At 49.9% G+C, this 219,627-nt stretch overlaps 9 protein-coding genes and 1 pseudogene across 14 annotated transcripts; 4 read left to right on the top strand and 6 right to left on the bottom strand.

The window, feature by feature from the left end:
• Nucleotides 1-6,271: 6,271 nt before the first annotated feature.
• LOC114694366 lies at nt 6,272-7,304 on the bottom strand (annotated as a pseudogene).
• Nucleotides 7,305-12,465: 5,161 nt separating this feature from the next.
• On the bottom strand, nt 12,466-15,941 carry LOC114694388 (cytochrome P450 2D28-like). The gene is made up of 7 exons (XM_037197695.1): nt 15,588-15,941; nt 15,350-15,510; nt 14,044-14,220; nt 13,752-13,893; nt 13,354-13,586; nt 12,814-12,955; nt 12,466-12,713 (listed from the first exon to the last, which is right to left on the bottom strand). Exons 1-7 carry the CDS (start codon nt 15,799-15,801, stop codon nt 12,535-12,537), a joined length of 1,248 nt encoding a protein of 415 aa, XP_037053590.1. The 5' UTR covers nt 15,802-15,941; the 3' UTR covers nt 12,466-12,534.
• Nucleotides 15,942-25,268: 9,327 nt separating this feature from the next.
• On the bottom strand, nt 25,269-30,242 carry LOC114694310 (cytochrome P450 2D28-like). Its single transcript, XM_028871232.2, has 9 exons — nt 29,851-30,242; nt 28,836-29,007; nt 28,392-28,544; nt 28,155-28,315; nt 26,847-27,023; nt 26,575-26,716; nt 26,176-26,363; nt 25,637-25,778; nt 25,269-25,537 (listed from the first exon to the last, which is right to left on the bottom strand). Exons 1-9 carry the CDS (start codon nt 30,037-30,039, stop codon nt 25,359-25,361), a joined length of 1,503 nt encoding a protein of 500 aa, XP_028727065.1. The 5' UTR covers nt 30,040-30,242; the 3' UTR covers nt 25,269-25,358.
• Nucleotides 30,243-55,676: 25,434 nt separating this feature from the next.
• Nucleotides 55,677-65,481, top strand: Pmm1 (phosphomannomutase 1). Of its 3 annotated transcripts, none has more exons than XM_037197694.1 (8): nt 55,730-55,885; nt 59,040-59,157; nt 60,358-60,434; nt 60,533-60,624; nt 60,937-61,036; nt 63,717-63,792; nt 64,516-64,631; nt 65,043-65,481. In XM_037197694.1, the coding sequence occupies exons 1-8, from the start codon at nt 55,799-55,801 to the stop codon at nt 65,097-65,099; spliced, it is 723 nt and encodes a 240-aa protein (XP_037053589.1). In that variant the 5' UTR covers nt 55,730-55,798; the 3' UTR covers nt 65,100-65,481. The 3 variants fall into 3 exon arrangements, with proteins under 3 accessions (XP_028727062.1, XP_037053589.1, XP_028727061.1); XM_028871228.2 differs by having other exon boundaries at nt 64,977-65,481; XM_028871229.2 differs by lacking the exons at nt 60,358-60,434; nt 60,533-60,624 and having other exon boundaries at nt 55,677-55,885; nt 59,040-59,087; nt 60,994-61,036; nt 64,977-65,481.
• A 750-nt stretch (nt 65,482-66,231) lies between these two features.
• Csdc2 (cold shock domain containing C2) lies at nt 66,232-69,565 on the bottom strand. Its single transcript, XM_028871231.2, is given in 4 exon segments — nt 66,232-67,555; nt 67,924-68,046; nt 69,290-69,449; nt 69,452-69,565. Coding segments are annotated over 4 exon segments (462 nt in total). The 5' UTR covers nt 69,468-69,565; the 3' UTR covers nt 66,232-67,392.
• A 9,351-nt stretch (nt 69,566-78,916) lies between these two features.
• Polr3h (RNA polymerase III subunit H) lies at nt 78,917-100,676 on the top strand. 2 transcript variants are annotated; one of them, XM_037197693.1, is made up of 7 exons: nt 78,917-78,939; nt 90,013-90,137; nt 93,971-94,067; nt 97,637-97,723; nt 98,185-98,248; nt 99,348-99,549; nt 100,076-100,676. In XM_037197693.1, exons 2-7 carry the CDS (start codon nt 90,027-90,029, stop codon nt 100,127-100,129), a joined length of 615 nt encoding a protein of 204 aa, XP_037053588.1. In that variant the 5' UTR covers nt 78,917-78,939; nt 90,013-90,026; the 3' UTR covers nt 100,130-100,676. The 2 variants fall into 2 exon arrangements, with proteins under 2 accessions (XP_037053588.1, XP_028727059.1); XM_028871226.2 differs by lacking the exon at nt 78,917-78,939 and adding an exon at nt 89,656-89,753.
• A 976-nt stretch (nt 100,677-101,652) lies between these two features.
• Nucleotides 101,653-146,761, bottom strand: Aco2 (aconitase 2). Its single transcript, XM_028871303.2, is given in 20 exon segments — nt 101,653-102,058; nt 102,061-102,154; nt 102,270-102,391; nt 102,818-102,950; nt 103,997-104,188; nt 104,873-104,935; nt 104,937-105,029; nt 105,191-105,337; nt 107,545-107,566; nt 107,568-107,654; nt 108,170-108,243; nt 108,444-108,467; nt 113,950-114,170; nt 116,100-116,114; nt 117,005-117,260; nt 117,471-117,629; nt 122,245-122,337; nt 126,392-126,650; nt 131,718-131,854; nt 146,656-146,761. Coding segments are annotated over 20 exon segments (2,265 nt in total). The 5' UTR covers nt 146,692-146,761; the 3' UTR covers nt 101,653-102,020.
• Nucleotides 146,762-147,366: 605 nt separating this feature from the next.
• Nucleotides 147,367-155,036, top strand: Phf5a (PHD finger protein 5A). Its single transcript, XM_028871225.2, has 4 exons — nt 147,367-147,511; nt 148,113-148,136; nt 148,684-148,850; nt 154,419-155,036. The coding sequence occupies exons 1-4, from the start codon at nt 147,460-147,462 to the stop codon at nt 154,506-154,508; spliced, it is 333 nt and encodes a 110-aa protein (XP_028727058.1). The 5' UTR covers nt 147,367-147,459; the 3' UTR covers nt 154,509-155,036.
• A 6,464-nt stretch (nt 155,037-161,500) lies between these two features.
• Tob2 (transducer of ERBB2, 2) lies at nt 161,501-170,784 on the top strand. Its single transcript, XM_028871224.2, has 2 exons — nt 161,501-162,493; nt 168,602-170,784. Exon 2 carries the CDS (start codon nt 168,695-168,697, stop codon nt 169,736-169,738), a length of 1,044 nt encoding a protein of 347 aa, XP_028727057.1. The 5' UTR covers nt 161,501-162,493; nt 168,602-168,694; the 3' UTR covers nt 169,739-170,784.
• A 23,387-nt stretch (nt 170,785-194,171) lies between these two features.
• Nucleotides 194,172-219,251, bottom strand: Tef (TEF transcription factor, PAR bZIP family member). Of its 3 annotated transcripts, none has more exons than XM_028871222.2 (4): nt 218,977-219,251; nt 205,472-205,789; nt 199,110-199,330; nt 194,172-197,565 (listed from the first exon to the last, which is right to left on the bottom strand). In XM_028871222.2, the coding sequence occupies exons 1-4, from the start codon at nt 219,077-219,079 to the stop codon at nt 197,350-197,352; spliced, it is 858 nt and encodes a 285-aa protein (XP_028727055.1). In that variant the 5' UTR covers nt 219,080-219,251; the 3' UTR covers nt 194,172-197,349. The 3 variants fall into 3 exon arrangements, with proteins under 3 accessions (XP_028727055.1, XP_028727053.1, XP_028727056.1); XM_028871220.2 differs by lacking the exon at nt 218,977-219,251 and adding an exon at nt 208,938-209,176; XM_028871223.2 differs by lacking the exon at nt 218,977-219,251 and adding an exon at nt 208,588-208,826.
• Nucleotides 219,252-219,627: the final 376 nt, after the last annotated feature.

The following is a 219,627-nucleotide window of genomic DNA, read 5'->3' as shown; positions in this document are numbered from 1 at the left end:
ATCCCAACACTCTTGAATGTGTTGAAATCCCAACACAGGAAAATTGCCACTAATTTGGGACTAGCCTGAACTATATAGTGAATTGTAGACCAGCCTGGACTACAGAACAAGGCCCTATTAAAAAAAAAGAAAATTGTGATAGAATATAATAGCAATAATGCTCTGAAAAAAGTAAGCGTGCTAGGTAGTTTTTTGTCAACTTGACACAAGCTAAAGTCATCGTAGAGGAGGGGACCTCAAATAGGAAAATGTCTCCATAAGATCAGGCTGTAGGCAAGCCTGTAGGGCATTTTCTAAATTAGTGATTGATGGGGAAGTGCCATCCCTGGGCTGGTGGTCCTGGGTTATGTAAGAAAGCAGGCTGAGGAAGCCAGTAAGCAACACCCTTCCATGGCCTCTGCATCAGCTCCTGCCTCAGAGTTCCTGCCCTGCTTGAGTTCCTGCCCTGACTTCCTTCCATGACAGACTGATGTGACGTGTAAGCCGAATGAACCCTTTCCTCCCCAACTTGCTTTTGGTCTTGGTGTTTTGTCACAGCAATTGTAACCCTAAGACAGTAAGCACAAAGACAAAGGAGGAAAGTCACCAGAACGTCCCTCATCCTAAGGAGTCGCTGCTCACCATTCTGTGAACAGCTTTGTGGGTTGGAAGATAGGCACACAGGATAGCTGTACATCCGGGGTTGAGAGGAGTGTGGCCAGAGTGGGTGATGATGTAGAAGGTGCCTGCCATGCTGGTTAGGAAGGAGAACATGAGACCCAAGCCTCCTCACACTCGGGCTTTAGCCTAGAAGAACCCAGCAGGGACCTGTCACAACGATGAATGGAACCCCCGCTGAGCCTGGGGACTTGTCCAGGCGGGCAATGTTGCCCTCTTCCCGGTGGAATGTTTATACTGCAGGAGAAATATGAACACCAGGCGGCGCTATAGACCTGCAAGGTACTCCAGGCCTCAGCCAAACGCCAGGGTGTGCCAGGCTCCTGTGAGTCAGGCTGTCCTGACTTTCAAGAGCCCAGTGGATAACAGCCAAGCTCTTTGTCCCCATTTTAGCCAAGCCCAACTGAAGCCTGTCCCGGACACCAACCCCCACACCTTGATGGATACACTGGTCCCTATCTGTCACTCAGTGGTTTCCAACCTCCATCCCTTACACAGTTCCCATCTGCTCCAAGCTGGATCCCCTTCCTCACGCCTCACTAGCACTAAAGGCTAGCATCAATAAGCCCCCCCAAAGCTTTCCTCATCTCTCCCCACCTAATCTGACACCCCCTGCTGAGGGTGCATTTTTTCCCCTACACTTCCACCAGGCCATCTCCCATGGCATCAACTGAATAATAACAAGGTTGGATTAGGCAGGTCATTTAAACAGACAAACATCCTCTGGGGCCACTGAGACACTCATCATAGCGGCACTGCTACAAAGTTCTTGCTGATAACCGAGAGCAGAGTTCATCCCCAGAACCTACTGTAAAGGTGGGATGACACTTCTAATTCCACAAAGCTGTCCTCCGACCTCCACAAATGGGCCCTGTTACATGCACCCCCTTATAAACAACAATGGTAATAAACACGTGCATACATGAATGCAAAAACAAAACCCCTATGGGCTGGAATTCCTGTGGATTTAGACTGAGCCTCTGAGACCTTGGTCACATTCTTACCCCCTCTAGGCCTCGTGTTCACCTGTGGAAGCCAAGTCAGGTTGGTGTCGTCTCTAAGATCCATCCACTCTAACAACTCTCCGGACCTGGCCTGTGCTGTGAGGAGAGCGGCTTATTCGCATGCTCCGTCCAGTACTCCAAGGCTGCTCTTTGGTCCATAGAGAACACTGTTTTGTCCTCACTGGCGGAAGAAGTCCCGAAGGGACCATAGACAGCACAGCAACAGCCTCCACTCCAGCAAACACCATCTGAGCATGCGTCCTTAGCCTTTGTTTCAATTCAGTGGACTGCCCATTGGGAGACAATGTAAACACCACGCACTGTGAAAGGAAAAATAAGCAATAGTCCCAGTCCCCTGATTCCCAGAAGGTCTTGCCAAGAACCTCTGTAAGCCCATGACTTCCCTGCTGCCCCCTCTTCCTAGGCTAGCACTGTCGACAGCTTCTAAAAAGAGAACTGACTCAAAAGAGCCACCTGTCCAAGGTCACCAGAGAGGAGGAATGGCCTCATGAACTGTCAAGTCTCAACAACCCCTTTGGGGTCGAAAAGTTCACCCTTCAAAGGTCACGCTCCACATAAAGAAAAAGGAAACAACTGGTGGCCCCGTAAATTATTTATTACTTAAAAAACATATTTTGGGGGCTAGAGAGATGGCTCAGTGGTTAAGAGCACTTGTTGCTTTTGCAGAGGACCCAGGATTAAGCACGGTGGCTCACAGCCACCTCCAGTTTCAGGGGATCCAAACCCTCTTCTGACTTCCACAGGCACTAGGCACGCACATGAAACACATACCTCCAATCAAGCAAAGCATTTATACATATAAAAAAATAAATATTTTTATCTTTGTGGGGTTTTTGAGACGGGGTCTCACTATGTAACCCCTGGCTGTCCTGGAACTTACTATGTGGACCAGGCTGGCTTTGAATTCATAGAGATGTACCTGCCTCTGCCTCCCGAGTGCTGTAACCTATGGGATATGCCACTGTGCCCAGCTTCCGAATGCTTTGGATTTGGTAATGTGCTGCCTGCCTCCTCATAATGGCTGGCAGCCAGGAGAAAGCTGGGGATGTTAAAGAGCAGAAGTAAGGGGGGGAAATGTTCCAGGTAGGAGCCACACCACGAAAACCAACCATGGAAGGCACTTACCGTAGACACTCCGTCTTTATCTTGACCCAGAAGAACCCATCATCTTGCCAGGCTGAAGTTACGCGTCCTCTGGCAACAGTCCTGCCTTACTCTGGTTCTCAAAGTCATCCACTGGCCAGTCTTCCCCTCCCCCAGTCTCGTTCCTAGCTTCCCCAGGGCCCATCTGAGCCCTTGTTGCCAGGGACAAACCTACCTCTTAAAGGGACACACTGGAACCCACAGGGACTGCCCGAACACGGATCTGTGCCTCAAGGCAAATCATTCCACTTCTGGGTTCCAGTCGCTTCATCCTTGAAGGACTATGGTGGGACTGCCATAGGAAAAACATTTATAAAACTACCTTATTGTTGGCCATGGTGGAACACACCAATAATCCCATTGCCCCAGAGGCAAAAGCTGAAGGAGTGTAGGCCAGCAAAGAGTATGTAGCAAGATCCTGCCTAAAAATAAAAACAAGGGCCAGGCAGTGATGGTGCACGCCTTTAATCCCAGCACTTCAGAGGCAGAGGCAAGTGGATCTCAGTGAGTTTGAGGCCAGCCTGGTCTACAAAGCGAGTTCTAGGACAGCCAAGGCTACACGGAGAGACCCTGTACACATACACGGGACTGGAGAGATGGCTCAGTGATTAAGAGCACTGGATGCTCTTCCAGAAGTTCTGGGTTCAGTTCTCAGCATTCACACGGCAGCTCACAACTGTCTATAACTGTAGTCCATAGGATCCAATGCTCTCTTCTGGTGTATAGATATACATGCAGACAAAATACCCATTTACACTAAATAAATAAATAAATCTGCTGGGCAGTGGTGGCGCACACCTTTAGTCCCAGTGCTTGGAAGACAGAGACGGAGATTTCTGAGTTCAAGGCCAGCCTGGTCTACAGGGCAAATTCTAAGATAGCCAGAGCAAGAAAGAAACCCTATCTCAAAACACACACACACACACACACACACACACACACAAAAAAAAAAAAAAAAAAAAAAAAAAAAAAAAAAACACGAATAAAGTGAAAGCAGGTTGGCAAGCCAATTTCCTTTTGTTTAAAGGGCGCTCCAGAACCAAACTTAGCCAGCAAGTACTCCAGGCCACAGGTTCACTTGATTTCTATTGTAGGAGAGGGGGAGAGTGTCTTTTCCTCATTGGCTGTGGTATTGACCTCACAGCCTTTCTTGATTGGCTAGTTTTAAACTAATCAGTGTAAAGGCAGGAAGGGCGAAGGGGTCTGTATCTAGGCCTTTAAGCACTGTAAATGCTTGTGGAGCAGGAGGAAGATCAAGAGAACAAAAGTTTTACCAGGTAGGTGTTGTATTTTAAAATGGCAGGAAGGAGTTACACCATACAACAGGGTCCCCTAGGAGGTTTATGGAGGGGAGGGAGAAGGGGCAGAGAAGGGGCCAGGGACCGGTCCCTGGGGATGAAGAAGATAAAGAGAAAGGTGATTGGAGGTGAGCAAGGCCCGCCTTTTATAAGGAAGAGTAGCTAATGCGCACAGGGGTTGCTCTTAGTGGCTGCAGCTGAGGTATATCCTGTCAGGACCCTAAGGGCAGGCCAGCACGGATGCCTAAAATGCTAAGTTTTTAAAAAGGCCGGGTGGTGGTGGCAGGGGCACACGCCTTTGATCCCAGCACTCCAGGGGCAGAGCCAAGCAGATGTCTGTGAGTTCAAAGCCAGCCTGGGCTACAGAGTGAAATCCAGGACAGGCCCACTACACAGAGAAACCCTGTCTCGAAACCCCCCCCCAAAAAAAAAAAAAAAAAGAATGGAGAGAGTTGTAGAATCTTTGTTACCTTTTTCTAGAAAAAATGAAACACTTCTTACACCGAGGAATTCTTCCTGGATGGAGCCAGCATCAGTTGGAGGGATTGGAGACTTAAATCTGGGCAGATCCTTTTAACCCCGGGGCAAGAATAAGACCATAAAACCACTACCACTTTCTTCCTTCCTTTCTTTATTTTGTTTGTTTGTTTGTTTGTGTTCAAGACAGGGTTTCTCTGTGCAGCCCTGGCTGTCCTGGAAATCACTCTGTAGACCAGGGTGGCCTCCAAGTCACAGAGATCCACCTGCCTCTGCCTCCCGTGTTGGAATTAAAGGCGTGCGCCGCCCAACTGCCTGGGCTTTTGAAAGTGAGGACTTGTGATGGGAATCTCTATGCCCCATTTTCGGACTTCTGCAAGCCCTGGCTTCTGGCTGGAGTGGGGGTGGGTGGGGATCTTTTTGTCCCAAAACCTCCAACCTAACACACACCTTCAATCCCAGCACTGAGGGAGGCAGAGGCCAGTAGATCTCTGAGTCTGAGGCCAGCCTGGTCTACAGAGTGAGTTCCAAGGACAGCCAGGACTACACAGAGAAACCCTGTCTCAGAAACAAACAAACAAAAACAAAAAATAAAAAACTTAAAACATAACTTTAGCCCTCACATTCCCCAACCCCTTTTCCCCACAGGCACAAAGAAAATGAGTCCTTGAAAAGCCTTGAGCTCTGTGGTACCAGATCTAAGAGATCTGTCTGGACCCAACAGGAAGTACAGTGGAGAGTTAGACCGTGCCTTCCATGGAGATGATTCTGAACACATGCTGGTTGCCTGTGGGTTGGAAATGTACTTCATTAGCTGAGCACGTGCGCTGAGGCCCTGTGGTAGTTACAGGATGGGACCACCGTTTTGTGCCCTGTATTGCTCCCAATATCTGTAATAGTGACTGACATGTTTGTTTAATAAAGAACTGCCGCGGAGCTTAGAAATAAAACTGAGTCTTCCATTTGCCAGACTCCATTCTGGGCTCTTCAGTCCATCACATTTCCTATCTTGTTATTAGATAGATAGATAGATAGATAGATAGATAGATAGATAGATAGATAGATAGATAGATAGATAGAGATAGATAGATAGTATATAGATATATGGGGGGCAGAATCCTGGAACTCACTCTGTAGACCAGGCTGACCTTGAACTCACAGAGACCTACCTGCCTCTACCTCCAAGTGCTGGGATTAAAGGCGTGTGCCACCACATTCAGCACCTTAAATATTTCTGAAGATAGCTGACCTAGCTACATTTCTACCCCATCCAGTCCCGTTTCTCTTTGCGAACGAGACATCTACAGGTCAGAAGTCCTGGCCAAAGTTGTTGGGTCTAAGACGTGCTGCCAGATGACCTCTACCTAAATAGTAATTCTGCTACCAGGGAAATTAGGGCCTCCTCCTTGGGTTTATTGATAAAAGAACAGGGCTAGAGAGATGGCCCAACATACAGCTCTTGTAGAAGACCCAAGTTCAGTTCCCAGCTCCAGCTCCAGAGGGTCTGAGGCCTCTGGTCTCCCTCACATCTGCACTCACATATACCCACACACAGACACATGTATACACATAATTTAAAGTCCTGCACTCACATATACCCACACACAGACGCATGTATACACATAATTTAAAGTCAACCTTACAAAACTAAGCTAATAATGGACTCAGAGGGAACCTGAAGAACGGTTTTATTAGAGTTCAAAAGAAAAATAGCAGGGCAAGCAACCTGAAAATCCTGGCAGATGCCAGAAGAAAGATGGAGAAGAGAAAGCCATGCCTTTTGATTTAGGCATGAAGGTTAGTAATAGAGGTTGACGGAGCAGCTCCATGACTGAAGCAGGGAGGCGGAGGTACGAAGGAAGAACAAGAGAGCCCAGAACATCAAGGGAACATGCCCAGGCATTGGCAAGTATTCAAAAGAAGAGGAGGAAAGAAACGGCTTATGCTTTTGTAAGCTCAGGAAAGTGGGCAGACCACAAAGTGGAGGGTTTCTGGGAAGGAGAGTTCATTGTCTCATTAAGGGGGTAAATTATTCCTCCCATCTCTTTAGCATAGTTTTGGGTGAGTCAGGCTTCCTGAGGTGTGGTCCTTTGGCCAAATAATTGACAGGCCTAGCTGGAACACTTTTTTTTTCTTTCAATCCCTTTGATAGGTGCTCTGGGGAGTGAGCAGAAAGTCAGGCAGGGGGTTGGGGCAAGGTAGTGCTTCTTACGTCTCACGCAGTCATTCATCAGTCATCGATCGGCAGCTGGATCTTGCTGGGGTCAAAACAGTTGGATTCCATGATGGGGAGGCCACTGGCTTCTCTGTGTTTCACGAGCATCTCAGCTTCCCGCTGGGCCCACTCGGCCATCTTGTAGTCGGCGCATAAGCCACGAAGGTGGTGCCCAAGACCAGGGCGATGGAAAAACCAAAGAAGAAGACGGCTTGCATATTCCAGTCGTCCACCTCGGGGTCGTCGTCATAACCATGGTAGTATGGGTTCGTCGCGTAGAGGTTTTCGTCCTCGGGGTCTGGGTCCTCCATCCACTCCATGGTCGGCTCTCTCTTCTTCTTCTTCTTTTCCGCCACAGCAGGCGGAGCGATCACAGCCCTAGGAGAGCTCGATTTCCAGCAAAGGTGGGTAGCCTGGAGCCCTCGAATCGCCGCCGAAAGGCTGCGAACGCAGGAACTTAACCGCCAGGCCGCCATGACAGCTGCAGAGGTGGGGTGGGGATGGGGAGGATGGGGGATGGGGGTGGGGGGATGGGGGTGGGGGTTGGGGGTGGGGGGATGGGGGTGGGGGTGGGGGGATGGGGGTGGGGTTGGGGGTGGGGGTTGGGGGGGGTGGGCGGGTACCAAGGAGGAAATAACGGATGGACGCCCTGTTTCTGTGGCCGGAGGCAGAATCCATTCCTTGCGGGGAAGGGGGCTGGGGAGGGAGAATGGGCTTGGGGGGAAACGGATGTGATGGAGAATAGCTTTCCCTAATTGATATCAACAGAGCACTGGCATCCTCCAAGACTATGGTAGCCGTTCTAACTGCACATTAAATGACACACCTAATGCCCTGACCGTCACGATCGTCACAGCAGTAGCTGAAAAGAACTGTGAACAACGGCTAGGGGTAGTGTGTGTGGCTGACATCTGCAAGGCCCTGTTCCCTCCCTGGGAACAGCCTCCGTCACCTGAGAGGCAGGACCCAAATTCCCAGCAAACCTCCACTCTCGGGGAAGACATCCGCACTACCACCGTTGGTCATTCTGGCCTTCCACCTCTTTTCTGTACGTCTATAGTCTCCTAACTTTTGGAGTTTACCTCTGACTTCTCTTATTCTTAGGCAAGATGGAGTTTCCTTCCCTGCCCAGTTGAGGTCCAGTCTTACTGGTTCCACAGTTCCGGGGCCGGGGGGACGACGACTCAATTTGGAGAAGGGGGGGGTAAAGTGGGAAATGGAACACACACACACATACACATACATACACACACACACACACACACACATCTTAATAATGAACACTAGAGACTCAGAATTCTGAAAGCAACACGATTTATTCCACAATCTTGCAGGATCAGGCACCAGCTCAGACAAAGTGGTGGGCATGCCAATCAGGCTCCAAACAATTGTTCTTATAGTCCTAATCACCAGTCCCTCTCTCGCCCCTGTTGGCTCGGTACCTGGGGTGGTACAGTCTTCCACATTGTCTGGTAAAATGCCCACCCCCAAGTTCCCACATTTTATTTGTTAAGTTTACGCTTAGTTTTGGTTCTGAATTTCAAGGACACAGACCCTTCTGTCATACACATCCTGGACCCAAGAGCCATGCATGACTCATGGGCTTGGTCACATAGCAGAATGTCTCTAACTCCCCACCCCAAGATAAATTCAAAGTGCCTAGGCAAGCAGGCATCAACTGCAGCAGGAGACTGGTGCCTCTTGCTTGCTTGTGATCTGGTAAACTTAAGTCCACTTGAGACAATTGTAAGGGTAAATGGACCCCAGGACCTATGTAAGAGCAAGTCATGCCCCTGTAACCCCAGGGCTGGTGGGCAGGGACATGTGTATCCCAGGAGCTCTGGAACCTGCCAGTGTAGTTGAAATAAAGAATTCCAGGTTCATTAAGAAGGGATGCCACCTCAAAAAACTAAGGTGAAGGGGCTGTAGAGTTGGCTTGGTGGTTAAGAGAACTTGCTGCTCTTGCAGAGGACGTGGGTTCAATTCCCAGCACCCACATTGTAACTCACAACCATCTGATCCAGGGGGTTCAATGCCCTCTTCTGGGGCACCAAGCCCACACGTGGTGCACAGACATACATGCAGGCAAACACTCCTACACTTAAAATAAATATTAAATTTAAATAAAATAAGGTGGAGGAGACTATAGGGAGTTGCTATCGACCTCTGGTCTGTTTGTGTGCATACCCATGCATACAACACCCACAGAATTGTAACGAAGCTCAAGGAGATAATTATAAGCCCACGATAATGGCAGCATCATTCTCAATGGCAGAAGAAAGTATCACAAGTGTCCATTGACTGATGATTATATATAAAAAAAAAATGGACTAATGTTTGGGTGGTGGTGGCACATGCCTGTAATCCCAACAGTCAAGGAGCAGAGGCAGGCAGATCTCTGTGAACTTCAGGCCAGCCTTGTCCACAGAGCTAGTTCCAAGACAGGCTTCAAAGCTACACAAAGAAACCCCATCTTGAAAAACTAAAAAAAAGGACTACATTCCAAGACCCACAGTGGATGCCTCCACTAGCCCATAGAATCCAATCATAAGATAGAGTCTTTTTTTCCATGCATACATACATGTGCTGTATATTTTACAAAAATCAAGCCCAACAAGAAGTTAATAATAGGGCTGAAGAGATGGCTCAGAGGTTAAGAGCACTGACTGCTCTTCCAGAGGTCCTGAGTTCAATTCCCAGCAACCACATGGTGGCTCACAACCACCTGTAATGAGATCTGGTGCCCTCTTCTGGCCTGCAGTCACATACGCTGTATACATAAATAAATAAATAAATTTAAAAAAAAAAGAAGTTAATAATATAACAAAACACTACAGTAAAAGTTCTTTGAATGTGGAATCCTTCTCTCATCTCTTACTGTACTGCACACAATACTACATGCAAGGCCACAGCATGATGCAAGGCCTAAGGATGAGCTGCACTGAGGGGAAGAATGTGGATGTTGCAACATAGCATTGGGACACCGTCACCTTCCTCCTTAAACACAAGGACTGTGATACCGCATAGTGTTAGGACAGCATTGCCTTCCTACTTAAACACAAGGACTGTGATACCGCATAGTATTAGGACAGCACTGCCTTCCTACTTAAGCATAAAGGCTGCAACATTGCAGACACAGATCTGATAACACAGACCCCTATAACATCCCTAAAAACATGCATATATGGGCAAAGACACCCTTATGTGTCCAATATGAGTGAGACAAGGAAAGAATACAGTAGATTTAGGGAGACTCCTATGAACGGTACACAATTCCAAATCTGAGAATTACTCATTACCTGGAATTTTCCAGGTAATGTTTTTGGACCACGGTTATCTACTGTAATTGACACCAGAGACAGATGAGTGAGTTCTGGGTGAGCACTCATACAGTGTTAATTAGTACAGTGGACGATTGGTCAGCTTAAAAGAGCTAGTGTGATGCCTGCTGAACACGAAGGAGCCTTGAAGACTTGAGTCAGTCACAGACAGACAGCGCATGATTACACTTGTCAAATCATAGAAACAGAACCCAGAGTGATGGGTGCTGGGGCTGGGCAGAGGAGAGAATGGGGAGCTACTGTCCCGGGGTGCAGAGCTTCAGTTTTAGCAGACAAAGCGATCTGGGGAGGGATTGTGGTAGTGGGAACGACTTGATACCCCTGAGCTGTACTCTGCAACTGGAGAGGATGAACTGTGGTGTGCCATGCTGGAGCGTGCTGGCTGAGCATGCATAAGGCCTGGGGGTCAATTCCCAACACCACGAGAAATAGAATGGTAAGGCTGGTATTGCTGCCTGGGGGACCAAGCTCCAGACAGCCCAGGGCTCAGTGTCTGCACGCACTAAGATTTTTCTATCTGAGCGGTTAGGGAAAAAAAACAGTCATACACTCTCTTGTTGGTTTCCTTCAGACCTTTTCTTTATTCTTCTTCTGCGTTCTCTATTCTTTATTTTCCTGGTGATTTCCTTCTCTCTTTCTTGTTGTTTTCCTTCTAGCCCATTTTAACACTCTCTATCTCTACTTTTTCCCTTACAACTTATATACCCCTCCAGGCGGAGGTGGCGCACGCAGAAGCAGGTGGACCTCTGTGAGTTCAAGGTCAGCCTGGTCTACAGAGCGAGTTCCAGGAAAGGCGCCAAAACTACACAGAGAAACCCTGTCTCGAAAAACCAAAGAAAAGAGAACAAAACAACTTATATACCACAGGAAAATCTTTCAGGCGATATAAAAATTACAGTGTGGTTATGTAACTGGAGTATTCCTGTGTCCACCCTGCTCCTGTAGCTGCTCAGGCCCAATTAAACACACAGAGACTGTATGGCCATGGCAGGCTTCTTGCTATCTGTTCTTTTTGTTTGTTTGTTTGTTTTTTCGTGTAGTTTTGGTACCTGTCCTGGATCTCGCTCTGTAGACCAGGCTGGCCTTGAACTCAGAGATCTGCCTGGCTCTGCCTCCCAAGTGCTGGGATCAAAGGCAAGCTACCACCGCCTGGCTTGCTATCTGTTCTTATATCTTAAATAAACCCATTTCTATTAATCTATAAGTTGCCACGTGGCTGGGCTCATGGCTTACTGGTATTTTACATCATGCTTTTCCTCGTGGCAGCTAGCAGCGTCTCCTCCTCAGCCCTCTTCCACTCAGCCTTCTCCTCTCTCCTTGTCCCACCTACACTATCTTTCCTGCCTGGCTACTGGCCAATCAGCATTTTACTTACCAATCAATCATAGTAACATATATTCACAGCATACAGGAAATCCCACAACATGGTTACATTCTGTTTTTCAAGTGAATGATTACAATGAATACAAAACAAACAGTAAAAAAAATAAATAAATAAAACAGCATGTTTTCCACATCCTTTACATGATTAAACGGTTTATGTATTGCAGGCAAAAAACAAATTATCCCAAGAACCCACATATATGCATACCCAAAAAGCCCCTGACACATGTGACAGACAGCTGGGGGTGTGCCCAACCCCCTGAGCTCTGCTGTCCCTTTCCCTGCTGCTGCTTTTCTTCCCTGTCCTCTCTCTGCAGTCACCTCTGTGGGGACAGCAGCCTTCCCAGCTCTGGGAACTTTTCCAGGCGCTCATGCACCTCAGGGTCTCACAGACCTCCTGTGTCTCTGTCACCAGACAGGAGCCGTGTGGGTCCTGTCAGGCTCATGACACCTGTCCCTGGGACCCATGAAGTCCTGCCCCCTGCCTGCAGTTTGTCACCACCTCAGTCACCGCTGCTGTGTCTTTCTGGTGACAAGGGTCAGCGGACACTCTGAGCACCAGCACTCTCCTTCCTTCCTCTCTTTCCTCCCATCCTGCTCTCCGGCTTTCCCTTCTTCCCATTCACTTTCCTCTTTTCTCCCTCCCTGGTTCTGTGTACATGATACTGTGATCCTCAGTATGGACTCTGACAGTCCTAAATCTTGCTTTATAGCCCAGGCTAGCCCCAAACTTGCCATTCTCTGTGTCAGGGTCCCAGGTGCTGAACCTGCAGGCTGTGCCTTTGCACTAGGGTGAGCTCAACCCTTTCCCATAGCATTCAAGGTGTCCATTAGGAAGGCTCAGGTGCAGGGTGAGGGGTGATGGTGGACAGTTCTCTGAGGACCAGATGCAGACAGGGTGAGAGTTTAAATGAGAAAGCAAGTGGCAGCCACAAAACTGGTTTATTGTGGGAAGATCAGAGTGAGCTGGGGGCGGGACTAGAATCTGTGTCCTGCTAGCAAGTGACTGCACAGAGCTCGTAGGGGGAGGGAGTTGTCACAACACCAACAACTCTCTGGTAGCTGGGCCGGGGCTGTCCATTAGGCACCGAGAACCTGAAGCGCTGCAGGAGGCAGGTGAAGAAGAGGAAGAGCTCCATGCGGGCCAGAGGCTCCCCCAGGCATGCTCTGCGGCCTGTGGGTGGGAGAGGGGCTCAGTCAGTCTGGGCCCTGATGGATGCTCCACCCTCCAAGGCCCCCTGGGAAGAGACAGGGAGCCAGGCACCCCCCAGGACCTGCTGAGAATGGCATGAAGGCCTCATGCTTCACAAAGCGGCCCTGGGCATCCAGGAAGTGTTCAGGATGGAACTGGAGGGGCTTCTCCCAGACAGTCTCATCCTTCAGCACGGAGGACAGGTTGGGGATGAGGGTCGTTCCCTGGCAGGAGAAACATGGTGTGAACATGGACTGGGACACGGGTAACATGACCCTGGTCATCAAGTTGACATGAACATCCTCTTCCTGCACACTCTGGATTCTTTTATTGAACCTCAGCTCCAGAGCCTCTCAGCTCCTTCTCTAATGCCATGGAGAGCCCTGTATGGATTCCTCCATTGGCACTAAACCAGATCTGTTTCTGTGTGCAGTGTTCTCTAAAATCCCCTGTGGTCATTTTCATTGGCCATTTCTCTTTCCCAAGGACTCTTGGTGGCTAATGTGGGTCTGCACCAGGCTGGTTCCATCAGCATGTTGGACATCCAGGTCATGCTGGTCTTGTTCTTTCCCGACCTTGTACACTAGTGTCATGATGTATTAGAATGAGGGCCCGTGCCTACCTTGGGGATGAGGAAGCCCTGGACTTCAATGTCACGGGATGTGATGCATGGCAAATTCAACTGGCCGATGTCCGCAAAGCGCTGCACCTCATGAATGACAGCATTGGTGAAGGGCATGCGGGCCTGGTCTGCCATCTCTGGGCTCCTGGCCTGTCCTATGACCTCATCGATCTCCTGTTGCACGCGCCTGGAGGGAGAGCATCCCCTCAGTGAAGCATTCCCAAGGGACTTCCCTTTCTCCTCTCCCGCAACCATGTGAAGGGCTGAGTCCATGTGAGCAAGACGTCCATGAGTGTTGCTGGCGTCTGGCTTAAGTCTGTGCTGAAAGCCACACGTGTGTTGATTTTGTTCAGGGAGTGTGCCTGTCTCTCCTCCCTCCCAGCCCCAGCCAGGCTCACTCTGCACATCTGGATACAGGATCATGAGCAGCAGGGCCCAGGACAGTGTGGTTGAGGTGGACACTATTCCTGCAGCAAACAGTTCAGACACCACTACGCGCAGGTTCTCATCATTGAAGCTGCTCTCAGGGTTCCCCTTGGCCTGGGCCAGGCAGAAAGGGTAGACTCAGTGGAGAGAGGAAGTCCCTCAATGGCCTCCCATTGTCCCCAGCAGCCCAGGGGCTGAGGCACTTGGTGATACACAGGATGGCAGCCCCCAGCTCCCAGCCCCATGTTAACAGCTGCCCCTCACCTTCTCCACCTCTGCCAGGAAGGCATCGGTCAGGTCTCGGGGTGGCTGTTCAGGGTCCTGGGTCTTCCTGTGCTCAGTCAACAGATCCTCCAGCATTGCTGCCAAGTTCTTCTGTCCCTGGAAGACCTTGTCAGCCAGTCCTGGGATGCGCAGGAGGATTGGGAACATGTTAAGAACCTGTAACAGCCACAGAGGAAGTGTCAGGACTTCCTTTAAAATTTAACTAATTACTCATGATTCATCATTGTGTATGGGGCTCATGGCCGTGGTGCATGTGAGCGAGTGATAGGACAATGTGTAGGGTCCACCATCCATTCTTAGAGGTTTTCACTCTTTTGGGAGGCCCCACCACCCAGTTCCAAATTAAACATCCATGGAAGCTTATTCTTATTTATAAATGCCTGGCCCTAGCTTGACTTGTTTCCTCCCAGCTTTCCTTAACTTAAATTTTCCCATCTCCCTTTTTCCTCTGGACTTCTTCTGCTATCTTCCTTCTGTAAATCTTACTCTTACTCCATGGCCTGCTGGGTGCCCGGCCCCTGGAGTCCTCCTCCTCCTGTGGTTACTTCTCTCTCATTACTTTTTCCTCTCTTTACTCCTCCACCTCTCTTCTCTTCTTCCTCCTCCCAGATTTCCCCTTCTATATATTCTCTTTGCCTTCCAGCCCCGCCTGTGTCTCCCTCCCGCCTTGCCGCTGGCTGTACAGTTCTTTATTAGATCATCAGGGGTTTTAGAGAGGCCCCGGGACACAGCTTCACTGATTTTAACAAATGCAACATAAATGAAAGTAACACACCTTCAAATATTATTCTACTGCAATCATGTCTACCCTACATGGGTCCCAGGCATCGAACTCAGGACTCCATACTTGCTTGGCAAGCCCCTTACCCACTAACCACTCGGCTGGCAGCTTGGTCTTGGTTATGCTCAGTGTCCACCTGGACCCGGCTCACATTCCAATCTCCTTCCCAAAGGGCCCAGAGCCTGTTTGTCCCCACCCATCATTGCCTCCTCCTCAGTTCCAGCCCTCAGGCTCTTGTAGCCCAGGATGAACAGAAGGAACATTCTACTCTGGAAATCACATAATTGTCTGGCTTTTATGTAGACATAAGGCACGGGTCCCCTCTCTTTCTCGAAACCCTGACAGTGATCCACTTTTCCCTCCTGTTTCTGACGTTAGTCACGCTCCAGGTCTGTCCTCCTGCAGTGGACTCCCCGAAGACCTCTCCCTTGGTCTTTTCTCACAGTTTCCTCTGTGACCACCGATAGCAGAGAAGAGGTGCAGCAGGCTGCCCCAGCCTCCTACCTGAGGAATGAAGCCAAAGACGTCAGTCAAGCCACCTTTCAGCAGTTCCAGCATCCTGATGAGGTAAGGGTCTTCATATTCAAAGCGACGAGCAAAAATGAGAGACGAGATCACATTGCACGTAGCTTTGTCCAGGATGGCGTTGGGATTGAAGGGCCGCCCTGGGAGTGGATTTGCAAACAAGTCATGTACTTTTCATATCTTCTGTGCCCATCTGCACCCCTCACCCATCACCCACCAGCCTGGTCGGCAAAGGCATCACGGAGGTGGCCAGCCTCATCAGTCACCCACTGCTCCAGGGATTTCTTGCCCAGGCCAAAGTTGCGCATGGTAGACACAGAGAATTTTCGCTGCTCTCGCCACTCGGGTCCGTAAGGTGCAAGGATCACTCCTGTAGACACATATGTGTGTAACCAAGGACGCCTGGCTCTGCTGTCCTCTGCTCCTGCCATTCCTCTTCTCCTGTGGCATCAAGGTCACTCATAACCTCCCACCTCACCTCCCATCCACACAAACTTCTCTAGCCCTCTCCAGCATGCTAAGTAGCTTCCATTGTGGATTTCAGTGGCCTTTCTTGAACTACTAAACTGCCTGGTCACGTGTATCCTACCCTGTCTTCTCTGCTCACTGTCCCTCCAGGTCGGCTCTGAACCCCTCTCATCCCCCACACAGTCTCTTGCCTTTAGCTTTTGGACCAAGCGCTCAAGTGTTGAAAGAAGGGCATTGGGGGCGGTCTGCAGTGTACTCTCCACAGTTCACCAGTACTTCCCGATACGCCTTCAGTCCATTGATCACAACCACGGCTTCCAGGCCATCTGCAGGCTGAACACGTCACCATAGCGTTGTCGAAGCTGAAGGAGAGGGACAGAGCACTTAGGAAGTGAGGTGCCCACAGATCCTCGAACCAGGTTAATGCATAAGTATTGGTAGAGTGTCCGTGTGTGTGTGTGTGTCTGTGTGTGTGTTGTGTATGTGTGTGTGTGTATCAGTGTATGTGTGCACAATGAGTGTGTGTGCATATATGCTTGTGTGTGTGTCTGTGTATTTGTGTGTGTGTGTTGTTAGTTTTGAACCTTAGTTCTTACATTCACTGGGAAAAACTCTTCAATGAGCTCTATGCCCTGCTGTAGATCTGCTGCCCTGTGGCTGTGGCATCCCATCTTTCAAGTTCAGCAAAGACTCATGGTAGATATGACACCTGCTGTGATCTTCCCAGAGCCTGGACACTGTCCTGGGGACCTCAGCATCTCATGACACATGAAGAAACTGCTTCCTTGAGATGGGCAGTGAGGCCAGAGACCACACAGCAGCAGAGATTCGAAGTCACAGCCCTCTCTCTCCGACTCAGTCTCTGCCAGACACGCTGCACTAGACCTAAGATCATGCCTTCACTCAGCCCTCCTCTGTGACAGAATCCTAAGGACTTGGGGCCTTCATGATTGCTGCCCTGTCTAACTGGATCTGCACCCTGCTGTCACACCCTCATCACCTCCCGAACTTTGCCTCACCCCCAAAAAACATTTGCCCTAGAAAATAGAGTGTCCTCAGACCTGGCAGTGCCTCCAACCAGGAGCTGTTCAGCCTGTGCCATGCTGGGGACCCAGCTCCCTATCTAACCTGTGGCTCCATTCCCAGGATGTGGTTCCAAGGACACTGCAACCTCGGTTAACCATCCACATGGACTCTCTCCCTTGTACAAGCTGTATGGCATGTCGTTGAAGTCCACCTGCAAGCAGGTTGCCCAGCACAGGCAAGGGCACAGGGCCTGGTGGGTAGCGAGAAGTCCAGCGCTGGCGCCGGTGCATCAGATCCACCAGTAATATGAAGAGGACTGTGAATATGGCCACAGACCCCAGGCCATACCCAGTCAGCAGCTCCATGTCTGTCCCCCTGCTGCCCAGGCTTCCGGGAAAACAATGTCCAACACTCACAACAGCCTCCTGGGATCAGGAAGTCCCAACAGCTTGGAACCTGCCACCTTATAAGGGACAGCCAATGGTGCCTTTTGTCCTCTTCTCAGTTTCTGTGTTTTGTCTAGCCAAGTGTAAGGAGGGGCCAGAGATGTTTAGTCCCGCCCAAGAGCTGAACATAGCAGTTCTGCTGGGCTGAGCATGATGGGTAGAATCCAGTGGATCCCTGCTTCAGGGTGCACCATGATGACATGTAGTACAACTTTGGTCAGTGCCCCACATGCAAAGCTTTGAGAGATTGAGGACATTGCTCAGAGAGGAATAAGACCTCACCAAAGCTTCACGGAATACTTTGTTGCCAAGACTTGAGGGGCCTTTTTCACTACCAGTCAATGGCTTCCCATGGGTGTGTGAACAGTGCGAGGGTGTCTTCTGCAGTTGTGGGAGGCAGCTGTAGCATCTGTGGGTGAATAGGGGCAGTTGAGGGGAGCAGCTGGAGCCCTGTGGGTGGAGTGGGGACAGTGGGAGACAGTGGGGAAGGCAAGTGGAGTCTGTGTAATGTTCTGTCCATGTCTGAGATCACCCAGTGAGGCCTGAGTCCAACTTGATCAGGAAGGCAAGACACACTTAGGAGATTTCTCAGATCCAAGCTGAGAGAGCGAGAAATGGCTCAGAAAATCCTGGGGAGACCACTAAATTGGGCCAGGAAATTGTCACATGTGGTCTCTTTCCTTTATTCATACTTTCAATCTTGGTGGGTCAATGTTTCCACCAACATCTTTCACTTGGGATATGGGGACAGTGTCCTCTTCATACTCGAGGCTATGATTAGGATGGGCAGCAATGACGAAAATGGAAACATGACTCCTGAGCCTTCCAATAAATGGCACCTGTGTCTTGGCACTGCTGGGCACACTGCACATGTCAGCTCTTCAATCACTAGGGTCAGTGAAGTTGCAGTCCTGTCCTTGCTGGGGATCCAGACCTCTGAAGATCAAAGGCTCAGATGTCCCAGTGGAATCCAGGCGGGCGCTCTCTGCTGCCCCCTCCAGTGTGGCAGAGGGAGGCAGGAGCTGAGTGAGAGGAGATGGAGTCCACAGCATGCAGCTCCTCAGCAAGGACCAGACCCTGGGTCTCCTCTCTCTGCTGCCCCTGCCGCATCCTTCTCTACCCATTTGTATGCCACTGGGGCATGTGGAGGACTCCATGCTTGTTGCTGGCCTGAAGCCCCAAGTCTGCTAACTGTTCTCGACCATAGCTCTTGGCCCTGCCCAACCCAGTTAGGATAATATGGCACCCTAGGTGGGGCACAGACAAGAGTTTCTCTAGCTCAAACTTGGCCTAAATGGAGCCCTGAATGGGAGTCAGGACAGCAGCATGGGTCACATTCAGGAATTGGGGGACAGAGACAACTGTGCTCTGGTCACTGATTGGCTCAGGCTGGTGGCTTCCTCCTGGTTTGCCCCAGGACCCTCCCAGGGTAACTTCTGAGACCTGATGGTTAACTGGATGTCAGTTGTCCCACATCTGCCTCTCTTCAACTCTCCTGGTCTCTTCTGTGTGTCATGTATGACATCATGGAAGAGGTAGCATTGGTGCTGACTGGGTACAGGTGTGCAGTGTGGCATGGACTGACTCAGGCCTGATTTTCCTGCTTCAGGCTAAGTGAATCCCAGAGAAGTAAGTGGACGAAGCAGGTGAGGGATGTCACACACTGTGTGTTGTAAAGTCCCTGGTGTGTCACCAGCTCTTGGGAGATGACCTGGATGCTCTGGTGAACCCCTGCCTGTTAGCCCAGTTTGCCCCCTTTCATCCTCCATCTGTGTCTCCTCAGCCATGTGAACAAATGTGTCCTGTCAGGATAAGTGTGACTTCCAGGGGGACTGGGGTCTTGATATTCATGTCAGCTGCTCAGGTGTGCCATGTCTACAAGAGCAAGCTTGAACTCAGTCCCTGGTCACCAGCATTCAGGGGTGCTCCCAGTTCACAATTCTCTGGACACATGTCGACAGATCCTTAATCACTGTCCTTCGGACTCCACTGAAGAGGACAAATAGAAAGGACCTGGGCATGTCTCTCCTGGACTCTGTTCTGTGTGTCATTTCCCTTTGCTGGCTTCAACTGTCTGGGTTCATTGAAGTGAGATCACAGTTAGTCTAAGGTCATTCCTGAGTCCCTGTTTTCTTTCCCTAGGCTTGGTGTGATGTGCAAACCCAGTAGCCTTGGGAAGAGTGATGTGACTCCCTGGGGTGACTGTGTCTCTGAGGGTGCTGCCTCAGGAACACTTAGTTTGGGCAAAGGAAGGCCAAGAGACTCTTTATGGTTGGTGAAGCTCATGGTAGAGGCCACAGCACGAGTGTTGCCCATTGTGTTCCCTATGGGATCCCAAACCACAGAACTAACACTTGAGATGCTTCCCGCTTGGTATGTGAAGAAATGCAGCCCAGTGTGGTGTCACAGGCCTTTAGTCCCAGCATTAGAGAGGCAGAGGCAGGTGGATCTGTGAGTTCAAGGCTATTCTTGTTTACAAAGCAAGTTCCAGGAGCCTAGGACTATTACAATAGAAACCCTGATTCGAAGAACAAAACAGAAACCACAAACAAAAAAAGGATCCAGTGAAAAGAAGAAAAGTAAAAAGGAAGGAAGAAAAAACAGGAAGAAATGCAGAATTTATAAATTTTTTAAATGACAAGGCAAAACGAGAAAACATTCAAAAGACAAAACTGAATGGAAAGGGAATCAAAGTACAGCAGAAGAACATCAGTCAGGTCTCAGCGGGAACCTGACTCTAAAGAGACAAGATCAGGTCTAAGAACGGAGCGCCATGATCCAACATCCACAACAACTGAGGCAGCTGTGCATCGGTGATCTGAGCTTTAAAACTGTCGCGTGATAGTTGAGGAGAAGTATTTGAGACATTGTGTACACCTAGGGTGAAGCACTGAGAGACCCCCCAAACAAAGCATTCCAGGGGTTTTGATATTGTGACTTCCTGTTGTGTTGAAGAGAAGGATACATGGATTGTTGCACCACACAAGTCTGGCACAAATGTAGGGAACTGTGCTGGACCACACCAGGTTGAAGGATATGTAGTAGAACCAGAGAGAAATGCTTCTTTCGAGGATTTTGTAGAATCTGCTGCCCATTTCACGGAAAAGAAAATGTTTGTGGATAGTGTTGGAAAAGATACAAGAGAAATAGAGTTTGGCCAGACTGAGACCATAGAGGTTGTAGAAGACCGAGTGGAAGGTAGAAAATCAGGGAAGGAACCGGGAGACAGAAACTAATGCAGGGACCATGGAGGAGTGCTGCTTATTGGCTTTTGAGCCTGAATTTCAGTGGCCTTATTGAACAGCTTAATTACCTTATCACCTGTATCCTACCCTGTCTTTCCTCTGCTCACTGTCCCCCAGGTCTGGCTCTGAACCCCTCTCTGCCCCACACAGCCTCTTGCCTTTAGCATTTAGACCAACGCTCAAGTGTTCAAAGACGGGTATTGGGGGGCGGTCTGCAGTGAACTCTCCACGTTCACCAGCACTTTCCGAACTGCCTTCAGTCCATTGATCACAACCACGGGCTTCCAGGACATCTGCAGGCTGAACACGTCACCATAATGTTGTCGAAGCTGAAGGAGAGAGACAGAGCACTTAGGAAGTGAGGTGCCCACAGATCTGTGGTTGTATTCTAATTGTACTGAAATGTGTTTTTCATTGTATGTTAATAAAGTTGCCCGGGGGTCAGAGCTATTAGAGCCATAGCAAGAGTGTGGTGGTGGTGGTGGTGGTGGTGGTGGTGGTGGTGGTGGTGGTGGTACACGACTTTAATCCAGCACTTGTAGAAGAGCTAGGTAGATCTCTGTGTGTTCAGGGATACAGCCAGCATTGGAGACATATGCCTTTAAGACCTGGGGGGCTGTACATACAGACAGTGACAAGGCAGTCACGTGTTTGGGTTTACAACCAATGAGAAGGCAGAACAAAAGACTATGAAAAGACTTACACACAGGAAATAGCTCTCTTTCAGGAAGCTAGGAGCACCCCAGGAGAAAGGGTGAGATTTTAGCTCTGAGCTCTGACCTCTCGCTTTCTTTTTACATTGGTTCTGTGTTTCTTATTTAATAAGACGGTTGGTTAAATCTACACAGATCCTTGAACCAGTTTAATGCATAAGTATTGGCAAAGTGCCCGTGTGTACTTGTGTGTCTGTGTCAGTGTGTGAGTGCACAATGAGTGTGTGTGCAAATGCTTGTGTGTGTTTGTGTATTTGTGTGTGTGTGTGTTGTTTGTTTTGATCCTTAGTCCTTACATTCCACTGTGCTCCGTGCCCTGTCTCAGAGCTGTGGCATCCCATCCTTTAAGTTCAGCAAAGGACTCATGGTAGATATGACCACAGCTGTGATCTTGTCAGTGCCTGGACACTGTCCTGTGGCCCCTCAGCATCTCAGGACACATGAAGAAACTGCTTCCTTGAGATGGGCAGTGAGGCCAGAGACCACACAGCAGCAAGAGATTCGAGCAGCCCCAGACCCTCTCTCTCCACTCGGTCTCTGCTAGACACGCTGCACTAGACCTAAGATCATGCACTTCACCCAGCCCTCCTCTGTGACAGAATCCTAACGACTTGGGGTCTTCATGATTGCTGCCCTGTCTAACTGGATCTGCACCCTGCTGTCACACCCTCATCACCTCCTGGATTTTGCCTCACCTCTCAAAACACCTTGTGCCCTAGAAAGTAGAGTGTGCTCAACCTGGCAGTGCCTGCAACCAGGGAGCTGTTCAGCCTGTGCCATGCTGGGGCCCAGCTCCTGTCTAACCTGTGGCTCCATCCCCAGGATGTGGTGCCACAGACACAAAACCTCGGTTATTGTCTCCCCCGGCCTCCCTCACCTTGTACAAGCTGTATGGCATGTCCTTGAAGTCCACCTGCAGCAGGTTGCCCAGCATAGGCAAGGGCACAGGGCCTGGTGGGTAGCGAGAAGTCCAGCGCTGGCGCCGGTGCATCAGATCCACCAGTAATATGAAGAGGACTGTGAATATGGCCACAGACCCCAGGCCATACCCAGTCAGCAGCTCCATGGCGGCCCCACTGCTGCCCAGGCTTCAGGGAAAACAATGTCCAACACTCACAGCAGCCTCCTGGGATCCGGAAATCCCACAGATGAGAGCCTGTCACCTTGTAGCAGACTCTCAATGTTGCCATTTGTCCTTTGTCGCAAGTTTCTGTGATTTGATTGATCAAGTGCAGTGAGGAGGCACAGACTTTCTGTCCATCCCAAGAGCTGAGCATCGTGGGTTGGCTGGGCTGAGCATGATGGGCAGATGTCCAGTGGAACACCTGCTTTGAGGTGCATAATCATTACCGTAGAAAAATGATCAGGTATTCCACCCATGTGCAGCTTTGAGGGACTGAGGTTACTGCCTGGGGAAGCAATAAGACCTCACCTAAGCTTCAGGGAACGTTGTGTTGGCCAGAGAGGATGGCCTGACCGTCAGTACCAGTCAGTGGCTTCTGTAGGTGTGTGAGCAGTGGAGGGTGTCTCCTGCAGTTATGGGATGGAGCTCCACTGGGTGAGTGAGGGGCAGTGGGGAAGGCACTGGAGACCCTGTGGGTAAGTGAGTCACGGTGTGGAAGGCAGCAGGAGTCCCTGTGTGGTAGTGGGGGGCAGATAGGAAAGGCAGTGAGAGCCCCAGTGGATTAGTGGGCGTCAGTGCAGGGAGGCAGGAAAGCCCCCTAAGTGTCTGTGGGACAGTGTGGGAGACAGCTGGATGCCCTTGTCTTAGTGGGGGGCTGTGGAAAGGTAGTTGGAGCCCATGTAATCCTCAGTGGAGGCCTGAGTCACACACTGGATAAGGAAAGCAAGACACACAAGTAGGAGATTTCTCATATTCAATCCGAGAGAGCTGAGAAATGGTCTGAAAAGCCTGAGGAGGCCAGTAGTGTGGGCCCGGAACTTGTGACATGGTGGTCTCTTTCCTGTATTCACACTTTGTCTCTTGGTGGGTTAATCTCTCCCCCAACAATCTTCCATATGGAGAAATAGAGGCAGTGTCCTCCTCCTGCCAGAGGACTGTGTTTAGGATGGCGGCCTTGAGGAAAATGTGAAGATGAGTCCTGAGCCTTCCAACAAATGAGACTTGTGTGCTGGGCCCTCCTGGACACGTTGCACATTCAACTCGTTACTCAGTAGGGTCAGGGAAGGTGCTCTCTGCTGGAGGTGGAGACCTCTGAAGATCAAAGGCTCAGAAGTCCCAGTGGAATCCAGGCAGGCGCTCTCTGCTGCCCCCTCCAGTGTGGCAGAAGGGAGGCAGGAGCTGAGTGAGAGGAGATGGAGTCCACAGCATGCAGCACCTCAGCAAGGACCAGACCCTGGGTCTCCTCCTCTCTGCTGCCCCTGCCACCCCCTTCCCTGCCCATGTGTATGTTACTGGGGCCTGTGGGGGACTCTATACTTCTTGTTGGCCTAAAGCTCCCAAGTCTGCTAACTGTTCTCGACCAAAGCTCTTGGCTCTGCCCAACCGAGTTAGGATAATATGTTACCCTATGTTGGGGCACAGACAAGGGTCTTTCTCTAGCTCTGACATGGCCTGAATGGAGCCCTGAATGGGAGTCAGGACAGCAGCATGGGTCATGATCAGGAGAGAGGGGACAGAGACAACTGTGCTCTGGTCACTGATTGGCTCAGGCTGGTGGCTTCCTCCTGGTTTGCCCCAGGACTCTCCCAGGGTAACTTCTGAGGCCTGATGGTTAACTGGATGTCAGTTGTCCCACATCTGCCTCTCTTCAACTCTCCTCCTCTCTTCTGTGTGTCATGTATGACATCATGGAAGGGTAGCATTGGTGCTGACTGGGTACAGATGTGCAGTGTGGCATGGACCGACTCAGGCCTGATTTTCCTGCTTCAGGCTAAATGAGTCCCTGTGATCTAAGTGCAATGAGCATGTGAGGGATGTCACACGCTGTGTGCTGTGTGCTGTGTGCTCTAAAGTCCCTGGTCTGTCACCAGCTCTTGGGAGATGACATGGATGCTCTGGTGAACACCTGCCTGTTAGCCCTGTTTGCCTCTTTTCATTCTCCATCTGTGTCTCCTCAGCCATGTGAACAAATGTGTCCTGTCAGGATAAGGGTGACTTCCAGGGAGACTGGGGTCTTGGTATTCATGTCAGCTGCACAGGTGTGCCATGTCTACAAGAGCAAGCTGGAACTCAGTCCCTGGTCATCAGGGTTCAGGGGTGCTCCCAGTTCACAATTCTCTGCCCACATGTCAACAGATACTTAATCACTGTCCTTTGGACTCCACTGGAGGATCCTGGGCGTGTCCTGTCACCTGACACATGTGACAGACAGCTGGGGGTGTGCCCAACCCCTGAGCTCTGCTGTCCCTCTCCCTGCTGCTGCTTTTCTTCCCTGTCCTCTCTCTGCAGTCACCTCTGTGGGGACAGCAGCCTTCCCAGCTCTGGGAACCTTTCCAGGCGCTCATGCACCTCAGGGTCTCTCGGACCTCCTGCGTCTCTGTCACCAGACAGGAGCCGTGTGGGTCCTGTCAGGCTCATGACACCTGTCCCTGGGACCCATGGAGTCCTGCCCCCTGCCTGCAGTTTGTCACCACCTCAGTCACCGCTGCTGTGTCTTTCTGGTGACAAGGGTCAGCGGACACTCTGAGCACCAGCACTCTCCTTCCTTCCTCTCTTTCCTCCCATCCTGCTCTCCGGCTTTCCCTTCTTCCCATTCACTTTCCTCTTTTCTCCCTCCCTGGTTCTGTGTACATGATACTGTAATCCTCAGTATGGAATCTTGCAGTCCTAAGTCTTGCTTTATAGCCCAGGCTAGCCCCAAACTTGCCATTCTCTGTGTCAGGGTCCCAGGTGCTGAACCTGCAGGCTGTGCCTTTGCACTAGGGTGAGCTCAACCCTTTCTCCTAGCATTCAAGGTGTCCATTAGGAAGGCTCAGGTGCAGGGTGAGGGGTGATGGTGGACAGTTCTCTGAGGACCAGATGCAGACAGGGTGAGAGTTTAAATGAGAAAGCAAGGGGCAGCCACAGCCCTGGTTTATTGTGGGAAGATCAGAGTGAGCTGGGGGCAGGACTAGAATCAGTGTCCTGCTAGCGAGTGACTGCACAGAGCTCGTAGGGGGAGGGAGTTGTCAGAACACCAACAACTCTCTGGTAGCTGGGCCGGGGCTGTCCATCAGGCACCGAGAAGCTAAAGCGCTGCAGGAGGCAGGTGAAGAAGAGGAAGAGCTCCATGCGGGCCAGAGGCTCCCCCAGGCATGCTCTGCGGCCTGTGGGTGGGAGAGGGGCTCAGTCAGTCTGGGCCCTGATGGATGCTCCACCCTCCAAGGCCCCTGGGAAGAGACAGGGAGCCAGGCACCCCCCAGGACCTGCTGAGAATGGCATGAAGGCCTCATGCTTCACAAAGCGGCCCTGGGCATCCAGGAAGTGTTCAGGATGGAACTGGAGGGGCTTCTCCCAGACAGTCTCATCCTTCAGCACGGAGGACAGGTTGGGGATGAGGGTCGTTCCCTGGCAGGAGACACATGGTGTGAACATGGACTTGGACATGGCTAACATGACCCTGGTCATCAAGTTGACATGAACATCCTCTTCCTGCACACTCTGGATTCTTTTATTGAACCTCAGCCCAGAGCCTCTCAGCTCCTTCTCTAATGCCATGGAGAGCCCTGTATGGAGTCCTCCATTGGCACTAAACCAGATCTGTTTCTGTGTGCAGTGTTCTCTAAAATCCCCTGTGGTCATTTTCATTGGCCATTTCTCTTTCCCAAGGACTCTTGGTGGCTAATGTGGGTCTGCACCAGGCTGGTTCCATCAGCATGTTGGACATCCAGGTCATGCTGGTCTTGTTCTTTCCCGACCTTGTACACTAGTGTCATGATGTATTAGAATGAGGGCCCGTGCCTACCTTGGGGATGAGGAAGCCCTGGACTTCAATGTCACGGGATGTGATGCATGGCAAATTCAACTGGCCGATGTCCGCAAAGCGCTGCACCTCATGAATGACAGCATTGGTGAAGGGCATACGGGCCTGGTCTGCCATCTCTGGGCTTCTGGCCTGTCCTATGACCTCATCGATCTCCTGTTGCACGCGGCCTGGAGGGAGAGCATCCCCTCAGTGAAGCATTCCCAAGGGACTTCCCTTTCTCCTCTCCCGCAACCATGTGAAGGGCTGAGTCCATGTGAGCAAGACGTCCATGAGTGTTGCTGGCGTCTGGCTTAAGTCTGTGCTGAAAGCCACACGTGTGTTGATTTTGCTCAGGGAGTGTGCCTGTCTCTCCTCCCTCCCAGCCCCAGCCAGGCTCACTCTGCACATCTGGATACAGGATCATGAGCAGCAGGGCCCAGGACAGTGTGGTTGAGGTGGACACTATTCCTGCAGCAAACAGTTCAGACACCACTACGCGCAGGTTCTCATCATTGAAGCTGCTCTCAGGGTTCCCCTTGGCCTGGGACAGTGGGGAGAGAAGTCTGGAGTGGCCTCCCATTTTCCCCAGGCAGCCCAGGGGCTGAGGCACTTGGTGATACACAGGATGGCAGCCCCCAGCTCCCAGCCCCATGTTAACAGCTGCCCCTCACCTTCTCCACCTCTGCCAGGAAGGCATCGGTCAGGTCTCGGGGTGGCTGTTCAGGGTCCTGGGTCTTCCTGTGCTCAGTCAACAGATCACCCAGCATTGCTGCCAAGTTCTTCTGTCCCTGGAAGACCTTGTCAGCCAGTCCTGGGATGCGCAGGAGGATTGGGAACATGTTAAGAACCTGTAACAGCCACAGAGGAAGTGTCAGGACTTCCTTTAAAATTTAACTAATTACTCATGATTCATCATTGTGTATGGGGCTCATGGGCCGTGGTGCATGTGAGCGAGTGATAGGACAATGTGTAGGGTCCACCATCCGTTCTTAGTGGTTTTCACTCTTTTGGGAGGCCCCACCACCCAGTTCCAAATTAAACATCCATGGAAGCTTATTCTTATTTATAAATGCCTGGCCCTAGCTTGACTTGTTTCTTCCCAGCTTTCCTTAACTTAAATTTTCCCATCTCCCTTTTTCCTCTGGACTTCTTCTGCTATCTTCCTTCTGTAAATCTTACTCTTACTCCATGGCCTGCTGGGTGCCCGGCCCCTGGAGTCCTCCTCCTCCTGTGGTTACTTCTCTCTCATTACTTTTTCCTCTCTTTACTCCTCCACCTCTCTTCTCTTCTTCCTCCTCCCAGATTTCCCCTTCTATATATTCTCTTTGCCTTCCAGCCCCGCCTGTCTCTCTCTTCCCGCCTTGCTGCTGGCTGTACAGTTCTTTATTAGATCATCAGGTGTTTTAGAGAGGCCCCGGGACACAGCTTCACTGATTTTAACAAATGCAACATAAATGAAAGTAACGCACCTTCAAATATTATTCTACTGCAATCATGTCTACCCTACATGGGTCCCAGGCATCGAACTCAGGACTCCATACTTGCTTGGCAAGCCCCTTACCCACTAACCACTCGGCTGGCAGCTTGGTCTTGGTTATGCTCAGTGTCCACCTGGACCCGGCTCACATTCCAATCTCCTTCCCAAAGGGCCCAGAGCCTGTTTGTCCCCACCCATCATTGCCTCCTCCTCAGTTCCAGCCCTCAGGCTCTTGTAGCCCAGGATGAACAGAAGGAACATTCTACTCTGGAAATCACATAATTGTCTGGCTTTTATGTAGACATAAGGCACGGGTCCCCTCTCTTTCTCGAAACCCTGACAGTGATCCACTTTTCCCTCCTGTTTCTGACGTTAGTCACGCTCCAGGTCTGTCCTCCTGCAGTGGACTCCCCGAAGACCTCTCCCTTGGTCTTTTCTCACAGTTTCCTCTGTGACCACCGATAGCAGAGAAGAGGTGCAGCAGGCTGCCCCAGCCTCCTACCTGAGGAATGAAGCCAAAGACGTCAGTCAAGCCGCCTTTCAGCAGTTCCAGCATCCTGATGAGGTAAGGGTCTTCATATTCAAAGCGACGAGCAAAAATGAGAGACGAGATCACATTGCACGTAGCTTTGTCTAGGATGGCGTTGGGATTGAAGGGCCGCCCTGGGAGTGGATTTGCAAACAAGTCATGTACTTTTCATATCTTCTGTGCCCATCTCATCCCTTACCCATCACCCACCAGCCTGGTCGGCAAAGGCATCACGGAGGTGGCCAGCCTCGTCTGTCACCCACTGCTCCAGGGATTTCTTGCCCAGGCCAAAGTTTCGCATGGTGGACACAGAGAATTTTCGCTGCTCTCGCCACTCGGGTCCGTAAGGTGCAAGGATCACTCCTGTAGACACATATGTGTGTAACCAAGGACGCCTGGCTCTGCTGTCCTCTGCTCCTGCCCTTCCTCTTCTCCTGTGGCATCAAGGTCACTCATAACCTCCCACCTCACCTCCCATCCACACAAACTTCTCTAGCCCTCTCCAGCATGCTAAGTAGCTTCCATTGTGGATTTCAGTGACCTTTCTTGAACGACTCAACTGCCTGGTCACGTGTATCCTACCCTGTCTTTCCTCTGCTCACTGTCCCCCAGGTCCGGCTCTGAACCCCTCTCATCCCCCACACAGCCTCTTGCCTTTAGCTTTTGGACCAGCGCTCAAGTATTGAAAGAAGGGCATTGGGGGGCGGTCTGCAGTGAACTCTCCATTTTTCACCAGTACTTCCCTCATAGCCTTCAGTCCATTGATCACAACCACGGGCTTCCAGGCCATCTGCAGGCTGAACACGTCACCATAGCGTTGTTGAAGCTGAAGGAGAGGGACAGAGCACTTAGGAAGTGAGGTGCCCACAGATCCTCGAACCAGGTTAATGCATAAGTATTGGTAGAGTGTCCGTGTGTGTGTGTGTGTCTGTGTGTGTGTGTGTATGTGTGTGTGTGTATCAGTGTATGTGTGCACAAGGAGTGTGTGTGCATATGCTTGTGTGTGTGTCTGTGTATTTGTGTGTGTGTTGTTAGTTTTGATACTTAGTTCTTACATTCACTGGGAAAAAGCTCTTGCAATGAGCTCTATGCCCTGTGTCAGATCTGGTGCCCTGTGGCTGTGGCATCCCATTCTTTCAGTTCAGCAAAGACTCATGGTAGATATGACACCTGCTGTGATATTCCCAGAGCCTGGACACTGTAATGGGGCTCCTCAGCATCTCAGGACACATGAAGAAACTGCTTCCTTGAGATGGGCAGTGAGGCCAGAGACCACACAGCAGCAAGAGATTCGAGTAGCCACTGCCCCTCTCTCTCTCCACTCGGTCTCTGCCAGACACGCTGCACTAGACCTAAGATCATGCCCTTCACTCAGCCCTCCTCTGTGACAGAATCCTGAGGACTTGGGGCCTTCATGATTGCTGCCCTGTCTAACTGGATCTGCACCCTGCTGTCACACCCTCATCACCTCCCGAACTTCGCCTCACCCCCCAAAAACATTTGCCCTAGAAAATAGAGTGTCCCCAGACCTGGCAGTGCCTGCAACCAGGGAGCTGTTCAGCCTGTGCCAGGCTGGGGCCCAGCTCCTGTCTACCCTGTGGCTCCATCCCCAGGATGTGGTGCCACAGACACTGTAATCTCGTTAACCATCCACCATGGACTGTCTCACCTTGTACATGCTGTTTGCAATGTCGTTGAAGTCCAACTGCAGCAGGTTGCCCAGCACAGGCAAGGGCACAGGGCCTGGTGGGTAGCGAGAAGTCCAGCGCTGGCGCCGGTGCATCAGATCCACCAGTAATATGAAGAGGACTGTGAATATAGCCACAGACCCCAGGCCATACCCAGTCAGCAGCTCCATGTCTGCCCCACTGCTGCCCAGGCTTTCAGGAAAACAATGTCCAACACTCACAGCAGCCTCCTGGAATTAGGAAGTCCCAACAGCTTGGATCGTGCCACCTGATAAGGGACAGCCAATGGTGCCCTTTTGTCCTCTGTCACAAGTTTCTGTGACAAGATTTTTCCAGCCAAGTGTAAGGAGTGCCTGGAGATGTTTAGTGCCTCCCAAGAGCTGAAAATAGCAGTTCTGCTGACTGAGCATGCTGGGCAGATGTCCAGTGGATCCATGCTTCAAGGTGCACCATGATGACATGTAGTAGAAGGTTTGATGTGCCCCACATGCAAAGCTTTGAGAGCTTGAAGACATTTCCTCAGAGAGGAATAAGACCTCACAGAAGCTTCACGGAATACTTTGTTGCCAAGACTTGAGGGGCCTTTTTCACTACCAGTCAATGGCTCCCATGGGTGTGTGAACAGTGCGAGGGTGTCTTCTGCAGTTGTGGGGAGGCAGCTGTAGCATCTGTGGGTGAATAGGGGCAGTTGGGGGGAGCAGCTGGAGCCCTGTGGGTGATTGGGGGACAGTGGGAGACAGTGGGGAAGGCAAGTGGAGTCTGTGTAATGTTCTGTCCATGTCTGAGATCACCCAGTTGATCAGGAGTGCAAGACACACTTGGAGATTTCTCAGATCCAAGCTGAGAGCCGAGAAATGGCCTGAGAATCCTGGGGAGGCCACTAAATTGGGCCAGGAAATTGTCATATGCTGGCCTCTGTCTTTTTTCACTCTTTCTTTCTTGGTGGGTCAACATATCTCCCAACATCTTCTACATGGAATATGGAGGCAGCGTCCTCCTCATGACTGAGGCTGTGTTTAGGATGGGCAGCCCTGAGGAGAATGGAAAGATGACTCCTGAGCCTTCCAACAAATGGCACCTGTGTCCTTGGCACTGCTGGGCACACTGCACATGTCAACTCATCAATCACTAGGGTCAGTAAAATTGCAGTCCCTGTCCTTGCTGGGGATCCAGACCTCTGAAGATCAAAGGCTCAGATGTCCCAGTGGAATCCAGGCGGGCGCTCTCTGCTGCCCCCTCCAGTGTGGCAGAGGGAGGCAGGAGCTGAGTGAGAGGAGATGGAGTCCACAGCATGTAGCTCCTCAGCAAGGACCAGACCCTGGGTCTCCTCTGCTCGCCTATACCTGCCACCCCCTTTTCTGCCCAAGTTTATGTCACCAGGGCCTGAGGTGATTCCATGCTTGTTGCTGGCCTGAAGCCCCCAAGTCTGCTAACTGTTCTCAACCAAAGCTCTTGGCTCTGCCCAACCCAGTTAGGATCATATGGCACCCTAGGTGTGGGCACAGACAAGGGTCTTCTCTAGCTCCAACATGGCTTGAATGGAGCCCTGAATGGGAGTCAGGACAGCAGCATGGGTCATGATTAGGAGTGAGGGGACAGAGACAAATGACCTCTGGTCACTGATTGGCTCAGGCTGGTGGCTTCCTCCTGGTTTGCCCCAGGACTCTCCCAAGGTAACTTCTGAGGCCTGATGGTTAACTGGATGTCAGTTGTCCCACATCTGCCTCTCTTCAACTCTCCTCCTCTCTTCTGTGTGTCATGTATGACACCATGGAAGGGTAGCATTGGTGCTGACTGGGTACAGATGTGCAGTGTGGCATGGACCGACTCAGGCCTGATTTTCCTGCTTCAGGCTAAGTGGGTCCCCATGATCTAAGTGCACCAAGCAGGTGATGGATGTCTCACACTGTGTGTTGTAAATTCTCTGGTCTGTACCTGCTTTTGGGAGATGACCTGGATGCTCTGGTAAACATCTGCCTGCTACTACTGTTTTTCCTATTTCATCCTCCTCAGCCATGTGAACAAATGTGTCCTGTCAGGATCAGTGTGACTTCTTGGTGACTGCGGTCTTGATATTCATGTCAGCTGCTCAGGTGTGCCATGTCTACAAGAGCAAACTGGAACTCAGTCCCTGGTCACCAGCGTTCAGGGGTGCTCCCAGTTCACAATTCTCTGCACACATGTCGACAGATCCTTAATCACCATCCTTTGGACTCCACTGGATGAGGACAAACAGAGAGGACCTGGGCATGTCTGTCCTGGACTCTGTTCTGTGTGTCATTTCCCTTTGCTGGCTTCAACTGTCTGGGTTCATTGAAGTGAGACCACAGTTAGTCTAAGGGCATTCCTGGGTCCCTGCTTTCTTTCCCTAGGCTTGGTGTGATGTGCAAACCCAGTAGCCTTGCGAAGAGTGATGTGACTCCCTGTAGTGACTGTCTCTCTGAGGGTGCTGCCTCAGGAACACTTAGTTTGGGCAAAGGAAGGCCAAGGGACTCTTTATGGTTGGTGAAGCTCATGGTAGAGGCCACAGCACGAGTGTTGCCCATTGTGTTCCCTATGGGATCCCAAACCACAGAACTAACACGTGAGATGCTTCCCGCTTGGTATGTGAAGAAATGCAGCCCAGTGTGGTGTCACAGGCCTTTAGTCCCAGCATTTGAGAGGCCGAGGCAGGTGGATCTGTGAGATCAAGGCTAGCCTTGTCTACAAATCAAGTTCCAGGAAGCTAGGACTATTACAATAGAAAGCCTGTTTCGAAGAACAAAACGGAAACCCCAAACAAAAAAAGGATCCAGTGAAAAGTGAAAAGGAAGGAAGAAAAGAAAACAGAAAGAAATGCAGAACTTATAAATTTTTTAAATGACAAGGCAAATCGAGAAAACAGTCAAAAGACAAAACTGAATGGAAAGGGAATCAAAGTACAGCAGAAGAACATGAGTCAGGTCTCAGCGGGAACCTGACTCTAAAGACTTAAGACAAGATCAGGTCTAAGAACGGACCACCATGATCCCAACATCCACAACAACTGAGGCAGCTGTGCATCGGTGATCTGAGCTTTAAAACTGTGTGTGATAGTTGAGGAGAAGTATTTGAGACACTGTGTACCCCTAGGGTGAAGCACTGAGAGACCCCCAAACAAAGCATTCCGGGGGTTTTGATATTGTGACTTCCTGTTGTGTTGAAGAGAAGCATTCAGGAATGTGCTGGAACACAAAAGTCTAATAGAAATGTAGGGATGTGTGGTGAACGCCGGATGGTGGACATGTAGGAATGTGTTCTGTACCCCAACAGGCTGACAAAAGTGTCTGGATGTGTGCTGGACCACACCAGGCTGACAGAAATGTCTGGATGTGTGCTGGACCACACCAAGCTGAAGGATATGTAGGAGAACCAGAGAGAACTGCTTCTGCAGAGGATTCTGAAGAACCTGCTGCCCATTTCACAGAAAAGAAAATGTTTGTGGGTAGTGTTGGAAAAATACACGAGAAATAGAGTTTGGCCAGACTGAAACCATAGAGGTTGTAGAAGACCGAGTGGAAGGTAGAAAGTCAGGGCAGGAACCAGGAGGCAGAACTAAGGCAGGGACCATGGAGGAGTGCTGCTTACAGGTTCCTCAGCCTGGATCTCAGTGGCCTCATTGAACAGCTTAACTGTCCTACCACCTGTATCCTCCCCTGTCTTTCTCTGCTCACTGTCCCCCAGGTCTGGCTCTGAACCCCTCTCTGCTTCCATACAGCTTTTTGCCTTAGCTTTGGGACCAGAGCTCCAGTATTGAAAGACGGGTATTGGGGAGCGGTCTGCAGTGAACTCTCCACGGTTCACCAGCACTTCCCGAACTGCCTTCAGTCCATTGATCACGACCACGGGCTTCCAGGCCATCTGCAGGCTGAACACATCACCATAGCGTTGTTGAAGCTGAGGAGAGCGACAGAGCACTTAGGAAGTGAGGTGCCCACAGATCCTCGAACCAGCTTAATGCATGAGTATTGGTAGAGTGTCCATGTGTCCGTGTCCGTGTGTGTGTGTGTGTGTGTCTATCAGTGTGTGAATGCACAATGAGTGTGTGTGTATGTGCTTGTGTGTGTTTGTGTATTTTGTGTGTGTGTGTTGTTTGTTTTGATCCTTAGTCCTTAAATTCAATGGAGAAAACTCTTCCACTGACCTCTGTGCCCTGCCTTAGACCTGGCGCACTGTGGCTGTGGCATCCCATCCTTTAAGTTCAGCAAAGGACTCATGGTAGATATGACACCTGCTGTGATCTTCCCAGAGCCTGGACACTGTCCTGGGGCCCCTCAGCATCTCAGGACACATGAAGAAACTGCTTCCTTGAGATGGGCAGTGAGGCCAGAGACCACACAGCAGCAAGAGATTCGAGGAGCCCCAGCCCCCCTCTCTCTCCCAGGGACAGTCATGTGACCCGTAAGTGCCTTTCAGTGAGAGGCCACACACATGTATGGACGCAGTGTGGTCAGATTATAATGGTGCTGAACTCTTTCTGTCACCCAGCCCCACTGGACTCATGTCACAGTGTTAGCATCATCTGTGGCACTGCTTGGTAGCCTCGGAGCAGCCTGCTCTGCCTTCCACCATCTAAGTTTGAACTGGTAAGGCTCTGGGATTTGCCTGAGGAAATTGTCTAATGAACTTTCCAGAACTCAGCCCCTGGTGTAATCTAGATGGGCGAATGACAAGCCCTAACACCGTTCCATACAGAAGACCGTGTGGAATGGCCCTGGGCAACCCGATAAGGACGCGCACAAGAATGCAACTCCCAGGAGCTAATACTACACACAACAAGGAAGTGTAAAGGGATCAACGACCTGACGGTGTGAGTTCACCTGTAAAGATGCTGCTGGGACAGAAGTTTCAGTACAGTCAGTTGTCAGCGGTCACTTGGATAGGACACCAGAGGCGCAAACGTCAAAGAACTGAAGACAAACTGGGATTTTTAATAGTTAAAAACTTTGTGTCTCACGAGTCACTCCCTGGGCTGGTGAGATAGTTTAGTGGGTAAAACACCTGGGACCCAGCTCCACAATCTGAGCCCGATCTCTTGAAGCCACATGGTGGAGGGAGAGTCCCAACACCTTCCTGTAGAGCCACCCCCCTCTTATCTCCACAGGCACACGTGGCAAACACCTACGCCCACCTAAATAGAACATAAGTGTTCTTTAAGATGGTCACTGTCAAAAGAGGGCAGGAGAGGCAAACCATGAGAGGGAGAAGCAAATGACAGCCCCCAGGTCTGACTAGACAGTCATACCCAGAAAACAAACCAACCAACAAAATCTAATAACCCCATATATATATTATCTAAAGCAAAAAAAAAAAAAAATGAGTCAAAAGCTTGTGTAGACATTTCTGCAAAGCAAACAGGCAAACTACCAACAGGCACATAAACAATGCCTGGTGTCACTCATTACTAGGACAATGAGGCCACAACCACACTGAGACACTTCAGGCTCATTAGTGTGGCTTCTGTCACAACAGCCCTGGGAAACACAGGCTACCAGGAGGTGGAGCTGGCGGAGCCTTGGGCATCCTTCACAGGAATGTCAACTGGTACAGATGGCACTGAGGGCAAGTGTACAGTAATTCCCCAGCCAAACCACTAAGGATGCCACCACCCAGGAGTCCCCCTCTGAGAACACATACAGAACGATACGGAGGTTCCCAGAAGGGTCACCGGACATCCACACTCACAGCTCCATGGTTCACGAGTGTCCACTGACAGATGAGTAGGCAAAGAAAACCTGGGGCAGTAGTAGTTCATCCCCCCCAACTTTCCTTGGTACTAAGCTCCACGACCACTCTAAAATGGCTGATAGATCCGAACTATAAAACATACTATGGCTCTTCCTATGCACACACAACTATACTAAAGTGCTATATTAGGGCAGTGAGACTCAATAGCATTAATAGAGCAATGGTGATGATAGAGACAATGGGAGTTTCTGAACGAGGCCCTCAAGATGCTCCTGTGCTAGACACGCTTCTCATGGAATGAAGGGAGGTGATGTGATGCACCAAATTCTACTCCCTTTCTGTTGCTGCCATAAGACACCGTGACCAAACAACTCGAGAGAGTGATGCTCTTATTTTGCTTACACTTTCAGGACACAGTCCATCACTGAGGGAAGTCGGGCCAGGCACTCAAGCAGGAACTTGAAAGAGAAGCCATGGAGGAATGCAGCTTGCTGGCTCACTTGCAGACTCATGCTTCGCTAGCTTTCTTCCACAGCCCAAGACCATCTGCCTAAGGGTTGGTGCCACCCACAGTGGACCGGGTCCTCTTGTGTCGGTTAAATAGGCAGGGCAACTCCCTACATGTGCACAGACCAACCTAGAATATTCCTCACCTGGAGTTTTCCTTTCAGATGATTCTAGGTTGTGCCAAGCTGACAATCAAGGCTGAATGGGACACACTGCCTATATGAAGAAGTGAGATGAGGGGAGGACACAGGCATTGTGACATGCCATTTCTCTGCTATGGTGGGGGTTTTTTGTGTTTTGTTTTGTTTTTATTTTGTTTTGTTTTGTTTTTCCAAGACAGGGTTTCTCAGCATACTTTTGGTGCCTGTCCTGGATCTCACTCTATAGACCAGGCTGGCCTTGAACTCACAGGGATCCGCCTGCCTCTGCCTCCTGAGTGCTGGGATTAAAGTCACGTGTCACCACCACCTGGCCCATGTCTCTTAAAAGGAAAACATTTAATGGGGTGGCTTACAGTTTCAGAAGTTTAGTCCATTATCACCATGGTGGGACATGGCGGCATGCAGGCAGACATGGTGCTAGAGAAGGAGCTGAGAGTCCTACATCCTGATCCACAGGCAACAGGAAGTGAACTGAGACACTGAGCATATATGAGAACTCAAATCCCACTTCCAAGATGACACACTTCCTCCCACAAGGCCATATCTACTCCAACAAAGCCACACCTAATAGTTCCACTCTCTATGAGTTTATGGGGACAATTACATTCAAATTACCACATTCCACTTCCTGGCCCCCATAAGCTTGTAACAATTTGATAAGGCAAAATGCATTTAGTCCAGCTCAAAAGTCCCTATAGTCTATCACAGTCTTAACAATGTTTAAAAGTTCAAAGTCTCTTCTGAGATTCATATAATCTCTCAACTGTAATCCTCTACAAAATCAAAATCAAAAACAGATCACATACTTCCAACATATAATGACATATGACATACATTATCATTCCAAAATGTGTAATATAATGTAGGGAAGGAAACATACTGAGGAAGTACTGGACCAAAGCAAGACTGAAAACCAGCTGGGCAAATGCCAAACTCTGGGTCTCCAGGTCTGACATCAAATGAAGCTTCACTTTCAGAGCTTCACGAATGATTTTGCTAGGCTTCCATTCAGGGACACCCCAGACATATGCCTGGCCTCGGTGGCTTTCTTTAGGCATGGAGGAATATTCCATAGCCCCTTCTTCTATCCTTAGCTCTAAAGCCAGAACCATGTGGCTGAAGCTGCCAAGTTCTGCTGCTTCCTGGGGCTGGAACATGGTCCCTCATTCAACTACATCTTCACCAGCTCTCTGTTTTCAGTGGTTTCCTTCACTAACTAAACTTGGCTGTCCTGAAACTGGATCTATAGACCAGGCTGGCCTAAAACTCAGAGATCCTCCAGCCTCTGCCTCCTGGGTGCTGGAATTAAAGGTGTGCACTACCACACCTGGCTCTAAGCTTTTCTTTAATTCCTTTTCACAAGTTGGAAATTCATCTGGGTGGGATCTTGCCCTGAGGCCACCACTCCCTTTATTCCATTTCTTAATCTGTTTATTTCCTTGAACACAGGACTTAGCTCCATTCTACTTCTTGGTGTTCCTTGTCTCCTGTGCATTTTGTATTTTTTCTTTGCTCAGATTGCTCTTTTTCCTTATAAATCTTCATTAGAGTTAACAATCATAACCCTACGACAGTCTACACTAGGCTGCTTTGAGATTTCCTCTGCCAATGGAATTAATCCAAAACTCTTCACTTTCACCTCAGGTGGACTCTTCAGACAAGGGCTAAAGGCAGCCACCTTCTTCACTAAGATATCACAAGAATGATTTCTAGGCCACATATTAATATTCTTCTTATCTGAAACCTCTTGTGCCAGACCACCACAGTTTATCAGATCACACGCTGCACCAATGCCTTCCATGCTCCTACTAGTATGGCCCATTAAGTAGCAATTAAAGTGTTTTTCTAATCCACAGTCCCAAGGTCCATATTCCCTCAAACCAAAACATGGTCAGGCCTATCGCTGCAATACCTCAGTCCTTGGTACCAACTTCTGTCTTAGCTAGGGTTTCTATTGCAGTGAAGAGACACCATGACCACGTCAACTCTTAAAAGGAAAACGTTTAATGAGGTGACTCGCTTACAGTTTCAGAGGTTCAGTCCATTATCATTGTGGTTGGGACATGGTGGTGTGTATGCAGACAATGGTACTAGAAATGGAGAGGAGAGTGCTACATCCTGATCCACAGGCAACAGGAAGTGAACCGGGACCCTGAGCATATATAAGACCTCAAATCCCGCCTCCAAGATGACACACTTCCTCCAACAAGGCCGTACTTTCTCCAACAAAGCCATGTCTCCTTATAGTGCCCCTCTCTGTGAGTTTATGGAAGCCAATAACATTCAAACTAACACATGGTCTTTCCCATCCTTGTTTGCCTAGTGGTAATCCAGGGACAAGGGTGCCCATGCAAACCTTGTGGATGAGGAAGCCCTGTACTTCATTGTCACAGGATGTCGTGTATAAAATTCAGTAGGACAAGTGTCCAAATCACTTTTTCTTGTGAATGACATTATGGTGGATGGCATGCTGACCTGGTCTGCCATCTCTGGATGCCACACCTGCCCTCTGACTTCATCAACATTCTGTTGGATGTGGTCTGGCGGGACACAGCTCCTCAGTGAAGAAGACCCAGAAGACTCTCCCATGATCCTCTCCTACCTCTGTGATGAGGCAAGATTCATTTGAGAAGGATGGCCATCACTGTTGCTGGATCTTGGGTCAAGCTACTGCTGGGAGCCACAAGTGTCTCAAGTCATCTCAGAGAACATGCCTTTACCTTTTCTCCCTCTGATCCCCAGCCAGACTCACACTGCACTTCCAGATGCAGGACCATGAGCAGCAGGGCCCAGGCCAGTGTGGTGGAGATGCTCCCCTTCCCTACAGTGAACAGGTCAGCCACCATCATGTGTAGGTTCTCATTATTAAAGCAGCTTCAGGATTCACCTTGATTTGGGCTAGATAGAGAGGGTGTGCTGAGAAGATCATGGATAGAAGCCCACAATCACTTTCCACTGTCTCCAGGAAGTCCAGATACTGGGGTACTGTGTAACACACAGGCTCTGTCCTGCCTGTCCTTACCCAGCACTACAACCACAACTGTCACCTTTTCCAACTCAGGCAGGAAGGCATCAGTCAGGTCTCAGGATGGCTGGGCAGGATTCCAGGTCATTCTGTGCACAGGCAACAAGTTATCTTGTGAACCCATAAGTACATTGTGCTCTGGGAAGTCCTTGCCAAGATATTCTATGATGTGTAGGAGCATTCAGATCCCCTTCAACATCTATGATAGCCACAGAGAGCACTGTAAGCTTCTTTCCTTTAGTAGCTTTTAAATTGATTCCATTATTATTAATCTGTGTGCATATATGCATAAGTATATATGTATGTATGTGTGTGTGTGCATGCATAGTGTTGTTATAGAAAGCCCACCAGATATGACCACTCAGACACAGTCCATAGACAACTGAAAGTCTTTATTCCAGCTGACTGGGACTATACTCAGGTATTCGGGACCCAAGTGTAGACCCCATGCATTTCATGCATTTAGAACATTGGGCTTTTTTGTTGTTATTGTTGTTGCTGTTGTTTGTTTTTTCGAGACAGGGTTTCTCTGTGTAGTTTTGAGCCTTTCCTGGAACTCACTTTGTTGACCAGGCTGGCCTCGAACTCACAGAGATCTGCCTGCCTCTGCCTCAGAACATGGGGCTTTTAAAAGCAAAACTCATATCCTGCTATCTTGCTCAGAAGCTCCAGGGGAGGTTTTGTGCAAGAGAGCAGTTTAACAGCAGCCAAGGTAAGCAGTTATCTGGAGAGAGAGGGTTGCACAAGCAGGCAATTCAGTAGAAGCTAAGACAAGCTAGCTGTGTCATTTTGACACGGGGTGTCCTAGAATAGAGGTGGTGGTTAACCATGGGATTTTCCATCAAGGAGACCAAATTCTAGTCGATCTTAATGGCTTGAGTGCACCTTCCATGTGGTCCTACCACCTGTTGGGCACCAATTGTTGTAACTGTTTTTTATTATCTACAGAGGCAACGTCTTAAGCAATGTCTATCCTAGTCAGAGACTGCAACTCCGCTGTGGTCAGCCGCAGTCTGTCCACGAGGGCTGCAGCCCGAGGGGACTCTGTTCCCTCAGGCACCGGCTGTTTCAGAGCTACTAAGGGAAACTTTATCTAAATTTAAAGAAATCACAATTCAATGGTTTAGGTGGAATTCTGCTTGCTCAGAGAGGTTGAATATCAAATAGCTAACCTTCTCCCTTTGCTGATGTCTTCCAAAAAAATCCAGTGTCTTTCTCTCAGCTCCCACTTAAAAAACTTTTGCTAGATGTGGTTCCTCCTTAGCACTTCCTGTCAGCTACTTGCTGACTCACCTCCTGCTTGCAGGTGAATTTATTTAAGCAAACACATCTTTGAATTGTTAACAAATGCAATAGGGAAAAAAATGCAACAAACTTTAAAATAATATTCCCCAACATTTCTCCCTTTTTTTTCCTGAACCACAAATGAAAGGTTTTAACTATAACATAATTAAGACTGTATACAATAAGAACAACTATCGGGGGCTGGAGAGATGGCTCAGAGGTTAAGAGCACCGACTGCTCTTCCAGAGGTCCTGAGTTCAATTCCCAGCACCCACACAGTGGCTCACAACCATCTGTAATGAGATCTGGTGCCCTCTCCTGTATACATACTAAATAAATAAATCTTTTAAAAAAAGAACAACTATCAAGTAAAGATTATATTCATAATGTACTGAATTCCAATTCCTTTGTTTCTGGTAAATTTAAATAAAATATTCCTTAGTCTAGCCTCTTAGTAAATCCAAAATTTTATACCTAATTTACTTTCTATCATATCTAAGTAAAACTGCAACTGTAACTTCAACTATAACTATATTACTTCAACTCCATCAAAGGCCCCAGAGGATATAATATTGTTTAAGTAAACAAAAAGTGCATTGCAAACAACTTCCAAAAACTCTTGGAATGAGAGACACATCTGACTGCCTGGACAGTCACCCAAAGTTTCTGTGCAATGTTGGGGCATCCATCTTCAGCCTACAGGACCATAGTGTCTGGCAGGCTTTTCAATGAAGCAGGAAAATTTGAAAGACCGTCCTGCCTATATCGGCAAAGTTTGTTAGTCATTTTCTTCTGTCTCCTGCTGAATGTCTGGCAGTTTTTTTCTGTGAAGCAAGAATCCTGAAGGACCATTCCACCTTGATTTGGCAAAGTTCAGCAGTCACTTTCCTGTGGGTCCTGTATGTCCAGTTTATACAACATACTGTCAAGTAGTCCAGGCAAGAGCAGCTTCTTGCCCAAATGGCTAGTCTTGCCATATTGGAAGCAAACTCCATAAGGAGTTTCTTCAACACTCATCATCTCTGAATTAAATTGGTGCTACCAGGAGCAGATGTGTCTCATTATCATTAAAAGCCCTAAAATAAAAAAACATTTTAAATTCCATATTCTATAGGTCTTTGAAAGGTTTGAAGACCATCTGTCTAACTAACATATATCTCTATATGATCTGAAAAGCATACCTAACATAGCTACAATTTTGATTGTTATAAATGACTAACCACTAACCTATGTTTCTCAATTATCCTATATAGTTTATAATAATAGCTTTCAAAAGCTAGAACTTCACCCTACATTTCCAAATGAACTGCATAGGTACAATACCTCAAACAAAAATAGAAACATACATACAATATGTTCTATCAAAAATAACCTTAAATTTTTATCAATATACAAAAATCCCTTAAACAAGAACAGAAACATACATATAGTGTGTTGCAACAAAAATTACCTTAAGTTTGTGTCAATATACATTTTTTTTTGTTTTTTGAGACAGGGTTTCTCTATGTAGTTTTGGTACCTGTCCTGGATCTCACTCTGTAGACGAGGCTGGATTCAAACTCAAAGAGATCCGGCTGGCTCTGCCTCCCAGGTTCTGGGATTAAAAGCATGTGCCACCACCACCCAGCTTGTGTCAATATACAAAAGTTCTTACAAACACAAAATATTTGAAATCAATGGTTGTCCCTTAGTTTATAGTAGATTCAATAATCCACCATAGTATTTAAAGTAGATTCAACCATGTACCCTCTATCTTATCATTCTTATATCCCCCTCTCTTTTTTCTTTTTTCAAAGAGATCTCTGAATGTAATATCCTTTGCATAATTTCCTCCCTTTCCAATACTAGGAATAAGTAATAAACAACCCTCACAAATTATGACAATCATCCACAACCCACCAAATGACCAAATACCATTCTCCTCATCTCTTAGGAATGTGGGCATTGTGTCCCCAAAACTACTTCCTGTTGTCTGGGTGTGATAATCCACTGAAAAAACTGAAATATGGGCCAAGTCCTGAGCAAACCAGCTGCAACATTCTTTGTCCAGTCTCTGTGTAATGGGAAAGTGCAGCGTTTATCTGAAATCCTAGCTAAAGTATCCTATGAGGCTGGACCTTCTCAACAAGCAACTTCAGAGTTGTTCTGAGAAGTTTGTAGTCTGACATTGATCTTTGGGTGGTGCTTGTCCCCTTAATGGCATTACCACAGTTCCTACACAATCTTCATTGTGGGGCCCCATCTTCTATTAGAGATGCCAAAGGTCAATGTTGTGACTGGTTAAGGTTCACTGCTGAAAACTTAAACATTTAAAATGTCATATACAGAATAGTCTTATAAACAGAGTTAAGGGCTAGAGAGATGGCTCAGAGGTTAGAAGCACTGGCTGTTCTTCCAGAGGTCCTGAGTTCAAATCCCAGCAACCACATGGTGGCTTACAACCATCTGTAATGAGATCTGGCGCCCTCTTCTGACGTGCAGAACACTGTATATGTAATAAATAAATCTTTAAAATAAATAAATAAATAAGATAAACAAATAAGATAAATAAACAGTTAATATTTATGTCTATGTAATGTTTTAAATAATTAAAATAAAACCAAAGGATTATGAGATTATTGGCAATAGAATAGTCCCTACATTTTGGGTTTCTTCTGTCCCACATCAGGTGGCTCTTCTGACATGAGACAGAGATTTTGGATTTTACTTTAACAAATATGCTTGGGTTTAGAGGAGAAAGCCATGCTTCTACCCTAAAGTCAGCTTAAAAATTTTAGTTTAATTTCACAATTAAGATGGGAATACATACTGTATCAAGCTGGTATTAGAAAGGTGGATAAATTGATTAATTTGAAAAGATGAAAAAATGAAAAAAAAAATAAAAGAAAAATTTGAACTGTTTACAAAGGAGCCAAGCAAACATATTTTGCTGGAGTAAAAAAAGGGGGAACTGGGGACTGATCATTCCTCTCCACATTCTATTCTTTCCCTTGTTTTATATTTTTAAATTTTTTATCGGTGGATTCTGCTGGAGTATCCACTGCAGATAAGCACTGGAGGTCTCCTGTTGCAAATCACCCTCTGGAACGATGGAAGGATCTTTCTACTAGCACTTGGAGGAGACCTGATCTGGTGTTGGTGTGGGCCCAGGGTTCTGTGTATGTCTTTCCTCAGGACAATGAGCTTCCTCTTTGGATTCCTGAGCACCGTGTGCACCCTGTGGCTGCTGCTGAAACCCAACCTGACAGAGACCTATTGGGCCTTAATGAAAAACTCTCCCCTTCTGATGCCAATGGAGATTGAGAACCCAATATGGCCAACTTTGGCAAGCATTAACATAAGCCTAGGAACTGAAGCCATGCTTTTGGATTCTCCAGAAGAGCTGCCAGCATAAGTCATGCTGGGATCAAGAAAAATGGGCCTTGGCAGTTCATGTTCCTGGAGTTGTATCCATGCCGGTGGATGTCCACATGCTCCAGAACAGAATTTGACATTGCCGCTGCCATTGTTGCTGTTATAGCAGTGGCAGCCACCGCTGCTACTGTTTCTGGGATTACCATTTCATAATTGCTTACTACAGCTAGCACAGTGGAGACCCTGGCAGCAAAAGTAGCTACCACAGTTAGTTAATCTTTCATTCTATTAGGCATGATAAATTTAATTCAATAGTTATATACATTTTAATTGACTTTGAAAATTATAAATTTATAAACTCAAGTTCCAGTTGCTTTTGGGATACCGTCTTACAAGGACTCCAATTTGCAGTAAGACTCGTTAAGGAAGGGAATGGCTCAGTTGCCTTTAGCCTACTGGCTATGGGTGGGATAGGACCTCTGTTGGTCTTTTCTATGTCGAACACACAGATTGCAAGCCCAGTGCCACTTTGAGATCTTTGGCAGCAGTTAACTCTGCAGCTCACACACAACTGAGCCTGTATGATATTGAGTATTCAGAGATGGGTAATACCTGGGGGGTGCTCACCAACCTAAGACAGAGGGCCTGTGTGGTCTGAGCAGGCGTCTCCATGACAGGTAAGGTGACCTGCTGATGTCCCATGCAACCTAAGTCAGAAGCTCATTTTTTAGTAAAAGGGGGACCTAGAGGTCCCTAGCCCCCGTTTTGGGTAACTGTTGCCTTGCTTGCTGACCTTGACCTTGATATCCTCCCTATGCTAATTCCCTGCCAGGTTCCACCCTCCTAAATGCTTAAGGGAAGTTCCTTGTCTGTGTATCCTGCATAATGGGTGTTAACAGCTCAGGTGCAAGGCATGTGAGAGAAGGTCTCACTCTGTAGCCCTGGCTGGCCTGGAACTCACAGAGATATGCCTGCCTCTGCCTCCCAAGTGTTGGGATTAAAGGTTGCATTAGCATTTTCAAAAGCCAAAGTTTCGGGATGGAGAGATGGCTCAGAGGTTAAGAGCACTGACTGTTCTTCCAGGGGTCCTGAGTTCAATTCCCAGCAACCACATGGTGGCTCACAACCATCTGTAATGAGATTTGGCGCCCTCTTCTGTATACTTAATAAATAAATAAATCTTTAAAAAAAAAAAGCCAAAGTTTCAATTAATATTTGCCTAGCATCTGGAGCACATATCATTCTATTTACAGCTGATGTTAATCTGTGTGAAAAGTCAGTGAAAGCTTCTTTCAGGCCTTGTATAATTTTAATAAGTGATCGAGTCCTCAGATCTACCAGTAATATGAAAACTATAAAATATGGCCACAGACCACAGGCCATCCCCAGTCAGCAGCCCCATGGCTGCAAACTGCTTCTCTGGCTTCTTTGGGAAAACCTCATGGCCCTCACTCAAGCCACCTGTGATCAGGAAAGACACTCTTTTTTTTTTTTTTTTTTTTTTTTTTTTGGTTTTTTTGAGACAGGGTTTCTCTGTGTAGTTTTGCCCCTTTCCTGGAACTCACTTGGTAGCCCAGGCTGGCCTCGAACTCACAGAGATCCGCCTGGCTCTGCCTCCCGAGTGCTGGGTTTAAAGGCATGCGCCACCACCACCCAGCCAGGAAAGACACTCTTTACCTGGGCACAAGGGCTCTTATAATGGAGGCATGTTGCTGGAGAGCTTCTCTCCAGGTTCCACCAAGCCCCACAGTCCCACAATCCAAGTATAAAATAATCACTCAGACACTTATATTACTTATAAACTGTATGGCCGTGGCAGGCTTCTTGCTAACTGTTCTTATATCTTAAATTAACCCATTTCTATAAATCTATACCTTGCCACGTGGCTGGTGGCTTACCCATGTCTTTACATGCTGCTTGTCCTGGCGGTGGCTGCAGTGTCTCTCCCCCCTTCTTCCTGTTTCCCCAATTCTCCTCTCTCCTTGTCCCGCCTATACTTCCTGTCTGGTCACTGCCCATCGGTGTTTTATTTATATAGAGCGATATCCACAGCACTTTGATGGGATTAAAGACTAGCAGTTATAGTTAGAACTTACTATATATAATATCTTAGATAGAACATATTAAGTATTAGATTCAGGTTCTTTAGGATAGGACACCTTTGAATGATCTTTATAACATGCCATTTACCTATGCTCTATACTTCTCTGGATTTTAGTATGTGTTTCTTGCTTGATATTGTTTGCATTGGTTGTAGTTACATCTTATCTAGGTCATTATCCCTCATTATTCCTGGACAATATTTGATAACCATTCCTTTGTATATAGTCTTATATTAGTTTAGAACCTTCTTATTTAGACAAAAAGGGGGAGATGTAGTGGGTAGCCATTCCAGCTTGGATCTGGAAGTTCCAACCCCCATTGAGACTCTGGCAACTGTCACGCCTATGAGGCGGGCCAGGGGAGGCGCCTGGAGACCCGAGAGCTGGATGGACCAGCGCTCTCTCTGTGCACTCTCTCTGTGCCGGGACGCTGAACATTGGAGGTGGACCAAGCAGAGCTCCAGAGAACACCGCTGGACTGCGATACACCTTTTCCAGACCCTGCGACCTACCTATCAGTTAATTTGTGAGTTATGCCATTAAATAAATATCCTTTTAACTATGTGGAGTGGCCAAAATAATTCCACCAATAGAGGCAAAGCTGCTCTTTGTCCTCCCCCTTGAGCTAAGTTGTGTTTACTCTTCAGTTAGAGGGAGGGTGTAGGGAAGGGTCAGAGCAGGCCAGGTAGGTCAGCCTCAGAGCCTCCTTACCTCCCGGGTGCTCACTCAGTGTATGTGGGTGGGAGAGCATCGAGATCTGAGAACGGAGTTCCAAAGGAGCTGTGCATAGCCCTTATGTTGTGTGGGGCCTGTGAGCATTGTGGGTAGACGTCTAGCGACTGCTCCAAGGTGTGTGATCACAAGGTATAGAAAAGTCAGTCAACTTGATATGTAATGCAGGGAGAGGTCTGGGGGGGGGCTTGAGGACATTGCTTCAAACTGGAATGAGAGCTGAGCTAGAAAACAAGGACAGCATGAGGTTTGCAGGCAAATGGATGGAACCAGAAAATATCATCCTGAGTGAGGTAACCCAGACTCAGAAGGACAAATGTGGTATGTACTCACTCATAAGTGGCTTCTAGATATAAAGCAAAGAACAATCAGACTGCAATCCACAGATCCAAGGAGGTTACCTAGCAAGGGGGACCCTAGGATGACTGTGGCTTATAATCAGTTTTGGTTTTGCCCAATCACTGGACAAGCTTTAGTGAAACATTTCACTATTAGGTAAGAATTTGTACCGTATCAAGCTGATAAAAGAATATGCTGGCCGTACTTTCAGGAGGAAAGGCTAAAATCTTTTTAGATTATAGATTAGTCTATAGAAAAATGTCTGCCATAAATCAGTGAAGGGGAAGATGAATAGGAATCTCACTTACACAACTTAAGTAAAACATAGTTCTCTGAACAGATGAAGATAGGTTTCTTCTGTATCCCAGAATCTAATCAATATTTATATGTATAATTCAGCTATTATTTGACTTAAAAGGGCTTATTGGGAAATGTTATCATTTTTACTATTTTCTACAGAGAAAATATTTTCCAGTTTCAAATAACCCTGCACTTTTGAATTATAACCTGTTTTTAATGTTCAAAAAAAAATCTGTATGATATTAAAAAAAGAAAGAAGACAAAACTTAGAAGTTTGGAAACAAATAATAAAATCCTAAAGCAGAAAAAAAAAAAAAAAACAGCTGAGCTCGAGCGGCTGACTAGCAGGACATAAATGACTGACAGGTACTGCAGGCCACACCACTTGGCTGTGGCATCAAGTGCCACTTAAATGGCTTGTGGGAGTGAGGGAGGGACAGGCAGGAAGGGGGCTGCAGCTCGTGGAGTCTTGTGGACAGGTTAGAGGTTGCTGAATTAATCAGGAAGGGTGCACTCAGAACCTGGGCCCTTCTTTGATCAGACCTGAGAACATTGAAAAACTATCAACAACTGTCAGAGTTCCTGGAGCCCATAGATGAGTCAGGTTCGTGTCCCATGGTGGTCTCTTTCCTTCATTCACCCTTTGTTTCTTGGTGGGTCAATCTCTCCCCCACCTTCTTCCATATGGAGATATGAAAGCCGTGTCCTCCACATGCCAGAGGCCTGTAGTTAGGAGGGGCAGCCATGAGGAGAATGGAAACATGACTCCTGAGCCTTCCAACAAATGGCACCTGTGTTCTGGGCACTGCTGGGTACACTGCACATGTCAGCTCTTCAATCACTAGGGTCAGTGTGAGTGCAGTTCCTGTCCTTGCTGGGGATCCAGACCTCTGAAGACCAAAGGCTCAGAAGTCCCAGTGGAATCCAGGCGGGCGCTCTCTGCTGCCCCCTCCAGTGTGGCAGAGGGAGGCAGGAGCTGAGTGAGAGGAGATGGAGTCCACAGCATGCAGCACCTCAGCAAGGACCAGACCCTGGGTCTCCTCCTCTCTGCTGCCCCTGCTGCACCCTTCTCTGCTCACGTCTATGTCCCCCGGCCTGTGGGGGACTCCATGCTTGCTGCTGGCCTACAGGCACCAGTACTCATTTTCTGCTCCTGTCCATGTCTAACCCAATAATGGTAGGTTGGAACCCTGGGCTGGACCACAAACAAGGGTCTTTCTCTAGCTCCATCATGGTTTGAAAGGAAAATCCTCACAGGAGTCAGGGTATCAGCCAGCATGGGTGACGGGTGGGGGACAGGTGACAATTATGCTCTGGCCACTGAGAGGCTCAGGCGAGTGGTTTCCTTCTAGGCTGTCGTAGGGTACTCCACAACCTGAAATGCCTCATGATTAGCCCTGGGTGTTCATACTGGCATATTCCCTGCTTCTCCTCAGTTCTCCTCCTCTCTTCTGTGTGTCATGTCTGACATCGTGAAAGAGAGGCATTGGTGATGACTGGGTGCTGGCCCCAGTGTGGGATGGGTCAACCCAGGCCTGATTTTCCTGCTTCAGGCTTAGTGAGCCCTCTGAGGTAAGCGCACCGAGCAGGTGAGGGATGTCACACACTGTGTGTTGTAAAGTCCCTGGTGTGTCACCAGCTCTGGAGAGATGACCTGGTGCTCTGGTAAACATCTGCCTGCTAGCACTGTGTGCTTCTTTTCATCCTCCATCGATTTCTTTTTTTTTTTTTTTTTTTTTTTTTGCATTAATTTGCTTTTATTGTGTCTAGACAGAGCCTTACCTCGTAGTCTGGGCTGGCCTGAAACTCACTACGTAGACCAGACTGGCCTCCATCTTTTTTAAATCCTTCTGTCTTGCCCGGCAGTGGTAGTGAATGCCTTTAATCCCAGCACTTGGGAATCAGAGGCAGGCCAATCTTTGTGAGTTCAAGGCCATCCTGGTCTACAGAGTGAGTTCCAGGACAGCCAGGGCTACACAGAGAAACCCTGTCTCAAAAAACTAAAAAACAAAACAAACATGATAAATGAAGACCCCATGGGAATAGGAAGAAGCAGAGTGTTAGAGAGGTCCCCAGAAATCCACAAAGATACCTCCACTATAGACTACTGGCAACAGTCGAGAGAGTTCCTGAGCTGACCTACTCTGGTGATCAGATGGCCAAACACCCTAACTGTCACAATAGAACTCTCATCTGGTGACTGGTGGAAGCAGATGCAGAGATCCACAGCCAAACCCCAGGTGGAGCTCCAGGAGTCCAATCGGTGAGAGTGAGGAGGGAGTATATGAGCAAGAAGTATTTCCATGACTGGAAAAAGCACAGGGACAAATAGCGGAAACACATGAACTGTGAACCAATAGCTGAGTTCCCCCATGGAACTGGACCAGGTCCTCTGAATAAGTGAGACAGTTGATGAGCCTGAACTGTTTAGGAGGCCACCAGGCAGTGGGACTGGGACCTGTCCTTGGTGCATGAGCTGGCTTTTTGGAACCTAGGTGAGACTATATTTGATTTCCTGTTCTGAATAAACCCTTTCCTCCCCAACTTACTTTTTGGTCATGGTGTTTTGTTACAGCAATAGCAACCCTAACTGAGACATTCTTGGAATATGTTTTCATGCTCCTCCCAAATGTAGCAAATAGAAGTGAGTTTACTTCAGCTATGGTTAATCATATGCCTCTATGAAAAATACAAGTTTTTCCTTTGTATGGCCTGTCCTTGTGATTGGACACCTTATTCACAGGATTCTTCTTAACTCTCAGAGTATAAATTGCCTGTTGCTTTAAATTAAGTTGCTATTGCTTGAGACTTTGGTCTACCTCATTTATCAGCTCCATTCTCCATTTTGAATAAAACTTGTATCTTGAATAGGGGCCAGATAAAGTTTAAGTCTCAAGACCTCCCCAGACATTTCTGGGTAACTGATGTCACTGGCATCCTGGTTGGCAAGTGGAGACATGAATGGTGGGCAAGCCGCCCGACTACACTAAAGTAAACCAAGCAATGAGGACAAGATAAATGTACCATAGAACAATGTTCCTAGGAAAGTCCCTTATCCCTGAATCCTGATTGGTGGAAAATGTAACTGTAACTTGGCACAGATGTTTGTGGGTTTTGTGCTTAAATACTTGCTGAAAGGAATGTTCAGGGATGCAGTCAGCTCCTGAGTCTGTACTGTTGTCCCTGCTGGTCAGTGTCTGTTGGGCTGCCCAATAATAAGTCTTGCTTTGTGTAATCTCTTGTGTCTGCTTGGGTTGATTCAGAGTCTTGAATCCACAACATCATATTTTCTGCAACAATTACATGGCCTTAGCTGGTATAACTTCCTTCCTCTATTACCCATTATTCATTCCTCCACCTTCAGCAAGCACTTCAGCAGGTCTCGGCTCTGTTCCTGGAGGACTGACCCATACTTTCATTCCTGATGGGTCTGTGCCTCTTGTCATCCTGCCTGGATTGGGTTGTAGTTCCTCACTGACTTTAATCACAGCATACAGCAGCACCAAGAGATGCCTTAAAGGATCTCCTATACTCCAGACATAATCTTTCTTACCTCCATTGTGGAGAAGCAATCCAATTTTCCCATGGTAATCTGGATCAACCACCCTTCCTAACACTGTAATTCCTTTCTTAGCCTGGAGTAATAAGGACATCAGAAGCCCAAAGCAGCCAGGGGAAGTTTGAGCTTCCAGTTCAATGGAATGTTTGTTGCGGCTCCTAACAGGAGCACTACTCACTCTGGAACCAAAACTTCTAGGCCAGCAGAACTTAAGGTCACAGGAACAGGAAGCAAAAATTTCCTAGTGGGTCACTAGGGGTGCTAACGAGTGGAAACACTCCCTTTTCCACCCCTTGATTGCCAGACCCATGGATCCTGGCTATGGGAGAAACAGTACCATACACTGGACACTGATTCAAAGCATATGCTGTCTCCTAATTGATGCAGTAACTGTCTTCAAAAGGCCATTCCATCACCGGGTGATGGTGGTGGCGGTGGCGGTGGCGGTGGCGGTGGCGGTGGCGGTGGCGGTGGCGGTGGCGGTGGCGGTGGCGGTGGCGGTGGCGGCGCACGCCTTTAATCCCAGCACTCGGGAGGCAGAGCCAGGTGGATCTCTGTGAGTTCGAGGCCAGCCTGGGCTACAGGGCGAGATCCAGGACAGGCACCAAAAACTACACACAGAAACCCTGCCTCGAAAAATGACTCTCTGCTCTCTCTGCTCCCTCCACCCCCCAACATCTTTCTCTCTTTCCAGGCCTGGCTCTCCTCTTTCCCCTCCACTCTTTCCTCCTAATAAAGCTCTGAAAACTAAAAAAAAAAGAAAGAAAAGAAAAAGTTCAATGAATCTCCATGATCATGGGTTCACTCTTGCACTTCTCTGGCTGTGAAGTGAATGCCTTGGTTAGAAGCAGTTCAGTGTGGAACATCATGACAATAGATGTCTTGGTCACTGTTCTATTGCTGTGAAGAGACGCCATGACCACAGCCACGCAGATCAAAGAAAACATTTAATTTGGGCTTGCTTACAGTTTCAGAGGTCCGTAAGCAGAGACAGACAGACTCTGAGCCTGGCATGAGTTTTTGAAACCGCAATAGCCCACCCCGAGTGACACTCTTCCTCCAATAAGCCCCCCCTCCCCGGGCCCCCCCCATCCCTCAAATGCTCACAGTTCCACTCTCTGGTGTCTAAGCATTCAAATGTATGAGCCTATTTGAGGCTGTTCATATTCAAACTGTCACACTTTTCTTGTAAGGCAGAGACAGAGAGGACAGTAAAAGAGTAGATTGGTTAGATCAGGTTATTTCAGGCTATTTTTCTGTGTAAGGACTAAAATAGAGGATTTGTGCCAATTAAAACTGGCCTACTTGAGATACTGAGCTATTACCTCTCATACTCATTTCCTGGAGATCAGACAAAGCTTGATTTCAGCTTGCTGACATGAAACTCCAATGTAGATGATCATATTACAATTTTCTCTCTGTTTCTTTCCAAAACTCAGGTTTTGAAAACCTAAGTTTATTTCCAGTTTTCCACTTCAAATTTCAGTGTGTCTTGTTGGGGCCTATGAAGGAACTTGGGCCAAAACAATGGCCTCCTATAATTTTTGTTTCATATTGCCAAAGTAGGTCCTAGGTGCCCAGACAAGGACAATCCAAGTGGTAAAAATGTCCACCCAGGTGTGCTCTGTGGATCATAGGTGAAACAAAGTGGAGGCCTTGGCTCTGGCCAGAATGAAGCCAGGCATAATGATGTGCACCTTTAACCTCACCACGCAGAGGCAGAGGTAATACTCCAGAGGCCAGAGGGCAGAGGCAGGTAGATCTCTGTGGGTTCCATGCCACTGAGGGCTACTTAGTGAGACCCTGTCCTCCATTTTCTCCAAGGATAAGATCCTGGTAGGTTATTGGATCCCAAGCAGCCAACCCTAAACACATGTAGGAGCAACACTAAATGCACTCAGTAGATCTTATAATAATTTACATTATAATTGTAGATGAATAAGAGAAGGGCCATGAATCCAGGAGGGAGTGGAGGACAAGAGACGAGTTGGAGGGGAAGAAGAAGGTGTGGAAATGATACAACACAGTGAACTGGTGTATAATGGTCTCCACAAAAACAGAGGAGAGCCGGGGCCTGGAGAGATGGCTCAGAGGTTAAGAGCACTGGCTGTTCTTCCAGAGGTCCTGAGTTCAGTTCCCAGCAACCACATGGTGGCTCACAACCCTCTGTAATGAGATCAGGTGCCCTCTTCTGGCCTGCAGGCATGCATGCAGACAGAACACTCCATACATAATAAATAAATCTTAAAAAAAAAAAAAGAGGAGAGCCAGGGTGGCGGTATACACCTGTAATCCAGGCACTAGAAGGCTGAGGCAGGTGGATCTCTATGAGACTGAGGTTAGTTTGGTCTACATAATGAGTCCCAGGACAACTAGGGCTACAGAGAGAGAGACCCTATCTCAGAAAGAAAGAAAGGAAGGAAGGAAGGAAGGAAGGAAGGAAGGAAGGAAGGAAGGAAGAAAGGAAGGAAGAAAAGAAAAAAATCAGGGAGCAAAGTCTAGAGGGGAGGAAATATGCAGAATAGGGAGTCTTAGGAAGTCCTGGGGATATGTGACAAGAAAGGAACCCTTCACTAGGAATCCAGTTGGAGCCAATTGCCAGTAAAAAGGGAAGACTTTCCACACAGCTAACAACTTCTTCATGTATAAATCAACAAATTTTTTTTAAAAAAATTATGTGCATTGGTGTTTGGCCTGCATGTAGGTCTGTGTGAGGGTGTTGGATCCACTGGAACTTGTTACAGACAGTTGTTAGCTGCCATGTGGGTGCTGGAAATTGAACTCAGGACCTCTGGAGAGCAGCCAGCACTCTTAACTGCTGAGCCATCTCTCCAGCCCTCAACAACTTCTTTTAAGACATGTTTTTTTTTTTTTTCCCTTCCCGGCTGTACTGCAATTTTCTAGGAATGTCACCAGAGACCCCAGTTACCCAGAAAGGATACACACTAAACTCCTTGTGCAATTTTTGTGGCTCTTGGTTTTACCTGTAGAAGGAATTTTAAAAGTTCTTATTAATAAAAACAAACCTGGGGCCAGTTACTGGGGTGAATGCTGGAAGGTCAGAGAGACAGAACAAGCCACAGCTAACCTCATCTGGCCAACTTCTCAGCTGATCTTGTTTCCTCAGACTGGAAACCTCTGTGTCCTCATATCCGAATGGGTCTCAGCTGAACTGTGCTGCTCAAAACCTAAAACCTTAACCAGACAAGTGCTTCTAGTTTCTGGTCTTCATGCCTTATATATCTTTCCTTTCTACCATCACTCCCTGGGATTAAAGGCTGGCTTTCTGAAATTAAAGGCGTGAGTCACCGTGCTTGGCTGTATCCTTGAACAGATGGATTTCTGCCTCTGGAATGCTAGGATTAAAGGCATGTGCTACCACTGCCTATCCTAAGTATCTAGTGGCTTTTCTGTTCTCTGACCCCCAGGTAAGTTTATTAGGGTACACAATATTTTGGGGAACACAATACCACCACATTTACTTTATATTGTAACTCCAGTTGAGGCGCCTTTGGAATCATCTCTCTTTTAAAATTTTATTTTTATTTATTTTTATGTGTGTTTGTGCTTTGCCTGCACATATGCATGTCTGTGAGTGTCGGGTCTGAGGAGGCCAGAAGAGGGCGGTAGATTGACTAAATTGGAATTACAGAGGGTGGACAACTGCAGTCGGGACTGGGAACTGAACCCCGGGTCCTCTCTAGGAGCAGCCAAGTGCTCTTAGCTGCTGAGCTGAGCCATCTCTCCAGTTCTTTACCTCTCTCGCTCATCAAAAGAGAGAGGAGAGAAAGTGTTTAACAACCTTGAGACCAATCTGAGAGTCATCAAGATGGTGCAGATATGGCTCACGCTAAGACAAGTAACTGTGACTCTTCCTTGTGACACTGCGTTAGGTCTTCCTTTCTGTGACCCTTCTTTGAGACCTCTTGGGTGTGTGTAACTGTCTTCTGAGCTCCTCTCTCCTTTTTCTTTCTTCTTTTGTTTATTTTGGGTTTTGTTGTTGTTGTTTTCGAAACAGGGTTTCTCTGTGTAGCCCTGGCTGTCCTGGAACTCCCTCTGCAGACCAGGCTGGCCTCGAACTCACAGAGATCCGCCTGGCTCTGCCTCCCGAGTGCTGGGATTAAAGTCGTGCACCATCACCGCCTGGCTCCTCTCTTTTTCTTAACCCCCATGCTCAAGCCTGTATCAAGTGCATTTAGTGCGCCTCATCACTGAGATGGCTCAATGGTAAAGGCACATGCGCGAAACCTAACGCTCCGAGTTCAATTTATGGGATCTGCATGGTGGAGGCAGAGAAGCGGGTCTTGTAAATTGCCCTCTGTCCCCCACACATGTGCTGTTTCATTCATGTGCCCACACACAATAAGTACACACATAAAGTAAACAAAAATACAACTAAGGATACCCCCCCCCCCCGCCGCCCTCCAGAGCTCTTCAAGCTCGGGATTTACAGGGCAATCCCTTTGCCCTATAAACCTTGGGAACCCCGAGCCGCCGGGCTCGAGCCTCGCCCTCGCCTCCCCACCCCCGTAGGGAGTGCCCTTGCCACCAGCCCCAACCAGCTCAAGTCCAATCCTGGCCGGACACTGCCTTCCGGTTCCACCCCTTTTCCCGCCGGTCCCTGGCTCAGTCGGCGCGGAGCGCTCTGACTCCGCCCCTCGCCACGCCCCTCCACCCCGGGGGCCAGTAGCGGTCCCGCTTTCGGCGGCGCAGGCCCCGCTCCCTGGAGGGAGGACCGATGCCCGCCGCTCCGCCCCGTGCCGCACAGCCGGCCCCCGCCCGGCCCCGCCCGACCTCTGCCGCGCGCGCGACCCCGGCCGGCCGCTGCGGCGACAGCGCTTGGCGCGCCGAGTGGCAGCCATGGCTGTCGCCGTCGAGGGCGCCCGCAGGAAAGAGCGCATCCTCTGCCTGTTTGACGTGGACGGGACCCTCACGCCAGCTCGCCAGGTAAAGGGGCCTCGGGCGGTTTGGCGGCTCCCCGCCGGGTGTCACGCGGGCACCCGTGATCCGGCGTGGAGCGGGCAGCCAGGCGATCCCGGACACCCGCGCCACCCGGGGTGGAATGTGGAACGCAGTGGTGCCGGCTCCTGTCACCGAGGAGACGGGACCCAGGCCCTCCGGGCCTTCCCGGCCACAGCGCTCCGCGGGTGGGCGCCCCCGGTTCTTCCCGGGAGCGCAGAGGCCGGATCCAGTCCTGGGAGGAGCGTCTATGTCCCGGGCCCACAGGCTTCCACAGGCCCAGGCTGGGCTCTGGGATGCTCCCACCCCATTTCAGCCCTAGGATGCACGACTAGTCAGTCCTCAAGCTAGCCGAAGAACGCCGTGTTCAGGCGGAGCTCGGGGCGCTTCCAAAAGCCCACGGTCGCCCTCTAGTGAGGGCAAGAAAGGTCTTCGGACCGTTCCACCCTGGCGTCCCCAGGCCGAAGCCTGGGTTTAGTTTAAGCCTCTTAAGGGTTTTACCTTCCTTCCTCCTCAGGTCGGAGGGAGAGCTGCTTTTCTGATGAGTTTTGTCTTTTGTTGGTGGTGTCGTTTGGGCCCACCCATGTGGAGTGAGAGGCCCCAGGGCTACTCTGGTTACAAGAGGGTCACTGAGTCACAGCAAGAGTGGGAGTGTGTTTTCTATCTGCGCTTTATGGTTCAGCCTCCGATCTTCGCTCATCCAAAAGTTTTTCTCCCTTTTTCTCACCCTGGGTCGTTCCTGCCCATCCTTCGAGTAGTCCGCTTTCTCTTTACGGGGACCACGGGGATGACCCGAACATTCTTCCAGAGCAGAAACTGTTGGGAACCCAAGTCTTAACCTCCCGATAGCCCATTCCCATCTGCAGGAGAAATCAGCCACCTTTCTTTCCAGCAGGGATGGATCAGGATTGAAGATGCCAGGATCGGACACAGGGTGGTCCTGCCTTGGCACGCCTCTCCTGACAGTATGCCGCCCTGACTTGGCAAAGCGTGGACAAAAACTTCCTGCCAATCTGTTTACTGCTAGGCCGTTAATTTTTAATTATACATGTATTCGCAAGTGCATTATTTTTGTAAAAAGAATGCAAACATGAAAGTCTAAAGACCACTTTGACCTCACCAGTATCCTAGGGCCAGCCCCCCGCCCCCACCCCAGGTAATATTGTCTGGGTAGTATGGCTCCCTTTGGTGCTTTTATCTGGATCTCTCTGCCCATAGGAAATATTAGATGTTATTTTGTGAGGCGGTTACTGACTCGGCATTATCCTGCTTGTGGCTACCTACACCTTGCTTCAGACAGTTAAGTTTTAGGACCTTGCTTGCTGGGAGCACAGATCTGGCCTTATCTTATGTACCCTTGCCTGGAAATATTTTCGAGGAAGCGTGTGCCATTGTCCGGCCAATAAGCATGGGAGTTGTTTGCACTTTTCACTATTATAAACCCCAAGGAACTGCTGTATGTGCCTTCGGCAAGAGAAGTTGACATGCTATTTGACAGGGTATGGACATTTTAAGTTTCACTGGGTCCCTCCTAATTGCCTTCCGAAACAATTGAACCAACTTACACGTTCATGGACGGACGGCACTTGGGAGTTCCTGATCCCCCTACCATTGTCTCCAGCGATGGTCTTTGATAATCAGAATATATGGAAGTTTGAATTCTGACTCAGTTGTTTGGATTTCCTGAGTGGGGAATCTGTATGCACTTTGAACAATTCTTTCACCCCGTGGTAACTGTGATCCCCTTAAGGGGGCTCCCGCTGTGGCAGACATGTTATAAAAGGGGAACGAGGCAAAGAAAGGGAGAGAGCCCTTTGCTCAGTTACCTGAGCCAGAGCTTAGCAGGGGGACTTCTGGGGCCCCTGCCTTGTGCAGGTGAAGAATCTTTTACTTCAAAGATTTGCAACCAGAAATGTTTGTGGGTTTGGATATTTTTCAGATTCTGAGCATATACATGAGTTATCATGGCAGTAGGACCCACTTGTAAACACAAAGTTTATTTGTGGTTTTTTTGGGTTTTGGGTCTTTCTTTCTTTCTTTCCTTTTTTTTTTTTTTTTTTTGGTTTTTCAAAACAGGGTTTCTCTGTATGGCCCTGGCTGTCCTGAAACTCACTCTGTAGCCCAGGCTGGCCTCAAACTCAGAGATCCGCCAGCCTCTGCCTCCCGAGTGCTGGGATTAAAGGCATGCGCCACCACTGCCCTGCTCATTTGTGTTTATATATAACTGATAAACAGCCTATCATAAAGACAAGGCAAACACTCTGAACTAATCTTCTGTGTTGGAATTCCAAGTGTGTGCCATCACATCTGGCTTTACCATGGTCTACTGAGGACAGCTTATTGTAGCACTTTGTTTTACGTTTTATTTTTATATCTTGTGTGCATGTGTGTAACAGGACACACATGTGCCTCATTGAGGGCGTGGAGCTCTGGGATTGAACTCAGGTTGTTAGGCCTCAAGGCAGCTTCCTCCACTCACCGAGCCCACTCATTGGCTGTTATATGTGTTTTGTTTTGTTTTCATACCTTTCTTTTCAATCCAAGACCACATGCATTTTAGACGAGTGCTCTACCATAAGGATACATCCCAGCCCTATTCTGTGCGATATTTTTGTCTTTTTGTTGTTGTTGTTGTTTTTGAGACAGGGTTTCTCTGTAGCTTTGGAGCCCATCCTGCAACTCTGTAGCCCAGGCTGGCCTCGAACTCAGAGATCCGCCTACTTCTGCCTCCTGAGTGCTCTGTGCAGCATTTGTAGTGTGTTTCTGTTTTAATTCAACACTTCCCTTGAGGTCACCTGTGGAATTATGTTAGTGCTCAAGCAGTTCTGCATTTTTCAAGTCTGGCTTTCTAATTAGGGGTGCTCAGATTCACATGGAAGGTGGGCTCCCAGATTCTGAGCCCTAAGAGCCAAGTAGAGGTCCCAGACATTTTTGTTGTTGCTGTTGTTTTGAGACAGGGTCTCTGTGTAGCTCCAACTGGCTTGGAGCTCGCTCTGTAGACCAGGCTGGCCTCGAACTCACAGAGATCCTCCTGCCTCTGCCTCCAGAGTGCTGGGATTAAAGGCGTGTATCACCACCGCCCCGTTTGAGGTCCTGGACTCTTGATAACCAGAGTCCTTTTGTCCTTCCTGTCCCCCCACAGAAAATTGACCCTGAGGTATCAGCCTTCCTGCAGAAGCTCCGAAGCAGGGTGCAGATTGGCGTGGTGGGTGGTTCTGACTACTCAAAGATCGCTGAGCAGCTGGGTGATGGAGATGAAGGTAGGCCTGGTTGGGGTGGAAGGAGCATGGAGCTAGGAGATGCGTGGGCACCTGTCCCTGCTTCTGTGGGGCAGAAGAGGTGGGGAAGGAACAAGCAGAGGGCCCCACCCTTAACAGACATTTAGTGAGTACCTGTTAGTAGCCGGTGTGCTAGCTTCTGGAGAGACAGAAGCAGAGCGGTCAGCATCCTGCCCTTAGGTGGTGCACATTCTCCTTGCTCCCTGCTGAGTCTGGTTTCCATTTATTTATTTATTTATTTATTTATTTATTTATTTATTTATTTATTTATTTCTTCTTAATTTTTTTTGTTTTTCGATACAGGGTTTCTCTGTGAAACAGCCCTGACTGTCCTGGAACTCACAGAGATCCTCCTGCTTCTGCCTCTTGAGTGCTGGGATTAAAGGTGTGCGCCACCACCGTCCAGCTTTGTTTTTATCTTTGTTGTTTGTTTGGTTTGGTTTTGAGTTTTTCCAAACAGGGTGTAACAGCCCTGGCTGTCCTGGAACTCACAGAGATCCGATTGCCTCTGCCTGGAGTGCTGGGATTAAAGGCATGCGCCAACACACCCGGCTGATTATCTTGTTTGTGATAGTGAAAACTGAAATAAAACTTGGAGATCCATCTTTTCCCCCTTGTCCCTCCTCATTTGTTCTCTAGCAAGTCCAAACTCTCTGTGCTATCTGTCCATGCCTCCCTTTCTACCACACCCCTCAGCCCCGTGATCATCCACTACCCGGATGCTGCAGAGCACCCTAGCCAGGCTCCCAGACTCCCAACTGCTTCTTTAGCACTCAGAGCTGGAAACGGCTGTGCAATCCCCGTGGGCAACAGAGAGGGAGACTTTAGAAAGGAGAATGAAGTCTTCATGGGGGAGGCCTGAGGGAGCAGAGTGGAAATGGCGCCCTCTCCTGGGCATTCCTGGGAAGTCTTCCAGTAGAGGGAGCTGGATCTTGGAGGATGCTTAGAGGAGACACCAGGGGCGGGTCCAGGCTGAAGGTCCTACCTGAGCAATGGCCTAGAGGAGTGTCTGGCTGGCGTAGAAGGAAAGGATGCCAGAAAAGCCGGTTTAGGGTAGAAAAGTGGGTGAAGCCTGCCACACCGAACAGCACAGGCGTCGTCCCCCGGGCTTGCTCTGGGGTGACAGTGGGGGTCCTTGTCTCATGCTCTTTCTTTCTCTCCGACTTCTCCATGGGTCCCAAGTCATTGAGAAGTTTGATTATGTGTTTGCTGAGAATGGGACAGTGCAGTACAAGCATGGACGACTACTCTCCAAGCAGGTCAGTGGCACAGGCCTTAGCCGGGGCACCCCGCTTTTCCAAGCTGGTCCCTTCTGTCTTGCGTGTGCCACAGTGCGAGCCTTGTGTTGCTTACACAGACGATCCAGAACCACCTGGGGGAGGAGCTACTGCAGGACCTGATCAATTTCTGTCTCAGCTACATGGCTCTGCTCAGGCTGCCCAAGAAGCGGTGAGGCCCCCACTGAGCTGGGCTTGGGGGAAGAGAGTGGGAGTCCCTCACATGGAGTCCCTGGATGTTTTTTTTTCTTCTTTTTTTGCAACTGGGGTTAGAACCCAGGAACCTTGCCCATGCCGGGGGAAGTGTTCTAACAATGAGCTACACCCCCAGGTCCAGGACAACTAACTTATGCATGGGTAGATTCTTATATCCTGTGAAGTCCAAGGAGGCTGGTTCTAGATAGGACAGGATTTGAACTCAGAGCTGTTCTCCCTCCTGCCCATGGCCTCTTGCTCTCTCACCCCTTTTCTTCATCACCTCCAGTGGAACCTTCATTGAGTTCCGGAATGGCATGCTGAACATCTCCCCCATCGGCCGCAGCTGTACCCTGGAGGAGAGGATCGAGTTCTCTGAGCTGGACAAGGTGCCGTTTCCTGAGCAGCTACCGGCCCATAGGCCCTGTCCCTCACACTCGGGGCTTTGCTTTCTCGTCAGTAAAATGGGTTTTGAGGAGGAGTTTTGAGTTCAAACTTGGGCACCTTCTGTGTGTCATTTCTGCAGGTCCACCAGCCTCTTTCCGTCCCTGCTGGTTTCCTTTCCTTGTGACCTGTGGCCACCAGCCCCTAGTGACCCACGCTATGCCTCGGTACCGTTGCCACATTCCTACCCACACCAGAGCCAGTAACTCTAGGCTCCCATCTTCTTGTCCTCACAGGCCAACTTGTCTCCTCCAGGTCACCAGGTCCCTTCCTTTGTCCTCTGTCCCCTCTGCTTTCCAGCATGCCTTTAAGAACCTTTAAAACACATCTGCCTGCATCTCCCCAGTGACAAGCCTTCTGTGGCTCCACAGTGCTGGCTGGGCAGCGTCTCAGGCGCCTTTCACAGCCTGAGGCGTCCATCTGCCCTCCTCCAGCTCACCCTTTCAGCCTTCTGTCTGTAATTGTCCTGTTTTCACTCAAATCCAGAATACACCAGGTTCTCTTAAATGCCAGCTTTTTGTTTTATGTTTTTTTTTTTAAGATTTATTTATTTATTATGTATACAGTGTTCTGTCTGCATGCCAGATCTCATTACAGATGGTTGTGAGCCACCATGTGGTTGCTGGGAATTGAACTCAGGACCTCTGGAAGAACAGCCAGTGCTCTTAACCGCTGAGCCATCTCTCCAGCCCCTGTTTTATGTTTTTTGAGACTGGGTTTCTCCATGTAGTTTTGGTCCCTGCCCTGGATCTCACTCTGTAGACCAGGCTGGCCTTGAACTCACAGAGATCTGCCTGGCTCTGCCTCCCGAGTACTGGGATTAAAGGCATGCACCACCGACACCCGCCAGCTTTTGTTTCTTTTGTTGGTATTCGCCCATGTTAACCTTGAACTTGTGATCTCCCTTAGCTTCTCAAATGCTGGGGTTACAAGAGTGTGCCACCTCATTCAGCATGTACACTGCCTCCCTAAACATTACCGAGCATTCAGGGGTGGCGTGAGTTCACCCATCCACGCTCCTCATCCATGCTCTCACGCCGACCCAGCCAGCTGCGCTTCCCTTGCTCCCCATTGCAGCCATGGCTTCTGCTCATTCGAGAGATGGCCTTTCCTGCTTCGGCCCTGGGCCTTCCGCCAGGAGCACCACCCTAGACCAGGCTCGTCCTCTTCTCCACCCTCGCTGCTCCCCTCACACTCAGCCCCACCCCCCATTCTATGTCCTGTGCAGAGACCTGTGGTCCTGGGTAGTGCGCGGGGGTCCCAGGGCCTCATCCATGCTAGGCACGTGCCCTGTCACTGACCCACAGCACCCCTGCCCCAAGAGACATCTTCTTTTTGAAACAGTGCCGTCTTAGTGTGCAGCCCAGACTGGCCTCAGACTCACTGTGTCACCGTGCTGGCCTCCTATTTAACTTGTGACTTCCTGGTGGCTGGTATCATAGGTGTGTCCCACTGTGCCTCCCTGCCCTGAAATGCTCTGGGATGAATGGGCAGGTGAATTATTCCCATCTGGATTGGTGTGGAAACCAAGGCCCCGAGAAGTGGCTCTCATCCCAGGTCACTTAGGGAGTTGGTTGCAGAGTGTCGCTTTGATATGGCTGCCTGGTCCCAGATGTTTCCCTGAGCTTGGGCTCGACAGTGCCGCTCCCACAGCACATAGAGGTCTGTAGTGGGCAGTGGACCCAGAGTAAGGGGCTTTTCCTGTTGGAATAGTTAAGATTGATCATTGACAACATCCCAGCCACATGGCCCCTTCCCTGTTCCTCGGGGTTCCAGTCCTAGCTTTACTGGCTGGATGGCGATGGAGAACAGGTAATATACCTGGCCTGGAGCAGTAGGGGAAGCTGGGATATGGCTGGCATCCCTAGACCCTCCCCTCATCTCTGGTTCTTTCTCATCTCTCCTGAGATTAGGACGTGTGGATGTTTCTGAGAACTGTGTGCCTGTACAGTCCAAATGGCATGTGCATGCATGCTAAAATCTCCTTCAGACTCCAGGGAGGGGTGGCAAGATGCCTTCCTTAGATAAAGCAGCTTAGGGTCATGAAGCTGGACATTTTAGGGCTGGACTTCGTTCATGAGGCTGTCCAACCCTCTAGAGGAGAGAAGTGTAGCCCCCCAACCCTGGGCTCTGAGCTACTTTTCCTCAGAGCGTGGGCACCCCAGTGCTATCCCCGGGACACACCACCAGCTAAGGAGGCAAAATCAAGGCCAGCAGGGGGCTCACATTCTCTTGGCTCTGTTTTTCCTGTAGGAAAAAGCAGACAACGGCCACTAATTTCTTCTCTATCATTTAGTTCTGGAAATGGGTTCAGAGAGATCAGGTAACTTGCCTAGGGCCACAAAGCTAAGCAGCCTAGCCACCAGGCCTAGAACCCAGTCAGCCTGTAGATCCTGGGTGGGTCCTGCCTGGCCTGACTGACACTCTACCCCCATGCCCTCCACCTATCTTCTTACGCCTCCATACCCCTGTTGACGGGGGTCACTGATTTCTGGATCTAGGCCCCAGCACTGACGTTGAGGCCGGGCTTCTGTTTTCCCATCAGTAAAACCAGGGAGCTGGTGGGGGTTACAGGCATGGTATACAGAAGGCCCCCCGAGCCAATATACACTCTTCCCTGTACAGAAGGAGAAGATCCGGGAGAAGTTTGTGGAAGCCCTGAAGACAGAGTTTGCTGGCAAGGGGCTGAGGTTCTCCCGAGGTATGTCTTTGCTGCGGCGGGCTCAGGCTCAGGTACAGCAGGGGACGATATTTACCTGTGCCAGTTTGGCCAACCTTGTCCAGTGACCGCCCGATGTGGAGTGGTCCTCACCCTTCCCGTGCTCAGTCCAACTGACTAGGAAGTCAAGGGCTCTGCAGATCTTTCCGAACCTGACGCTTCTCAACCCTTGCCACCAGCCGCTCCCCTGAGGCTCCTGGGACATCTGGTCTCCCAGCTGCCATCTCGGCTTGTTCCCCAGTAGCCGGAAGGGAGAACAGACGCCATGGTCACTTAGAACCGACATTTGCGTCACCCTGCTGCTCAGTGTCCCCTAGGCACCCCCACTGTGGCTCGTGTCCCAGCTTACTGCCACCTTGGGTCTCCCTGGATGCCGGCTGAGTGGACCCGCCTTCGCTCCTGCCTGTTGGCCGCCTAGATGAGACCCCACAGGTCTCAAGTCCGCCCTTGGTGGCTCTCGTGGTTGTTGGATGAAGAAAGTGCCTTAGAGCCAGGCGTGGTACCACACATGTGTAAACCCAGCGGGAAGATGGGAAGTTCAAGGCCATCCTTGGCTACATAATATAAAGCCAAACTGGGTACAGGAGACTCTGTCCCAAAAGCAAAGCATGTTTTGCCCCAGTTAGCCTTGCGAGCTTCCCTGAGAAGTTGCCAGCCGTGTCTGTCCCTCCCAGGATTTTGTCCTAACCCCCACATCATCCGCAGGAGGCATGATAAGCTTCGATGTCTTCCCCGAGGGCTGGGATAAGCGCTACTGCCTCGACAGCCTGGATGAGGACAGCTTTGACATCATCCACTTCTTCGGGAATGAGACCAGTCCTGTGAGTGTGGCCCTTGCCCGGTTCCCCTCAACCCAAAGCACCTGAGGCCAAGGCCAGGACCCGGGGCAATGGAACAGACCTCTCAGGGGCCTCCCAGAAGACACTCAGTGTTCAGTGTTCCCACTCTACAGTTGAGAAGACTGAGGCCCAAAGAAGGCTAGACACTTGTTCCCACGTTATATAGCAAGTCAGGGCAGGTCTGAGAAGCCAGGTTGGTGGGATTCCTGGCAGGTCTGCCAGTATGGGAAGGGTGGCTCTTGGGTCTCGATCCCTGTAAGCACCTGTAATCCTGCCCTGTAAGCACCACCTGAGATCATGTCTTCTCTGTCCTTCCTCTGAATGCAGGGTGGGAATGATTTTGAGATCTATGCGGACCCCCGGACTGTGGGCCATAGTGTGGTCTCCCCTCAGGATACTGTACAACGATGCCGAGAACTCTTCTTCCCAGAGACAGCCCACGAGGCGTGACAGTGACCACAGCTGAGCGTTGGGACCTTCAAAGAGCTCTGGTCAGACCTGAAGAGAGAACCATGGGGTGCCCGGGTTCCCCTTCTTCTGGGCCAGCATGTAGCATCATATGGGACGCCACAGGCCCACCCACACAGAACTAGGGTCTGTGTGGCAACTGTCCCCAGCCAGGTGGCTCCTGATAAGACTTACTCCTGCACTCCATTGATGGCCCTGGACTCTGATGCTGCTGGTCTTGGGACAGAATAGTTTGCACCCCAGAGGGAAGCATGTGAGCTATGTTACAGGAATCTGCTGGCCACAGACTGCCAAGGGCAGAGTGGCACAGGGAAGGGACACTACCCAAGGACTGTCGCAGATATTAAAGTTCCAAGACAAGGTGTGTTAGGTGTGTCTGAAGATGCGGTAGTTCCTGTCACGTGCTCTTAGGGCCACACTTTCAGACTAGCAAACATAGGGACAGGGGCTTGCCCCTGGAAGTCTTTGATCCATTGGAGCCCCAAACATGGCCAACATGTCGTTTCCTTCCTCAGACCCTTCCCCAAGAACCCTCACACACACAGGCAGCCCGGGCGCAGGGTGGGTCACAGTTCAGTTTATTGCCAGTGTTAGGAGGAATGGGGAGTCCGTGGCTGGGGTCTGGGTGGAGAGGTTTCTGACTCGCCACTGCAGGGTCTGAGAGTAGAGAGGAGACCTGGTGCCCCTTGCCAGTCAGGCAGCCTCAGGCTGACGCCTGGAGAGGGAGGACCTGCTCACAGGAGGAAGGCCTAGGTGGCCCTGGGGCCCACCTGCACCAGCAAGTTCCCTGTCAAGGATCTGCCTGTCTCTGTCACCCAGTGCTGGGTTACAGGCATGTTGGGGATTTGAACTCGGGTCCTCAAGCTTGCAGAGGACGGTTCTCCAGGGACAGGCCTTGCTGGAGAAGCCTAGTTCACAGTGGGGTGTCAGGTAGGTAGATCTTTTCCAGTGTGAGGTTCTAGGCTGCTGGCCTCGGCAAAGGGTTCTAGGATAAGGTGGGGGTACAAACACCCCAAATGACTACCCTGTGGTCCCGGAGCTACAAGGCCACCAAGGAAATCACTGACCCCTTCATCCTGGACATCTAGGCCCACATTTTACTTGCAGACTGGTCTCATAAGGGTCGCTGTTGTAGCAGGCCCTTCTTGGGTCTGTGATCCCGCCTATCTTCATGTTAGGTAATGGGCTCTCTAGAAGGGATACATCTTAGCCCCAGAGGGACTCCAGGTAAGAGGGGCAGTCACACTTGAGGAATGGATGAGAGCCAGCTCAGCTACTGACCTGTCAGGGATCTATAGGAGCCATTGTATAGCTTTGGGAAGAGGGTCTAATTGGGGGCGGCAGGGGGGGGGCAAGGCCAGTGGTCTCCCTGGCTGAGGACAATTCTTGCGGGTGCCTGGACCTGGCCTTGTCTGGGGTGACATGTCAGTCCGCTGCTGCACCCTCCGCCGCCGCTGTCATGGCCAGCACTGGGCAGGACATCCACAGAGTTTGCGGGATGGAAAGGATGGTTCTGCCCGAGCTGGAGGAAACCATGTCCCCAGCTCACCTTGGGGACGGAATGAGCTTGGCTCCCCCAGCTCAGGGAGGAACCTAGGTCCATGGGATTCCAAAGAGCCTCTGCTGGCTGAGGAGGGAGGACTGGTCTGCGACAGGAGCACCTACGTTTCCTCCTGCTCCCGGCTCTGTTCTCTCCAGGGCACTGAAAGGACGGGTCCGGGAGATGAGCTGGCCCTGAACCTCCGTGTTTTGCCTTCTTGCTAAAGTTGGAGGCCCCTGCAAAGCACTCAGAGGCCTGGCTCCTCAAAGGAAGGGTCCAGGCCACAGCAGACACCCAGGTCCGGCACAGGAGACGGGCGCTCAAGCAGACAGGACTAGGTACCGGACTGAGTGGGTCTGAGGACAGCAAGGAACAGGCTCATGGGAGAGGGGTCTCTCTGGCTTCTCAGGGACACGACACAGACCCACAGAGACTCAGTGTATAGATAAGTGGGCAGGAGGGCGAGAAGGTCCTGTGTTTCCGTGGCAGGGTTGGAGGAAGGAGAAACAAGCCAAGGCAGAACTAACTGGTGGCTGCGCTCCATCCAGCCCTAGGCCGGATCACACAAGTCGTGGGTCACAGGTGGGTAGAAGCACACATTCACGGCCACAAGCACGGACGGACAGACAGACAAACGAGCACACCCAAGGGCTGGTCAGCAGCACACTGGGAGCACAGAGCTGGCTGCTGCCTGCCTCCGCGTGGGGGATAACCCCCCCACACACACACACCTGCCTAGGATCCCACAACCTGGCCAGACCATGTCTCGTGGGGAGTGTGGGGGGTCAACTGGGTGAGCACCACCTCTACAGCCTGAAACTTCTGGTTCTTGGGTGGGATGGGACACATCTTGTAGGTCACCTCATCGCCTTCCACGGGGACATACTCCCCCTCGATGCTGGTGGACAGAAGGGGAAAGGATTGCATCAGCAGACCAGTCTCCAGAGAGCACTGTGGCTCTTAGCCTCCCTAGACCAGGGACCCTCCAACTTCTCAGAGCCCTCATTTTCTAAGCTGTCAAGGAACAATCTGGGAAATCCCCCTGGGGACTGAGGGAAGCAGGTCTGGCTCTCAGGACTCCCAGTATCTTAGCCTAGGACCCCAGGGCCTCAGCAGTAACTACCAGGGTTTTGGAGACTACCTGCTGATCCCTAACTGACCCCAGCCCACCCCGTGTCTTAGCACTCCTCAGAGCAGGAGAGCCAGCAGGAACACCCACCTCCACAGCTAGGGGAGGGTCCGGTGAGGGGAGTAGAGAGGACTCACTCAGAAACATGCACGAAGATGTCCTCAGAGCCGTTCTCCGGGGTGATGAAGCCATGGCCTTGTGAGCGTGAGAACTGCTTACAGACGCCCTTGAACACGGGGCCAGCTGAGGCCCGAGCTGTCCTGGGGAGAGGGTAGGGGATTGGAGCTGTGGCCTGGAGAGCCTGTTCTTGGGGACACACACACACCCCCAACAATACTGCCATGGGGCAGATAACAGAGACTGGGGCCCAGGGCAGGGTGACGGCCTGCCCAGTGTCTCAGTGTAGTGTACAAAAACATCTGGTTCCTTGTCAGTGTCCCTCCATCCAGATGTTTAGACTTGCATGGCTTCCACTTGGAAGATTTCTGAGTGAAGCTAGGGGTGTAGTTCGGTGGTGGATGGTTTGCTTGCCATGTGTAAGGCTCAGGCTCCATCCTCAGAACCAATGAATTAATTAATTAAAGAAAAAACTAAAACCAAGAGGCACCTCACCATCTCGTGGCAGCTGAGCAGTGCCGGTCATTAATTCTCATGTGCTATTTATTAAGTATCTGCTCTGACCTTGGGTCAGACCCAGGACAGTGCACACTTGCTATCTATCCAGAGTAGTAACGATAATAAAAAACCTTGCAGCCAGTCACAGGAGCGCATGCCTACAACCCCCAGCATTCAGAGATCTGGAGTGAGACAGAGCAGTTCAAAGCCCTGTCTCAAAACAAAAACAGAGATGAGGAGATAGATGGCCCAGTGGGTAAAATGTACTTGGTGCCGAGACTGACCACCTGAGTTTGAACCCCCGAACCCACATGGTGGAAGGAGAGAACCCGCTCCTGACACGTGGTCCTCTGACCTCCACACACACGGGCTGTGGTAGGTACACACGCACACCACCAACAGTGATCAATGTAAAGCCCTTTGGTTCCCACACACCCTCCCCATCTGACCACACGCAGTCACCTCCCGAGGCCCGAGGCTGGTCCCTGGCAATCCGCTGCCCTCCCCTAAAGGTTCACTGTACCCCAATCCTTCTGCAACACTCAAGTCCACTTTATTTATTTTATTCTTGAGACGGCCTCACTGTGTATCTCTGGGCTCTGTATCTCAAGTCCCTTTCCCCTGATGAATCTTCAAACTCAGCTAGGATGTCCTCACTCACTGCACCCCAGGCTAAGTCCTTACCTAGTGTTCAAAACCCCTCTGAATGGAAGACATGGCTTATTCATTCATCCCTTAAGCTCCAGTCACAGCTCAGTCACCGGATGAAGGAGTGAGTGAAGGGACTCTGAAGTCACTGGAAGGTGACACAGCTTCCTGGGAGGACAGGAAGGCTTGGCCCTGGCCTGGAGAAAGTTCAGAGGACCTAGGGGAGGGGCAGGTACTCACGCTGAGTATGTCCTGGTCCTTTTGGTAGGCAGAGGGCTGGGCAGGTCCCGAGGAGCGATGCCGCCACCGCGTTCCCAGATCCGGCTGCCCTCCCTGTGGAAGGGGAACGTGGGCCAGACAGGAGACTTGGGGGAATGGAGAGGTGGGACCACTGGGGTGATGTAGGCTCGGATGTCATGGTGGGGCCAGCAGGAGAGCCTGGTGGGCTCTGGGGCACAGGGGCCGGTGAAGGACTCTGGCGTCCTTTCGGGCAGGGCCCGGCCTTGCCCTGCTCAGTGGCCTCACCAGCTGTGGACTCCGTCTACAAGAGAAGAGAGAAACCAGTGAAATGCAGCCAGGGAACAGCTCTGGGTACTGGACACAAGTTGAGAGGATTGTTGAGGCCAGCCACTCCCAAAGGCAACCTGCAGCCCCACCCTGCCTCAGGATCCTCACCAGGAAGACAGAATCATCACATAGCTCAGCGCCTCTGAGGCTATGGCTTTAAGCCGAACCACCAAACGAAAAGAAGGGATTGGGGAAGTAACTCAGCTGTAGCCTGCGTGCCCAGCCAAAACCACATAAAACCAGGCACGGGCCTGGCGTGGTGGCGCACGCCTTTAATCCCAGCACTCTGGAGGCAGAGGCAGGTGGATCTCTGTGAGTTTGAGGCCAGCCTGGGCTACAGAGTGAGTTCCAAGACGGTTAGGGCTATGAAGAGAGACCCTGTCTCAAAAAAAAAAAAAAAAAAAAAAAGAAAACACACACACACACACACACACAGAGCAGGCATGATGACGCATCTGTTTAATAATCCTGGCTCCAGATTGTTCTGGATTCCACCGTAAGCTTGAAGCCAGCCCCATCCATATGGGACTCTGTGTCACAACACAAAACAGAACCTGCTTTAGAATCCCTAAATGCAGCTGTGGGCACAGTGGCTCACACCTTTAATCCCAGCACTCAGGAGGCAGAGGCAGGTGGAGCTCTGTGAGTTCGAGGCCAGCCTGGTCTACAGAGTGAGTTCCAGGACAGCCAGGCTACACAGAGAAACCCTGTTCTCAGAAAACAAAACAAAAGAATCCCTAGTTCTTCCAGTTTGCAGTTCTATGACTCAGGGGTCTGGAGGTGGGATGTGTGGTGGCCAAGATTTGGCGTACACCTTAGTGGTTTCAAACTCACACACAGCTCTGGGTTCAGATTGTTACTATGATTTGGTGACCTCCCAGCGATGCCCACCTGACAAGAAGCGTGGGCTCTTCCTGGCTGACCGGCCTCAGTCAGTACTCGGGACCTTTGATGTCATGTCCTGCCCTCTGCTGTGGGTAATGCTGGTTCCTGTGTTCTAGGGAGGTTACCCTGAGGCCCAAACGCCATTCAATAGGCCAAAACAGGAGCTTGCGAGCACATGGTGAACTCTTGGAACATGGTCTTACTTTTCATTAACCCAGTTTCTGCCTCTCAAAATGAGGTTGAAGGGCTGGAGCCGCAGCTCAGGGGAGAGAGCGCTTTCTTAGCACGCTCGGAGCCCTGGGGTCTATCCACCCCGTCAATAGGGGGGTGGGGGTAAGAAAACAGCCCAGATGCCTACGGAGACCGGTAATTCCCTAGAGAGGTGGTATCTGCTGAGGGTTCAGTGATAGTTCCTGCCTGTGAGCATCAGTAGATGCTGATCTCGTTGCTGGACCAGTGCTACTGTTTACAAAAAAAAAAGCCTCTTGTAAGTTATTTCATTGTCTTCCATTGTGACATCTTAGGGCCCGTTACCTTGAAGACCTTGGGAAATGATGTACCTCTACTGAGGAGAAGACTATAACTCTTTGCATGTCCCACCCATTCTTCCTCAAGAGCTTCAGAGTCATGGAGCCTAAGAGATGCCACTGTGTGGTGACGTGGGGAGAGACAGGTGGCCTGCAGGACTTGGCAGGACCTCAGGGCCAGGAGACCTCAGAGCTGCTACTACGAGCTGCTGACCTTGGGCCTCAGTTCCCTCATCTGTGAAATGGGACTGATGGATGACCCGGCCCCTCTCACTGGTCATCCTGAAACTTGGCTGAGCCTGTAATAGGAAGGCCCTTCTTTAGCTATAGTCACAAAGACAGGAGCAAGGCAGCGTCCCCAACGCCCCAACCCTTTATTCCCTCACTGTATCCTCATTTAAGGAAAAAAAAAAACACAAAAGTCTGCTTTTCTCTAGGGGTTAAACTGCCCCTGAGCTGTATCTCTAGCTCTTAGCCATTTTTGTTTGGTTGGTTGCTTTACCAAGACAGGGTTTCCCTGTGTAGCCCTGACTGTCCTGGAACTCTCTCTGTAGCCCAGGCTGGCCTTGAACTCTGCCTCCCGAGTGTTGGGATTAAAGGCATGGAGAAGATTGGCTTAAAGATCAGCTACTTTAAGTAAAGCACACGTAGTGCTCTTCCAGAGGCCCCCAGATTGTTTCTAGCACCCACACCGTGGCTCAAAACTGTCTGTAACTCCAGTTCAGGGGATCTGATGCCCTCTTCTGGTTTAAAGGGTACTTCATGCACTCGGTGCCTGCACTCATACACTCATGTGCAAAAAAAAAAGAAAACTCGCACATGAATATTGACAGCAGTATTGTTCACAACGGTCACAACGGCTACCACCGAAACACCCCAGAGCAGATAAAGAAAGGGAAAGCCAACAGCCTGCTCCCTACCAGGCTTAGAGCAGAATGTGGCTCCTAAGCAGGGCATGAAATACTGCTTCCGGTCACCACACACAAATGAACCTTGGGAACACCCCTCAGAAAAAAGCGTCCCAATAGCACACATCAGGTGGATTTGCTGTCACGGGGCCGGGTTGGGCCGGTGGCCGGTGTTGACTTAATGATAGGTCATTTCTTTTAGGGTGCTGACTACTAAAAAACGTTTATTCAGTAAGCACTGTGGTGACAGTCGGTGAATCCACTGAGCTTTGTGATTTTTTTTTTTTTTCCCCTGATGCTGGGCCTGGTTGCCAACTAGGCAAGCTCTCTACCACTGAGCTCCACCCTGATTCCAAGCAAATAAACTGCACAATATGTGAACTGAATCTCAATAAAGCTGTTGCCAGAGATAAGGCAGGCACCGAAGTCCCCAGGATCACCCAGCCGGAGAAGCCCTGGTCCCAGGCCCTGGGTTCCCTCCTGGTGAGGGAGACAGTAGAGAAGACATCCTTGCTTCCTCGGTGGGAACTAGGGCCACTGGACCTTCCCACTACACTTTCCCAAGCCCTGGTGGTGTGCTGGGCAGTGCAGTGGCAGCGGGCAACGGGAGGTCATTGGGGGATGAGAGGGGAGGAGCCACTGTGGTTACCAAGGAGATGCAGGGGCTGTGGGGGGCTGCCCCACCAGCCAGGTGATTGTCGCTGGGGGGGTGTGGGCAGCACGCTGAGCTGCCAGTGAGAAGGGAAGGTCACACACACACTGCCACCCGGGTGGGTGAGCGCTGGAAGAGGCAGCAGCAGCAGGGGCCAGGGGCGGCCCCCCTCAGGAGCCACGGAAAGAGCAAGCCTTCCCAGGGCTCTTCACCTAGGCTGAGAGGACTGGAGCTGGCTAGAGGAGGTTTCTACTTCAGGAAGCTTCTCCCAAGCCTGGCCTCAGCGACCTAGCTAAGGAGCTGAATGAAAATAGGCCCTCCCTCCTCAGGGGCTCTTCCGAGGTGAATGTAGGCGTGCCACGCAGGTGCTGCACCTGGGAGAATCAGTTCCTTACAGACAGGCTGGTTCCTGACTGGCGGGTGCTAGACCATTTCCCTCTATTCCCCTCCCTCCCTTAAGGACTGTTCCTCTGCTCCTGGCTGGCTTCCTTGCCCAACAGCTCCCTTTCCTTGGTTTAATTCCTGCCGCGTCCCTTAAGGGCTAATATTATTACCCCACTTTACAGACAAGAAAACTGAGTTCAGGTTAAATCAATCACGGGCACAGTGTCTGAGGCAAAAATCTAAACCAGGACAGACTGAATCTGGACTTTGAAATGGTGTGTGTCACTTGATGTGTGTGCATGGGTGTGGTGGCCATGGTTTCATGTTGAATGTCTTCCTCTATTGCTCTCCACTTTGTTTTTCAAACAGTGTTGCTCTCTCAGCCAGAGCTCACAGATAGGGCAGCCTGCTGGCAGTGAACTTCAGGAATCCCCCTGCCTCTACTCTCCAGTGCTGGGTTACAGAGGTATTCTGATGGGCTTGGCTTTTTACAGGGGCGCTGCGGAATCCAAACTAGGTCGCCCTGTTTGCATGTCAGTTCCTTTATTCAGCGAGCTCTCCCCAGATCCTTTTTGCTTTTTTTATTTGGAGTTGGGGAGGGTTAGGGTCTCACTATATCAGTTGTCCTGGAACTTCTGACGTAAACCCAAACTGGACTAGAATTTACAATCCTCCTGCCTCAGCCTCTCATGTCCTGGGATTATAGGCCTGCTCCACAATGCCTGGCTACTATTACTTTTTCTTTTTCAAGATTTATTTTGCTGGGTGGTAGTGGTGCACTCCTTTAATCCAGCACTTGGGAGGTAGAGGCTGGGGGAATCTCTGTGATTTTTGAGGCCAGCCTGGTCTACAAAGCAAGTTCCAGGACAGCTAAGACTATTACACAGAGAAACTTGTTCTAGAAAAAATTTTTTTTTAATTATTTTATTGGCTGGTTGGTGGCTGGCACACCTTTGATCCCAGCATCCTGGAGGCAGAGACAGGCGGATTCTGAGTTCAAGAACAGCCTGGTCTACAGAGTGAGTTCCAGGACAGTCAGGGCTACACAGAGAAAATCATGTCTCAAAACAACCCAAAAAAATTATTTATTGGGCTGGAGAGATGCTCAGAGGTTAAGAGCACCGACTGCTCTTCCAGAGGTCCTGAATTCAATTCCAGCACCCACATGGTGGCCTCATAACCATCTGTAATAGACCTGGCACCTCTTCTGTATATATAAATACATTTTAAAAAATTATTTTATTATTTTCAATTACATGTATATATGTTGTATTTGTGTATGTGTCATGTATAAGTGCAGATGCTACAGAGTTGCAGAAGAGGACGCTGGGCCCTCTAGAGGTGGAGTGACAGGCAGTGTTGAGACTCACAACATGGACTCTAGGAAGTCAGGTCCTCTGGAAGAGCAGCACCTCTCCCAGCACTTGGGAGGCCTAGGGCAGGCAGATCTCCGAGTTTGAGGCCAGCCTGGTCTACCTAGCTTATTCCAGGACAGGCAGGGGCCACACAGAGAAACCCTGTCCTGAAAAGCCATAAGTAAACAAATAAATAAATATTTTAAATTTTATTTGTTTTGTATGTACATGTTAATATGCATACATGTGTGCAGTATCCAGAAAGGCCAGAAGGGGGCATCAGATTCCCTTGGAGCTAGAGTTACAGGTGATGTGCTGGGCGCCAGACTCTAGTCCCCTACCAGAGCAGCAAGTGCTTTTAGTGGATCAGCCATTGCTCCAGCCTCCTCAAACACGCAGTCCTGTGACCAAGGATGAACTTTGGACCTCTGAGTACTGGGATTACAGGCTTGAGCAGTGATGCTCTGGTTTGCTCGTCGGGGCTCTATCCTCTCTGGGACCAGAAAGGGACCTGGTTGGAAAAGCTATGTGATACCTAGAGAGCCCGGGGAAGATGAGAAGAAAATGCAGAGCAGCCTGCAGCTTGGGCTCTGTCTCCAGAATGTTGATGCAGGAAGGGACAAGCAGCATCAAGGCTTTCATTGTTTGGATGCCAGTACGCTATGCAAAAGCCTTTTGGGGTTGTTTTGGTTTGGTGTTTTGTTTTACATTCTTTTATTTTCTTAGGGTACTGGAGAACTGAAGCAGGTCTTAAGTAGTCAAGTCTAGCCTTCGAACTCCTAATCTTCTGGGTTATTATAGGTATGTCATCACACCTAGCCTTTGTGGACTGGGATAAAACCCAGGACTCATCCAGGCCGGGCAATGTGAGATCCAGAACCTGACCCACCAGGAACAGGCATGTCCTTGGCCATGCATGGTGGCTCTGGCCCACCACATGGCTCTCCATTCCCCCGGATGAAATCCAAACTAACAGATTACTTCTGCAGTGGTGGGACCAGAGAGGCGAAGCCAAAGAACCCTCAGGACTGTTTGGAGCTAACCTAAGGTGTGATACATGTCACGGGGCCATAGCACTCAGGACAGTGAGTCAGCCCTGGCAAGAGGTGACTAGAGCCAGCTGGAACTTGGCTCCAGTTCTCAGACATCCCTCTAAAACTCCCTCTAAAAACTCCCTCCTAAAAACTGGGGTACAAGTGGATGTCTTGACAGTGAGAATCCCCCTTCAGTGTGGCGCCTCAGTGAAAGCAAGTGGCTCCCCATCCACCTGGGACGGGCAGCCGTCACTCACTCTCTGGGCTTCACCTTTATCCCTAGACACATGAATCATTGCTGATCCAGATGCCCAATGAAGGCCAGTCCAACTCTCTCTGAGGTTAAATACTCACGTGGGCATACACAAAGAGCAGTTCCCAACCTACAAAATCTACCCACGCCCACACACAAGTACACACACACACACACACACACTCTGTCTCTCACACTCTAAAATGGATTGAGAAACACTGGAGCAGTCTACACAGCAGAGGCAGCCTTGACCATAGAGGGTCCCCATCTAGTGTAGAATTTGAGACTCTCTGGCTAGACTTCCTGCCGCAAGTCTCTGCACCTGTCAGGCTCCTGTGCCATTTGTGCCTCATAAGAAGCCTAAAACAGTAATTACCACCAACGTACCCATTCCTCAGAAGAGTAAACCAAGGCCCAGAAGGGTGAAGAGACTCACAGAAGTCACCCAGCTGGCCCAGCAGCCCTCTTGAGCCCTGGAGAGGTGTGGAAGAGGGGGTGTGAAGCCAAGGCAAGGTGAAAAAACCCTCAGTTCCCTGGACAAAACTTCCCCACCTCCAGCCTCCCCCAGAGAATGATGTACAGGGCCAGAGAAGAACTGGGGAGCCAGGATTTGGGGTTCTATTTCTGGTGTTGTGCTGACTCAGACCATGACCTTGGGTGAATCACTCACCAACTCTATGAGGCTTAAAAACAACTCCCCCAATAAAAGCGTTCCCGCCAAGTCCCCATTATGGGGCGCCGCTAGGGAGGAATGGGTACATCTGTTTAAAAATAGAAAGGCAGGGAACACAAGGTAGGTGGTGGAGGAGCTGGTTGGATGTCTTAGGCTCGTCCGTGGTGCTGGGTCCTGGGAAGGTGACAATAACCTTGAGACCACCTACCTGGCTCCTCCCTCCCCCAGCTCCTCCCTCAGACACTCCTTAAAACACATCAGGGCCAAAACTGCTCTTGCAGCTGGAGGTGACCTAGTTAAACCTGATTCTTTCCCTCCATGCTCTGTGTGTGTGTGCTGTGTGTGGTGCGTGTGTGTGTGTGTGTGTGTGTGTGTGTGTGTAGGTGCTGTCCCAGCAATACTAAAGACTAATGACTGAAGTGACCCTCTACTCAACTCCTGGTCACATGTCCAGGCAGCTCTGGAGCTGTTGTTCCTAAGGCTTTGGGCTTCTCTGGCATTATTCAGGGAAGGAAAGCCAGGATATCACCTAGAACCAAGTTCACAGACAAGCTCCACCTCACCCTGACTGTGTGAGCCTAAGCAAGTCACCTTCCCATTCTGCCCTCTCCCCCCCCCCAGGATCATACTGTCCAAAGTCACACTTAGTGGCCGAGTGGGGATGCTCAGTGTGGTCACTGTTAAGCCACCCCCTGCCTGGTCACTGTCGTTTCCTGGGGAGGGATGTGTGCAGACCCCACCCCCTGATTTCAATCCCTCACCTGGCTGTGGGTGTCCCCAAGCTGCCTGCCCACAGGGCTCTGGGTCCTGGACACCAAGCTTGTGACTAGTGATCGTGACCAGCTGTTAGGTCCAGAGCACCCTCTGCTGGGTATCACCTGTAAAGGGTGGGCACACTTAGGGTGGGTGGGGGCACTCTGTCTTTGGATGGCTGGCAAAGAACCTACTCCATCATCTTTCCATCCCTCCGGATCCTTGAGGGCCACTAGGGAGCCCCCTCCCTAGCCATAAGCATCTTCAAACCTATCGTTTTAGCTGTCTGTCCCCAGGCCTGGGACAAAACTGGTGTGTTCTCCCGGGACCCTTTGCCTCTGGCTTCTGTTTGCACTGTTTGTGTTTTTTGAAGGTGGGGCCAGTCAGACGGATGGAAAAGAGGTGTTTTTGGGAAGACTTCAAGCAATGTGGGGCAAGAATGGGAGGAGACACTCAGAATCCTCGCATCCAGAGACCTCTGGGATGGAGTCAGGTTTGGGAAAGAGCCCACCCCCCAACCCTACCACCGACCCTGCCCCACAGGCCTGGAAATCTTCCTTCCCAGGAAAGGCCCTGACTGGATGGCATCCAGGCAACCGGTGCAGGCTGTCAGAGAGGGCACCCACCCCCCCACCAGGCACACGTCCTTCTCCCCTCCCCCAGCCCCAGCGGATGCAGCAGTTCACACTCTGGATTTATTATTGTTCTCAGTCCTGTCCCCTCCCCCTCGGGAAGAGCCTGGCAGCCTGGCAGCCTGGCAGGAACCTGCTGTCTCCTTGTGGGTGCCAGCATCGCACCTTATCTCCACTCAGTCTCCTTGTATCAGGGTCAGACCACTCAGGGGCTCGATGCTAGCCAAGGCCAACCTGAGTCCTTGCATCCCACAGCAAGGGTGGCCCAGCCGCCTGTCACCCCTGCCCTACAGTGGGCTGTACCAGGCAAAGGGGGAGGTCAGAGCTAGCCCAGCAAGCATGCAGGGGGGGAGCAGGGACTCAGTGAGGTGGCATAAAGGCAAAAATAACACGGGGCCATCCCTCCAGCCAGTTGACACAATTATCTCTGCCATGCTCGGGGGGGAAAATAGAGTGAGGAGGAGACAGCTGCTCTGGGACCCTTGCCTGCCTCAGGCGGTCGGTCCCTCTCCTCTGCCCTGGCCTCAGTGCAGATTCCAGGGGCAAGATCCAGCAGTGCTCCGGACTGGTCTTTTAGGGTCTGGAAGGAGCCATGGCTTTCCCTCACTCAGTCCGCAGACTGGAGGCTGCGGCTTGGCAGGAAGCAGCAGTTATCTGCCTCTGAACCCAGACAGAGTCCCAGACACAGGCATTCACACGCATTCAGACGCGGGGGAACCACCGCGCTGCCTCGGCTTTTCCCAAGGGTCAAGGGGAGAGAAGGGAAGGGCGGTGGGCTCCTCCGCATCCCCGAGGATCCTCTTGAGCAGAGCTGGGGTGGTCCAGCTCCGACCTTTCCAGCCTACACCACAACCCTTTCTTGGCACCCACCGCCCTCGCCCCCTGCCTCTGCCACAGTTTCCATCACAAGCTTCCTTCAGGTCCCCCGGGGCTGCCCCTTACCTCGCCCTGGCAGCTGGGGCCAGGCACTGCCTCCCTGTAGTGGGCAGCACCTATCTCTGGACCGCGGAGCTGGCTGGCAAGGCTCACGTCTGGATGATGCACTGCCGTGGCGTGTGTGTGTTGTGTGTGTGTGTTGTGTTGTGTGTGTGTGGTGTGTGCAGTGAGGCACCTCGGCCCTCACTCACTCACACACGCCTCCTGCTGACGTCAGGATATGCCTGAGGGAGGGACCGGATAGGATGGGAATTTTTACTCCCGCTTAAAGGGACACTAGGCTGTCTCCTCTCTGGCCCAGACATCACCTCCTGAGCCAGGCGAGTGCTGGGTGAGTGAGTGAGTGGCTAAGCTGCGTGTCGCTCTGAGCTTTAACGCTTCCTGTTTTGGAAAGTGGCTTTTATTGCTGGACCAAGGTATAATTAGCCCCACCAGTCAGGGTAGCTGCTGGGGAATGAATGCAGAGGAGGAGGAGCTAGAGACAGCAGGAACTTTGAGGTGCAGAGGGGTGCTTATGTGGTGTGTTCATACGGGGAGTCCCGCAGGGTTGGGGATGTGTCCTGGAGAAGGGAGGGGGCCAGAGGAGAGGAGACCCTCTAGGAATAAACCAGGTTCCTAGGGACTCAAGACAATTCCATCTCCTCCCACCCCACCCCCACCCCCTACCTCCGCCCAGTCTCAGACTGACCCCAGCAGCTGGTGCTGAGCAATGTCCTCGTCAGAGGAGCTGAGCTTTCCGGTGAAGAATGTGGTCAAATCTCTCTGGCATACAAAGGTTCTCGGAGGGGCTGCTGAAGCCAGTGGAAGCGGAGTCTAAAAGAGTAATGAGTGTCTCTCTGTTTCCTACACACACACACACACACACACACACACACACACACACACCATCAGGGAGGCTCCTAGAAGGGGCCAGACTCAGCAGATTCAGTTCAAGCAATTTTTCTCTGGGGTCTCACTTCAGACAAGTCCTGGGTTTGACTCTCAGACCCTAGGCAACTCCTTTAGAACTCTGTCTATGAGCTCAGGGCCAGGCTGCAGAGGCATCCATAAGGGACTTCTCTGCCTCCTTCCGGTCGCCTCTCCTCAACTTCAGCTTAGAAAAGAAGTCTTCTCTGGTGTCAATTTAGTACTACTGAGTCACAAGGAGGGGCCCTGCGAGTTGGCACAGACCGATAAGTCCCAGGCCTTGGGAGGGTGAGGCTGAAAGATTACAAGTTTGAGTCTACCCTGGGCTACCTAGAGAGACCCTGTCTCAAACAAACAGACAAACAAACAACACCAACAGACATACTGGTACGTACCTGTGATTCCCAGCACTAAGGAGGCTGAGGCTGAGGACTGCCGTGAGTTTCAGGTCAGCCTAGACTCTATGATAAGAACCCGTGTCCATCAAAACAAAGCAAAAACAAACGAGCCAGAGCTCAGCAGCTCAGCTGCTCTTCCAGGGGACCTGTGGGTTCCCAGCAGCCATGCGGTACGGGTTACAGCTGCCTGCAACTCCAGCTACTGGGGGATCCAACTCATCGGCACACATGTGGCAGATACTCACAGACACACACACACACACACACACACACACATAGATAAAAAATGACTTTTAAAAAAGCTCAAGCAGACGAACGCTCACCAGAATAAAGATAAAAAGATGGAAAGGAAAGATAAGAAAAATAAATCAAAACGAAACTCGTAAGAGTAGCCAAGTGCACTGAGGATTCTTCCGTGCCAGAAAGTGTGCATTGTCTTTTTTTATACACTGGACAGATTCACTTATTTTTGTAGTCCTTACCACACTAGAGAGGAAAGGGGGGTCAGTAGGGGAGAAGAATTAGCCTGTGTTAGTCACCTGGGTATAGGAGTGTTGGATGCAACACCATGTGCACCACACATGTCTAGAAATGATTTTGTTGTGGTGGTGGTTTTTTGTTTGGTTGGTTTGGTTTGGTTTTAGGTCAGGGTCATATAGAGAGCCTGGCGCTGCCTGAAACTCCCTTTGTATTTCCAGACTGACCTCGAACTCACAGAGATCCGCCTGCCTCTGCCTCCCAAGTGCTGGGATTAAAGGCATGTGCCACCACGCGCGCTCTGTCATGACAATCCAGGAGAGAATGGGGGCTGTCCTGATGCCCCACACTGAGGGGCCTTCCTCTCCCTTTTGGTCCCCCACTTTCCTTCTTTGTCTTTTTTTCCAAGGGGCTGGAGAGATGGCTCAGTGGCTAAGAGCACTGGCTGCTCTTCCAGAGGTCCTGAGTTCAATTCCCAGCAACACATGGTGGCTCACAACCATCTCTAGTGGGATCTGATGGTTTCTATCTGATTCTCTTTCTGTTATGCAGGCATACATGCAAACAGAGCCCAGAGCAACTCACATATACATAAAGTACATAAATAAATAAATCTTGAAGAAACTAATTTCTGCTCCTTTTGAGACAAGGTCTGACCCAACAGAACCAGTGACCAGACCTGGGTTGGGATACTGGTGCCCAGGCCAGCTGTCTTGCCAGTGGCTTTGAACTGAGTGATGGATTCAGTGGAAGGGAGCTCGGAGGATTTCTCTGAGCTCAGTGCCAGGAATGAACCAGGCTTGCCTGAGCCTAGAAAGCAGTCGTGGGAGAGGCCCTCCGCTGAGGTGGGCCGAAGGATCCCTCAGCAGAGCGATGGGAAGGGGTTGATGCAGCAGGAGAAGGGAAGGAAGTCAGTGTTAGGAGCCGACCCATGAGGTGGGAGCCACGCCTCAAAGGCCGGTTCAATGGGGGCTAGGCCTTGGCCCTTTGCGGACCAGGCTAAGGCCACGGCCAAGGTCTTGATCCCTCCCTTTGCGTCCAGTTTCTTTTCTGTCTCCGACACTGGTAAACACAGGCTGGGGCTGCCAGCAGCAGGGCCCAGTGAATGAAGGAGGCTGGCCCTGGTTTGAAGTATTGTGGTGATTATCCCCCCACGCACAGAGAGGGCACAGCTGTTCATTCAGGAAGTGAGCAGCAGAGACACACCCACCCACCCACCAGCCGCTGAGTAACAAAGAAATCGTCTGCTTGCATCCAGGGGCTCTACGGGAAGGCTATTTTTGTGAACAGCTGAGCATTTAAAAGCTCCTCTCCTCGAAAGCCTTCCTCACAGTGGAGAAGCCGAGGGAGAGGTGGGCGGAGCCAAACAGCATCGCCGCTCTCTCCATTACCGCCTCACTCTAATTTCCTGCTACAACCAGAGGATGGACCAGCCCTGGACCAGCGTGGCATCCACTGATTTAACCCTTCAATGCACACAGACCCCTGTGGTGTCTATACACCCGATAGATAGAAGATAGGAAGCTCAGGCAAGGAGAGGTTAAAAACCTTGTCCACCCAGGTATAGTGGCTCATACCTGTAATCCCAGCATTCGGGAGGGTGAGGCAGGAGAATTGCCTGCAGTTTGAGGTCAGAAGAGTCTACACAGTGAGTTCCAGGTCTGCCTGGGCTACATAGTGAGAGTCTGCCTCAAATGAAAACAAAACAAGAAACTTGCCCATACTGGAGCTGGTATTAAACCGTAGGGTTCAAGGGGCTGGAGAGATGGCTCAGTGTCATGAAGAGCACTGGCTGCTCTTCTAGAGGTCCTCAGTTCAATTCCTGGCACCTCCATGGTGGCTCACAACTGTCTATAACTGTAGTTCTATAAGATTCAGTGCCAGCTGGGTAGTGGTGGCGCACGCCTTTAATCCCAGCACTGTGGAGGCAGATGTAGGTGGATCTTTGAGTTGAGGACAGCCTGGTCTACGGAACGAGTTCCAGGACAACCAAGGCTGAACAAAGAAACCCTGTCTCAAACAAAACAAACCAAACAAACAAACCAACCAAAAGATCCAGTGCCCTCTTCTGGTGTGCAGATGAAAACGAAACACCCATATACATAAAATAAATCTTTAAAACAAACAAACAAAAAAAATGCAGGGTTCAAAAAGGCATGACCTGCAGGCTTATCATCCCAGCCCTTGGGAAAGAGGAGAATCTGGAGTCTGAGCGCAGCCTGAACCACCTAGTCATACTTTATCTTGGAGGAGAAAACACACACACACACACACACACACACACACACACACACACACACACACACAGGTTCTGGCTCCATTACATTCTTCCTCTTTCTGCTGTGCCACAGTCCATTTGAAGTGGCTTCTTATTCCCTGGGTACTCATCTCCTCTGCCATGGGACTCATCTCCAGCCCGCGCGCTAACATTTTTGCCTCGTAAATTAGCATCTCCCTTCTTTGGCTCCCCCAGCCCTCAGCTAATCCCCACCCCCACCAATCTAAGTACTATTCTGCCAGACAAGCTCTCTTCCAGCACTTAAAGAAAAAGCATTGTATGTGTTTATGTGTATGTGCACGCGTGCTCACCTGTGGCCCATTCGAGGAGGTCAGAGGACCGTTTTGGAGAGTTTGGTTCTCTCCTTTCAGCATGTGGGTCTTGGGATCAAACTTAGGTCCTCGGGATGGTGGCAAACAGCCCTCGCCTGGCTCTTTTCCAGGCACTGGGGAATCCAGCCAGCGAAGCAGGAACTCTATCTTCATAGAGCTGACAGTCCAGTAGGGGGAAGGCAATAAAACAACCTAATAACCATGTGCCGCCATGTTAGAAGGCAGTAAATGTCCCAGAGAACTGGTAAGCAGGAAGTGGACTAGGGAGTGATGCTGCTTGCTGGGTGGCTTGTGATCTAAAAATACGAGGTCAGGTAAGCTCCGGGCTGGCTCCTCTCCAAGAGTGACAAAGCACTATGGGGTCCAGACAGGAAGACTAAGAGTTTATTTTATTACTAGCGCTGGTGATGAACCAGCCCGCCAATTTTAGGCTTGAATGCCATCTTAACGTAAAGATAAACTAGGCTCATTCTGTTTATGATTAGACCTCTGTTTCTGAAGGATTGGGCTGTGCTCCATCTGTAACCTTAACTACAGATGGTTCTGTACTGCCTGTTCCAGGAACGGCAACCCTGTCTTTGTTTCAAAAGGTTGTTATGATCACCTGTTGTTATAACTACCCGGCTATGGCCACCTTGTTTCACCCTGCTCCTATAACGCGACCTTCCATTTGCCTGCTAAATCCCCCATTTGGAAACCCCTTATCTCTGGGCTATAAAAGCTCTTCTGTTCCCCACGTCCAATGCTGATCTCTTCAACCTCACCTTAGGGAGAGGCAGCCAATGTACATGAATTTTTAAAAAAAAGGCTTACTTTAATTTTTTTTTCTTTCTTAAGATAGGGTTTCTTTGTGTAGCCTTGGCTGTCCTGGAACTCGCTCTGTAGACCAGGCTGGCCTCGAACTCACAGAGATCCACCTGCCTCTGCCTCCCAGGTGGCATCTTTGAGATTAAGACTGGGATAGGACCCAGGGCCTCAAACATGCCCAGCATGGGCCCAACCAAGAGCCTCATTCCAGCAACAGTGGAAAAATTTTTTTTGAGGGTCTCACAATTGTAGCTCAAGTTGGCCTCACACTCCCTCCAACCTCCACCTCCTGAGAGATGAGATCATAAGAATGTAAAACCACATCTGGCTCCAGAGTGAGAATCTTAGCAATGGGCATGATGGTGCAAGCCTCTAATCCCAGCACCTGAGAAGTGGACAAAGAAGAACCAGGAGTTCGAGGCCAGCCTCAGCTTCACAGTGATTTCAGGGCCAGCTTGGTCCCTTAATAGGCTTTAATAAAGCCTATTAAAAAAAACACCAGAAGAAAGGACCTGGACACAGCAAGGCTGTGGATCCATTCAAGCAGTTCTGCTGGTAGAAGGGAGCCAAAAAAATGGAGCACTTGCTGAAAGGGAAGAGGCTGGGGGGCGGGGCGGGATTTTTTAAGATGTGGGGAAGAAACAAAACCTTCGATGCTCTCTTGGTTTTTGTTTTGTTATTTTGATGTGGGGTGTCATGTCGAGTGTGCTCTCCTCAAGATAACTAACTGTACTAGGGGATGACTTTGACTCTCTGCTCCTCAAGCTTCTGTGTTTTTTTTTTTTGTTGTTGTTGTTGTTTTTGTTTGTTTTTGTTTTGTTTTGTTTTCTGAGACAGGGTTTCTCTGTGTAGTTTTGGTGGCTGTCCTGGATCTTGCTCTGTAGACCAGGCTGGCCTCGAACTCACAAAGATCCGCCTGGCTCTGCCTCCTGAGTGCTGGGATTAAAGGTGTGCGCCACCACCGCCCGGCTTGCTTCTGTGTTTTAACTGCTGGTATTATAAATGGGCAACATCACTGAGTATTTGGCCTTTTTGTTTTCTGAGACAGGCTCTCTCTATGTAATCCTATCTCTCCTAGAACTCACTCTGTAGACCAAGGCTGGTCCACACTCACAGAGATTCCACCTGTCTTTGCCTCCCAAGTGCTGGGATTAAAGGCATGTAACCACCATTGCCAAATTTTAATTTTCTTTTGGTACAGTCATGCCCGGATATATTACCTTAGCTGGCCTTGAACTCCTAGTCACAAGTGATGCTCCTGAATCAGGGCCCAGAGTGGCAGAGGCTACAGGCATGCTCCATTACGATTCCTGCGATTTTAGATTTCACAATCAATCTCGAATGCCATTCCACAGCAATAATCATCATTCTTTTCTGTGGCTTTACAGTTTTCTGTTAAAAGATATATGTCTTTTCTTTTCCACAATATTGCTTTTACCAAAGGACAGTCTGTCTTTCGTTTTAAAAGTAAGGTCTTGCATAGCCCAGTTTGGCCCTGAACTTTTGATCCCCTGGCCTCATTCTCTCCAGGGCCAGGATTATAAGTGTGCTCCAGCTTGTTCAGCTACAGACGCCTTTGAAACCAGTTCTGTCATTAGTGCTGTTCGGCAGGGCAGTGCGGGGCAGCCGGAGCTTCGGCCGTCCTGGCCACCAGGGCCCAGTTCCTGTGCTGTGTCGTGGGAGCGCCATGCCCTGAGCCTCCTCACAAGACTCTTTTCACACACAGGCTTGTTCCCAGCTTTTTACCCACTTCGCTCTTTCCCTCTTGGCGACCACAGTTCTGTTGCCCTTTTGTTCATTGAAATGAGCCATGTTTTCAAGTCCTGGCCACATGCCAGGCACTGATCTAGGTCCCGGATGGATGATGTGGAGAGAAGCCATACAATGGTCCTCTGCTGCCGGGGAGCTTGCAGACAGGGTCATTTGTATTCAGTAAACCATTTCAACCATCCATGGAGCAAGGCAGAGAGTTAGTAAAGAGGCCAGATCTTTTTTTTTTTTTTTCCCTTAAACCAAAGTGTAGACCAAAACTTGGTGCCAACAAATTATTGAGCTGAATCCCACAAAAGAGGCTTGGGTTCTGAAACCCTGGGCTCTGAAGCTCATCATCCTGTCCCCCGCCCCCTTCCCCCTACTCACTCACCCCTGTTTTAGCCTCCCATCCAGCTAATAGATGAAAGCCCTCAGGCGTTGGTTTACCCACTTCTGTCCTGAAACTAAGCTGTCCATCTCCTAGCGCCTAAGGCCTCCTCACTCTGACCAACTCTGCTGTCTCCGCTCTTCCTCCCCCTCCTCCTCCTCCACCCAAGGCCACAGATAATCCGTTTTTCTAGTCTTCCTGCCCTCTCCAGCCCTTCAGACCCAGTGTGCACCAGCTGACGTGGAACTGTGCCCTTTACCCAGTTTAACCAAAGGCATGTGCGCGCACACAAATAAAAGTGTAATTGTAAAAGGTTTTAAGAATTAGACAGGGTCAGCCAGATGGTTTAGAGGGTCAAAGTATTTGTCACCAAGCCTGAGAGCTTGAGTTCAATCCCCAAGACCCACGAGACAGAAGGAGAGAACCTACCCTGCAAGTTGTCTTTTGACCTCCACATCTACACCATAGCATGTGTGTGCCTACACACAGATGGGATTTTAAGATTAAGCAGGGCGGTGGTGGCACACGCCTTTAATCCCAGCACCAGGGAGCCAGAGGCAGGTGGATCTCTGTAAGTTCGAGACCAGCCTGGTCTGCAGAGCAAGTTCCAGGACAGGCTGCAAAGCTACACAGGGAAATCTTGTCTCGAAAAAATAAACAAACAAACAAATGAAAAAAAAAGAAAATTAAAGAAAAAGATAGTACAAAAGTAGTTGAGCCTGTAGTTATGTGTGTGTGATCCCAACTACTCAGAAGAAGGCTGAGTTGGAGGATGGTTTGAATCCAAAGACCAGCATGGACAATATTGCAAGAAAGACCTCCCATAAACAATGCTGAGGATATATCTTAGATGGTAGAGCACTCCCTGGGATGCTCGAGGCCTTGGGTTGGATCCTGGCATTATAAACAGACTATTATTATTATTATTATTATTATTATTATTATTATTATTTATTTATTTATTTTGGTCACTAACATGGCTTTATTGACATATGAGACCAGGGAATTGAACCACTGATAGAAATTAGTCTTTTCAAATATTATTATTTATTGAGACTCACTACCTCTGGCTCTTTCTGGAACTCAGTATGTAGAACAGGCTGTTTTCGAACACAGAGACCCACCTGTCTCTGCCTCCTGAGTGATGGATCAAAGGTGTGCGCCACCAGGCCCAGCTGAGAAGAGATGGTATTGGAAGCGGGAATGGACAGGACAAGGGAGTACACACAACTGGGAAGCAGAGAGCGGAACTAACTGCAGGAGAAAGGGCGTCAGCTGGTAAGGGCGAGGGGACGCGGGAGAGACAGCATGGAGGGGAATGGATGTGAACACAGAAGAAGGACATATAGGTACTGCGCTTGCTGGGTTGATGTCAGCTTGACACAAGCTAGAGTCAACCTAGATTGAGGAAATGCCTCCGTAAGATTTGGCCATATGCAAGCCTGTAGGACATCTTCTTGATTAGTCACTGATATGAGAGGCCTAGCTCATTGTGGGTGAGGCCACTCCAGGGGTGGTGGTCCCGGGGTTCTACAAGAAAGCAGGCTGAGCAAGCCATGGAGAACAAGTCAGTAAGCAGCACTCCGCCACGGTCTCTGTATCAACTCCTGGCCCCAGGTTCCTGCCTGTTTGAGTTCTTGCCTTGGTTTCCCTCAGTGGACTGTGACCCAAAATATGCAAGCAAAAGAAACCCTTTCTTGACGGGCGGTGGTGGCGCACGCCTTTAATCCCAGCACTCGGGAGGCAGAGGCAGTCGGATCTCTGTGAGTTCGAGGCCAGCCTGGGCTCCAAAGCGAGTTCCAGGAAAGGCGCAAAGCTACACAGAGAAACCTTGTCTCGAAAAAACCAAAAAAAAAAAAAAAAAAAAAAAGAAACCCTTTCTTTCTTTTTTTTTTGTTTTGTTTTGTTTTTTGTTTTTTGTTTTTCGAGAGAGGGTTTCTCTTGTGTAGCTTTGCGCCTTCCTGGAACTCACTTGGTAGCCCAGGCTGGCCTCGAACTCACAGAGATCCGCCTGCATCTGCCTCCCGAGTGCTGGGACTAAAGGCTTGTGCCACCACCGCCTGGCAAGAAACCCTTTCTTCCCCAAGTTGCTTTTGGTCATGAGTCATTTCAGCAATAGAAACCTCGACTAAGACAAATATAAAGATGCCATGATGAAATCCACTACTTCATATACAAAGTCTAAAACATTGAAATAAAAAAAATAAGTTCAACAGGCTTTCTGTTGGATTATTTTCCAGCTGTGGCTAGAGTGTTTTCCGAGCACATGTAAGTAAGTCTGGACTAACTAACCTGTAGTATTTGGTGTTTAAAAGTCTACATTTGTGATGAGTTTAGCAGGGTATAACCCCATCACTCTCTAGGACAGTGGTTCTCGACCTGTGGGTCTTGACTTCTTTGGGTCTTAGGTAGGTTTCTATTGCTGTGAAGAGACACCATAACCACAGCAACTCTTATAAAGGAAAAACACATTTAATTGGGGTGGCTCACATTTTCAGAGATTAAGTCCATTGGCATCATGGTCGGACATGGCTGCTTTGCAGGCAGACATGGTGCTGGAGAGGGAGCTGAGAGTCCTATATTTTGCATAGGAAAGAGGAAGTGGTCTAACTCACTGGGAGTAGCTTGAGCATAGGAGACCTCAAAGCCCACCCCCATAGTGACACACTTTTCTAGCAAGGCCACACCTCCTAATAGTGCCACTCCTTTGGTGGCCATTTTTTTTTTTCAAACCACCACATTGGATATCCTGCATATCTGATATTTACATTATGATTCATAACAGTAGCAAAATTACAGTTACAAAGTAGCAACAAACTAATTTTTATGGTTGGGGGTTCCCATAACGTGAGGAATTGGACTAAAGGGGTGCAGCATTAGGAAGGTTGAGAACCACTGGGCTAGGAGCATCTGCACCTGCAAAGCACTGAGACAAGGTTTAACAAATAGTAAGAGCCCAATCAAAGTCTTCTGTTGGGGCTGGAGAGATGCTTCAGCAGTGAAAAGCAGTGGTGGTGGGTCACAATTCACTGTAGCTCTAGTTCCAGGGGATTGAGGTCCTCTCCTGGTGCACTTCCACATACGCAGGCAAAACACCTCATACAAACAAGCTACCTATTGATACAATGAAGAGCATAGCTAACTAATTCTTACCTCTCATGTCAATCACCTGAAATGCTTTGGTTCTAAGCAGCGGGGAGGGACCCTGGTGTCTTACATGTGTTCAGGCATGTAACTTCTTTTTTTTTTGTTTGTTTGTTTTTGTTTTGTTTTGTTTTAGTTTTTCGAGACAGGGTATCTCTGTGAAACAGTGAAACAGTGCTGGCTAACCTGGAACTCACTCTGTAGACCAGGCTGGCCTGGAAGTCACAGAGATCCACCTGCCTCTGCCTCCCGAGTGCTGGGATTAAAGGCGTGCGCCACCACCGCCTGGCTTGGACTGATTTTTTAAGCGTGTTATATTTTTTTTTCCAAAGCATCTCTCAGGCCGCCGTGCAAAGATAACCCGGGCCCGAAGCGCAGACTTGTCGCCTAGCAACCAGAACTCGCTGAGGGGCCTGGGGTTGTCTGGCTTAAGAAGGAGGTCCCGCCCCCTCAACGCTTTACCCCGCCCCTCTCCCCTCACTGGCTGGGGACAGCAAGCGACCCCGCCCACCTCCTGGCCCCGCCCCTCGCCGGAGCCTCGTGTCTCTCCGTGCCCCTCCTGGGCGGGCAGAGGCTTCCTATTGGTCAGTTCTCCGGAAGCTGGGGGATTCGGATTCGCGAGCCCTGCGCCGCGTCTTGGGAGCCGCTGGATGCGCGTGAATGGTGCGCGGCTGCTGCGCGGGGTGCGGGCGGAGCGGGACGGGGCGGCCCCGGACTTAGGGGGTAGGTGGGTGGCTGGAGGGAGCGGGCCTCCGTTTCCAACGGGGCAGAAACGCGGCCTCCGCTAGCGGCACCCCAGGCTCTCCCGCGCGGCCGGCCCAGCTGCTGGCCTGGCTTGTCCGAGGCTGCGAGGGGACCGAGGAGGCTCGGGGACCCCCATCGCTCGCAGGCCCCCGTGCTTGACGGGCTCTCTGGTTCCCAGAGTCCCGGCGCAGGATGTTCGTCCTGGTGGAGATGGTGGACACCGTGCGCATACCGCCGTGGCAGTTTGAGCGGAAACTCAACGACTCCATTGCCGAGGAGCTGAACAAGAAATTGGCCAACAAGGTATTGGGCCCTCGGGCTGGCAGGCAGTGCCCGCTGCCCCCCCCTGCCCCCCCTCCCGCTGCAAACCTGGCTGTTGTCGCCTGGTTCAGTCTTGTGGCCTTGCACACGTGTAACTTCTTCATGTCAGGGTCTCCTCTCCTGTTCTAACTTCTGAACCAGATTTGGATGTCAGTCGTACCCAAAGGAGTTAATGGGCCGGGCGAGGTAGTGCACACCTGTAATCCCAGCTTCTTGGGTCGTTGAGGCGTGTGACGATCGTGAGTTCGAGGCCATCGTGGGCAACATAAGCGTCGGGGTGTTGAACAGTACTTAAATCCGCTTGGCATCTGCGGGACCGTTGGTTCAGTTCTCAGTATGGCCAGAAAATAAGCGAAACAGAGAGAGAGAGCGCGCACAAAATGGGTGTGTAAAAGAGAAACTGGAAAAATGTCAGTTTCCACATTCAGTTACTGTGCAGTCTTGGCCAAGTCACCCGCTCTGGGCCTCACTTTCACTTGTAAAACGGGGATAATTGTTTTTCTGTCGACTGTGCGTTCTGCGGACGGACGGGTAGTTCTCCTAGTCTGGGGCTGTCGGCAGTTTGTCTATTCATTCTCAAGACAGTTTTTTGCACACCTGCTGTGGGTGGGCCATGCCAGTGTGTCCCAGGGCCGGCTGGAGAGGCCTTTCCGCTCTCCTGTGGTGACTGCTCACTTACCCTGTGTCGTGTCTCTCTTAACCACGGTTACTTTCTTGTTTATTTGAACATTAGTTTTTTTGTTTTTTTTTAAGATTTTACTTTTTTTTTTTTTAATGTTTGTGTAAACCTGTGTGTGCCACAGTGCATGAGAGGTCAGAGGACAGTTTGTGGGCCCTTCTACCCTGTGGGTCTCTGGAATCGAAGTCAGCAGGCAGGATTAGAGATAGGTTGCTTTCCCAGCTGAGCCATCTCTCTGCCCGCCCCCGCCCCCCCACAACCCTTCCTCCCTAATTTATTTGGTTACTGTGTTTCCCTTTCCGTGGATAGATACAGGGTCCTCTCTGACTTACTCCTTTAATATCTCCAACGCTTAGCCAATGTGGCGGTGAAGACAGAGGCTCTGCTCCTGGGGGGCGGTGGGGGGAGACTTGACTCAAAGGGTCTCACAGTTGAGTATATTCTGGTGGCTCGGGGTAGATGGCATGAAGGACAGGCACGCACACACCCCTAGGCAGCAGAGGAGCAGCACCCGGGATAAAAGAGATTGGTGCTTTTTCGAGGAAATATCGCTTGACCTGAGATCTGGTGGTGAGGGGAGACCAAGGGAGCCTCTGGGTTGAGGGTTGGAGTGGGTTGGTGTAAAGAGCCGAGGAAGCCTGTGCACAGGTCCTGAGGAAGGAGGGCTCGTGGCCTCTGACTGGGCACAGAGGAGGGTGCTGGAGCTGGTGAGGGAGGTCTAGGGATGTAGATGGGATGTAGATAGATGCAGGCCACAGGGCCCTGGGGGACTTTGGAGTTCAGGTATTGTTCTTTAGAGGCCAGTAGGAGGTGGTATTCTGGGAGTGGGGCAGAGATAGATAGACAGACAGATAAATAGATAGACAGACAGACAGATAGATAGGTAGATAGATAGGCTTTAGATAGGAGGCAGGTAGTCCCTTTATGGGAGCCTGCGGTCAGAGGAGGAGGAGGTATACACACAGACCTGGGGTTTGTCAGCTGAAGGAACCAATTTGCTGACTTATTTGTTTGGCCTTGCAGGCACAGCGGTCTGTCTGCCTCCGATGCTCAGGTGCTAGCACTAAAGGTGTTCGCCACTGTCTTAGTCACAGTTCTGTTGCCAAGAAGAAATACCATGGCCGAGGCAACTCTTCTAAGAAAAAGCATGTTGGAGGCTTGCTAACAGTCCAGAGGTTTAGTTCATTATCATCACGGTGTGTGTGTGGGGGGGAGTGTGTCAGCACATGGGGTGCTGAGAGCTGCATCCTGATCCGCAGGCCAAGAGAGCAGCACTGGCCTGGTGTGGACTTTGAAACCTCGAACCACCCCCCCCCCCCCAGTGACACACTTCCTCCAACAAGGCCACACCTCCTAATCCTAATCTTCCTCACATAGCATCCCTCCCTGAAAGCTAAGCATTCAAATAGATGGGCCTGTGGAGGCCATTCTTAGTCAGACTCCCACAGCCACCACATCCAGGGCTTTGGCTTTTTTTTGTTTTGTTTTGTTTTTTTTGTTTTTCAAGACAGGGTTTCTCTATGAGGCTTTGTGCCTTTCCTGGAACTCACTTGGTAGCCCAGGCTGGCCCCAACTCACAGAGATCCTCCTGCCTCTGCCTCCCGAGTGCTGGGATTAAAGGTGTGCGCCGCCGCCGCCGCCGCCGCCGCCGCCGCCGCCGCCGCCGCCGCCGCCGCCCAGCTCTCTATGTAGTTTTGGAGTCTGTCCTGGATCTCGATCAGTAGACCAGGCTGGCCTTGAATTCACAGAGATCTGCCTGGCTCTCCCTTCCGAGTGCTGGGATCAAAAGGCGTGTGCCACCACTGCCTGGCTTTTGCTAATTTTTTTTGATTACATGTATTTATTTTGCATGTGAGTATACATACCACAGCACATGTGAGCAGGTCAGAGGAAAACTGTGGGGAGAAGGTGATTCTCCTTCCACCTTGTGGTCCTGGGGTCCAACTTAAGTTGTCAGGATTGGCGGCAAGCACCTTGATGGCCGAGCCATTTTGCCAATACTGGCCCCCCATTTATTTTTGAGACAGGGTCTCATGGGGCCTGAGCCGACGTCACATTCACTGTGTAAGCAAGGATGGCTTTGGACTTCTGATGCTCCTGCCTCCACCTCTCAGTTGCAGGGATTACAGGCGGGCACCCCCATGTCTGGCTGAGGTCAGCTCACTGACTCCTGTGAAAGGCACCCCCACAGAAGAGGTCTGTGTTTCTACAGAAGAGAGCTCATTGCAGGGTGCTCTGCCCCAGCTCTGGGGTGCTCCGACGTCTCTCTAGTCCCTGAGCAGCTCTGGTGAGGTGTGTGACTAGGGGGTGGTACATGTGCAGACACTGAGCCAAGTCCTTTAGATACCAGAGTGTGGGCTTGGGGTGTGTGGGGTGCTGCGCTGTTGAAGGACTTTGGCCATGTGTCCTGTGCGAGCCGTCTGTGTGTGTGTGTGTGTGTGTGTGTGTGTGTGTGTGTGTGTGTGTGTGTGTGTGGTGGTGGTGTGGGTGTGGTGTAAGTATGGCGGGGTTCTCACACTTATGCCTGTGATCTGGAACACAGACTCTGGGATATTGGGAAATAGAGGTTTAAGCAGGGATTCCCACTGCCAGTCCTCTCCAGGGGTGACAGTAAACTTTCGGTCATTTGTGGTCTCTGAACCTGCCACCAGGATACTTCATGTCCACCCTATTCACTTAACAACAGCACTTCAGCTGGTGTCTCTTTTTGGGGGGTCGGGGTGGGAGGGAGGGGGTTGAGACAGAGTTTCTCTCTGAACTCACTCTGTAGACCAGGCCGACCTTTGAACTCACAGAGATCCGCCTGCCTGCCCCTCCTGGGTGCTGGGATTAAAGGTGCGTGCCACCACGCCCAGTCTGGTGTCATTTTTGAAACTGGGAAAACTGAGGCTCAGAGAGGCAAAGTAATGTCCTTGGTGTCCCACAGTGAGGTGGAGTTGGCATTGGAAGCTGGCTTGTCACTCAGGCCCTGCTCTTTCCAGAGTTCTGCGTCCTGAGGTCCCTGCTACAGTCAGCTCCTGCAGAGTCTTAGCTGATGTCCATCTAGGAAAAGGGTACTCAGAGCTTGCTTATGACCGTGGGGGTTTTGGAAGAGCTAGGCCCCGGGGTCACTGTGTGTATGCACATGTGTGCACAGGTGGTGTACAACGTGGGACTCTGCATCTGTCTGTTTGATATCACCAAGCTGGAAGATGCCTATGTATTCCCAGGGGACGGAGCATCACACACCAAAGGTGGGTACCTTCACTTCCTAGGGTGAGGCTCATTTTCTGTAGCAAAAGATCAAGCTGCCATGCTTCTTGGAGTGACAGGGGACCTGGGCCCAAGTCCTAATTCTGCTAGGAGTTTCCTTCAGTGACCATGGGTAGGTACTCTTGTCCTCCGGGCCTCAGTTTCCCTATCTGTAAAACAGCAGTGTGGACAGGGAGATTCTCAAGGCTGCTACAGTTTTGAGATTGAGATTGTGGTTTAACCTGTGGGTCTCTTGGGTTCCATCTAGAGCCCCCTGCTACTTACCCAGCCCTCAGGCTACTCATTGCTTCATGGTGTGTAGTGAGGTGGCCTGCTAGGTAAGGGCCCTAAGTGTGGCTGTTCCTGGTGGAGAGCAGAAGGTGAGGGAAGAGCAGGCTAGTTGGGTCTAGGGACCGGGAGGGGCAGGCGGGACACAGCACTCAGAACTGCGCTCTGGGGCCCGTGAGTGGCTCAGGGGTGAAGGTGCTTGCTGTACAAATCCAGAGCCCGGAGTGTGATACCCAGAACTCACTGGATATGGGAAGGAAACTGACTGCCCCACATTTTCCTCTGATCGCGACATGACGATCACACACACACACACACACACACACACACACACACACACACACACAAACCACAGTGGGGCAACCTTGACTTTGTCCGTGTTGGTCAGCCTCAGCCCAGGGACGGGTGCTCAAGCGTTCTGGAGTGTGTGGAGACAGCCTGGGGTCTGGGCTGGCATCCCGAGACTAATTAATTGACATGGTATTGAGCTCCGCAGAGAGCCCCAGGAAGCAGGCTGTCTGTGTGTGCACTAGGCGGTTTCATGAGCAAGCCCAGAGCGTGGAAACAGCTCTGAGGAGCTCTGTTCTCAGGGAGGAGAGCCAAGCTGAGCTGGGCCCTGCACTCAGGCAAGGGCAAGGCCTCTGTTCTCCGAGAATGCAGCTGAGCCTAGCCGGGCTCTGTTCTTGGACAAGAGCCTGTGGTCCAGGAGGCAAATGCTGAAAACTTCAGGAGCACCAGCACCAGAAACAAATCACCTCCAAGGAAACGCTGCCTGTTGCTTTGGTGATATTTGGCGCCTGGTCTCAGCATTGGTTTGTATTGACCCCCACACCCTGCTCACCCTGGGTCTCTTGTTTCATTGTGGGAGATGTGTAAGTACTGAGCACAGTGTTAAGTATATCCCACAGACCTGTGTTTGCGTTCTGGCCCTGGGCTGGGGGCCTGGGCAGCTAAGTCTCCCCGTCACACAGGGGGAAGTCCTTTGAGGGCATGAGCACTTCAAGAGCGTTAGGGCCATGCCACACTCCATCCTCCGCTGCGTGCAGGTGGCGGTCAGCAGGACAGCTTGTTAGAGTCTGTTCTCTCCTCTCACCATTGGGGTCTTGGTGGTCAGACTTGGCAGCAAGCCCCTTTATCCACTGAGCCATTTTGCTGGCCCCATTCTGCTCTCTGACTTGGAGAACCTGACCACTTCAATGCCTCATGTGAGTGGAATCGGGGATTTGTTCTTTTCCCAGAAACTCGACCCATCCTAAGGGTTGTGGAGTGCGTATCCTGGAATTACACCTGCTCGCTAAGAACAGATGACCCCCCCACACACACCCCTCTCCCGGGAGCTGGGGTGGAGAATGGAGTACGTTCCTGGGGGCGGGGACTCAGCCTCATGCCATTCAGTGCCCACCACTGTGCCACACCTTCCAGCCCTTGGTGGTGGATTTTTAAGACAGGGTCTCTCGTGCAGCCCTGGCTGTCCTGGAACTCACCATGTAGACCAGGCTAGCCTCAAACTCACAGAGATCTTCTTCCAGGTTGCTGGGATTAAGGGTGTGGGCCACCATGCCCAGCTCCAGCCTCTGTCTTCAAGGCTGGTTAATGTACTGTGTGTGTGCCCACTGAGCTTTTGTTCATTCATTAGTCAGTGGGCATAGGCTGCTCACCACTTCCTTCCAGATAGGGTGTTCAGGCCCTGGGCACTGGTTTACATGCTGTCCTGTCCTGGTAGGCCTGTGCCAGACAAAGCCTGGCAGACGCTTTGAGCTGAATGCTAGGTTATGAGGAGGGCAGTGTTTTTCCATCCATGTCTGCTCCTGCTGCATCCTGGAGAGTTAGAAGGCCCAGTCATCTTCAGGATGTTTATCACCTGTGCAGGAAGGCGGGTGGACAGAGCTGGCCCAGGTGGGCCCCAGAAGGAGTCCTGGAGAAGCCTGTGCTGGGGGCCTGTTGAGGAAGGTGCATTCAGCCTGGTGGCCTTGTCCGGGGAAAGACTTAGAGGGGGGTAACCAACCCGTGGGTCATGACCCCTTTGGGTTGCACATCAGATATCCTGTATATCAAGATTTACATTACAATTCATAAGCAGCAAAATTACACTTATGAAGTAACAACAAAAATAGTTTTATTTTATTTTTTTAAATTTGGCTCCCCCCCCCCCCCCATTTTCTGAGACAGGGTTTCTCTGTGTAGCTTTGTGCCTTTCCTGGAACTCACTTGGTAGCCCAGGTTGGCCTTGAATTCACAGAGATCCGCCTGCCTCTGCCTCCCGAGTGCTGGGATTAAAGATGTACGCCACCACTGCCTGGCTTTTTTTTTTTTTTTTAAATAATATTTTATGTGCATTGGTGTGAAGATGTCAGATCCCCTGGAACTAGAGTTGCAGACAGTTGTGAGCTGCCATGTGGGTGCTGGGAATTGAACCTGGGTCCTCTGGAAGAGCAGCCAGTGTCCTTAACCACTGAGCCATCTCTCCAGCCCCCCAAATAATTTTATGGTTGGGGTCACCACAACATGAGGGACTGTATTAAAGGGTCGCAGTATTAGGAAGATTGAGAACCACTGGCTTAGAGGCTTCCCGTGGCAGAATGGGCAGGAGAGCTGTGTGGTTGGAGTGGGTCACGCTTCCTCTGTATGGGGAAAACATGGCATCTGACCCAGGCAGTTCGGACAGGCAGGTGGCAGAGAGCATCTTCCTGTTTGGGAGGGTCAGTGACAAGTGTGGCTTCTGCTAAGGCCAGGGATCCTCCTGATGGGGGTCCAGCTGTAGCCAGCCTTTCCTTGGATTCAGGTGAGTGGGGAGCACATAGGACAACCCGTACGAGAACCCATGAAGGCTTTCCCTGCGTGTCTCTGTCACCACAGGCAGCCTTGGCGGTTTTAGTGTCCTGTCCCAGGTTGGCTCTGTGCTGAGGGAAGCTTGCCCAGACACCAAGAGAGGGGAACTTCCTTCCAAGTCTGGCCAATCGCTGCTGTCCTTTTGGAATGTAAAGGACAGCTTGACTTTGGAGGTCAAGGCTTAGGTGTGACTGAGATGGATTTGGAAACCATCCTTAGTCCAAGACAGCAGCTGCAGCTGGTCCCTTTGGAGACCAGCCGTGACCTTGCAGAAGTGAGGTGGGGGTTGGTCTTCTGGCTTAGCAGACAGGTCTAGACCCACAGGAGACCTTGGCGTGGACCACTGGGTAAGTGTGCTGGCAGTGAGGTAGACATGGGCCAACATGAGGGGCCCCAGGCTCCACGACCATCCTGGAGGGTCTGGTGTAACTGACAACATTCCCTTCTTTCCCAGTCCATTTCCGGTATGTGGTGTTCCACCCGTTCCTGGATGAGATTCTCATCGGGAAGATCAAAGGCTGCAGCCCAGAGGGTGTGCATGGTAAGGGGTGGCTTCTGGGGTGAGATGGGAGCCACCACAGTGGGGCGGGCATTGTATGCTGACCCTGTAGACCAGGAATCCAGCTGAATCTTCCCTGTGGCATCAGAGAAACTGCCCAGCTCCAGCACCAAGTGACGGGTGCCCCATCCCCTCGGGGTGCCCCATCCCCTCGTGCTCCCAAGCCTGCGGAGGTGACAGGCTCAGTGTGCCTGTGGGTCCCTGGGTATGCAGTGACCACGCAGGGCGGAGGACTAGGTACTTGGAGCTTTGCCCAGGGCTGCTCAGCCCATGTTGGTAGTGTAGTTAGAGATGTGGGGCTTTGGGGCAGGAGGGGACAGATTGTCCTGAGGACACCTGGGCCACACTAGGAAAGGGGGCTTGCTTGCAGTGTCCAGCCATCTCTTCTGTGCTGTCCCTTTGAAGTCCCCATCCCACGCCATCATGTTCTTCTTTTCTTCCAGTCTCCTTAGGGTTCTTCGATGACATTCTCATCCCTCCTGAGTCACTGCAGCAGCCTGCCAAGTTGTATCCTTTCAAGGATAATGTGGGGCAAGTGGACAACCCCCCCCCACTCCCCGCTCTTGTGGTGACCTGGGGGCTCTGGTCTGTCACTGACGGCAGTGCTGCTGTGAAGCACCAGGCCGCCTCTGCTTCCCACGCTGACACACATAGTGTCACACGCTGGGTGTCGGTCAGGCTGGGTGACATAACTGAGCACTGCACACCTTTGGGCCTTCGGTCACTCCTGTCACCTCACTCAGTTGTCCCTGCAGGGGTCATTTCAGAGATCTTCCCCCAGGAGCTTCACTTTGTCAGGCTGCCTCCGTTTCCCAGGGTGTGGGGCCGGTGTTTGGAGCGCGAAGCCCCTGTCCTCTTCCTAAGCTCGGGGTTGTTTTATTTATTTATTTGTTGGTTTCATTTTTTTGAGACAGGGTCTTTTTGTCTTGCCTTGACTGTCCTAGAACTCACTCTGTAGACCAGGCTGGCCTTGAACTCACAGAGATCCACCTGCCTCTGCCTCCCAGGTGCTGGGATTAAAGGTGTGCACCACCACCGCCTGCCTGGGCTGTTTTAATGGAGTCCCAGTGGTCTTGGGAGAGAGGCTCAGGTGGCCTGTCACAACTGTACTCGGCTCCCAGCCGAATCTTGACATGAAGAAGGCAGTGCGCCACTAGAGGGCGGTGTGACTCTGCAGACAATGGTGGAGGAGCAGAGTTAGCTCTCACACCAGGCCTGTGCAGGGCAGTGGTAGGATTTAGGTGAGACTCCGCGAATTGTCAGCAAATCTGGCCTAGCCTTATTGTTTTCCTCAGGCAGGTGACATTCATGCCTACCTCATCTTCTGGAGACCAGGGAAAGCCCATGATCTACCTTCCTGTCAATTTAATTGAGGCTTGAATGAGAAGTGTGGCAACCTGGTCATTCTCGTCTCCAGACTTGGGAATTAGTTCTCACTTTGGGTCCTGGCCAAACTAGCTCCTCTCCAAGGAGCAGAAGCAGCTTTTACTGGACTCCCCAGCCGAAATGGCCTCAACCTGGAGTTGGTTTGAACTTGGGTACTTCAGAGGACTCTCAGCCTCACGAACTCCCATAGCATGACTGTGGCCTTGACCCTGGTCTCCAGTGATGAAACAGAACAGGTCTGGGTGTGGGAGTATGAGACGGAGGAGGGTGCACACGACCTGTACATGGACACCGGCGAGGAGATCCGCTTCCGGGTAGTGGATGAGAGCTTTGTGGACACGTCCCCCACAGGACCCAGCTCAGCCGAGGCTGCCTCTGCCAGCGAGGAGGTGCCAAAGAAGGAAGCGCCGTACACGCTTGTGGTAAGCTGGTGGGAGGCTGCTTTCTTGAAGTTCTACTTCTAGAACCTTCCTTGGCAGGTCAGGTGTCTTGGGACTGTCGTCTGTCACTTCTCAGCCTGCTTCTGTGGACTGGGCTATGGGGTGACAGCGCTGCTGTAGATGTTGGGCAGGATGGGGGAGTTTGTCCTGCCTCCCAGAGGGACAGTTCAGGCCGGATTACCTCAGGAGGATCTTTGAAGGGAACGAAACCAAGGAGGGGCTAGAGATGAAAGTTGAGACTAGAGCAGGGTTCCAGGGAAAAGCGGGGTCCTCCCTGTGTGCGACTTTGGGGGCTCAGGAAGACAATCTGGGGGTGAGGAGGGATTGCCCGATCTCACTTGAACCTGGAGAGCTGAGGCAGGAGCAACATCATGGTCCCAGTCACTCCACAGCCTCCTGGCCTGCCGTTGGCCTGTGCTGGGCCTGCCAGGTGCTCTAGGGTGGGCCATTAGGCCCTGCTGTCCCAGGCAGCCCAGTGGTGACAAGTGTACCTGTTTTTCTTTGACAGGGATCGATCAGTGAGCCAGGCCTGGGCCTTCTCTCCTGGTGGACCAGTAACTAGCCCTGGACCTTAACAGTGACTGCCCAGCTTGAAGACCCTGCCCAGACCCTCAAAAGTGGGGCAGTTGGCAAATTCTGAGGAGTGCCGCCCAGAGCTAGGCTGGGTGGGACCAGGAGTGCCATCCCTCCCCAGCTCTGGTTCTCTGCCTTCTGGCGCCAGCCCTGAAGTCCTCTGCACCGGATTGCTTTTGGTTTTTTGAAAGTCTCATGGATCCAGGCTGGCTTCTCACTTGCTGTGAGGCTTAGAGTAGCTGAGTTTCTGATCCTCCAGCCTCTACCTCTTGAGTGCTACAGTTAGAGGTGTGCACCCCCACATTGACTTTATGTGGTAGTGAGGATGGAGCCGGGACTTTGGGCACACCAGGCAATCGCTCTACCACTTCGCCAGCACAAGGACTAGCTTATTTCATCAGTGCTGAGGATGGAACCCAGGGCCTCTGTTATGTTAGGTGGGTATTGTACTACTGAGCTAGGCCTAGCCTACCCCTTCCTGTGAACGTCTGGTTTTCAGTGACAGAAGAACTATCTAATAAATAATGACAACAGCAGGAGCCTCCCCCTTTCAGTAGCTGACATCATGGTCTAAGGTCACCAAATTGCCAACCTGGTGTCCAGTCCCTCGCCCCACAGCTGTAGAACTCTGGCATTTATGAGACCAGACTGACTAGCTGAGCTTGGAGGTTCTGTAGTAAATGCAGAGGCCACTCAGGCAGGTGTTTTAAGGCCAGCGCTGTCAGCTGCAGCACCAAGCTGCAGACATCTTCCCCCATCATTTGGAAGGAGCACTCCCCCCTCCCCAAATGAGCCAAACCAGCCCCGTGTCTAGGAAATGGAGGCTGTGGGGTTGCTGTCCTAAGGTCTACCGTCTAAGAAGCCTGGGTTACCACTGTCCCGATGTGACCACAAGTATCATGTGGGATTAGTGATGCCCCAGGTCTCAGCAAATGACTCTGCCAAGCACTGTTGTCTTTGTCCCACTGGCACTAAGATATTTGTGTGATGAGTACTGTTTGGTAACAGACCTCAATGGCCTGCCTGGGTCTTTCCTTCCATGTGGGGGAACCAGGTAGTGTCATTTTACCGCGCCTTCTGCTCTGGAGACAGCATCTATGATTAGGTGTGACTTGGGGGCAGATACCTTTTCAGGCTGCTTTATCTTCCTCTGTGGTCCAGGCTGGACTTGAACTCAGAGATCCACCTGCCTCTGTCTCCCAGGTACTGGGTACTGGGATTAAAAATGTGCCACCCCCTTCCACTTTAGGATAGGTGCTGCACCCACTCTCAGGGTAAAGACCGGGCCTAGTGCATCAGTCCCAAGGGGACCGGAGACAGACAGCTCGTGGTCCCTGACGCTCGACTGCAGGCACATGGGAGGGCAGCAGGGGTGGAAGTTTTTTCTGTTAGTGCTCCCATCTCTGCTGCAGTGACCGAGGTCCAGGTGTGACCCAGGCCTGGTGAGGCTTTAAAAAGATCCTCCCTGCACGCAAGCTGATAGACAACAAATAGACACCAACCACTCACACAGAACAGTCAATGGATCTTTTTTTTTTGTCAGAACAAAAGGTTCTCTAAAATCCTTCAGCCACCAGTGAAATGACGAGGCGGGATAAAAAGTCCTTTAGAGGGAGTGCTGTCATTAAAATAAATACAGGTGCGTGGGCTTTGAAGGCGAACCAAACCGAAAGGAAGGCAGGGCTGGGACATAAAATCAGTACCCTCCACGGTGGCTCACTCTGGGCTGAGGATGGGAGAGCAGGAAGCGGGTCTGGTCACCATCTCAGAGCAGGAGGCCACGCTGGACAGACAGCTCTGACTGATGATGCACATGGACCTTGCACTTTGGCTACCCAGCAGGGTCCAGAGTGGGACACCAGCGCCAGCCTGGCCCTCCCTTATTGCTGCAGCTCCTTCATCCTGTTCAGGGCACTGCTGCGCGGAACCACTCGATCTGAGTCTCGTTGAAGGTGTGGTTCAGGAGGATGGTTTCCTGGGTCCCATTAGGGTGCTTGATGATGCATTTCAGAGGCTGCAAAGGAAAGATGGGTGTGGGTGGGAAGTGGAGCGTGCTCCTGGGAACTCAGCCCCGACCGCACCCACCCGAGAGACCCCTGGTCTGTCTGCCCTCCTTCCTAGCCCCTGACCTTGCCAGGGGCAAAGTCCTTCAGGCCTTGAATGGTCAGCTTGTCCACCGGGTGGATCTTGTTGTAGTCAGCGGGGTCGGCGAAGGTGAGGGGCAGCAAGCCCTGCTTCTTTAGATTGGTCTCTGGAAGACATACACGAAATCAAGTGTGGTCCTCTGCCCAGGGACCCTTACTAGCACCAGAAGTGTCCTCTAAAGCAGTTGGGAGACAGACCCCCACCCACCCAGTCCTACTGGGGATAACCAGTGACTGTAACACCCAAGTCTGCTAGGTCCCAGTGACCCCCTTTCCCAGCAGCACTTCAAGCAGGTTTGCTTATTGCACATGTACATGCCACATGCCTTGGATTTCGGTTGACAAGCTTAGAACCCAGACCAGTGTTGGTAGGAGGCTTTTGGGCGGCAGACTTAGTCAATGCCAAACCTGGCGTTGGGTAGGTGGGGACAGGCTATGTGGACTATGGGAGCATGGACTCCAGGCCCAAGTTGGCCACTGACAGTAGGTGACCTAGGGCCTTGAATGAGGAGAGCACTTGGGTTCTAACTCACCGTGGATCCTGGCGAAGCTCTTGGTGATGATGGCCCGGCCCCCAAGGTGGCGAGGCTCCAGCGCTGCGTGTTCCCGGCTTGAGCCTTCGCCATAGTTCTCATCTCCAATCACTACCCACCTGATGCCATGTTTCTGTCAGGTAACAGGGACAGGTGGTGAGGCAGAGGAGGGTGCTGCCTGTACCTGCCTAACCTTGGGCAAGTTGAGGTGCAGAGTCAATGTGGGGGAGGCAGTTCCTTTCCTGTTGCTCAGGAGCAGCTGAATTTGGGATGAACTGGGCCAGATAAGGCCCAATGGAGCAGGCAAGTTGGATGTTGGCCCTGCCTGCCTAGCTGCAGTGGACAGGGAAGCAGCTAGCCTTCACGGGGCAGTGCAAACCCTGGGTGGGTGGAGTGGGAGAAAAGCCGTGGCTGCTCAGTGGGGCCAGAGACTGACTGGGCCCTCCATGACACCATTATCTATCTGTACAGCCAATGATGGGGGCCTGAGAGACTACAGTTCCTTAGGCATCTATCTGCACTGTCCCAGTCAGCCACAAAGAGGTGCCAGGCGACCCTCACCAGTACCCTGCATCAGTCCTGGAGCCTTTCAAGAAGTGGGCCAGGGCTGGAGAAATGGCCCCACAGTAAAGAGCTCTTCAGAGGAACCACGTGGCAGCTCCCAACCACATCAAACTCCAATTCTAAGGGGATGTGATGCCCTCTTCTGGCCTCTGTGGCACCAGACATGCACATGACGCACAGACACATGCAGGCAAAGGCCACGCACAGAAGAAGTAGTGCAGGGCAGTGCTGGTGCCCACCTCTGATCCCAGCACTTGAGGGGCAGACCTCTGAGTTCAAGGCCAGCCTGGTCTACAGAGCGAGTTCCAGGACAGCCAGGGCTCCAAAGAGGAACAACCAGGTAGGACCCTGGCTCAGGCCTGGCTTAGACCCTCACTGCTTGGTCTGAGGCTCTTCTCTGAGCTTCCCTTTCAACTGAGTTCAAAAGCAGCCCTTTCATATGGTTTCCTTCAACCTTCTGTGGTCTGGGGCCAAACACCTGCTGTGACTCTCTCTGACTCCAGGGCAGGGTCTCCTGGGTGCTGGATAACAATTTTCTCTAGGTATGCCCCCCTCACCCCAGGTCCTCAGGAGAGCAGCTCCCAACACGGTTCCCACCAAACAACGCTGGCCCACCTTGTAGTATCGAGCAGTGTCAGGGACAGGGCCGAACTCCTGGGTGACAGCATTGCGCACGGAGTTGGCCTTGCCGTTTTCAATGTTGATGGCACCGATGAGCAGGTTATTAGAGATGTTGTCCAGGTGTCCACGGAACTTGAGCCAGGGACCAGCAGCAGAAATGTGGTCGGTGGTGCACTTCCCTTTGACCTTGGGTGGGTAAACAGGCCAGGCCAGGTTAGGCAGTGACCAGAACAAGCAGGGGAGATGAGCGTTATGTCTGGCCTTGGACCTGTAGTCTATGGAGTGAGTCCTGGTGTTCCCATGCCCACCCGGTTCAGGCAAGGCCATCCCCCACCCCCGTCAAAAGCCCCCAAAACACAGTCTCCATGACAGGATACTCTCTTCCAGGACAGGCTACACATGGAGGACAGAGGCAGCTGCTTGCTTATTCAGCTAAGCTGCGGGGGTGGAAGGTCAGCAACTCCATGCCAGACACAGAAGCTAGGAGTCATGTCTGGGTCCTGGCTCACATGAGCTAAATACTGGCTCTGTCACAGGCGTGCCTGGACAGCCCTTAGTAAGCCCATATATTATTGTCAGACATGAGGCTGAGGCCCTTGACCACACTAGAAAGGCCGAGCTCCCAAACAGTCCGTATCCAGTAATGACCCACAGGAATGCTGTGGAAATCTGTTGTCAATCCAGAGCTGAGCTGAGTCACACGTGATGCATTCCCCACACCAGCTGGCTAGATCAGGCTCTGCCCCACCCAGAGCCATGGAGAAGGGGAACAGAGGCTGCTGTGATCTCTTCCTCCTGGCAGCCAGCCCCCCTGTTCCCCTGAGGTTCCCAGCCATGCCCACTGCTTATGGATGGGACGCTTGTGCCAACCTTGATGAGGATTTGCAGATCCTCCAGGTCTTTGCCATCCCACTTGTCAAAAGGCTCCAAGAGCTTGCAGGCGCTGGCTGGTAGGGCTCACGTCCACCCGCTGCCCACTGCTGTCCTTGGGGGGGTGCTGGTAGGTGTCCTGCCCTGGGTCAAAGTCCTGCAGAAGGGATGGAGACACACTGGGCACTGAATCCTTACTCCCTCCATGGACGTCTCATAGGTCACAAGCTTCCCTGGGCCCAAACCTCACTTCAAACAGTGTTAGCCCACCTCAAATGGCCCAGGCAGCTAGGCCAAGGCACATCTTTGGTGGCTAACCATACGAAATGGAGCATCTGCTCACCGATCGGGGAGCTCGTCTGCGTCTGGAGCCTCCAGCTTGAACTTCTTGCCATCCTTGCCTGTCAAGAAGTCGGTTTCTGGGTTGAACTTAAGGGTTCCCGCAATGGCCAGGGCTGTGACAATCTGAAATGGAGGAGGCCAGTTTGCTGGTTAGCACCAGCCATCCACACCTACCTACCCAGGCCCATCTTCTTTAGAATTATTTTTTATCTTATTGTGTGTGAATGTGCGTATGCATGTGTGTGTGCATATAAGTGCCAAAGCATAGATGTTGGGTCAGGAAAAACTGTATGGTTGATTCTCTCCTTCCACCTTTATGTGTGTGTGTAGGGGAGGGGGATTCTGGACACTGAACTCAGGTCTCTAGGGTCATGTGTAGCGAGCACTTTTGTCTGCTGAGTCATCCTGCTGACCCTCAAGGTCTCACGATGCACTTGGAGCTTTCTGGTTTGACTAGGCTGGCTGGTCAACAAGCCCCAGGGATTTTTTGAATGTGGGTGCTGGGAAGTCAAACTCAGATCCTCACACTTGTGCAGCAAGGACTTCACCGACTGAACCATCTCCCTCCCGGGCCCTCTTCTGAAGCCAGAGCTGCAGGGACCACGAGCCACCAGGCTTTCAGAGTACCCAAGAACCCAAGGGCCACTCGGCCTCTACAATGGCTGCCAGGGCCTGAACGTAGCGTTCTCCCTAGGCTGGGCCAGCACTACTATGGCTCTTTCCTGTCTCTTGCAAGTGTCCTGGATAGATGGGAGGAGGCCAGTGCACAAATGCTTCAGTGCTGAAAATACTCTTGCTTTGGCAGCAAAAGAAAAGCAGAGAACCACTGCCTTACTTAAGAAGAGCTTCTGGACCCCTCAGTAAAGTCAAGAGATTAGCCTATGAGGTGGGACACCCACTCAGCGCCTACGACACGTCAGCTGAGTCAATGCCCATAGTGACAGCAAAGGCACATTTTTACTGAACGCAGAAACTGAGCTTGAGACCCACCTGTGGCCTCTGCCACTCACAAGGAAGGGAGAGGGGTGGGGGGAGAACCATTCACAAGAAGGAAGGGAGGGGGGGAGAACCACTCACAAGGAAGGGAAGGGAGGGGGAGGGGAGGGAGAGGGAAGAGGGGTCTGTGACTTGAGATTCTTCTCGGTTATTCTTCTCACGTTGTGGCCTGTTCCTACTTCTCTATTCTTCTAATGATGGAATTGTAGAGGTGTGGGGCAGTGGAGAAGTTTGGAGAGGATACCTCACAAGGGAGATAGAGGAGGTGTGGGTAGGGGGCAGGGAGGGGAGGGAGGAAGCTAAGCAAGGAAGGGATTCGTGTCGTGTAGGGTGGGGGTATAGGAGGGATGAGAACGCGTCATCAGGAACGGTGTAAGAGGTAGGCGGGAAGTAAGTGGCGGGGACGGGTGTAGTGCTGGGTGGATCTGGAAGCAGGACTGGGTATCTCTCTATGAGAGTGATAGTGGTGGAGAGAGAAGGGGGAGCCGTGAGAGAACCCACCAGAGAAGGAATGGGTGTTGAGAGAGTAGATTGGGGTTGTTGGCTGTGTGTGTGCTTGGTTGGTGGTAGGGTATGGAACGCGGGGACTATGTCGTTGGTGGGGCTTGGGATGTGCGCGAAGGGAAGGGAAGAGGAGCCGTGTGGGTGTGCGCGCGGGTGAGTGGGCAGTGGAGAGAACGCACTCATAAGAGGAAGTGGAAGAGGGTGGCAGGTGGGAGAGAGAATATCCACGTCACAGGAACGGTGTGAGGAGGTAGTGTGAGAGAGGGGGTAGGGGAGGATGAGTGAGATCACTCCGTTGGAGTGTATGTGGTAAGGAGTTGGGGTGTAGCGGAGAGTAAGCTATGCAAGCAGAAGTGGAAGAGGGGGGGGAGGAGAGGGAGAGAAGCCACAAGCAAGGCATTCAGCAAGCGGTTCAGGTTTGTTGGTGAAAAATACCTCTCCCATAAACCTGTAAGGTAGGTAAGGGGACGCAAGCTTGTGGAGTTTGGGAAGAAGCAAGGACAGTGAAATGCCACAGTCCAATCTCTACTAACCGTGCTAAATGGTTGAGACGCCTTAAGAGCTGAGGGAGACCCAGGCGGGAATCCCCAAGTCAGCATTCTGTTTGGATGAATGACAAGGCCATGTCTTGTGGCTTCCCCTTGGATAACTCACATTAGCAGTGATTGCTGCTGGGTAGGGACTGACAGGAGAGATTAATTTGCCCTTTTATATTTTCTGGGACTTTCTGTAATGCCAACCCTAAGCAGCCCATCCCCTCCTTTCCTTTGACCCACCAGGAAAAGGACCCCAAGGTAGTTTCCGGTAATGCCTGGCCAATGCAGTCTCACCTCTGGGGATGTGACGAAGGCAGGTCTCAGGATTTGCATCATTGCGGCCTGTGAAGTTCCTGTTGTAGGAGGTGACGATTGTGTTCTTCTCCCCCTTCTTGATGTCTTTCCTGCAAGAGCAGAGGGACAGGATTAGATATCCAGCCTTGTCACATGGGCTGTCCAGAAGCCAGGGGTCTGGGTTTCTTATGGTGCATACCTAGCTCTGACAGGAGGGGAATGGGAAAGGCCCTAAACACGTTGCTCCTCTGAGGGACTCAGGCACAATGGCGCAGGGCAACCTCAAAATCATGGGTGGCATCTGAGACTGAGGAAGAGGCACAGTCCAGCCTGAGCCTGAGTCTCCTCGCCTGGGCAGCTCCGTCAGAGCCACCTGCTTGCCTGCTAAGATGCACCCTGTCAGCCTCTGCCAGTCAGGGCTGCCGCCTCTGGCCGCTCAGGGCTTCAGCCGGGCTCTTTCTAATCTGGGTGCCCAGCCAGGTCTGACACGGACTTCTAACGTGTAGCAGTCCCTGGAACCAGAGGCCTTAGGCTGGAATCTTCTTTCCACTATTTCTTCCAGTCAGCACTCTAAACCCAAGGAGGCAGAGTCGGACGGCGGACCTCCCAGGGATGCTCTGCTTACCTGTCCCACTGGCCGATGCAAGGGCCACAGGCATTGGCCAAAACAACGCCACCCACATCCCTCAGGATCTGTGCCTGCAGAGGACAAAGAGGACAAGAACCTGTCAGGGCCAGGCCCAGTGGGGGATGGCAATGGGTAAGGCAGCAGCCTGGGGGAGGAAAAGCTGTGCCCACATTGCCTTAGCCCAACAGGCCGTGGCTTGTGCGATTGAGCATGTTAGGCATCAGCAGGCATGGTGGGTAGCAAAAGGCGAGCGCACTCTGGCGCACTCCACATAACCATGGCGTCGGCCGTTCTCCTAAATTCATGGTGGCTTTCGGGTGCATCGTGCCTCAGAGCGGGTTGGGTGTGTGGTAGAATTCCTGGGACGGTTATATTTGCAACTTGAGTTCCTAATGAGAGAGAGAATAGCTTGGCGCGAAGCTTTGACCCGGACCGGTCCATATGTCTCATAAGGCGTTGAATTGGCTTAGAGCAGCTTGCCATCAAACGCTGGTAATATGGTGGTGTGGTAACAGGTCAAAAGTCAGGAGGGATTATGGGACCAGGTGGCTCCCATCCTGACCTGGACGAGTTCACGCCATTTCTTGATTTTGCATCAGAGATTGACTTTCTATAGACATGGCTAGGGGGTAAGTATTTCAACAATAAAAGTCAACGCGTACTCATGTACCCAGTCCATTAAGATTCACGGTAACGGCAGGACAGCTGGAACACAGGCTCACATTAGTAGACAAGATTCCCATCTAGTTCACTACTTACCATTTTAGATAACTACGAAGTTGTAAGTACACATAAAGACCGTCAAAGGGGTTGCTGAGGGTGTGGTGGTGGTGGTGGTGGTGGTGGTAGCTGGGTGTGGTGGGTGGTGGTGGTGGTGGTGGTGGTGGGTGGTGGTGGTGGTGGTGGCACAGCCTTTAATCCCAGCATTCTAGGGAGACAAATGCAGGCAATTCTGAGTTTCCAGGCCAGCCAGGGCTACATCAGAGAAACCCTAACTCCAAAAAAAAAAAACTAAACGCAAAACAAAGACAAACACAAAACCCAAAAAGTTTTATTTTTTTGAGGCAGGGTTTACGGTAGCATAGATTGGACTTTGAACACTTGATCCTCTGCCTCACGGCGCGCGTCCTGAGTGGCTAGGGTGCAGTGAAGTCAGTGCAGCGCTCGCGTGTTCTGCTCTGCATACGTTAGGGTTCGATGGACTGAACGCTGAGCATTTCATAATGATTAGCTTGGGCTAATGGATAGTCTGGACAGGCTTATGTGTTTGGTCGGTCTTAAGTATAGGCTAATCCGTTAGGATTTCTGTTTTCTTGCTTGCTGTTTCGTTTTGTGGTTTTTGTTTAGTTCGTTTTCTTTCTTTCTTTCTCTCGTGGTGGGTCTTCTTTTCTATTTCTTTCTGTTTTGTGAGGAGCATTGTGGTAGGGGTTGTGCTGCTGCTGCTGGTGTGAGGTCCCTTGTTTGGGCTGTCGCTGTGTGTAGATCTCTCACGTCTGGTAGGACCAGTGCTGGTGGCCTGTCAATACTGAGATCGTTACCACGCCCGCCCCACCTCCACTGCGTTGCCCCACTGCTTGGGATTAAAGTGTGCCTCACAGCCTGCTCTGCTTTCTGCTTTTCAGCCACAGATCCTTAAAAAGTTTTTGTTAAACTGGTCTAGTAGGGACTTCCTTGATTCAAGCACTCAAAGTGCAGAGTGGGCAGGCAGGCATCTCTGTGAGTTAGGTCCAAAGAACAGCCATTGTCACTATCTGGCTCTTGCTATAACTATGACAATGTGTATAGCTGCACTTTCAGTGATAGGCTGCTGAGAGGAGTCTCGCTTTACTTATCTCGGACAAAGATGGAGTCGCGCCCCGTCTGGATCCGATGAGAAATTATAAAAATATATTTATTGTTGTTATGTCGGACGAGCTCCTGATGTAATAGAAGTTGCACAGCTCAGTAGAGGCTCTAACTAGACTCGAGTTCACTAGGGCACGCCGAGGGACTCTTATATATGTCAAGCCATGTCCACTGGATGCAACGAGACAGATGATAAACACAATCAGATACGTCAATGAGTGCATCAGCGCACACTCTCTAGGCTCTATAGAGTATTTCCACTCGCTTCTTGATGTGTCTTACACGTATTCCAAGGAAAATCTGACACAGGCCTCACTAATTGAGCTAAGTTTATATATTCTATAAAAACTTTTTTTTAAGTTGGCTAATATATGCAGTATCGCGTGCTTACAAGCAAGCTAGAAAAGTCAACGATGGAGGTACTCAGCTCTTGGCGTGGTGCGTCGAAGAACACTCAATAGACCACTTATTTATTCACCTTGCCGGCCAGCCTGCCTAGTTGGTGCTGGTGAGGGGGATGGTGGGGAATATGAGGGTAGTGAGTGCTCAGCCTCTTTATGGCGACATAGAGACCAGCCAGTTTATTATGACTCTTTTGTGTACACAATGTGAGATATAATTCCAACGCCGATCTTACAGCTCCTCTCTAGTTAGATTATAATAAATCCTGAGATGATACTTAAGTAGTCAGTCAGGTCAAAAGATAAGACGATAAAGAAGACTCGAAAGATCGAGAGAATGAAAGGGAATAGAGCATACAGATATATGTAGAGTTTAAAATAGCAGGCAATAGGCAAAATTACCGGCATAAATGGCTAAGCAAAGCAAAAACAGAAAAGGCATTAACACTTAGAGTAATATCCTAAGAGGAAAAAGTATAAGCACGGTACTTAGGGCTTTCATGCTTTTATGCAGCACTTACATCTCTCCAGTTCGTAATTGATATTAGTAGTTAGTTAATAGAGCAGCGTACTGTGTGGAGTTGGACGCTGTCCGAGGCGGTGCATTATGGATCATTAAGTGCGACCACACTAGGTATCGACTCCCGTAGAGCAGTGAGAGTGAGGCACATCTTGTGTTTCATCTGGAAAGACGGGGTATAAGTGTAAATCACTTAGTGCGTACGAGTTCATCGACCTGCTGGCCTCGCAGTTCTTGGCTTTGACTTTCGAAGCACAGTTATTGTTTTGTCTTCATGGAGAGTTATGTTATGGTTTAGTTGTGTGTTCGGATCTATGCACTTTTTGCATTGTCTAGTTGAGCCTGGCTGCTTCGGATCTCGGAGATGAGATTGCAGCTGAGGCTGGTTGTCTTGCCCATTTGTCCCTTCCGTCCTGGAGTTTTGTGTTGGCTAAGCGAGGACTTGTCCATGAGAAGGAGCTTAAGGCTATTAGGGCAGCATGTAGCCAGGCATTCCAAACATCAAGCCCTCATGCTGAAAGTGCAGGCACGCCAGGCTTGGAAGCCAGCGCTGTGCAGATGACGAAGAAGCACGCAGCTGCATCTAGCACACTGGGAAGCAATGTCAGAACTGGCCAAGACATGACTGCATCCAGCCCATATTGACAATGCTAGGATTCTGTGTCGATACCTCGTAAGAGAACCAGATCACTCATTACATCACCAAGACGAGACAATATCGCGCTGTGCTATTCATTATACGCCCGACAACACACAGCGGAACGATTAAAGTAAACATTTTTCTCAGTTAAGGCTAGGAGTTTCGCACCACGCAGTGTATTGGTTAAACGTCTTCTTTTGTTGATAGTGATTTCTCTACTAACCACTATTAGAGTTTAAATGTATTGTAGTACTTATAGTTTTCTATACCAGCATGTAGGGCAATATTAAGTGGGTGAGATTAGGCTTGGAATTTCAGTTAGTTGTACCGTGTCCTGGTTATCGGGCTGAAGAAAAGTGAGCTTTGCTCAAGGAATTAGCAACCGAACATAAGAGGGTGTCGAGTCCTGTCCGCACAGGTGAGGCTGCTTTGGTGGAGCATTGAGGTATCTGTTTGAGAACGCTTGGTAGGCTTGCGAGAAAGTGTCCACTGAAGCTAATGTACTATAGAGCTGAGTAATCCTCATGGTGGGGGACGTCTTGTATTCAGACATCTCAAGTGGGTGGAACCCTTCCTCTTACCAGCTGCATTCTCAGACCCAGCAATCATATCTCTTGCGCACATCGCCCACTTCTGCTAACGGGGTCGGGCCAAGTTCGGGGACGTATATAGTCCTTATTGGATGGCGACTCATGAAACTCGCAAAAGACCTGGCACACCGCACGCAGAGAGGAGAAAGAACTATCAGTGACAGTGTGACTTGTCTTGACGATATTTCTCCCATTCCGATTTCCACAAAAGGAAAGGCTCGAACCTGTGTTCCATACGGAAGCATACAGTGTCGCGAGACACGCTCGGAACATTGCCCAACACCATCCATGGATAGGTGGTTATACCTCCACAGTACACCAGGCAGGATTCTGAAGGTCAGTAGCTGAGTATGTGATCTATCCGGTTCAAAGTCACGTCGGGGAGGCACAGAAACCAATCAAGGGCCGTTCTGCTCAGAAAGATAGCCTCCAAAACTACACATGTCTTTCGGAGAGCTGATGCCTGGTTGGTGAGGCCTGTACTCAGCTATTGAGAGGCTGAGGCAGGAGGACTGAGTTTATAGCGAGCCTAGCCTGGGTCTTAAGGTTAAGTCTCCAGGAGGACGCTCGATGGTATAATCCCTTAGTGGAAGTCTCTCGTAGTGCTTATCAATAGGTGATATATGAGGGCTGGCGCGACGTGGACGACTTGGACCGTGTCTGTGTTAACAAAGTGGAGGAGCTCTGGTTCTCAACTGGACTACCATCAGGGGTCAGACTGGATCAAAAACCGGCTATCCTACTTGGAGCCCTTCCGTGGACAACCTTAGAAATAATAACAGCGCATACTCGTTGCAGGCTAGACAACTTCCGGGTATGCGGACCCAGCAGCAGAGTGAACTGGTGGCACAAGCCATCCAGTATCAGCCAGACTACTGTGTAGGCTCAGCTCACAGCGCAGGCCTCGGGCTCTTCCACTTGGTGACACTGCAGAGCTGATATGAGGCATGATCAAGCTGCACATGGTTCATCAGAACCACAGCTGGCACTTGCTTCCATCACACCTGGCGGTTCTGTATGGCTGCGGTGAGGCCTATTCCTGGACGTCTGGACGATCTGTCCTTCTGTCCGCTTCAGGATGCAAGTCTACTGCATGCTGCGCTATGAACTCTAGCAGCAATAGCGAGCCCAGGCCAGTTCTGCTATTCCATCTACCTCTTGGTGGCAAATGCAGAGCAATTATAGAGTTGTATATATATAGGAGATGATCTCCTCGCACTGTCTCAGCTCCCACTGCTGGCACGGTTTTCAGGCCCCTAAGGAAATCAAGCCGAAGCTCCCTTGGTCGTAGCTGTAGGGCACCTCACTCCTCATGCCAGTGTCCCATATTAAGATATAAAGTCCTACCGGCAGACGAGTCAGCAAAGTAAATTCGGACTCTACATCAATTGAGGATTAAAGTTTGCGAATCACAGTGTGGAGTACATTATCTGCGCAGAGCCGGGGTTCAGAGCATAGAGGCTCGCATACCTTGAATGTCTTGCAGCTTACGACGTGAATCCGCTACTGGGACTCACAAGGGCAGGAAAATGAAACACACGGAAATTGGGTGTGTATGAGAGACGTGTTTATCAGTGTACACGGGCCGACACCTGCTCGCTGTAGCCGTACGCAGAGCAGGTTCACAAGGACACAGTAACCTAAGAGCACCAGGAGGGGCAAAATCACAACGCAGCAGGACGCTGTCCCCTGACCACTGCAGGCACGTTCAGCCCTCACTGCAGAGGCTGCTCAGTGAGCCGAGATACGAAAACCGGGGTACGTGAGTTAAGCAAACTCACCTCCTCACAGCGTGTGCGCTGAGGAGGCAGGGGCTGATCTAGTGCATTTTCGCACGTTCTGTAGAGGATGTCGGCTCTGCCTGTAGACCCTGGCTGTCCTGGAACTTCTAAGTGCATAGACGCAGTGCTGGTCACGGAGGTCCACGAAGGACCACTGCCATCTGCCTGCGGTGAGTTCTGGATCCAAGCGCGTGGCCGCACATTCCAGGAGCCTCCGAGCTCTGAGGAGCGAGAGATTTGCTCTACTTAACTCCTATTTTTAACCGCACGTCTCTGTTATTGGCTTTTTATCTACTCGCTCGTTTAGGTGTGTTTTGCATGGGAGGTGTTATGGGTTTTGCTGAAAATCTGGAGTTATATTGCATTCAGTTGCTCAGAGCATTGTTCGCCTCACGGTATCTCAGAGATGGTGCTGCCGATCGAGAGTTTTCTGAGCCTTCGCCATTTCCCCTCGCTGTGATGAGCTAGGTATGGGCGCCACCGCCACTTGAAGACCCAAGACGGTGGCGTGGCGTGGGACTGTGATAGCCCGGGTTCTGGAAGAGCTCAGCTTATGTGTTGTGAGTCATTCATGTCTTTTTTTTATTGGAATACTTTAATTTTATTTTAATTGAGTGAGAACATTGCGTCTTATCTAGCAAAGTTTGCAAGTATGCTAGAGTAGAGGGCATCCAGTGCTACTTTCTTACAGAGTGGCGGCGCTGGTGTAGCACACCGAACTGGTGTGGTTGATTGAGGAATTGAAGAGCTGCAGGTGCCATGGCTAGAGGAAGAGGAGCAGACACCACAGTGTTCGCTTGCTTTCAACTCCTGAAGCCAGTGTACTCCAGCTTCACGCACTTGTTTCCAGTTGATATTTAAAGAGCAGATAGAAGCTATCCTTCACCAGCCAAGGAAGCACGAATTTTCAAGTAAGTGCATTAGGGTGACTGAAGAGATGGCTCAGGGTTAAGAGCACCACTACTAGGTTCAATCCGCTGAGTGATAAAAGAAGAAATTAAACCACCCACGAGTGGCAGCTCACAAATGTCTGTGACTCCCAGTTCCAAGGGGGACCTGACATCCATGGCAAAAACCACAAGTGCACACATAAAATAAAATGAAGAGATATTTTTAAAAAAAGGAAGTCATGGATAAGATTGGAGACACCAGCGCTTAGATGGACACGGTACTCATTGCCAGGTTAGGACTCAGGTGGCTACCAGACTTCCTTTTGGGCCCCTAGACATGTAGGTGTTGTGAGACCTCGAGTGGGTCACCCACACACTTCGCTCCCTTCTTCCATCAGGTTCGCACGCACTTCATTTTATTCCTCTGGCGTAATTTGCAGCTTCTCAAGGAACATTTCTAAAGGAGCTGAGGCTCATTGTTGAAATTGTGCTCTGTGGTGGAAGGTCGTGGGTCCTCCAGATCGAAGAGGGAACAGTGACTAAGCAGAGGGGAGGGAACGAGCACTCCCGAATGTCTGCTATCGCAGTGTTAGCTTGTTCCTGGTGACGGAGGAATATGTAACGAACTGAGGAAGACGCATCACACGAAAAGTAGCCAGACAAGATGGCGCAGAATGGTTGAACTCTTCTTCCTGGTTCAGTCGTGCTCTTGATTTAAACCCAAGGCATTGGCGAATACATACTCTAGTAGCATATAATTGTATGATATAAGTGATAGGCTCACGAACACCACCGTGCCCACAGGACGCGCTCAGAAAGGAAGAAAGTTGGGACCTATTGTGGACGCACACTCGAGTAATATACAGGAAGATCTCTGAAGTCGACTTCGCAGCGCGACACTCCCTCGGGCTTGTTGTCGCGATATCCTAGTCGCTGCCAGCCAGTTCCTTATGGGAGCGGCTCTGCAACCCAGGTTTATTGGAGGGAACGGTCTAATGGCTTCAGAACGGTGCAGAGATTTCTGTATGAGGTGACACACAGAATTTGGCTGCGCTTGTATTTCACTACGTGTCGCACTTGCTTCCCGCACACACCTCCCGCAAGTGAGTCCTTAACGGCTTATAACCTTGTCTCGGGGGCCTGGTCTTGCTTCAGTGGGTACTTTCTTCGCACTCGCTGTTGGTTGATGATCGGAGAACACTGATCGTGGTGGTCTCAATTCTGTCCAGGCCCATGCGTTCGGTCTACCCCCCTCCTGACCTCTGTTGCCGATGCCTGTGGAGAAACAGAGCCCAAGGCATGAGGATGCTGGGCAGCTAGGTGTGAGCTCCAGTACCTGCAAGGTGGGCACAAAGCTCTTTATATAGTGAGCTGCATCACTTCCTTCCTGGCCTATAAGGCCACCTAATGACAATAGGCACTCACCCCTCAAAGCCCATGGCCAGTGAACAGACTTCAGCCTTCACAAGCAGAACTTTAGCTGAGAGTCTGGCTTCTGCTCAGCAGAGCACATAGCCATTGTACTGAAGCTGGACATGGCCAGCCACTGCCTAGAAGCTACTGTGTCTACCTTGCTTAGAATGGTTCAAGATCATCATAAACAAATAAATACCAGTACTGGATGGACTTAGGTCTAGGTCTGTTTGCCTTCTGGGAAGCTACACTATGATGCTACATAAATATTTTTCTAAGTTTAAGCATAAGAATGGAATAAATCAGGTTCAGAGCATATACCTGTAGTCCTAGCTACTTGGGCGGCACAGACAACTCCCTGCTTGAGCTCAGGGAGTTGAAAGCCAGCTAGAGCAACAAAGAATGGAATAGCACCACTGTCTGGACCAGAGAGCATCTTGTCCACTGGTGTGGCTCAGAGATATCCTGGCTTCTGTCAGGGTCTGTCAGCAACTTCACAGCTGGGTGAGCTCTTGTTAACTAAGGGGTATAATAATTCTGCAGGCTACTACAGGGTTTCTGGGACTTTTATGGGTCATCCAAGACAGTCCTGTATCGTTCTTGGCCAGGCCCCAGCAGCAGAAGCTAAAGCTGATGTGGGTCCCAACTCAGAGCAGCCACAAGGAAGTCCTGTCTCTCTACAGTGGTTGTCAGTTGTCCCGTCAGAGCAGCAGGCGGCCCCTAGCCTGACTGCCTACATGTCTATTCTCAGTCCACACACTGCCTGGACAGCCTCAAGGGAAGGCCACTTGAGCTTCTGTTCCAGGCACATGACCCAGCCCAGAGTGAGGGACAGCGTGTGAGGCTGTCCTCCTCACCAGTGCAGGAGATGGAGTCGACACCAGGCCCGTGGTATTCCACAATAGCACCCGTGCCGCCTTTCACCGTCAGGATGCCGGCCACTTTCAGGATCACGTCTTTGGGCGAGGACCAACCAGAGAGGGAGCCTGTCAGCTTCACACCGATCACCTGAAACAGTGGGCAAGGCAGTTCCAGGCCCTCTGCACCACATACTACGTTCCAGTCAGCAGTCAAGGAACGGGGCTTGTGGTCCCACTCCTCTTCTTCAGCCCCACTCCTCACAACAAAAGGCTCAGCCATCTGGGACCCACAGTCCCCCATGGACCCCAACAGCCTCCCTTCTATCCAGGCCACAGCAAGTCCTTCCCTAGCCCTCACCTTGGGACACTTCAGCTCCCAGGGGATCCCAGCCATGACATCCACGGCATCAGCACCCCCTACTCCAATGCAGATGCCTCCCAGGCCACCACCATTGGGGGTGTGGGAGTCAGTGCCGATCAGAAGAACTCCCGGGTATGCATAGTTTTCTAGAATGATCTGAAAAATAATCAAAGATATTAAGCTTAAAAGTCTTTAGCCCAGAATGGAAATGGGACACAAAAAAGGATCTACAGAGCTGTCCTCACTGACACCAGACCACCCGGCCATGCCCAGGCATTCTTGAAGTATGGGGTAGGGGACAGCCTCATTTAATTTAAGCTAATCCTATATGGCCAGGCAGCCTGGGCTCATGAATATCTTCTGTGTGACTTGGGCTGCAAATGCCTCCCTGTGCCTCAGTCTCTTCATTTATAGTAATAAAACACTCAGGTCATCTTAACTTCGGGTGTGCTGAGAACCACACAAACTGGTACATAAGTGTCCTTTGATGGGCCTGGGACGAGTGTGATGAAGAAAGCTCCCAACAGGCTCTCAGCCTCGAGTAGTCAACTGTCCAGGGCGGGTGGTACACCTCCCAGGCTTCTCATCAGGGTAGACAGTTCTATCAGGAACAGGCTTCAGTTCCCACAGGGCATTTAAGTAAGTATCGAGATGTAGCGAGTTTCTTCAATGTCTGAGGATCCACCTCCCAAGCCTCTGTACCCTGGAGGTAGCTCTGATAACCCAACATTTTGCTTATCACCTGCCCTGTTTGCCAGGGCTGCTTCATCCAAAGCTCTTCCTAGCTGTGAAGGCCAGGGGATGAGTGCTCTCTAGAACACTGGGTGAGAAAGAAGAGGCAGTATCCACATCAGTCCTACCACTGTCAGACCTCAAGACTCTGGAAGGTAGGTGTCCAGCCCACTCTGTGCCTGGGTGTGTGGCCTACCACCTCCTGTTTCCATGAGACCTTGGGCGAGACACTCAGCCTCTCGAGGCTTCAGCTTCCTCTTCTACAGAAACAGCCAAACAGCCCATCTCACTAGATGACCATGGTGACTGAATGCCATCGTGCCATACAGCTGGGAGAGGCAATATCTGATTATTCTGCACGAAGCTCCTTTACCTGGGCCCTGCTCATCTGCTTGGTGAAATCAGCCCACTCACGGGCACTAGGAAGAACCAAGATGTGAGGGCTCTAGGAACTATCAGCACTGAATGTGGGCAGAGTCCCTGGGACATCACAGACACCCAGGTCTCTGCATAAGGTGGGCATCTGCCCATAGACTTAGCAGGGCACAAAGTGCCTCCATCCCTTCAAAATGGAAAGGGCTAGAAAGGCTGATGCCTTCCACAAAGTATGGCACCTATACGGAGGAGCAGGCTGGTACTGCTCTCCGATTCCCGGCCCTTCCCTTGCCTATACCACATGCTAAGATTTGAGTAGCAATCCCTAAAGCTCCACAAGGTTGGGAAAGTTAGATTCGTGACGGTGAGACACACAGAATTCCTGTGGTGAATGTGGCGTAGCCGCACATGAGTTAACATCCAGGAGGAGAGGTTACTGCAGACCTAAGGACTACAGGACTCTTCATCTCAGACGGTAATCTATCCAGCTGCAACAGTGACCTCAGCAATCTACGAATAGTGATGGAGAGATGGAGTGAGGGCCAACAAGTGTGTATTTTGTATATGTTTGTTATGAGACAGGGTCCTCTATATAGCTCAGACAGGTCCTACTATATTATATAGCTCAGGTGGGTCCTGAACTTGGGATCCTCTCCCTTAGCTCCCAAGTGCTGACATTACAGGCATGCACCATCACATTTTAGGCTAGACTAACATCTAGAACATAACATTAGAACTCAACCATACACGGACACAACACATACAAACACTGAGGACCACATCTGCACTCACCTGGTCCCATCCTCAGAGCCACATCCCTGTGTCTACAGAGCACAAGACATAGTGGAGAAAGCACAGGACATCCACTGGGAACATAATTTAAAGGGGCCACAGAGGCTCCTCTGGAGCCTGAAGGCAGGGTGTGGGAAGGCCAGGGAGGTTAAACAGGTTAACAGGTAAGTCAGAAAGCTAAAGTAGGGTCTGCCAGCTCAATGGTGACAAGGCTGGAGTTCTGTTTGAATGAAACTGCTGTGACAAGACGGACAGAAAAGTAAAGCCACATGGTACACAAATGGTGTGCTGGTTTGAATGAGAATGGCCTCCATAGGACATATATTCAAACGCTAGCCACCAGGGATGAAGATTGAAAGGATTTGGAGAAAGGGTGTCCTTGGGGGTGAGCTCTGATTTCAAAAGCCCATGCCAAGCCCAGACTCTTGATCAGGATCTAGTTCACAGCTACTGCTCCAGCATCTGCCTGCACGCTGCCATGCTCCTCCATCATGACGACAATGGACTAGACCTCTGAACTATAAACAAGTCCGTAGTCAAATGCTGTGGGACAATGCTCTTGTACACTATGAAGAATTGTCACTCCTGTTGGTTTAATAAAACATTGACTGGCCAGTAACCAGGCAGGCAGTGTAGGTGAGGTGACCAGATGAGGAGGAGAAAGCTGGGAAGAGATGGAATCGCCAGACAGACAGAAAGAAAGCAAGATGAGAATGCTGGACTGAGAAAAGGAACCAAGCCACGTGGCTAAACACAGACAAGAATTATGGGTTAATTTATGCATAAGAGCTAGTTAGTTATAAGCCTGAGCAATAGGCCAAACAGTTTATAATTTTTTTTTTTTTGAGCTGAGGATCGAACCCAGGACCTTGGGCTTGCTAGGCAAGTGCTCTACCACTGAGCTAAATCCCCAACCCCAGTTTATAATTAATAAAGCTCTGTGTTTTTATTTGGAACTGAACAGCTGCGGGACCAGGCAGGACAGAAACTTCCATCTATAGTTAAGTATTTTCTCTTATAATAATTGCCTTGGTCAGGATTGTTTCTTCACAGCAACAGATCAGAGAATAAAACACATGGTTCCTAGAAATGTTATGCTTTAAGAATCATGCTGAATGCTTAGTAGGGACCAAAGGCAGGTATGAGCATCCACCACTCACAGCCCCAAACTTTGGCTTAAGAGCTGCCAAAAAGGCCTAGGCCTTTGAGCTAAAATGGAATAGGGATACCTGGATTGGGGTGCCCTCCATAACAAAAGGCCAACTGAAAGTAGGTCCATATGCCTTCATGCCCTATTGCAGAGAAAGACTCTGGTCCTTGCAGGCTGTGTGACATGGCAGCTCTGTCACCCTGACAGCCCTGTCCTAAAGGGCAATGCAGTAATCCATTCTTGGCTCTGGTCTCAAAGTTGGGCAGAGCCAGGGGCCCAAGCAGGGTCAAATGACAGGTTGACTCAGCTCCTCTGCAAGGAGCAGGTAGCAAGGCCTGGGATGGAGGCACGGAGAAGAGTCACCTTGGAAATGCAGAGGATGGGTAGTTAATGAACATACACTAGGCTAGTCCTCAGCAGCCCCCTCTGACAGAAGGAAAGCAGTGTATACACACACACACACACAGACACACAGACACACACACACACAGACACACACACACATTTTTGTTTTGTTTTTCGAAACAAGGCCTCAATATGTAGTCCAGAACTCACAAAGATCTACTGGCCTCTGCCTCTTCCAATATTGAGATTAACGGTATATACCACCATGCCTGGCCAACATTCATTCATTCATTCATTCATTCATTCATTCATTCTGAGGAAGAGTCTCACATTGTAGCTCAGGCTCTTTAGAACTCAGCTTTGTAGCCCAGGTTGGCCTCAAACTCACAACAACCTCTTGCTTCAGCCTCCTGAGTGCTAGGATTAGAGGTGTGCCTACCATACTGACTTTGTGGAAAAATGTCTGCCAAATTCAAGCCCATTCTTAGAGGACTCTGGAAAAGCACCTGCTAACACAGCCTATGACATCAGTACTTCCATCCTGCAGAGTCAACTGGCAAAAGGGACCAAGCAGGGCTCCCTGTTGATACGGGCAGCAGAACACCATGGTGGAGCAGAGCTCTCACTCAGGGCCAGATCCCTGCTGCACAATTAGCTGGGAGGCTGTCCCTAGGTGAGGATATTAATCTCTCTGCCTCGCTTTCCTCCTTTGTAAAGTATGTTACAGTAAAACTCGTTACTTCACAAGGTTGTGGTAAGTATTAATAAGTTACTATCTTCATTATTTTTAAATTTATCATGGGAAAGAGCTCAATTGGTATAGTACTTGCCTTGCATTTATAGGGCCTTAGATTCCACACCCCAGCACTACAAATAATTGTAATTATTTAAAAAAATTCTTTCAGATGTACTTATGTGTATGAATGTTTTGTTCGCATGTGTGTCTATGCACCATGTGAACACCTGGGGCCTGTGAAGTCAGGATAGGGCTTCACACCCCCTGGATCAGCTACCCACACAACTGGACTTAACACTTAATGAGAAAAACAACACACACACAAACAGCGTATTAGAGGATGTAGCTCAAAAGCACATCTGGGGTTCCCCAACTCCATAGAAAGAGCAGTACTTGAACTACAGGTATGAACCAACATCTCTAACTTCCATCCCTCCTCTAAGCACGCTTTCAAGCATTTATAGTTCTGTAAACTATAGTTACAAACCTGTAATCTCAGTACTCAGGGTGATATGGCCCCAGCACTCCTGTTTATCTCTCCCAAGCCTCAAGTCCCCAGCAGGCCTGGAACATGCTGTCTCGTTACCAGAGTGAAACCTGGCCTTGGGGCCCTTGCAAAGATAGGCTAAGCCATGTATTACCTGGTGAATGATTCCAGATCCAGGTCTCCAGAAGCCCACGCCATACTTGGCACCTGCAGTTGCCAGGAAATTGTACACTTCCTGGTTTATGTCCTATTAAATCAATAACCAGAGCATTAGTTTGACCTGGGATGACCTCACACAACATACTCCCTCCCCCGCGCTGCTGACACAATGGCACCGTGAATACAAGTCTTCTCTCATAGGGCTTCCAAAAGAACTCCAGAGGGCTTGGCTGCTGGCCTGCAGTTTTCAGCGGGCAGGCCCAGGGACAGAGACAGGGGGCAGAGACAGCTTCATCTCCATGACACCTGGCCAGGGGGACAGTCTGGGAACACATCCCTGTCCTGTGCTTCGTCTCTCTGTAGACAAAGGCCCCTCTGGCACTCGATTCCCTAGCCAGGGTCAACAGCGAAGGGGGTGCCATGTATGCATCTGTCTACTAGGGTGGACACAGAGTGAGGGGTCTATCTAAAGGAAGCAAGGGACCAAGTGGACATCCTGGTTTTGCTTCTCCATTGAGTTGTGGGTACCTGTCTGGAATCTCAGCTACCACTTACTGAATGCAAATTAATATCAAGCTAAGCAGCCCCACAACTCAGTCAGGAAGTGGACAAGACTGCTGTCAAATCCATTTTAGAGATGGAAAACCAGAGGCTCAGGTGAGGCCTGTCCAACCACAGACCTGGAGAATCCTGACAGAATCCAAGGCTGTTGCCTCTGAAAAGGGTATAAGACTCCACTTGTGAGCACCTAGCCAGTGCCAGCACATAGTAAGTGCACAGTACTTGGTAATACGTTTGACAGGTCCCAGGTAAAAGGCTGCTAACTGGGTGGGCCATTGATCTGAAAGGATGGGATCCACTGGTCCCATTTAGCCTATCATTTGAAGGCAGTTTCCTGGAGGCAGGGAAGTCTAACAGCACAGCTCTAAGGGCAAACTTTATCTGATAAGGCATGGCCACGGACATGTGAAACTGACCAGTAACAAAAGGCATAGCGCTGTGGTAGATTCTAGTGCTGAAAAGGAGGAACAGGTCTTACACTTCATAAACACCCTGAAAAACACGTCATTTAAACTCCTGCCAGCCAGTGTGTCCTTCTGAGAGTCCACTTGGTCTCCAAGTAAAAGAATGGCAGACAAGTTGTGTTACCAGAGCAATCCTTTCTAGTTAATAATTAATACACTGGCCTTGTCTTTTACAAACCAGTCACTTGTGAAATTGGGACCCAGGGCAGAAGGGTAGATACATTTGTATGTTTGTGGGAGGGTGGATGTCTCAAAAGTGATGCTGAAACAACCTGGAACCTTCTCTGGCTGTGTGACTCTCGATAGATCACCCCGTCTCTGGGCCAGAGAGTATAAACACATGCAGAACTGACCATATTCCTCCCTTCTAAATCTGCATGTTTCTCCAATACTCAGGTTGAGAGTGAGCCAAGGCAGTGTTAAGTAGGACCTATAAGAGTCTCTGCCCTCGAGAATGCACTGACGCTCTTACTGTGGACTGCGTTCCTGATAAAGGGAGCAAGTCCTGCCTCATGTTTCCCTCTCCACCCACATTTGCTCGCCCATCTACCCCATGACAGCATAGACTTTCCATCCTTCAGAATGGAGCCGAATGAACTTCTATAGTATATAATTTCCCTCGTCTGTAATGGCCCATCAGGGCAGCAGAAAAGAGTCTTCCCATGACTCTAGGATGGTAGAAACAGTCTTTCCCACAGCGATCAAGGCCCTGCCTGCCTCATCCCATTCTGTCTTCCCACAGGGCTCAGGCCTGGAGTCTCCTCTTCATTCGTATACGTTTCCAGTTTCTTCCTGTCTTAGGCCCTTTGTATATTTACTCACTCATTATCTATTTAATTTATTTATTTAGGAAGGAGGGTGGTGTGAGAGAGGGTCAAGGGTTCACAAAGCCCAAGTTGGCCTCAAACTTACTGTATAGCTGGGGATGATCTTGAACTCCTGATCCATGTCTCCACCTCCCAAGTGCTAGAATTACAGGCAGCTCTACTACCCCTGGTCTTTGCTAATACCTCTTGAATTTCTTCCTCCAGTTACCTGTTTAGGTGTCAATTTACAGTCCCATCTCCAAAGGATCTGCTCCCACCCCTTCCCAAATCACAATCAGACCTTTTCTTATAACAAAGCCTATACTTTCCCTTCCCGTTGCAATGACTTGGTTTTGGAAACTGTTCTCCATACAGAACTCTAAGATCTGTGAGGGACAGGCCCTGCTAATCTAGCTCCCACTTAACAGTTCCTGCTATTGCACCTAACATGTAATGAATGTTCAATAAATAAACATTTATTGAACACAAGCAGGGATGAGAGCTGAAATCTATGGTTCTGTGAACCACATCTCTACCACAAATGGTGGCCCTGCTGTGGGAGTTGTTTCAGGGTCCCTGGTCTCTGCGGCCCCTGGCCCTGCAGACATGTAACATGATCACCCCTCAGCAGCTGATGTGGAAGTTGCTAGTCTGTAGACAGGACATGATTTCAGCCGAGCGGAAAGTGCCACTGTACCCCTGGGACACCATGGGTGGGTAACAGTGACAAAAGCCTAGAATGGGAAGGATGGCTGCCCCTCAGTGTTTCCCAAGAGTCTGAGAGGCTCTAGGAGCCAGGCTGACCCTAGTCGCTGGAGTACTTTGTTTTTTTTTAGCTGGAGCACTTTCAATCACATGCTCTGCTCCGAGCCTGCTGGGCCTTAGGCCTGCCAGCATTCACCTCTTGCCAGTGTCCTCCCAGACAGTACTCACTCCCACTGCCAGCGGCAGGGAGCAGGCGAGCCTAGGGCTGGGAGGGACACAGCCGGATCTAGGAATAGCACACAGGAAGGTACCGTAAGCTTGGAGGCTTCGGGGAAGGAGCATGGGTTAATTTCACAACAAGATAGGAAATTTAGCTCTGAGTGGCAGTTTCAGTGGTACACAGCCATTGTGAGTTTTGAGCAAAACTCACAAAAGAAATGCACTGCCTGGAAGAAGGCTGTCAGTGTGAGAGCTCTAGAGTGAGAACGAGAGCAGTCTACCTAACACTCCTGCAGCTGTGAGATTCAATTCATGGTGCTGCCACACACAGGGACCGCCATCCTTCTCCCTGGCTCATCCTCAGAGGCCAGAAGAGAGCAGGAGAGAGGGCACATGTGACATGGATACAGACATGGGAAGATGGGCGGCTGGGACAGAAAGAACCCTGACTCCAGGCACCAGTTTCATGTACCAGCACATCTGGCTCTACAGCACTTCTCTCTCTCTCTCTCTCTCTCTCTCTCTCTCTCTCTCTCTCTCTCTCTCTCTCTCTCTCTCTCTCTCTCTCTCTCTCTCTCTCTCTCTCTCAGACAGGGTTTCTCTATGTAGCCCTAGCAGTCCTGGAACTCAATCTGTAAACCAGGCTGTTCTAGAACTCAAAGATCCACCTGACGCTGCCTCCCAAGTGCTGGGATTAAAGATGTGTGCCACCACTGCCCTGCTTATTTATTATTATAAAAGTGTGTGTGTACTTTAATGTAGGTGCCAACGGAGGCCAGAGGTATCGATGCCCCTGGGGCTGGAGTTGCAGGTGGTGGTGAGCTGCTGCTGCTGCTGTAGGTCCTCTGAAGAAGAGTATGTGCCTTCTTCAGCCTGGATCCATCTCCCCGCCCAGCAGCAGCACTTTCTAACAGTGGAGAATGTTTTCTGTGCTCAGACCAAGGACAGCTGTTATTTCCTAACATCTCCACAACACCAGATTTCATTTCTAGTGTTCGGAAGAATTAAAAGCAAGCCTGAAAAATATGCTAAACCCAGCCAGGTGGTGGGAGGCAGAGCCAGGCGGATCTCTGTGAGTTCAAGGCTAGCCTGACCAGTACAGAGTGAGTTCCAGGACAGCCAGGGCTACACAGAGAAACCTTGTCTGGAAAAACAAAAACAAACAAAAATGCTAAACCTTGGGGCTGGGGAATGGCTCAGTGGTGGAGCATTTGCCTGTCATACAGGAGGCTCTGGGTTCCATCCTCGGGTCCTCAGTGCCATGAAAACAGACTGAGTCGAGCAGCTCATGAGAACTCGGCAGTGCCCAGCAGACTGCAGCATGGGCTCTCCCTCCCTTCCCCCGGGCCACACCCTGCCACCAGCCCTGTCACCACCTGGGGCTCACCTTGGCCCGGCGCAGGTCTTTCTCACCCCCAACCTGGGCCTCAATCAGATGGTCACAGTGGATGGTTGACGGCACAGCCACCTTGGGCAGCCCACTGCTGATGAACTGTAGCATGGCCATCTGGGCTGTGGCATCCTGCATGGCCACCCGGTCAGGCCGTAGACGCAGGTATGTCTTTCCTCGCTCGATCTCCTGGTTGGCTGGGTCGTCCAGGTGTCCGTACACAATCTTCTCTGAGAGCGTCAGAGGCCGGTTTAATCTGTGGGCAGAAGGAAGGCAGCCTGGTGGCAGCTCTGCGACTCAACTGCCACAGCTTCTCCCTCGCCATGCTTATGGCAGTGAGCAGGCATAGGAGAATCTGTGTGCCGAGTGCAAGATCCACTTGGGCAGGATCCAATCAGTGCTGCTCCCTGTGGCATCTCTAGGACATAGGGAAGTGCCTGGCATTTACTGTGGTGATTTGAAATTTACTTGGAGAACAAGTGAATGTCGGCATCACAGGAGATAGGCCAGGTGTGTGCATGCCTGCAATCCCAGCACTTGGAGTCACATCAATATCATCCTTGGCTATGTACCAAGCTAAAGGCCATGCTAAAGGCCACGGTTACATAAAGTCCTGCTTCAAAAAATCAAAATAAACATCATAGAAGATAACAGGTCTAGTTTTTTCAAAGAATATTTGCTTTTCTACTACACTACTTTTTTATCCAGCTGTTATCAACATACACATCCTTATCTGATGCTAATTACATTCTTTTTTAAAGATATAATTAATTTTATATGTATGAGTGCTCTATCTGCATGCATAACTTTATGCCAGAATCAGGTATCAGATCCCACTGTAGATGGTTATGAGCCGCCATGTGGTTGCTGGGAATTAAACTCAGGTCCTTTGGAAGAGCAGCCTATGCTCTTAACCACTGAGCCATCTCTCCAGCCTTAATTACATTCTTGTTATTTAATAAACATTCGAGAGAGATGTTAACAGCTCAAATTCAGAGTCTACAGCCTGAGTCTTGTCTGGGATCCCCTACTTTGGGGACCTTTCTCCTGTGTCCCTAGCCACACTAACACAGGGAACCCCATCGACAGTGCCTTCACTGGAGTGCAGCAGCACTGTGCACAATGTCCACCTCGCATGTGTAACGCCTGCTTCTCTCTTCCAAGGGTTTCCCTCCCAGGCTGACTCACTTGCACCTGAGACATGTGGCTTTCGGCTCCACCTCTTACTTAGGCTTCTTTTCCTAGATCTCAACTCCCTTGGAGGTTCATGGCTCCTTTCCACACAAAGATAAATATGGCAATCGAGCCAATCCCTCAAACAGGCACAGGCTCTACCAGGACTCAAGTACTTGCCCCTCACGAGCATCCCACCCATAGACCAAAGTCAATTCTCCACATTGCATCCTAGCCACTTTGCTGTCTGCCCACACAACACAGCAGCCATATATATCCCAACTCTGCCTCCCACCATTCTAGAAACTTCTGATGAACTTGAGACTGCCTAGGAAGAATCAGAGTCACCCAGAGCCCAAAGGCCATGGGTATGGGTGACATGACACCCGGAGCCAGAAGTTCTGGGTTATAACTGACCCTGTTACTAAACCTACTAAGGGACCAAAGGAAAAAACTGGCTTCCCCATGGAGCCCCTCAGCTACCGATCTCGAAGTACAGGACCAGACTGGAGACCAAGCTTACACTTACAGCATTTCCTTTATTTTGAGGCTTGGCCTCAAACTCATGACAGCCATCCACCAGCAGTACAAGATGAAGCTGAACTCCATAGCCAATGCCAAGCTGGTCAGAGCTGCAGAGCAAGACCCTATCCTCCCCCTCAAACAAACCAACAAAGACACCCTCGAGAAACAGCTCTGCAGAGCTATAATCACTGACAGCTGCATCCAGGGTAAGTGGCTCAGATGTAGAGCAGAAGATGCTAGGCCCTGTACTCAGTCCTTACCACCCCACACACATACCATGCCTTTCCCAGTCCACCATGGGTCTGCATTCTGTCACTGAAGGTGAGTGTTATTAGAGTACTTAATTCTGGGATGTTTTAAAAGATGTATTGTTTATGTGTGTGTGTGTGGACATGTGTAAACAAGTAACTGCAGAAGCCAGATGACTGCACTGGAGTCCTTAGAGCTGGAGTCGCAGGCGGTTGGTTGTAAGCTGCCCAACCTAGGTGACAGGAATTGAACTTGGGGCCTCTGGAAAAGAGCACTGAGCCATCTCTCCAGCCTCTACTTTGGGATTTCTTAAGAAACTGGTGTCTAGCTCATTTTCTACTCACAGTGCAGATGAGGAAACTGAGGCACTAGAAGGAAAATGAGTCCCCCAGGCCCCAAAGCTACAGTACAAAACTAGAATCAAGGAGCCAGCGGGTGCGCTGTGCCTGTGCCTTCATTCTGACTCTGTGTGGTCAACACTGGCATCGCCCAGAGTGACCATGCAGCAAATGCAGACCCTTCCGTTTCTTCTGCCTGCCTGGGCCCAGCTCCTAACCTCAGTCCCCTAAGCCCCTGAACTAAGTGCTCTTCTCTAAGGTCCTGGCTGTGCAGTGCAGCAGCTCAACCAGCAGTTCTAAGGACCTCTAGGTCTGTGTCATGAGAGCCTGAGGTCCAGGGGCTGGCCATCGGTTTGCAGCAGCATGGCCCAGGCTGGTGGGTGGCAATGACTCACTGTGTGGAACAGAGCTTCTCTTTCTGGGCGCAAGGGAGCTGAAAAATAGCACCAAGGCCTTGAAAAAGCAAATGTCTGAAATGCTAGTTTCAAAAACAAAACAAAAAACACCAAAAAACAACCCGACACTGGGCTGGTGGGTTATGGCTCAGCAAGTGTAGGCTCTTGCCTGGAAGCCTGATGACCTCAGTGTGACCCACGATGCCTACACACACACTAAATACAGTGTGATAAAAAGACTTAGAGCCTGACAAGTGAGGAAACATTCATCATTATATCCCCTGTGATTGAGGGCGAACTGGGTCCTCTGTCTATGTTTATCTGTCCCTTTGTTGTTCTGGGTGGCAGAGACCTAGGTTCCTGTCAAAGGCACAGGGTGGAGGAAGAGTCCCCTGGCAATGTTCTAGCCTTCTTTAAAGTTCTTTAGACTAGCTCGATCTTGTTCAGGTTTTGTGGATACAGTCACAGCCACTGGACATTCATGTTTGATCAAAACATAACATGCATGTTTGAAATTCTCAATAAAATAAAACAATTCTTTAGAATAGAACTGTTTTAGGAATAGCTCCTTCCCACTTTTTCTCTGGGTCACGGTTCTTCACCCCTGGCACTCTGCACACTTGGCACCAGGTGACTCTGCTATGGGGCTGTCCTGTGCACTGTGGGATGGTTAGTGGTGTTATCAGTCCCTACTCACTATACAACAACCCTTCACTATCTCAAGTAAAGATAATCAAAAATGTTTCTGCACATTGCCGAGTATTCTTCTGGGGCAAATCAACTGTCCAAGGGTCACTAGTTTATGGTAACAATGAGAACTGAACAACCCATGTCTGATTACCAGGAACATGCAGATAGTCACTGAACTTCTCTGGTTAATGCAGCGTTGGAGGAAAAAAAAAAAAAATCAATGGAAGTTTTTGTTTTGTTAATTTATTGACAAAGTTAAAATTCAAATATTTCCATTGCCTTAAAAGCTTGGTCCTCCTGTGGGACTCCTAAAAGTGGGAACAGGGTCTGTCTCTGACTCTTACTGGCTTTTTGGACCCTACTCCTCAAACTGGGTCTCCTTGCCCAGCCTTAATATATGGGGAGGTGCTTAGTCTTACTGCAACTCGATATGCCATGTTTTGTTGATCCTCATGAGAGACCTGCCCTTTCCTAAACAGAAATGGAGGAGTAGATTGGGGGGTGGGAACAGAGAGAGGAGTAGTGGGGAGGGACTTGGAGGAGAGGAGGGAGGGGAAACTTCAGCCAGGATATAAAATAAATACATAAATTTATTAAAAATTAAAAAAAGAGAGAGTTCAAAGCCAGGAAGGAAAAAAAAAGGTGTTTTTGTTGCTTCATGCCATTGCATATAATAAAAACTAAATGACAAGAAAACTGGGTATGGTAAACTGGCTGTGGCAATGCACACCTTTTTTTTCCCCCAGTTTTTTGAGATAAGGGTTTCTCTGTGTAGCTTTGGCGCCTGCCCTGGATCTCGCTCTATAGACCAGGCTGGCCTCAAACTCAGAGATCTGTCTGGCTCTGCCTCCCAAGTGCTGGGATTAAAGGTATACACCACCATTGCCCGGCTGGTAGTGCACACTTTTAATCCCAGCACTTGGAAGGCAGAGACAAGTGGATCTGTGAGTTTGAGGCCGCCTGGTCTATAGAGCAAGTTCTAGAACAGCCAGGGATATACAGAGAATCCTTATCTTAGTCATCATGAAGCTCACTTCTGTGCCAGCTCTCCTTCCAAGCATGATGAAGAGCAGAGTACACGTCTTGAAAATGAGAGGAAAATCCATTATCTTCGACTGGACAGTGGTCAGGGTCTCAAAAACAAACTGATTCCCAGAGACAAGCATTTGGACAAGGTCCTGCATTGGTGGGGACAGTGGCTCTCCCTCTGGCTGCACTTTGGAAACAGCTGGGATCTGGCCAGCACTGCCCACATTTTAATGTCACCAGTCCCGAGAGGATCCTGGCTTTTTGTCTGTTTTGTCTTTTGTTTTGGTTTTCAGAGACAAGGTTTCTCTGTGCAGCCTTGGCTGCCTCCCAAATACTAGGACTGAAGACGTGGACCACCATGCCCAGCATATGCACACATGCATACACACAATAAATAAAACGTAATTTTAAAAATAATACTAGAACCGCCGGGCGGTGGTGGCTCACGCCTTTAATCCCAGCACTCCGGAGGCAGAGCCAGGTGGATTTCCATGAGTTCAAGGCTAGCCTGGTCTACAGAACAAGATCCAGGAGAAGCACCAAAACTACACAGAGAAACTGTCTTGAAAACAAACAAACACACACTACTAGAACCAATGCTGGGACCCTAGAGTCAGTCGGACTGAGTGCAGGCTCCACCATTCAACAGACTCAGAACTCCGAAGGTAGTTTGTTTTCCAGTCTGGCACTCCTGATGCTTCTGCCTCCCCCTCTCAAGTGCTGGGATTGCAGGCATGCACCATCGTTGCTGGCCTTCTAGGCCTCTTCCTATTATTCCTTGGAAAAGGCCAGAAGTTCCAATGCAAAGATTTTCCTCTGCGGGGCCTTTGTCTCCTGAATACTAGATCCTGCCACCCGCACTCCTGATGCCTCCTGAGAGGGAAGCAGCTCTCGGCTGGCACGTGGAACTCCCCACAGCCTTACCGTTTGCGGACAATGTTAATGTTCTTCTCTAGCAGGTCATAGCGGATGTACTCGTTGGGCTCAAAGTGGCTCATGGCCACCTTGGCCCGTTGGCACAGGACAGAGGCTACATGGTACTGTCGAACACCCAGGGCCTTCTGCAAAACAGAAGAAAACAGTACCGTCAATGGGTTTCTCAAGGGTCTACATCTGAAAGACAGGTCCACAAGGTGAAAAAGGATCAAGTGTCATGAGCCCCTCCGTAGCCTTGGTTCCCTCCACCGCAGCATGGGTGACTTGGCAGCCACAGAGAACATCCCAAAGGAGAAAATGGGAGGGGGGGGTCATAGCAGAATCATCAGCTCAAAGTCAAGTTCTACCGTGTAAGTTACAATAGCCAAAGAAAAGACCTCACTGGCTAGTCCTAGAGGACCAGCGACAGTCCTGGGGACCACTCAGGGATACCATGTGTGAAAGACTGAGCAGCTCTGAAACCATGCCCACAATACAGCTAGAACTCTGTCCACACCGAAAGCTCCCTGAGGGTGGGGAAGGCTCCCTTACTACCTGGCCCATCTCACAGATGTGTCCAATATGTGTTTCCTAGCTAGAAGAATGAATGAGCAAAGCCTCTCCTAAGCTTTGGTCATTTCCTCATCCCTTCCAAAGGTGTTGCACAACTCCCCTGCCTTTTAACATATGGCACACTTCTTGATTTCTATGCAAGGGTAAGTGATGCTGAGTAACTTTTAATGTAGGCCATTAAAGGGCTAGCTTCTGTCAGGCTGCCTCTGGCTGGCCTGCTCTGGGAGAAGACAGTCACCGTGTTGTTAAGACAGAAGCAGTTCAGAGAGGAACAGGCCTCCTGTCGACACCAGCACTGCCTTGTAAATGAGCCACTGGAAAGGAATGCTTCTACTCCAGCACAAGCCTTCAGAAAACTGCAACCCTAGGTAACATTTGAAAAAACATTTTTTTTAAGTGCTGAGGGCCTTATGTACACAAGGCAAGCACTCTACTACTGAACTATATCACTCATCCTGGCTATATCTGTTTAAGGGAGCCCATCCCCAAATCCTGGACTATAGAAACTGAGAGAGTAAATGGTGACTGTCGCTTTAAGCTTCAAATTTGAGGCCTTTTTGTTACGCAGCAATCAGTAAAGAATAGGATGGAGGATGTTCTAGTTAATTTTAAAACTCTGGATGACAACATTAACAGAGAAGGTGACCAAGAAAGGGTAAATTAATCTGTCTTAGGTATGGTTTCTACTGCTGTGATAAAACACCATGACTAAAAAGCAACTTGGGGAGAAAAGAGTTTATTTCACTTCCAGGTAACAGTCCATTACTAAGGAAGTCAGGGCAGAAACTCTGGCAGAAACTGATACAGAGGTCATGGAGGAGTGCTGCTTACTGGCTTGCCCAGCATCCAGGACCATCAGCCCAAGGGTGGCACCATCCATCATCCCACATCAATCACCAATCAGGAAAACGCCCCTTAAGCTTGCCCACAGGCCAATCTTTTCTCAGTTGAGGTTCCCTCTTCCAAAGTGACTCTAGCTTGTGTCAAGCTGACATGAACTAGCCAGCCCAGAGCCCATAGAAAGGACAGTAGAAAAGGAAGACTGATGCTCTATCTAGGTGTCCTTCCTACGGGTGTTCTCTGTGAAAGAGGATAATTGACGCTGATGACCCAAGTCCTTCTTCAGTTTCCTAGAGACTATGACTGAATCCCTGTCAATCTCCACAGCAGAACTTAGTACAGGTCCTCAGCTGCCATTCTGTTCAGGTCACCCTGTGCTGAGAACAGGCCACCTCACCAAGCAGCAGCCTTCCTCACTAATGGCCTTCCTTCCCAACACAGAGCTCAGGTCTGTTTATCCTTCAGCTCAAAATCCAGCAGCAGAGCCTTGCTGTCTGCCTCTCTAGCTAGGTGTCAAAGACTCCTGCCCTACGACACATCAGAGGACCTCCCTATGGCAGGGCGTGGAAAAGACAAGGTATTTCTGCAGCAGCTACACCCGGACTAAAACAGAGAACAGAGTAGGACAGTGGTTGCCATCTGGGTCGTGTTAGGCACAGCCACTGGTCCTGTGAGCAAATTTAGATGACTGATTCTCAGGCATTAACTCTTCACAGAGCTTTGTGAAAACCAGGAGAGAATACATCAAGCTCTAAGTAGTTCCAGTATTTTTTAATGTATTTGTTTGAGATAGAGTCTCACTATGTAGCCCTGGCTGGCCTGGAACTCGTTGTGTAGACCAGGCTGGCCTCTGCCTCTGAGATTAAGGCATGTGCCACCAAGCCCAGCCTTAGTTTGGGTTCTTATTGCCCCATGCACCGATGAGCACCTCTCTGTGTCCTGCACAAAATGAGAAGCTATACAGCTGTGGCACAGCTTCTTTTTCACTCACAGCTTAGTGTGGAAACAACCGACCCACATCTGGACCTGGACCTATTTGTTCAATTTTCCGAATTCCAAAGGCAGTCCACATATCCAGAAATGAGCTCAAGTTGGTTAACAGAATTTCTATAAAATAAAAGCCAGCATTCCTCAGGAACTTGTAAACCTGGTTCCCATTTGCCAACAGGATTCCTTTCCCTTACCCCTGGCAGAGGGACATATGGCTCTCACTGACCACACCTGTGGCACTGATCAGCTTATCAAAGCTTCCAGGCTCCCTCACTTCCTACTCACAAGTGTCCTGACCCTTCCCCTCCCCCGGGCACTCACTCTCCTTATAGGCAGCTAGTCTCGCCTACCCTGCACTCACCCTCTCACTCTCTCATTCTCTCTGTGCTGTCTCCACTCTCCCTTTCCTGCTTCCCCAGCCCTGGCCATGTCCAGTCTACTGGCCATATTCAGTCTACTTTTTGCTCTCTCTGCTCTAGACTCTTCCAGATACCTCTGGCTGTTCTCTCTTGTCTACAATAAAAATGTAACCATATCCTGGAAGCATCATGTTGGTAGTTTCCTTACTGTGCCCTCTCCCGCACACTATTTTTGCAAACTGACTGCCCTAAGCATCATTACCTTAGAAACCAAAATAACAATAGCAGCATCTAGACCAGCAGGCAAAACCATAAACTGTAATCCTAATAACAATGCCAACAGCAAGGAAAACAGTGCCAATACTCGGAAAAAAGGCTTATGAAATAAAATGCTGAGGTCCACTGAGATAGTCCAGTGGACAAAAGTGTTTGTTATGCAAATCTGATGACCTAAATTCAATCTCCAGAATCCATACTAGAAAGAGAGCACCAGCTCCTAAGAGTTGTCTATACCTGACCTTCATATGTATACCATGGCTTGTGCAGAGATCAGTGGACAACTTGCAGGAGTTGGTTTGTCCTTCCGCCATGCGGGTCCCAAGAACTGAACTCAGGCTGGTAAGAGTTTAATGACAGGGCTATTACCCAATGAAACAACCCACTAGTGCATGAAATAATTTTTAAAATAAATAATACCAATTGGAGGTTGAGTAGGCAGTTCAATAGGCAGAACACTTGCCTAGCATATACAAAGTCCTGGGCTCAATCCTAGCACTACATGAACTGAGCATGTTGTGCACACCTGTAATTCCAGCACTTGGGAGCTGGAGACAGGATAATCGGGAGTTTAAGGCCAGCCTGGGCTATCTGAAACTCTCTCTCAAATAACGATGATGATGATGATGATGATGATGATGATGATAGTGACTAGAAACAAGGACAAGAATTTGATGGGGACTGGACACACGACTCAATGGTAGAGTGTGTAACTTGCTGTTCACGAGGCCCCGATTCCATCTTCAGTACCACTACATGAATTAATTTTTCAAATGCTGATAAAGTATAGAGCTTCTTGGTAAAGACACAGTATTTACTGAGTACCTACCATGCATGAGACAAGCACTGTGCTAAGCAATCTGCACACATTATACCCTCTAATCTTCAAAGCCCACCTGTGAAGTAACTCCTCTGTGAACCTGCTTCCCATGGAGGAAGAGTGACCAAAGCTACAAGGCCACAGGTGGGGGACTCAAACCCAGCCCAACTAATGTACTTGTCTGCTACTGCTCCAGGCATGTTATCCAAGTCTCTGAGTCTTCCCTCCAAATGTGTTCAGCTTCATAGCCATCGAGGACTAGAGAAGTCACCCACATGCTCAGTCCTGAGTCATGGTCTAGCATGGTAGTACATATGCCTGTGATCCTAGCACTTGGGTGGTGGAGACAAAAAACACTGAGTTCAAGGTCATCCTCAGGTACATAGCAAGTTTGTGGCCAGGCTTGGCTACCTAAGTTTAGGCCTCAAAATAAATAAATATACAAATCCTTAATCCCAATGTTGCCCTGCTTTCTCTGTACAAGTATCTGTGAATAAGAGACAACTGTCCACAGGGCTTTCTACCATGTTGGATCTGCTCTAGGTCTGTGCTCTCTAATGAGGCAGCCATTAGTGTGTGCTAACACAAGTGAACAATGGCATTTTTTTTTTTAGTTTTTATTTTTTACATTTAATATCCATGTAGATATGTGTGTGGGCATGTCATGTCATGTATGTGGAGGTCACAGAACAACATGCAGGTATTGGTTCTCTCCTCCCTGTGGGTTACAGGGAGTGACTCAAGTGGTCAGATGAGGCAGCAGGTGCCTTTACCTAACTAGCAGTCTCCATTACCATTAATTAAATTGCCACACAGCGGACTAGAGAGTGGGCTCTCTGTCCATGCCTACCCTCTGAGGCCAAGTTGTTCTACAATGGTTCCCAGACACCAGCCACATCAGCATGTTCAAACTATGCAATCCTGTTCCCACTCAAGATGACTCAGTCTCCAGAGTAGGGTCCCCCAGCTATCTGAGGACGACTATCTGTCCTCTTGCCCTCCATAAAAGTCTTCTCTGGGCTGAACAGTTTTTCAATTACCCGTTTACTTGGCGTATCTCCAAGTTCTGCAGCAGCCTGGCCCTGCCCCTGCCCTGTGCTGCTGGCATCTGCTTGCAGCTCTACCAGCCTTACGGTAATACTGCAGGCAGGGCACACCCTTTTCTCCCACATACCTGAACACCCTAACATCTCGGCTGACATTTTCCTCACCAATTACTCTTTTTCTTTCTTTCTTCTCTTTTGTCCCTCTCCCTCTCCTAAGACGGGTCTCACTATGTAGCCTGGCTAGCCTCATACTCAGAGATCCCCCTGCCTCTGCCTCCTGGGTACTGGGACTAAGAGAGCATGTAGCATTGCTCACCACTCTTGTTAGTTTTGAGACAGGCTCTTACTGTGTAGACTTGGCTGGCCTGGAACTCACTTTGTAGACTAGGTTGGTCCTGAACTCATGGAGATCCACCTGCCTCTGCCTCCTAAGTGCTGAGATACAAAGTACGGTATGTCCTGCTATTGCTGACTGCTCTTAAGCCATACATATTTACAGACATGGCTCATTTGTTTGTTTGTTTTGGGATTTTCTTTACAGATTTTTAAAAAATGTATTGTGTGTATGTGTACATGTGGGGGTATACTCCTGGGGCACATGTGCAAAGCAGAGAACAACTTACATGAGTCAGTTCTTTTTTAGTCCTTAGGTAGTCAGGCTTGGCAGCAAATACCTTTACACACTGAGCCATTTCACTGGCGTGGATTTTCTTTTTTTTTTTTTTTTTTTTTTTGGTTTTCAGACAGGTTTCTTGTGTAGCTTTGCGCTTTCTGAACTCGCTTGAGACAGGCTGCTCGAACTCACAGAGATCGCTGCTCTGCTCCGAGGCGGAAAAGGCGTGCGCACACCGCCGCTGATTTTCTTATTTTTAGATACACTGTACTCAAGCACCAGAACTGGCCTCAAATTCACGATGATCCCCCTGCTTCTCAAGTGCAGGAATTACAAGTGTGAGCTACCATGCCTGGCTTGTGCACCTGATTTCCTGAACCTGGATGAAAAACCTAATAACCTGATACTGGTTTACCATCTTTCCTACCAGTCTCTGTCCATTTCCAGTCCTGTGTCTATAGGAATCCTGGGGTCCTGGTCAGTACCATACGGTGGTTCATCAATGAGAGGCACAGCATCTCTACACTATTGTCAATCTAAAGGTCAAGCATGTTAGTATGTCTTAGCTCTGCATTTTACATGACATTGGTGGTGGCTATTCTTGGCTGTCAAGTTGACTATATCTGGAATGAACTACAATCCAGATATGGAGGGCACACCTGTGAGAGTTTCTGCTTGGTTTGAAGTGGGTGATTCCACTTCTAGTCCAGACTTTTGGGGCAGGAAGACACGTTTTTGATCCAGATCTTGGCATGGGAAAGACACACCGTTAATCTGGGCCACCTTCTGCTGGAAGTCTATATCAGGACTTGTTAGAAATTAAGAAGCTCTTGCTCTTCACCTGCTTGCCCTCACCTTGCTAGCACAGTCATTCCTTCCCGGGCACTGGAGCCCACTTCCTCGGGACTCCAGGATATACGAAGACCAGCTGAGTCACCAGCCTTGTGGGACTGAGCAACTACTAGATTCTTGGACTTTCCATTCACATTGTTGGATTAGCAGGACTGCAGCCTGTAAATCATTCCAGTAAATTCCGTATATACATTCCCACTATATTATATATATATATATAGAAAGAGATTCATTCCATACATTATGTGACTCTAGAGAACCCTGACTAATATAACATTTCATGAACCTTATTTAGAAACTGGGTCTTATTATGCAGTCCAAGCTGTCCTCAAACTCACAATCCTGCCTCACCCTCCCAAGTGCTAGAGTTTACCATGACACCTTGCTCATTCATGTTTTTTTTGTTTGTTTTGTTTTTTGAGAAAGGCTTAGTTTAGTTTAAGTTTAGTCCTGGCTATCCTGGAACTTGCTCTATAGTTCATGCTGACCTCAAACTCAGAGATTTCCCTGCCTCTGCCTCCCAGGTGCTGGAATTAAAGGCGTGTACCACCACTGCCCAACTTTCATTCATGCATTTTAAACTTCCCACATACTGCCTTTAAGCAGCAAGCAGGTGCAAACCTCTGACACCTAGCAGAGCTCTGTGAATGCCAAAGTCTCATTCGTGAGGCAACTTTGGTTGAGTTTAGTTAGGTAGGTTGGTGAGAACAGTGAATTTCATTTCTTCAGGACATTTGACAGATCAGTCAGGTTGTCCTTAACAATAAGCACAAAAGTCAGGATAGAGTGGCAGTTCAGTTTGGTGGCTGTTACACTGGTCGAACATGAGTACCCAAAAGAGTGTTGACCAAGAGATTAACACTGGCATCTGCCCTCGTGAGCCTGTCTGGATAGGTCACCTCTGGATATCCAACCTGAAACTCATGTTTACTGTGTGTAGCTGGCACACACTGAAAGGGCCAGGCTTCCCTGACGCAGCATGCAGTCTAGTGACTGTGAGCACATCTTCTGTAAGTCTTGGTAAATGTTTTTGACCCCTGCCCCCAGAACAGGAGAGAATGGGAGGCCTCTCCCACTTACCTCCAGTCTCCCAGAGGCTGCTAGGGGACTTTCTCCTCGACCATAGTTCACCGTATGGACTTTTAGTGCAGCACCAGACCTAGACAAACTGAGCTCCGTGTCCAGCGTCTAGATCTGACTCACAGGCTAGTCCACACCCTGAGTTGCAGTCATCAGTCCCTTTTGCTTAGGTGTCACCTGTCCCTTACAGTGTGCAGGAAAAGACTCAAGAGGGATGGCACCTGCAGCTGATTCTCGTTTTCACCCTTTAAGTAACAAGTGGAACACGAGGTAATCACTGCTGTAACTGCACCAGACATCTGTGGACCTCCTAGTGTGAGCTTGACAGTAGGACTTCGGTAGTTTGAATGCAATTGGCCCCCATGGGGATTATTAGAAGGTATGGCTTTGTTGGAGTAGGTGTGGCCTTGTTGGAGGAAGTATATGTCACTGTGGTGGTGGGCTTTGACGTCTCTTGCTCAAGCTTAGCTCGGTTTAACACACAGTCCACTTCCTGTTGCCTGCAGAACGCCATGCTCCCCACCACAATGAGATGATAATGGACCGAACCTCTGAACTGTAAGCTGCCACCTTAAATAAATGTTTTCCTTTATAAGAGCTGCATGGTGATGGTGTCTCTTCACATCAACAGAAACCCTACCTAAGACATGTTAAATGGTTGGTTGATTGGTTGGTTGGTTGGAGACAGGGTTTCTCTGTGTAGCTTTGTCTATCCTGGAACTTTCTCTGTAGACCAGGCTGACCTTGAACTCAGAGATCTACCTGCCTCTGCCCCCTAAACATTGGGACTAAAGGCGTGTGTCACTACCACCCAGCATGTTAAAAGTTTAATTTGTTTTTTAGCAATGGAAGAGCCACAGAAGCTTTAAACAAGATGATGAGATCAGAGTTGTTGTTTCTTTGTTTTTTGTTTTTCTCTAGACAGGGTTTCTCTGTGTAACAGTCCTGGCTGTCCTGGAACTTACTTTGTGGATCAGGCTGTCCTCGAACTCAGAGATTCACCTGCCTCTGCCTCTCAAATGATGGGATCAAAGGCGTGTGCACCACCACTGCCCAGGTCAGAGTTCAATTTTTAAAAAAATTGCTGTGGCTATGCACACTATGCATTCAAAGACACAGGAAGTACTTGAAGAGGCTTCTGGTAGCTTCTCACATAACTTTTCCTAGTTATGTAACACATTTATATTTAACACTTGAGCACCTATTATGTGCCAAGAAACCTGACAGATCCCAAAAAAGACATGCCTACAATGATATACTTTTGTTGGGTCAAGATCAGCAAAAGCCCACAATAACTTTGCAAAGGTCATGAAGGAGACTCTGTGGGTGGACAACCCAGCAATAAATAAGGACCTTTGCTTGGAATGCCTGGGTGAGGATTCACAAATAGGGCATGTGCATGTATGAAAGATAAAGCAGGGACCAAAGCTGGTGTAGTTTCATGCCAGCACTCAGGAAGGCTGAGGCAGGAGAACTGAGAGTTCAGACTGGTGTTACAATGTAAGGGTCTGTCTCAAAACAAACACAACCAGACAGAGTGCAAGACATGGCTCTCTACCCCTAAACCTAAATTCTAAATTGTGGTTTTTCAAGAGGAACAGAGCCCATCACATGGCTGGGACAGTGGCAGACTCCCCCATCCTGCCAAGCTTAGGTTATACCAGAACTACCAGCATGTCAGTGAGTCCTTGCCCTCAGCAAGCCAAGGAGCTGGAGGTGGCTGAGCTACTTGGAGACTGGACTCCTGGGTCAGGAGGGGGTCTCCTGACTTGCTTCGATGAGAGATAAGTCACCAGGTACCTATCAGTGTGCCACTGTGGGATACCCCCAATAAAAACCAGGTACAGAGATGGCATCCTTCTAGATCTGGATTCTCTCCCTTAGAATTTTAGACTCCTGAGCTGTGAGACCTTGGGATTCCTGACCTCTCTTGAGCCTTGATTTCCTCCTGTAACATAAAAGCAAAACAGCAAAGATCACCAGGATGGAAAGAATGCAGTTTTAGAATGTAGAGAAAGGCCCAGAATGATCACACAAACTGTCAGTGGGGGCTGGGAAGAAGAGGTGGAAAACTCCTGGGCTATCATACTTTGTTAGGAGGAAATAGGAAAGATGATGGCTTCAGAAATGCAGATGCAGTCAGACCCCTGGTTATTCCTGACCACAGCCTCCACAGTTCCAAGGTTCACTGTTTTCAGTGAAACTAACTACCTGCTCAGTCCTTCCTGGCAAGAAAGCCTCAGGGGGAGCTCCTTCTAGGTGAGCAACCCAGGAATGCCTGTCAGTCAACACTTTGTGGAGTAGAAGCAGCTTCCCACACCTCCACTGTAGCTTCTAACAACATTTTCCCACCTCCTGGTGATAGGCAACGCTTGGCATCTTTCCTAAGAATCCAAAGCTACACAATTCCCTGTTGCCAGCAGGCAATCAGCTAGCTCGGTTGCTATGCAACCCGCAGGAACAAAAGTGGTGAAGTCCTTTCCAGAGAAATGGAAAAGTACGGGGAAGAGCCATGCCTCCTTAAGTCACAGCCTCTAAATGTCTACCAGAGGCAGCAGGGGTCTTTTAGGAAACAGGCCAGTTTATTCACTCACCCGTCTAATTCTCTTTTGTTGCTGCCCTTAGCAGCAGAGACTGCGGGCATGGTGTGTGCTGCATACAAACCCCAAGCCCGCTCTGGCCTGAAGACCAGGCAGCAGGCCTACAGCAACACTCTGAGGAGGGCGTCCTCCAGCTCCAGGCAGCATGTGAGCTCAGCCAAGAATAAAGCTGTCCTGGGAGACCACACCTCCGCCTCACTGGTATCTGGGGCAGGAGGCAATCACAACCCCAAGAGACATACATTAAAACCAGCGGGGGCCAAATGAACTGTGTACCCCATATCCAGCCCACTCTCCAGAGATCTGGCTTCTATTCCCTACCCCCAGGGGTGTGGGCTGGGGGGGGCGGGGAAGGTTGGCTAAGTGGTCAAAAGACCAAGTTCTAAAGTCCAACATCTGGCTCTATAGTGTGCTGTGACCTCAGATGAATTACTTAACCTTTGTGGGCCTCAATTTCATCATTACAAAAACAGGCTGGGAATGCTGACATTTTAGGGTTGCTGTGAAGGCCAAGTAGGTAAACCCTGGTAAAATAAAATCTAGGACGGATCTCTCAGTTCAAGGCCAGCCTGGTCTACAGAGCTAGTTCCAGGGCAGCCAGGCTACACAAAGAAATCTTGTCTCAAAAAACAAAACAAAAACAAAAAAAAAAAAAAAAAAAAAAAAAAAAAGAAGACCCAGGTCCGTGACAGGTGGGAGGAACTGAACTCAGAATATGGCAGCTGACAGAACTCCTGTTCCCCAGGTTTGAACTGGTGGCTCCAACATCAACAACAGCAGTGGCTAGACTAAACATTCATTACCAAATCTAGGTGCCAACCAGAGAGCTGAGTTTGTTTTGAGGCCCTAGCAAATCCTTCTGCAGCTTTCTTCAGCCCTGAACTATTGTATTTAAATTACTGTTCCCTTGTAGCAAGAGTGGTCTTTCTCTGGCCTTTATTTGAAGTCAGCCTTTACAGCTCAGTTGACGAATGTAGTGATGTCCCAAAGGATTGTTTATACATTATACCGACAGGCAGATCTCTGAGTTCAAGGCCAGCTTGGTCTACAGAGTGAGTTCCAGGACAGCCAGGGCTATAGGAGAAACCCTGTCTTGGAGGAAACAACAACAACAAAAAAGAAAGAAAAAGAAAAGCTGTGGGATGGAGTTGGCTCAGTAGTGGTTAAGATCACTTGTTGCTCTTGCAGAGGACCCTGATTCCCAGCACCCACATGGTGGCTCACAACCTCTGTAACTCCAGTCTTAGGGGATCGAACCCCCTCTTCTGACCTCCCTGGGCACCAGGCATGCACTGGTGTATATGCACACCTACAGGCAAAACATTCACACATACAATAAAAATAAATACACCGGCATCTGTAGTGGTGGTGGCCAAGGCTACATAGAGAAACCAGGGTTTGAAAACAAACACACACACACACACACACACACACACACACACACCAACTCTAAATCAAACAAAACAAATAAATCCCCCCCCAAAAAAGTCTAGGTGGTGGTAAACACCTGTAATTCTATTTATTTATTGTGTGTTTGCATGTATGTGTGCACATGTGAAGGTCAGGGGAAAACTTATAGGAATCTTTTTTCTCTTCCACCTCACCAGCCCCAGATGCTATCTTTTAAATGAAGGACCTAAAAATAACTGCTGTAAATTGGCTAGGGAAGGAGGTATATGGGGATGGGAGTTAGAGACAGAAAGTAACGTATCTTACATGCCATATCCCACACCTGATTTGCCTCAAGTATCTGATACACACAATGCCATGACGACCTTGGGAGAAAGTAATATGCCCATTTTACAGAGGAGGAATCTGAGGATCTTAACTACTGTTTAGATCATTCCACACCTGGTTCCAAAACTGGTGACCTCTTGCTCAGATTAAGCTTTGTAAAATGAACTCAAGAAAGCTAATCTCCATGCCTTCCAGAACTCCAATACAGCTTTTATAGGTACACTGTGCCTATTTTCAGTGTTGGGAAGGGCTTACTCATAAAACAAGAAACTGAGATCGACAAGATGGCTCAGAAGATAAAGAAAGGTACTTGCTGCCAAGCCTGATGACCTGAGTTTAATCTCCAGAATCCATATGATAATAGAGAACTGACTCACACAAATTGTCCTCTGCTGTGCACATGCATTGTGGCATGTGCATACATCTCCCTCAACACAAAATAAATGTGCAAAAGAAAAGAAAAGAAAACTTCAGAAATCTTTTTTTCATTACCCATTGTCAGGGTCTCATGTATCCCGGCTAATCTCAAACCTGCACACATATACATCTACAGCAAACACATGTTTGAACAAACACACAGCGTGTTAGTCTCACAGATCCCAGGTCTCCCTGCCTCCTCTCTGACCTCTGATGGTCCAGCACCTTACAGAGCAACTCATAGATTCTTTTCCTCAAGTATCATCAGTCATGTTATTCCCTGATTTAAAATGGTACAGAGCGGAGGTTGAAAAGATGGCTCAGTGGTTAAGATCACTGGCTGCTCTTCCAAGAGGACACAGGTTTGACTTCCAGCACCCATATGGTGGCTCACAACCATCTCTAACTCCAGTTCCCAGGGATCTGATTCTCTCTTCTGGCTTCTGTGAACACTGCATACATGCACATGGTGCATATACATACATGCAGGCAAAACACCCATATACGTAACACAAAATAAAACTTTAAACACACTGGGGAAAAAAACAAACAAACAAACAAACTGAGGTTTTCTTCTTACCAATTTTTCTACTAGCCATGGTGGCATGTGCTTGTATTCCAAGCACTCAGGAGGCTAAGGCAGGAGAATTGAAAGTTCACAGCCAGCACAAGGCACACAGTAAGAACCAGTCTCAAAAAAGGAGACCAAAACAAGGTAGAGGAAAAGAAAAAGTCAGTGATGTTTATGAAGTAATCAGTGCATACTAGAGATTGACCAGATACAGCTACTACCTCACAGGTATTAATAGACCAGTGCACTTATCATCAAAAATCTTGGAGTGCAAAGTATAGAAAGAACAGAGAATGTGAAAAAAAAAAAAAAAAAAAAAAAGATGTTCTCAGAGTACAGAGTCATAAGGCATTACGTGAGACAGTCCCACTGTTTGGATGCAGTGGTATATTGCAAAGGATATAACACTACTCATTCACCTCAGCTGAATGAACATGTAAGAGGACTTTGGTTTTTAATCCTGGCTCCAGCAGTCATCCAGGCTCTCAAGGTCTTAGATTCGCCATGTAAAAGAGGCTGAACTACATCATTGTAAACACATCCTAATTCCCCATTAAGAATTAAGTGCTTGATAAACATTTAATGAAGACCATCCCCAACCAACAGCCAAAGAACATAGAAAGTTACATTTACAAGGTCATGGGATCAGAGGAGGACATGAACTGTAGCCCAGATTTCTTTCTACACCCTTCTCACACTCATACTTTCCAAGGTCCAAATGTGACATTATGCCTTTCTTCCAAACTCAAAAGTCATTTATTCCATTAAATAATCTTTGCCTGACTCCACTTAATCAAAGGACAACAGGATCAGGACAAAACACCCCACACTATCTAAAGAATCAAATTAACTTAAGAGATAATCTAGCTGCAAATCCCCTGCCTTGGCCAAAACTCAAGTGATTTGTTCAGATAAATGAAATGGAGAGTTTTATTTTACAGTTTGATTTTAAGCAATGGGACAAAAAGAAAAACTTCAAATGATAATACTTCCTGAGAGTACAACACATAACTTTTTAAAAATTAATTCTATGTTAAAAGTTGTGCCACTTGGTACAAAGCAGATTCACAAAAGTAATCATAGGTTACCCGAAAATGTCCACAGGTATTTTATTGCTTTATTTGTATTGACAAAATACACACTTTACAGTAAAGTTAATATTATACCTTCCTAGGATTATCAAGTTAAGAGTGAAAAGCCACCTGCCAGTCATGGTCAACTTTCTAGATGTCTCACAACAGAAGAGTCAAGGTCAAACGGTTGAGTCTTCTCATCTTTCCACCTAGTATCTGAAAAGCAACTAACTGTGAATTCGAAATACTTGACTTGGTACTCTGACAAATACAAACGACCACACCCTGGTTCAGAGTTCAGTGACACTAGGCTGTGCTGAACAAGGATCACAGAGGGGGTGTGCAGGGTCACTGCTCAGGATACGGGACTTTGGTGACACTGTGGAAGCCAGAACTTTCATCTACTTTTTTTTTTTTTTTTGCAGTTTTACTATCTATCAAGTTGGAAAAAAATCATCTGACATCTAGTCGCCAGATGAATATATAAATCAAGTAAAGCTAGTCAAAAGTCTTGACATCTGGTGCAGAGGTGAGAAACCACTGTTATCATGACTATTTACGATCCTGGGGCCCGGAATACTGTACCCTTCCTACATCTATGACCCGGCGGAGTGTTTTCAAAAAGTCGCATTGGGTACAGCTTCTGCAGAATCCAGGCCGGGAAACCACAGATACACACAGCTAGCCAGTCTCTGATGATGATGGGAAGTGAGGGCTCCAAGCACCCCCGGTTTAGATGAACCCACAACCACCGCGCCCCTCAGTCACCTTGTCATCACCTTGAGGAGCAGAAAACCACCCCAGGGCAGGGGGCAATTCGGCTCTCAGAAAATAAGGAGTGCCCCCACCCCTTGATCAGGCTGAGGCTGCTTAGACTCCAGCTTCCCGCCGGGCGGGGACGGGGACTGGGAACTGGCGGCGCCAGGGACGCCTTGACCTAGGACAGCGCGGGAGCGGACAAGGGCGATCGGCCCGCCACCGGGTCAGGTACGCGGAAAGTCAGTGCCAGGGCGAGCCCGCCTCGCCTGGCCTCGCCTACCGCCGCAGGCAGAGCAGGAGGCTCCCCGCCCCCGAAAACCCACACCTCTGAGCTCGCTCACCTGCAGCCGGGTCACCAGCAGGCTGTAGGGCGCCATTTTGTGCACTGACAAAGATGAGGTCGCGTGAAAGTGACGTCCCCGTCGGCGTATTTGAAGGCGTGGGGAGGGGCGTGGCCTCCAGAGAGGCGCGTCACGGTGACGCTCCGCTCTTCGCCCCCCGAGCCCGAGTCCAGACAGCGCAGTGGGCGGGACTTCCGGGGCGGGAACCCGGCGAGAAAGGAGACGCTGCAGCGAGACTGCCAAGTTGGCTTTCGGGGCCGTCCTGTCGTTTTTGCACTTGGGAATGGAAGCTGGAGGGGAGTCAGGAGTTCAAGGTCATCCTTCACGTCAAACCCTAACTCACATACTTTGCGGAAGCATGCATGAGGCCCCTACCCTCAACCCCGAGCACAAAAAGTAACATATGCAGAAAAATTTTTTTTTTGTTTTTGTTTTTATTTTGTTTGTTTTTCGAGACATCCCTGGCTGTCCTGGAACTCGCTCGGTAGCCCAGGCTGGCCTCGAACTCACAGAGATCCGCCTGCCTGTGGCTCCCGGGTGCTGGGATTAAAGACTGGGATTAAATCCAAGAACAAATTTCGGATTATGCGTTCAAATCGGGAAGAAAAAAAAAAAAGCTTGGATGCACCTGCTAGGCCCAGGCGAGCTCACGCTGAGGGAACTCTCGCGAGAACGAGCGGGATTTGGTGAGCTGGAGGGTAAAGGCTGATGGGCACGTGGACGGCCAATCATGGAGAAGTGGGTGTAGGTTAGAGGTCGTGCGGAAGTTCTCTCAGCTTCCGGCCGCCGGCTTGGAAAAGAGTAATGGCTAAACATCATCCAGATTTGATTTTCTGCCGCAAGCAGGCTGGTGTAGGTGAGCTGGTTCCCCGATCCCTTCCGTCTGAGCGGGATGGTATTAGGAACTGGGGGGCTAGGGGGTTCGCCTCCTCTTTAAGGCCTTGGCTCGGGGGCTCCACGTTTCGCGCCTTAGGGTCCCCCGGGTGTTCTGGAAGCACGCACCGGTTTGTGGCTTCTGATAAGAGGACGGGAGCGCGCGTCTGCGCCTGACGCTGGCGGGAGCGCGGTGCCGGGTCTGGAGAAGCCGTCCCAGATTGCTTGGGCCTTGGGAGGGTTCAGGACGGCTTTGGGGACAGGGCTTTGGTGCAGAGCAAAATTTAGGGGCATGGGCCGGGCGTGCTAGGTCACGACCGCAATCCCATCCCCAGGGAGGCTGAAGGCAGGAAGGTTGCTGTGAGTTCGAGGCTGGCCTGAAGTACCTAAGAAGGTCCAAGCTCCACATCGGGAATCTGCCTCAAAGTGGGGTGGGGGGGCGGTGGAGAGGGAGGAAAAGGAGACTTAAGACAGCTATCCTGCACAGCTTCCTGTCCCATCTCACCCTCAGCTTGAGGAACAACTTCCCTGCCGAATCACAATTTTAATTTTAACTCGACTTTCTACCGTCTTTGATCTTGCAGCTATCGGAAGACTGTGTGAAAAATGTAAGCGGAACGTGCCCTCTCACACCTTGCCCCCTTTGCCCTCTGAAGAGACAACAAGCCGTTAATTCCAGAGGAACAGCAAAGAAGCATTGACTAGATATGCCAGGCTGCAACGAACCCCGAATGTCTGGCTGCAAACCGAAGGCTCCCTCACTATCCACCCTCTTTAGCTAGCACATGTTTAATATTTCAAACTTAGGTTTTCAAAAAAAAAAAAAATGTCTACCTTTGGACAGTAAGAACTGTCAGAATAGTGTAAACCTTCCCAGGCCACAGTGTGTGCAAGAAGGCATGGGATTTGTTGACAATAACCACGTAGACTTACAACCTCTCAGATAATATTCCAGACTCTTTCCATATATGAATTAACACTTGTATATGTTGAAGGAAGCTGAGGTAGATAGAGGATAAGGCTTATGCTGACAAGATAGAGGAGAGGTCCGAAGTCACTGTCAAAAGGAGACTAGTCATTTCCCCCACAGGACAGGGAAAAGAGCTTTAGGAAGGAATCGCTAGCGAATATAACTCCACTCTCCTTTCTTTGCAGGTGATGGCAAATGTGTGATTTGTGATTCCTATGTGCGACCATGCACCCTGGTTCGTATATGTGATGAGTGTAACTATGGGTCTTACCAGGGCCGGTGTGTGATCTGTGGAGGTCCCGGAGTCTCCGATGCCTACTATTGTAAAGAGTGCACCATTCAGGAGAAGGATGTGAGTACAGACTGAGCTTCCCACCTGACCTTTCTTCCTTTTTCTTTGGACCATTTTGCCATCCATGGCCGTCTCTTCTGGTCTATGGAGATTGCGATGTTCAGCTAGTCAAGTAGGTAATTTCTTCACGCCAGTGAGCCAAACTGGGTGTGGTCTAATCAAGAGCAGTTATTCTGTATCAAAGGCAGAATGCAAGAGAAGCAAGTCTTTATCAGTGTCAGCAGTCTGGAGAACCTTCTCTCTGTTCTTTGATGTCTCCCGTGCGTGGGTGAATGGGCATGCGTAGAGATCAAAGGACAACTGCAGAGATCAATTCTCCCTTTACACTCTGATCCTGGGAGTTGAACTCAAATGTTGGGCTTGCCAAGTACATTTCCCTGCTGTCCTAGTTTCTATTGCTATGACGAAACACCATGATCAAAAGCAGACCGAGGAGGAAGGGGTTCATTTCTCCTACCCCTCCAAGTAACAGTGCATCACTGAGGGAATTCAAAGCAAGCACCTGGAGACAGGAACTGACGCAGAAACCAAGGAGGATCACTGCTTACTGGCTTGCTCCCTTATGGATTGCTCAGCCTGCTTCATTACAGCATCCAGGACCACCAGCCCATGGGTAGCACTAACCACAGTAGGCTCTCCCACATCAATCATCAGCCAAGAAAATGCACCACTGTCAGTCTAGTGGGTTTTCTCAGTTGAGGTTCCCTCTTTCACAGTGATTCTAGTTTGTATCAGGTTGACGTGAAATTAGCCAGCATCCCTGCTGAGCCATCTTGTCAGCTTGTTAATATTTTTGTTTGTTTCTGTTTTTTGAGACAGGGTTTCTCTGTGTAGCTCTGGCCATCCTGGAACTCACTCTGTAGACCAGGCTGGCCTGGAGCTCAGACATTAACCCACCTCTGCCTCTCAAGTGCTAGGATTAAATACATGCACCACCATTGCCTGGCTTCATCATTATTCTTTTTTTATGTGTGATTTTTTTGTTTGTTTGTTTTATTTTGTTTTTCAGGATAGGTTTCTCTGTGTAGCCCTGACTGTCCTGGAACTCACTCTGTAGACCAGGGTATCCTCAAACTCAGAGATCCACCTGCCTCTGCCTCCCAAGTGCTGGGATTAAAGGTATGCGCCACCACGGCCTGGCTCATTATTATTCTTATCCACATATAACATCCTTGTTTGTGAATTATAAAGAGCATATAGGTGGTGTTTAATAGACACTTAATAGTTCTGTCTTCCTCTTTTTCATGCTGGACAGGCATCAAGTGTGTATCCCAGTCTGGCCTGGAACTGGAAATTCTGCTTCCTCCGCTTCCTGACTGCGGAGGCTACAGATTTGAACAGCACACCCAGATTGGTTGTTCTCTCTGGGGAGGGGTGGGGTTTAGTGCCTCAAACTCACAGCAGTCCTCCTGCCTCAGCCTCCTAGGTACTAGGATTGCATGTCCAACTCAGTTCTCTCGAATCTGCTGGGAGAAAGGACAGTTTAGGTGGCTATAATGGCAAAATTGAATTGAGAATAGTTGTAGTTGATACCAGCTTTAAAAAGAGTGGTGGTGTGTAATGAATTAATTGCTGGTCTTCCTTATGTTTTTGTTTCTTGAAGGTGTCTAGCGTGGAAAGGAAATGTATCCGTAGCCTTCAATTCTCTTAGCAAGCCTCAGTGAGGTGGCTTGTAGGTCTGGCTACAGACAAGTTTAACCTTATTCTTAGACTAGTATTAGGTACAAAGCAACAGGGCATTGTTTCTTTTGTAACAAAATGAAAGGAAGTCAGTTAGAGTCTCACTGGACTAATAGAGGGTGCTTGCTGGAGTACCTAGTCTGGAATAAGACAAAATATGTAATTTCTTTTTTTTTCCCCAGAGCTGAGGACTGAACCCAGGGCCTTGCGCTTGCTAGGCGAGCGCTCTACCACTGAGCTAAATCCCCAACCCCCAAAATATGCAATTTCATATTCCCATGAGCAAAGTGTAGGTGGTTTGTGGATGTAATCTCTCCCTTATTCATCACAACATGTGACCATGTAAGCTGAGGTTATTGTCACCCTCGTTTTTATACTCTGTCCCAGGCTTACTAAACCTTGTGTCCATATCGCACCATGTTGTGCTTTTCTCAGTCCTTGGTGTGTGCTCATGATAAAGAGAACCAGCCCAGCCAGCCGTCTCAGGACTCCACAGTTAGATGCCACCCACCACTAGGTCCAGAAGCCAAATAGGACTTTGAGGAGAGGGGGGAAGTTGTTCCATATGGTACCGAAAATGATCTATGATAGCTGAGCTTTCAGTTTTGAATGACTATATTAAGTAAATAATACACAAAGGTAAGAATAACTATCACGTAGCAGATAGATAGCAAGACGTCATCAAATCGAGTCTCCTACCACATCCAGCAGAAGTTGATTGGGGAAGCCACCTTCAGGCATTTAGCAGGAGCTCCTACTTGAGAGCTTTTTCTCCATGGATTAGCTTCAGACTTCTCTTACTCCCTGCGTGCATTTTTCTTTTAAATGTGTTTTTTTGTTTTTTTTTGGTTTTTCGAGACAGGGTTTCTCTGCGTAGCTTTGCACCTTTCCTGGAACTCACTTGGCAGCCCAGGCTGGCCTTGAACTCACAGAGATCCGCCTGGCTCTGCCTCCCGAGTGCTGGGATTTAAGGCGTGCACCACCACCGCCTGGTCTCCCTGCGTGCATTTTTATATCATAGGATAAACAAATGGTTTCTGTTGGAAACAGCCTTCTCACTGTTCTCAAGGCTGCGGTGCTTGGTTTGCTTTGGTTAATGTCTTTGTTGCGTCTGTTTGTCTGTGTGCGTGCATGTGATGTTAAGAGGACAGCCCAAAGCTGCAGTAATATCTTTTGGTGGTGATGGTGGTGGCGGGGAACAGGGTTTCTCTGTGTAGTTTTGGTACCTGTCCTAGATCTTGCTCTGTAGACCAGGCTGGCCTCGAACTCACAGATCCACCTGGCTCTGCCTCCCGTGTGTTAGGATTAAAGGTGTGCGCCACCACCGCCCGGCTGCAGTAATACCTTTATCTGCTTGCTGCTTTTCCCTGTCCCTGAACCAGAGGGGCGGCCTGGACCAGGATGGAGTTTTAGTGCAGCCAAACAGTATTGTTTACTCTGTTGAATCCACTGTTGTTTGGGAAAAGGAGAAAATTGTTGATTAAGTCTAAAATCATAATTTCAGTTGGTGGTTTGAACAGTCTCCTGCCCTAAATGCTCTTTCCCGTTCCTTAGACAACTAGAACTCAATTGATGGCATTCTGTCTTCTACAGCTGTGGATCGGGTCCTCCATCTTTCCTTTTCTCAGGTCTTGGTAACAGTGCCTAATCTGTAATACAAGGATGATACTCTGTTTTTGGTACTCTGCCTATAAAGTATTCCTGGAAGACAAAGAGAGGTACCCCCACCCCACCCCCAAGCCCACTCCAGACATTTGGTACTTAGGAATTGGGAAGTACTTAATGTAATGGAAAGAGGAGGTTCACACAGTTCTTAAGCTAAAGGGTCCAGGTAGATACAACACTCTTGAAATTCCAGTTACAGCTAGAGACTTGAGCTTGGGACCAGAGAATCCTTACTAAGTGGTAATTGCCATCTCACCTGTCTGCATGCGCCGTGATCTGATACCTTTGGATCCCTGTCCCTCATTCTGCCCCCGAGAATTATTTCAGACGTCACTTCACCTACTTCACATTATCCAGGAACGTTCTGAGGACACTTGAGCCCAAGCTCACCATTACTCGGCACTAGTTTCCAAGGAACACAAAGCAGTCCCGTGACATGATCCAGCCTCTCTCCCTTACAGACAGACGATCATGTAGATGCAGGGCCCGGGCTTTTTCCTGTGTAGAAATCTTCCTGCAGCTTTTATAATTGATAAGGTAATTTAATAAGGTCGGTAAGCTGATCTGGGTATCCTCATTTGTAGTTTTTCAAAACCTCAAAAATAACAGAATCACGAGCTAGGCATGGTGGTGCATGCCTGTAATCCTAGCACTTGGTATGCTGAGGCGGGAAAATTGCCAGTTTAAAACCAGTCTGGAGCCAGGCAGTGGTGGCACACACCTTTAACCCCAGCACTCAGGAGGCAGAGGCAGGTGAATCTCTTGAGTTTGAGTCCAGCCTGGTCTATAGAGAGAGTTCCAGGATGGCCAGGGGTTCACAAAGAAACCCTGTCTCAAAAATAAAAATAAAACTAGTCTGAGATACCCTGTCTTATAATACAGAAAGACTACCAAGACTCACCACTATCTTGAAACCTTGGTAGTAGAGGACTAATTTGAACATTCTCGTGATATGACAGCAAACAAATCCCCTTGACCCTGATCCCAGCCAGAGAATGTGAAAAATAAGTAACATTTGTGGAGTTTAAAATGTATATTTATTTTTGCAGTACAGGGGTTGAACCTAAGATTTGCATAACCCAAACCGGTTCTCTGTAATAGCCGCCAGTCTACTGAGCCATCTCTTCAGCACCCATATTTTTCTTTTTCTGTTTTTCTTTCTTAATAATTTTATTTTTATTTTATGTGCATTAGTGTTTTGCCTCCGTGTATGTCTATGTGAGGGTGTCGGGTCCCCTGGAACTAGAATTACAGGCAGTTGTGAGCTGCCATGTGGGTGCTGGGAATTGAACCCAGGTCCTCTTGGTAACTGCTGAGCCATCTCTCCAGCCCTTGCACCCATATTTTTCTAACAAGGAATTAAATGTTGGCTAGGAGTGGACTTTAAGTTGCAGATCATTGTAATATTGGAGCTAGAATTGTCCTGATGCGGGATGCTTGGTCTAATCCATGCACTTCCTCTAATCACTTCACTGTATTTCTCAGGCTGAAAAACATTTCTTTCCTTTCTTGTCTTGCTATTTCTACATTCTCACCTAGTTTATTTTGTTGAGCATAACCAGAAAGATGAATAGACCATTAACCCAAAAGCTATAAAATGGTCTTTTTAGAGGGGCTGACAAGATTGCCCAGTGAGTACAGGCCTTCACTGCTAAACCTGAGAACCAGACTTCAATCCCCAGATCCCATTCTCCTCTGAGCTCTGTGTTCACACCATGGCGTGTATATGTACACACATACTAAATAAATAAATTTTTTTTTAAATTAAGAAATGGTCTTTGAAAACTCATAAAGCTAGAGAAGAGACAGTACTGACTGATATGGGGGAGGCTCCCCCCAGTTTATAAATGGAGGTGTTTGGATACATTTATGGGGCAAAAACATTTTTTGTGTGGTTTCGGGTTTTGGTTTTTGATAACAGGGTTTCTCTGTATAGTCCTGGCTGTCATGGAAGTCGCTTAGTAGATCTCAAACTCACAGAGCTCAGTCTGCTTCTGCCTCTTGCTGGGATTAAAGGTGTACGCCGCTGCCCCTTGCTTGGGTCTTTTTTAAATCCTTTTTTTCTGTTGGGAGTTGTTGGGGATTAGACACAGGCCCAGGCAGCGGTCTGCAAGCTCGGGGTGCTGAGGTGAAGAGTGATGTTTTTCCTACTCCTGGGCTAAATTTGATTTGAAATCTCTTAAGTCAGATTCAGGGGCTTAACAACTCTGTTCTGTTTTTCAGAGAGACGGTTGCCCAAAGATTGTCAATTTGGGGAGCTCTAAAACAGACCTGTTCTATGAACGAAAAAAATACGGCTTCAAGAAGAGGTGATGAGTGGGCGGCTCCTTCCTCCAACGTCAAGCTGTTGCAGCTGCCAGAAAAGACACCCTACTACCACCAGCAGAGAGACCGGAGCCCAACGTATCACCAGAACAGCCCGCTAGAGCTAGTGTCCTGACCCCTGACCCCTGCCTTTCCTCACCATGCTTGTGCGGGTGGAAGAGGGGTCTTGACAGAGCGCTCTAGCAGACTGAAGACAAATTGCTAGGTTAGTTTGTAGTTTTTGTTCTAGTTGAAGAAGTAAGGCTCTGCTCTCTACTTTGATAGATTCTCTCCACACCAAAAGCTTCAAAACAAGTCTTCTGTCTGCGGCCTTGACAACGAAGCCGCTGCAGGCAAAGCATGGCCTTGCAGCAGCTGTGATGGTGGTAGTCTTCTGTGACCCTCAGTGTGGCCAGGAGCCATCAGAACAGTAATGTGATGTAACACTTCCCGGGTGGCGCTGGTTTCATGCTTTTTTCCTTCTTAGAAATTGGAAGTTTCTGTTGTTCTAATAAAGTTGGTGTGTATTTTCTGGTAGTTGGTTGCCTTCCCATTACCTTGAGATTCTACTTTGTAATCGTCCAGGTTTGGGTGAGTGAAACTATAATAGAGGCTGTGGGGTTGATGGAGTGCCTTGTCCTCTTACTGCCCCTGGAAAAAAACCTAGAGGCCACCTGTGCCTTTTACTGTGGGGGAATGAGTCCATCTTAGCTTTCTTTTTTTCTTCCTATCTCATTTTTTTTGTCTCACTCATCAGCTCAGGCGGACCTGGAAATTGTTGCAATCCTCCTGCCTTAGCCTTCAGAGTGCCGGCATTTCATATGTGATTAACCATACCTGGGCTTTCTAATATCGATTTCAAAGAGATATCCTACATTAATGGTGAAGAAAATATGATTAAATTAAATTGATTAATTAGAAAAACTGTACATATATATTTATTTGAAGGAATAACTAGAAACTTTTCTCAAAACTAGAAAATTCAGCCATACTCATCTACTTGGATCAATTCATTTCTGCCTGCTGAAGTGAGAATTTTCTGGGGTGGGTGTTTCTGCATTGAGATGTATTAAATAGGTCGTTAGTGCCATAGATTTGGGTCCTGAAGAATCTATGTACTTAGTCTTAATTTATGCTGCATCTGAGTAACAAAATCGGCAAGAAATAACTGTCTATGTATTTATTTAATGCGCATTGGTGTTTGGCCTGCATGTATGTCTGTGAAAGTGTCCAACCCTCTGGAACTGGAGTTACAGTGTTAAGCTACCACATGGGTGCTGGGAACTGAACCTCGGTCCTCTGAAGAGCAGCCAGGGCTCTTAACCACTGAGCTCTAGCCCTGAAATAACTTCTTTTTATTGAGGGTTTTGGTTTGGGTCAACAAAAAAAAAAGAAAGCTCTTAGTCATATGTGATGTAATGAGTTCAATTAAGACAGTCCATGTCTTGAGAGAATGACATGAAGGAGAAAACAGAAACATCTATTACAAGCCACAGGACGTGCAAAGGAAGGATTCTTGGACCAGCTTGGCAAGCACTTCCCAAAACCAAGACGGGTCTGGACCACAGGATAAACCTAATCCTGAAGGCTACGAAGTGCTTTGCTCCCATGTCACCTGGCCCTTCTACCTACCCTCTTGGTGCTGTGGCCACTGGGCCCTTCCTCAGAGCCTTGACTTCTGCCTCAGAGCTTTTGCCTCTGCCTCAGTGTGACTAATTTTTTAGCCTGTTGAGCCTCTGTGGTGTTCCTGCTTAACTAACTCTTCCCACTCATTCTTCAGACCTGCGCCAAATACATCCTCAGATGTCTCCCAACCTGCAATCTAATTTCCCCTTGTACTCCCACGTAGCATTTTCTATGTGTTCCTGAAGCATTTAGTGGTTATTAACCATCACCTTGTAAGCCATGTTCTTCCCAGGGGTAACATGTTCTATGTTGAATTCAAACAGCCTTGAAGGAAGCAGGCAGATGAGGGTAGGGCATGCAGGACAAGTGTGTGCTGGGAAACTGTAGAAAGGTAGTCTGGAACCTAGGGTTGTGTTCAGGGAGCCTGGAGCAGTTCTAAAGTACCAGGAGAAACAGAACACAGCATCATTTACAGATTAGGGTTTGTAACTGATTTTTTTGTTGTTGCTGTTTACAGCCTGTTTCAGAGACTGACTCTTCCTATAGAAGGGTCCTCCAGGCCTTGGAAATTCTTTCACCCCATCCTCCCCAAGTACTGAGATTAGGCATGTGCTGCCATGCCCAGCTTGTAGCTTATTCTTTAGTAACTTCAAAAATCTTTAGATATGTAACAAACGCCCCCCCCCCAGGTTCCATTGCTTATCTTTTTCTTTCTGAAGGTGTTGGGGCTCAAACTCGGGGCTTGTGCATGTGTGCTCTTAAGACTGCAACAGATCCCCAGCCTTTATTGACCACGTGGTTATGTCTTACATCTACCAGGGTATGGGAAGCCATTCTAGTTGGAAGGAAATATCCCCAAAGCTGCACTATTCTGCCTCAATGGATGGCCACTAAAAGAGCCTTAGGGGAGCGTCCATCCATGTTCAGAAGGATCTCAGAGGGCATGCTCCCTTCACAATGGGTTAGTGCGCAAGTTCAACTCCCCTGTGGAATCCATCTCTCTGTCACCTAATATTCTAATTCCAATCCCACTGATGCTTTGTTTTCTTTCTGTTGATCACTGACCGAGAGAAAATAGAATGAGTTTGGGAGACCTCCAGTGTGGTCATTCAGCGGGAGAGTGCTCTTTTGCATAACATTTGTTAGCTCCTGGGTTCAACCCCCAGTATAGCAAGTAACTAGCAACTGGATAAAACACTTTTTTTTTTTTTTTGGTCTATTTTGGGCATTAGAATAATTCACTTTGGGCTGAGCTTTGTTGTGACACCTTGAATCCTAGCACTTGGGAGGCAGAGGCAGGCAGATCTCTCTGAGTTCTAGGCCAGCCTGGTCTACAGATCATGTTCCAGGACAGCCAAGGAAGGCTATAAAGAGAAACCCTGTTTGGGGGGGAGAAGCGAGGAGTATTTACTCTTCTGGAAAAAAATCTGAGTTCATTTCCTATATCATCACCTATATCACACAACTCACAACCTCCTGTAACTCTAGTTCCAGAGTAACTCTCCCTTTTCTGGTCTCCATGGGCACCTGTTGCCTGCTCTTCAGATCGGGTTCTATTCCTAGCACCCACATAGTGGCTCACAACCATCTGTAAATCCAGTTCCCAGGGGATCTGATATCTTCTGGCCTTCATGGGCACTGCACCCACATGGCACACCTGGACATATGTTCAAACAAAACAAAACACATAGAAATAAGCAAATCTTTAAAAACACACACATACTTGCCTGGAGGTGGTGGTGGTGGTGGTGGTGGTGGTGGTGGTGGTGGTGGTGGTGGTGGTACACGCCTTTAATCATAGCAATCGGGAGGCAGAGTTCGAGGCCAGCCTGGTTTATATAGTAAGATCCAGGACAGGAACCAAAACTACACGGAGAAACCCTGTCTCCAAAAAAACCAAAAAAAGAAAAAATTAAAAAAATAAAAAAATAAACACGCACACTATAAACAGTAGACCAGGGCAGGCGACAGGCTCCATTAGGTTACCCTCTTATCACTACTTGTGGACCATCACAAATGAATACAGATGTGCACACAAAAATACTTGAAATATGAAAAAAAGTGTATAAATATATCCCTGTGTGTGTATACAGACACAGGAAAACGTTTATCAACATGCAGCCATAGTACAATGTGTCAATATATATCAGAAAATACATCCACCAGATGTTGACCTTGGCCTTCTAATTAGCAACTTTAATTCTTTGAGAATTTCACACACATATAGACTATATTTTTATCATATTGCAGCTTTTGCAGGGTACAGGGTCTTGCCATGAGCCCTAGAGGTTCTGGAACTCACTCCCAGACCAGGCCGACCTACATCCTGTGGCAATCCTGCCTTTACACTGTGAGCACTGTGATGACAGAAATGGGCAGTCACTGCTACACCTCGCTTAGCAGCTTGTAAAGGAAGGAAATGCCCATGGAATCAAACTGAACTGGCTGTTTCAGACAGACTATGTGTTACTGTTTTTAATGTGTAGCTTTTTTTTTTTTTTTTTTTTTTTTTTTTTTTTTTTTTTGCTTTTTCGAGACAGGGTTTCTCTGTGTAGTTTTGCGCCTTTCCTGGAACTCGCTTTGTAGACCAGGCTGGCCTTGAACTCACAAAGATCCGCCTGCCTCTGCCTCTGCCTCTGCCTCTGCCTCTGCCGCCGCCGCCGCCGCCGCCGCCGCCCCCCCCCCCCCCGCCGCCGCCGCCGCCGCCGCCGCCACCACCACCACCCGGCTAATGTGTAGCTTTTTAAAAGCTTCAGAATTCTTTGCTTTCAGTAATTTTCCTGCGACCTTCCAAAAAAAAAAAAAAAACCTCAAATTATTTCCATCTATTACTAGATACTTGATTCCTTATTAATGCTGTCCCTAAGTGTCCATCAAAGCTAAAAATGTTTGTTCCTTTGAATACTGCCTTTTGGTGTTTCTCTTTTTGTTGTTGTTATTATTGTTGTTGTTTTTCGAGACAGGCCTTTTGGTGTCTTAACAAAACAATGGTTAAATGTACTCTGCTTTACCAGAATTGATCTAGATCGCTCTTTCCCAGAACTCAGATTTTTGTCATGGCTGTCCTTGCTTCTGCCCAGCAGTGGCAGTAGATGTTAAGAATCAAACAGATGAACTCTTTTCTTGGAGGACATCAAAGAAACAATATAAAAAATCTCACCTGATGTGTGTGTATGAAATTGTGACTCATCTTGGATTAATTGAGCCAATTACGACCAGCTTTACTTGTTACTAGTAATAGTGACTGGCATGATTGCTTTGCTCTTAGAGGGAGAGTTCTCACCTCTTTGCAGGCGCCAGAGCTGACCCTTGTGAAAGCATGGTGTATGTCTTTCAACATATGGTTATTCAAATGGGAGGAGACTCCAGAATGCTTGAGTAGTAATTCAGTTTACAATTAAGCCCTGGCAAGATGAAATTACACACTGGGGAAGAGAAGAAAATTTCTCCTTACCACATAACTCGAGGCAGCAGCAATTTACAAGGGTGATTCCCTCTCTCCCTCTATTTTATTCTTTCCTATTTATAAACTCAAATCTTTACTCAAAAGTCCCATTTACCAAGGAGATGGGATTTTTCAGGGGTTTTTGTTGTGTGTAATGCTTTCAAGACTGATTCAAATAAAAGCATTAAATAAAAACAGGCGCATGGCCCTCCACATCTAACTGCCTTTTATCTGCATAAGCAAATCCTTGAAATACCCATTGACAGTTCGTTCCGGCTCATTCTAAACTCTCTCATCATTCTGTCTTGGAAGGTTTCTCACTGGGAAATGCACACTAACTAGGGTTTATAGGCTGCAATTTGGCCAATTTATCATGATGAAAAATAAAACTGTTTTGCAGATTCAAACATTTTCGGGGAGGGAGTCAGACCTGTTTGAGTCAAGCTTTACACGCAGTGTTGTTTAAACCCCACGATCTCCATGTTTTCAGAGATGAAGAAACCAATTTGGCGCCTTAAGGACAGCTGTTGCGCCGGGCGGTGGTGGCATACACCTTTAATCCCAGCATTGAGGAGGCAGAAGCAAGTGGATCTCTGTGAGTTCAAGGACAGTCTCGTTTACAATAGGGAGTTCCAGGACAGCCAGAACTGTTACACAGAGAAACCCTGTCTCGGGAAAAAAAAAAAAAAAAGTGTGTGTGGAGGAGAGAATATTTGTTACATTAAATCGAGAATGCACATTAGGTGGCAAAACCGGGATATAAACACACCTATTACCATGGCTGCTTCTAATTATCGACTACAAGTACCAGCATGCCTTGCGATACCACGCAAATGTACGCTTCTCAGAAGCTGTAGCCAAAACCCAATCAGACGCCGCCTCTCCCTGCTTGCGAGCCAATGGGAGGGCTGTTGCTAACTTGTCTGTTATATTTTTAGCTTTCATCCTGGTGGGAGGTCTCACAGCATAGATGGAGCACACTAATGGACAGGGGTGCAGGAAGGGAAGGGTAAAGTGGAGAGGGGCGTGTATGACGCTCTCTGACGCACGAGACTGGAAGTCCCAGGAGGAGTCCCGGAGCTGTCCAGCTGGGAGTGCGGGGGATGGAACGCATGCACTTCGATTGCCTCCCACCTCCCTGGCACCGCGGAGTTTGCCCTCCCTCCCGGCGTTTCTCGCCTCCTGTCCAGGAGAGCGTATTTAAACTTCTCTGGCTCTGTTGCTCTCTGCCCTTGCTAAAATGATCGAGGAAAATAAAATGCACAAGGTTCACACTTCGTAACTTTCCCATCTCCCCGCCCCACGTGGGTTCGGAGGCTGCACTTGTGCCAGAGCCCTCAGTAAAGAAACGGGTTGGAGAATAGGAAAATAAGCGACCTGAGACTGGGGTGGGGGTGGAAAGGCTGCACTTAGGGCCAGCGGTCCTCCAGCCTGGTGGTCTGAACAGTCCAGTCCTCCTGTGACTTCAACCCACCCCAGATTTCACCACCCCTATCTCTGAGCCCGCACTGTCACAAAGCCGCAGAGTGGAAAGCGTGACCGAAGTCCGAGCCGGGGGCCCAGGTGAGCCACGCTTCGCCGCCCAGCGCTGTCGGGCTGAACACCCTGCTCGCCTTGCCAGGGCTGGCACTTCTGCGACTAGGCTATTGCTCGAAGGAGCGTGGCTCTCGTGCTCTCCCGTGCGGGGGGCACCCTGCCCGTAAGAAAACGAGGACCGCAGTAGGGGAGTCACGGTCGCGCGTGGCCAGAGCTTTTATCTGGCGTTTAGAACCCAAATTTCAAGGATGAGAGTGCATGGTCCACTGGTGCTCCGCTCCTTTTTCTGGCCCACGATCTCCTCGCCCTCCCCCTCCCCTCCCTTCCCTTCAATTATTCCCGTCCCCACCAGGAGGGCGACGCTAGTAAACTCTGGTTAGCCCTGGTTCAGATCCAGACCATTCTAGATCTGGCGTCGTGCCCCATCTCCCCAAATTTAGAACAGATCGGAACCGGGGAGTGCGAGCCACGGGGACCATCAGAACTGGAGAGTCGCGCCGTCATCGTCTCAGGGGACCGTGGGAGGTGGGGCCGGTGCGGGGCTGACTCGGGCGAGAGCCCTCGGGGGGCCGGGTGACGCCAGCCCCTCCCCGCGACATCCACTGTATCCGAGACTGATCCCTGATGGCCTGCTGTGTCTCAGGCTCGTCCCTACCCTCCCTGCGCTTGGTCTACACCGGTGAAAACCGTACGTGGAGAGTTCACACTGCTTTGGAGCCTTAAGAAAAGAAATGGGGTGCGGAGGCGCTCAGAGGGACCATGAGGGCGAGCAGCCCCACTGACGACACGGCAGGGCGGGGTCTAGAGGATCCGCGAGGAGAAGATCGCTACTACTCCACACGTGTTATCTGGGGAAACCAAACCACAACTGGCCTGCTAGGGAGGGGTTAAAGAAGCCACGGAAAGAAAAGTAGTCCCGGCCTCACGGAAGGAAAAATAGTCCCAGCCCCGCCCCGGCTGGGCGGAGGGACGCATCACTCAGGGGTGGGGAAAGCAGATCCATGCGCAGGGTTGCTGAGGGTGAAACTTTTCATTGACTTTGCTCACTTCGGGCCGGGGCGCGGGAAGGTGCTGGTGGTTCCTGGGGCTGAGCGTCGTCGGAGCTGAGCGGCCAGAAGGACAGGACTTGCCCGCCGGCCACATCCCGGGCCGGCCTCCATCCACCGCGTGACGGGTGCCATCCTCGGGCCCGCCATCCCCGCGCCGTCGCCGCCGCCGACCTCGACCTCCAAGAACAGCGGAAAGAATCACATGAACTTGGTCCTCGTCCCCCTCAGCCCTCCACGACGTAGAAGGACACCGTGGCCCTCAGCCTCGAGGCGCCGGGGAGGCTGGGCGAGAGACCTCCGTCCCGCGGCCTGCAGAGCGCCCCGTCGCGGAGACCCGAGTGAGTGCGCGGGCGGGCGGGCGGGCGGGCGGGGGGCGCCCACATTGGCCTACTCCCCTGCCGCCTCCCTCTAGATCCGCCTCGGGTCCCTCTCCCATCACTTTGATCCTGGGGTACCTAGTTCCGAAGGCGGCGCTCTCCTGGGCGGAGTGTGTTTCCTCCCTGACCTCCTTCCCCATTTCTCTAAGCCTCACCCACTAGGTTTTCCTTGTGCCCCCAAAAGAAACCCAACTCCGGTCTGCGTTAAATAAATTAGGGGGAGGAGGGGGATTCGAGCCTTGTTTTTCTGCTGCTTTTCCCGTGTGAGGGAAATCGGGGCGGTGATTGTTAACACAGTTTGTTTCTGGCTCTTTGGGACCTGTGAGATGGAGAACACCTCCTTTTTGGTGACCGGGCCGGTTAGTGGAGACTGCCCTTGGATCGCTTAACAATTTATTGCCGGTTGAGTTCTTTATATTCTTGTGTGGGCGGAAAAAAGTACCCAAAGAGCCTATCAGGTAGTGTATTCTGTTTGATCTCTCCTATTCCTGAACTTCCCCTTCTATCCCGGGAGGATGTACTGCGCCCTTGACCAAAATCTAAGGAGGGAAGAGGGAGAATGGACAGACAGACAGTCTACAAAACGTCCCCCTCCTCTCTCCTGGGAGCAACCAGAACCTCCCAGAGCAGGCTGAAGGATCAGCAGGCAGGGTTTCCGATGCCACTTAAGTTCTTACCTTTTTTATTATTATTATTAACTCCTTTCTATCCACCCTACTCTGGGAGTGGGTTTCTCCTTGATTTCCTGACAACAACAATTAGAAACCCTGTTGCTTGCTCCAGCGCCTGCCCCCCATCCCTCACTTAAGCACTGGGGGAAACAGCTGGTGTGGGAGGAAGGATTAAGGAGCTTTAACACCCTGCAGAGGAGGTTTACAGAGGATCTGGTCAGTCTGGTCCTAGGATAGGCCCTGCCGTGGGAGGAGACCCAGGGAGTATGAGAAATACATGTCCAGGTTTCAGATGAACGGATTTTGCTTGCTTGTCTGGGAACCTTTTCCCATTTCCTTTACCTGGGTCCGGTTTCTCAGACTTGTATCAGAAGTGGGGTGAGGCTTGGATCCCAACAGGCCTTATTGTTGACGGGGCGCCTCCCCACAGCTTAACTAGGAATTTCTTTGGCCGGCGGGACTGGAGACTCGGATCCAATTCCTGCCATTCCCTTCCTGACGGTGGGGATGCTGGAGCCGAGCCTACTGGGTATTAAGTGAGGAGGGCTCGTTTTCTCCTGGAGGAATACACTGTTCCTCCAGCTACCCTAGACAGCGACAGTCCATTCAGTGCAGGAGGCCGGAGCCAGGGGGCCGCCCCTATCCCAGCCCACCTGCTCCACCCAGGAAAAGCCCCGGTAGGCGCAGAGAGCTCCTTATTCAGCAGGCTCGGGAGGTCATGGAGGGAAAGAGGCGAGTTACTGGAGTCGAGCCCGAACACGGACGTGGGGAGAAAGGCTAGCCGGAGAGAGGCCTTCTTCTGGGCACATTGATGCCAAACGTCTTCGGCGGTGGGAGGGGGAGCGCCCCCTCGCCGCAGCGCGCATGTGCATCGGAAACTTTTCCTCGGCTTCGGACCCTTGGCCATTTCCTGGTGCCGAGCATGCGCGGTCTAGCCGGCCGGGTCCTCGCATAGTGCGCAGGGAAGTGTAGTGTGCTCGAAAAGTAGGTCACGAGTTCCTGCCCGCGCCGGGAGGCCCGAGGACTACGGCTCCCAGAGTGCTGAGCGCGGCGCCGCCTTGGGTGAGGCTAGCTTTCAGGTCCTGAGATCCCCAGAAAGCCCTGCCTTAGACAGGACTCTGGTGGTATGGCCTGGGTGGTCCGGGCTGTCAGGGAGGTGGTGTCAGGGTCTAAGCCCGATGCACGTGTCCTGGAAGTCCTGCAACCTATATTGCCGTTTGGACTGCTCTCGGGGATGAGAACTGAGGACTGATCCCTGGGGAGCTGCCTGAGCCTGGTTCTCTGTCCACGGTGGCTGTTCTCCTCTTGACCGTGTTAAAAACGCTCCTCCACACACATTTACCTAAATCTTGGAGATTGATTCATTGTAGGATGTTGGGAATTTGAGATACCTGAATTGGGGGTAGGGGAGTGGAGATTCTCCACCCTCATTTTTCCCTTTCTAAAATGTGAATCCTTTTTTTTTTTTTTTTTTAAGTCTTGTTTTGCATTCGTATTAGTTTCTCTGGATCAACGTTGATGAAACCTTTGTGTAGCTCCACTGCTCCTTTCGTGCTCTGTTTTGTCTTTCTCCTAAACACTAAAATACACATCAGCACAAAGGATCAGAGTCAAGGTTTAACCCGTGGCTGAAGTAAAAGGGAAGGAGGAAAAAAGTATTGGGACAGAAAATTGTTTTCCATATTGGTTATGTGTATAATAGCACAGGCTGACCTTGAACTTCTGACTCTCCTGCCTCAGCCTTCTCTGCTGGAATTACAGGCACTGCACACCTTAGCTCACTTGCACCTCTTTAGTACATTGTCCAAATGAGGTTTTACTATTAAACACTCTCTGTTCTTGAGACGTTTCTCCCCATATAGTCTTGACTAGCCTGTTACTTACTATGTAGGTAGACCAGGCTGGTATGGAACTCACAGAGATCCCTCTCTGCCTCCCAGCTGGCACCACACTAGGCTACTTAACCTCTCTCTTCCTCTCTCTCTCTCTCCCTCTCCCTCTCTTTTTTTTTAATTTAATTTTTTTTTTGTTACCTTTCTAGTGTTTTGTTAAAAGGTCTGAATCCTCTGCAGCTGCTCAACAAATCTGCTTGTTCCTTTTTTGAAGCGTAGTTATTTCTAAGCTTTCTAATCTCATCACACTTCCATAAATATTTTATATATAAGCGCTATAATGTGTCCATTGCTTCCTAAAAAAATAAACTCAGCCAAATGGTCACTCCTATCTTTAGCCGAAGACAGGCTAGTACCAGGACTTTAATCCTCTGCTCCGTAAGCTTCTTGAAGTCAAAATTAGAGTCTGAGCTGATAGAGCAGAGACGCTCTTTCTTTCTGGTCACCTGGCCTGGCCTGGTCTCAGTTAAAGAGGCGAAGGAGCATTATGCCTCCTTGTTGGGGCCGCAGCACCCCTGGGCATAAACTGGTGAACAGCCTTAGCTGCTTAGGCTGCAAACGCTGGTTCTCCAGGCAGGGATGATGACAGTGGTTCCGTTGTGTCTCGGGGTGAGGGGCGCGTTTCCCAATGACTTTGGCCTACATTTCCAATGTTCCCATTTTGAGGCTGCACTGTTCAGGGGTTAGAACTTGGAAGGCAATTACACAGCAAGATCTGAGGACATCTAGAAAGGTGTAGAAGCCCTTCTGGGTAGGGTAACTTATTACTTTTTTTGTTGTTTTTTTTTGTTTGTTTGTTTTTGTTTTTCGAGACAGGGTTTCTCTGTGTAGCTTTGTGCCTTTTCCTGAAACTCACTTGGCAGCCCAGGCTGGCCTTGAACTCACAGAGATCCGCCTGGCTCTGCCTCCCGAGTGCTGGGATTAAAGGCGTGTGCTGCCACCACCCGGCTACTTATTACTTTTAATTACACATAGATATGTGTATCTTTATGTGGGTATGTCCACGTAAGTGCAAGTACCTCAGGGGGCCAGAGGCATCAAATTCCCTGGAGCTAGAGTTACAGAGTGTTGTGAGCTGTCCATCATGAGTACTAGGAGCCAAACTCAGGACCTCTGGAGTAGCAGCAAGTACTCTTAACTACTGAGCCATATCTCCAGCCTCTTGAACCTTTTATTCTTAAACCTCCAACTCAGAAGGCATGAGTTGCTTGAACATAAGAGTTCTTGGTTTAGTTTAGCTGGCCTTGAACTCGTTTTCTTTGCTTCTACCTCTCAAGTGCTAAGTTTACAGGCTCACATCACCATGCCCAGCTCAAGCCTAGAAGTTCAAAGCCAGCATGGGCAACATAAAAACCTGTATCTCTGGCCTCCACTCATGACACACAAAAGAAAAGCCTGTGCTCCCATATGGGAGAAGGTCCACAGTATAATAACTAGCTTTGAGCGTTGCTTCTGGTAACTCTGATCCTCATCAACTAAGCCCCTTATTCTTTTTTTTTTTTTTTTTTTTTTTTTTTTAAACGGGGTCTTTCTACAGTAGCCCTGGCTGTCCTGGAACTTGTTCTGTAAACCAGGCTGGCCTCGAACTCAGAGATCTGCCTGCCTCTGCCTCCCAAGTGCTGAGATAAAAGGCGTGTGACATCCCCTATTCTTTTAAACTATTCTTCTTTCTTTAAACTGAAAGGGACTCTAGAACCAATCTATCTTGGTCATGAGTAGATATTTGAAGAGACTAGCAGACCTGTTTGGAGGCCGGGCTACAGGGGAAATTGGGGTTCCCTGAGTGCTGAGCAGCAGCCCCTGTCTGTTCCTCAGACCTGGACTGAGGATAACTAAACGGGGGACTTATGTGCTGCCATAGATGGATTCTGAGTACCTTCTCGGGTGTCTACCCCACAAGTCTTCTGAAGATTTGTTCTCTGCATGCCCCATAAGGGTCCTGGGTCCAGGCCTGAGAATTAAGATGATAACTTGTCACAGTAAATGTTCAGAAAACTCAAGATTCTCAAACCTAGAGTTAGACTTCATTTGGGAACCAGAAAGAACATGAATCAAAATCCAGCCCTGAGTCCCACACAGGACAGAAGACGCCCTTGGTGTGGGTCATTGGTCAGCCTTGTCTCTGCTGAGTTCAGCAGGGTGGCCTTGTCCAAAGGTCTAGCTAGAGACATGCTCTGGCTTCACCTTCCATAGAGAGGGCCTTTCCAGTTTAGTTTCTCCCCAAGCAGGAGTTCCTTTTGGGCTCCCAGGACCTCACAGATCACCTTCCTGAAACATGAGCCTTGCCCAGACCTAGGGAATAAAGCTTTTTGACCTCAGTGGGATCTGGCTATGAAAGAATCCCAAAATAACAATCTGAGTGTTTATCCTGGACTGCCTCCTCTGCGGGGTTCTCCAAACACTCTTGATAAATCTGATCTGGTGCCGAGGACAGGTGGTCAGACAGTCCTTGGGAGACTGAGCGATGCTGGGTCCCCAGCTGGAAGCTGTAGAGTGATGGAAAATTTCTTCCCTCTGCCATCCTCCTCACTCTCAACCTTGCCAGAAACTGTGGAGATTCCCTCAGGCCACACTGCTGCTTCTCTTAATGCCCCGGCCGCCCCCGAGGCCCGCTTCCTGCACGTCCCCTAGGCGCCCCTGGTCCAACAGTTCCCTTGTGAGCTGACAGATTGTGCTTATGACAGATTTTGCCTTTTCCTGGAGGATCATGCCTTTGTCCCCATTACTGAGGCCGGATGGAAAGGCAAGCTCTGGTCACACTACCAAGTTCTTAAATTGGTTCTGTACACTCAGATTGAGCCCAAAGCTTGCATACCTCTGGGGTCCAGGATGACAGATGGATGTGGCTGGAGTCCAAGCCCCGGTGGAAAGTTGGCAGTGCGCCTTCATGTCCAGTGACCTGTATCTCGTTCAGTTTAAGGAGGGCAGCTAACATTTTGAAACTTAGGTCTTCAGCATTTGACAGTTTCGGGGCACAACTTGATGGAGACATGGCAGAGACAGCAAGGGCCTTCTTACATCCAGCTGGATTGGGGGCCTAGTTTTAGTCCTTAGTTCTTTGATGTCATTTTGACAGTGTCCTGAATTCTCAAAATTGTAGAAAGCACAGCGCACTCCTATTTTTAAGTGACTGCTAAGTACCTAGTATAGGGAGAGCTTTATCCTTGAACCCCAGGCTACTGATGAGGAAACCAAGGTTAGAAAAAAGGGATTTGTCCAAAGCCGGAGTGATCATGCATGTCTGTAACCCCAGCACTGGGAAACAGAGGCAGGCAGATCACTCCAAGTTCAAGGCTAGCCTGGTCTATTACATAGTGAGTTGTAGGCCAACTAGAGCTATATAGACTCAAAAAAGAAAGAAAGGAATGTACCACTGGATCTGTGTGGTCAAAAGCAGCTCGTGGTTTTCTGTCTGTGCTTTGTCACTGGTCACCACACTGGCCCGACTTGGGTGCCTCTCTGCATATGTACTCACCACGGTCCTCTCCTTCTTTCTCACTTCCCAGAGCCCTCTGGATCCCAGGGTCACTCCTCCACCCCCGACACTGCTCTTGGCCTGTGCACGAGCCCTGTTCTGACTCTCTGCCTCAGAGAGGATCATGCAGCTGGAGATCAAAGTGGCCCTAAACTTCATCATCTCCTATTTATACAACAAGCTGCCCCGGCGCCGGGCAGACCTGTTTGGGGAGGAGCTAGAGCGGCTTTTGAAAAAGAAGTATGAAGGCCACTGGTACCCTGAGAAGCCATTGAAGGGTTCTGGCTTCCGCTGTGTCCACATTGGGGAGACGGTAGACCCCGTGGTGGAGCTGGCTGCCAAGCGGAGTGGTCTAGCAGTGGAGGATGTGCGTGCCAATGTGCCCGAAGAGCTGAGTGTCTGGATTGACCCTTTTGAGGTGTCCTACCAGATTGGTGAGAAGGGAACTGTGAAAGTCCTGTACCTGGATGACAGCGAGGGGGGTGGTGCCCCAGAGCTGGACAAGGAGATCAAGAGCAGCTTCAACCCTGATGCCCAGGTGTTTGTGCCCATCGGCAGCCAGGACGGCTCCCTGTCCAGCTCTCCGTCTCCGTCCTTTGGCCAGTCGCCCAGCCCCACCTTCATCCCCCGGTCCGCCCAGCCTGTCACCTTCACCACTGCCTCCTTTGCTGCCACCAAGTTTGGCTCCACGAAGATGAAGAAGGGCGGTGGGGCATCCTGTGGGGTGAGTGGGGCTGGCGGTGGGGCGAGTGGCCAGCAGCCACCACAGCAGCAGCCTCGCATGGCCCGCTCCCCCACAAACAACCTGCTGAAGCACAAGGGCCTCTCTTTGTCTATGCATTCACTGAACTTCATCACCGCCAGTCCGGCCTCTCAGTCTCAGCTCTCACCCAATGCCAAGGAGTTTGTGTACAATGGCGGCGGCAGCGGCTCACCCAGCCTCTTCTTTGATGGGGCGGATGGCCAGGGCAACAGCACCTCGGCCCCTTTTGGGAGTAGTGGAGCTGGCACTTGCAACAGCAGCAGCTTTGACGTGTCTCAGGTGTTCGGAGGTGGCGCTAACAGCCTCTTCTTAGAGAAAACGCCCTTCGTAGAAGGCCTCAGCTACAACCTGAACGCCATGCAGTATCCCAACCAGCCCTTCCAGCCTGTCGTGCTGGCCAACTGATCGTCTTCCTGTCTGCCAGGCCAGGAGCACCCACGACCACAGAACAGAGAAAGGAAAGGCCAAACAAAAGAGGAAAAGAAAACTGTACAAAAGATTCCAATCTTCTCATTCTCACATCTAGGAAAAAGATCTGCCTCGGCACGGAGTAGGAGGGGCTCCCCAAGCACGAAGTCGTGTCTGACTCCGCCCCTGACTATTTCCTGCCTGCCTCTGATTTCATTTGGTTGGTTTGGGGTTTGTAATTTTTTCTCGTTGTTATATGTAGTTTTCTATATGACATCTTTAATTAGTGGTTTCCTGGGCTAAGAATGGTCCAGATGTGAGTTGCTGCCCCCTCTCTCCTTCATGCTCCTTTGGGATTGGTGTGTTCAGGTCACAGGGAAAGAAGAGCAGCAGCTGGAACCAGACAGCCCCTGGAGCAAGCAGGGAGAGGCTGGCCCTGTGTCCATGGCCTCAACTCCCCCTCAGTCTGGGTCACAGGGAGCTGCTGACTGGCCACTTGACACCCTCCCCTAAAGCTAATACCTGTGACTGACTATAGGGAGGGTAGCACTTTTTCTAGTTGGAATCCTTCTCTTCTGTCCTGTGGCCTCATCCTTCACCCGCTCCTGGCCTGGACAAGATATACGTAGCCTCTTTCTCCAGTGCAGCGTTCCCTGAGCCGAGGTTAGGGTAGAGAATAGAGGTAGGGCTAAGTGTATGTGTTCTTGTGTGTGCATTCATGCCTGTGAGTGTGTGTGGCTTGCTGTCGTGTTCTAAAGGAGTTCAAGCCACGTGGAACTTCCCTCTCCGGGTGTGATTCTGGACTGCAACAAGTGCTTAGTTATGTGCAGGGCTGGGGGATGGGCCCAGGGTCGAGTGTCCGTGTGTAAGGCTGGAGGACAGTGTATGTGGTGGGGTGACGCGTGGCTAAGCTAGGAAGCTCCAGGGGAAGCACTGCACAAGGAACTGGTTTGCCAGACTGCAGAGGGAGCTGCACTTTCGTTTGTTTTTGACCAAAAAAAAAAAAAAAAAAAAAATCTCAGAAGGGCGGGAAGAAACCCAAACCTGATGCCTAAGAGGGGTCCCTAGACTTCAGCAACTCTGTTGTGTGACCTTAGCCCAGGGTAGGGACAGGGAGGGAATTGGGAGCCGGTGCCTGTGGTGGGCAGTACTGAGCCTTGAATTAAGACTTTGTGATTTGGGGTTGTAGGTGTAAATGCATTTGCAGCGTCTGAGAACTTCTTGGTTCCGGTCTCTTGCCCTCACTTAGCACTACTTGACCTTGATGCTGTGAGCTGTGACCTCCTGGGCAGACAAGAGAAGCCCTGCCCCCCCTTCTCCCCAGGGACTCCCAGTGGGAACTGCTGTGGCAGTGAGTTCAGCCCAGACAGACACTGCCAACCCTCTCCTTGCGTTGGGCGCTGGCTCTACCTCCCCCCGCAGGGCAAGGCCCTGAGTTCTCAGCCCAGCACCATCTGTTCCCCAGTCTTCTCCAGCCTGCCCTTCCTGGGCCTCCTGTTCCCCAGTCTTCTCCAGCCTGCCCTTCCTGGGCCTCCTGTTCCTTCATCCTCGGCGCCCACACAGGTGACAGTCCCGGGTAAAGAACCTCTCTGGGACAAGCTGGGTGTTGCCTTACCCCCATTCCCAGCCCCTCCTCCACATGCACACTGGTACCACCTGCACCCAAGCCAGCTTGTTCCTCACACCAGGAGACTGGAGCCCAGCCCCTGTGTCTTTGGAAGTAGGAAGAAAAATGAGTGTTCAGGAACGTGACTTCTGCACTCGGCTCTCGGCCCAGTTCAGTGTCTCATCGCAAATCCAGGCATTTTTGCTTCAATTTTATTTTATTTTTTTTTTTTAAGAAAAAAACAACTCTGCACTAATTTACCTGGTTTCGTAGAAAAACTTTTTTTTTTATTTTTTACATTTTTTGGTGTCCGTTTGTATTGAATAATTTGCTACATTTGTAAAATGTAAGAGGTATATATAATATATGTATATTTCTAATGTAAGAAACATAATTTTTTTTCTTTTCAAGATTTTTTCTTAAAAAGAGGAGAGAAACCAATATTTTTTCAGGAAAAACAAACTTTAAAAAATAGGAACATAAAACCTTTTCCTCCCTTTCCCCATCCTCTCTATCCCTCTTACCCAGGAGCAAAACTGAAGGTGGATTATCTTGTTAAGAATACCAGCTGTCAAGCCGGGCGGTGGTGGCACACGCCTTTAATCCCAGCACTCGGGAGGCGGAGACAGGCGGATCTCTGAGTTCGAGGCCAGCCTGGTCTACAGAGCAAGATCCAGGACAGGCACCAAAAGTACACAGAGAAACCCTGTCTTGAAAAAACCAAAAAAAAAAAAAAAAAAGGATGTCAGCTGTCAGTCCAGAGTGCTGTCCTTTTCTTGATGCTGGAGCATCTCTCCCTAGGGGTGGGGACAGGCATTGAGGCAGCCATAGAGAGGAGCGCGGGAGCAGGGCGATGACCTTTTTTTCTCTAGTGAAGGAAGAATGCAATCAAGACATTTTGTATTCAGAACGTTGTGCAATATTTTGGAATGAGACATTGGTGTGTTTAGAGATTTAGTTTCAAAACAAAGATTGATCAAATCTGTACAGTTTATATTGTTCCAGATTTTTTTAAGTTTGTATTAAAAGCATGATATATAATAGCCTCCTTCTTACTCTTGGCTTATTTTGTTTCTGGGGTCCCTTTGGAATAGAGAGATGGCCACTGCTGTGGGGCTCAGGAGACTGTTAGTCACCCTCACAGTGACTCCCTCTGGGTAGACACAGTTGACCTCATCTCCCTCCGGTGTGCCCACTCCCACAGTCCTCTTCCTTGGGCACACTCTTCTCCTGGGTTACGAGCTGCCACCTCCCACCCCTCCCTCCCCTGTCCCTCCACCTGTATGGGTCCAGCCAGGCTGGGAGGATTGTTCAGGAGCCACCTGTTCCTTGGAGGAAGAAGATAAGAATGCCCCCACCCTGCTTGGATCTGCTATTTCTACCCCCCTCTCCTGTAGTGTGGGCCTTTCCAAACAGATTCTCTTCATCAGCCTAGCGCTTGGTTCGCAGTCAGTGCCGCCACCCCTCAGCCCCACCTCCAGCTGGGGTGCTTGCCTAAGCCAGGGGCTCAAAGGCAGCCCCTTCCTTGTCCTTTCCTAACCTAGGGCGGCACATTACTACTGCCTGGAGCTCCTGGGCGGGACTGGGCAGGGGGTCTGTGAAGGTTGTCGGTTTGAATCATTTCATCCTCATGGCAGCCTGGGGTGAAGCCATTTTATCTATTTAGAGTTTAGAAGTGGGTTCCAAGTTAGGTTGCTTCCCTAAATTCACAAAATTAGTAAATGGTCAGCTGAGGTTTTGAGTCCTGTCCGACTCTGTTCATCAGCAGTGGGTAGTGTCGGGCCCTATGAAGGAGGAACCATGGCGCCTGCCTTTACAGGTGTGGCATCTCGTAGGTAATGACTATAACTGAGTACCAGGGAGGAAAAACTAGGGGCAAGGTGGGTAAGTTCTGTATAGATACACTTTGTAGACAAGCCAGTACAGTCCTCCCCACCCAAACATGAACTAGAGCTAGAAAACTCAAAGCCAGCTGGGGTGGTGGGGGTGGTGGTACATTCCTTTAATCCCAGCACTTGGGAGGCAGAGTTTATGGCCAGCCTGGTCTACGAAGTTCAGGACAGCCAGGGCTACACACAGAGAAAGAAAACTGAAGCCAAACATCTACTTCTGCACAGGGTCCCAGCAGCCCTGATGTCAAGCCCTCTCTGCTGGCCATTTTCTTTCCACAGAGCCAATGAGCAAAGGGAGGTCTTGGTCCACACAAAGCCATTCACAGAGGTCCTGGCAGAAGGCTAGCCCATCTCTATGCCCCGTGTCTAGGTTGCCTGTCTGTCAACAGGGGGCCCAGGACAGGGTTGAGATGGCGTCTCAGCCATTCACTCCTATTTATACTACTGTAAACACAGGTCCTGACTCAGCAGGTACCACGATCTCAATTTCCCAACACATACTTGGACATGAAGGGTCTGGGCAATGCATCCTCACACATTCAGACCTCCATTTAGTCCCAAACCGCTCAGTGACTCTGAAGAGGTGTGAGGGAGATCTAGAGGACCGAGGGGGGCTGCCTGGGGCCCTTCCTGCAACAAAGGGGTAGAAAGAATTTTCTGGGGCCAGGGAGAGATGACTCAGAGGGTAAGGTCACTTGCTACCAAGCTTATTTATAAAAAAATAAAGATAAAAAATATTCTGGTAGACTCAAAGGGTCCTTCCCAAAAGGACTCATTTATGCATGGGATTCTGGGACTCCAGGCAGCAGAGCAGTGTCAGGGCGTATAAGCACAAGGCTCTGGGAGAACACAGACCACAGACGGCTTCCTGGAAACAGTGAAGAGAGTACAAGTTAGCTACAGAAGAGAAAGGCAAGCCTCCAGGGAGCCTGTCCGGAAGAAGAAAACCCTGCCCCTCCACACAGGTTCCAGGCCCACCCTGCCACTTGCCAGCTGGGAACCCTTGAACAGACCACTCCGCTGCCTCTCTGCCTCATTCCCTCCTCTCTTAAGATGGGGCTACTAATTGCACCTCCTCGTGAAGATGAAATGATGGGGGGGGGGGGGATGCTGAGCACACTGGCTGGTCTGGATCAAACAAGGCAAGTATCATTTTCATCATGGCTTTATTGTCCATCCTCAAATGCTCCGGCCAGCCCAGTCCAGTTACACCTCCCGACATCAGCAAACAGGCCGAAACCCAAGCTGGGTGGAAAAGGAAACTTCTCAGAGCAGAGCTTGAGTTGCTTCTGCCCGCCCCTTTGCCTAGGAGGGAGGCTGCTTGTCTCAGCAAGAGGTAAAGTGTGGTGAGCTCTTCTCCTGGGACCAGGCCTCTTGCCTCAGGATAGGCGGAGCCTTTGACGCGTGTCCCTGAAACCTCCTGGGAGTTTCTCCCTGGAGAAATAGGGGTGACTCACAGTGAACCCTGCTCCCTTGTCATGAGTCAGTGTCCTTAGGCCACAGGATGACACTTGGTGTCCTCTACTTCTCCCTGTGAGTGTGTCAACATAGAGAGGTGCACCCCCTCCTCCTTGCCCTGAACCTGATCAGTCTGGCCAAGTCTTGCCAGGCAGGGCCCAGCCAGAAAGTCCCCAACCCCCTAGGCAATCTGACTTTGAATTTAGGGAGCTTCATTGCTAGCAAGAGAAGTAGGTTCTAGGTCCTCAAAGCTGCCAATTCACTGGGTGACCTTGAAATTCTCTTGACATCCACCCCATTTGAACAATAAGCAACAGTAGGCCCGAGCCCCTCTTTAGCTAGGCCATTTGAGCTGTTCCTGGCCAGCACCATTCCTGCTCTGGTGAGGCACCTATGACACCATTCCTAGGTAGGAAGGGTGACATGATGGGCGAGTTCCGAGGCAGGACCATGGGACAGCTAAGACACCCTCCACACACAAGACCTCACCAAACTACTCCCAGGCTACAGTAGAACTAGAGATGGCCGGAAAGGAGGAAAGGCCTGGCCTGTAGCCTGGATCTCTAGGTTCTTCTAGCTCTGCCCTAACCTAATCCACTCTATTCCACACACAACATTCAACATGGAGCCAGGAATGTAGTTTAGTGGTAGAGCACTTGCCTAACCTAGCGATGCCTAACAAAAAACACAGAGCCTCCATAAGGGCTGACACTTTTTTGTTGTTGTTATTTTTCTGGAGCTAACGACCAAGCCCAGGGCCTTGTGCTTGCTAGGCAAGCACTTTACCACTGAGCTAAATCCCCAACCCTAGGGCTGACACTTTTTTAGGCAGGAGGAAAACGGGATAAATAGAAGACAAAATTCCTGTCTCTTGAAGTGAGGTTCTCCTTACTACAAACAAAGAAATGTGGAGACGTGACTCAGCTGGGAGAGTGCTTGCCTGACGTTCATGAAGCCCTGGGTTCCATCTCTAGCACCGATAAAATGGGTGAAGTGGAGCCAGCCTCTAATCCCAGTACTTGGGAGCTGGAGTTTTAAGATCATCCTTAGGCCGGGCGGTGGTGGCGCAAGCCTTTAATCCCAGCACTCGGGAGGCAGAGGCAGGCAGATCTCTGTGAGTTCGAGGCCAGCCTGGTCTACAGAGCGAGATCCAGGAAAGGCGCAAAGCTACACAGAGAAACCCTATCTCGGGGAAAAAAAAAAAATCATCCTTGACTATGCAGGAGTTTGAAGCCAACCTCACTTACATGAGACCGTGTCTGCGGAGGGGGGCGGGGATACTACTTTCTTTTTAGACAAGGTATATATAGCCTTAGATGTCTTAGAATTTGTTATGGAGACCAGAATGTCCTCAAATTCACAAAGATCTGCCTGGCTCTGTCTCCTGAGTGCTGGAATTAAAGGCGTGCGCCACCACTGCCTGGCCTTAATTTTCTTTTCGAGAGCGATAATCACAGCCAATGATGGCAGCTAGGGACAACGTGACTCCTTTGACTGGATGATAAGGGAAGAGAGGGCTTCCCTGGGAACAGGCCTTGAACCAGTAAGGTGAGTTATAAGGCCCTAGCAGTAGAGAGACAAGATGTTTCAAAGGGTAGGAGGCAGAAATAAGCATAGTACCCTGAGGGCAGAAAGCCAGAAGGACAAAATGGCCTTGAAGAGGTCCTCAGGGTCACATTATAGGCCTTTCAGCCCAGGTGGGGAGTTGGAGTTTTCTCTTATCCCCCCAGGTTGCCTCTATTATTTGTTTGTTTATGTATTTATTGTTTTTTTGAGACAGGGTTTCTCGGCATAGCCCAGGCCATCCTGGAACTCACTCTGTAGACCAGGCTGACCTCCAACTCATGGAGATCCTCCTGCCTCTGCCTCCCGAGTGCTGGGATTAAAGGCAAGCACTACCATGCCCTGCTACAGGTAGCTTCTTTTATAACTGAATTTTTCTTTTTTTCTTTTTCTTTTCTTTTCTTTCTTTTTTTTTTTTTTGGTTTTTTGAGACAGGGTTTCTCTGTGTAGCTTTGGAGCCTGGCCTTGAACTCACTCTGTAGCCCAGGCTGGACTCGAACTCACAGAGATCCACCTGCCTCTGCCTCCCGAGAGTGCTGGGATTAAAGGCGTGTGCCACCTGGCTGAATTTTTCTTTCACATATTCAACTGACAAACCTTTCCAGAACCTTCCTTTGCTACGGTAGGCTTTGAGCTTGCTGAGGAGAGGCCCCAGGCCCTGTCCTTAGGTGTGATGGGGCATTCTGGAGGTGGAGGAGGAGGATGGGAACAAAGCCTGATCATCCTGCCTTCAAAACCCTGAGCAGATCCACACCAGAAGAAAGCTTAGGGAGCAATGAGTGCCGAGAGGAGGCTTCCGTGTGGGAGCCCATCCCTCACCCCTATATTTCCCCTAGAGTACTCTTGAGTAGGAGCAGCAGGAAATACTAGATAGAAAGATAGTGGGGGGAGAAACAGATAGGAAACACAGGATAGCCTCGAGAGAGCCTGGATCCTAATCCATTGGGCCTCGACTGCCTCTGCCCTAGTGTATTTAAAGACATGCCAAGGGGTGGAGCAAAAGGCCTCCCCCCAGCACAGCCAAGTGCAGACCATCTCAGACACCTGCACTCAGGCCCGCAGTTCAATCATCCTCTCTATGCAGACCTGCTGGGTAAAGCCATGAGGAAACCCGAATGGCCTCCAACACTTCTGCCCAGCCCTGGCAGGCTTTTCAGAGGGTGGAAGGGTGGATAGAAGTCAGTGGGGGAGGAACTAGGGCCAGCTCATGTGCCAGGTACCACAGTGGAACCTGGTAAGATCCCTTGGACTTGAGGGGACCCCGAGGGGTTGGTGGTGAAGCCAGAGGAAGACCAAAACTCAAGGTTAGGTGGTGGCGCGCATGCCTTTAATCCCAGCACTGGGGAGGCAGAGGCAGGCAGATTTCTGAGTCCGAGGCCAGCCTGGTCTACAGAGTGAGTTCCAGGATGGCCAGGGCTACACAGAGAAACCCTGTCTTGAAAAATCAAAAGAAAAAGAAAGACTCAAGGTTAGAGAAGGCAAAGTCATGAGCATAGCAAGTGTGGATGACTCCACACAAATGTAGAAATGTGAAACTTTAAAAGAAAGCCCAAGTAATGGCACCTGCCACCAGACTGACAATTTTGAACCCTGGGACCTACATGGTAGAAGGAAAGAACCCAGCAAGTCGTCCTTGATCCCACAAGTGTGCTGTAGTGTACGTGTGCCTGCCCTGCCCCACACAATGTAAATCAACAGATGTAACTTAAAAAAATTGAGGAAATAGGGAAGTCAGGTGTGGTGGCACACACATGCCTCCTGCAGCTCTCAGGAGTCAGGAGCAGGAATGTGAAAAGTTCAAGGCTAGCCGGGCGTTGGTGGCGCACGCCTTTAATCCCAGCACTCGGGAGGCAGAGCCAGGCGGATCTCTGTGAGTTCGAGGCCAGCCTGGGCTACCAAGTGAGCTCCAGGAAAGGCGCAAAGCTACACAGAGAAACCCTGTCTCGAAAAACCAAACCAAAAAAAAAAAAAAAAAAAAAAAAAAAAAAAAAAAAAAAAAAAAAAGAAAAGTTCAAGGCTAGCCTGGTCTACATGGCCAGTTCCAGGCCAGCCAGGACTACGCACTGAGACCCTTTCTCAAAGAAACCAGCAAACAAATAAAACATAGAGGCGAGCTATGTTACCATCATGTGTTTACCAAATGATCTATTTCATGTCTGTGTACTTCCCATGAGAAGCAGGACGCCGGGGGGGGGGTGGGGGGGGGGGGGGGGGTGGTGTGCACGCCTTTAATCCCAGCACCTGGGAGGCAGAGCCAGGTGGATCTCTGTGAGTTTCAAGGCCAGCCTGGTCTAGAGATCGAGATCCAGGACAGGCACCAAAACTACACAGAGAAACCCTGTCTCGAAAAACCAAAAAACAACAAATAAGTAGATAGATAGATAGATAGATAGATAGATAGATAGATAGATAGATAGATAGATAAAAAAGAACTCCAAAGTGGAAACATCTTACTGTCCTTGCAAGGTTGAACAGATTGTGTAGTACATCCGTGCTAGGGACTATTATTCCGTGATTAAAAAATATTGAACTGCTGATGACATGGGACAACATGGGTGAATCTCAAAATAAAAATGCAGGATGTCAGCTGGACTGAAGAGGGAGAATGCATACTGTTTGGTTCCACTCAGAGAAAATGACAGAAAATGTCAACTAATCTAAAAGCGGCAGATTAGTGGATCCCTGAGGATGGGGTAGGGACAGCCATGAAGGGGAGGTAAAAAGGGACCAGGAAACCCTGACGGTTAACACATAGATCTTTTACTCTGGTTGTGGGTGGTGATGGATTCGTGGCTATTGTCAAAATGTGTACACCCCTGCAATCCCAGCACTTAGGAAGTGGTATAGCAAAAGGACCTCAGTTCAAGGCCCCCCTAGGCTACATGCTGAGTTTGAGGCCAGCCTGGATCACAGGAGATGGTGTCTCCAAAAACAATAATGAAGTTACAAATGTATATGGGTAACAAATGTCCTGACGGCCATGTCCCTCAGCCCCCATCCTGCTTGATACTGTGGGATCAGTTTATGCTGTGTGGCTTTGCATAAAGCTGGCCTCTCTCTGCATTCACCTTTCTTATCTTTCAGGGGAGAGACAAGACCACACCCATCTCACAGGGCGCAGGGCCCCACACACACACAGTTGGGTCTCTGTCTAAGAGGGCCTCTCTCCTTGAATCAGCTGGCTGGCATATTGATACAGGCAAAGGAGAGAAAAATTTGTAAGGCAGAAAAACAGGCATCTCAGCATCCAGCCGGCTTGTCCTGAGAGGTACCCAGGGAGCCTGTCCCGTGGGACTTGTCAGAGGTTGGCCTCTAGGCAAAGGACATGAGCAGGGCACCCCTCTTAGGAAAGGCTGGAAGCAAGGTAGGCAGAGAACTAGCTGAACCTCAGTCTCTGGGAGGGCAGCATTGGCCTCCTGTTCATGTCAGGGCTGGGGACAAGGCCAGGTTGGCCCAAGGCCCAGAGGGGCGGGCCAGCTCAGCACCATGGGTCTTGGAGGTAGGGAGCCTGCTGGGACCTCTCTCTGGACACAATGTCCTAGACTGCTTCACAGCTTGGCTGACTGACAGGGAACAGTGGCTGGCAGAGGGTATGGGCAGCTGGCCGACTGGGTGGGGGGCAGCCAGCCTGAGCAAAGGGCTTGTTCTTACAACCTGTCCTGCCGCCTTGGCCAAGGAGAGGGCCAGCTCTTTGGAGGAAGGAGCTTGACACCCTGCGGGGACCTCAGCAATTCCTCTCTACCTGGTATCTCTGTTTCCCTGTATCTCTGACTGCTACCATTTGAGCAAAATTCTTTAAAGGCAGAACCCCCAGGCAGGCGGCGGCGGTGGTGGTGCATGCCTTTAGTTTCAGCACTTGGGAGGCCGGGACAGGTGGATCTCTGGAGTTAGAGGCCAGCCTGGTCTACAGAGTGAGTTCCAGGACAACCAGGACTGTTACACAGAGAAACCCTGTCTCGGAAAAAAAAAAAAGAAAGAAAAAAGAAAAAAAAAAAAAAAAAAAAAAAAAAAAAAAAAAAGAAAAAAAAAAAAAAAAAAAAAAAAAAAAAAAAAAAAAAAAAAAAAAAAAAAAAAAAAAAAAAAAAAAGAAAGAAAAAAAAAAAAAGCAGAACCCCCAAAATGCTGACCTGGATTGCTCACCTGACTTCCTTACTAGCCCTATGACTTGATTAAGTGACAGCCCCTCTAAAACTCTGCCCTTTTAAGTTTTGAGACAGGGTCTCACTCTGCAGCCTCGGCTGGCCTTGAACTCACAGAGATCCGCCTGCCTCTGCCTCGTGAGTGCTGGGTTTAAAGGTGTGCGCCACCACACGTGGCTCTGAAATAGAGCTCTTTAGCTGAAAAGTGGCATCTGCTTCTTTCAGGGGTGAGTACTCAAGCAGGCCTTGAGGTGGGGACTCTCACCCAGAAGGCACTTAATGGAATAAGCTTCACTATTGTGACCACCTTAATAAGCAGTAATGGCCTTTGTTTATTAAAGGCTCCTGTGTGGCAGGAACTTTATGTGCATTGTTGAAAACGCCATAGTCAGCTCTTCCCTCTCATTTTATATGTGAGGGACTCACAGGAGACAGTAGAGGAAAAGGTGCCTCTCTACTAGCCACCCCTGTGGGCCAAGAGGACAGGCCAGCTGAGTGGCCCCTAGAGGGTTCTCGAAGCCGGGGCTAGATCAGAGAAGGGCTAAGGGGCTCCTTGGGACACAATGGATGACCCCAGATGCCTGGCCTCATTATGGACATTGTTGGCAGAGTCCCAGGTCCATGAGCCAAGTACTCAGGAAGGCTGGGCTGGGGGGTGGGGTGGGGGGCAGAGGGTTATAGGCATTCCTTCACTCATTCAGCAAACATTGACTGAAGGACATAGAGTGGAGCTGGAGCCGTGTCCTGAACACGGCAGTGTCACTTACAAAGTTACAGCTTGTCAAGAGAATGACTGCCAGTTTCTCCAGCCTTTTCTGAAAGATTTTTTTTTAATTTATGTGTTAAACTGTGTGTGTACATGTGGATTTATGCATGTGTGTACAGAAGCCAGAAAAGGGTGTCGGGTCCCCTGGAGCTGAAGTTACATGCGGTTGTGAGCTGTCTGATATGGGCCCTGGGAATGGACTTGGGTCCTCTGTGAGAGTACCAAGCTCTTGGAACTGCTGAGCCACCTCTCCAACTCCCCTGAAAAACTATATTTCCTTCTCTAGTGCTGGGCTACAGCCCAGAGGCTATGATAAGAAAATTCAAACCAGGATGTCCCATGGAGTTCCTTCATTCCTTGGTTTCCTCAACTGTAGAAGGACACCATGCTGCCCCTCCCCTTTGTCACTGGAGGTAAGATGAGCCGAAAGCCCTGGCTCACATTCCAGGGTATTGAGTGGAGCAGGACAATGGTTCTCATCCTGCGGGTAAACCAGGCTTCGGAGAGAGAAGGAGAAGGTGACTGTCTCCACTTTGCAAATGAGTCAAAGCTGCCAGAGGAGGCCCAGATGTCACCTCATCCTAGAAAAAAAATCACTCTTATTAGGTGCTTAAGACAAGCGGTGGAGCCGTCTGGGACTGCTTCAGTTCTGAGGCCAGCCTGGGCTGCATGGTGAGTCCCAGGGAGCCTCTCATCCTCCCAGCAATTGGGAGGCTGGGGCAGGTGGATCTTTGCCACTTACAGATAGGCCTGGTCTTTGTTGTAAATACCAGGCCAGCCAGAGTTGTAGTGAGTGTGAGTGTGTGTGTGTGTGTGTGTGTGTGTGTGTGTGTGTGTGTGTGTACACGCACGCACGCGTGCACGCACGCACGCGTGCACACACACTTCAGACAAACAAGTTGGCACAGATAGTGGTCCACTAGGTGTCCCGTGCCTGGTGGTCAACTGGCACTGGACAACTGGACATGGACTCCAGCTTCACCTGTGGCTGAGCCAAGAGACAAGTAGGACCACAGACTCCCTGAGCAGAGACCAAGGTCCACAAGGAGTTGACTGCCCCAGGTACTCAGGGCGGGGTTCTCGCCCTGTACTATGCCAGGTTCTCTGAGAGAACATCATGGGCCATTAAGTAAGCTCCCCAGTCACTGGCTATATTCACCAGGTGACAAGGCTTTTTTTTTTTCCTTACTATGTCAGAAGAAAAGGCCATTTTGTAGGTAGGCATACTGAGACTCAGAGGCACAACTGGCCCAAGGTCACCGAGAAGAGGCAAGGCCCAGGCACCTGCATGCTTCCCTGACCAGGTGGGGTGGCCGTGGAAGGAAAACTTCCTGAGCAGGAGACCCCCCCCAGAGCAAGAGAAGCAAGCCACGGCCCCAGGTGGGGCTGGGCTGTTCACTCTGCGGTCATAGGCAGCCATGCCGTAAGCAGTGGGAGTACCCAGCTTGAGCTAGCCCTCAGTTTCCCTGTGGGCTGTAAGGGGAGGCCGGGCTCCATGAGGCTGCTCCCCCCGCCCCGCAGAGCGCACAGGAGGAAGAAGGAAAGGAAGGTTATGTAAGGCAAGCCGAGGGCCGGACAGGCGGGGACGTCCTCCTATGAATAGCCTGCTGTTCCCTGCGCGTGACTGCACGGCCCCCACGGCGCCCGCCGTGCTGGCCTCCGCGTCCCGGGCCTGGGGAGGGAGGAGTGAGCCGGGATGCAGGGAGGGAGTAGGAGAGTTGGGGTGCGGGGGAGGAGGAGGAGCTGGTGTGCCAGGAGTACCTGCTTGCTGGCGATGTTTACGCGGGGCCCGCTGGCCAGAACTGATTCTGCAGGTGCCGGGGCTGCTACAGCCCCTCACTCCTGAGAAAGGACGAAGGGGCACCAGGCCGCTGCGGATCGCCCTTTGCATTGCCTCTCCTGATCAGGACATCGTCCTCCACTTCGCTGTTGCCCCAGGGAGGCGCCCCTAAAGCAGGGCTACAGTCACTGGGAGGCTGCTCAACATTGCTGGATCCAGGTTTCCACACCAGGGCCCCCTGCACTTACGCACGGGTCACCTTAGCAATAACTGAACCTCTGCATCCCCAGGGTTTGATTCGGTTTGGCTTCACTTTCCGACAGAGTCACTATGTATCCCCTGGCTGGCTTCTAAACTCAGAGGGGTCGGTCTGCCTCTACCTCCCAGTGCCAGGCCCCTCCCCAGGGTTTCTAAGGTTTGGAACCAAGCGGGGTAAGTAGGAGGGGCAGACCCAGACTGAGGCCTGCATTGATTTCATGAGCTGGGTGAAAAGTCGGGACAGACAGGACTTGATGGCCTCCCTGGAGGATCGATGGGGCCAACCACGTAGGAACTTGACCTCAAGTGTCCCCACCCTCTGTTCCCCATCCTCTTAATGCCCTTAAGAGATACAGCCAACCCCAGCCTCTATAAACCCTAAGGCGTGGACTTTGCTCACACTTCCCCATTTTACAGGGTTTGGATAGGACATGAGACATGGACAAAGGCCGTCCTAGAATGGGACAGACTCAAGACCCAATTTAATTCCCTTACCCAGGCATTTGTTAGACACTGGGGTTGGAGAGATGAATAAAAATGAAGGTCCAAGCCCGGCGGCGGTGGTGGCGAGAGGCAGAGGCAGGCAGATTTCTCTGAGTTCGAGGCCAGCCAGGGCTACACAGTGAAACCCTGTCCCGTAAAAACAAACAACAAACAGTTTGGGCGGTGGTGGTGGCGCACACCTTTAATTCCAGCACTTGGGAGGCAAAGGCTGGTGTTTCTCTGTGAGTTCGAGGCCAGCCTGGTCTACAAAGCCAGTTCCAGGACAGCCAAACTCTGTCTCGAAAAATAAAAAACAAAACAAAAAAGGTCCAATCATTACAAACATGCTGGCCCACAAAGAGAAAGACGGCAACCACAGTCATCACCATGATTGTTGTCTGATGGTTAGTGGTGGCTCACTCAGCACTGGAAGGTTCCTAGGCAGAGACAGGTGGGGTCAATCCACACAGCCGGAACAGCTTGTTCAACTGCTCAGAGGCCCAAAATAGCAATCACTTTGGGGATCTGTGAGCACCTGGGTGAGGCTGAGGCTGACAGGTTGCAGATTCAAGAGAGAGAAGGCTGCCCCAAGGAGAATCTTGGCCAGGAGAAGGGTTGAATTTTGTTCTGAGCACAGCAGGGGGAAGAAGGGAAGGGGGAAAGATAAACCCCAGCTTCCCTCCCACCCCAAACTCCATCTTAGCTGTGGAGCTGGTTCCTTCAACAGCTACTGAACTGGGGAGGCCGGATCCATCCTAGCTGGGCATGATGTGCTTGGGTGTCTGGCTTGGAACAGGCCACTGTGTCCACCTTGGGTCATCTATAAAATGATAGTACTTGGCTGGGCGGTGGTGGCGCACGCCTTTAATCCCAGCATGCGAGAGGCAGAGGCAGGCGGATCTCTGTGAGTTCAAGGCCAGCCTGGGCTACAGAGTGAGTTCCAGGAAAGGTGCAAAGCTACACAGAGAAACTCTGTCTCGAAAAACCAAGTAGTAGGGTCAGTACTACTCCCTACCTGGTCCTCCTGGTGCTGAGAGTGTGGAGCAGGGTCTGGAGCAGAGGCTAGCTCCATCAAACCAGAGTTTGCATTTGCTCCCCTGGCCTCCCCAGAGCCCTCCACCGAGGGGGAAGGGAGCTGTCTGCCGAACAGTGCTCCTCCCATTCATGCCCAAGCCCACTTCCAGGATCACAAACTCTAAGCCAACACTGCTTGCTTGTGTCCAGAGACCCCCAGATCTCTCAAAGTGGGGTCCCAGGGACAACCTCCCTGGTCCTCATTTTTTCAGATGCAGAATGGAATCTGTGAGGAATGTGACCGATGACCCCTTTTGTCCCTAGATAGGTGCTCTCTGCAGACATAGCTTCCCCAGGACAAAAAGGAGTAGATTAGGAGCCCCCCTGCCCCTCCCCCTGCCACGTCCCTTCTGCTATTCCCAGCCTCTGCCAGGGACATCCTGTGCCCCTGTGATGTCCCTAGGCCCTGGGAGCCCAGGCTGTAGCTGACAGGATGTATTTTTAAACTCTCGAGCCTTGGCCAGCTCCCTACCCTCCACTCAGCTTACCCCACCTCCCGCTCCCTGTTCTGTTTCCCACATCTGAAATTAGTCCTTACGCCCCTCCCTAGGAGGCATCCTTCAGGCTTTTTTCCCCCCTTGATTATTTATTTATTGTGTTTTATTTTATTTTTTATATATTATTTTATTTTATAATTAATTTGATTTTACATATCAGCCACGGATTCCCCTGTCCTCCCTCCTCCCACCCCCCAGCCTTCCTCCCCAATGCACCCCCCATTCCCACCTCCTCCAAGGCAAGGTCTCCCCTGGGGAGTCAGCTCAGCCTGGGAGATTCAGTTGAGGCCGGTCCGTGTGGTGTCCCTTCAGGCTTTTGAGAGGCCAATGGGGAACCCAGGCCAGTGCTAAGTGTTTATGGTCAGGACAGAATCCAGGCCTGCCCAGGGAAACAGGTAAGTCTCTGGAGAAGGAGCTGCTTGCACCTCTGGGTGACCCTAAAACCTGAAGAGTACAGGGGGTTCATGATCTCATGTCCAGGGCTAACATTCACCGAGTGGACTCCCTATACAACTGAAAGTCCTGGCTGGGTCTTAGAGTAGCCACCAAAGCTGGGTTTGATTTTTTTTTTTTCTTTCTTTTTGTCATTTCAAGACAGGGTTTCTTTGTGCAACAGTCTTGGCTGTCCTGGAACTTTCTTTGTAGACCAGGCTAGCCTCGAACTCAAGAAATCCCCTTGCTTCTGTGTCCAGAGTGCTGGAGTCAAAGGCGTGTGCCACCATGCCTGACTAGAATCTCTGTCCAACAGTTCAGTTTAGAATGGCAAGAGAGCGAGACATAGGCTCTGGACCTGGACAGACCGGGTTTGAATCCTGCCCATGGCATTTCTCAGCTGTCCTGCTTTGGGCAGATAACCTCAGCTCTCTGTGCCTGTTTGCTCACTTGTACATGGGGTTAACATATGTAATTCCTGAGAACACTGGGAAAGATTGCTTGGGAACACACCTGAAAAGCACCCAGCGTAAGGCCTGACATCTAGGAGTGTCCAGCCAGTATCAACATGGTCATCCCTCTTATAAACACTGCTGGGAATCTTTAACGGTCTAGCCGTGAATCTTAGGACTCCACCATGGTCCTTGTCCCAGGGCTCATACGTCCAGAGGTCCAGGGAGGGATGAGGGAGAGTGCAGCTCTGACAGGGTCTCCCGGAGAAGAAAGTGCCCCCCAAGACCGGAGTTGTCAGAGCACCCCTGGCCAGAGTTGCAGGCAATTGTGCAGTGCCTGATATGGATGCTGGGAACCAAACTCAGATCTTTTTTTTTGTTGTTGTTTTTTTGTTTTTTTGAGACAGGGTTTCTCTGTGTAGCTTTGCGCCTTTCCTGGAACTCACTTGGTAGCCCAGGCTGGCCTCGAACTCACAGAGATCCCCTGGCTCTGCCTCCCGAGTGCTGGGATTAAAGACGTGCGCCACCACTGCCCGGCCCAAACTTAGATCTTCTGCAAGAGCAGTTTGTGCTTTTAGCCACTGAGTCATTTCTCTAGCACCAAATTCTGTTTTCTCATCTGTAAAATGGGCATTAAGGTCCTTTAAAAGGAGGTTGGGCTGGGCAGCGGCGGCGGTGTACGCCTTTAATCCCAGCACTCAGGAGGCAGAGCCAGATCTCTGTGTGTTCGAGGCCAGCCTGGTCTAGAGATCGAGATCCAGGACAGGCACCAAAACTACACAGAGAAACCAAAAAAAGAAAAAAAAGCCTTGAGTTCAGTCTCCAGCACACACGCACACACACACACACACACACACACACACACACACACCCCTTAAAGGGTTGTTCTGAGAATGAAATAGATATATACAAACGATCATTTACACACAAATGTCCAATGAATGCTCAGTAATTCAGCTAGCCTGACTTTGAGCTTAGGATAGTTACCCCCCCAACTTTTCCATCCCCTCCCACTCCCCCACCTCTGCCAGCAGGCCCATAGCCTCCATGTCTAGGGGGTCAGGGTTGGGAATCAGATGCTAAGCTCACTTAGGAGGAAAACCCTGCAAGGGTCTGAATGTAAATGCAAATATCATGCAAATAAGGAATAACTGTGGCAAGAAGGAGAGAGATTATCGACCTATCGATCGAGGTGGGGTTGGGGCATTAGAAGCGGGGTGTGCTGCCCCCTCTAAGGGGGCACTGCCATACTGCTGACTGAGCTGGTCATTCGGCTCTTCGACTCCTGGCATGAGGATGAAAGTCCCTTGTTTCCTGGTTCCTGGCCCTCGCCAAAATGAGAGGGATCCTGGATATGGGCACACACTCCTAGGCCTTGACACATACACACACACACACACACACACACACACACACTCACAGAACTGAAGACACATAGATATTTCAGGTCACAGGCCTTAGGGCAGGGGAGGCCGCAGAGATGTCCTATTTGACAGCAGGACATTGAGGCCCCATGTTTCTTGTCTTCCTGCTTCTTCCCAAGTCCACATGCTGCTTGCCTGCCCACAGGACTCACCCGAGAAAGCGCCTCAGCCTCTCAGTTCTAACAGCAAGGCCTGCTCAGCTCCCCATAGAGTTCCAGTCCTTGCTCACATTTATCATTCCTTTTGACAGCCAGAGAAATCCAGGCTTGAGGCCAGCTTGTCAACCGTATCCAGAGGGTTAGGGAAAGAGGATGCAGCTCCAGGTTGGCTCTCTCATCCCATACCCTGTGTTCTGGCTGAACTTGAACTCAGTTCTCCAACTTCACTTTTTCCCCAGCTTCACTCTTTGGAGCTTATGGGTCCAGCCCCCCCCCCAACCCCCCCAACCCCAAAGCCTAGAAGCTCAGTCTGCGGTCGTGGGTCCGGGGTCTGTGGATATCCCTCGACTGTGTACACTACAGCCCAGAGTGAGTCAGCTGGTGTTCCACAGCTCCATCTGGCGGTAGGTTGGAGGCTTTCTGCTGAGGACAACTCCAGAAGCAAGACCCCAGTCATTGCCCTGCATGTACCTGAATCGCCACCTAGTGGTGGCTGGCCTCGATAACCACGACAACCTAGATCCTGCTGGGTAGTCAGAGACAAAAGCAGGAGTCTAAGGAGGTGTGCAGAAGCCTCTCCAGGCAGCACAGACAGGCAGTACATGCAGTGGGTAGCCATGCCAGCTTTGATCTGGAAGTTCCAACCCCCATTGAGGCTTCGGTAACTGTCCCGCCTACAAGGTGGAGCCGAGACAGGAGCCCTGAAGACCCGAGATCCGGATGTGGCTGGCGCTCTTGGTTCCTGGACCCTGGACGCTGGAGGTAGAACGAGCAGAGTTCTCCAGAGAACACCGCCGGACTGCACTACACCTTTCCCAGACCCTGTAACCTATCCCTTCATTTGTGAGTTACCCCACAAAATAAACTTCCCTTTTAACTACGTGGAGTTGCCTTAATAATTTCACCAATAAGTAGGTGCTGTAACATAGGAGGTACCTGGTCAAAGAACTAGACCTGAGTACCAGGCAGTGCCTGGGGAACAGGAGGCTGGCCATTGTGGGCCTTTTGATGTGAGCACAGATTTGGCTCTGGGTGTAATGGGAGCCATAGGACATGCTGGGTGGATGCAAGGCTGCTGTGAGAACAGACTGCGGGTGTACATCTGGGATTAGGAGGATGCTGGCCAGGGGAGGGTGGTAAGATGGCAGGCCATGGCTGGATTCGAGAACTGTTGGGTGGGATGGGGCTGTGATCTAAATCAGGGTGTCAACAGTGACTCTGGGAAGGGAAATGGGAGGGAAGGCATGGTGCCTGCACGTATAGTCCTAGCTGCTACTTAGGAGACTGAGGCAGGAGGATTGTTTGAGTCTAGGGGTTCAGGACCAGCCCGAGCAAAACAGGAAAACCCTGTCTCAAAACAAAAATGATGAGAGAGATAGGGACATTTTATATATATATATATATATATATATATATATATATATATATATATATATATATAATGTTTTTCGAGACAGGGTTTCTCTGTGTAGCTTTGCACCTTTCCTGGATCTCACTCTGTAGATCAGGCTGGCCTCGAACTCACAAAGATCCTCCTGCCTCTGCCTCCCGAGTGCTGGGATTAAAGGCGTGCGCCACCATTGCCCAGCCAAGATATATATATATATATATATTTTTAAATTTGGGGAGGCAGAGAGATGGCTCAGCTGGGTGGAAGCTCTTACCACTAAGCCTAATGGCCTGAGCTCAGTCCCTGGGACCTACGTGGTGGAGGAAGTGGTCTTCTGACCAGATGTGCATGTATAGGTATGCACATATACACAATTTAAGGAAGAAAATGAATGAGCCAGCTATGGTGGCACACTCCTTTGATCCAACAGGAGGTAGAGGCAGGTGGATTGCTCTAAGTTCAAGGCTGGTCTGGTCTACATACAGAGTTACAGGCTAGCCAGGGTTACAAAGCGAGACCTTGTCTCAAAGGTATATTAAACATTAAACAAACAGCTCTATCACCAAAAGTCCCACCCGAGGGATGCTGACTTCCATACAGTTGTATTGGTGCCCTCTTTCTTCGTTAACCACCCACATTTAGATACAAGCAACTCCCAGGAGACACTGGTCTAGTAAGAATGGGCTATTAGAGTGAGCCCCGGAACCTGAGGTTATGGGGCCCCGTGAGGTGGGCACGGTGGGATCGAGGGGGAGGTTGCGGGTGACCGGCTCTGCTCCTGTGGGAATCACTTTCCTTTGCGGACCTCGGTTCTGTTTGTCAACAATGTCACTGTGAATGCCCTGTCCCTTGTGCGGCTAGGGGGGAGTCACACCTGGGAGAGAGCACAGGGGTGAGTGGCTGGAATCTCAGCTCCAGCGTCCCTCTTCACACCCTCCCACAAGGGAACATGAAGGAGCCAGAACTTGCAGAACTTGGTGGGTGAGGTGGTGCAGGTGGATCTCTGGGGGTCTGAGGCTAGCCTGGTCTACACTGTTCCAGGACAGCCAGGTCCCTATCTAAATAAATAAATAAATAAATAAATAAATAAATAAATAGGCAGATTTTGTTTATTTTTTTACATTTATTTATTGGGGAAGCATCAAGTGCGGGTGTGTGGGGGTCAGAGGCCAACCTTCAGGAGTGGCTCGGGTCTCCCACGGTGTGGATCCATGGCACTCAGGCTGTCAGGGTTAGCCGAAACTGCCAGCCACTGCCTTGTCCCTTTTCTTATTAGGACCAAGCCCCTAGCCCATGGGAAGGTGCTGCTCCCAGAGAAGGTGAGCCAGAGCTGGCCACTGTGGCTGACTTCTGCTAGCCCAGGGGAGTTGGAGCGAGGGGTCTCCTCTAGCACGGCAGGGCCAGACACTGGCCTCATGGGTAGGAGGGTAACGACGGCGGAAGCACCCGGGGTTTAGGCTCTTTATCCCAGGTTGGAATCTCAGCTCTGACAGTACATGGGAGAGACCTTGGGCAATTCTGAGCCTCAGTTTCTTCTTCTGTAATGTTTATTTCAGCACCGGGGATTGAACTCGCTGCCTCAAGCACACTAGGTAAACCCTGCACTGCTGAGTTACATCTCTATCCCACTTTTTCTTTCTTTTTATTCCTCCTCCTCCTCCTCGAGACAGGGTCTCTCTACATAGTCCTGGCTGTCCTGTAGCTCACTCTGTAGACCAGGCTGGCCTCACAGAGCTCTGCCTGCCTCTGCTTCCTGAGCGCTGGGATGAAAGGTGTGTGCCACCACGCAATGCTCGGCTCTCTTCCTCTTTAAAGATGGATTCCATTCTAGAGTGTTTTGAGGGTGGACCAGGACAGTGAGGCAGCGGAAGTGGAAGCAGCAGACGAAGGCCTGAAGACCCTTTTCTCCACTAGCCGGGGACCCCCGAAAGTTAACCTGCGGTACACCCCACTGGAAGGTAAGCAGAGGCTCACAGGGTGCCCCAGTGCCTGCTGCCTGGATCACAATTGAAAAAAAAAAAAAAAAAAAAAAAAAAAACAAGGCTGCTTGTGGATATCGCTCTATATAAATAAAGCACTGATTGGCCAGTGACCAGGCAGGACGTATAGGCGGGACAAGGAGAGAGGAGAATTGAGGAAGGAGGAAGGAAAGAGAGACTGCCTGGAGCCGCCAGGACAAGGAAGATGTAAAGTACAGGTAAGCCACGAGCCACGTGGCAAAGTAAAGATTAATAGAAATGGGCTAGATACAAGAGTGAGAGCTAGACAATGATAGGCCTGAGCTAATGGCGAAGCAGTTTAAATAATATAAGAGTCTGTGTGTTTATTTTATAAGTGGGTTCTGGGACTCGCGGGACTTGGCGGCGGGAGCTGGAGAGAAATTCTCCAGCTACAGCTGCTGGCTGAATTCGTGATGATACAAACCTCTAGCTGTGGAGGTGGTGGCTAGCCTGAGCTATATAGTAGTAACACGAGGTTGTCTCTTAAAAAGTCAACACCCGGTGGCTGGGGAGATGGCTCAGTGGTTAAGAGCTTGCACTGCTCTTGCAGAGGTCCTGAGCTCCTTTCCCAGCACTCAGGTCAGGCAGCTACCAACCAACTGTAACTGCAGCTCCAAAGGCTCCAGTGCCTCTGGTCTCCACAGACCCGGTACTCAGGTGCACATACCCTCATACAGACACAGATCACTGAAAGTTATATATTAAAAAGAAAACACCTATTAATCCCAGTACTCAGGAGGATGAGGCAGGGTTGTGAGTTTCTCAGGGTTTATTTGCAGAATGGCTATTGTTTCTTTCCTTTTCAAATTTGGTTTTTCAAAACAGGGTTTCTCTGTCATGGAACTCACTATGTAGACCAGGCTGGCCTTGAACCTGGAGACCCGCCTGCCTCTGCATCCCAACTGCTGGAATTAAAGGCGTGCACCACCACCTCCCGGCCAGAATGGCTATTTAAAAAGCCTACCTGGGAGCCATTCTCCAAACTTCAGGTACATCTTTTACAAATAAAATTACAAATGGTTCCTGGTCCCTCAAACCACAGGGATTCCCAAGTATGAACATCTTTGACTATAAAAACGGGGGAGGGTACAGGCCTTGCTGAGGAAGCAGGAACTGCTAGGAATGGAAGCAGGGAAGGGTCTGAAGGATGGGGGCAGAGGAGATGGAAAGGAAACTTTGTTGTTTTCCATCTGGGTAGCCCTGGCTGTCCTGGAACTCACTCTGTAGACCAGGCTGGCCTCGAACTCACAGAGATCCTCTGCCTCCCTAGTGCTGGGATTAAAGGCGTGGGCCACCACTGGGCTGGGAGAGACTTGCTGGGGGCACTGCTGAGGGTGGCACACCCACTCCGAGTCACTTCGTGCCCTGGAGGAGAGCTCCTGGGTAACTCTGAGCAGCACACCCAGAGGTGCCAATGCAGAGCCACCAATAAACAAAGACAGGGCTAGGGCCCTGCAAATGGCTACAGCCTTGTTTATGAGACTTGTCTTTGGAGAGCTAGAGAGATGGCTCAGTGGTTATGAGCACCATTGGCTCCTGAGAAGGACCAGAGTAGCTCCAATGTAGGGGGTCTGATGCCCTCTTCTGGCTTCCACGGGCACCTGCATTCATTCATTCATTCATTCATTCATTCATTCATTCATTCATACCTTCTCACTCAAAACAAACAAAACCCTTGCTTGTGAAAAATCTCATGAACACAGAAAATTTGGTGAAAGGGAAAACAGAAAATTCTGACTTCTACTCTGGACGCAACATTTCCTTTTATGTTGTGAATACCACAGGGAAGCAAATGCTGCCCTGAGCATAGCCATGCAGCCATGAAGAACATAGCTGTGCAGCTCAGGCTAACTTCTAATTGATGATCTTCCAGAACTGCTGGAATTCACAAACAGCTCCCCCCTGAAATGCACTGTCTCTTGTGTGCGCTGTTTTATGTGTGTGCGTGATGTTCATGCCGTGACACACACACATGTAGATCTGAGGACAACCTTGGGTGTTGTCCTCACCTTCCACCTCATCTTGAGACAGTGTCTCATTTGCAGCTGTGTGCACTATGGAAACTCTGTCTTGTGCTAGGGTCCTCCCACCCGTACCGGAAGCATCTTATTCATTTAGCTATCTTGTCTTTCCAGCCTTTTTACTTCTTACCTATTTACATTTATTTATTTGTTTGTCTCGTTTTTTTGTTGTTGTTGTTTTTCAAGACAGGGTTTCCTCTGTGTAGTCCTGGCTGTCCTGGAACTATGTAGACCAGGGTAGCCTTGAGCTCACAGAGGTCCACTTGCCTCTGCCTCCTGAGTTATGGGATTAAAGGCAAAGGACTTTAAATGTTTTATTATGATTATGGTGTAGGTGTGAGAGTGTAGGTGGACACGTGCTACAGCATGCATGTGGGGGTCGAAGACAATGTTAACTCGGCAGTTCTCACCTCCCACCTAACTGAGACAGTCTCTCCTGTTTCTGGGTTGTGTACTCCAGGCTAATTCACCTGCTGGTTTTCCTCTGCGTCTCTGATCTCAGCAGGAGTGTTGTGATTACATACACAAACTATCACATTCAGCTTTGTTAGTTTTTAAGATTTATTTCATCGTGTACACACACACACACACACACACACACACACACACACACACACACACACACACACTCATGCTTGAGCACACAGAAGCCAGAATAGCTCCCCTGGAGCTGGAATTAGAGAAGTTCTAGGCTGGAAATGGGTTCTGGGAACTAAGCTTGTACTCTTAGTCCATCCTTTTTTAAACCGCTGCCATCAGGCATCCGAGTTCCGCGTCTTTTTACTGGCTGTATCAGTGTGTTCAGTCTGCCTTTGCTCCAGTGTGTGTCCTCCTCTCGAGACAAACAGGGCAGGGATTTGATTTGAGAGCTGAAGAAACGGAAGCACAGAGGAGTTGGGGGACGCGGCCAGGGCTATCTAGCTGGTATTGACAGGTGCTGCCTGGGGTTCCAAAGAGAGTTTTCTGGCTTGGTTCTCATGTCAACACACAGGGAAAGGAAAGGAAGGAGAGGAATAACATAAAAGACCATCGCCAAATTCTCGTCTCAAAATATTTAATTTGTTTGAAAAGGATACATTCCCAACTTCCCCCACCACAACCTCCGGCCCAGCAGCCGTGACACACTCGCACAGGCGCACACACACACAAGGCCAATGGGCTGCTGTCTGCTTCTACCTCTGCAGCTGGGACAGAGGGGTTTTCTCCTGGCCTCTTTCCCCCAACAAAGGTAGGGAGAGGGCCGCTGGAATGTGGCTCCCAGGGAGGATGCAGAGCCCCACACACTCTACCAATCACATGCACTTAGAAAAATAAAACCAAGTGGTGTTCTGGCATCCCAATACCAAAAGACAGCAATCTCTACCTGGAAATCATCTTTGCCTTTTTCTAGAAAAATTTATTGCACTTAATTAACAGATGTTAAAGAAGCTGTGGGTGGGGCTTGGCCCTGGAAACCAGGGGCTCCACAGCCCCTCCTTACAGGGAGCATACCTCTCAGGGCCACTGGAGAGCTTCACATCTGTCCCCAGGCTGGAGGACTGGAGGAGCTGCCTGAGTGGAAAGCAGGCCACAGCACCCTCTCAGCAGGGAGTGTGGACAAGGAGCGTCACTGCCTAGTACCATCCCCAACCAAGGGAGTCAGACCCACAAAGCTCAGCCTTTGGGCCAAGAATAAGGTGACTGAGGCAGGTCCTCCACAGGGTGGTTGGCTCTCTCCAAACATGTTTAGTTCTTTTATCTACACATTTCTTGTATGTACACTCCTGCAGCATTCTAGTTCATTCATGCATCTTTTCTGAGTCTGCAAGGAGGCTGCCACAGCTGAGAACAGGTCGCTTAGGAAGTGAGTGCACCTCTCATCCCAAGGTGAACCCATGGAGAGCCAAACAGAAGTTGGCTTCTCAAGCCTGCTTCTCTTTACAAGATGTCAAAGATCTGAGTGCCAGAGCCTCAGACTTCAGCCATCAGCTCCTAGAGGGAGTTAGACTTTCATGGCCAGACAAACCCCAGAGGTCGACTCTTTCTGCACAGCCTTGGGTCCGAAGGCCAACGGAGGAGCGGCCCTTCTGTGAATCCTTTCTCTCCAGGACATCAACCTCCAGGCATGCTCCTTCCTGTACCTGCCGCTTTCAAAAGGCTTCTCCAAGAAGCAAGCGGTCATACTGTTTCCCAGTAAGTACTTTAGGAGGAGCCAGACACCACCCCCCCTACTTCTGGAAGGAAAGGAGGGCACCACAAGGCAGAAGGTAAGACCAAGGGAGAGACATTAAGCCCCAACCCACCCACTGGGGTCAGAACACAGATGGCATCCAGAGATAAGTATCCATTCCTTAAAAACTAAAACTTAGAAACACAAACCTTACATTTTCTAGCCAAAGAGAACGAAGAGCCTTTTAGCTCAAGGCTTGTCCACCAGTCACGAAGCGAGAACTGCCTCTGGGTGAACAGGCGGCCAGAGAGTGCCAGGTGGGTGGGTGGGAGGCAGGCAGCTGGGGCAGGACACTGACATGCTGGGTGCAACTGCCCTTTGTGGTTACAACAGAGTGACAAGTGTGCACAGGGTCCTACAGGACCAAAGTCAAAGTCAGGGACCTTTGTCGAGAGGTGGTGGGCAGGTCCCAGGACGGGCAGGGCATCTCCTGGCTGCAGTCCATGGCCAGCAGATGGTTTGCCCTGGTCTTAACATCATTATGAAAAGTCTTAAAAGATTGGGGCCCCAAACCAAGCCAGCATTGAAAATAAAGCCAGTGTTAAGGATAATAAAGCACCCTCGTCACCTCTGTCTCCTTCACACAGGCTGCCCACCCTGAGCAAATAAACACACCCTCCTGAAGGGTGCCCTCACTGACCCACATGAGCAGAGGGTTCCGTGATTCCCTCAGCCAATCCTCTGGCCAGAGCAAGAGCACAAGTTCAGCCCAACAGAAGAGAAAGGTACAGCTGTGAGGCAGAGGAAGCCACAGCTGCAAGCATCACTCCACCCCATGACCAGACCTGGGTGGGCAGCCCCTGACTCCGGAGACCAAGACTGAGGAACTCCAGGCCGTGTAAATGTCTCCAGAGCCCGCCGTCCTACGAGCTGCACTGTGACTCTGGCAAGTGCAGCTCCTGTGAGGCTGCACCCTGACACTCACGGGGAGGGACCTGATCTGGGAAGTGAAAGGCCCTCTTCTGTCTTCAGGGAGACTAGAGTCTGGCCTGGGACATGTCCGTGAGCCAGAGCAAGGAACCAATGGAGCGTCTCAAGAGACAGCCCCTCACTCTGGTGCCCAGAACAGGAGACTGGAGCCCAGTTTCCTAAATACCTTGGGCTAGGAAGCTTAAGCTTCTTAGGTGATGGGGTTTCTTTTTAAACCTAAGATCTGAGAATGGTTCCTGGGTGAAAATAACCAGAAGCTAGGTAAGCAGAAGTGAGGAGCCTCCAGACTGGCCTGAGATACAAGGGCTGCCTTAGATGCTGGCAATTGGAGCCCAGAGACAAGCCATCCTGGAAATGTCTCTTCCATAGCAAGTGGGATGTAGAGGGAGCTGTTCTCAGGGCTGCTTCAGGCCTGAAAGCCACAAGATAAAAGGGCCATGGGAGCTAAGAATGGTAGGATGTACTTCTGCAGAGAGCCCCAAGCCCACCCCAGTTCCCGGCTAGGCAGAGACCCCACTCTTATGGCCCACCATCCTCCACACACTAACAGAGCGTCAGCGTGTCCTGGCTCCGAGACACAGGGGAATGAAGGTTTCTCTCAAAGATTCTTTTGGGGAGGGTGAGGTGCATGACAGACACACCCCAAGTGGAAATGCACCTGCTACCTGAGACAACATTAGGGTGACAACAATCATGACTCATTCTGTAGACAGCCCTTGTCGGTCCAGACTGGAGACTGAGGAAGGCTGGGAAAGCCTGAGCACTCTGTAAAGAGAGATCTGGACTGCAGAGGTCCCTTCTGATTCGGCTGGGACATCCAAGAAGAGAGACTCGGGCCATTTACCCGTCTACACAGATTCGCTCATGTTCCCCATCAGAGAGGAGCCTGGTCCCCTGGGGAAGTCACCACGTGTGCTGGCCATGTTATAATGAAGCTGAGACGTGAACACTCCTAGAGCAGGTACGCCACCATGTGCCCATGAAGAGTCCTAAGTCTCCACACGAGTGTGGGGTCCAGGAAGCCCCAGGCAGAGGTCTCAAGTGCAGGCAGTGCCCTGCGGGGCAAGGGGCACAGGTTACAAGGGCCCGTACTTGGTCTCATACTTGGACACGATGGTCTTGCACTTGCCCACCTCCTTGCGAAGCTCAGCGACCTCCGTCCGCAGGGCTGTGTTCTCCTTCTCCAGGAAGGCCGCCCGGATGGTGATCTGGTTCTCCTTCAGGCGCCTGGCATCCCGGGAGCGTTTAGCTGCCACATTGTTCTTCTTGCGTCTTGTCCAATACTTTTCATCCTGTGGGAAAGTGCCCTCTGTGGGTGTCTGGTGCTCCCCCTGAGGGAACCTTAGCTTTCCTTCCTTCCTCCCAGGTCTACTCCCCACCCCTCAGTTCAATGCTGTGGTAAGAACTAAAGATAGGACCCTAGAAAAGGACCATTATAACATGGGACACTGCCCTGTCTCAGAAGGGCAGGCTGCATTATGGGAGCAAGCATCTTCCCTGACAGGCAGTGTGCTGCTGGGTGCTCTGCCCTTGCCTCCTTTAGGCATATTGGTTAACATCCCCCCTCCCTACCTCTTTCTGAAACAGAGTCTCTGTTATATGGCTCTGGTTGTCCCAGAAATCACTATGTAGACCAGGTTGGTCTTGAACTCCTAGCAATCTGCCTGCCTCTGCCTCCTAAGTGCTAGGATTAAAGACTTGTACCACCACACCATGCTTAGTGGTGGTCAAGAGCCGAAGATAGGTGAAGTCCCCTGAGCTCAAACCTGACTCTACAAGACCATGCAAGAAAGAGAGGGAGCAGGAAGAGGGAGAGAAGGGGCGTGCCCCATGGTGCATGCGTGCATGTTAGAGGATAACTCTGGGTGTCAGTCCTCACTCACTGTCCATCTTGAGACAGGGTCTCTGTTGTTTCCCATTGTGTTTGGCAGGCTAGGTGGCCCAGTGTCCAGCAATTCTCTTACCTCTGCCTCCTTTCTCCCGGTATTACAGACACTGGAATTACAGGCACATACTACCTGTTACAGCTTTCCCATGGGTTCTTATGGTTTTGGTTTTTTGTGGCAAACTCAGGCAGGTCCTCATATTTTTGTGGTAAGTGCTTTACCCACTAAGACAGCATTTATCAACTTGTGGGTTGTAACCCCTTTGGGGGATCAAACAACCTTTTCACAGGGGTTGCGTAAGACCATGGGAAAACACAGATATTTACATTATGCTTCATAACAGAAGGAAATTATTTATGAAGTAGTAGTGAAATAATTTTATGATGTGGGGGATCACCACACATAAGGAACTGTATTTAAGGGTTGCAGTGTTGGGGAGGTTGAGAACCACTGTACCCCAACCCTACAAGGTGTCTTTTGTCTTTTGAAACTGTTCAACCTTGCTTTCTGAGGTCTAGTGACTTCTCTTCCTGATGGCTGGACTAATGCCAGGGAGGTGGAACACTAACCCAAAGAAGGGACCTATCAGAGTCACTAAGGCCAAGTCACACCTAACCATTTCTTCCCATCAAATTGTTGCTGATGTGGCTCCGAGCACAGAACTCCTGTGGCATCCATATAAAAAAATCACACGAGGAAGCACGGTCCCTACTCTAGTTTCTCTGTCTCTGTCTGTCTCTCTCTGGCCTCTGCCTCCTGAGTGCTGGGAATAAAGGTGTGTGCCACCACACTTGAGCTCCCTAGAGATGGAGCTCAGGGCCTCATGTGTCCCAGCGAGCACCATCCTGCCGAGCTATGCCACTGAGTTGCACTGCTGAGACCTACCACAGCTTACCCTAGGCTCTCAACCCACTGCTGTGCCTTTGCTAGAGGATGTTTTTCTTTTTTACCTTCTGCTCATCAGGAACAAAGACCTTCTTGGCTTTTTTGATCATGGGCTGGGGCTTCAGGTCTTCCTCCGCAAACTTGTGCTTCCGAGGGTTGAAAAGCTCCCCACCTGGCACACTGGAGAGGACCAGGTCAGCAGGGTCAGGATTGAAGTTCACATCAACCTCCACACAGTTGGGGTCGATGGGACTTGGGGTCTCCCTCTCCTTTTCCAAGGATGATTCTGAAAGACAGAGGCCAAAGATCTAGAAGCATCTCGCTGGACAGAGAAAATATGTCACCCCACCAGACACCCTGGAGGCCTCACAGACCACTGCCACTTAAGAAAACCACATCATCAGCCGTAAAGGGAGACAGGCAGGCACACGTGGTTCAGTTCCTAAGATGACTTCCCTTTTTTGTGTGCTATAGGTCAAACCCAGGGCTAAGCATGTGATCAACCACTCAATTACCTCCGGCCCATGAATTCTTCCCCCTCAGGAACAGACCACACCAAAGGAGAGTCCCTCAAAATGGACAGGATTTTCTAAGTGTTTTGTTTCCCCGAGAAATGGTAAGCGAAACACTGACTCATTATGCCACTCGACCTCCTGTGTCTCAAGTAGTCCAAGAATGAACCCCGGCCGAGTGTCCCCACGACAACAGTGAGGTGAGGACCCAGGCAGAGAACTGCAGGGGTTCTGCTCGCAGCCCCACGGCAGGTGCTGTACTCACCCACTCACAATGGAAAGGAGATGAGCGTTAACTCTTCTTTCACAGAAAAGGATACCAAGGCCCAGATAAATCCAACAGGCTTCCAGAACCCCACAGGTAAATAACTGAAGTAAAATGTGACTCTTGGCCTGGCTGACTCTGGCTCCTTACTCTTCCTATTCCATATGGCTGCTTTACAGGTAAACATTGGATTAATGTCAATTTTAGAGTTCAAAGGTTGTGTGTTGAGATAAGAGTTGTTAACAGAAAACTGAACCCTTGTCCTACCTGTTCAACGCTACCAATAGCAGTACACCAACAGCAGTACACCAAATATTCAGCAACAGATAATGATTGAATACAAACTATATCCCTGGTAGTGTCCTGACAGATACAACACAGTATAACAGAGAGGTTAAAGCCATGGTTCTTTTTTTTTTTTTTTTTTTTTTTTGAGACAGGGTTTCTCTGTGTAGCCCTGGCTGTCTTAGAACTCTCTCTGTAGCCCAGGCTGGCCTCGAACTCAGAGATCCACCTGTCTCTGTCTCCCAAGTGCTGGGATTAAAGGTGTGCGCCACCACTGCCCTGCAAAGCCATGGTTCTTAACAGGGGACAATTTTGCCCTACAGGAACTATCTGGCTACATCAGGACTCCAAGGTGCAACTGGCATGTGTATAGAATTCTGAAGGCTGCTACACACCCTACAACACAAAAGATATAAAAATTAAAACCAATCATCTTCCTACAATCCCCCCAAAATTATCTGCCCTAAATGCCGATTGTTGCTGACACAGATTTTTCTCTTGAAATGAGGAAATCACTGGGATGTTGATGGCACAAGTGTGGCATGATCAAATTTAGGTTTTCAACTGGATTAGGTTGAGTGTGTTGGTGTAATCCTATAATCTGAGCACTGGGGAGGTGGAGGCAGGAGGATTGGAAGCTCTAGGTCATTACTTGCTATGTACGTAAGACCCTGTCTCTCTCTCTCTCACATACACACAAACAAAAGTGTGTAAATATGTGATATATGTGTGTGTGTGTGTGGTGTTGTATGTGTCTGTGAGTCCTGGAGCTCAGTGGTTAAGAACAATTACTGCTCCTGTAGAGGACCTGGGTTTTCAGGTCCTCTCATCTACATGACAACTCACAGCTGCCTGTAACTCATGCTCCATGGGATCCAATGCCCTCCTCTGACCTGTGAGCATTTTACACACACTATACACATATATATACACAGGCACACATTCATAATCGTAAAATAAAGTAAATAATGCTGGGTATGGTAGCTCACGCCTTTAATCCCAGCACTTAGGAGGCAGAGGCAGGTGGATCTCTGTGAGTTTGAGGCCAGCCTGAGCTACAGAGTGAGTTCCAGGATAGCCAGGACTACATAGAAGACCCTGTCAGAGGAAGAGGAGACAATGAAGACTTACCTGTTCACCAACTCATCAAGTCTATTCCTAAGTAAATGTCCAAGAGAAATACATGCACATATCTACCAAGAGACAGGCACACAAATGTTCATAACAGCATTGTTCAGAACCCCAACTAGACTATATAGTGAGTCCCACTGTCCTTCAACTGCAGAATGGCTAAACTGTGGTGTGTTCACACAGTATTATCTACCAATGAAAATTAACAAACCTCTCCCACAGGGACAAGATGACTGAGAAAAAATGCTGTATAAAGGAAATCAGACACAAAAGCGTACATATTATTTATGCCTTCTCTAGAAAATGAATGTAAAAATTAAAGACTTCCACTTTCATTTGTACCTTGGTATATGTAGCTCAGGCTGGCCTGAATTCATGGCAATCCTCCTGCCTCAGTTTCTTGAAAACTGGGATTACAGGTATAGACCAATATACCCAGTTTTCCATTAAATATGTTCCGTGAAACTATTTTTGTTCAGTTTTTGAGACAGTATCTCTCCATTATGTAGCTCTGGATATCCTAGCACTCATTCAGTAGACCAGGCTAGACTCAAACTCAGAGAGCTCTGTCTGCTTTTGCCTCTCAAGTGCTAGAATTAAAGGTGTGCACCACCATTACCAGCATATTTTTATTAATATTAAGGCATTTTAATGCCCACATAATTTATTATGTATTATAAAACTGTATAAAGTTATAAATAGTAGTAATGCAATGAACTTACAATGAATGTTGTCTGTGTACGTATGGTGTTGGGAATTAAACCTGGGGCTCCCCAGTGTAAGGGAAACACCTGACCACTGCACTGCATCCTCTGCTCAACTTTCTGTACATTTATTTATGTATTTGTGTGTGTGTGTGTGTGTGTGTGTGTGTGTGTGTGTGTGTGTGTATGCATGCGCCTGTGTGCACACATGCCATTGTACAAACATGGAGGTCAGAGGACAGTTTGCGGAAGTCAGTTCTTTTCCACAAGGTATTCAGGCTTGATGGCAAGCACCCCCACTGACATCTTGCTGACCATAGCTATCGATGATTTTTTTTTTTTTTTGAGACAGGGTCTCTCTGTGTAACTCTGGCTGGCTGTCCTGGAACTCAATATGCAGGCCAGGCTGGCCTAGGACTTATTCTATAAACGAGGCTTGGCTCAAAGTTGTGATAATCCTGTCTTTAATCCTGGATATTCAGAGGCCACTTATAATATTTAGAAACCAAACAGAGGACAATTCTATTGCTCAGCTATTAGCAAATGTAATCTTTGGTGATAGGAAGAAACAGTGATTAACTCTAAGAAGACGAATGCCCAGAGTCACAGGCATTTCATGGATGCCAGCATAGTTCTGTATCCTGATTTGGGCAGTGTGAAATGGGTGATTCACTCTGTGAGGATCCACTGGACTGCACACTTTTATATATATATATATTTCATTAAAAATCTCCCTTAGAGGTTAGAGAGATGGCTCAGTGGTCAAGAGCACAGGCTGCTCTTCCAGAGGACCCAGGTTCACTTCCCAGCACCCACATGGCAGCTTACAACTGTCTGTAACTGCAGCTCCAGGAGCTCCAACACCTTCACAGAGACACATATGTAAGCAAAAGCACCAATGCACATTTAAAAAAAAAGATCCTTTCTTACTCTGGGCATGGTGGCACATGCCTTTATTCCTAGCATTCAGGAGGCAGAGGCTGGCAGATCTCTGTGATTTACTTGCATACATGTTATGTACATGCCTGTTGGATCCCTTGGAACTGGTATTATGGATGATTGAGAGCCACAATGTGGGTGTTGGGAACCAAGCTCAGGTCCTCTGCATGAACAGTAAGTGCTCTTAATGACTAAGCCATCTCTCCAATCCATTTCCCCTATCTTTAATTGACACAATTTACATGTCAATTCCACATGTAAAATATTTTTAAAAATTCTAATGTGTGATGTATGTATGTGTGGATATATGTGTACATGTGTGAATGTCCATGTCAAGGCCAGAAGTTAATGTTGGTTATCTTTCTCAATCACTCCATCTTTTTCATTGAACTTTTTAATTATTTTATTTGTATGTGTGTGCACCTGCATGCATGTCACACTGCACATGTGGAGGTTGGAGGACAACTTACACAAGTTGGTTCTCTCCTTCCATCATGTGGGGCCTGGGCTGTTTTCTTCTGACCTTGACACATATGGTAGACCGGTTTGATTCCCAGCACCTGATTAGGCTTCAGAGAAAATTCCATTCTCTGCTGAGCCATCTTACCGATCCTCTCTACCTTATTTTTTGAGACAGGGTCTCTCACTGAACCTGGAGCTTACCGATTTCTAGCAGGCTGGCCAGCTGACCAGTATCTGATTCCCTGGCACTGACGTGCCCACACTGTGCTATGTCCACAGTGAAACAAGCATTTTGACACACTAACCATCTCCCCTGTTTTTCCTTTTTTGGATTCATTTTATATGTATGAATGCTCTACTTGCATGCATGTGTGTACACCAACATGCCTGTTGTACCCCTTGGAACTGGTATTATGGATGGTTGTGAGCCACAACGTGGGTGTTGGGAACCAAACTCGGGACAGGTGCTCTTAGGGGCAGAACCATCTTTCCCACCATTTCCTCTATCTTTAATTTTTATTGAATTAATTAAAATTTATTTTACAGCACTGAGAAAGAAACCCAAGGCTTTAAAAATTTTATTCTATGAGTATGCAAGTTTGTTTGTATACCACATTCATACCTGGTATCCACAGAGATCAGAAGAGGGTGTTGGATCCCTGGGATTGGAGTCACAGACAGTTATGAGCTGCCATGTGGGTGCTGGGAATTGAACCTGAATCTTCTGGAAGAGCAGCCAGCACTCTTAACCACTGAATCCTCTCTCCAGTCCAGAACCCAAGGTTTTTTCATGCTAAACAAGCACTCTGCCACTGAGTTACATCGCTAGCCCTTCTTTTATTTTTTAAGACAGAGTCTCACTATATTATCTAGACTAGCTTTGAACTTGTGATCCTCCTGCCTCAGTCTTCTGAGTAACAAGAATTACAGGTATATGACACTGAATCTGCTCCTTCTCTTTTTGTTTGTTTGTTTTGTTTTTGAACTCTTGTACTGGGGCCACAGAGATACAGTGCCTAAGACCATTGCTGCTTTGGAAGTTGACCTGAGTTCAGTTCCCAGCATCCCTATCAGACAACATACAACATCCTGTAGCTCAAGCTCCAAGAGATGAAGTGTTCTTTTCTAGGCTCCACAGGCACCTGCACTCATGTGCACATATCTGCTTCCCATAATTAAAAATAACAGATCTAAAAAGAAGACCTTAATATTTTAGATATATAATAAAATACTCTACCTGTGATATACACTCCAACTTCTTACTTTTTAAATTTTATTTGAAAGAATCTCCCTTTTGAAAATTCAACAGAAACACACCCTGAGAGCTGTGCATGGTGTGAGTCCCAGAGACATGTGCCCCCATGTCTCTGAGGCTGCAGAAACTCTGTGGCTTCTCAAACAGGGGACACAACTTTCCTGGCAGGTTTATGTTAAGATATGTAAATACAAACCAAAAAAACCCAACACCCAAACCAAAACAGTAAAAAATGCCTTTAGCTCTTGAAGATAATTTGTAGAGCAGTGGAAATGGTATTTGTATTAGTGCCTAAGCGGTACCTGCCTATGCAGAAGAGCATCCTGGGTTCAGTACTACTTCAGTACCTATCAGCCAGGTGACGTGGGCAAGGTTCTCACTTTCTCTGTGCCTCAGTTTCCTCATCTACAGAGCAGGGATAATAGGCCGAATAGTCTCGTAAGATCCTCTGGATGACTCTTTGTTAGGGTCTAGCACAGAATAAGTCCTAGTAAATGTTAGCACTCACAGTCAGAATGACAACAGTGGTGTTGATAACACTGCCTAACCTTGCCAAGAATCTGTGGCCAAAATACCGTTGACATAAAAGAACGGTATCAAATGCAGAGTGGGGTTTCTCTTCTGCGAGCTGCGGCCTGGGAGCTCCCTCCACCATCCTGAGCATGTGCAGTCCCCGCAGGGGAAGGCCAACTGGTGCCGACCTAACTACTGCTTTATCCCCAGCCTTACGGACAGTACTAAAGACTACGGGCAAGGGGTTCTCTAATCTGCAGCCCATCGGGCCCTGCTTCAGAAAAAGGGCACACAGGGAGTGTGGACATAGCAGAACCCAGTGGGAAGTGGTCTCCTTAGATGACAAAGGCCTGTCACCAACCTGTGCTGGACACGGTTTCTGAGGGCTGAAAGACGGCAGTCGAGGAGGACGGTGGAGACGCTGTGGAAGAGCTGGCAGACTCCTTCCCTTCCAGCTCTGCCACAGGCAGCAGCAGGTTCTGGGCCAGGTGGGTGGGGCTGGCAGGGATGCCATTCTCCAGCAGGAACTCATCCAGGTCCATGTACTCTAGGTGGAAAGACTCGCCGTCATAGGGGATGGTCTTGTCCCAGATGGGTGGCATGAGGGAGGCAGAGACGGCCATGGTGCTGGCTGCTGCCGACTCGTCCTCCTCCAGTTTTTCCTTCCCCTTTTCCTTATCTGCAAACAAAATCTGTGATGAGACACCACACAAGAGTAACTAACTCATCCCAGAAGCGGGGCAGTGAGCCTTAGAGAAGCCCCATCTTTCTCAGAGGCCTGGCTCAATCCACATCCCACATACATGTCTCAAGAGCATGTCCTGTCTTCCCATTATAACCTGGTGCGTGAACCAGGCAGGCTGGTCTCCTTCTGGGGTGGCACGACATTCTCTTCTGTGTTTGGCCTTTCTGGAATGCTAGCTGCATAGGCTAAGGCTTGAGGTAGTCCCAGAGTTAATGCAGAATAGGCTGTAGGCAGGCATCTACAGGAGAGGCTACATGGAAGGAAGTGGTGTTTCTGACCTTCCCCGATATCTTAGTGTGGACAGGGCTGAGGCCCACTAGCCAATAACTCCTGGGCTCCCCTGTCCCATTCCCTCTAGCGATGGCTCCTGTGGACATGTGACCTGATCCACATTATTTGACGTGAGCCTCCATGTGTTTCACTGTCAATAAGCATTAAGTCCCTCTTTTTCGAAGATCAGAGGTAACATATGAAAACCCATACTACTGAGTATGCCGTACACAGTACACATTCTTTATTGTTGTGAGGTCACCGAGGGTAGGGACCGTGTCTGATTTAGTTCCAGATTTCAGGGGCCAACAAAATGGCTAAGCACACAGTGGCTATGGGAACCTGTATAATGACTGGGGAGTACTGGGTTTTCAGACACATTGGCTTCAGGTGTCCTCACCGAGAGGAGCCAATTCAGAAGGCCTCTATCCCTGCATATGCCGAAAGACTGGAGGCAGACTTCCCGGGAGGATGGAGAAGGGTGGAGCTGAAGGAGGAAAACTGTTCCTATTCAACGTGAGGCTAATCAATTAGTGAAGATCAGATCCCACCTATCTTAGTCAAAGGTTATGCATATGATTATCCGTGAGAGGGCAATCAGGAAAAAAAGCCTAGAGAAACGTGCCAAGAGGAGAGCATCCAAGTGACAAGGAGGCTAATCAAAGAAGTGGGAGATGAGATCATGACAAGTTCATAATGGGTTTTCAAAATTGAGGGAGACAACTTTGAACTCTGGATTTAGAAGTGAAGAAAAAATAAGAAATCAAATATTATTATGTTGGAGATAAAGCAGTCATGCTTGGGCCCCAAGACCAGACAGCTAAAAGGCAGCCTATTAGTCCAATAAAAATGACCAGACTCAGTGAGATGGAGGTTCTCACAAACAGAACTTGCTCATGGCTTCTAATATGATTTAACTTGAATTCCTACAACTGCCTTTTTAATTTTTTTTTAATCAGGCTTTGATTTAAAAACAACTGGGAAGCAACAAAAATCCCAGCCTGTGGACTGGGTGGGCCAGATGGCTTCCCTGCTCATCTGACTCCACATTCTGTTCAGAAATGACTGGACCAGTTGGGTGGGGTCACTTGGGATCAAAAGAGGTAAGAGAAGGGAGGAGATAAAAAAGCAGCCTTACAGAAGGACAAGCAACAGGAAGTTCCACATTTTGCCTGACCAAAGCAGTTAAAACTATTTTTTTTCCTGCTTTCCTGAGATAGGGTCTCATGAAGCCTAGGCTGACTTTAAACTTGATGTACAGCAGGGATGACCTTGAACCAGTGTCCCCCTGCCTCTACCTCTCCAGGGCTGGGATCACAAAGCAAGCACGACCATCAGTCAGGCTGTTTTAATCAGTGTTGGTACGGAGAAGTTTTGGATGAACTGTAAAAGGTAAACGACTGGCATGTTTAGTACTGAAGTCACAGGACCGACCCCAGTGGTTGTCAGCTTGATACACGAGAAAGAGCACCAAACCGAGAGGCAGAAGACCCACCGTGTGACCTTGAGAAAGCATCTGCACCTCTCCAGAGTCTCCACTTTCCTCATCTGCAGAGTGTAGATAATAAGCTAAACAAGATAAGACTGTGTCAAGATGCTTGCGAGCATGTGCAAATGTAAGGTAAAAATCACTATATGGACCACTGCTCGCTGGTCATCTTAAGCAAGAGCTGCCAGATGTGAGCACTTGCTGTTTGTCTTACTCTCAGATCTGGAGCAAAGCATCGTCTTTAAACAAACAAAAGGGTTTGTGCACATGAGGTCCTGAAGCAGGAGGAGAGAACCTAGCCTCACCTGATGAGCGGAAGCTATTTATAACCCACCACTGACAACCATAAGCACAGCAGCCTCAGAACACACCCAGGAAAAGAAGAGACATGGCATTTTAGAAAGGGAAATGAATTTGTCAGTACAAGCGGTCCACACAAAGCCTATCCCTTCCCAAATATCCTAATTACACTAAGCTCTCAAAATTCAAAGGTCTCAGACGGAAAACACACCTCAACGCACCTAAGACGGTACAATAGGTGTCAGTCCTGCTGCTGTTCCAGGCCAAATACCCAGGCCAAGCCTGCTTTCCACACAAAGCCCCAGGGACCCTTGTGGCCTGGACAATACTATGAAGCCCGGTCCTGCCATTGTTAACCAGGTGAAGGGCCTCAGTGGCTGCATTCTAACCCTCGTCCCAGCTCTACTTTACCCATCCTTCATCCCCTTAAAAGACACCGCGGACCCTCTTTGCACATCACCTCCCCGATCTGCACCCCAGCAGCTGCCCAGAGACACACTTCCAGTAAAGCACCACGGCAGACCCACTCCATGTCCACTCCCAGAGAGGAAGAATCGTCCTCCTCCAGGACCGGCCAAAGATATACAAAGGCCATCTGCTACACTGATCGGTGCTCCTCAAACTTTGGTGGTGGGCTCTGCACCCCACGGTGGTGCAGTGGGATGCTTCTTACAATACAAGCTTCTGTCCCAGGATCCGCTGACTGTGTGAGGCCCAGGAACCGGCATTTTAGGCAAGCGGCTTCCTAGGGATTTGGATGCAGGCAGCCCCGCTGGAGCCCGATCTAAGTGGCTGCTTCCTTGCAAAGTTCCATTGGCCTGTCCTTTCCAGACAGGCCCCCCGTCTTTCTCTCTCGACCCCAGGCCTAGTCCAGCAGGGCCCTAGCCATCTCCTGACCCGCATAGCCCTTCTACGCTGGACCACTTCACCCTGACCTCTGACCAGGCCCGCCCCGCCCCCACAAGGCCCCGCCCTTGCAGAAACCCCGCCCCCAGACACGCGCGAGCCGCCCCCCCCCCTCACCGAGGCGCGTCTCGCGCGGGGGGTTCTCCATCAGCTTCTTCAGGACCAGAGGGAAGGAGCCCGACAGGCCCCGTTCCCCAGCAGCACGCCCCGGGCCTGGCCCCGCCTGCGGCTCCACAGGCGGCTTCTTCCCGCCGCCCGCGTCGGACATCGTGCCCTAAACCCCGCTCCTGCGTCTCGCCTCCCCCGCCCGCACCCCGAGATGGGCCGGAGCGGCTCGACCCGCCGCAGCTGCTGACACGGGCGGCACTGCGCAGACGCGCCACCGCACCCCCGCCTCCCTCCGTCCCTGCCCCGCCCGCGGACGGGTCCCGTCCCATTCATTATTCATGAGGCCAGGCCGGCCGTCCCGGAGCGTGGCTTCCGATTGGTCGGCTCTGCGTGAGGGCGGGCACAGCTCCTCGAGCCAGGATTGGCTGTGGGGGCCAAACGAGCTAGACACGTGCGGGGCCAGGTGAGGAGCATAGCCTCGGCCGCCCCGGAGCACCGTGGCCTTCTGTGGAGCTCCTCGCTTCGTTTTAGTCAGCCGTGTCCTCTTAGCCACCACTTTCGTGGCTCCAGGCTTCCTCCCAGTCCGTCGTGGCCTCTCTTCCCTCCTTCCCTCCGAGAAGCCACCCCGGGGAGGGAGGCGGGACTGGGCGCCACGGCCCAGCCCCGAGGGTCACGTGGAGCGGCAGCCGAGTCTAACCGCGAGGGGCGGGGCAGCCAGGGCAAGGCGCAAGGCAGCCAATGGGGCGAGGGGGCGGGGCCGGCGCGATTGCACGAGGCCCTGCACGTGCGGCTGCGGCGCGGAGGGGCGGGGCGGGGCGGGGCTGGGCCTTGCTTGGCCTGGCCTGGCCTGGCCTGTTCTGTTTTGTCGCTCAGCGGACTCTGCTCGGGGTCCGGGGACTGGGACGTGGGTACCCGGCCAGCACTCCTCCCACGCGCCCCGGGGTTGGCGGAGGGCAGCCGGCTTCCAGGCTCGGCTGCTCGAGCGGGTGTCAAGTTGCCCACTGATCTGCGGATTGGGAGCTGGCGTGGCAGCGGGATAAACACTAGCGTAGGGAGCGCATTCCTGAGACCTGTCCCCGGACTAGGGTCGCGACGTACTTCCGTACTACTAGCTGCTCACTTGTGACCTTGGGAAAACCAGTTGCTCCACTGGAGCCCGCTTCCTTAGTCTTAAAATTCAACATTGAACTGGAGAGTCAACACGGTTTGGGACACCCCCAAATTCTCTTCTACAGATAAGAAGAATTAAAAATTCCCTTTCTTAGAATCAAAACAAAACAGAAACTACCAATCTTGCATTTTGTGGGAGAGCCACTTCTTAAAAAATATCGATGCTTTCGGGGTTCCTTAGGAAACCTATGCGTCATGAAGGGGTGCACAGACCTTCAAGGCGGCTCGCAGAACTTTGTACCTCTTTGCAGTACAAATCATACTCGGCTTCAAGCCCAGACAACACTAGACGCTCTGGGATTAAGCTCCCAGAGGGGCCGGGACTTGGCCTGTTTATACTGTGTCCCTCCCATGGCTCCCTGCCTCCCTCCGACGGAGGAGCTGGAGTCTGGCGGAAAGGCAGTCTGTGGTTCATGCGGTAGGTGCAGAATGCAGCCGCAGCAGACCCTGAAAGCGCATGGAATAAGAATTTTGCTGGAACTTGAGGAAAATGAAATTGAGTAGCTGAGTAGGCCTAAAGAGAGAGAGATTAAGGACTTTTGGGTAGTGATAGGGACCCGATGATGAACTTTGAATCCCAAATTTAAGTTTCTGCAGCCACACTAATTAGATGCTGATCACTTTCTGCATCTGATGCCTCCAGACCATTGTTTCATTTCTCCTATGTGTCAAATGGGGATAAGGCAGGATCTAGCCTGCAGTGTAAACATTTCCCTAATTGAATTAAAATTGATGGATATGAAGGGAACTACATGGAAAACCATGTTTTGGCCGGGCATTGGTGGGGTGGCGGCGGCGGCGGCGGCGGCGGGGCGGCGGCGGCGGCGGCGGCGGCGGCGGCGGCGGCGGCGGCTCATGCCTTTAGTCCCAGCACTCGGGAGGCAGAGCCAGGCAGATCTCTGTGAGTTGGAGGCCAGCCTGGTCTACAGAGTGAGTTTCAGGACAGCCAGGACCACACAGAGAAATCCTGTCTCAAAAAAACAAAAACAACAACAACAACAAAAAAGAAAACCCATGTTTTGCAGAATTATTAGCAGGAATTCTGTATGAGTCTAGATCTTTAGGAGAAACTGATCTAGAAACAAATTTAAAAGAGCAACCCTAAGTAAATGAAGCAACGTACGACGAAACTCTAGAAAAGAAAAGCTGGGTGAATGAGATGGCTCTGGGGTAAAGTTGATTGCTGTCGAGTCTAAGAACCAGAGTCCAGTCCCTGGGTGCCATACGATGGCAGGAGAGCCTAACTCTCACATCGTCTTCTGACCTCCATGAGCACAGTTCCTGGGTACACACACAGTAAAACCTAACGATATTGTTTTAAAAGAAATAGTAACCTCCAGCTAGTTTGGTTATAGAGGACCTTGTTAGACTAGACTTAAATGTATATTTTCATGGCTAAATATTGCATTATTGAGAAGGAAAAACAATTCCTAAATTGCTAGGAATTTAGTAAGATATAAGTGGCAAGTTATCTGTTTATAACACAGATGACATGTAGGGAGAAGTAAAGATTTCCACTCCTGTTTCTATTCCTACCCCCTTTCTAGTCTTCCCTTTTTAGTTATAGTCACCCCCAGGTGGATAATGACTGTTGCACCCAGCAGCCAACCTGGAGCACTCACCTAATAGACCAGTGACTAAGATGCATGAAGGTAGCAGGCCGAGGCTTCAAAAACTGATCTAGCATTGAGTCTGTCTTCTACTGACACCCGAGGGAGGAGTTTCCTCTGGATTACCGAGAGGTGGACGTTCAAAATCCCTCAGCAGCATTACAGGCCCTGCAGTGCCTCCTTGCAAGCTGTGGGGGATTGCAGCAGTCAGCACTGTCCTGAAGACAGGGACATTACTTCCTCTTCCTTTTCCAGCTGACCTCAAGAACCCCAGCTGCGTTTCTCTGCCGCTGTCCTCTGTCATTGCTATGGCCATAACTGTGACCTTGCCTCTTCTCACAATAGAGGAATAAGTGTTGTGAGAAGTAACTTGCTAATTGCCATGGTGTGTGAGCCTTATAAAGAAATAGACTACCTAAGAACATGTTAGTACCTGGTTAAACTTTAAAAGTATGTGGTAGCTGGGTGTGGTGGCGCACACCTTTAATTCCAGCACTCAGAAGGCAGAGGCAGGTGGATCTCTGTGAGTTCCAAGACAGCCTGGTCTACAGAGTGAGTTTCAGGACAGCCAGAGCTACATAGTGAGACTCTGTCTTTAAAAAAAGACAGAAAAGTATGATGTGGCATCACAGTATTTTGTATCAAATTTTTGAGTTTTTTTGTTTGTTTGAGTTTGTTTGTTTGTTTGTTGTACCCTAGGTTGGCTTCAAACTTGATATGTAGATGAGGATGACCTTGAATTTATGGTCCTCCTGCCACTACTTCCTGCGTGCTGGGGTTATAGGCATGCACCATCAGCACAATTTATAGAAAGCAGGAGATCAAACCCAGTCTCTGTGCAAGCTAGGCAAGCACTCTACTAACTGAGTTACATTTCTAGTCTCTAATACAAGTTTATCAGTTAATTAATCACTTATTTATTGTATGTGTGCACACATTGCCATGCACAGATTGGAGGTTATAGAACAACTTTTGGGGAGTAGTTTCTTTCCTTTTAGCATGGGTTCCAGGGAATAAAACTCGGGTTGTCAATCCTGGTGGCAAGTGCCTTTTCCCACTGAGCCATCTTGCTGGTCAATTATAGGTTTTTGTTTGTTTTTGTTTTTGTTATTTTTACTGGGAATGAGTTTGAGACAGGATCTTAATGTATAGCTCTGCTCTGGCCTGGAATTCACTATTTGTAGACCAGACTATCCTCAGATTCACTAATATCCACCTACCTCTGCTTCCCAAGTGCTGGGATTAAACGTATTTGCCACCATGTCTGGCCAACAATAGGTTTCCAGTCCAGTGTCAACCTCAGGGTGTCTGGACCAGCTGTAACTCTGGGCTTGAGAGGCAGATGCGAGGAGACTCTCCTTTGAGCCAATGACCTGCTTATGGCACCATCAAAGGACTTCTAAGTCCCAGTGGTTTTCCTCTGGGAAGCAGATGGAGATTCCTACCGAGTAGGGGGTTTTGTGTAAAGTATCTGTGATAAGCACTGGCAGGTACCTACTACAAGAGTAGTATGTGAGGTGTATGGGTGCGCACTCATCCAGCCCCTTTTCCTTCCGTTCAGGATGTGCTGGTTCAGGAGTTGTTTTGTGTGTGATGATGAGGCTATGAACATAAGGATAGGTTACAGAGTCTAACTAAACCAGCATCAGAACAGAGTAAGAAACGTTATTTGCCAGACTGAATAGTTTTAGATTCTGTTCTTTCCAGCCGGAAACCTGCTGATCCACCCAAGTTCTATTGAGTGGAGCATATGCCAAGCATGTGGTTTTCATTAGCCTGAAGCCCACACTGGTCTTGACGGCTTAGCATCTAGGACTGACAGACAGCACAGGAACCTGGAATGAGCAAAAGCAGGCTGATGGTAAGGCTTTCACTGAGTTCTAGAAAGCCAAGACTCACTGTCCCAATACTAACAGCTGGCAAGCACAATGCTTTTTGTTCAGAGCAGTAATAAATATTTGTTGGCTTGCTTTCCTTGCTTGGGGTTGGTAAGGTTAAAACATCTTAAAGCCAAACTGTATACATTTGGTGTGTTATTAATATGAAATAACAGTCATGTACTTGGCTGGCGGTGGAATCTGGAAGAACAAGCATGAGCCATTCGGCAAGTGTCCAGCACCAGCCTTGCCAACAGCTCTCCTTTGTAGCCCACATACCTGTGGCCGGGAAACTGGGCGTCTGTGCTTTGTACTTTGGTCTGTGTGCTCTAGGGTAGAAGTGGAGGGTGGAGCCTCTTTGCAAATTCTTGCCTCTCCCTTCAATGCTCTCAAGAATCCTAGTTTCCTATTTGGCTTGTGATTTGCACACTCCCAGAGTCTTGATAACATGAGCTGCCCCAAGAGTGCCATGGCCATGGAGAGAATCCTCCCCCACCACAATAGTGTCTGAACCACCACTGCCTGACAGTCTGCTTTCCCTAGCGAAGTCCTGGTGCTGATGCAGAAGCAGGTGCAGGCTGTAGGGCCCAGCCTCTGAGGTCTCGTCCTTGGCATCTTTCCAGCCTCGCTAGCGTTTCCCTCCCCATGGCTCACCTTCCGTGGCACCAGTGGCCTTTTATTCGGCAGACAAAGGGGAGGGCCTCTGAGGTGCTTTCTCCACAGCCTGAGAGTTAGCTCTTCACATAGTTAGCTCTGCCTCCCTTTTCAGGTCTTAGCGCAAGTGTCACCCCTTGGAAAGGCCAACTGGACCCATGACTGCTGTATTTCTTCACTGGCTTGCCAGCTGCAGTTGAGCAAGGACAGTGTTTGTCCAATCCATGCCTGAGCCACAAGCAGAGCGAATGCTCACCAAGCTAATAATGAATAACTGAATGACCAAGAACTACCACATGGTTTCAGAGACCAGGGAATTCTGTGGCTAGGCCTGGGCCTGGAACAGGGGCTGGGCGACCCTCCCACCATGGATCGTCAGTGTTCTCACTGGTAGTGTGGAAACCAGACCGCCTGCTGGCCTGGAACAGGGCTGGCGACCTCCACCATGGATCGTCAGTGTTCTCACTGGTAGTGTGGAAACCAGACGCCTGCCATGCCGCTACACAAGCAATGTAGGAGCGGGTGGCACGTGCTCCAGACTCATTCCTCCAGCAGTCTCACCTGGGGTCTGGCCAGGTGCAAAGTCACCTGGAAAGGGAGCCTCCTGACACTGCCATCGGTGTCTGGCACTTGATGAAGATGTGCTTTTCCTGTTTCTAATGGGGGTAGGGTGGAACAGAGAACAAGACCCTGGGCTCCTCAGGAGGAAGGCAAGAGCCACTCACTCACCCATTTGCCCCGAGGTGGCCAAGCTCTCGGAGTTCATTTTTCATTAAAGGATGGGAAGACGCGCCACTTAGCAGACTGAAGTGAGGAGTAATGACAATATCTCCAGCACACAGAAGGCCCCATGTCCTTTTCTCCCTCCTGAGCAAACACCATGCTTTCTCTGGTTTCCCAGGCTGTGAGAGTCCCCATACAGACCTCTTCTCAGACCAAGTTTGGGTCAGCCCAGGCTGCACGTAGTCTACCTGAAACCTGTTTACTTCAGTTCACCAAGAGGACTGGAGTGAGCCCCTTCCCCAGAGCCAGAGTACCCCTAAGACTCTGCCTATTGACCTGTCCTCTAGGGTTTGATGGTGTCATGCCTCAGGAGTCTCACCATACACCTCTAAGGAAGCAGCTCTGTGTGTGCACAATCTTATAACATCCAGTTCTTTAAAGGAAGGTGAAAACAAAGCCATGGAGATCAGATTGCCAATATAGGAAGGAAGGGAATGAGGGTCAGATTATAGGTAGAAAGAGCAACCACCAAGCCGGCCACTCTGTTCTTGGCCTGTCGCAGTTTGAAATACTTCCACGTGGGCCAGCGCATTTAGTCCTGGCGACGAGCCTGTGGCATAGGTACTCCTCATCCTTTCTTAAGGCAGCGGAGCCAAGGATCACATCCCGACTCTGAGTTTAAGGCTTTGCCTCTTGCTGCCTGTCCAGAAGTGTCCCTCCCTGCCCAGCTCAAAGTGAAGACCTAGTTTACAGGAGTCAGGCTCCTGTAAAGGGAGGCCTGGAGAGGTGGAGAAGACAAAAAGATGGATGAACGTGCCATTGAGCACAGCCGAGGCCCTGTAGGTAGGGAAGGTCAGTGGTCAGAAGCTAATCAGATGATTTAGAGACTCAGGATCTTTCAAGAGGCTGAAGAAGAAAGGAGCAGGAGATGGAGAGCCCTGGAGGATCTTTGGGGGAAAGTGCAAGAGCAGTGACAGGAAGCGTGATTTCCATAGGTTCAGAGGTGAGAAACTGAGTCAGAGCTCGGAGAGTGGATCCATGCTTTTGCTCATGGATTTCTCAGTCTGTAGGTAAGTTGGCTGAATTGTGGCTGAGATTAAGGACCACCAGCTAACCTAGGGAGTATCAAGTGTGGTCAGTACTGATCAGGAAGGCCTACCTCCTTGAGGACCGTGGAGAGGCAGAAGTTTGTGCCGGCTGCAGCAGGCCCTGGAGCTGCCAGTGGGGCTCCACGTGGATCTTGGGAAGTGTCTTTGAACTAGAAAATAGAGCATGCTGCTGCAGGGAGAGCATTCTCCGAGGGCACACCTGGAGTTTCTCACTCTGCATTGCTCTCCTCAGAAATTCCTTCCCATTGGAACTGAACTACACCCTGCATGTGACTGGGCTGTGCGGCAGAGTGTCTGGGCTAGAGAAGAAAAGGGGAAGGAAGGGCTGCCGGGTCCTCCAGGAGAAACCCGCCTCTTTCGTGGAGGTGAAAGGCAGGTCACTGGCTCTGCCGACTCCGCAGAGGCCAAAGAAGAGTGGTGGGAAAATGGGGGGAACCAACCCCAACAGGAACTCGTAAAGCACTTGTCACAAGACTGCTGGGCCTCTGGTTCGGTGTGGTGGGTGTGCACCTGCCCGGGAGGTCTGCAGCTCTGGGGAGTGGTGAGTATAGATTAATAATGTGAGTGGGGGCTTTGCGACATACGTGCCCCCCTCACCGCCACTTCCCCCTTGATTTTCTCCCCAGTTAGCCACAAGCTGCCATCAGTCCTGTGGGATGGCACATTCTGATTTTCCATGAAGTGCCACATGAAGTAACAGGAGGTGACCCAAGACTAAGACCCAGCTAAATGGGGCTAACCAGTCCTCAGGCAGAACTTACCAGATCTTGGCAAAGCTCTGCTTTCAACCTTGGGCAAGTCTCCCCTAGGCATGGGCCCTGACTGCCCATGAGGGATGGGGGTTTTCAGCTTTCTCCAGACTCTGTGTAACAGCTGGGAGCCAGTAACCAGCAGTTGCTACCACACTTCGGAGGCATCGTTAGTCTCTTGTACCGAGCACTGCCCTGAGTCAACCCCGAGAACGTTGCCCCGCCCATCTGTGAGTTGACCCTGTCCGCAGAGCAACAGGCATCTTGGAACGACTGGGTGGGGTCATGAGGGCGCTACATCATCTTCCCTAGTTACCTGCAGGGAAGGAAAGGCTCTGCTTACATTTCAGAAAGCCTTCCAGCTGGGCCCACCCACACAGGCCACCGAGAGATAGCAGAAAGCTGTCGGTGCCCCGTTGGTAGATATGGACCTTCTCGGGGGCTCATCCGTCAGGGGGCTCTCTCAGGGCTATGTAGGGATATGGGCTCCTCCTGGTCAGCAGCTGGTGTCCTCTGTGCAATTGGATGCAGGATCACCTTCTGTGATGCCTGTCTAGGAGGGTGTATAAATGCCCAGCATTAGAAACTACAGGCAGGCTGGACAGTGGTGGTCACACCTTCAATCTCAGCACTTGGGAGGCAGAGGCAGGAGGATCTCTGTGAGTTCGAGGCCAGCCTGAGCAAGTTATAGGACAGGCAAGGCTGCACAAAGAAACTCTGTCTTGAAAAAAAAAAAAAAAAAAAAAAAAAAAAAAAAAAAAAAAAAAAAACAGGGCTGGAGAGATGCTAGCGGTAAGAGCACTGGCTGTTCTTCAAAGTCCTGAGTCAATCCCAGCAACCACATGTGGCTACAACATCTGTAATGAATCTGATGCCCTCTTCTGCTGCAACATGCAACAGAACACTGTATACATAATAAATAAATAAATCTTTAAAAAAAAAAAAAAAAAAAAAAACAAAAAAAAAAAAAAAAAAAGAAAGAAAGAAAGAAAAAAGAAAAGAAACCACAGGCTGTGGTCTAAAGGGCCTTGGTCCAAAGATCCCTAAGAGCCCTCTGAGGACCTTGCCATGCACTCTGGGGAAATCCTCTACCTCAGATAGCACTTCCCAGGATCAGAAAGAACCTCTGTCCTGCCTTCCCCTAGTTAATGAAATTAAGCCCGTTTCTGGCCCCAGAGGGTGAAAGGAGTCCGGAGCTGTCCTCCGGCTCCAAAGTTTGGAGAGCCCTCCAGGAAGAGGTCCTGCAAGGACAGCAGGTTGACGAGATGTATCAGATGTCAGCCCAGAATGAGACAGATGTCTGAAAGGTTCCCAGGGAGTAAGTACCCTGACCTCCTGTCCCCCGGGCAGCAGAGACAGGGTGGTCTCCTCTAAAGGCAACGGGGAGGGGCTGATGGCACAGCTCTGTAGCAAAGCTTATGCTCAGCTTTCAGAAGGTTCAATCCCCAGCACCGTGAGAAAATTTTGTTGATAAAGGTAGTAAGAACCTGGGATGAGCCTGAGAGATGTGGCGACATAAATGTCAGGAGAGAGTAGCCCAAGTTGGCTTCCCAACTCCCCAAAGCTAAGCAGTTCAAGCCCTTAACTTTCCCAGGAAAGACTTGTAAGATACCTGGTCCCGGCTGCCCAAGCTGCCCCTCCCCACCCCCTCAGCCACTCACTCCACTCTACTGCCTGTCCCCAGCCCTGGGGTTCCCTGTGGTATCCTAGGAACGCGGGGCTTGTGGTACTGTTACATAACCAGCTTCCAGCCCATCCATGAGTTCAGCCCTACAGCCGCGAGCAAGTGGCAGGCGCAGAAAGCCTTCTCCAGACGCGGCTGCTGCCCAAATCTACGGGGCTCCACCGCTCGCCCCCAACGTGCAGAGGGAGGGAGCTTAAGAAGCAATCAGCTTCCTGGATTCCTGCAGGCACTCCGGTCCCGTCCTTGTCCACGTGAGCCCAGCATCTGTCAGTAGTGCACGTTGTCCAGAGCGCCCAAAGCCAGTAGGTATGGGGGCAGCCCCAGAATTGATGTGGCACACATGCACGCACCTCCCGGGGTCCTTCCCTGCACCGGAGCCCTTGCTCACCCATCTTGCTGCTGTCCCTGTGCCGGCTCCCACATCCCTCCGGCACTTAGGTCCCTTGCCGGTAGAGACCACCTGTGTTCCTACCTGTCCTCTTCTCTGGCCAAGGCAAAGAGTGCTCCAGCAGGGACTTGAGGACCTCAGGCATGTCCATGGCAGGGGCCACTCCAATCTGGTTGCAGCTCGACATGGCCCAGCAGGAGGTGCTTGCTCCCGGAGTTTAGAAGCAGCTGGAGAGGCAGGGGCTGGCTAGGGAGCCACAGGCTAGGGAGGCAGGCGGGGTGTGAGCCCGAGGCAGCCAATGGGCAGCCCCAGCCCCAGCCCGCCTGTCCACCCCCAGCTCGGCCACCTGCCAGCTCCGGCTGCAGCCAGGCCTTCCCTTCCCGCTGCTTGGCAGGGAGGGCCTGGCCCCGCGCCAGCGGCAGCACGTGGAGCCACGGCGCCAATCCTCTGACAGAGAACCTGGCCTGTTATCTAACTTCGCGAAGGGAAGTTCTCCCCCAGTCTGGGAGCCATAACCAGGGCTGCCGGATGGGAAGGGTGAGCAGAGCTCCCCGCCCACAGCAAGTGAGCACAGGCACATACCAGGAGCGGAGGGGCGGGGGAGGCCTGGAGCCCAGGTTCAGTGGAGAGCGGAGCACATCATGGAAATGAACCTGAGCTGGGATCACAGGTGCAGGAAAAAAGGAGGACAGACGAGACCCCCGCACCCCACCCCACCCAAGCAGCTCAGCATAA

The sequence above is a fragment of the Peromyscus leucopus genome, chromosome 20, assembly GCF_004664715.2.
Source record: "Peromyscus leucopus breed LL Stock chromosome 20, UCI_PerLeu_2.1, whole genome shotgun sequence".
Taxonomy (NCBI): domain Eukaryota; kingdom Metazoa; phylum Chordata; class Mammalia; order Rodentia; family Cricetidae; genus Peromyscus; species Peromyscus leucopus.
The sequence above is the reverse complement of the archived record's forward strand: the minus strand, read 5'-3'. Positions and strand labels throughout refer to the sequence as shown.

Coding starts and splice junctions, on each gene's coding strand:
- LOC114694388 (XM_037197695.1), bottom strand. CDS start 15,801: ATGGCAGGAGCAGAGGACAGCAGAGCCAGGCGTCCTTGGTTACACACA. Junction 14,221..15,349: donor TCTTTGGCTTCATTCCTCAG/GTAGGAGGCTGG, acceptor TGGCTGTTACAG/GTTCTTAACATGTTCCCAAT. Junction 12,956..13,353: donor AGGGCTTCCTCATCCCCAAG/GTAGGCACGGGC, acceptor TTCTCCTGCCAG/GGAACGACCCTCATCCCCAA.
- LOC114694310 (XM_028871232.2), bottom strand. CDS start 30,039: ATGGAGCTGCTGACTGGGTATGGCCTGGGGTCTGTGGCTATATTCACA. Junction 29,008..29,850: donor TTGCAAACAGCATGTACAAG/GTGAGACAGTCC, acceptor CCTCTCCTTCAG/CTTCAACAACGCTATGGTGA. Junction 28,545..28,835: donor CGCTGGTCCAAAAGCTAAAG/GCAAGAGGCTGT, acceptor ATGTGTCTACAG/GAGTGATCCTTGCACCTTAC.
- Pmm1 (XM_028871228.2), top strand. CDS start 55,799: ATGGCTGTCGCCGTCGAGGGCGCCCGCAGGAAAGAGCGCATCCTCTGC. Junction 55,886..59,039: donor CCCTCACGCCAGCTCGCCAG/GTAAAGGGGCCT, acceptor GTCCCCCCACAG/AAAATTGACCCTGAGGTATC. Junction 63,793..64,515: donor GGGGCTGAGGTTCTCCCGAG/GTATGTCTTTGC, acceptor CATCATCCGCAG/GAGGCATGATAAGCTTCGAT.
- Polr3h (XM_028871226.2), top strand. Junction 90,138..93,970: donor ACAAGAAATTGGCCAACAAG/GTATTGGGCCCT, acceptor ATGTGTGCACAG/GTGGTGTACAACGTGGGACT. Junction 97,724..98,184: donor CAGCCCAGAGGGTGTGCATG/GTAAGGGGTGGC, acceptor CTTTTCTTCCAG/TCTCCTTAGGGTTCTTCGAT.
- Phf5a (XM_028871225.2), top strand. CDS start 147,460: ATGGCTAAACATCATCCAGATTTGATTTTCTGCCGCAAGCAGGCTGGT. Junction 147,512..148,112: donor CCGCAAGCAGGCTGGTGTAG/GTGAGCTGGTTC, acceptor TTGATCTTGCAG/CTATCGGAAGACTGTGTGAA. Junction 148,851..154,418: donor GCACCATTCAGGAGAAGGAT/GTGAGTACAGAC, acceptor TCTGTTTTTCAG/AGAGACGGTTGCCCAAAGAT.
- Tob2 (XM_028871224.2), top strand. CDS start 168,695: ATGCAGCTGGAGATCAAAGTGGCCCTAAACTTCATCATCTCCTATTTA.
- Tef (XM_028871220.2), bottom strand. CDS start 209,088: ATGTCCGACGCGGGCGGCGGGAAGAAGCCGCCTGTGGAGCCGCAGGCG. Junction 205,790..208,937: donor CCCGCGCGAGACGCGCCTCG/GTGAGGGGGGGG, acceptor TTTTGTTTGCAG/ATAAGGAAAAGGGGAAGGAA. Junction 199,331..205,471: donor AGAAACCGTGTCCAGCACAG/GTTGGTGACAGG, acceptor TCTGTCTTTCAG/AATCATCCTTGGAAAAGGAG.